Source organism: Saccostrea echinata, unplaced genomic scaffold (assembly GCF_033153115.1).
Source record: "Saccostrea echinata isolate AGI-Se365-2 ecotype Australia unplaced genomic scaffold, CSIRO_AGI_Sech_v1 ptg000052l, whole genome shotgun sequence".
NCBI lineage: Eukaryota > Metazoa > Mollusca > Bivalvia > Ostreida > Ostreidae > Saccostrea > Saccostrea echinata.
Window position 1 is genome coordinate 4,346,235 of NW_026889801.1, and position 288,358 is coordinate 4,634,592.

The 288,358-nt window shown below is 33.2% G+C and overlaps 5 protein-coding genes, 1 long non-coding RNA gene and 1 other non-coding gene across 20 annotated transcripts; 4 read left to right on the top strand and 3 right to left on the bottom strand.

Annotated features, from left to right (window-relative positions):
• Window positions 1-12,815: 12,815 nt before the first annotated feature.
• Window positions 12,816-14,498, bottom strand: LOC133204288 (uncharacterized). The gene has a single exon (XM_061340022.1). The coding sequence runs from the start codon at window positions 14,496-14,498 to the stop codon at window positions 12,816-12,818; it is 1,683 nt and encodes a 560-aa protein (XP_061196006.1).
• Window positions 14,499-23,397: 8,899 nt separating this feature from the next.
• Window positions 23,398-36,129, bottom strand: LOC133204167 (transcription factor E2F8-like). Of its 3 annotated transcripts, none has more exons than XM_061339918.1 (12): window positions 36,011-36,129; window positions 32,964-33,567; window positions 32,791-32,870; window positions 32,355-32,485; window positions 31,744-31,885; window positions 31,451-31,521; window positions 30,459-30,543; window positions 30,089-30,232; window positions 28,511-28,582; window positions 27,897-27,965; window positions 26,768-26,914; window positions 23,398-26,140 (listed from the first exon to the last, which is right to left on the bottom strand). In XM_061339918.1, the coding sequence occupies exons 2-12, from the start codon at window positions 33,563-33,565 to the stop codon at window positions 24,960-24,962; spliced, it is 2,724 nt and encodes a 907-aa protein (XP_061195902.1). In that variant the 5' UTR covers window positions 33,566-33,567; window positions 36,011-36,129; the 3' UTR covers window positions 23,398-24,959. The 3 variants fall into 3 exon arrangements, with proteins under 3 accessions (XP_061195902.1, XP_061195901.1, XP_061195903.1); XM_061339917.1 differs by lacking the exon at window positions 36,011-36,129 and adding an exon at window positions 35,187-35,536; XM_061339919.1 differs by lacking the exons at window positions 27,897-27,965; window positions 36,011-36,129 and adding an exon at window positions 35,187-35,533.
• A 3,321-nt stretch (window positions 36,130-39,450) lies between these two features.
• On the top strand, window positions 39,451-199,592 carry LOC133204112 (neuron navigator 3-like). Of its 12 annotated transcripts, none has more exons than XM_061339873.1 (27): window positions 39,451-39,563; window positions 114,436-114,553; window positions 117,490-117,542; window positions 132,386-132,458; window positions 133,141-133,339; window positions 135,836-136,014; window positions 147,600-150,036; window positions 163,130-164,817; window positions 165,698-165,750; window positions 166,000-166,023; window positions 167,001-167,075; window positions 185,603-185,686; window positions 186,940-186,978; window positions 188,864-189,086; window positions 190,253-190,389; window positions 190,708-190,886; window positions 191,143-191,290; window positions 191,618-191,771; window positions 192,482-192,579; window positions 193,274-193,363; window positions 193,584-193,752; window positions 193,938-194,109; window positions 194,292-194,507; window positions 194,770-195,038; window positions 195,242-195,360; window positions 195,613-195,831; window positions 197,040-199,592. In XM_061339873.1, exons 1-27 carry the CDS (start codon window positions 39,495-39,497, stop codon window positions 197,178-197,180), a joined length of 7,425 nt encoding a protein of 2,474 aa, XP_061195857.1. In that variant the 5' UTR covers window positions 39,451-39,494; the 3' UTR covers window positions 197,181-199,592. The 12 variants fall into 12 exon arrangements, with proteins under 12 accessions (XP_061195857.1, XP_061195850.1, XP_061195853.1 ...); XM_061339866.1 differs by lacking the exon at window positions 39,451-39,563 and adding an exon at window positions 57,407-58,294; XM_061339869.1 differs by lacking the exon at window positions 39,451-39,563 and adding an exon at window positions 57,407-58,294 and having other exon boundaries at window positions 198,022-199,592.
• Window positions 199,593-216,069: 16,477 nt separating this feature from the next.
• On the bottom strand, window positions 216,070-216,143 carry Trnai-aau (transfer RNA isoleucine (anticodon AAU)). Its single transcript has one exon. It is a non-coding gene; the product is annotated as a tRNA-Ile (tRNA).
• A 100-nt stretch (window positions 216,144-216,243) lies between these two features.
• LOC133204119 (ubiquinone biosynthesis protein COQ9, mitochondrial-like) lies at window positions 216,244-228,424 on the top strand. Its single transcript, XM_061339887.1, has 9 exons — window positions 216,244-216,316; window positions 221,241-221,421; window positions 221,824-221,975; window positions 223,837-223,984; window positions 224,204-224,288; window positions 224,413-224,517; window positions 224,936-225,091; window positions 225,523-225,576; window positions 228,203-228,424. The coding sequence occupies exons 1-9, from the start codon at window positions 216,259-216,261 to the stop codon at window positions 228,233-228,235; spliced, it is 972 nt and encodes a 323-aa protein (XP_061195871.1). The 5' UTR covers window positions 216,244-216,258; the 3' UTR covers window positions 228,236-228,424.
• On the top strand, window positions 218,630-220,788 carry LOC133204114 (glomulin-like). The gene has a single exon (XM_061339880.1). The coding sequence runs from the start codon at window positions 218,690-218,692 to the stop codon at window positions 220,541-220,543; it is 1,854 nt and encodes a 617-aa protein (XP_061195864.1). The 5' UTR covers window positions 218,630-218,689; the 3' UTR covers window positions 220,544-220,788.
• Window positions 228,425-264,817: 36,393 nt separating the features above from the next.
• LOC133203930 (uncharacterized) lies at window positions 264,818-265,627 on the top strand. The gene is made up of 2 exons (XR_009723503.1): window positions 264,818-264,865; window positions 265,024-265,627. It is a non-coding gene; the product is annotated as an uncharacterized LOC133203930 (long non-coding RNA).
• The last annotated feature ends 22,731 nt before the right edge of the window (window positions 265,628-288,358 follow it).

The window sequence follows — 288,358 nt, forward strand, 5'->3', positions numbered from 1 at the left end:
AATACTCGCCACAATAAATAAGTATAAATTCTATACTGAGTTTTGTGTCATTTTCTCTGTATAAATAAATGTAAATAATTCTCTACACAGATTTTTTTTTGTGTGTCTCCTATAGTCCGAAACATCATACTAATTGTAAGATGACTTTTACTCTTTAGTTTTTCTCCCTGACTGTCTAAAGAAGTATATAGGGTTGATCAATCTAATAGACGGCGAGGCAGATCATAGTGTGAAAGACACAAACACAAGACAGGCCCGTAGCAACATTAATTAAAGGGGGTAGCAGCTACACACACTCCACAAAAAATAACAAGCTAATAAAACAATAAATACCAATAGTCGTGTCGAGGGCGTTAAACAAACAAACAAACAAATAAATAAAAATTTCCTCTCTACAGTACAGGTTACAGTATAAGTACATTATGATTGTGAATGCTATACAAATAATTCATATCTCTAATACAGTGTTACGGATATTTTAGGCAACCATCTAATTTCTTTGCAATGATCATGGCCACGGTAAAGGTAGATGTAACATATAATTCAATCACAAGTACAACATCAGACAAAGTTTTCCCTTAAATTATCAAAAATTGATCACGCTAATGACGCCTCTTTAAGAATTGTTGTTTACTATATAAGATGGAATTGAGAGACTCTCCACATGGATATGCGGTGATAGAACCTAAGTGGCACAGAGGGTATTTATTAAGCAAAAAAGGAATAAAATCTTGTTTGTTACATTATATCAATTATATGGTTTTTCAGATTTCCAGATGAACAGGAAATTAAAATGTTTGTCTAACAACATATAACAACCTATAAGGATCTCGTCATCATTTGCAGTTGTTATGGTTCTAGATATAGCTTAGAATATTAAAAGAACAGAAATTGCAATATGTGTAAAGTATTATTTAGAAGTTGTCATATATTATTACGATTTATTTCTTTGGCTGAACTTGTTTGTTTGAAAAACACATCTAACAGTAAGTAGCTTTATTGGTTGTCGTAGTTTACAGATCTCGATCTCTCTCTCTTTCCAATTTTTAATCATATAGAGTATATATATAATTCATATTCATATAAGTAATAATTTATTTTTGAAAAAGGACAAAAATTAATTGCTTAAGATAAATGTCTTTTTGTAGAAATAGTGAAAATAGTAGAAAAATGTCTAATTATTAAATCAAGAATTGTAAGTATACATGCAGCTGACAATATCTCTAAGAAAACATAAAATTAAATCTTATCTCACGAAAGTATGGAATGTAACATATTTTTAATGAACTCACAAACATTAATTTTAGATATCAATTGTAACGTAGGATATATAGGTGGACGTTGTGATTCACCCTGTCGTTACCCAAGCTACGGAAAGTATTGTCAGTTAAAGTGCTATTGTGAAAAGGAATACTGTGATCACGTGAACGGGTGTCGAGGTATGCTAATTCAAATACATGCAGTCTATATAGTATAACAAAGAATTTATTAAATGAGAGAGAAGGAAGGGGTTCCATAGTCAGCATTCTTGATGATTATGTATTACACTTGATTTATTCTGATGGAATTTCATCTTCATTAAGAATGTGAAAGGTCGCTAAAAACATTGACAAGGGAACCCTTTCTTTCTCTTTCAATCGTACAAATGACCACCTTGACTTTACAGTTGTAACTATGTATGTTTGGTCATGTTTCAAGATCCATTACGTTCTATCCTGAACATGTGGGTCAGTGGGATGTCAAGGAAAGAAAATTAATGAAAATGATATTGCACTGTTTACTATTTTCCTCCCAAGAGAATGATTTAAAATGCATATATTATTAATCATGAGTATCCTACATGTATTTAAATTTCATTCTAATTTTTTCCTTGACATCCCACATTTTTAAGGATATAACAAAATGGATCTTGAAACATGATTCTACATTGTTGCAATTGTAATGTCAAGGTCAATGTGGTTATTTGAACGGAGAAAATAAATAATTTTTTCATACATACAGAGTGTCCACTGGGTTCGAAAGGAAAAGGATGTGAACATAATTGCACATATCCAAATTATGGTGTATATTGTCAGTCAAAATGTGGCTGCTTGGAAGAAAAGTGTGATTATATCATTGGTTGTGAAGGTAAAGAAAAGAAAATAGGTACAGTAAATGTAAGATTATATCAAAGGAAAAATTTTTTATATCGTCTTTTTTCCGTAAAATATTAAGTATAGTTTGCAATACAAGTCAATGTCAATAGAATCAGAAAAGATTTCTAAGCAAAATATTTAACATTTACAATTAAAAAAAATTATAATAATAAAATCTTCATTTCTTTATCTTTAATTTGTTGGATCTATATTTATATTAAGATTAAAAAGAATTAATGCTGATAAGAAAAATATCATTCTTATTAGCAGGTGGGACAAATATCTGTACCTCGACAGAAGGCAGAAAAAGTTCGAACGTCATGCTAATTAGCACTATTGTTCTTGGTTTTATTGCAATCATTCAGTTCACTTTTTATCTATATTTTTCAATTTTCTACAAATCTCGTTTTTTGTACATAATCAAGTTTTGATACAGATATGTCATTTATTTTCTATTCATGAGTACTGCAATTAGAACTCTGTTCATATATTTTCTTCTAAATATTGTATCAGATAAAAATAATCAGCACCAATAAAAAGTCATCCTTATTGCATGTAAAAATGATAATCTGCAAAATTGAAGAATGTGAAGGCATTCAAAACGTGTAAATGTGAAAAAAAAAACAACAGTTATATATTCAATTGATATCTAATAAGTAGCTTACTCAATTCGATGATATCATACAAGGAAATTTTAAGACTGTGAAAAAAAAAATTATTTTTAAAAATATTCAATTGATGTTTTCTGTAGTTGATTCCTGAAATCACGGAAGAAATGATTGTTGTTAAAATAGAGTGTATACACAGCTGTTTGTCGATAGGCATTCATTGATAGAAATGGAAATTGTAACCAAAGTACGTGCTGTCTATATACTACATTTCCCGGAAAGAAATGGCAGTGAGAAATGGTTCATTACAACGGGAGATTATGACAGCTTCTATATTTGTTGCAGAGACTGAAACAGACTTGGGTTTTTGCTACTACAGCATTTATGTTGATTTACTTCAATTCTAGCATGTTCTTGAAGTTATGGATTATGTTTTTGTTCGTTGAAAAATAGATCATATTATGGTATCTTATTTTTTCCTTCAAAACTTAATTAATGTCGAGTTGGTTAATTAACTGCTATAGGAAAAGGCATTGTTCCATCCACTTTTATAACTCTACCATGCTTATTATTCAAACTAAAGAATTGGATAAGAATCATAGTATCGCATTTATTTGCATTTAATATAGATTTTTGTATGATGATTTTTTTTCATTATTGAAATAATTTAATTAAAGAATACTTTCTTTGATCTTGGTTTTCACAATTTTATTGGATCTTTATGACTAAGTAACAATCAATGTAAACAACTATTAGTGTTGGCACTTAAAGACTAAGCAAATGATTGTAAATTATTAATTGAAAAATGAAATTTATTGAAATTTATCTACTTAATAAGTTCTGAAAAAGATCTTCATATTTAAGAGATCTTCATATATAAGAGATCTTCATATATTTCTCTAAACATTATTTTAAATATTATTTATCTCTATTTTAGAAATAATTTCATGATAAATAATAATGTTACAACCACGTGTTTTTTGCTTAAGTGTCTATGTTGATATCCGTTTGGAAGGATATTAGTGGTTTTACTTTGGAAAATCTTATTAATACTTTATTAAGAATAACTTGATTCCTTTTATTTGTAATATATATTATCATCTATTTTATGCATATAAAATCGATGACTTTATTTTACGGGAAAAAGGTATTAATTTTGGTCGGGATCGGCCTGCAGCCCTGGGTATTATATAAGTCGGGAAGCTCGAGATCAACATTCTTTTCAACAACTTGCTGGGCACAGAGTAGGTTAAATATTTCTATGACAAGTTTTTTTCATAATATTTGTAAGAATTATTTTGCATCAGTCTTAAATATCCCACCCATACCATTCCTATAATTTTAAATCAAAGTGAATGCATATATGGTTCTTGTTGCTGGCTTTTCCTTTGTATTTTGCAGAATATAGCATTGGAAGTCCTATTAATGAAATGTCGTGGCATACACTGAACAGGAGTGGCGTTTACGCACACCAAAGCAACTGAGGCCTACATAAACTTTGTTTTGTTGTGAAGTTGTCACCATTGAAGTGTGAAGGAGGTTGAAGTGTTGAACCTTTTTGTATGTAAAATATTTGCTTATATGTTTATCTACTTGTTTTGTGCTTAAATTGTGCATATAACTACTTACACTTAGATAAGTAACCTTAAATAAGTAACCACCCGCGGTTTACCCTGGTGGTCATTTTTGAACATATGTTGTGTGTGTTGATAAATTTTGTTGAATTTGTGTTGGTTTGCCCAAAAGTTGTGTGTATTGGCATCCCACAAAATACTATGCCACGGCCAATGTTTGCCAAATAAAAGTTAAAGCAAACATCTTGTTGTCATTTCCCTGTATAAATAAATTCATTTTGATATTTGAGGAACTTATGTTCGAGAGCACCATTAGGTGACTTTTTTCAGACATTTGATACTGAATAGATTCTTGAAATTCATATATATGGGATCTTCCATGCATGGTTTATGGTTGGATATGATTTTTGTAACCAACGAGTTGTGTATTTCTAAATACACACAACGAGTTGGATAAAAAAAAAAAAAAAACAAGCGACCCAAGGGCTTAACGGTCACCTGAGTAAAACAATTTAGAGGATCCATAAACTGATAAATGAAGCTTATGTTGCCCAAAAGCAAGAAAAACAGTATAATTAGGATCAACAAAATAATTGGTTTAGTTTCTATCTGTCCCCCATTTATCATTATTACCATGCATACTATTAACAAAATATTTATTCATTACCTCTCATATTGGTCTCTCTTGGTCTTTAAAGAACTTGATTAATTATCAAAGGTGAATGGCAAAAGGGAATAACTTTGCTCAGTAGAATACAAATTAATAGAGCCCTGGCCAGGACCAGAACATTTGTCTAAATGGTCTAGATGCTCAGTAAAATTACCCTTGCTTATTGAAACTTTTACTTTGTTTGCCTCCAGTATGCACAGGAGCAGAGAAGATTTTCAAAGAAATAATGCATTTTCAATACAGATTTAACACAGCTCTTACACTAGAACCCATGACCCAGGGTAATGAAATTTACAGATTTGGAAGAGGTATCCTCATTATCATAACTATGCAATTAAATGAAGATGTTCAAAGAATTTAATTCACACATTTTCACTGTATTATAAATAGAGCCAACCCCCTTGGAGAAACACGAAAACCCCTGGGACCACAAGTTTTATTTATTTTTTTTTTTTTAAAGTACCCTTGCCTTGCTCAACATAACTATACACATCTTTCTTTGCTTAATAACCAGGAGTAAAAAAAAATATTTTGAAAGTAATCATGCATTTTCATTATATAATCAATAACCCCTCCCCCTTCACTAGAACCCCTGACCCTGGGGCCATGAATTTCACAATTTTGGAATAGGCATTCTTGCTTACCATAACCATGCACTTCCTTTGTTTAAATAATACCAAGGGGAGAGAAGATTTACAAAGTAATAATGCACTTTCACTATATAATCCATATAGCCCCACCCTTCTACCAGAACCCCTGAATCTGGGGTCATGAATTTCACAATTTTGGTAGAGGGCTCAATGCTTATTACATTCATGCCAATAGTTTGACCTCTTGATGTTCATGAGTAAAGAAACAGATTTTTAAAGATTGCATTTAATTTTTATGGTTTAGCCCCACCCCTCAGGCCCCAGGGTGCAAGGGCAATGAACTTTACAATTTTTGTTTCCCTTCACCCATAGATGCTATATGCCAAAATTGGTTGAAATTGGTTCAGTGGTTCCTGAGAAGAAGCTGAAATTTTTCAAAAGTTTACGACCGACGGACGAGGAACGACAAACGACGAACGACGACAGACAAAAACGGATAGCAATAGGTCACCTGAGTGACTCAGGTGACCTAAATAACATATCTAACCACAAACCATCGGAGATTCTTTTTATCACATGTTTCACACATAGCTATTTCACGTACTATGTTTTATATATAGAGGATATTCAATGTTTTGTAGTTGATTATGGAATTTATTTCACGAGTGGGACAGGACTAATTTTTTTTTATATTTTCACGAGTGCGATAAATATCATTTTGATATACTTTCGCACTGTGACAGAATATTACTTTTACTCAATAAATAATTTACAGTATTTCACTGTTGAAAATGTAATAAAAGTAACTGGACTGGACTTGATCAAATTCATTAGTATCCTCTAAGGAAGCGGAATTTTACAGAAACGTTTTATTTTTTATTTTAAATTTTAAAGAACCCCGCTACAATGGTATTTCCAAGCATGCCAGAAATCATAAAGAGGAAGGTACGGTTTTAGCTTTATTGTGCCCTAAAAATTAAATGTTTTCAAAAAGTTTTGAAACTGGCGTAAATATTAGTTGAGAATATGACTGTGATAAATCAGGAGAGAATATGACATGAAGAGGTACCATTCTGGAAATATGACGTCATTAATTTGATGCATTTCTCTATTTTTTTTTTACAGAAAAAGCCTCAAAATGACCCATTTCAAGGGTTATTTTCCTGAAGAAAATAGTGTCCACAGCCGTCGCCCACTTTTATTTTCGAATATGTTGTTTAAAATTCTTTACAAAATCACATATCTCAAAATCTTTGTGGGCGATGCCTGTGGACAATATCATCTGAAATACAATTCCATTGAAAATTGGTGTCTTCTGCAACTTTTTAAGAAAATACGGGAAAATGCACAAGTTTATGACGTCACAATTAGCATTTAGAAGTTCATGTGAGAAAAACGGTGTGTATGATCTTTCTGCATGGAATTTCATTGATTCAAAAATCATGAGTTTTAATTTTTTACATCACTTTCATTTGTAAGAAAAACACAGGGCAAGATTTGTATTGAAACAGTACCTTGTTCTTTCCTTATAGAAACTCTGCGTTATGAAAGTGTGGCAAAAGAACATAGTTGGACTGAGGTCAGCACTGCAATTAACATTGAATAAATCTAAGCATATCAATTCATGATAGATTAGGTATGTTTATGTTTATTCTTACTTTTTCATAATTTTGTATCTTGGATTTTCGAACTGGGTATATTTGTGACAATTTTACCCAACATTGCTCTTACCCAAGCTACAGAGAGGACGATCAGGCTACAGTACTGTCTTCACAATTTTTTCTTTAAAAAAGAATAAAAGAGAGATATGCTGGCAATCAAGTAAACAGTTGATGGTTCATCCCCTTGATATCATTGCAAACTTCTTTCGTTACAAATAAAGGGTATTGGTTGATATTCAATCTGAGTGAACTTTGAGTCAAATTGGAGTTGATAAAAAGTAGAAAATTAAATGGCTTGTTTATATTTTAGTCACTAAAAGTGCAGATATTCTTTTGGAAAAAGGGGCCTCCTGCTTGTCGGCAAAATACAGGAGTATCCATGAAAATTGTTACATTGATCAGAATGGAGTCTTTTTGGCATTTTAACAAAACAGGAAACTAAAAAAAATATTTTGCTATTTAATACCACAGTTTCAATTAAAGCACAATTTAAAAGCAGAGCTTCTAATTTTAATATATTTTTTATTCTCTTTTTAATGTTTTTTTTTTAATTAAATCATCACGGTAACTGATTGGGTAGAGCGCTTGCTCCGTGATCAAAAGGTCGTGGGTTTAAGATCCCGCTGAGACAGACCAAAGTCGATTAAAAAAAATAGGTAGCAATTGTTCTTCGCCTAGGTCCTGGCTCTTTGAAGTGAAAATTGTGGGTGTTTCGAACGAGACATTAAAACCCGAGGCCCTTTGTCAGGGTAGGCATTGGCAAGATAAAGATCCCTCAATGCGCGATGTCCCTAAGTGACGAGTAAAGGTCTGAATTTGAAGCCTTTCAATGGTATAAAGTGACCTCTCTATATGAGTGAAAAATCTCGAATGGGACGTAAAACAAGGATCAATCTTTTTAAACGTTTATATTTTGTGACACAACAGATGACGATGTAGGTATAATAAACATGGGAGCTTTAATTTTGTAGTAATTGGTGGCATTATGAAATATCACTTTAATCTATTCTATATTTTCTATTTTCACTAATCATCGTAAAATTAATTTCAAATTAATTTAGAATGCATTTAAAATTAGAAAAAAAAGACCTAAAAACTTAATGTTTTTCTTTTGTTATCGTGATCACAGCTAATTCAGTGTGAGGCATCCGGCAAATTTAGCCATTTCCGAACACATGATGCGACGGACAGCTTTTCTTTATAATGCACTGAATGCTTCATGTAAATTTATCGTGTTAAGTCAAGGAACTTTTTTTTACTTTTGCATATACTTTGAGATGCGTACATTTACACAGTGACATGGTGAATCAATTGTTCCCTCTTTATGCGTAAGAATTTCATCTACTTCCAAAACGGAAGTACACCATTTCCCTTTAGTGTAAAGATTATTTGTTCATTTGTGTTTTGAGTTAATCTTACTCATACATTAGTTATTCGTTTATTAGGTAACTGACTGCTCTGTATATTCCGAGCATTATGTAGGCCACCAGTTTGACATCTAAATATAGCATTTTAAAAGGAATACTTGCTTCAATTTATCTCTCTCCTGTCGGCCAATTTAGATGTACCACCCATCTACCACCCATCTACATAATTTCATGATAGATAATAACATGATTTATTATCACTGTATTAAATGTCTAATAAACCCCACTTTGGTTGATATCAAAATGTTAATCTATACAATAATATGAAGCATCTAGCACATCTTGTAGAACACGAGTATGTAAATATTGTTAAATTATATAAAATATGAAATCATGATAGGAAATTCAGGTTAAAAAAATTCTACTATATATTCAAAATTTGTAAATGTCATTTACTTTTAAAGAAATGTGTCAAAAAAGCAAGATGAGACATGAAAGCTATTAAAGCGTACTGTATCAAAATTCCTCATCTTTGTCGCAAGGACATTGAGAAAAAACATGGTAAAATTGATTTTAACAAAAAAGAAGAGGAATTACATGCTTCCATCTGTCTGTTTTCTGTACTTGAATGAACAAAAGAAAATTGGTAATGCAAGTATAGCATTTGCAACATATAACAGGACAAGATCCTTACAACCGTTTGTTTCTTTAAAAGAATTACTGAATAAAGGTTTTTAAAAAAAATATGTCTTCAATGTCCTTTTCCCTTGACCTCTTCATTGCTCTGAATTAGGGCTGAATGCAAATAAATATAAAGTCAAGGCAAACTAGTAATAATTTTGTGCCCATTTGCACAAAAAGAAAACAAAATGAACAGTGTCTTTTTTTCGATTGATCTAATATTACCTTTGCCTCGATAGGTTAGAAAAGAATAGTAGAGTTTTTTTCTCTAAGGTGTCCACCAGGTTTCACAGTAAAAGGATGTCAACAAAACTACAAATATCCAAATTATAGTGTAAAGTATCAGTCAGAATGTGATAACTTGGAAGAAAAAGTGTTATTACGCTACTGGTTGTAAAGGTAAGGTAAGTGGGGTGTTGTAAAGGAAAGACTATCGAATGAATAAACATTGATGCATCATGCATTTATATTTGAGAGTTGTATAAATTTCCTCTTTTCGTGTGGTTTGCTTTAGAACTATTTTAATGTTAAATGAAAGTCTTACAAGAAGAATCTACATTGTAGTTCTGTGTGACTCTTTGTCCTCTACGAAAAGAATGAAAAGAAAAGAACTTTAGGCGACTCAGTTCTTTTTTTTTCTAGAAAGAATGATTAAACAATGGAAAGATTTTTTTTCAGCAGATAAAGCATATTGTACATCGACCGAAGATGAGAGAAGAATTCAAAGGTCATGCTTGATGAACTTGGTTTTGCACTGTTGAACTTTGTTTTTTAACAGTAATCCAATAAACTTTATGTATGTATTCAGTATTTCCTTACAAACTCCTTTCATTATACATCAAAAAGCTCTGATGCAAAAGATTTTCAATTTTCTTATGGTTCACGTGTATTCCAATTTGAAAATTTATTGTTTGTTTGTGAACTAACCTCATCACTTTTATCTCTGAGTTTTGATGTAACATTAACTCAATCAAATAATGTTAATATATCAATGTGAAAGTTATATAGCTATCATTTCTGTAGCTATACTTGGTACAGAGTTGCCTCTTGGTACAGGTGGGAAGCACTCCTAGTGTTAACACTGAACAAAATCCCAGCCCATTAATTATTGATAAGTAGAAGAAGAGAATATTCAAGCCAAACATGTGGTGTGCGTATGATGTTATTCTCAGAAAAAGGCCTTTATAACTGTGGCAACTGATTCTTTGAAAAGACAGCGTCTGGCGGATTCTATATTGATATGTATGCTGAAGTACTCTAATTATTTTAATCCTCTGCTGACTCAATGCTGGGATATTTATGCCAATATAATGGTACTGATACATGTAATAGCATTGATGTTTGTAATGCTTGTGGAAGTACGTTCATTCAAAATCAGGTTTAAATGTTAAACAATGAAATAGCTAATAAGACCATTGTTTTACATTAATGTATAATTAAATCTATTTTCTTGATACTAGTAATTATGGATGGCGTGTTATATGTTTACTAACATAATTTCTACTAGTATTTGATGATTGTACATGTATTACATAAATTTGTCAGCCAAATTCAAAACTAATAAACATTAATTTTGTCAATTGAGATTGAAGATTTTAAGAAAGAAACAAAAATTCAATTAAAAGAATCCCTACTTTTATATATCTTAATTCTTTCCTACATAAGTTCTGCGAAAGTTGAAAATATCCAAGCGTAATTTTATGATGTTTCTATCCTGGTTAGAGATTATTTGTCAACAAATAAATGACGGCCTCTTTTTAAAAAAAAAAAAAAAAAAATACTGATTTTAAACAAAGTTGCTGGAAACCCTTGAACATCAAATTATTTGTCAGTAACCTGCATTTAAACGTCTATAGTGAGTAAAACATCCAGATATGAATCAGTTGTGACAGATTTTGAAGTGTCTCTCATTTTGAGTCGAATTATGAATGATAAAGAGTATTGTCATTAAAAAAAATCACTAATTTCAATATATATTAGATTATTAGATTATATATATTGCAGACCAAATCAAGAATTTCCTCTTTTTTTCTTCTTCCTTCTCCTTCTTCACTAGATTTTTTTTTTAAATTAAATTCTGCGCTTTATATATATATAAATATATATATATATATATATATATATATATATATATATATATATATATATATATATATATATATATATATATATATATATATATATATATATATATATATATATATATATATCTATCTATATATATATATATATATATATATATCTATATATCTATATATATATATATATATATATATATATATATAATACTCTATATTATTACGCTAATTAGGTACTAGTACATGTGTATTTGTCTAGTATGCCATCTTTTCCAGTACAGTGGGATTAACAAATGTTTTGGTGTTCTGAAAAGACCCTATGACCTTCTTGCCCGAAAACCAATTTCCCGAAGTGACTGTGCACAGTGTTTGCCCATATATGATTTTGGTGTGTACCGATAGTGGTCCATGAGGTTGCAACACAAGCAGTCTCACAGTTAAAAAAACAAATGGTATACAGCAATTAATTGACTAGTCATCTAGTGCCTTGGTGTCCATACCCTGTCCACCAAACTGGTTGGCCCAATTTTAAGATAAATCTTGAAATTTGCGTGTGGTGCTTACTTAATGCCGTGGCTATCTATAGTCAATATTTTATGTTTGTTAATCTATTAGCTACATTTTTTCACGGTGTATATACTTTGAAAATTGCATCGTTAGAAATTATTATGAGGAAATGTACATTAACTGCAAGTTTAATGAACATAAAAACAGCTTTTCATGTGACGAAATGCTTAAATGAACTTAGTTTTAGTAATGTTTGTAGTAAACAACAAATTAATACAGCTACTTTAAAAGTCATTAAACAAATGATTTTGGATCACGCTAAACAATAAACTGAAAGTTCGCAGAAATGTTTGCTTTATAAATAGCTAACTTTCGACTGTTTATTTTACAGTTCCTACTGTATTTAATATGCTGTATTGCTCTATATGCTGTATTTTTATGGCTGTCATTTGGAAAACTGCTACAAAATGACAGCCTTTCGTGAATGAAACATCAACTTCAAACTAAAAGTCACTTGCAGACAAAGGAGTAAACACCTAGAAATCTTAAAGTGACAGATAAAGATTAAGCTCTGGGTTCTCTGCAGCAGGAGAGTTAATTAATCCCAGGGGACTCAATACAACTTCCATCCGTTTATTGGACTGTAGTTATTCTTCTTTGCTAATTCATTCTTAGATAAGAAATAGAATCTACCCTGGGGATAATTCCTTAACAAAGACAAAGAGCACCTAATATGATATAAAACCGTCAGATGGTTATTATTTAATTGAAAAATAAATTGACATGCCTTCGTTATAATGAGTTTCGAAATATGAACTTGAAAATCATTTGAACTTGTGCAGTACATCACTTAATTACAATCTTTAAATGTAGCCTATATATATATGTATGATAATGTTCTCTTTCATCTCGGTTATAGTTTTTCCATGTACTTAACACAGTGTTTACATGTATTTGATTTTTTTAACTATTCCGTTCGAACTCTGAGCCACAAAAAGACTGTCTTTATTGTCCACACATAATCCCCATGGACTCTGAAGAATGCAGTTTCCAAGAAATTGAAGAAACTGTCCATCTTGGTCCAGAATATGAATGCAGCTTTTGAGATTTTCTGATATCAGGATATGACCCTGGCTGTCTGTAGTAATGCCGTATGGACAAAAGGGTTCTTTAGAAGAGGATGGATAACCAGTGTATCTAAATCGTAGTTCATCTTCCTGATTCACGACCACTACTGCACTGGCTCCATTGTCTGCAACACAGATATCAAGGTTTCTGTTTTCACAAACGTACTTCAAGAAAACATCCGACGAATACAGAGGGACGCCTTTATTGTCAAACTGAATGGTATGTTTTTCCGTAGAGCCAGAGTAACGGATGACTTTTGATTGTCCATCATCACTGTTCATGGTTACCAGAAGGTCATTAGAGAAGGTACTGCAGACATAGTAAGGACTCCACTCTTGTAGTCGGATCACTTCTTCTATCTGTTTATTCTTCAAAATGTTTACAGTTCTTGCTTTAGGATCAGCATAAACTAAATCTCCGCTCTTCATGACCGCTATGTCATAAATGTAGTTTTTTGACTTAGTTTTGATTGACTCCATTAATTTGCCTTGAAGGTTGTAGAGCTCCATAATGTTTCTCTCAAATGTCCAAATTTCTTCTCCGTCGAAACATGAAATACTGGATAAGTTTGTAAAGTTGGTGAAAAGGGTGGTGATGAGCTGTGATTTGTCAAGCAATGGTCTGGCTGGAGGGGAGGAGTGAGATTCTGTTCTCTTAAGTGTGTACTCCAGATCATCTGTAGTAACTGATAATTCCGAAAGGGAACCAAAAAAATTACTTAGCTGTTCTGTGTTGAACTTCGGAGGAGATAAAATAGGAAGGATATATGTAGCATTGGGTTTTGGAAGTAAGTTTCTGAATTCAGCATTTCTGGATATGTATGAAAAGGCTAAAGTGACGTCATTGGATGAGAGTATTTTCTCCAGGTCAAGAATTTTCTGTTTTATCTCTAAAACATTTGACGCAATTTCATCATCTTCCTTTGAAAGGATCTTCAGGTTCTTCGCCCTAATCTCTTCAATTTCGGATTTTCTTTTGTTGACAATTATTTCAATTTCTCTATAATAATCTTCTCCTTGTTTCATGACCGCTGTTGTCAGTCCCTCATAATGCTTTTCCAAGTTAGCTTTTACGGCAGTTATATCTGATGCAACTTTTTGAAATTCAGGACGTATTATTTCTTGAAGCTCCTCTAAATCTCTTTTTACACTCTCTTTTTTGGAGCTGTGTTTTTGCAGGACATCTGATAAATTATGCCCTCTATGGTAACCCGAGGATAGACATGTAGAACAAACAGGAAAGTCACAACTTTCACAGTAAAGCTCACAATGTTTCTCGGAATGTTTTGGACACTTGGGATAGTTGGGAATGATGTGCTGTTGCTGCTGATTTCGTTGTGAATATGGCATGACATTGTGTCTTTTGGAAGGATCAGAAAGATGTTTTCCAACGCAGTTCAAACAAAGGCTTATATTGCAAGCTTCACAATGACTTTGTAACACGTCCTTATTACACAAGTTGCAGAGCAGTACATCTTGAGCACAATACCTGGGATCCATTACTGCATGTACTGGAGTGTTTGTTACACAATATGATGATTCTGTAACAATAAACCTTAAATGTTTCAAAAGTAACAAAAGTAAGAATTTCACATGCACGGTGTATACATAAGAAATAAAATAGGTGTAGATAACAAACAGTGATCGATAAAAACCTTTCAAACTGTTAAACAATATATTGTTTAGAAAGAGAGCATAAAACATGGACACTTGGAAATTCCAGAAGTGGGATCAGGTGCCTAGGAGGAGAAAGCATACCCCTGTTGACCGGTCACACCTGTCTTGAGTCCTAGGTATTTACCAAGTAGACGACATAATCCTTAGTCATATTTAGTATAAAAACAATGGCCTCAATTGGTATGAAACATGTCAGTTAAAATACGAATCGATGATGGGTTGTATTTACAAACAAAGTCATTACAACGATCATAGAATTTTCGAATGCTGACTTTAAACAAGGTTATTGAAATCCCTGTAACATTCACTTGCTTGTTAAGGAAAAAAAATGATAATCAGTAATTTCTTGCCTTGAATTTAAACTAACCTAACTCAATGCTAGACTTTTTTCCTAAACAAATATACCCCTATACATACATACATACTTCAAACCATTTGCAAAATAATTTACAATATCTTCGTTTAATCACAATTGGATGTTGGATGTGTCAAAAATTTTGAAAATTTTTTTATCCCTAATTGTAACTAGACTACTAATATTTTATTACAAAAATTAACTGTTTTTTTTATGCCAACTATTACCATTGCTCCAGTACTCCAAAATAAGCTTTTAAAATGCGAGCCTTTAATGAAAAATGGCGCAGGCACCCCTCCTCCACTCCACCCCAAGCCAAAATTTATTTAATTTCTTTTTTTTTTCCTTAAGCCCACCTCTTCAGCTGTAAGCTAGCTTTGCATTCTGATCACTGCAATTGTAAGCAATTTCATTTTGAAATAATTATAATATATAATTACAGTGATCAATCTCAAAAATCCTATAAAACATCCAAGTCTTGAACAGAGCAAAAAATACAGACTTCTGGAAATACCAAGGCCTGAGAATAGTGAGAGTCCCCCTGTCCACATCCGTCATCACATCCGTCATGCGCCCTTTCTTTTGTATATTGTTCAAGTAATCGGAGTAATTCGTAAATGAGACTGCAGGAAGCTTATCAACCCTTTCCTTATATATAATGTACATGGATATACATTTGTAGAACAAAAAAAAACACTTTTGTAAAAATATTATTTCTTTGATACTTTACCTCTTGATTCAGCATGGCTTCCCTCATTATTCAACGATCCTTTGTTTCTGCCATTTAGTTTGAGTCAGGTAATTTGCATATTAAGGACCATCAATGCACTGCACATTTAAGAGTCATAAATGCGTAACTTGTTTTTGTTGGCTTTTTTTTTTTTTTTAATTTAGTTAGAGTGGTCTGTCTTCATATCTGAACTATACAGTTATAATCAATTCAAACAATCATAAGGCCAATAAATTAAATAATAAAATCAATGCTTATTTTCTTTACCAAGAAAATCGTTTTCCTTGGGACTTTTCTTGCAAATCAGAGGCAGAGATCGCTGCGATATTGTTTTATTCCATGGATACCCTTCCATATCAAATAATATTTGCTCTATTGCTGTAAATAATGAATCCATATGCACGAAGCAGGAAGGAAATGAACATAAGAGGCCGGTGTACCAGTACCATAATCAGGTGTACTATAATCATCTAAGTGACCTTGACCCTGCTGTACTTAGATGTTTTTAAAAAATCATATAAAAAGAACCTTGGGGTATTTTGATGCGTATGCCTACATTAAGGCATATTAAAATCAACATTTTTTTTTCCACAAATTCCACTATTGTTAAATCTATGAAATGTGTGAAACCATATGCCAGCATCTGAACACAATGACCGTGGAACTGATTATGATTAACACACGCTACATCAACAGGGGAAAAATGAGATAAAATAAATGTTATTTCTATATCTGTTTAAATAGAATGGGTCATCATTTCAGTTTTTTGTGAAGGAATAGTGAAAGGAAGTGGAAAGATGTATTTTTAGACTCGCAAAACTTTGGCACCAATTAAGATACACTCTATATTAAAAATGTAGTTTACGTATATAGTTAAATAACTGAAAGGACAAGGTATGGTACTGGCCAAATCTGGCCCCTTATTTGATGTAAAAATCAGAACACAGTTAAAACTGTGATAATTTGTAGCTAAGAACTTAAAATGATGCTTGTTTTAAAACCAGCACTAACTTTGATTCAAATCCTACACAGAGGCCACAAGAGGGTACCAAATTAGGACATTTTCCCGAATTTCCTCAATTCTGGTGGAATTTCGTCAAATTTTAGATACTTTTCACTTCGGGAAACATAGAGCACAAGCTTGCCTATCAGAGATTTTTTATACATAAATTGCATCTGATATACTAGTGTATGAAATATATAAATTTGGTAGATAGGCAAGCTTGTGCTCCATGTTTTCTGAAACAAAATGAGCTGTAAAATCAATGAAAATTTGCATAAAAATAAAAAAATTCGGAAATTGACATATTATCACAGACTACCACTAAAAAACAAGTGACACCATTTCTTAATTATTTATTTATTAAGTTTGGCATCATATGGACACGGCTGGTTGAAGATTAATTATTTAAGATACATGTGTTCAGTGGGTGCCGACCCAATTGGTTTTTGGCACACCTCCAATCAAAGCAAACAATCAATCAATCAATATTAACTGTACACATGTCATTTTTTACACTATAAGACTGGCGTTTGCTTCCCAAATTTTGCGGTGCGCCAGCCTTATAAAACAATATTCAATCAATCAATCAATATTCAATTGAATCAATCAATATCAAATTCAATCAATCAATCAATAAATTTATCAATTCAATTAATGAATATCCAATGAATTAATGAATATTCAGTTGAATCAATCAAAAAGTTTCAGTCCAATGAATCAATCCATTTTCAATAATATCAATCAATATTCAATCAATCAATCAATATTCAATCAATCAATGTTCAATCAATCAATGGACATCTTGGTCAATATTTACAGCAACAATACTCCTACAAGTAAGAGCCTCGGCTAACGTCCATACGCTCCTTACAGCCCTTCGGCGCGAAGTCAAAAAACATTAGCATGTTGAAGTACACTAACGGTACAATTAGTGCAAACAATCAGTAAAACCTCGTCTTTGTACACCACAGTCTTTTGACAATGTCATTGTGCAATATTCTAAATTTTCTTAAAAATTCACAGCAAACCCTAAACGTGCAACATTTGGAAATGGTGTGAGAATGGAATGTACATATGCTTGCGCATATATTGCGCGCGCATCCTTCCACGTGGGGCGCTGTGATAAATGGATTTATAACGCATTCACTACATAAATCCGATTATGTAACCTTCTTGTGACCTCTGTGTATCCCATAACTTAGAACCAATACTCATTTTGTGGCAGGGGTGACAAGAGGTTTTTACTGACAAACTGTTGCAACATTCTAAAAGACACCCCAAACCAGGGGCCAAAAAGGGGTCTTAGCCTATCTTGTCCTTTCCGATGAACGGCGTCGGTACATGGCTCACCTAATCCCCTCAGACTCTTTTGAATCCATATTGTGGCCCCACCATAGCTCCAAGGTTCACCATTTTTGAAACCTCGCAACATGGTGATGTTTCAATATATCAATTATTTCTGGAGATTATTTTCATCGTATACGTTCATTATGTTCAATGTTATTCCCAGTTTTAGTCCCTCCTGGGTTTATGATTTTATGATTACTTTGAATTCACACAATTTCTGGAATCTTTACATATATTGAAAATATGACTTGGTGTCGTGATTCGGTGTAGCCCTGATAATCTTGAATTTTAAAAAAAATCTACATAATCCTTGAATTTTTATTTCAGCCCCAGCCATGTTCTTATAAAACATGAAACTGAAGGCCAGCTTTCTAGAAAAGATGATTAAAGATTTTTATCCATATATCTCTATGCAAAATATTGATTCCCTACTGTGGCCCCACGGTACCCTACATCCGGGGGCCAAGGTTTGAACAAATGTAAATTATTTGCACAGAGAAGCTTTCACATTAGGTTACTCTTTTCTGGCACAGTTGTTATTGAGATGAATTGGGATTTTTAATAGAAGCCAGCAAATTTTAAGTATACAACTCCTTGATAGAGGACACGGCTCTTCGTTTAAGCAAATCTGAATTTCATCTACTTCAGGACCGGTCATAAGGGTGGGACCGGTGAAAAGCATGGGACCCGGTGCAAAATTAATGAGAACAAGGACTTTTTTTCTTGTCTTCGAGTAATGGCGCTGCTACTTTTCTTTCAGATAATGAGCTATGGACATCATTTTTTTTTAAATGTAGAAAAATAAGTGAAGCAAATAAATTAAAAAAAAAAATGCCAGTATTCGAAACTACAAGAAAACGCTATCACACAAAATTCACAATGAACATGAACAGAAAATAATTAAAATTATTTATTTAATTATGGGAATTAAAATCAAAACAATTAAACATAAATGATTATGCTGTTGAACGAAAACTGCAATTATTGATGTTTACTTCTGTTTATGTGCGTCTAAATAAGAGTGGTAACCAAGATATTTTCTTTGATAATTGATTAACAGATTTAAACATAAGTGGAAACATTTGCATTTTTTAATATATACGTTGAACCCTATTCTACATATCTTAAATTTTATCTGTTAAATATTATCAGTATCTACTTTAAAACAAGATGTGTTTGTGAAACACTGATGTCCCCGCATGGCAACTTATAGCAAAGGTTAAAAATTCTCAAATGCAAGTCAAATATGTTGGTATGCCCAAAGTAAGGTCTTGTCTCGAGGATTATACCTGTGAAATATAAAACCCTAGCAGCAGCCATTGACTAGATATGGAAAAGGTTTAAGTTTTTCAAAAGTAAGTCAAACATCAAGGTCAAGGTCAAATTGTCAAAATTAATGGTGCCAAAGGAAAGGCCTTCTCACAGTGAATTTCAAGTGAGATATGAAAGCCGTAGCAGCAATCGTTCAAAAGTTATGTCCAAGGTTAATTTTTTTTTTCAAAAGTAGGTCAACCTCCAAGGTCAAGGTCAAAAGGTCAAAGTTGTTCGTATACAAAGGAAGGTCTTGTCACAAGGATTACATATGTGAAGTATGAAAGCCCTAGCACTAACCGTTCAAAAGTTATGGCCAAGGTTAAAGTTTTCTAAAAGTAGGTCAAACTTCAAGGTCAAAGTTGTTGGTATCCAAAGGAAGGTCTTATTACAAAGATTACATTTGTGAAGTATGAGAGTTCAAAAGTTATGGCCAAGGTTAAAGTTTTTCAAAAGTAGATCAAACCCCTAGGTCAAGGGTCAAAGGGTCAAAGTTGCTGGTATCCGAAGAAAGGACTTGTCACAAGAATTACAGATATGAAGTATGGAAGTCCTAGCACCAACTGTTCAAAAGTTATGGTCAAGGTTAAAGTTCGGTAAAATTTTGCAAAACTGGGTCATACTCCAAGGTCAGTGTCAAAAGGTCAATAATGGTGGTACCCAAAGAAAGGTCTTGTCACATGAAATACACATGTGAAATATGAAAGCCATAGCTCCAACAAATCAAAAGTTATGGGCAATGTTAAAGTTTTTGCGAACAAAAAGACAGACAGACATCTAGACAGACGGACGGACAGGGCAAAAATTATATACCCCCGAATCTTGTATACGGGGCATAATAAAAATACATTAACTGGTTATTATTAGATAATTTATTCTTGTTTTTTATGCTTAATGCCATGTCTATGCAATTTAAGACCATGATTGCTTTCACGATCCACTTAAGATACAAAGGACTGTCCTCTACAAACATTTAGAATTTTTCAATTTAAACTTGTATATGACACATTTAAACTTGTATATGACACAGGCAGATCCAGGATTTTTTTTCAGGGGGGGGGGTCCATCCCAGTCAAAAAAAAATTCTAGCCAAAAATTTCTTGACAAGCAAAAAAAAAAAAAAAAGAAAAAGAAAAAGAAAAAAAAATTCCCTTCACAAACGTATGGAATTCCATACACGACAGTCAACTGCTTACTGCGAACTGCTTATTGCCAACTGCTCACTGCTTACTGCCAACTGCTACTGCTTATGGATGATATTGCCTATATTTTAACATAACTTATTTGAAAAAGCGAAGAGGGTTATGTTTACAATTTTGGTAAAACTTAAATTGTGTTTATCACTATACAAATCAACGAAAACAGGATATTTATTCCCCCCCCCCCCGTGAAACAATAATTTCTTTTTACAGGTATCATGAATTGTTATTTCACAAATTCATACCAAATGTTTTTTTTTTCAGGGGCGGGGGATATGTTTACAGGCAAAAGCAATAAAAATATTTACATGTATTTATTTTCAATTTCAAATGAGATAACAAGTAAAAAAAAAAGTAATTTGTGAGTCTGACATGTTGAATTTTACATAAGTTAAACAGTGAGGGCCTTTTATCCATTTCCAATTAAATAAAAATATCATATTAAACAATATCAAATTAGTCTTAACAATTTAATCTATACCAAATTAATTTTGAAAATAAAAGACTGCATGGCCATCAAATGAAATATGCTATAAACTGACTAGTAGATCTTCTAATTCTCAAAGGATACAGATAAGAACTGCTTGATCAGAGATGCTCTAACAGAAATGATTGAGACAGCTAGCCTTCCTACATTGAACCCATTAATTAATTATAATCTTTAACTGGATGCATGTCCACTCATTACTCCCTAGGGATGAATGGATCTGCATTATCTGCTTTGTAGTCTGAATTGCAGTAAAAATGCATATTCATGTCATTCTGTTGATTTTTTAAAAATTTGTTATAAAGATTTATAAAAAGAAACACAAAAACTTTTGATTGGTTGGAGCTATGACTTTCATATTTCACTTGTGTATTCCTTGTGACAAGACCTTTCTTTGGGTATCATCGTATTTGACCTTTTGACCTTGACCTTGGAGTTTGACCCACTTTTGCAAAATTTTATGAGACTTTAACCTTGGCCATAACTTCTGAACAGCTGATGCTTGGGGTTTCAAACTTCACATGTGTATTCTTTGTGACAAGACCTTCCTCTGGATATCAACCACTTTTACCTTTTGACCTTGACCTTGGAGTTTGACCTACTTTTGAAAAACTTTAACTTTGACTTTGGCCATAACTTTTGAACAGTTGGTGCTTAGGGTTTCAAACTTCACATGTGTATTCCTTGTGACAAGACCTTCCTCTGGATATCAACCACTTTGACCCTTTGACCTAGGAGTTTGACCTACTTTTGAAAAACTATAACCTTGGCCATAACTTTTGAATGGTTGGAGCTAGGGCTTTCATACTTCACATATGTAATCCTTGCGACAAGACCTTCCTTTGGATACCAACCACCACTTTGCCTTTTGACCTTGACGTAGGAGTTTGACCTACTTTTGAAAAACTTTAACCTTGGCCATAACTTTTGAATGGTTGGTGCTAGGGCTTTCATACTTCACATATGTAATCCTTGTGACAAGACCTTCCTTTGGATACCAACCACTTTGACCTTGACCTTGACGTTTGACTTTTATTTAAAAAACTTTAACCTTCGCCATAACTTTTGAACAGTTGTATCTAGGTCTTTCAAATTTCACAGGTGTATTCCTCCAGACAAGACCTTTCTTTGGGTATCAACATTTTTTATCTTTTGGCCTGGATTTTGACTTGCATTTGAAGAAACTTTAACCTTCGCCATAAGCTGCCATACGGGGGCACTGGTTTTAAGCTGCAGTGCATATGGACGAATGGACATGCTGATTCCAGTACCCCCCCCCCCCCCCCTATAATTAGTTTTAATTATATTATACAGTCAAATTAGTATATTTTACAATATGAAATTAGTTTTAATTACTTTTCACCAAATGCATTTTAAAAGTTAGACTAGCCAACAAAATCTATTTAATCAAACACGACTGATTCCTTTGTCCAATTCCCAAGAGATATCTAGTTAACACCTGCTTGATCAGACATGCTCTACCAATTAGCTCCTCACACTAAAACTCATTTATTTCTCTCTAATTTGACATGCAATTTTCTGTTATCAAAATTCTCCTTGACCAGTGCTTGATAGTTACACCCATGGGAGAGGTGGAATTTCTCTTATAACATTACATTTGTTATAGATTGCTGTCAAGTATATAATAAAAAAATAAGTATTTTCTTGATTTAACGCTTTTTAATAAGGATACTGCAACACTCTTACATTTTTTGGGATTGTGTAATTCAATGATATAGAGACACAGTTATGTTTAAAAAATTTCACTTAAATTAAAGGTCACAGTGACCTTGAAATGGGTCGCAACATACCGTCTACCTAAGATGCATAAATTGGCCAAGTTTGATGATTCTAAGTCTAATAGTTTTCTAGTATGAGCAGGAGAGGATTTTTCCATATTTGGCCATAGCATTTTAATTAAAGGTCAGAGCGACCTACTTTTAATGTGCGACACACCTTCTACCCAAGATGATCAGCTGACAAAGTTTGATAATTCTAGGCCTAATAGTATCAAAGTTATGAACCGGACACAAAAAAGCTAACAGACGGACGGACGGACATAAACGCCATAACATAATATGTCCCGTCTTAACACGGGCGTATAAAAACTGAGATCCAAGGGTTCCATATTTTGAGATTAAAGTCATTATATCAAATCAAAGTGGTTGGGACTTCCAAGTGACTTCGACATATCCATGGTATTCAAGATTTCAATGTTCAAGATACTGAAGTTCAACTGTATTTCATTCCTTTTACTGATTGTGGTAAATATACAAAAAAAGTCATAATACATCATTAAATAGTTTATTATTCCTTTATATACAATTATCTATGTACAATTTGACTTCATGCAGCAATTTAATCAATTATATTGGAAAAAATTGTGCACTATGTAGGGTTAAAACATAGAATAATAAAAGAAACAACTTAACAATATTTGTTGTCCAACAAAAACAAAGGAGTATCATGAATAAAGTGAGCTGATTTGTTTGCTAATTAAAACATTATAATTAAGGAATGAAATGATGACTGTGCGTGGATTTAGATGAAGGGAAGATAACTCCTACACAGTGTTCCTTGATCTTCCTCTCAACTCATTGATTAATAAAATAAACATATTGAGCTAGCTCAAATATTGTATATTTAAAAAAAATATCAAAGACTGCCCATGCAAAAATAAAACTATTATGATTAGGAAAAAAATAAATAAAATAAACAAAACATATATGCATTACATGCATGTACTGGGTACTATGAATGCTGCCTAAAAAAATCTTCCAAAAAAAAAAAAAACTTAACAAATTGGAATCTACAGATTTAAATTATCAAAATTATTACAACCACAATGTACTGATAAACAAAGATGACAAACTAAACAATAAAGGTCTATCACAGTTTGCCACAAATTATTTCTTTGTCAAACTCAAATGCATTCAGAAAGTTCTACAAAATTCAGACAGCCTTCTTCCAAGTACACGTCAAACAACATGCGACGAATCATTAAGACCCAAAATCAGACAAGAGAAAAATTCATGTACCCCGACTTTATAGCAATCACCTTTTTACAAACATTTTTTTTCACAATTACATCCAACATTGGTATATATTTTCCCATTACCATTCTATATGACACACTGCAAGTCAAACATTTGTACATTTTGCATGGACCCAGATACATCTTAGAAATGAGTGAGAAAACATGAACTTCATTTCCGACTAACATTCAACTATTCTACACATTACACTTCAAACCCCTAACATTTTTACATATGCATTTCTCTTCCAACATTAGTATATATTTTCCAATTACATATTTTACAACACTTTTTAAGCCCAAACATTTGTACACTTCTACTTTTCACAGGTACAAGAAAACACATTTCATTTTTTTTTTACACCTAACATCTGCCCTGCTATATCATCCTTTACACTGCAAGCTAGCAAACAAATTTTTCCTTGTAGATTTTCAAGATATAGATTTTCCCACACATATAGTGTATCGCTAATTCCGCATTCAAATACTAAGCAAACATATATAGCTAGGCTTCATTTCAAAATCTGAGGGTTCACATAATAAATACCACAAAAAATATTTTATTTCATGCAAATACACCATTTTTGTGCAGAGAATAAATACTTTGGTCTAAATATTTACATCTTAGTGCACCACATAAAATTAGACATAAGCCATAAGTTAAAACATACTTTCTCCATCAAGTTAACTACAGTTAAAAGGACAGCACAGGTCACATTCCTCAGACAAAAAACAAGCAATCATTCCTCAATAAAATACATTTATACTTTTTAACTTAAATATGAATACTCTACATATCAATAAAACATGAGATCAGCTCAGCAGACGTCATTAGCACTGAGGTCAGGGAGGTCAAGCTTCCTTGCTGTTGCCAAACCCTCTTTGGCTGCAAAATTGCTGGCTGCAGCTGAAATGGTTGACAGTGGAATCAGGCCTCCAGGTGTGTTCCTGAAGAATTTAGCAGTAGGGGTAGGGCGTTCTGTGGGGGTGATCATCTGCTGGGGAATGATTGGGGAGGACTGAACAGCACTATTCTGAGAGACACTGGCCATGGAAACAGAAATTGGTGACAATTTCACTGGTGGTTGACCGATTAAATGATGCTGGTTCACAAAGGTTGGTTGCCCTGGAAATGTGAACACAGTTGGACTAGGGGAGGAGCTACTGTTGGGGGTAAGGGGAGGACTAAAAGTTACAGGCACCATGAAGTTTACTGCTTGTCCTGAACCATCAGTGGCACTCATCGGAACGCCTTGAATGATCTGCATGTGAGAAATTGAGGTGGCTGGCTGGCGCTGAATGAAAGGTAACTGCAATATGGTAGGTGGCTGGTTTGGCAACTGTACTGCAATTCTGTGAATTTGTCCCTGATTGTTTTTACTACTCCCTGACACCTCTGAATCACACGAATCAGTTGACTGAGAGGGTTCTACATCTGATGAGCTTTGGGATCCTTTTGCATCCATGAATTCCGAGGTTAAAGCTCTCTGAGGAGGTGTTTTCCCTTTGATATCATTTGAAGTTTTTTTTGACTTGGCCTCGTCCTCATCAGTGGGCGGTGAGGGATACTCCAGTCTAAACCGTTTCACCTCAGGTTCTCCATTCTGCAGAACATAGGCCCTCTTAACTGCTTGAAAGGCACCAGCCTCAGGCGTATTCTCACTTTTGACCGGACTCTGTATTTCCTTCACTTCACCTTCCTTTTTGATAGGTACTGGCACTTTCAACGATTTAAGTACAGCATTTATCTGATCTGGGGTCAATGGCAGAGAAGAACTCTGTTTGGCTTTGATAACTATCGTCTCCATAGCCTTTGTATCTTTGGAAACACCCCCTGAGGGCTTTGGCACGGTAGAAGTAGCTGCATCAGTTTTCAATACTGTTGTTTTTGTAGGATGAATGATCTGGAATTCTGTACCCTTTTGCTTAACAATGATTCGTTTACCAACACTCTTGCGAATGGTGCTTGGCTCCTCTTGACTTGAGGTCATTCGAGAATCTGCAAATGAAAAGTGGAATCAATGAAAAAAATAAATCACTTTCAAAGAATTTTTTTTGAAAATTTTACACACACTTGATAAAATTTTTTTAACCCCTAGTAATGAAGGATATTCAATTATACATTGCCTCCCATGCAAAATCTTGAGCACCACATGAATACTTTTTCATACTAAAAAAAAACAACTGTCCTCTACCCACTGTAGATTTAATCTTTTTTCTTTCTTTTTTTTTTTTTGGGGGGGGGGGGGGGGATTACACTTCATACGCAATCACAAATTTCCTGTGGAAATTTGTCCCAGCGTACTTACAGTACATTTAAGGCATAAAGAGGCAAAGAAATCTGTGTAATTTTCATTCCGCGGATTGAACAGAAATTGTGATTCTGCGAAATTATGACCTCGTGGAAAAAAGTATGTTTACAGTAACAATATGATGCAAATACTCTCCAGTTTCTAAAAGGTCTATGAAGTTGAAATTTTACCATTCTGGCTTTCATTAGGCCTAATTTTCTAACAATATTTGTGAACTGTTAAAGGTATATGTGCATGTATAAATGCAGATCTATTCCAGTGCTGGCAAAGTTAATTTCTAGTCCCTTATGAATGCAGTTAAGTGCAGATCTTACCATCAAAACTGTGTTTCTCTGTTGGGCTTGATGGCTGTGACATTGAAGCGTATAATTTGTCTCGTTCCTTCTCTGCTACTTGACAGATTTGCTCAAAAGAGGAATGTCTTGGCATTACATTCTTCCTGGGAGCCCCGTCCCCTAGCCCTGGAAAAGGATAACACAACAATAACTATTGGTGTTTTCGAATAATTTTTTTTTTAAAAGTGTCAAATATTTCTTAAAATATTCTTACAATTGTTTCCGTTTGTAAGGAAACTAAATTGAAATATTACGAGACTGGAATTTTTATGTAAAACCGACTGCATATAACATCATTTTATCTGGCAATATAAAGATATCCAGCTTCATAATCCTAATTTTGAAAAATTTAACACAATCATATCTATTGCAAATCAGAACAATTTATTAAGGAACAACCCATATATTGTAAATGTATATATTCTTTCTGATCCTTAGAGAAAACCATCAATAAATCAATCTTCATATGATTTAAACATTTACTGAGTGGAGTTCCTCACTTTACTTATTCCCATGAATGGACAATGATCCGGTAATGGATATAACAACAGAATACGTGCTTTTAAAAAATATTTTTTGTCAAAGGTTTCAAATATTCCTTTACAAATTCTGACAATTTCTTTTTAAGAAACTTAAATTGAAAGATCATAACAGACTTGAATTTTTAACAGCATTTCAATGTGATACTGACTGCTTGTATTAATTATCATTTTATCTGGCAAAATAAAGATATCCAGCTGTATTATTTGAAATATTCCAACATATGACCAATTGACCATACATGTATGCATCATAGATGAAAGCAGTTTATTTAGAAACCCATAGTACTGTAAATGTACATTCTTTTAGAAAATTAGAAAAATCCAGATCTCATATGAACTTGAAATGTATCAAGGAAGCTAACTTCACTAATTCCCATGAATGGACAAAATTTAAGAGTATGGATAAAGTCTGTAATGGACGGATGCTCAATGAATTTCATGTTACCCAGAAATTTGAGTAGTAGTGAAAAAAAATGAAGTACCACCAGAGAGGAAAAAAGTTCCTTTTAGTTTAGAAAAAACCATGCCAACTTCAATTTGTAATTTTATATATTTAGAAACACTACCTTTGCAATCATTAAAAGGTGAGTTTGGTCTAATAGGTCGGTAACCATGTGTTGATAGAATTTCAGACACTGCAAAAATTGAAAAATGCTTCATTCTACACAAACTGGTTCAACTAAGCAAAACTTTCGCCCTCAATATCTGTTCCCAAGTATTGACTGGAAGAGATGAATGCTAATCTGCTACAAGTCCACTTGCTGACGAGAGCAAATTAGGAAGGGCCTACCTATTTTTTTCAGTAAAAAACAGTGCACATCAAGTAGAAAATCCAATCCAATGCAAAACACAAAGAAACAGAAAAAACTGTATATCAAAATTTCAGGAAATGGCAAAGTATGAATACCTTGATTCCATACACATAAAGAAATGGCTGTTCCATATATACAGTCAAACCTCGTCATCTCAAACTTGATAGGACCAAGAAAAAACTTCGAGATGTATTCGAGATATCAGGGATAAAATAGTTAAAGAATGAGTGATGGGGACTTCCAAATCACTTCGACATATCCATGGTATTTGAGATATCAGTGTTCGAGATACCGAAGTTCAACTGTACTTTAAAAGAGATTTATTTTTCTCTAGCCAGTGTAACATGTAAAGAAAAATTGATACATACTTTGCTGGTTCTTGACACAGTCAAGCATGGAATGTCTAGAAGTCGGTCGATGATACCCATCATGGTAACACACTGTAAAAGACATGGACAGATGATAATGGAGATTCATTAAAGAAGTATATAAACAAGTCCCGAGGTTTTGATACGAGAGATGTGCATGACTATTCTGTATTTTGCAGTGTAACTTTTAAGCACTGGAAGTTTATAAAGCTTATATTAAATTATTGAAAATTGTTTTAAATATAAATTCATATTTCATTAAGATTAATCTCCAGAATTTTGCAGCTACAAGAAAATTGCAAGAAATCCAATTGTATAACATTCCAACCCCATGCCTTTGGTATTACTTGTAAAAAAAGAAATCTTAAAATTGCAATTACAGGAATTGGAAAGTTATCATTGAAGAATCAAATTCAAATTTTATTCTGGAAAAGGACTACATGTAGTAAGGGCATATTCCTAATCCAGCAATAGTCAGATTTTGTCTTGAATAAATAAATATATAACTAGCTATTTTGTTTCCATGATGTCACTAAGTAGGGGTTTCCCATTTATCTTAAAATAAACAAAACGCCAAAATTCTGATTCTGAATATCATCCTACACATCATATCTATAGACTGAGTCTGGGTTGACCTGCCTTTGGCATTTCCTAATAGACATATATGTTGTCTCAAAAATCAAGGATTTCTTTTTTCAGGATCTTATGCCCTGTTCACAGGAAAATGCATTAAATATTTAATTCACAGTAAATAAGTGCAAAGTAAAATAATGTGGATCAAAATAATGTGGATTGCATTCACATAACAGTAAATGTGAAGTGGATCAAAATAATGTGGATTGCATTCACATAACAGTAAATGTGAAGTAAAATAATGTGCATTAAAATTTTATTTCTACAGTAAGGGGCTATTATGACATCATTTGCATATCACATCACTTTACGCAGAGCAGATATACATTTAACATAATGTCATTGTGTTTGTATACATTTTTTGTGATAAACTTAATTTTCCTTTTTATCACTCAAAATCAGCATAAGTAACTTGACATATCTGACCATCGACATATGGCATATGGATTAATTTTGCTATTACACATGTGTCAAAATTTAATTTCAATTAATTCCGCTTTGTGTTCACAAAGAGTTAATGCAAAGTAATTGATGCACAGTAGTTAATTCTAGTTAAAATAATGTTTTATTAAATTGTCCATAAAAAAGAATGTGGTTCAAATTTAATTCGCAGTAACTTACGTTTAATTAGAATATAACTCTCTGTGTGAACCGTATAATAGAAATTAAAAATTTATATCATTTTCTTGATTTCTTATCTAGCCTCTCCAATAAGATCACAACTGATTCAAATAAATTAATAATATGAAGTCAAGCAATATTCAAATGGTTAAGTAAACAATCGTTTCTCCATAAAAGTTTGATTTTGGAGGCAGGTAATACCTTTTAGTCTATTTAGTCCTTTCCCATTTTGCAGTATTGAATACCTTGTATATATAACATAAATATGTACTTTAGCATAAAAATCATTCTATCTCATGTTTTTGGACTTTGAATATTACAAACCATTTAATTCATGAACTTGTTCCAGATCTGGCCCTATATACTGGTAGGTAGGTTTTCTATCCCTGATGTCGGTGATGCGAATTTTCCTGATAAGGTCTAAAGTTGCTAAAATATTAGCAATGTCATAAAGTCTCCTTATTTTTGCTGAAACAGGAAAAGAGATACTCATGAATACATCTTTATTTGAAAAATAATATTATTAAATTATTTTGAAAATGCCAACAACACTCTAAATCACAAACATGATTACAATGTCATAACATTTTAAGAAATAATTTATAAATTTGATAATCAAAACTTTTTGATCAAAATCCTTCAATATTTCTCTCGAGTAAAGATTTCCTCTAGTTATAACAATGAAGAACCTTACTTTTGAACTTGGCATTTTCTGTCCTGTCAATATTTGGATCTCCAATTAGGATTTTAGCTGCCAAATCCAAGTTGACCACTCTAGGCTTAAAATAAATAGAATTCCATGTGAAAATAATTTCAGCTAATTTGCAAAATATTTGACATGATTTAAACAATAAAATGCTTTCTTTGGTTGTTAGTATGGAAATTAATGTTCCAGCTGTTGCAGAAAAAATGCAATTTTTAATCTGCAACAACTTCAACATTAATTCCCATACTAACAAACAAAAAAAAATTTATTGTTTATATTTATATCTGTATAAAAAAAATCAATTAAACTAGGATTTAGTAGATGAAATACTGTATTATTGACATATATGTCATTGTACGTTTCATTGATGGAACAACAGCCACTGCTCAAGAAATCTGTAGAGGTGATATACTCAGCGGTGTTTATTGATAAATGCAGGCAATGGTTTGAAGAAATAAAGGGAATGTAAATATAAACAATGAGGTTAATGCTAAAAATAGCTTCATGGACATGTTTGCATGTTTATTCACATTTGTTCTTTGTACATCTTGAAAAAAAAAAAAAAAAAAAAAAAAAAAAAAAAGACTTCCCAGTTTTCTTTTGAATTTTATCTTACATTGGCCTATTTCTAGTAGTTTTACAGAATGGGATTTTTAAAAATCCCTTTCATGGGATTTTTAAAAATCTCTTTCATTCTTTTCTTCTTAAAAATCTATCTTTTGGAGGACCTGACCCTACATTTCAAGAAAAAGTTGAAATTTCTTCAACATCCATGATTAATATGAATGAAGTTTTGCTTTAGCCGGCCAAGTGAATAATATATATTCAAGTTTATAGATGACACAAAATGGAAGGAAACAATAAGCTATTATAGCAACAGGTTACTTTAGTGTCTGAGACCAAACATTACACTACATATTGGACCATACTTGAGTACATTGATGTTCTAATACATGTGAAAGTTTTATGATAAAACTTACCTTTGACACCAAGAAGAGCATAAGGAACTTCTGACTCATAATGCCTAATGACTTGTCTTTCCTCAGTAAAGCTGTAATTAATAATATTTGCAATCAGAATAAAAATTTCTGTAATGTTTAAAAATATAGGAATACTACAAGTCACAAAATTAGTCTTTCTCATAATTGATTTTACATGAATGTGCTCCAGTATTGGGAATGCATATTTAGCAAAGCTTGGATTATTTTCTTCATCATTTTTGTACATGTAATTGTTTTAAATATATAAAAAATTAAATATATTCTCCTCATACCTGCATTAGGATTGTCTGGATCCATTATAAATGGAGGGGGAGCTGTGTATACACTGCCATTCTGCTCTGCAAGTTCACGGTTCAGTTCATAATCTTTCACTTTTAGCACTAATTCTCCAAATCCTTCAGCATCTGCTAATGCCTACAATAGTGTGTGGAATTTATTCTACTGTTTAAGGATAACACAATAAATTTTCTTTTAAAATTTATTTTAAATTTTTTCTTGCTTAAATAGGTGCCTCTCTCCCTAAAGAAGAGATATCTGCTTAGATAAATAACTTTTACATTTGGCCAAGCCACATGTGAAGAGGTAACTTTACAATTCAGTAAAAATTTTGGTAAGTAAAATATCATGAAGTTTTGTTACTGTGAAGTTTATGGAAACATTTTCATCAGAATAATTGCACATTTTACATGATTAAAATTTCCTTATCAAATATCCTTTAAATGAAATATTGAATAAATAGCAAGGTAACACTTCTGCGTGGAAGAAAAAAAAATTGTTTGTGGTACATATCTTTAATATGCAGAAAAAATAAAATAGGATGAGGAATTATTTGTTTTTTTCTTCGATTCTGTACAACAGAAAACACATAAAATGAAAAGCTCACCTTTAGTTTAGCTAGAGTATTGACTAGGTTAGTTTTCCCATGCCACGCATACTTATTCTTGGCTATTCTGCTCACTATCTCCACACTTTCCAAAACATTGACAATGTCATATATCCTTCTCCTTTCTACAGCTACAAAATACAATAGAACACTTTAATAACCAGAAATTAATACATTTCATGCAACTCTGTCATAAAGTTTTTCACTCTATGGTGCATCTTGCATAAATAGCTTAGAAAAGAAATGGTATGCCAGAGGACAATTTAAGAAGTTTAAACAAACTAGAATCTAACCCTTATTCTACATTAATCAGTACACATGTAACCAATTGAAATATATAAAAAAAAATTCAAACTTTTGAAGTCCATTAGCATTTCTTGCATAACAATGTTTTCACAACTTTTTAAAAATAAATATATGCATATATTTGTGTTACCTAATTCCTTTGCTACTTCATCAAGTGAAATTTCTTGACTTTCTTCAGTTTGAGGATTCACTGGGTACTTCTGAAGAAACCTACAAAATTAACATTGTATTTCAACCTCACTTTCAACTTATTAAACTATTATAATAAATAAAATTACAAGGAAATAAGTTTTAACTTCCTACTTTTGACAGAGAAGGCCTAAGGACTTTTCCTTTCGAGATCCTGGCTTCCAGTCTCCATTTTCATCCTCAACTTGTGAAGCTGCCAGTTCTGCATCAAGATTCAGGGGCTTAAATTTTCCTCCCATTTCATCACAGTCTTTCCCTTCATTTTCTTCCAACTGTTTTTCTCTGTTCCTTAGTTCTGGACTTACAGCACTGAAAAGCATTTTAAGATTTGCTGTGGGGGTAAGAGGCGCTGAAGTTTCAGGGTTTTCCGTCGGAGTAGAGGGTCTTTCACCTATAGAGTCCACTGAAGATTCAGAGTCATTTTTCACCCTCTCTGACTTTGGAAGAGGTTCAGATTTGTCTGATTTTGAAGATGATTTTTTGTCTTTTAATGGAGAAGCCTCCTTTTTAGATCTTGTTCTGGCTTTCATGTTTTCTTTGTCAGCTGATGCCTTGATTCTTGGAGAGTTGTGTTTACTTGCAAAAACACAAGTATTTTGGCTGTTGACTGGAGAAAATGGTATCCTGTCTACTTTGGAATTAGATTCAGTAATGGATTCGTCAATAACTGGATTTGTGTTGAGAAGATACAGTGAGGATGAATTTATTTCTGTCATTTCTGAAGAACAAGAAATTAAATACATAAGATTAGGTCATATACATCTGAAGGGTTATGTAAATAAAAATCGATTTTCATAATTTAAAAAAAATGTCTTATGCATACATGCCAACTTTCCCGATTTTTTCGGGAGTCTACCGATTTTTAACCCTACCTACCGCTTGTCTACCGATCTATTTTTTTAATCCCATTTCTACCGATTTTTAGGAATTCCGGATTTTTTACCGATCCGCTTTGAATAATACCGCATTTCCGTGTGAAAAAAGATGGCAGTTCGAATGTTTATCAGTAGATATATGTTTATTGCCGCTGATAACAGGTAATCAACAAGGTGTCAACTGTGCAACCAGTCATTACTGTGGTTTTAATTGCTCCCGATTCTCATTAACAGTGTATATTAACCTAGACAAGCATGCCAGATGTGGAAATTTTAGAAATACACACGACAGGATACAAACTTATGACGAAATCACACTTTACAGCAAAATTTGACAATATACGTATAAGCTGTTAATAAAAGGTTTTCAAGTTTAGGAAATACAGCATTTCTCACTATAATTACGAACTACGTCATTGATCATGGAAAAGACACTGCCAAAATCCAACTTGAAAAGATGCGTCTGCAACATAGGTACTATGGTTTTCAAGTACAAACCGTTAGTTTTTTAAAGCAGAATTCCAGGAGTGGTTCACAAAAAGTTAGAAAGGAGAAGACGTATCATGCCTTTTACAGACTTTGTATGAAAACATTTAAAGTGACTTCTTCTTAGTATTCCCTTTGATTTAAAAAAATACAAATAAATTGTCTGTGACTTAGTAGCTTTATAAAATGTGTAATTTACCAACAGACAAAAACAGTAACTGCATGAACTCTTTTAGTAACTTGCATAATAGCTTATTTGTAATTAAGTTTAACATCCTTATCCATGCAATATCTGCATTGCTTATGGCAGGGGGGTAATGTTTATCTTTATATTAACATATTAAATAATTTTGATTAAAATTTTCTTTTTTAAATTTCAAATAATATTGTGTTTTTGTTGAAGTTGATAGAGAAGAAAACACTATGAAGTAGTGATAATATATGATACAAGGTATTAGACTGATATTTAAAAAAAAAAACAACAAATACTTATTTTCACGACAAAATGCCGCGAATTTAGAACTTTGAAAAATGTCGTTACGCGCAATCTCCCCCAAGGAAATTTTCAAAAGTTGGCATGTATGCTTATGATAATAAAATTTATCTGATTACTAACAAATATATGCTTAAATTTTCTTTACCATGATATAAGAATTATAAAAATCTTTTTCTTATATACTGTATACTACACTGTTGTTTATCAAATCTCATTTAACTTCTAAATTCTATTTATATTTTCCACATCTTCTTTTCAAATGTTTTACATGCCAATTATTGGTGACGTTAAACAGAGAGACCATCATAGTAATACTCTTTGGCAAGACAAAGAAAAATAAAACTGGCGTATGTTTCAAGTACGAGTGTAAACAAACAATATGCATATTACCGCGCCAATCGTCTCTGTGATTTACCGAGCTTTTTTTTTCATTAAAAATACAAAGATATCACAATCTTTTGGACATTGAAAAATAGTTACCTGTTTTATGGTTATTTCACTGATAAAAAATATAAAATATTCTTCGTATTATTCCCAAATATTCCTGTTGGCGTTCAAACGATAGACGAATACTAGCGCGTTCGAATTTGGCGCGTGATCGTATGCCATAGCGGCCCCTCATATGCACATCTGTTAATTCATCGGTGAGAAAGCAATTATTTAACCGTTAGGTATAAAAATGTTGATCAAATGATTAATAATTAAAGTTATTAAGTTTAACTGACCATTCCTTACGTAATTTACCCTGGGGACATTGGTAAGAATATTGATTTATGGATCGGGTAGTTTAGGTTCCGCCAAATATGTAGGTCACAACTGAGAATGGACACGTTCCTGTTCGCGGAAAAATTACGTTCTCTCTCATTCACATATTTTAATCATAAATTTTCACAATCACATCCTTTTAAACACAGTAAGAGGCATATTGATGGCTATAAACATTTGAAAAAGCATCTTCTGGCCTATTTTCAGACGATGGACGCTTCCTACTGAGTGACCCTCCCGTGAACGAGATAGGTCGTAACAAGTTTATCATTTTGACCTGGTACATCCAGGGGGACTGGTCTTAACCCTGTCATGTTATAAAATACGAAAAGTGAATACTATACTAACACTGATAAACATAAAAATGATTTGGCGAACTAACGGTATCGGTTTGATTGATTGAAGAAGTACACAACCCTACAAATGCACATTCAGTACGTGTAATCCACATGATTCTTAGATATTGCTACCGAAAGACGCTAGATAAACACCATAAAGAAGCTCTATTCTTAAAATGATAAAATAATGGTCTACATTACCATAATTAGTGGGTCGTTACAGAGGATATCTTGCTATATTTCACCCTCCATGACTCGTTCGCTACGTTATTTGGCGCGAGATGTTGAGGTTTTAGTTACCGCGTTACCGCCCACTTTCAAACAACCAATCAAATTAAATTTCTATTTAAGGCTCTAACTCTTCGACCAATCAGATTTAAAAGTGATGACAGATCAAGGGTCAGCAGGCTGGTCGAAAGGTCATTTGTTTCAAACATGTCTAGTCAGTGCGTCGGTGAAATCTATGTACTTATGGAATGACATGTTCAGACGAAACTTATGTTCAATATTTTGTTTTAATTTTAAGGAAATATTTGTTTCTTCTTTTTTTATAAGAAATATTCCATGAAAATACAACTCGTTAACATCAACAGAAAAAATATTGCGGGAAAATATATTGATCAATGTCAACCATGACCCAGATTCCTGTTTCGAGACTGTAAACACACATTTTAATGACGTAGTACTCTCAATAAAAAAATTTCCCGCAAAAAATCGGTACTTGCATGCAAAATGCATGCCGAGGTTGAGGGTAGCGGGAATGCATTGTTGAGCATCCTATCTGCAACGGTGGCTTAATTAGGTCAGGTGATTAAGAAAGAAGAATTTTAGATATTTATACAGCTTCCTTTTTAAGGCTATGAATAACAATATAATCATGGAATATTGTAATATATATATATATATTCTCTTATTGCATTATTTCTGAAACCAGAGACAGACATTGTATCTTGCCTGTTTAGCATTCTAGCAGATCTTTTGCTAGTAGTTAGCTTGGTTGGCAAAGCATATGGCTAAGGTTGGGGTGGGCTGGACATATGTTGGTTGGTAATTTGTCACATTTCTATCACTTCTTGTATGATGCCATACCCTGGAAGTTCAAGTGCAAGTAAATTTTCAGGGGATGGAGACAAATACAAAAGTCGAAAAAATGTGGTAGTTATGTGTAGGAAGGTTTCTTTGCTGGAAGTTGGATAAGTCAGTCTGGCATCCAGGGGTCTTGGGTTCAAACCCTTCTTCAGGTTGGGAACAATAGCCCAAATGGGATATAATAACCCGTCTGGGATAAAATATCCCAAATGGGATATAAATTTACAGTGCAAAAAAAAAGAAAATTTTGATTTTGGCAAATATCATAAATCCGCATCAAAATACTGTAAAAGGAATAATTAACTTTTGGCAAGCAAGTTTTTCTGCAATCCTACGAGTTGATAGATTGATGCCCAAGAAGTTTACGAACTTCCGAGGGATCAATCTCTTAAACAGTGGTTCATACAGAAAGACTTGTTAACCAAAAGTTATTCCTTTATAAGTACTTAGATGCGATTTGTGATATTTATAGCCAAGATAAAAAATTTTCATTTTTTGCATTGTAAATTTAATATCCCATTTGGGCGATTGTTCCCAACCTGTTCTTGTTACACCTTTAACTTGTTTTGGTATTGTTTGTGCATGATTAATTTGAAGTCGAGCTTGTTATATATCTAGAAAAGCATATTTCTAAAATTTATGCGAAAAAATTATAAATAATCTGATAAATTAATAACGAGTTCAGCTAGGGCATAGTACAATGAAAAGAAATCGAGACACTTTAAATCACAATATACATGTAGTTTGAACTGATTTGGAGGATGGAAAGTTGCAGTATAGTTTGAACTGATTGGGGGGGAAGGAGGGGGGTGAAAAGATGTGGAAGGGAAATGGGGTAAGCTCTGATAAAATGTGAGAATAATGGAAGAAAAATATGGTATTAAAAGCCTATATTATTATGCTGATTTTATGAGAGCTGCAGTGAAAAAGAAGGCCTAAAAATGCTATAGAGTTGGAGGTGTAAAGAGATTAGTTGCCAAAGAAGGAATGTTTGAATTGAGAAGGATATATGCCAGGATGGATGCAGGATTTTAGCGAAAGCTCCAGGTCAGGAAATGTATCAGCTTTATAGGAAGACAATGTGCTAGTTATGTTAAAATAGTTAGTTGATTTTGTGAAAGGGTTTCATTTTTATTTAGTTTGTATAAAGATGGTAATTTAACCAAGATTTTTATCCAAAAAAAATGTAAGGGCAAATTCCTGGCAAATTCCTGGAAAATGGAGATGAACTTTGACCAAGTTGGAGGTGCCCACATCTCGAAAATTGGTCACTTAAGAAAAGAGTCTCTCTACATCTAGAATATACAGTTTATTATCTTCCCATTCCCTCCATTTATCTTAATAAGATAAATGGAGGAAATGGGAAATGGGAATTTACTGCAAAGGAAGAAATTGTAAACATTGTTTTGATTTATGAATGTACAGTGTACAGTATTTATGTTTAGTCGCCCACGTGGTGCAGTGGTTAGAGCGTCTGCTCTAGAATCGCGGAGTAAGGAGTTGATTCGTATGTCGCAGGTTCAAATCCCACTGCGGGAGGTGGAGACCGGTCCTTCGGATGAGACCGTATAAACCGAGGTCCCATGTTGCAGTAGGTGCTGGCACGAAAAGATCCCTCACTGCTCAGTGGCCCTGAGTGCCGAGTATAGGTCAAAATTTGTAGCCCTCCACCAGCAAGTGGTGGCGTCTCCATATGAGTGAAAAATTCTCGAGAGGGACGTTAAACAACAATCAATCTGAATCATTAATTTATGTTTAAACTTTTATAATCAAAATGACATGTATTATAATAATGGATTTCCTTTTCTATTATAGTAGTACATAGTTAATATTTTTTCTCTTGATGTTTTGTATTTTGAATTTCAACATAACGTCAACAATGTCACTGATCTACAAAGAGATCAGCAAGATTTATTATCTGAAGTTTGTTTTCTCCAGGTGAAAATTATAAAAAGAATGCTGCTGACAAGTTCAGTGTTTTTTTTTGCTACATCATACGCAATTACCATTACTGAGTCTGAGGCAGACAGAGAGCTATTCCATGCAGGCAAAGTCATGTATGTAATTAAATTTTTTTTATTCTACGCAGGAACAATTGTCAGTATAAGTGCATTTTTTTTTTCTTTAATAATTATTGATTTACTGCATTATGGTTTATTATCAGTGTCAAGTAAACAAGGTGCTTTATTTATTTTTTTTTTTTCAGAAAGACCTGAGTAACTGCTTTTCCCCTTTCATTGTAGGTGGCATGGTTTAAAAAGCATTAATTGCTCTCGAGGAGGAATCAATGATGTATTATTGCTAGTAACACGTGAGTCACCAAATGAAACTCCAGTGTTTTGCTTACATGTGTTTTTATCAATACTTCTTGTGTACAATCAACATGCTGTCTTGAGCGAAATCATTGGATTTTCACACTTTGAAAAAAAAAATGCTGGAAAAAAAGGATTAAATTTATGTGATTTACATAACTTCTGGAATTTAGATAAAGAAACTGCAGAGTGTACGAGAAAAAAAATTTGAGTACCGCTGGTGTGCTTTTTTTCGCAGATAATGGACAACTGCCATGTGACCCGTGTGACCTGAAGATTGACCAATGGCTGCTACTGCTGGAGTTCAAGGGAGATCACCTGTGATGGCCAGCAGTGTTTGTCAAACAATCACAGTAAGTTCATTTGCTGTATGTAAAGTGTCAATTATGAGATGCTAAATACAACAAAATGAGAAAAAAAACAAAAAGTTGATCCCATAAAAATCGTTCAAGAAATAGCTAAATTATTTGAAGCATCAGGTCATTTTTTTTTATTTCAAGAGAATCATTGCATTTGCCCCATTGTTGATGCACTTATCAGTTTATGTGCAGTAGTGCATATAGAAACTGGGTATCATATTGAAGTTTGATATTTGAATTACATGCAAGGAAGGTTTGTTACGCTGTAAAAAAGAAATCAAGATTACTCATGGACGTGGTGCAATAAATTATTTATCACATGCACAGTAAAGCGTGTCATTCAGATTTTCTCAGTTTCCACAACACGTTGTATGGGAATTCATGATCTTTTCAGCTAAAACTTAAGTTTCGTATGAAAGTTCATGATAAAATTTGATAAAGTTGCATCATCTTAAGACATTTGAAGGGATTTGGAGGGTTTGTAATTCACTTGTGGGAAATTCTGCACGTGAGCATGCAACAGTGATTGTTTCTCATTCATGGTGATTTGAAATTTTGGTGATTCATATATCAACAAGAATTGGTTTCAGGAGTAATGAAAGATTAGTCCTAGGAATGTGTGGAACTAATTTAAAAGTTTGACAGTTTTACTGAGTTTTTATAAACAGCCCTACTGATATTTGTACATGTATTAGCATCTTCGTTATGCAAGGTCAAAGTATGTGTGTATATAGTATGTAGTACCGAAATAATTATACATTTGATGTCTGTATTTGCAATTGATGCTAAATAAACTACTATCTGAATAATCATTAACATGCCCCATATAAAAAAAAGAGAGAAAAATGAGTTAAATACTAGTATGTTAGAAGCAGTTCTAACCAATAAAAAGAATGAAAAAAAAAAACCCAAAGGAGTAAGTAAGAAACAAAAGAAAAATAAAACTTACAAGCCCAAACCAAACCTATTTGATATACTTTTAAATTTGTGTAGTATTAAGAGTAGTAGTTTGAAAGGTTTGGAGGAAAATGGTTTGTCACTGGGAGTCAGTAATTTCCCCTTAATTACTGACAAGAGGATAACAGAGGAATTGCAGAAATATTGATAAACTGTTTGAGCGAAGATTTTCGTACAGGAAAGTTAATGAAACCTCCCCTCATTGTCATGCATAGTCTGTCAGTACTTGATGTGATGAAATGGCAACTGTTTGAAAGTGAAATCGGAGATGGGGAGCTGATGTAGGCTCTGTCCATAGATTGGGAATGTCAACTAATTCTTGGTTTTCATTGATTACATTTTCCCTCATTGGCTGTTTTGCTAGGCACCTTAATTTCTTTGCATTTTAATTTTCCTCGATCTTGCTTGCGATTTTATCAATCTTTTCTTTCTTGTCAGAAGCACGTGTATCTGTAGAAAAAAGATAAAATCTTGGGAGTGAAATTGATTAAGGTGAAAAAGCCAAATGTCAGTTAGGGGAAGTTTAGTCAGTTTAAATTCTAATTTTCTTTCTTAGCTATCACTGATCAATCAAAAAGAAACGGAATTAACTTGTCAGTATTTTGTTTTGTTTCAACAAATTCCAATAGCTCAAATGAAAAAAAGAAAGCTATGCACAGAGAAGGTTTATTTAAGCAATCAGCCTTCTCAGAAAGTATTTAACTTGTATTTGAGACTGCATATACATATATATACTATTATGATAATGTTGTTTACATGTATTAGCTTGGAAAATAATTATAAACTATTGATGGCCCAATTATGATTTTTTTTTTTATTTGTTGGAAATGAAAAAGATTGTGTGAACTCATTAATTTGATGCGATTAGAAAATTAAACTATTCAAAGGATTAACTGGATTACAAGTAATTAACGCAAAGTACTTCCTTATTTTATGGAAAGAAACAAACACCTATTGTTGACAAAGGATTTGTTATTGAATTATTTCTGTGTTGGTCTCTGTTATCAATCAGAGCTTCAGGCAATATACAACATATTTTTGTATTGATCTTTTTTTTTCTGGGGAAAAAAAATTGTCATCTGCAATATGGATGTCCCCTTCAATGGCCATGTAGGAAAGAATTATAGGTTGGCCTGGGGGAATATCATGTAATTATAACTAAGTCTTCCTACTTGGTTGCAGAGTGTGATTATAGAACAAGATTTAGAATACATTAAAAGAAGGAAGTTTGTAAAATAAATTTGAAGTTTGCATTAAATATTTAAAGAGCATTTTAAAGAAATTTTATGTAGGGAAAAGCAGTAATTTGTTAACTATTAATTATTATGATATTGTTAGAAATATCTTTTTTAAATTCTGCATTGCATTCTTTTTATCACAAACAGTAAAAATGCAAATTATGGCCCCACCAGCATTTTATACAAACATAATAATAGAAGAGTGATTAAAAACTTTATCCCCCCCCCCCCCAAATGATGCAATACTAAATTTGTGGAGGGGTTGATAATCTTAAGGTTAAATATATAATTATATACAATACTATAAGTATGCAAACTAAGGGTTTATTTTAATGGCATATGCACATTTAGCCTTAGTACCCTAGAGCATTATTTTGCTTTGATAGCCATGTAAGGGAAAGATTAAATGGATGTATCACACAATATGTACACAATATTTAAATTTCCTCAGAGCAACTGAAACCTAGTGAAACATTATACTATTTAAGTTTATGTATTTGTAAAAACTACCGAGATAAGTAAAATTAACTTGTCACATATTGTACCTCATTTCCTATATTGCACAGCGGACAGGAGTAGACGAGCTTTATCAGGGAAGGGTGTTAATAGCTAATTATAAAGCAGATTAGAACTCCTGTCCTACTGTTCTAGCCTTCTGTAGCTCCCTATCTGTGAGAGCGTTAATCTGATTAAATTCTGCCACAGCCAGCAGATCAGCTTTCTAGCAGATTATCTGAAGTGAGGATCCAGCTGTCTTTAACTAGGAGTAATGTTCCAGTCATATTGCACTGTTTGTCCTAAATGTCCATCTTCTGAGGAGTGAGAATTAGATCAAGATGGCTGTAAATCTTCAAAATTTTGTGTTATGTCAGTCTTAAATGGGAAATATTTTTAAGAAGTTTTGTTTAGAAGTCTTCGAAAACATCTGATTTCCTCATTTGTGAATTTTCAAATTTTTTTTTTCTTCAATATTTTTTGAAAAATGGATATGGAGTAGAAACCACAAGAGACTTCACGGTTAATTTATTATTTTGTAGAAGGAAGTAGAATATGAAGGAAAAAATACTTGAACAGTTGCATTAACAATTTCATTGATATTGTAATTAGATGTAAACTCTCTGTGAATGGGGCCATTGATAAAGTTTGATGGTATTGTTTGATGAAATATTTTGTGATGTATTGTATACAGATTTTTTTTTTGTTTGTGTGGTAATTTTAAAATCAGATAATGATTGATTGGATTATTGGGAAAAAAAAGAGGAAGGGTTGATCTGTTTAGATTCTACTGGATTATAAAATATGATTTCAAAATATATACAGTGATATTGTAAATACAGAGGATGATTAAGATGTGTCATGCTATAATAGTATCTAATTACGTCACTGACAGGGGGACATGTCCCCTTCATCAATTTCCTTCACTGCATCCTGTTGTCATATATTAAAGGAACTACGCAATAAAAGCCTTTGAAATAAAATACAATCTTCAGGTTATGAGGTCTGAGTGGTACTCTTTCCACACAAGCACATGTAATAATATTGAAGATAAGTTTTAGGTATAGGAGATGTGAAGGGGAGGGGATAAGTAATTTAAATAATCTTAGAAAAAGGTGTTGGGATGGCACTCATGGTGGGAAAGGTTTGCAGTTCATTTATAAACCCAAAGATTTTTTTTTCCCCATCACATTGCATCATGCAGTGCCCAGAGGATTCTCTGAGTTAGAAAATGAGATGATGCATTAGTGATAAGTCATGAAAGGCACACCGAACTTTAATAAATTAAGTGATAAATATGAAAATGAGTTCGTTATGTACAAGTAAATTTCCACAAGCAAAAAATATATTTACAGACTTGTGAAAAAAATTGGATCTTCAGAATATTCAACAGTTAAAAAGATATGCATTGTTAATTAATGCTAAAAGACTGATTAAATCCTGCAGTCATTTGTAGAAATGTATTGCTTTTCTCAAACATTTTCATTGCAGCTTTAACATAAAATGTAGCAATTATCATTTAGATATTTCCATTTGATTGAAGAACAAAAAGAAACAAATGTGAAAATCAACTTGTTTAAAAGCATAGCATTGTGATAAAAACAAGAAAGATATTGATGTTGCAATAAAGGTCAAGAGCTTTCCTATTGATGTTTCTTTTTATGGTAATAGTTTTTTCCTGCTCTCTTTGGACATCACTTTTTCTGTCACTTTTAACTTATTTATGGGGTTTATCAATTGTTTCATACACCAATCAGCATGGTATGATATTTTTTGGAAGAGAGAGAGAGAGATTAAAACAATGTGAGTCATTGACTTGATGCCATGAGTTGATCTACTTAATTTCTTTAAAACAAAATTTACCTTATCTGTCAAAATTATTCAGATAGATATCAATTTTTGTCATATGTGTAACTGTTGCCCTGCAGGAAATTGGACTGAACCCCTGGGCATGTCACCCTAGGGGGCAGAGGTCAAATTATGTGGTCTACTTATTAAATAGGTACTAATTCCACTTAGAAGTGTCAGGGGTAGAAAGGTGTTAATTTTGTCCAGGTCCCCTCACAGTCTTTGTGGGTGTCCACAGGCTAGGGTAGAATTATACTGCATTATAAACAATATCCAGCTAGCATAAACACGTTAAAAGGTTGGAATATGTTTATAGAAAGATGATGTTTTGATAATGATTGTCAGTCAATGCCAATTAGAGAAAATTAAATGTGAAATGGAAGTAATTAGCCAGTGTGTTTGTTTTTATAAATTTTACAGACCTATTATAGAAGTTTCTTTTACAATTAATTTCTCAGATATTTAGTAAACATACTTATTTCTATGTTTAATTATAAGAAAACATGAACGCAGAATATTTACATTATTATTGAACAAGGAGAGAGGAGTGTTAAAATGTTTGCAAAGTTAGACAACTCTTGCTGATCTCTGTGTCTGAGAAGTTACAGTAGGTAACTTCTCTTGTATTTCTGGACAGAAAATATCTTGTGTTCCATAAATAGGGCTTTCAGGATTAAGATGATATTCTTTTTATTTGTTAAGTAGGCATATTTCAAAGGATTCAAAAGATAGAAATCACAAACCCAAATTTTGGATTGGGTTGATTTGATTTGATTTTGATTAAAACCCAAAGTTTTAACTTTGAATTTTCAAAGCTTTTTCAATGCAACCAAGTAAAGGTGAAATTTCATATGTGGCAGAGACATTTTATGCTTATAGCCTTTTGCAGAAATAAATTTGCTTTTGCTAGTTAAAAGTAAGCAAGTAATTAAGGTACATATCCAGTCTATATTGGAGAAATGATACCATTTCTAATATCATTCTAAAGACTTGGTTAATACATTGACTAGAAATATTGAAATCAACAACTGACATCATCAGTAAACAGAAAATATTTCGTAAGCTGCTACTGGGTATTGAGAGGTTGTGGCAAAGTTCATTTTCCGACTTTGCTTTACTTGCATTGGTCAATATATTTATAAGCTACGAAATATTCTCTTCTCATTCAGCCATGGCCAGAATGGGGAGGATCATACATTTTGGTCATGGTTAGCGATGATGATCCAGTTGATACTTCACTATATAAACACATAACTTTGTTTTAAACAGGTCCTATTGGCTGTTGACATGTTTTAAAGTACAGTTTTTCAAATTCACGATTTCTGTCAGGGGGTGGGGTTCAGACCAACATGGTGAATTTGTATATTGCATGTAGGTGGCTAATGCTAATATTACTTATTAGATTTTTTCACTTGCTCGACATAGAAATACAGATGGCAGTCACATGTCACGTTTAAACCAATGAGTGTGTGACATTTCAAGCCGAGTGAAAATAATATGTGGTGGGGAGTATGGGGAAATACTCTTGATACTTGGGTGACTTTCAGGGCCCATGAGACACTTGTTAAATGATAAATGAAGTAGAAATGCAGTGTAACTGTGAAGATCCCCATATTTGGACATCACTGCAGCAATGGAGATAAATTGCTTTCATCCCAAGAAATGATCTTTATTTATGGGTTTATCTCGAGGGTTTCACAGTAATACGACAAGCCTTCTGTGAAAGACATCATGACATGCAATGATCTAAATTATTAATACCATGTCACACAACAGCAAATTAGACAGTCCAAGAGAAAAAAAAAACCGTAAAGCAGATGGCAAACTGTCATCATGGAGCACTCCATAAACACTTTTGCAGAAACTGGACCAAAATCAATTGTCCAATTCCTTGATGTTTTTGGAGAAAGAAGTTTGCTGATTGTAGCAGAGTTCCAGTGCAGCAACAGCAAATATGGCTCTTGCCATCAAAGGGGGTAGTCAATTCTAGACGCTTAATCATCATTATTTTAGTGACTGTTTTGGTTTAATAAAAATGACGCTGACTCATGGAGTGACAAAAGCAATGAACTTTTAAGGAGGGATATAATTATTTTTTGTAGCTTAGGTTTTCAATGTCTTCTCTATGATAAAGAAAACTTTTTGTGCTGAATTCTTGATTTAGCTAAACAGAGTTATAATTATTTGCAGTTTCTGTTCATTTTCTTCGCAGAGGTTGCACATACTGAAATGAAATTTGGTATACAGATTTATCATAAGAATGTCTAGGTCAAATTTTGTTTTGGGTACAATCGAGCAATTTTTGACCGAGTTATGCCCCATGGACTTAGGAAAATTCCAATTATTTGCAGTTTCTGTTCATTTTCTTAGCAGCGGTTGCACATACTGGAATGAAATTTGGTATACAGAATTATCATAAGAATATCTAGGTCAAATTTCGTTTTTGGTTTGATCGAGCAATTTTTGACCGAGTTATGCCCCTTGGACTTAGGAGAATTCCAAATATTTGCAATTTCCGTTCATTTTCTTTGCAGAGGTTGCACATACTGAAATGAAATTTGGTATTATATAAATATTGCATGTACAGTGGCGCCTCGTTAATCCGGACGCCTCCGTCCCCAACGAAATCGTCCGGATAAATGAATCGTCCGGATAAGTGAATCATCTCTTAAAAGACCCTCTCAAAGCACGTGCATATGCACATAGTGGTATCAAGTGTGAAGGGAGAAAATACCTTATTTTACCTTGATTTATTGATTTTATTTTTTCAGTTTTTAAAGAAATAATATTTTTTTTTAAAAATTTAAATGTGATTTACACGATGAAAAATGAATAGCAATTTTATATTGCAACTTCCCTTTTTAACACAGGAAACTTAACTTGTCTCCTATTTGACGTGGGCTGACCAAATTTTGATCTGCTACTATTATATATCGGCAATTTTTTAATTATTCAAGCTCATAAATGACTAACCGCATCTACATTAATTGGAAAGTAAAAAACTGAACACAGAAAGCTAACGCAGACACGCATAATCAGTGTACGTATTGTAAACATTCAACGTAAACAACAGCCATATTCAGGATTATCAATATTATTCTACAAACTCTAACATGTCTAAGTTATATACTTTGAAAAAACTTGATCGGTATTTATAATTAACGCCAGTTACGTATTTCTTTTCTAAAGTTATGTTCGTTTATAGACTGTAGTGCAATAAATAGAAAGATATTTTCTTGAATTATATATCCTTATAAATTGTCTTATGAAAAGAAAAAAAGCATTTCAAATATATGTACGTTTTGAGAAATGGAAAATCGCATTTTGTTTAACTTATACGCAGCTCAAGACCACAACAAAATCTCTTGATTTATTTTTATTTTATTTACAACTCTCCAAAATTCTCATAAATTGTTATACCGTTAGCAATTATATTCTGAAAGTATTTATATTTAAAAAATGGACAATATAAGCTAAATTCTTCGAGCTCCATAATATAATAGACGCCTGTTTTATTTGGGGTAAACACACGCTAATTATAGACGCTATTGTTTGGAGGTCACAGGTAAACGTCTTCAATCTTACTTCACGGACAATGTTTTTACAACAATTATCACTACTGCAAGATAGGTGTGAAAAAGTCGTTCCTTGAAAAAGTATCGTCCGGATAAACGAGTCATTTTTCAATGAAATATTACGTTTTGTAGTAGAAATTGACCGCCCGGATCCAGAACGCGAATTTCCGGATTAATGAGACAAAATAAGGAGGAAAAAATCGGTTCCCAAAAAATATCGTCCGGAAGGTGAAGCGTCCGGATTATTGGCGTCCGGATTACCGCGGCGCCACTGTAGTTGAGTGTAACATTGAAAATTTTCACCACAAGAAAACCATTGTCAACCGAGGCACAGCCAAGGTTGACAATGGTTTTCGAGGGGTGAAAATTTTCAATGTTACACTCAACTACATGCAACATTTATCTAAGGAATAACTGTCTAATTTTTTGGTTTCATGATGTGATCAATCGATTGGCTTGCGTGATAATTTGCGTAAACGCCAAAGGCGTTTATGCATGAAATTATCATGCAAGCCAATCGATTGATCATCGACATGAAACCAAAAAATCTGACAGTTATTCCTTATATTTACATGCTCTTGATTCTGCAAATTCACGTGCTACAAGCCCCGCTTCTGTCTCTATTTGTCCCGCCCCGCACGTGATTTTTTTTCACCACGCCTATCGATGAACCAGTAAATTTATGTAGAAATAAAGTATTTTTACGATTTGAAATTTTATCTCGGAAAAAGACATTTGAAATGTAAATATTATATTATACTGAATGTTTTATACAAATCCCGTCATCAAGCAATGTTAACTGTTGCTACGCTGGAGGACTTGGCTTCATTATTCAGCGGGTAATAGTGTTTTTTAACAAATGTTTCTTGACAAATCAGATTCAACTAATTTACCTGAAAGTATAATATACAGAATTATCATAAGAATATCTAGGTCAAGTTCCATTTTGGGTACGATCGAGCAATTTTTGACAAGAGTTATGCCCCGTGGACTTAGGAAAATTCAATTTTTTTTGGGGGGGGGGGGCATAAGTGTTTCACAAACATCTCTTGTTTTCAATTTATGAACCCTGTCATGAAGTTAGGGCTTAATTGTGGATCAAATTTTACTTACAATCTTTAAAAAATTTTCTTCACCAAAACAGCAGGGATTGTCAACCGCATGTAGCATTGGTTAGAATTGAAGTTAACAGAGTTGATCTTTAGGGTTGTGATTTCAAATCTACTGCAGGATGCGAAGACCTGTTGTTTGAATGAGAAGTTATAAATCAAGGTCCCGTGTCACAGTAGGTGGTGGGACAAAAAAGATTTCTTGCTGAGTTCAGGTTGCAGCCCTCCATTCCCATTGGTGGCTTCCCAACATGAGGGATGAATTCTCAAAGAAACATAAAGCAGACAAACAAACAGAATAGCAAAGCCATGTTACTCATGTTGACATTAAAGCATCCCCAGGTTTTACAGATTCAGTTCCAAGTCATGATCTCATTGAAGCTAGGGAGGGGTCAAAAATCATCTGAGGCGAAATTTTTCATGAGAGTAGATACGGGAATATGGGGAAAATATCTTCTGGGCCAAGGTGCCTCAGGTGAGCATTTTGCCCCATGAACATCATGCTTTAACTCCCGATTTGAAATAGTGAAGTTTTGTTCATGTACATGGAAATAAAAAAAAAATGGTTTAAAAAAAAAACAAAGGAATAATGCATCTATATGCACAAAAACAATTTGTTTTGCCATTGGTGTTGATGGTATTTGATTGGCTTTTGAAGACTTTTATCTGTAGCAGACATCTTTTTATGTTATGTCTGCTTTTGAGAAAATGACAGTAATGAAAGTAAAATGTCTCTTTGAGATCTTTTATGGTCTCATCTGTACTACTGGTCAATTCTATTTTCAAAGGTCTTGTTCCAAACACAAAGTTTTTAGATGCAAAATTGATGGAAGAATTGCTTTCCAGTTGCACTCATATACCAGGAATGGAAATCAAAGTATCGACTGATATTGTTTCAAATTTTACAGTAACTATGATTTATTTGTTTACAAGCTGTTTTTGAAACAATCAAGATCAAGTCTGATTGCAATGTCCTGTTTGGTTTATCAGGGTACCAATCAAGTGCATTTGAACTTCAATCCATTTGATATTTGGAATTTCATGTAAAAATGCTATTGGGTTATATAAATACAGCTGTACTTTGGTACCTCGAACATGGATATCTCAAATACCATGGATATGTCTAAGTGATTTGAAAGTCCCAAGCACTATTTTTTTAAGTATTTTACCCTCAATATTTTGAACCCTTGGATATCTCAAAGTGTTTTCTCGGTCCCATCAAGTTCAAGATAACAAGGTTTGACTGTATATAGTCATCATTAGTTGTTTGTTTAACATCAACTAGGATTCCCCAAAAACCAGTTTTTTGAGGAAATTGATTCATTTTTTCCTTCCATATTGCCAAATCATGCACCCTGTAATCATTCTATCTTGAATATTCTATCTGTGAAAACAAACCATTCCAAAATGGTGAATAATTTATGGCTGGAATAAATTCCCTGGGAGAGATTTCTGTTTCCTTTTTATGTGCAATTAAGACAGTGTTCGCCTAGTTTTCTTGTAAGCTTTTCTCCTTGTTTGGAGTACAATTCTTCAGGGAGAAATAATATGCGGGGTGAGAAACCCCTATATGTTCATCAATCTCAGCCAGTCTGTCAGATAAGAACAGTATAAAATATAGGGCTTACTGACAAGATTTTTTTTGTCTATAAAAAGGAGGGGAAAAGTATAAGGAATGATGACTTGAGTATTAAGAAAGCATGAATCAGAAAGTGTCCCAAAAAAGTAGGGGAGTTCCAATTTTGATGATTTTGGGTTCCTTGGATCAAACCAAGACATTCTCTTTAAGTGGAAAGAGCCAACCTAGATCTGTAAATTACATTTAGTATTCCATTTTTAATCAGATCTCATAAATTATTCTTCACCAAGCCCCCAAAAGGTTTGGAGTGCTGTACTTCTGTAGTGGCATACATACTGTAGCAATTATAGAATACGGTTCCATATAAAGGGAAACTCATTTAGATCGAAGGCTAGATCAATCATAATCTGTTTTGTGTATTACTGTGTTTAAGAAGTTACCTCTTTTCTTGTGAGGATAATTCCTCAGTTGTTGCTTTTAAGGTTATTGATCTTGTATTTCATCCATGGTGTGCTCACGATTTCATTTGCATGTCATCTTCTAATCCCCGGCCTGTAGACTGTGTTCTGTAAGCCACACCATCAAGTCTGCTGATTATTTACAGAAAAAAATGTTGTTTAAACATTCAAACAACTGTTGAAATCACCAGGAAAGTCTTGACTGGAACAATGTTGGAGTCAAGTAATTGGTGAAGTCACCTCAGTTGCCAGTCAGTTTTATTGTAAGCGTAAGACATTACTGTATACAGGGAAATTTTTGCCCCTTGTTATTTTCACCCTTTCAAACTTGCAAGCAATTTTGCCCCATTTGAAAGTTTTGTTTAATAAATTACACTGTATTCTTTAAATTTGTCCCGTTTTAAATTTGCCCACCTATTAGTAGGGTGAAGGGGGTGAAAATGAAACGGGGGCAAAAATTTCCCTGTATACAGTATGTCCCAGCACTTATTTACTTTGTGCTGCACAAAAAAGTTCTCAAAACCTAGTACCACTATCAAACAGTTGAATGAAAGTATATGAAACTCTTTAGGGTGGAAAAATCATATTGGAGTTTCATAATTTACATTGATTTAAGTTTATTACATGACCGCTTGAGGCTTGGGTGGGGTCACAATATGGTTTCAAAAGTTAACATATGAATATAGAAGGATCTTCAAAAATCTTTTCTGAACAAGGCTGTAATTATTTTTGGTGACTTGGGTGATGTTTGCAACACATTTGTTTGTATCTTTGACCACTCATATTTCGAGTGCTTCAATTTACTGATAAATTACAAATACTGCTTGAAGTATGATTGTAATCCAGTGATGAAACTACCTTTTTATGTATCAATATGTCAAACGAGGCATATGATGTGAAATGCACTGAATTAATGACTGTTGATAAAAGTGGTCTTTTAAGTTTAAAATTTCTTTGAAAAACAGTTTGTAGATCTGATACAGAAATTTTTAAGTTTCAAAACAGCAGTGATTGAAGAGTTCAGTTTGTAACATTTTGTGCCACTTTCCTTTAGCATCTGTTGATCAGTCCTCAGAATCAACAGAAGTTTAGCACTATCAGATGTCATCAAGGTCAGAAGTGTAACCATTGTCTCCAATATCAGCTGTTAGCAAATTAGCAGAGCTATAATTCTGACGATTACTAGAAGTAAGGGTCAGTAGAGCTCCAGTTTTGTAAAGTTTTAACAGACCTGCAGATCAGTAGAACTACAACTTGCTCAAATACATGTAGCCATAGAATTTAATACAGCTACATGTCTGTAAAATAAATTGAAGTTCAGTGAAGCTACATGTCATAGACCATTGCCAGCCATATCTGTCAGTTTTATTTTCATCATCAGAATTAGTAAAGCTACAGTTCTGACTATATGTAGGTGATAGAACTAGGATTTTGTACTGATGTCTTCTCATACATGCCAACTTTTGGAAATTCCCATGGGGGATTTTGGGCGTGACGCCAATTTTCAAAGCTCTAAATTCGCGACATTTTGTCGTGAAAATAAATGCTTATCCCATTTTTTTTAAAATTTATAATATTGATATCACTTATTAGACAGCTTAACTGCTTAAGGATAAATAACACAAACAAAATATTTCCTTCCAAAAATTCAAGTATCATAATTTTCTTAAATAGTTGCCTTTCTCACTGAAGAAGTGATATCTGTTTAGGTAAACAACATTATGTTTCACCAAGACACATAAATTGGTGAAAAATTGGAAAATGTACAACTTTCAGTTCAATAAATTTTTTTCCAAAGTTTTTGAAATATACATGTAAAATGTGTGAGGTTTTGTTACTATAAAGTTTCTGGGAAACATTTGTAAGATTCTTTATTAATTAAACATTTTACACAATTAGAATTTAGACATTATATTGAAAGAAAGATTGAAAAATTGCAATGCATTTTGCATGTGTGAGGGTGGGGGGGGGGGGGGGGGAGAAATAAGATGATTTATTTGTGTTACATGTATGTACCTTTAAATATGTGCCATTTTATTTGCTATGATTTATTTAATTTTATCTGCACACAAAAAACGATTTGAGTAAATAAATTTACTCTTAAGATCATCAATTATTTATCACAAAGATATCCCCTATCCTACACAAATATTTCAAAATTGTTAGAGTCATGATGAACTTTTGTAGTCTTGGGAGTGCCATGTGGGCATCTCCTTGTCATTACATATACCAAAGAAATACAATGACAAGATTACATGTACCTTTGGGAGAGGGGAGGGAGAAGAAGTTCAGTGTATTTGACATGAGACTTTGTTGTTTTATCTTAATTATTTTCATCTTATTATTTTAATCGGTAAACTTTACAATATTTTCATTATAAGCAAATAAAATCAGCAGCTATGCTTTGTAGTTTTCTACGTACGTTTTTAAAAAATGATGGACATGTATTCCTTTTATCGTTTGTTTATCATGTCATCAGAGTTCCCGAAACTAGTCCAAAATCTGTCGGACAATTGTCCTGTAAATATTCAAATTTGTAAAATTTACCGGACATTAATATTTTAGATAAAATAAAAAAATATACATGAAAGTGATGAAAAACAGTTAAAAAATTTTCAAGCTAATTTATTCCCTTTTTCCCTTTCTCTTTCCTATTCAGATTGTCATAATTGCTGCTGTAGTCTATGATTAGGAATTAAGACGTACCTTAGGGCAAATGCCCTTTGTAAATCATCTGTAACATTCTTTTAAATTACTTCATTATTAAATTTTATTATGAATCAAAAATGAAAAATACGTCACATTTACAGTGTCAGGTCCTGGTTAATCACATAGAAGAGATTTACTGATTGATGGCGTTTTTCTCATAGTTACTTGTTCCTGTCGCTGGCGTCCACTTTGTAACTCTAATTCATTAAAATATTTTTCTATAACCCTTTGTGTGCGGGTACCCAATATATACTATAATGGGTTTGACGCTTACTTGCGGAGACCAGCGCTTTGTTGTATAAAATTATTATATTCAGTGGTTGACTGTTTAGAATGTATTATACAACCACAGTAGTGAAAAACAGATAATAATAATGTGAAAATATGCAAATTAATCTTGAAATGATGATTTAAAGTGAAGTTGTCATTTTATAACATTTCAAGTCAGCCCATTATTTTTAGAAACAGGAAAAACGCGCCTGTAATAAATGTTAACTAATACATAGAAAAAATCTAAAAGTTATTTAATATTAATAATTCCAATAGATTATTTTTTAGAGAAAATCATTGTTTCTATGATCTGTCCTCAAGATAATGTTGAGCAACATAGTTTTGTCCTGTTAAAGCACTGTCCTCAAAATTTGCAGAGTCTACAATTCATTGCTTAATATATAATCCTCAGATTCCTTTAGATCTGTAAAGCATACTTGGACTTCAACTTGCACTGACAAAATTGTACCAAAAATCAACCCTGTTTGTAAAGTATATTAGAAGCAGTTGTCATGCTGATCAGAGCTATTGAATCCTCCATTAAAAATAATTCTGAAGTTAAAAGAACTTGCTTCCTGATACAGACTTTTAGTTAAAATAAGCAAAGGAAGAACCTTATTATTATATAGATATTGGAATATTTTGATCACAATCATCAAAGTGTGTAGATCAAGTTACCTAAAGAATGCAAGAATTCTGGCCTGTGGGTACAGGTGATAGCGAAAAGTACAAATTCTGTCTGGTCTTCTAGGGTTAAAGGGAAGCATTAAAGACACTATTTTGATCAATACTGTAAATTATGGCAGGAGGTCTTATCATATGCCATTTGTGAATATTTCATAAAGTTTAATCTTGTGTTTTTTTATGGCCTGTATCAGTAATACAGTTATGATGCAACGCGCTTTTATCTGAATTTGTTATTAAGCTTTTCCAAGAATGCATTAAACTGGGTATTTAGTCAATATAGTATTCTTTTCCTTCATCGTATCCTGGGCTATATACAGTGGTATAATCAACCAATGATAAAATTGAAAAATTACCAAGCTTTTATCATTAAAGCTGACCTTTAACAAAAGATAATTTTTTTTGTCGCATAAAAAAAATCAATCGTAAAATTATTTGAATTAGTTAACTACACATTATGAGTTGAATCCAAACATCAAAGAAATGTAGAGGAAATTCCTGAAAGACCATGATCACAATGGAGTCTTGATGTTTTACATGCACTCAAAATGCAATTTATAATCTCAAACAAATCAATATTTGACCTGTCCATTTTGAAAAAGTAATGTTTGTTCTGATGGGTGATAAATGAGTATATGGATAAAAAAAATGTTTTGAGCTAAGTATTGATGTTGTGTCTTTACTACAGGCATTGACTTGATGTAAAGGAATCTATAGCTAAGACCCCTTACAAAATACACTGATGATCAATTAAGGTGATTGATTTGACCTTGATGAAATCTTCTCTCCTCTCCTGGGTATATCTATTTATGAGCCAAAACATGTACACCTTGTTTAATCAAAAAAGTTTAATTGGATATACAAAATATTAGATATTAATTTGCTCTTGTATTTGTTCACTATATATGCATGTCATAGACTGTGCACTTTAATAAAGATATTCAAATGAATTTTTGTGAAAAATTAAGAAGCCCTTTATACCGAAATTGTAATCCTTCATAAGAAAGGGAAAATAAAAAGTCGTTCTTGTTTGAATATGGGCTACTATATGTTTATGTATATAGAAATAATGATTAATCTTTATCAGCGTTTGTTAATTAAAGAGAGAGCTAATCTTTGTTATTTAGAGTTGGACCAGTGCAATTTGACTAAATGGTGTTATTGACAGAAGAACGATGCCTCTCGGGACAATGACGTAATGTCCTCCCTGCCATATTCCTGATCAATATTTTGCGTAATTATAATTGACAGAATATGATACTAATATTCATCTAAATAGTCATAAGTCTTGTACATCAGCCTCATTTGAATATTATGAACCAGTGATAGATTTTGGAGTGAGGTACTGTCTGATAAATCTTGGAAACTTTGATTTAGTCGGGGTCTTTTTATTTGATCGATCATAACGTGACCATTAATGTGATATGAGCTCAGGGTAAAATAGATTCTTTGAGTTCATGATTTTTGATATATTTGATTTCTTTTGGTTATGGAAAAAAATCATAATTATTTGCTAAATATGTACTTAAAGGAAGTTACACAGTTATTATTTATTTCATATCGAATGATTCTAAATCTAATAAATGACTTAATTTTTTGGTGAGATGTGTGGGTTCTCTAAAAAGAATTATGAACTTGATTCTGCTTCATCGGAAAGAAATGTATTTTCATTGATTGGGAATAAGAAAGCTTTATAATAAGAGTTTATTTAATAATTTGTATTACTCTTACATTATTATATTCAACAATGCTTGAAAGATTTTTGCCATTGCATTATTCATAAATAAGCATTGAATATTTCAGGAATGGTGCCATTAATAATAACAGTATGTGGAAAATAATGGCACTTAATTTTAGGAATAACTCTATTCATTAAGATGGAACTACAAAAGATTGACAGGTTGTTGAAAAAAACATGTAAAAAACCATTTGATTGTTTGCCATGCTTTCACTCTTTTGTAATGTTGGCTCTAGAACCTTTTTTTTCTTGCAAGAGGAGGAACACCAGAAAAGTCTGAACAAGAGAAACAGAGCTTCAAACAAGAGTGCTAACTAATTAAGCAGAGCAATCTTTGTTTATCATTAAGCATACCACATTTACTGTATCAATTTATTGGCATTTCATTGATTCAAGATCACAGTACAGCTCCTTTCAAATCTACAGGTTTTCTGCAGCTTTTGCGATTATTTATTGGTATGCTGTGGAGAGCGTACCTTATAATGCCGATTGATAATAATTCATGGATTTTTCTCTCTGTCGGGTTTCCTATTGTGATCGGCATTGCATCAGAGTCTGAAATGAAAAAGTTGGACAATATATAGACTGGAATTGCAGAGGGAAATGGTTATGGTGATGGAAAGTTCTAAGGCATGTCATAGAAAAATATGTGGGATGGTCAAGCCATTGATTTCCAATTAAAAAACAATTAGAATGCTATTTCATTTTTCGAACTGCCATCTCAGTGTCAAGGGATTAAAATAGTTGGATATAGATATGTTTTTTTTTCTCTCGACAAAACAATGGTATTGATCCAAAGTTGCTGAGGCTGTCTTTTTTTCTCCGCTGCAGTTTGAAGTTATATAGAAAGCATATTGGATGAAGCTGAGTGAGAACTCAAATAAGCGACTAATACATATGTATGTGGAGATATGCTTCTTTAAAGTGATCGAGGATGAGACAACTGTTAAGTATGATTAATTCGTGGACATGAAAACCTTTTAAAATCAAGGATGGAATGTAAAGTCACAAAATGTTTACTTCTAATGGAAATTAAGCTCATTAGTAAACAGCAAAACCATGTATATCACAAGGATTCAGCAGTTTTGGTTGAATTTAAAACAAAAGATCTAATGGAAGAGAAGTTATTCCAGTATTTAAGAAAAACATTTAAAGTTTAAGGAATATCCGAGACAAAATGTCCCAGAAAACTAAAATTCCTGTGTCAAGGAGTGAACCATCTAAAAGTGGGAAAAGTGGTCCAGTATCCACGTCAGCTGCTAGACGTAATACTCCTGGGAGAACAAGAATGTCAGAAAGGTTCACCACCACATCCTATCAATCTGGAACCACTAGAATGGCTTCCAAAGATGGTGATCCAAAAAGTGCACCCACAACTAAAACTTCCACAGGTTCCAAACAGACTGGAAGTCATTCCAAGGTGACCTCTTCAGGATCTAAACCTGTTGGTGGGAAGGTATCTGGAGGTAAGGTGTCTGGAGGCAAGGTGTCATCTGCATCCAGGATTGACAAATTGTCTCCAATTAGTGATAAATCTCCCACAGAAAGCAAGGCTGATTCTGACCAATCACCAGTGAACGATGATGAAAACTCACCAATGGAGACAGGTGAGAAAGATTTAGTGGTGGATCCAATGTCCACCTCTTTGGTTAAGAAACATGATTCTGGAATAGAATCAGATGGATCCAATATGGATAAAAGTGAAATTTTTATGGAGTCCGATTTTATTGATACCCCTGTTTCAAATTCCTCCCGTGTTAGTAAAATTTGCGAAAGTTTAATAAGTTTTTCAAGCATGGATAGTGGGAATTATGATGGCGTCACTGCCACAGTAGATGATAATTTGGGTTTTGAGGCCACTTTGTCATCTACGTCAGCTTCAGTGTCAACCTCTGCGGAAAGTAAGAGTGATGTGTCTGTGATAAGTGTAGTGGAAATTCCAGGTGGAGATTTGGAGGAACAGTTAAATGAAAAAGTTTCTGTCGATAAAATGCCAACACTTCTCACTGAAGACAAAGTGAGCAAAATTGCCAGTGTGGATGTTCAAATTCAAGGAAAGCTTAAGGTAAAGTATTTTTTCTAAAGATTTTCAGGGAGGGATCGAGATAAATGATTTTTATTGAAAAATTGGTCTTTTAAAACACATTCATGGAACTTATTCAAATGGCTTTGTATAAGCCTAATATAATAAATATTATATCTTTTCTCATATTTTAATGGATTTTTTCCTATCCATCGCATTTAGCAATGGGTTGGCAACAGTTATGATTTTTAGGCCTTCAAGATTCTAGTATTTTTTCTTTAATTCATCCAAAGTGTCGATATTTGTATTTTTTCTTGCACGAGAGGGATTTCATTTTCAGAAATTCTCAACTCGGTATTTAATAATAGTAGAATTAAAGACTAGAAAACCAATGAGGGACCATCCTGTCAAATATAATGATTAAAATATTGCTAATGATATTAAAAAGTATTGATTTTTGAAAATGGAGCCTATTTACAGAGAAAAGAAATGATACCGAAACCCAAACCCGTAACTTAAATGGGGCAATTAAATGATTGTGTCTATTTACTTTTCTCAAGATAGGCCATATTTCAAATATTGATGAAGAATGCAGAAAGCATTTCTGTCATATTTTAAATATCAGTGATACCATTTTGAATTCATTCTAATTATGTGCAATTTTAAAAATTGATGGAAAACGAATCTAGATAAGCTACAGGCATTATAAGGTCAGGTGGGTTAACATGCAGAATAATGACTGTTGGATGCATTAAGAGCTTTTGACTCTTAGCAATTAACTGTTAAAAAAAATAAATAATACATAGACTGAGGATATTTAGTGTTTTGCAATAGGATATAGAATTTATTTCACAAGTGTTACAAGATTTTTTTTTTTTTTTGATTTTCATAAGTTTAAAAAATGAGTGAAAATATTAGGGGGAAAAAACTTGTCTCATATGTGAAATAAAGAGTATTTATCTACTTGGATAATGGGAAGAAGTTATTTAACAGATATCATTGAATATGACTAACTGCTAACTGTTAGGATCAAGTAAAATCTGTGTTATATTTTTTTCTATCCTGAATATATATTTCTTATTTTACGTTAACCTATAACAAAATATGACCTCATTTTATGCCTGAATTTGTGGTAAGTTGTTAAATGTAAAGGTTAATAGATATTATTGAAGCACTGTGACACTGCTACTCCAATATCCTCTCATTCTACTTAAATGAAAAAAAGAAAAGACTATTTTCATATTGATTGGGATGCATACATTGTAAGTTCAAGGATAAAACATTGATTTCTAAATGTCATATGATGCTTTTTTTTGTCTGGGATATTGTAAAACTTTTCTGTGTAAGATCCCTCTAGCATGTCATGTTTTCTGAAGCAGGGATACTTTAGTAGTGGGATTTAAAGCTTCTGCCATTCTGTAATGTTCCATGATTATTTTTTGCAGCATGGTTTGTAATTGGAAGTCAATTATCATTAGCTCATTAGAGAGATAACCTCTTGAGAGCATTACAAGGCATTTGGCTTTAAATTTCATCAGTGAACAGCGAAATCAGCTTAAAAACGATTCCGCTGCAAGGTAGTGCTGGGTGTTACATGGTTCTGTGAATGAAATCGACTGCTTGTGGGAAGGAAATGCCATGTAGTCTCTGAAAAGGAGGGAGAAAAAATCCTGGAAAAAGTGCATGATATCAAGATAAGGTGGAGACAGATTATTCAGCATTGGGATAAGGTTATTGCTTTTTTGGAGACTTAATCACATGATAAATGGTGATTGAAAGCATTTAGTCCCATTTTAACAATCTGTGCAGATACTGGGTGATAAGTTGCTACTGCAAAGTAAACTGTCAAGATAATAACATGTGACTAACTAATTTATATATATCTGTTACAGTAATGGATAAAACAGTCATTCATTTTTACCTAACAATGATGTGTGTGAAACACAAATGCTCCTTGAGCACTGAATGTTGTAATTTGACCTTGAACCTATTCAAATGACCTTGGTTCAGGGTATCAACAAATCCTTTTATCATACCCTAATTTCATGCTAAGTATCAGCCTCTTATGTTTCTCACAGAGATAGGAACCAGAGAACAAGACATTGACATTTTCAATTCTTTGACCTTGACCCTGTCCAAATGACATTATGTCAGCATCACTCTCTGGTCATATCCTGCTATCTTTATACCAAGAATGAAGTTTCTGAATAACTTCATGGGTGAGGTGAAAAGTGAGGACAGATGAGGATAGAAAGATGTAGAGACAGAGCAAGAAAAAACCCCAATATTCTACAGATCTTCAATCTTCTGGATATAAAGATTTTAGACAATGTTGGTGTATAGCATTGCTAATAAAAGAAGTCAATTCAGAATGCAGTAATTGCACTTCAAAATTCAGAAAACCTTTGAAGATGCACTTTCAGTTGCAGAAATTCTATTTGCTGACAATACAAAAAAGTCCCACAAGAAAACACCTGTCTGACTTGTTGACAGAGTTTATAGCAGGGAGAGGTAGAACTCCATCAGGTTTATCAATTCTAACATTTACATTGGCATTATCCTGCTAACTGTTTGACAGATTATTTCATCAGACTATCTACACACCTAGAAGAAATAGGAGAAAGGATGTTCTGCTATATGAGACAATAATGGAGCCTGCTGGTTGACAGCTATCTTGTTTGGGCTTTTGCAAATTTCTAACATTACACAAAGACCAGGATTATAGAAAGCATATTGATAAGATATTAGTTTGCAGAATTCAATATTGCAAAATGTTGCAAAAATGTGTGTCAGAGAATTTTCTGCAATTTTGATTTTAGGCAGTTCAATTATTTTTCATATCATTTATCTCTCCCATGTTGGTTGTTTGAAACTCCTACTCTAGTGTAGTTGTCCTGGGGCCCAAATTGACATTCCAATAGCATGATAGCAAACTGTTTCTCCAGGTTGCTGCAAATCTGTTGTCATTGGATGAGCTTTTTGTGTTTTGTCATGCAAAGTGGTTCCTCTATGATTAAGAAAGGTATTTATTAGTTTGGTATTGTTTGCATAAGGGTACATAATCAATCACATTTTTTATGCATTTCAATACAGGAGAAAAAAGAAATATTTTCTTCTTTTGGCTAGCTTTAAGTGTGGTCTCAATGCAAAATAGCTTCAGAGAAAACCTAGATCTGATCCCCTGCTGGAGAATACAAATATATCCACAGATCAAAATCAAAGGGTACTTTAGAAATTTTCCTCTACATCTAAATAGGTTTATACAAATAGTGATAGATTTTTCTGTTTGTATTGGAATATGAACAATAGTTTCCATATGCAATCACTTCTGATGATATTTAGATTCTCAGCAAACAATGAGATGTAATAAAGAAAAAAAAGCCATATGTACAAAAGTCACTGACCCAGAAGCCAGTGTTTGACCATTGAATAAATATATGATGAGTGGAGGCAAAAGCCAGGGAATGCTGACTTTTGATCCCTCAATCTCTCTCAATTGATCTATTTTGTCATTTTCAATCAAATCTGTCCAACTACAAACTTCACAATGCAAAAATGCATCAATCACTGATTCTGGTGAGTATAAAAAGTCAGGGTTTGTTTCAAACAGAGCAAAACACAAGATTCATTCCCTGACAGGCAGGAAATTGGACTTTTGAGAATTTGTCCACATGCAATTGCTCTGACTTATTTCTTCTGATCTACTATAATTCGGGATTGGATTATTTATATTTTAAAATACTGAAACACAAATGCCATCATTAAAGGAAATGTTTATAATTAAGGAGTACCAGTAAATTTTTAAATGGTACATGTACCACAATACCATACAAATGTATGTGCCATATCATTCTGTATCCAGAGTTGTTCCTGGTAGCTGTGCTCCCACATACGCCTCTGTCACCTTTCATTGTACTATAGCTCTTGGACAATTTAAGTCTTACAATTTGAAAATGTGAAATTATTGTAAATTAATGTAATTATCAGTAAGACTATGTGATATTGAAATTATGGTTCTCATACCGACATGTATCCATTTTGAGGTAGCTGCATTGCAATTTTTATCATATCTTCAATAAAATAGAAAAGTTAGTAATGTGGAGACCAATTAGGGAAAAACTTTTGCCCTCATTTTCTCATAGTTTTGCTCTCAATTTTCATTTCCAGTAGCCATTTCGTATAAATATGGACATAGACAGCCATTCAAAATGGACACTTTGTTCATTATGCATATATAGTAAAACTTGTCTAATCCGGACACCACTGGTTCCAAAGAAATTGGCCGGTTTAGACAACATTCCGGATTAGACAACATTTCAAACAATTGAATTAACTAAAAGGGACTTGAAGCTGACATCATATTAGGCAAGATTTTGGAATACACAACATCTGGATTAGACAAGTTTCACTGTATTTGGTAATTTTGTGAGATTTTAAATATATCTACAGAATAATTCCAGTATAACTATGAAGGAAAAATTTTCATTGTTATTTTTATAGAAAATTCTGAAATTAAAAAAAGTGTCCCATTTCTAATTTATCAGCATAAAAAGTTAAAAAGAAAAAAAGGGGGGGGGGGGGGCGAGAACCCTAAAATCAGTTTTACTTAGCCTGAAGATTATATTTTAACATTTACTTTAAAACTATCTAAGAGCAATCATCCCTTAAAACAAATATTTTCAAAGTTATTAATAAACTATACTGTGGAAAAATTAAAAAAGCTTAGGGAAAAAAATCCTTACAATGAATGATACATTAAAAATAGATCCATTTTTCTGATAATTGATATTTAAGAAATAAGGTTTCATTTTTAAACATGTATCGGGATATAATTGTGGGTTGGTCTCGAGATCAAATGCCATAATTTGATATGGTAAATTTGATCTCGTACCAACCCGTATTTATATCCCGATAGATGTTTTGAAATGATACCTTATTATTACTTATATTTATATTTGTGACTTATTCATATTATTTATTAGCCTGATTATAACCTTTATCACGTGAAATGTTTTATTTTTTCAAACTCAACTGCTCAAGTTTGATCTATTGATTGCGCATCGACCCTTTATGATGTCACTGAGAAATTACGTCGAACGTTTATGACATGAGGAACCCGTGTTTATATGGATATAGATACACATTGCTTTTAATAGTGTTATATAAAGGAAAACATCTGCAAATGTAAATATATAAATTTAAAACTATTTTTAATACAATTTTTCATTTTTTAAAAATTTTTCCAAGGATCTTGTATAATTACAAGCCTTGACATAGGTGTATGTAATGGAGTGTAGTGGGAACAACAATTCTGGATAGAGAATGGAGATGTTTTACATGGGTCAGGGTTACAATATTGCTATAGTTATTGTTAAATACCATTAGGGCTATTTTGGAATTTTCCATCTTCATTTGTGTATTTGTTTACCAGCACAGATTGCTTGTTCAATTATATAGCCAATAAATTAAGTTGTTTTATTGAAGAACATCAGATTGCTTTCCATACCTGATGCACCGATACTGCACATTAAATGAATGGAAATGCCATTTTTTCCTAGGACAAGATGTCTAGCCTGTCTACATTAATGGAGCAGTTTTGCAATGTTAACTACTTCCTTTGTACAGAGTTTATCCATCCATAGAATCATTTGCTTTTGTTTATGGGAGCTTTTCAGTCTTTAATGAATGGGAGATGAGATGAATTATAAATGTTATTAGCAGGTCTGTGCTGCATAAGTTAAAGAATCTGGAGTCAGTGACAACCAGTTCCAATTATTTCAGATTCTTCATATACTACAAGTTTTAGAACGTCATCCTTATTGGAAGTTTTAGTTTAATTGCTGCGTAACTCATGGCTGTAGGAACTGGGGGAGCACGGGGGGGCTGTGCTACCCAATAATTTTGCTGATATGTAGAATACTATAGAAAATGATAGCTATCATATGCTTGTGCTCCTTCAAATCAAAATAATGTCTGATGGTGCTGTCTTGGGGATGTACATTTCTAAGGGTGGAGGAACATTTGAACCAACTGTTTTAAGACAGGAATTGTTTCAAATTTTTTATGCATATACAATATTTATCCGAGTACTATTACTGGGTAAATCATAATGCTGCTATTTGAAGAGGTGTAAAGTTTGTATCAATTGACATGAAATCCCAGTGATTTTTTTCTACCCATTGGGAAAGGGTCCAGTACCTGTTCAATTGGGAAAAATAGCATCGAAGTAGAAAAAAGGAGAATGTTCTGTCATTTAAACAAATGAAACATATATTTTCAGTTTATTCCAACCTCATTACCTATTACCCCGTGTTTTAAAGAATAAACAACAAGTATTTATTGTTTTTCATATCAATGTCCCTTGTTTTCACATTTTTATGCTTTCAATTTGTAAAAATGTATGACACTATGTCGTCTACACCACAGGTCCCGCCATATTACGATAAATCTCTACTTTTGATTTAAACGGAATTAGTCAACTTGTACAATGTTTCATTAAAAAAGAAGTACGATGTCATCATAGTCTGTTGCTTGGCAGTTGAATTGGGAATTTTAAGTCTCAAAATTGGGAAAAATTAACTTTTTTTGGCATTGGGAATGGTACCGTTTATCGGTACCAGTTATATAAGGAAAAAAAACGCTGAATTCTGAAGATACACTGAAAAATAAAATAAGAGAATGTGCTGATGATATTAAATGTTAAATAGTTAATATGTGGAGTAATTTCTTAGGTCTCCAGACACTAATAGACATTTTGATTATTAACAGTTTAACCAAAACAAACATGATTTCATCCATTGAAGGTGTATGTTTCATTATTAGCACTGTGATTCTTTTATTTTTTTTTTTTTTCTTTTTTCTTTTTTTTTTTCAAATTGTTCTCTTAACATATTACAGGTGTTTGGTTGGTTGCATGGATCAACAAAGCATTTGATTGGTTGTCATGATCTGTGAAGTAATAATGTACACAAACTTTAAAGAAATTCCATTTTGCAAATGGAGAAAAAGGTTCCATAATTTGTGCACTTTAACTTGAGGTATCGCACATTTTTTCACTAACTCTTATTTTTTATGTATTCATTTGTTGAGGCACTCAGTAAGCCTTTTGACAATTAAAAAAATTATGGAACTGGAGTCAAAGAAAAACTGGTAACTAACTCGCATGAGTTATCTTACTTATATTTCATTTTTAAACACACTGGAATGTAATTGTTAGCGTACAAATCTTACTCATCATAGCCCCAGGAAGTTGATGCTGCTGTTGCATTACAATTGATTTGTCATGTCTGGAACCTTGATATTTAGAACATGTTTAAAAGAAGGAAATCTCTCAGTGACCAACTTTACAGATATTTGGGTCTAATCATCTAATTGAGGGTGTATGGGTAATCATGTTATTTATCCTCTGTGTTGTCATGTTCTGAACTCGATCAGTATACATATTGAAATCCAGAGTAGCTCTGCAAATACAGTAAAACATGCTTATAGCAAACAGGTTTATTACAGTGAAGGGATTTTCATTCCCTATTATTTTAAAAGTATATTGTAAATTATGCTGGCACTTCATTAAAAGCTTGTTTTACTTTATCAAGATTTTTTTGCTGACTTTTTGTCATGTATACTGTTTAGACATGTACAGAAAATGCACCGTAAATTTTACTTGCCAGTGTATATTTTTAGAAAACAATGCACAGATTATCTTGTTTTTTAGCACTTGATTAATTTTTCATCTCTATTTATAATTTACTATTCAATAGAGGGCTATAATCATACTGCACACATACATTTCCGAAATGTATTCCTGCACTAGCATGGTCAATAGCTGATACCTTGTAGAACCCAACCCATTCTATAAGTACCATTGACACATGTATATTGAGCAGAATATGAAACAAACAAAAAATATTCAGGAAAAAATGATAGTATATCTGATTCAGACCAGAAAAATGAATATTAAATTCTTCAGATTTAAAGACATGACCTTAGCACACATTGATGAGATTTCAAAGTTTGTGCACCTTAAATGTCAGTAAGTAAAAATTATACATCATACAGTTTTCTCAGAAAGACTTTAAAACATTGGACTTAAGTCCTGTAAACATACTGCATTTGGCTGTGCATTCTTGTTAGCGGCTTTGGCAGAAAACAACTTCTTCTAATTTAAGTACAACACTAAATGACTTGCATATATTAAATTACACATAACTAAGAACAGTGGGATCCCCTATGCGCTAAATCACATCTATGCTAATTTGTTTAAAAATCAATTTCTGCCAAATATTGTACATGCTAAATATAGTACAGTAATTCTATTAGGCTGATCTTTTTTCCACCATCTAAGAAATTATTAATGATTCAATATTCATAGTTATTGTCAATTACATTTTTTTAGTCAATGATCTGTCTGCTTGTTAACATAGTTGCATAATATATACTGTTCTATTGTTTATATTAATTTTCTAAAGGTTTCATATATTTGGAATAGTATTTCAGGACTGTATAAACTAGATTTTGGAAAAAAATAAATTCAAATTCATTGGATTGTAATATGGTGAGTACCTCTGACTTTTTAATTCAAAAAGAAAAGAAACTGAGATAAAGGAGGAATGCATCATGTAGATGCAACAGCATTATAGACCAAAATAAGAGTTGTCTCCCGTTTATGAAGTAACATAATTTAAATTGTGTTATTGATCAGGCAGAATTCCATTAAACTTGTAACATCTAATCCTTTTCTCATTTATAACTGATAATAAAAAATCTAGAATTAGAGGAACATTTCACATTGAAACTTGAAATCAGCTGAATTTTATTTCTGTGTCTTGTACTTCCTGAAATCGTAAAACTCTAGACACATTTTGTGTGAAAATCAATAGCTAGACAATCAATAACTATCCTTGTAATGCTCCAGAATTCATAGAAAACTTGTTAGCATTGTTATGCAATCCTTAATTCCTCTGAATTTAGTAATTTTAAAAGGCAAAGTGACATTTTATGAGAATATTTTGCATCAACCAATATTTTTACTTTCTGCAAGCAATTTATTTAGCATTCAGTTATAATTGTCCAGCATGGAAATGAGATTCCTTTAAAGAAATTATATGTCCATTTCTGTGCTTTTGTCCGTCTGTCTGACTGTATGTTTGTCACAAAATACTCGCAAAGCAGTTTCCTTATAAGATATTTACAAAGGTTTTTCTTTTTTATGCAAAAAGCATGGATAGATGGAAGGTTAAGTTTTATTTAATTTTGTGATGTCATAACAGTTGTCTTAAGTTTACACTTTCCAAGATCCACCAAAAATGACATTTCTGGAGAAAAAAATACAAATCAAGATTTGTTGTCAACTTTCAGATATTATATGGTTTTTAAGTTTATTTTTTCCTTTTTTCACAATATACCCCTTAAAATACTGCAGAGAAAACTTTTATAATTTATATAATTCTTGTACAATACTCTATATATATAATACAACTTGTATGCCAAAAGCATATTGATTTCTAACACTTGTTGGATCCAAGTTGCTAAAACAACTAAGAATGGATTGCTTTATAACATCTCTTAGATAAAGCTATTAACCCTGATTCCAAAAAGCCAGAACTTTCCCTAATTGCATCTGTGACGTCTGAAGACAAATATAAAAGCACTAGTTTTATATTCAGTCACGAGCATGCCCATGAGTACAAGTAGGTCACAAAAAACAATTTCACCTTTATGCATATTTTATAAATTTGAGAAAGTATAGTTTGACTTTTGCCTTGAAATATTATGTTCTGAAGAAACAAAATAATTCTTATTCTACAGAGTCATGTATTAATGCAAAAAAAAAAAAAACCAAAACAATCTTTTTTGTAAAAGATATAATATATGTGGTCAATTAATATCCTAACCTCTTTATATTAATGGGCAGGTTTGCTTCATGATGTTCCATCAGTTTGACATTTGGGGTGATGTTGAGAGTTAGAGCTATAAAACTGTAAAAGCATCTTCATAAAGTTATTTTAAACACTCTTGTACAGAAGAATGGGACATTTCTTTAGGTCATGTAAATAATCATCAACTTTTTCATATTTTTGATTTCTCCAGAACCACTCGGAACTGGCTTTTCTTAAAAATTTCATTTGATACTGGGAAACAATTCATCCAGTGTAGGTTTATGCCCATAATTTGCTAAGGCAAATGATTAAGAAAGAGAGAGAAGAGGTAGGAGTCATTTAAAAATTCCATCAGAAATGACAAATTCATTGGAAGCTTCCTGATACAGTAAAACTTGTCTAACTTGCATGTTGTTTATTCCAAAATCTTGCCTATTATCAAACTTTATGTTCCTTTCAGTGAATTCAATTGTTTAAAATGTTGTCTAATCCAGAATGTTGTCTATTCCGGCCAATTTCTGTGGAACCAGTGGTGTCCAGATAAGACAAATTTTACTGTAGATAGTTTTTGATAGACACAATTTCAGCATGAGTTATTTCCCATTGCCAGCCATATTGGAGGTCAACATGCCCAGATTCCTTCATTATTCAACCAAGTTAAACTTGTCATACTGGGCAATGAAGCTTTATAGTGAACATTGTTTTTCTGACAAATATACATTTGCTTAAGCCTCCTTTAACTCCTGATTTTAATATTGTAAAGTATTTCTGCCATGCATATTTAAAATTGGTTGTTCAAAGAGGAAAATTCACCAGTTTGATCTCCAAGATGACAGCCAAGGGGAATAACTCGGGAGGAAAAAAAAACATTTAAAAAAAAAACATCTTCTTATTTAAGGTTCAGATTTATTCAAACCATGGCCCAGTTTGTTAATATTTTTGCATCAGGGATTTAATGGGGACAAGATCAAGGTGTACTCAAGTTGTCATTCAGGCCAGTTAGCTCCCTAAAAAACTGAGTGAGTGTAAACCTTAAATATTAATATACAATCCTGTTTTGCATCAACCAGTATTGGCCATGATGAAGGAGTATTTTTCTTTTAATTTTTGGTTTGTAAAGTGTAAACCTAAATATACAACCCTATTTGCATTGACAAATATGTGCAGAAATATGACTTTTGCCCATTATGAAGGAGTAAGTCATATTGATACATATAGGACATAAAAAAAAGAAAACTTAAGTAAAACTACCCAGCAGTTGAAAATTCCAGTTGGAAATGTTAAATTGTATAATGATGAGTGTTGGGAACCAGTTTTCTTATTCGGATTCAGAACTGCGAAGTTACACAATACTGCTAATTAGATTAATTTGGCCAAATGATTTCTGTTTAATGCATCTCTGTCATGAAATAACATTGCGTTAGTTATGACATATCCTGCGGTTAAATTGGTTAGAATTGAGTGAGAATGTGGCATCACTTAAGAACCTGCAGGCATATTTAGAAATAAAACAAATCAACAAATTAATTATTATTTTCTTGAGTTTCATTATTCTACTGTCACATTATATTAAATTTTTGCTGAAAATTACAAATTTATTTATGATATTGTCAGAAGTTCTCTTGCTTGAGGATTATTTGCAAATTTCATCACACAACTAATTATAGTGTGTTAAGGGAAAATATTATTGTAACGTGCATTTTATGGGAATATGTTTGTATTAGTAAACAAAGTTCTTGAAAAAAGTGTTGGTTTTGTAAGATTTTCATTAAAAATAATTTTATTTTTCAATATGAAAGGTCAATCTCCATCTTACCGTAAAGTCGCGTGTATTGGCCGCAATGGTGTAAAAGACGCACCCCCCAAAGTTGGGGTGAAAATCCTGAAAAAAACGCAGGTCCTATGTAAAATGCACATCCAAAAAAGCATAAATTGGATGTGACTTTTATTTTTCTAGTACAGTAACTTCAGATAAAAGTAGGAAAAGTTACGAATCTCAAACAAAAGTAGCAAGTCAGCTTTTTTACTCTACGTATTATAAGTGTGCATGTGTGAACATTTAAATTTAATCTTTTTAATAATTATCTAACCAGAGGTAATAAAAGAAATACCTGATTATTTTTTTTTAATTCATTCCAAGCGTGGTACGTAGTTACGCTTACCGGTATAATGCATAGCAAGCGCATGTCGGTATTTACATAAACAAAAATCATACCAAAGTGATATTAGTGTCAAAATTTTGGCTTTGGGTAATTAAACAGTTCTTGGTATCCATCGATAATTATTTCAGTTAGCTAGTGCAATGAACAATCAGTGCTGTGACCATGATGACGTGCTAAATGAACATTTTAATATTTATGTCTTATGAATATTTTCTTGAATGTGCTTTATTGTATTTTACAAATACATTTTTATATGTGCTTCTGACTGAAATATGTTTTAATAAAGTTCTTAAATAAAAAAACATGTTGCTTTCATTGCAGGTGTTGAGATTATAATTGTTAAATAAACAATGGTCATATCCTACGTGTACGTGACAACATAGACTGAAGTTATATATAGCAATGACGCGACAATAGAATCCCTAATGATTTGCACCTCTAATTGCATATCTGAAATTTAAAATATCTGAAAATTAAAATAGAATTAAGGATAATTTAGAATGTACATCACAAAGATTATAGTTGTTGACTCATTTATAGGTGTTAATTTATCTATGTCTTAATCGACATGCAGTTCTTGTATATGATATAAGCGTTCAAAATGGCAGAATACGCAATGGAAATAAAACAAAAACAAAGATCGTTTTTCATTATGATTTTATTTATGAAACGATTATCTTTTTTTTTCAACAGGTAGGGTAGATGTATATGACTACAACAGGTAGGGCTGACGTATATGACTGTGAAATTAGAGTAATAGTAATAAACTTTGACGTAATTGGTTACAAAGAGTAATCAATTCAAAAGGAACTGGGAAAATGGTCCTCGGCACTGAGAAAGTGACCTGGAGAAAAGGGGGTTGTATTTTGTTCCGATGTATTAAGTGCATCCCTAATTTTAAACAATTTTCTGAAGAAAAAAAGTGCGGCCAATACAAGCGACTTTACGGTATATGTCCAAATGTTCAATTTTAAGGGAGTCTTTTTTCTAACTTTTGTATGTATGTCAGGTTCAGTTTCTGAATTTAAATTAATTTTAAAATTATAGAACCTTTCAAATAATTTTGAAGAAGTAGTCAAAGTGTCCTACTGTTCAAGACTATATACGAGATATTGGGGCAATGCGCCTGACCCAGCAGAACTTTCAAATGGAGCAAAATAAATTTAATTGTTACACTTTTCAAAATTGTTTCCTATATAAAAGTATAACATTTCCAATAACCAAAAAAGTTGTTGGAATGATCAGTGAGATGTTGGACCACTATAATGGTGCTTATGACACAAATTATTCCTCAGTGTAAGCAGGATCATCCGACACAACATGATGTTCGACAGTTAGGAAGTTGGCCATCTTCACTCCTTGTGCAGGTAGACGAAATTTACATTTATTTAAAATTTATTCACATGGAAGTCAGCATAGCATGCATCATAATTAAGTAAAAGGTAAAACATTTATCAACTGGATTCTAGGGGAGAGTGCATTTTGCTGAACCCTTGAACCAATCAGTTGCCTTCAGCCCAAAAGCCATCTGGCAAAATGCATATTGCTCTTTATTTCAGTCAATAAATATTAATATTTAGATGAGTCTCAATTATTTGGATTATTTGGTATGTTGAAACCATAAATTTATCATTTTTCAATACCTTACAAGACCGAGATTTTGAGAGTTGGATATGTTTGTTTTGGTATAAAGTCAGGCGGAATGGTAAAAGACTTACTATGTGTACTTCAACAGGTCGTTGTGAACAGCCAGCCTTTAAAGATCCATTATGTGCTGCCATAAAAATACTTCTACTAGGATAAGAATATCTTGAAAACTTGCTGCAAAAAATATATCCTTTAATTTACTTTTTTTTTTAAACATTTGTATCTTAAATGTCAATAAGGGAATGCAATTAGAAATGAGTATCATGCCCGCATATATCCTAACTTAGATGTTAATAAGTTTAGAATTTTTCAAAAGAAAGAAAAATTGGAATATGAAATGGTATCCTGATTTCCTACAACCCCCCAAAACAAGAGTATGTTTTGGGGAGCAAACAGATTATTGAAGCAAAATGGAAACTGCAAGATAAAAAAATTTACAGTTGTGTAGGTGTTACAGATTGATAATATCCTGGAAAGTGAAAGGGACAAAATAGTGATGTAATGATGCATTATAGCCAGACAATGAAAAATTAGTTACAACACATTGAACACCAGTTGTTTGGGTCCTGGAATTGTTTTGATTTGTGGTAGATTTTTGGTTGTTTTCCAATCTAGACTTCAGCCTGATTGTTTTATGGACATTCTGGTATAATTTATATCCGATTGTTGTCAAAATATAGACATCTAGTCATTTTCATGGGCAGAACTGAAATCTATATTTGGTTGCATAAAGACCTGCAATACACAATTAATCGCAGTCTGCAGGATAAAGCTTGCATGCTTCCCTTCATTACAGATTGATATTTACTTCATGCACTGTGTACAAAATGATTGCTGTTTGATGTTTTACTCCTAGATGCTATAAATCTGTATGGGATTGTTTGCCTGTATGCAGTCAATACATTTCCCTGTCAGGAGAAAAATCTGGAGATATCCCATCACGAGGAAACATGATCAGAATTTTGCTTAATTAGTCCCTCTGTTTACTAATGCCACACTGCATATGTATTATTTGGAAAATTTAAACAGTTATGAACTCAGTTGACTCCAAAGTTTCAATTTTAATGCATTTTTAAAAAGTTCCCCCCCCCCCCCCACTTATTGAACAATGATATAATGACCTTATATATCATATTTGTGAGATTTATCAATTTTGCATGATTTTTTTTTATATCTGTCTATCATAGTTGCATACAATAATGTAGGCTTTAAATATTTTTCTAACCAATAGAAAATACAGTTTTTCCTGTTCTTAATTTCTTAACACCCACTTGGATGAGTTTATATAGTGACAATTTGACCTAAATTGCTTGTATTTGAGGTATTTGATTTATTGGTCCATTACACAGTTTGAAGTTTTCTCCATTGATCTAGGAAGTATTTTTTCCTGACCTAGGAAGTCCAAATGAAACAGAATAATTTAGTCTTATCTTTTACCCACTAATACACAACAATCAATATCTTTTGTTTAAATCTCTGGCTGTCAGAATTGTCTTAAGATTGGTCTGGCATGTCCAGAATAAGGCATAGGTGACAAGGCACTCGGATTCTTTGGAACAATTTTGTTAGATATATGTTGTATGACAATCTGGTCATTTGGCTATGCATATGAAAAGTGAGAGTAATGTTTGTTACTTAATGGCCTTGTAAGGATACTGTCAAATTGCTGCAAAGATCACAAAAAAGTTCGCATATGTTTGGTACAATGAAATTTTATAAATATTATAATATAACAGCATCAATATGTAAAATCAATATCACTGTACATGAGTTAAGATGCTGCCTTAATCCAAAAAAATGTTTCAAACATCAACAGGAAGTTGCATGTTGAGGGAGATTTTCTGGATTGAGGCATTTGCAGCCTTAGGATCTGAAGGAGTGAGCAGTCCAAAATTTAGATCAAATGAAAGTGCACAACAATATTAATTTGAATTTAATCTGTTTCTAGCAATGCTGAGTTAGGCTTTAACATTGTATTAACATTTTATGCCTGGTACAAGCCTGTTGCTGATTAAGGTAAAAAATATATAAAATTATATATCCCTGGAATTGTTAAAAAGTAAAAAACAAACAAAAAAACACTAAAAAGTCAGATTTAATGAAATTAAAACCAGCATGGTGCTGCAGAAAAGAATATGTACAAGGATGTTGATAGAGCAATATTTATAGAAAGTTAGTTTTTACTTGTCTTTGAAGCTTGCAGAAGAGAATTCAAGGTTAAAGCAAGAGAAATTGACGGTTTGTCATTCCCAATGGGATTGACTTGTTGGGGAGGAAATTTAAAACTGTAGCATTGTATAACAAAGCAAATTAAGCAAATGTGATATAACATATATTTCAAGTAATCCACCTATAAGTACACTGTTAACATTTAGCCTGTTTTTAGAATATAATATAAATAAACTCAAAAAAAAAAATTAAAAGCATTTCCTCCTCCTCCTGTGCATATTGAGTTTTTGATGAGTTTTTAAATTTTATTTTTTTATTGATTCTATTATTGGTAAATTTTTATAAACTTTTTAAAACTGCATTAGGGATGATATCAATGCATATTAAATTCTGGACACTGCAAGGCTTTTTTATTATATGATAATCTTTCTGTGAGTTCCATTTTGCAGATCTGTAGTTCTTGATCTGCACTGAATTTCAAAGTTTTACTTAAATAAGTAGCCTCTCAAACAGTCCATAAAACTTTCAGATGAATTTATTTGCATTAACGTCTTAGATGACCAGACATTCATTTTACACAACAGTTATGCTATAGCATGGAAGATCCTGACTAACTTGTGCAAGTTTAGACTTTGCAGACTCGGCAAAAATCATCTGAATGTCTCCTTTTTTTTTTTAGAGTATTGTTCTGTGATTTGATAGATACAGCTTAATTTGCTATTCCATCAATTTCATGATAGGAATGCTTTGACATAGGTTACTGATGTGATTCCTCCTAAAATAAAATAAAGACCATTATCCTTAAACTGTTTATGTTAAAGTAGTTTATCCTTGATTTAGAAGCACACTTTTTAGGGGAATTCACATAAAGTTATGCTATAAATTTTCTGTAAATACATTTAACTGCTTTACGAATGCATCCAATTTTGCTTTTAAAAGGTGGACATTTTACAGAGCTCAGTTTTAGATGTACAAAACAAGAAATTGATGTATGGACATAAAACCATTAATGTAGACACAAATAGCTCCCTAAATATTGCTGTCTTTATCTTATTGAAATTTGCAGGAGGATTAAAAGGAGCAAAGTCTCATAACTCACTATGATTCCCCAAGGAGAGAAGTGTGATCTATGATTATAGAAATGTTTCCTCCATGAAACCATCTACAGATATATTAGAAGCTGGGATTGCAGGGGAGTCATAAAAACCATATTGTTATTTGGTGTAATTCATTAGGCAAAAACTATGCAAGGGAGCTTTGGACCAAACATGATGGTCCAGTAACCTTTTGACCAAAGGAAGGCATCAGATAATTATTCCATGTTTATCAAATTTGGGTGTAGATATATCAACTTCTTTGACTCTAAAATGTGTTAAAACTTACTCAGCAGTGGTCTAGAATTAGAAGTTTTGAAGATTTTTATGAAGCTATAGATTAAATTCATATAATTTTGAACTAAATTAAATGAAATTCCAGCTATGTTCAAATTGTCTTTACCAGGTATTGAAGTAAGACAGTATTGTGTGAGAATGGTATCCCTTTTGAAAAGTTCAATTACACAGATATGATAGTACCATTAACTGCCAATCAACTAAAGGGAAAAAGAACATTATTGTAAACCTGCAAAGGAAAAAAAATCCATACTGAAGCCATCAAAGCCCTAAACAACAACCTCACAGATAACATATGTCCATCTCAGGTTCATCACCTTAAATCAAGGTCTATCAAAGTCCGAACAAAGACATTGTGAATGCATATCTAGCATGAGACTGGTGTTAAAGATGGCCAGGACTCTGCATGAAATGTGATTGGAAATAGAAATGAATGGAATAATGGACATCAGAAAGGTAGAATTAATAAAGTCAATTATGAGTAAAAACTCCTAATTGCCTTAATGGAGTTGATTTTTGATGTAGATGTACCTTGGACCTGTATTCTTCTAATGAGTTCCATAGTTTTTTATGCTCTTACTAAATACTTTAAAATGGTTTCAGATTGGGGGGGGGGGGGGGGGGGGGTGAGTAGCAGTTGTGGTCCCAGAGTATCATTTGGACAAATTGTTTTGGAATATTGAACATAATTCATTGTAATAACAAGAAGTTCAGTGTCCAAACATAAAAGATTCTGTCACAAAATTCTTTCTGATCAGTGGCAATTAAAAATTCTTGTAAAGGTTGATCAACTTGCTGATTGACTTCAACTTGGTGATTGACTAGAAATTGATGCAGATATCAATACTTTATGATATGGGGATCACAAGGGTTTCATTGGCTGAACTTCACAGATACCATTGAGAAAAAATTCAATTACAATGCTTCAAAATAGGCTAGTGACATATGAGTAACTTTAAGAGCAAGTGAGTATATGTACATTGCAGAAAATTGCACTATAAATTTATGATTTATATAAGTATGATTGTCATGCCTTATAAGTATACTATTGAAAATTATAATGGAGAGTATCTTTAAAAATATTTTTCAAGACGAGCATTGACATTATAGTTTACTAGATGAAATGCCTGATCATTATACTTTAAGAGTGTCATAAAATTAGAGAATGAGTAAACTGATTAAAAACTGTACATCAATGCTTGGGATATTGAAAAGCCATAAACTGAGCCTTTTTGTCATTATTGGTTCATCTGAATTCACATTATCTCCCACCATGCTCAGAAATTATGGAAGGAAGGAAGAAGGTAGATTTCCTATGGATGTCTGTTCCTTTTGTAGGAGGTAGTCATTCTTTGGTTGAAGCAGAGGCAAGCTGTGCACAGGATATTTTTCACCCACTGCTTCACCATAGAAGGCACTGCCAAAGAATGGTCTCTGGAAATTGAAGCATTTTTTTTTTTCGAAGGAGTGAATGAATTGATTTAAAGGTTGTAATTTTATCTTGTTGGAAATACAGGGGTGTTGAGAAATGTACATGGCATAACCTTCAGGAAACTAGGCAAATGATTATTTGTTCAGAACTTTAGAAAAAAAGGTAGTCCAAGAAAAATGAGTGTTTATCTGTGTAATTGCCAGATCTATTAAAGCTTGGTTAATCTTCAAAATAAGTTGTTCAACATGGCTTGCTGTTTGCTGAGAGATGCTGAAAGGGATTAATTCTTATGAGAGACAAAGTTGAAATATTGATTGACTCAGGAGTTGAGCTTTTTTACCTTTTCCAGTAAATTAAATTGCAACTCACAAAAGAGGATAATTTTCCTTGTAGTTCAATAGAAAGATTGTTTGGACTTTGTCATTGAAGGATTAAAATGACAATTGTGGAAATCTGATCAACGTGGACAAGAATGAAGATGATTTGTTTTTGATTGGAAAGAAGGAGCAACAACAAAAAAGTGATAATGTGCCATTGACATTCCCATCAATAATTAATTTGGAATAGAGTATTTAGGAAGACAGGAATCTTGGAGTCTTAACATTCATTTATGAGAAACCATTCCAAGAGAAAACGATGAAGACCCTTATACCATTGCAGAGAAATTACTGATTGATATAATTATTTGATATGTGGCATTCAAAAGGTCAACTGCTGCAAATAAAGGCAGTCAGCTTGAAGAACTTTTCTGCAATTTTCTCATTTGAGAAAGTTTACTTTGATGTGCTATAAGCCTGGAATGGACTTATGGCAAATTATAAAACTTGGAATGTTTGTCAAAACATTTTGTTTATTCCACAAAGAGCAATTGAAACTTTTTTTTAGTACATTGCGGTTGTAGTAAAGATATTAAACTAAATTGTGATATTTTTCTGGCAGTTCATGAAAGTTTAGGTGTTGGATATAATGACTTTAAAACTTTCCTGAAACAAGAGGAATGTACAGTAATTTTATAAATACTGGTGATTTTTTAATGCAGTATCTCGTTGATTGCATTGTGCTGTTGCAAATTTAAATACTTGTATTATGAACGAGTGTAAAAGCAGTATTGGAAAAAAAAATATATTGGTTTGAATTTTGAGTTATTAGTGAATACAATTAACTTTGGAGCCAGCCTGTCCTGCTTCTGATATGCGAACAAAGATAAAATTGGTGCCATATATTTTCATATGCAATATCAGGGTTGCACAGAAGCAGTGAATTTTCATAATTAAAAAAAAGGCTAGACATTTTGATGTTTTGATTTATTGACGTTTTTGGAGAATTAAATTTTGTCCCTACCCAATGGAAGAGGAACTCTACAAGTATGGATCACAGCTTAAGTTATTCCAGGGAATTCATAAAGCTTAATCTGAAGTTTGCCTGATGGTGACAATTACTTTTCTTTCCAATAGGAAATAATCAGTGAGGAAAGGGGAAACGATCCAAATCTTTGATGAAGGATGCTCACTTGTAGTGAATGTAAAAAATATTACAAGGTTTTACTCCAAATACATAAGTATCACGGGAAAAATCGGCTTTCTCACTGCAAGGGAAATTAGAACAATATAGAAAAAAAAGTTGTGAGAATATGAAATTATTAATGCCTCCAAATGTAATAAAGCAGGGCTGTTAATTACATTTGTTGTTAAGCCCAAAAAAGCATTATCTTCAGAGAGCTGAGAGCTAAAGGTTGCTCAGCGACAAAATACGATATGGGGAAAAAAAGACAAGTCAAAGGACTAACTGCTGCAATGGGAATATTTTACAATTTGGAATGTACATTGGAGGTTAATGTTTGAAGGAGATGAAGGAATGAAAAATTGTGGATTTACTTAATATCAATAGTGTTTTTGAACAAGTGGAATTTTTTTTTGAAAGGATTCAAGATGAGTGTTAAATTATGGAGAATGGAGAGCAACAATTCTCAGATTTTAAAGGTATGTCATCTTCTTGTAAGTGTATCTAAAACATTGGAATTAATTGAAGAAACAAAATTATGCTGCATTCAAAGTCAGGTTTTAGATTGGAGGATGTAAAATTTTCCTCACTTTTAGATCATGGTTGAAAAGTACATACAGTGAAAGTGTGAATCTGTTTCAAGTTAGGTGCAGAGTTGATCAAATTGAAATAGATTTAATTGAATAAAATGTACCTCTAATCACTTGTACTTCATTTAGATCTTTTTACAAATATTTTGTGATGTTTATGACACAGAAATAAACTGAAGTCCCAGTGTACCTTAGTAGAATACAATAAATTGGGCAACTCTAATTATAATTAAAAGGATACACGAAAATTAAGTGTAGTGAATAGCATAAATACTGTTGTTTCATAAAATAAGATAAAACAAAATACCTGAATAAGAATAGTGTAAACCAGCTATTATTCCCAACAACTTTTATTTGTGATTTGTCAGTTTGAAATTATCAGTGAGGACTAGTAATTTTTGCGACTGAGGATATATTCTATATAAATACCCAAGGAAATAAACAGATCTTGGGCAGAAATATTTGTGAGTAATGCAAGTTTGCGAAACTAGCGGATATTTCTCGCACACGAATAAAAGTAGGTTTATATAGTATTAAAGATAGAGTTCTGAAAACAGATACTACTCATCAATTGTTTGACTTGTAATTATGTTGCCTTTGGTAGTAAGTTCTATAATTTGTTATAAAATGTGTTTTTAATGAAAATCTTGTGAGAAATAGTCATTGAATTCTGCAACAGATACTTTTATTGTTTGTCTTGGGAAAGTAACACCTGTTGTTTTTGTGTACAAGATGATGAATGGTTTACTGTTACCTTTTTAGTCCACTCTTATTTAAACTTCTGTAACTTCATTAGGAATCAGGGGTGAGTTCACTCACTCAACGACATTGATATACTGATCAGAGGAAACATCACAAGGTGATAAAGATGATTATCATTTACAGCAGCATTTGAAACTCATTCATGATATTTATAATATGTTGATAAAATTGTGAAGGTGATGCAGATGCAAGTATATAATTTGCTCTTTGAACAAGGTTATAAAGATATGCTGAGCATTTTCCTTGTGCCATTCCATGAAGTGATGGCTTCACAAGTAAGGAAATGGACCTTTAAGCATGAGCAATGTACCCTACAAATCAAATGACCAATTAAGCTAATCAGACAGGCTATTGATCACTAAATCCAATGTTTTATGAAGCTTGAACCTGCTAGACAGATGATGACCATAAATACATATTGATTTGCCAGGGAAGACCTTTCAAGACGGTGTCTCCATGGCCTTAGATCAACTCAGTTCTCCCGAGATCAGCAAAGATTGACATAGAAGAATATCTTGTTTTGTGTTCATGTTTGACAAACTCAGCTAAATTGTTTGGTGATTACGTATAGAATAACAATTACAAAGTATGTAAATTGTTCAACAAGAGATTATAAATGGCTATAGAGGGGATTAGAAAGGACTGAGTTCCATTGATATTGCAATGATGTTTACGTTGTAAGACTTATATATACCATTATATGCAGTCATTGAACCTCTAATGATGTGTTTATCTTGCTAGCTGAGATCTATTTAGAGTGAGAATGATCTCTAAAATAAATTTGTATATATATGGGGGTGGTGAGGGAGGAACATCTTGAAAATTGTTATAGATCGATTAAATCACTTTCAGCTGTAAGTTCCAAAGTTTTAAAGTGTTAAATTTTGAAAATTAAGAGAATGTAAGCAAATCTGCCTTATTTCTTCTTACTTTAGTGGTTCTTTCCATGGTCTTGAAGGTTCCACCCACTTGTCTCATATAACTCTCAAATTCCAATGCAAAAACCGTAGTTAGAGTCAAACTCATTATTTGGTAGTTGATGGGACCAAGAAAAAATGTTGAGATAAATATCCAAGAATTCAAGATATGGAGGGTATAATACATAAAGTTTGTTTGTTGTTTAATGTCCCTCTCAAGAATTTTTCACTCATATGGAGACACCACTTCTTGCCGGTGGAGGGCTACAAATTTTGACCTATGATCGGCACTCAGGGCCATTGAGCAGTGAGGGATCTTTTTCGTGCCAGCACCTGCTGCGACACAGGACCTCCGTTTATACGGTCTCATCCGAAGGACCGGTCTCCACATCCCACAGTGGGATTTGAACTAATACATAAAGAAAAATCTTTTAAACTTCAGACTCAGACATATCCTTTTTATTCGAGATATGGATATTGGAGATACCGAAGTTCAACTGTATTAAATCTTATAGTCAAAATATGTCTTATATGAAATTGCATTTTTTGGCCATTCTTTGTTTTAAAACATTGATATCAGTTTCAGTAATACCACTTGTTGCTTTATTGATTTTTCTGAGAGTCGTATACTGGAATTTGATGTAAGTAAAAATGTTCCAGTTCTTCATTAGTGGTGAGGTTTACTATTAATGTGAACTCTGATTAAACCTGTAATTTGCACTGCAGGATTGAACATCCTTGAAGCAACCTTTTAATTATTGATGAGCAGTCATCCCCAAGGTGTAGCAGCTACATGTAGTACTGATAAAGTGTCGATTTATGGTTCTTAGAATTCCAGGCTCCAGTCACTATTAATGTAATGTACTGGAGAAGCAAAAAATGGCTAATGTTTTATGGAATGTTTTAATTATCTTAATACTGGGTTTTTATCTTTGGATCATTGATTTATAAGGCATTGATAGGATGGGATTTCTGTAAATATTCAGCTCAGTCTTAGTCGGGATTACGTTTAGAATTAATGTCTCCCATGCAGATTGCTGTTGTATGTTTGCAGCCTCTTATTTTTTGTATATATTCGTTAATGGTTTTTCAGTTTATGGAGAGAAAAGTGCTGTTGTTTTCATCGTATTGATTGATTGTTTTTGTAAATTTAAAACTGTGTCCGGTTTCTTGAAAACAGCTCACAAACACACACATTAAAACAAAACAAAAATAGCAAAAGTTGTTGCAAGTTGAAATTATTAATATACTTTCAAAAACATAAAAGAAAAAAAGTCCCAATTAATGATGATCATGAAGAAGAAATGACATTGGTTACTGCAAGCCTGCATTGTGAATGAATCTGTATTCTTTCTGACTGGAGTCTTGTAATCAGAAAGTTACAAGGAATACACAATGCCTGATTTATAGATTAGACATTGCAGTTACAACCATTCCACCTGTTATCTAAAGAGAAAAAAGTTTCTGGTTCATGTCCTCGATTATCAATACAGATAGTGGAGTAAAAGTCAACAAGTCAAACAAATGCATCTGAAGATTGAATTATCTCCCTTCTGATAGCATCTCGTTAATGGGTTTTATGTAAAACAAATCCTTATTTATGGGAAATTAATCACACCTGCAATTCTGCTGCAATCCCACAAGTGTGATTTTGATTTATTTCTTTGATTGCTTTAACCCCCAGTAGGATTTAATGCTTAAATTGATATATTATACGATTCTGATATGAAATATTTAATGTTATAAAGGTTATTACAATAGATTAATTTAATTTTTATTAATCAAATCTGATATGATGTCATTTTTGTTCTGCTATTTTTTGTTGTTGTTTGTTTACTCTGGTTAGTAAGTCTCCCCTAGGGGTAAGTCCCAGTCCTAATTTTGTTTCCAGGGTTGTAACAGCGCCCCCTATGAAAACAAGTTGCAATATCCAATGAAATCTTGTTTTGTTCTGCTTTACACCAATGAAAATAAGACTGGACAGCGATTTCAATTCTGACCAATGAGATTGCTGTATTTTCATATGATTAAGAAAGACTTGGTACCATTTTAGCGTCAATTTCAAAAAATTTTTTGTTGCACACAGACCTCGTCATTTTTTTCTAAGCCTTTTGTTGCCAAATTTTTATATATTTTATATCAATATCAACAAACCTTTCAAGTGGCATTATGTAAAATGAAAATCGGAAGTGCAAATGTTGTGACGTTATTTTAACGCCCTTTGAACTCTGTGACTTTATTGTGCCTTTTATAGACTGGGATTTACCTCATATCCACAAAGGCGGATTATCAACACCTCTGAATGTTCTTAGACATTCCTGAATGGTACATTATCTACAGCGACGAGGCTAAATGTTACGATTCCTACATAATTGAGTGTAACGACGTCAAAGATAATGTGTTATTTTATATTAGGCTGGACTTTTCGCTTTTTGCGAAGGATGTTTCTTTTGCAAAACTGTGTCACCTGTGTGCGCATGCACTCGTTCTGGACACAGATGCTATTAGACCTTTATTGTTTCCCCCTTTGACTTTTGTTCAGTGATTATAGAATTCAACATGCAGGGAAAAGAGGAAGAGGTCAAAATTTTGATGCAAGTGGAAAAAGGGCGACAGCCAAAAACTGTCTGAAAAAACTGCGGAGAGTCTTCTCCAATTAGGTTTCGACTCGATGGAGGCATTGAATCTCATTACTGTGGAAGATTTACAAGATACAGACGTTCCGCGAGGACAAAAGAAACTTTTGCATGCGGTCAAAACGACATTCCTGGAGGGAACCGCCACTACCAAAAACACAGATTCTGCCGACAACAGAAGCAGAAAACCCGTCGCCAAAGATGTAGGGCAGCCCTAGACATTGGTGACAATCGAGACCAATTTGTGAGCAATGTCCTGGGGCAACTACAGCCCCAAAGTCAATGCATTGGCCATTAAAATTATAGAAAATATTGTATAAGAAGACTACATGTACTAGTATCTAAGTTTCAGAACTGTGTCTGATCTTTTTGATTTTTGTCAATAAAATATGCTCAATTCTGATATACAAAATATCTTAAATAGAAAATTACTTGTATTTAAAAGGGGATTGAAGTTTCATTGTTGCTATGGCCTTGTTCATGTAGTACTTAGCATTGAAATACCCCATCAACATGAATTACCGTTAAGCTACATAAAATGAAATAAAACTTATTTTCCATAGAAATAAACATGGTTGATAAACGGAGGAATTTCATGTCACTGTCTTGTATAACTTTTTTAAAATCAAAAGTATCCAGAAAATCATTAATAAAATTTCTCTCATTAACAATCATAATGTGTCAAATCTTGCACTATCATCAATCAGGGTGTCAGGAGAAGGAAATTACACAGTCATGGTATCAGATCGGGAACAAAGTCAGCATCCACACAAAACAAATTGAGAAGCAATAACTCCTAGAATCCAGGATTTTAAGGTGAAGGATGTTGATGCTTGATTAAATCCATAATTGGAGAATGGCAATGAATTTTGTTTAAAGTTTCCTTTTTCGCTCTAAAAACTGGTGTAATGGAAGTAATAAAAGTATTGCTATTAATGGTAATGACCACTGATTAATAGTGATGAAGGAAATGAGGGGAACTCTTTAGAGTTGCTGCATTTGAATTAGCACGAACATGTATAAGCTGAAAATAGAATATACAACTAATTTTTTAACTGCAAATGCATTGTAATGAAAAAAAAAGTCAACAAACAGTAATCATGATCAAAATTAGCAAAAGTTTAGTAGTTAAACAATATAAATTAGGAACAGGGCAAACACAGACCTTTGAAAATGTTAGAGGTGGGATCAGGTGCCATTAAGGAGTAAGCATCCCCTGTCACATGTCATGATGGGTAAATGGAGTAATCTGTAGACAGTTCAGTATGAAAGTACATATATGTAATGGCCTAACAATTTGTAAGAAAAATTTCAGTCAAAATTCAGCCTAGTGACAGATTGCAAAAAAGGTCATATTGTATCAGCCATAGAATTTGCACAATATTGAATTCAAATAAGATTGTCGATATCCTTGTTTTGTCTACATATTTGTTAATGGCAATTGTTATATGGCAAGACATCTTATTTAATAATGCACTTGTTACTAGTAAGTTTGGATTATGGGAAAAAAGGACAAATACTGTGTTTCAGAAGAACCTGGAACATGGTAAAATAATGTTGAGACCTTCCATGTCATATTAAAAATATTGCAAGATTAATTTTCCATTAAGTTTTTGATATTCCTATTATTCAACATCCCTGACAAAAGCATGCACAATCCTCGGACAGATATTGCTCTATGATTTCTCTTATCGGAGTTATTTTGCATAGAAACCCACTAAACAGAATAATCTGCAAATACCAGTAATGTCCTCAATTTGTTACAAATTCATTGTCTCTGTCGGATGCTTCCATTGATTGGCTAATCTACATTAACTTAAGCATGTAACTGATTCTTTGATTGGTTCATTAAGCACATTCTGATCAAATAAAAGGGATGTATTGATTGGCTGTATCCGACACTACAGATAACTTATCTGCCTTGGAGCTCCCTGAGTGGGCTTCAGCGGTTGTTATGTAATGGTGTCCTTTTAAACAGCATGGGAGGAAAACATTATCTATTAAGGACATCTTCACTCTGCTGGAAGCTAACACAAATTAATAGGAAGCATTAACTGTAGTGTTTCAAAACACTATAGGGACTTTTAGTTTGGATATTAAAACAGACAATATTACATAAACAAGTGTTTACCAGCATTTCATATCCAAGCAATTTAGTCATAACATTGAGGGAGGCCTAAATATAAAAAGGACTAAATAAAATATAAAGATTTATTTAATAGTCATTTTTCAAATTAAGATCAATGAGGGTTTTCAAATAATCATATTTTATGAGGAGGGATCTTTTATAAATGGATAGTAAAGTATGCTGTGTACTCTAAGCCAAATCAGTTTCTATGTTGCAACATGAATGAAGATAGATTTTCAGCAAGAGGTTCAATATTGATGAGTGTTTATGGAAACCAGGTGAATTATCCATAACTTTTCAATAATGTTTTTCCTTCTCTTCTCAGATGTTATGTTCCCCCCACAATGAAATTCTCTATTCATGTTCAAATTTGTGGTTCTTGGGGGAGAAATTACCATTTATCTCTACTCAAACTATGAATATGAGGTTTTAATCTTAATCAGAGAGAAAGTGTATAGACATCAAAGGAACACAAAATTGAGTTATTAAGACAATCAAAATCAGCAAACATACAAAAGTTTCTTCAGGCAATGATGTATGGGAAAATTGATGATGAATGGATGACTCCTTGGTTGTTTTGATGTTTGATCTCTTCAGAATGATGCTCTTGGTTTCTCAGGAGCTGAGAAACTGGTATTTTCAACATGTATTCATGATCTGTCTTGTCATTGAAATTCGAGAATGAGTAAACACGTAAAGAAAATTGGGGTAAGTTTGATTCTTAGTTTTCTTATTCCTTACTGTTGTGATGAATAAAATTTGAGTCGTGTAAATTTTAAGGAGTTATTCCTCTTGAATTTACCTCAAATCCTAATTTGTTCCAATATGTTAAATGGCCAAATAAACTGAAATTTTTTCTCCATTAAAGGTGAAATCTTTGGTTTTGAAAATACACTGTAAAAGGAAATAATTAATTTTTTATCCCTAATGAAAAAATTGAATAAAAATGTTGAAATTTAGACCAAAAATGCATAGTCCGAAATATCACGTATATATGTTTGGTGCCCATGTTAATGGGAACTATGAAGTTTATAATCAATGATCTGAATCTGAGAGCAGTGGTCTAAATCTCTATATTCAATGTAATAGAAATATTAGACAAGTTTGTTAGAAATTGATGTTCTCATATGACCCCCCAATTACAAAGGAAGCTGTTTGATTGGTGTCTAGACAGACCTTGATAGATATAATTTGTGATGCTGAGTGCAATAAAGGCTGAATCTGATCTATACTATAACAATATACAATTGATCATAATCCAGAGGGGGTCTAGAAATGGATGTAGAGGAGTGGATTTAATGTTAGGGAATAAAATAATTGTGCATTAATCATTTTGTCTGCAATTTCATTTTCATGAAGAATTGCATATAATCAATAAAATTGTGTATTGAAGAGGGAAAAAAATATTTTTGAGAAAAAAAAAGATATTGCTTTTGAGACTTCGGTCATATCAGATGACAAGAATTTATTGTCAGAAGTCTGGTGTATTAAGTGAACCTGACACAGTTGTGTCATTTGGGTAAGCTTTCATTGGAAGGGTCTTCAGTTCAAATCCAAGTGGGGCAACCTGAGTTTCCATGTCTGCATGCAGACAAGAAAAGTTATCTGCATTGTTGAATCTAACTTTGGAAAGCTAGGCAGCCGTCAACCTGCTGGTGTCCCATCTATGAGGAGTGCAGCACTAGGCTGCCATTAACTTGGTGGTGCCCCATGTATGGGGAGCACAGCACTAGGCTTCAATCAAACTGCTGGTGTCTCATCTTTTGGGAGTGCAGCACTAGGCTGCCATAATCAAACTGCTGGTGTTCCATCTATGGGGAATGCAACACTAGGCTGCCTCCAACCTGCTGTTCTTCCATCTATGGAGAGTGCATTATTAAGCTGCCATCAACCTGCTTGTGTCCCATATATAGGGAGTGCAGCACTTAAGCATTAGATTACGAACAATTTATAAGAAGCAACTTTTAACTTCTGTGGTTTTTAAATATAAAAAAAAACTTGGTTTTAGAGAATTTGCTGTAATATTCATTTTTATCTATTTATTTACCTGATTTGAGCTACATATTGCATTTTCTACAACACACATATTTTCACTTGTGGCTTAATATATTGTGGGATTCTTTACTGCATAATTCAACAAAAGTTTTTGGTTAGCTTATTTTGATCTACATTATTGCATGGAAAAGAAAATGCTGGTATAAAATATGTATACCAGTGTACATTTTGCTTTATAAGACATATCCCTGTATTGATTTGTTGTAAAGGCAGATATACATAGTAAAGACAAGAAATTCAATGTTGCAAATGACTTGATCAGGATGATAAATAATGGAGCAATAAGATACTCCCAGATAGAAATGACTGTACTTTTGATGCTACACATCTAATTAATATTCATTAGGTAAAGCTAGGGGTAATATTGATGGTTCAGCTGGAAAAACCTGGAGGTCATCTGGGGGTCTCACTGAATACCCAGACGGATTCCTGGCATGTAGTCTTTTATCTGATTCTGTACATACTGTCTTATAGGATAAATCCATGTTTAATGATTTTATAATTACTTTCAATGTATATTGGAAGAATTTTTTTAATAGTACATCATGAATGATCTATGAGTCTGAAACTGGTGATTTGATTCAAAGTAGCTGAAGTGTTGCCAGTGAAACAAATGTGATTGAAATAATGGATGATCATGGCAATTTGATTAGTGTTTTAATCTTTTTAAATGTTTCACATTTTGATGAACTGTGATGTCATCGTTGGTTTCATCAGTCTGAGTATAGAGGAAGACGATGTTATTAATAAGTCTTGTGATGATATCACCCATTAAAGCTGACCAATTCCAGGGGAGGGAGTAGTCACAGAGTCTGACACAGATGCTGATAGGTTAAAGGTGAAAAAGGTATTCCCTAAAACCTCCCCACAATTAGCAGCTGCTGCATCAGGCCTGTCATCTTGATTGAGGGTCTAATTGAAGCTTCTGTCTAACATCTTGTGTGGTGAACACTTCTGCAGAAAAGACGGATTATTAGATCAAAGGGAAAAAGTGAAACATTTTTTTGCAGTTTTATCAACTGTTTTGACTTTTGTGCTGTGAAAGGATTAAGAAAATGGAGAGATTTATCAAATAGACTTCTTTTTATCACAAAGTATACTTGACTGCATTTTTCTGGTGCAGTGGATTTTGATATACATGCACATTTTTGGACTTTAATTAGAAACGGCGTTTTGAGTTTTTGTGTGTGTTTTGATTGTTGAGCAAATATTTAAGGTTTTGTGTAGTTATTAAAGGAACAATATTAGGGAAAAACTGTTCCATGTGGTGCATTTGCGACATGTGTTGGGATTATTTAAAAAGGTTGAAGAGGAATTTATTAGGTGGTGTATGGGAGTGAAAACTTGTATTTGAAATTGTGCAGTAAGCATAATATAGCTGTTTGCGAGGATCATAAATAATTCAATGAAAATGAAGCTGAACAGCCAAGCAGGAGAAGACTGACATTTTAATCGTTTCAAGATATGTTTGGGAATTGTTGGGGGTAGAAAGTGGTAACTTTAACAAGGATTTGGTGGTACTAGGGGATGGATAGGAAATATAGCCTTATCATGCGTAGTGAATGAATCTGGAGAGTTTTCCAAATGTTTTCGTCAGATGAATGGTAAATTGGCACCTCTAGTATAGACTTTTATACTTATCAGGACAACAGATGTCATTGACTCAAAGTCAATCTCACTCCAAACAAACAAAAAAATAAGCATACCTGGAACTTGAGAGAGGCTGAGAGAAAACATATCTGCTATTCGTTTGATCTGCTAATTAGATAGAGCATTTTCTCTCAGGCAGGTGAAGAAGTCTTTGATGATGCTACGTCTCTAAGTTTTTTGTCTTTCTTTCGATGCTTGAGTGAGAGTACTGTTTTCTTTATTCCTGCATCTGTACTCATCATCTTTGTGTTATAAGTGAAACAGATATTGGGGGTGATCATCCCATATGTTTGGATTAGTGGAGAGGATTATTGCTCAAGATGTTGTTTGAAGGAACCATAAAGGTAAGAGATTTTTTTTTCAATGCTGCACAAAAGAGAAATGAACTTTTTGTCTGCAAAGTCAGGCAAATGTTTGATATTGGTTCAGATTCAGAGGCTGGTGAAATTAGCTTTAATCAGTTTAGAGATGTCTCTAATTAGACACATCTGGAACTAAAGGACCAGGGATAATTAATTAAAAAAAAGTTTTTTTTAAAAAACTCATGAATATTTTGAAGTTGTTGCAAATAAAATACCTCCTTTTTTTGTCCATCATACTTAATGATTTTTCTTTAAATTTTCCCTGAACAAGTTTTGGATTTTGTAGTTGTTAATAAAAGGTATTGATTTAATTATTTATCCCTGACTATTCACAGAAAATAAATACTTATTTTGAGGTGGCTTTACTTTTCAAAAAGAAATATTACACTTGATACATTGTCCATGAAATTCCATTGTATGGCAACCTGCTGTGTCGACCACAGTCACTGAATCACTAATCTGTTCATTAAGACCACTAATTAGATCAGTAACCTTATGGAAAGCAATCATTGACACAGCAGGCTGCCAATATGGTTCAGTTGTATGGTCAGTTAGTGGATATGGTGATTACACTTGAAAGGTGTGTTAAATTCTGTGAAGTCTAAAAGTTAAATGGTATTATTGCATAACTGGTAATTTTGCAGTTGTTCATTTTTGGATGGGGTTGTGGTTCAATTGGAATTGCAAAAAAAATCACAAAATGATAAATCTACTGTATTTTTTGTTCATGATATGCATTTGATTGGAACATCAAAATCTATTAATATTTATTATACTTGAAAAAAAGATATTACACTTACTTTTGTATATGGTAGGAAGATGGTGCATCAAATTGAAATGAGGATTATGTATACAAAATTATAGGAACAGAAAAAAAATCATTAATGTTAAAATGAAGAATATTCAAATATTCTCCGAGACAATTTATGCTTTGTCATTGTTTTGGAATTTTGATGGAGATTACCAATATCCATTACTCCAGACAGTGGCAAACACATTTCTGGACTCGTATTGTCAAATTACCTCCACTTCTTGGCAACAGTTGAAGTGACAAATTTGCAACTCAAATGGAATTCCCCTCCACTTTGTGCCTCAGAGTCTCCCATTGTCTTAGTCATGCTCTGTAAAAGGTGGTTCGGGGTCAAGCCGAAGGCAAGAGGAAGCCCATAAGCAGCAGTTCCTCGACAATTAAGGCACAATTATTGGAGAGAAGATTAGGGGGATGACTAACTGTTTTTCTCACAGCACGGACAATATGGCCATGTCAACTGCAGAGTCAATATTTTAGAGGGGACCTCCAATGTGGGGAGTTCATCAAATTGGGATTTACGGCTGTGGTTTTATGTTGACCATAGTGGTCAGGGAAAATGGGCTCAATGTCTTATCAGGGTAAAGATTAGATTATGCACAGATGGAAAGATTGGGATGTCTTGGGATTTAATTCATGATGAATTTTTCATTGATAATAATGTATAATAAAGATTTCCATTGGAACATTGCTGGTGATTTCTTGTGAATTATCAGCTATATAAAAATAAAAAACAAAATAAAAACAAAAAACAAAACTCGATGAATCGAGATACTTGTATTGAGATACTAGTACAAATATATATATTAGGGATGTCAACGAGTACCCGGTTAACCGGGTACTCGATCGAACGTCCGAGTATCGAATACTAAAATTGGTACTCGGTTACTCGGATGTGTATTTTATTCTTATTACAAAGTACATATTTTTATCAAAAAATAATTTGAATATGCATACGGCTAATCAGCGTGTAGTCATCTACTCCTGTAAAACACCCGTTATCGCCTATGGCTTTGTATATACTACTACAGTAATAAGTGACCAATCACCTGGTACACACTTTTTCTCACCTATTGTTGTCCTTAATTTTTTGATGGCTTCAATGATTGTTTTTCAGTGAACATCGTTTAATATGGTCTATTATCTTCAAATCATTTATAAATTATTCAGTTAATATACGGCGGCGAAATCAGTTCCCGTGGTAAGTTTAGTGTATACGGGGGAAACAACCAACAAATGAAAAAAATATTAGACTAGCGATCCCACAACGTCCTTTCCTTCTCTTTCGCTACGAAACAGATTGTCCTCCTTTTGCGTTGATGAAATAGATCCTTAACAAGAACTGTAAGCCATTTGTAATTTTTGATATGTCTTTGTGTTTATTTGATAAATAAATTTAGTACCAAAAAATCATTTCCGTTAGACCTCCATGTTTATATACATATAATTTACATTTATATAACGTGATAAAAAACAGCTTTGGGGTTTAACATAGGTTAACGGGGCTCTAGAAAATTAACACACTTGTATTTACATTTTCAGCGAGTACCCGGGTACTCGATCGGAAAAACGTCTGAGTAACCGATTATCAAAAATTGACCGATTTGACATTCCTAATATATATATATATATTGGATCCACCAACGATACTCTTAGTTGTTTTTTGAATCCTCCACTCAGTCATATACTGTGATAATCTTAAGCTATAAAAGCAACAGCTGTTGTGCATTCCTTGCCCACATCATCTGCAGACAATGCGTACTGTTGATGCACAATCCGATTATGGTTCACACTAATCTGATGATTGTAATGATAATTGTAGTGTAATTTTATGTTGCACAAACATGTGCAGGTAGCATACCTATGCTGCCATAGATTCGGGAACTAATGAGATCTGTTTGCAGGTATAATTGGTTTTAATGAAAGTAATGTAGGAATGGTAATTGAAGCATGATTTTATATTGCTGTGGCTTACTGTTGGTAAATATACCTTCATTAGCAATAGTAATCGTATGAAAATAATATGCCCTGATCTAGCTGAGTATAAGTGTGTTCTGCTGGTAAAAGTAGAAAACATGATTAAAGCTTTTCGATTACTATATTTAACTTGAATTACATTTTTCTGATTTTTTTTCTTTCACTAATTTTAGTTGATTGTAAATTATCTTGAATTTCAAAACACATCCTCCTCTTCTAGAACAGGACAGCATAGCTTTAAGTGAAAGAGTTACATATTGGTAGTTTGAAGGTATTGCTTTTCCATTGTATTGTAATGTCTGAACCTGTTCTGTCAGTATCATACATAGCCATCACTTGTTTTCTACATACCTGTCTACTGTGCAGTTTTGGAATGGAGCAGCCATAAAGCTGCCATGCTGCTGGGGGCATGAAGCTCACTGGCAATTGTGTATTCTTATACTGTCTTTTGTAATGAATGAGTACATTCTATATTCTTTTTAGCAATATCTTTCTATTGATTGCCAGTAGGATATATTGGTCCATTACCATTTGTAAATTATTTTTTTTTCCTGATGGATTATTGTTCCCCTCCATGCTAAAAACAGGGATACATTTGTATTACCTTTGGTTTGTCTGTAAAACTTCAATTTCTGGATAACTTTAAAGTCCTTTAGCTTTTGCAGCAAAATTTTACATTGGAGTGAGGATTTGGAATGAAATGGTTTCAAGATTCACTTCAATACTGTCCAAACTAAAACATGACCCATATTTTTTGAAGTGAAATGGTCAAGGGTAAAGGTCACAAACTTGTATTGTTACAAATTGTTTTAGATGATATCTATGAGGTACATGTAGTAAACATTTTTTTAGTACAAAATTCTTTCAGTAGGTATGGTCCTGATGATCTTTTTTTTCATTTTTAAGCCCATACTTAATTCATGGAACCCTCAGATGTATTGAAGTTTTTGTCTTCCTGAGTTCAAAATGATACACTTTGTTTTTAACAAAACATGTTCTTCTAATGGACCAAGCAGAAGTCTCTGATGAGACTAGCTCTACTGGTTTGTACTTATAGTAAAGGAAGAGAAAAGTAGCACATGAACTTGAAACTTTGCAACAGCAATAAATAGCAATAAATAGAATAATGATCTCTTTTTGTGGCAAGATTATTTGCAATCAGACTAAAACTTTAGGAGGAGTAACCTTTTGAAAGAATTTTACAGTAATTTCTATTTTTAGTAACCATGGCAACATCATTCATCAAAATCAAAAACTGATATACAGAATTGTGTATCTTAGTGTAGTCTACTTGTGTTGCAAGTTATTGAAATCAAACCAAAACAGTAGAAGGAATAGTGTTCTGAAAGTATTTCAAAGAAATTTCTATTTTTAGTAATTATAATGGCAATACTGTTCATCAAAATCAAAAACTGATATACAGAAATATGTTATTGTTGTAGTCTACTTTTGTGCCATGTTACAATCGGACCAAAACTGTTGGAGGAGTAGCATTATTTCACAGAAAATTTCTATTTTTAGTAACCATGGCAACACCATTCATTAAAATCAAACACCAATATAAAGAATTATGTGTCTTGGTGTAGTCTACTTGTGTGCTAAGTTATATTAAAATCAGACTGAAACTGTAGGAGGAGTAGCATTTTGAAAAATTGTTTACAGACGGATGGACAGACAATCAGCTAGATAGACGGATGGATGATGGACACCTTACTAATCTATAAGCTTTTCTGATCACTGACCATTAGAGCTAAAAGTCACACATTATCAAGGTGCTTTATGGCAAATTGTATAATATTTCAGCAGAAACCCATCTCTGCAATATCTGTAATCTAGATTGTTCATCATTGATAGTATTTCACATCATAATGAATTTATTGGCCTTTTATCATATAGTGTCTGCTGCATACAAAATGGACCACACGCTGAGAGGCTGATCTTACATCAATTCACATCAATGATAATCTGATGTTCTGAGAACCTTTTTCCTGCTATTGTTATATAATCAGTTCTTGGAACTTAAAAAGATATTGCATTAACAAATTGCTTCAAAACTCCCCCATATACAGTTTTGGCGGTTTTATCATATAATTAGGGTAACATGTTTATCAAATCAACTTTATCAAATTTAATAAACTGTTGATAAGAAAAAGGGAGTGTTAACCGTTAGGTGAAAGTTCTCAATGATCTCACACATTTCCTCCATATAGTCTCAAGAAACATGAAAAATTAAGGTTCAGAAAGAAAACCAGATCTAAATGCAGTAGACTTGGTGATTTAGGAGTTGCATGGCTGCCTATTTGTCTAGACCCACGAAGTCCATTTATCAACCACAACAAATGGTTTATAAGTGACCAGGTACAACAGGCTCTTCTCTCCCCAATGAATTAACATCTATCTCCAGATGCTAGACTTCATCCTGTCATCTGATGAATGGAGCTGTTCTCTCTTATAAAGGTGTGTGTGGCCAGTTTTAGCTGCAGAAGTGTTGTTTTTATTCAAACTTCATCATCAGATGCAAGGTGGAGTTGATTTAGCCTCTTGTGTATACATAGTTTGTTTTCAGAGTTCTTTTTTCATCTTTATTCGACAGACTTTGGTTTGAGGTTTTGCTTCCTGAAGTTTAAATGTTTTGTGGAAAGGTTTGACGTACATTTCAATGAACGTTATTGAAAACTTTAGACTTTTCAAATATATTTGTCTGAATCAGGATACATTTAGAACATGAACTGTTTGATTTAAAACAACTAGCTGTCAATGAAACTTTTACAAAGAGAAAGGATTTTATTTTTATTTGTGAAGGAAAAACCGTCCATTGCTGTGGATATTGGAATTCTATACCTTGGCCATTAGATTGATTGCTTAATGTTTTTATGGTCGTCATAATATTTGTTGATTTTTCTGATTTCTGGCACACTAGACCAAGAAGGCCAGATATGTTATTGATTTGACCATTACTGGACCATGAGAAATAAGATTATACTGGACTCTGAGCCATTAATTCACCAAATGTTCCCAAATTATTGGATACTCTAATAACAAATCATTAGTCCATCAAACAAGTGACTCAAATGTTTCAGGAATATAAAGAAAAGTGTGTGCGATCATCAGAAAGTTAATAATTTTCCCCATTCATTCAAGCTTTTCATAGTCTTGAGTGAAAAGTTTCTCCATTTTACAGTTGATGGTAATCTTTATAAAGGATTACATCAATCAAAGAGAAAGGGACACAGTTTTATCAATGATTTGATTTTTATGTTTGTGGGGGTTTTCAAGCCTTAATGGAACGCATCTGTTGGATGATTTCATAACGACTCTTTGGAGGGGGTTATGCACTTGCTGTTTAATAGCAGACCTTTTAATTGCTAAACACTTCAGTCTTCACAATTTGAGGTTTGTCTTCTGAATGAGATAATATTTTTATCCTTCCAAAAAAACCACTTGCTCTGAAAATTTTTATAAGAGGCAGGTCATGTTGGTTTTCACCTCGGTGGAGTCGTACTGATTCTGCAATTGCACTTGTTTTTTGTGGGATCCTGCATATTAATACAAACCCATATTGCTGCATTGCTGCGGTATACCTTGTGTTTTTAGTGGATAAAAAAGACAATGATAGCAGACATTTGTGCAGGTGGATAGCGATCTCTTATGTTTCTGATGTAATACGTTGTGGAACATTCACAGGAGGGTGACCAAAATGAGATTCATGTTGGCAACTTGTGATACATATTAAGGTTTTTCAGACTTGAAAACTTTTCCTCCCAGACTTTGGAATTTGTAGAGGTGACCTTGTTACTGATTTTGACACTGTTTCTTTTTCTGGAATATCTTTTATTTTTAAATACTTTTTGGCCAAATCATGGTTTTGGATTACATAGTAACAGTCTGGGATGCTGCAGAACCCAAAACCTACAATTCCAAGGTAAGAATTAATCAGCAGTGGCACAAAGCTTTTATTATTTTACATGAGGGAGTTAGCAAGATCCCAGGCCCCCGAGGCCAGGGCTATTTCCCAAGACGAAAGCAAGGAAAATTGTCCTGGTTGAGGGGAACTGGTATCTTGCTAACTCCCTCAGTGATATACTTTTTAATTGTTTTATTATTCTGATACAAAAGTAAAATCTAAAGGATTACGCATAATCAGGAATTAGATTTCAACACAGGGATTAGCTCACGAGACTAACACACGGCGAAACCGGGATAAGTCCATTCACAGTGATTTTTAAGGAATTAATCACTTTTAATGATTTTAATTTTATGTAGAGGAAAAAATTGGTAGAGGTATAAAAAAAAAACTCTAGTTAAATCAGTCTTAGTAGGCAATTTTGTTTTGAATGATTACTTCTATCTTCCATTTCATGGTTCGAAAGTTAATAGTATATATACAAATGTTGAAAAAAGAAAAGTGTCAAAATTGATCAAAATTTATGTTTTCATAAGAAAGCATGACTAGTTCAGATCCATACATCACCTTTGATATCTTTCTAGAAGACCTATGCAGTATAACTCAGTCTTTGTTCCCACCTAAATTTTACACATGCATGTCACAGATTTCAAAATCTTTGGCAAGTTTGCTATCGAACCTTCTTAAAAGTCAAAGTAAAGTTCATTAGTAACTGATTGTTATTTCTTAACCATTGTCAATCAATAAATTGGTCTTAAGTATAGCTCTTTTTGATAAGGGGGTATGAGATGAAAATAGATGAAAATTTTGAGAAGGGGGTATAATTTTTAAAAATATTTTTCCGTTTTCCATTGTATATTGTGAAAAATGTGAGGGTTTACCAAATTCTATTGTGAAAAATGTGAGGTTTACCAAAAAGACTAGAGTTATTTCTTTTTGCTGTGGCATATTAGTCAAATCTTATGACATTTCTGGTAAATTTCTATTAAAATCACTCAAATATGATAACTTGAGAAAATTGAACCCTGAGGTAGGCTGCAAAACTACTATCATTTTCAATTCTTTTGACCCTAACCAAGAATCCTCAATTGTCTCTTTCTTCAAGAAATGACTATAAAAGGAGTTGGCATGTTCAAAATCTGTCTATTTGACCCAAAAAGTGCCGCTCTGCGAAATGGAAAAGGGGTGAGGGACATTTGTTATAAGACTTTGTGAATCATTGTGTTATCCTTAAAAGTAGTAGTTCTTGTACACTCAAAGACATTCTATCAGGGAGAGGCTTAAACTTTCCTGAAAGCTTATTGATATTTATGTGATTTTTAAAGTGTTAGGTGTAGATACTGACTTAAGATTGAAAGTGACATATTGGCTATTAATAGGAGCATGTTGCACTAACTAAAATGAGACATTCAGTTTTCAATCAACTTTGATCTCTTTGAATAAACTTGATGCTTCACTAACTTTAAACATTATTGATAACACAGCTAGTTGTAAATAAAATTTTAGACCATGTGCCCCCCCCCCCCCAATTTTATAAGTTTTACTAGCTCCCACATTGATAATTTGGGGTCCATGATTTTCTGTCTACTTTAATAGTATAAAAATATTCCCAGATTTATTCATATCCTTATCTCCAAAAAATTCACAATGCTGTATATATTCTCTCATTATTCCTGCGGATTTGGACACAACACTTCTATATGAAATTCCATGCTTTTCTTCACTTTGAGGCCTCACATAGTCATTACATTGACATGCTTCAGGGGATGGAAAACATTTTGTAGGAGGAAACAGTAAATTTAGGGGTGAAAAAAAATATACCTCTATGATACGATACATATTTTGTCTCAGTACGTTTTTTTTCGATATGATACATTTTGATTGAAGGAAACGAATTCGACGTTGTTTATGTTTCTGTCACTAAATCAACGTTCAAATTGACTAAAGATGTTAATTAGAATGATTTGACTGTTAAAGATTATTTTACAAACTACCAGTCCTAAAAAATTTACCTTTTAAAAAATTAAAATAGGGTATGCTGAGTAGCGTGGGTTTACTTATTGATTATTGATCCCGACCAAAAAAATGAACCAAACCGAAGAAATGGAGATTTTGTACTGTGTATCAAACCGAGAAAAAATACTGTACTGAATCGATATGGTGGTGAAGTGTTTCACCCCTAGTGAAATTAAATCAAAAATAAAGAAGAAAAGCATCTGAATCGGTGGAAGTAAATATTTGTAGAATCAGACACAGTCAGGTAACGGTAAAAGTTCTATTGGTTCCCCTTTGACAAAAATACGAGTGGGACAGTGGTTATTTGCAATCCTCTAACATAGGAAACAGTTTGATACATTTTAACAATGATTCTGAACTATTTTGTACTCGAGACTGGCAGGGTAGCTGAGTCAATAGAGCACTTGGTCCATCTTTAAAAGGTCATTGGTTTGTGCCGGGCTGCAACAAAAATGGGTAATGTGTTCATACGCTTAGCAAATTGAAAGTTATAGATCTTTTGGATGAGATCTTAAATATAGAGGCCCCTTATCATGGCAGGCAAAACTCTCACTGCTCGATGGCCCTGAATGCTGAGTGCTCAATGTCTAAATTTGAAGCCCTTAACTGGTATTTGGTGATGTCTGAATCTAATATATAAGGGATAAAAACAACAAACATTTTGAACCTGTGTAATGGAAAAAAAAAAATGAAAGTGGATCATGTACAACAATCCATTACAAAGAAAAGAAAATACCAGGAATATTATGACAGCAATTTTGGCATGGTGATACTCATGTGTTGTAATGCTACATACTACTGATGCAGAGGCATTTGATCCCCAATGGAGTGTTTCATAGTTTTATCAGCGAACATAGGAGTTTAGTGTATTGGGTTCAGTGTATTGGCAAACTTGAATTGATTTTGCTGCAATTGAATTATTTGACTCACTAGTCTGAGATCACACAATAGGATTAGCTACAAATGAGTAGTTTCATTGTCTGACACATCAGCCTCTCTGTAGAGATTTGTTTAATTTGAAACTCTTCTGTTTTCTTGTTTTGCCTGTTTTATTGCGTTGTTGTTTATCAACACATATTCAGAACTGGTTGTCTTACAGATAAAGGTCAGGTGAAACAAGATTTTAAAAAAGTTCATGTGTAAGAAAAAGATTTCAATCGTTTATCCTGTAAGAAAGATCTCAACCTTTTATAGATATACATTTTTTTTCTTAGTGAATCATTACTCAGTTTAATTTCTCTGACCTTGAAAATTTTCATATTTATCACTGCCATCCTTGTTCAACATTCAAAATCATTCAAAACTACAAATTTGTAAAACAAAATGAAAATATGACAGAAAAATTATGACAATTATGTTGGAGATTTGTTTAATTAATTGGTTCAGTTTGATTATGATATATAATTATTCTAGGATTCTTAGGACTATTAGACAGCTAAGACAGTAAATCTGATTGTGATATATTTTATCTATACTGAGTTAGTGAAACTAATGTTTCATATAGCATTTCATCCAAAAATGTTGAAAACCATAGACCAATCCCTTGCGTATTCGGGTAATTTGTCTCATTTTTTGTCTGCGTTTTCTGGTCATTTGTTTCTCCCTTACAAATGAACCAATTAGACCTGCAGGTTAGGCTGATCAGTGTCTATAGCTTTTAAAAGCAGCTAGGTCAAATTTTTGCTATTAACAAAGATACAGATAAAATTTATGATTAAATTCAAGTTGAATTATCACACTTCAAAGAAAACTTTTTTGATATAGAGTTAATTAATATGTCTTGGCATATTCATTTTTCCTCAGCGAGATGATACATGTACTATCAGTATGATACAAATTTTAGATGGGATCACGAGACCCTGTCTATTAGTTTACTGTCAGTGGAAATTTAAAATGGAAGCCATGCAATTAGCATGTTAGTTGAATCTATGTGAAAGAAAAGAGTGCAGAAATTGCTTTGGTCAAAAGACACATACACTAACTCAAACAAAAGAAAGTAATTTGAAGATTTTTCTACAAAAATTAAAGATGCTGGTTAAGCAGTTTTAGGATTTTAATCTTTTGAAAACCATTACATGTAAACAAACTACTCGGATGCATAGTATTATAGACTGCATTACATTAGTTTACTTCTGAAAATGCCAGATTAACTTGGACCTTGTTAAATTCGGTCATTGCTTGAATAATAACCTAATAATTTGTTTAGGCCTACTATGTTCATTTTTTTAAAATTTCGTTTTAAATTTAATTTTCTAATGTTTTTGATGTAAGTAACAAAACCCTATAAAAATTTACCACAATTATGAAGTTTATAAAGTTATGAACTTTATTAATTTGACCCAATCTTTCAGTAGTGTTTCAGTTCTCTGATTTCCAGGAAGATGATAGCCAAAATTGAAATCAAGATGGTTGATTTTACAAAGTCTGTAATTAAATGTGTTGACAATTTACTACAGAAGCAGGTATGAAAAGGAAATTAATAGTATCTAGGAGAAAATAGTTTCAACGCTTTGCATCAAGGAGGACAACTCTAGCATGATTAGCTGCATTTTTGTTTTATCGCATAAATCTGTTCGATTTCGGAAAGGTCACAGCATACAAGTGGTGCAGTGTTTAATAATTATGTCATACATGTTACAGATGACTCCTTTAAGTGGTTGATCAGGCATCACATTGCAGGGTTTCTAGTGTATAAAGCTTTATAGAGATCTTTGCTTTCCAGAATTTTTGTAGAGTTCTCTCTGTTTCAGATGATTTATCCTAAGTGAAGCTAAATGTAGCATTCGTAGTACCTGATAATGCAGGGAATTTAATGTCGTCTTTTGTGATGGGGCATGAAAAAAGCATAGTCTGAGTGATTGGTAGAAGTGCATGGTGTACTCTTAGGGGAAAATGGGGTGCTATTTGTGGAGCAATAAAAAATATCAAAGGAGTTTATGGTACAGGTTAAGAATTTTCCTTATCTACCCTTCAATAATCCCACACCACATATTTTATTTTTCACTGCATTTGTTAAAGAGTACTTGTTACGACTGTACAGTAGGCTTAATTATTGTACAAGTTAATGTTTGTAAATTTTGCTTTTCCTGTTCTGCATTTTGTTCTCTGCAATTTGTAGATGAAAATAATTTTAAAGATCTTATCCATAATCTAAATGGAGAACTTAGGAAGCTTAATAAATTAACTCAGATGAAATTAAGTTGGCCAATTGAAGTTTACGATATTGCCAGAATTTCTCAATGATTGCAACTTTATCAAATGTTTGGATCATTTCTTGAATCAATGTAAGCAAAGAGAGATTTTCTAATTTTTTTCCTTTTTCTTTCTTTTTTTTATAAGTTTAACAAGAAATATTTGAAGTTGTTCCTTTAAAATCGCATACCTGAAAACACCTAGTTGATGTTGGAACCTCATTAACCAAAAAAAAAAAAAACTTTGTTGTGTGGGCTCTGTGAAATGACACAGTTCTGTCTTTCTGACTTTTAATGAGCAGAGAACATTAACCATATGCTACCCCCTCCAACTTGTAAATTCAAAGTGCTAATTGTAGGAAGCATGTAGCTCAAGTTGCAAAACTGATTGGAAGTTGAAACTTGCCATGTTTCCATTTTGACATTGAAATAGAAAGAAAAATGGTATGGTTGCTTTCATAAGGAACAGAGTCAACAAGAAACAGGATTGGCAACATATTGTCTGATAGGTCACTGTGTTCTATTATAGAGGACTTGAATTAAAAGACATTCTAACAAAGTTTAATGCTATTAATGGCCTTTTTTTATTTTAAATGCTTTAACCAAAAAAGATAAAAGTTGTAGCTTTCTTAAGATTTTTGAAGTATTTGACGATTTGAAAATCGAAAACATGCAAACATTTAGAAAATTTCATTATTTTCTTCTCTCTCTCTCTCTCTTTTTTTTTTTTTTTTTTTTTTTTTTTTTTGCTATGTTTTGCACAAGACAGTGAAGTGATGTTGCTAAGGGTCACTCTGTCAATATAAACTGGAATAACGGAACTTCCCAGTGAAATGCACCAGCAAGTGTTCTGGTCTTTTCCTGTTTACCAACAGTGTAATCTCCAATATTCCAGCAGATTTGCTGTCCATCATTGTTTACACTGAAGTGTAGAGCTCTGTAAAAAACTAAAGAAAATGTCCATTAGATCTGCTATTTGCTGCTGAGAATAGCCATTATGATGTGGCAGACATCATCGGGCTTGGGAACAGTGTATTAAAAGCTCTATGAATGGATTACTGCTGTGATGCAGAAATCTACCCACTACAGGTGAAAATGAGGGAAGAATAAACCAGGCCTAGGTGTTGACAAGATGATTTTATCGAAAAGATTTCAATCCCTTGATATATGAATGAACAGGTTTGGTGTCATTTTGTTGGAAGTGACACAAACTTGTAGAGATAGGTCCTCAAGATTAATATTGAGTACTTTTAGCAGACAATTGATTGAGATTCTGGCTCCAGGGCCATAAAACTTAGATGAGCTCACTTTTGATCTCAGTCTCGCTTTTCCAATATATATTCCTTTTGTAAAAGTGAGATTGAGATCAAAAGTGAGCTAACTCATCTAAGCTTTTTGACCCCTAAAAGCTTGTTCTAAGAGTTGGCTGATACTGGGTTAAATACATCTGATTTTATGAAAAATAGGGTGAAAATTAGTCTTAGTGATGTAAAACTTGTTTCTCCTCTTAAAGCAAAAGTTAGAAGAGGTTGAAATTCAGTGATGAGCACTGTTAAAGAATTATTTTTTAAAAAAAGAAAAAGGAAAGAATCTTCTTGAAAACTTTTCATTATGTTGAGGAAAAAAATCGTGTTTTTCAACAGTAGGAGAATTCTTGCATCTGTATACAATTTTACAGAGCATTTTCTCCACAAATTGATCAGCAATTTCAAGTGCCAACTTGAAAATGTTGGCAGATGCACAGACTTCATTATTTGATTTCAGAGAACTTGGTTTTTATCTTCTTTAACCTTTTTTCATTGATGGAACAAGTTGCTATTTTCAGTGAGTGCAAGTTATAAAATGCTGGAGAAGATCAAACATGAAGCCTTCTCTTCTATGGTAAAGGGAGTGCTTTCAATGTTATGCTCATAATTTCACTCTCCAATACCTGAGAGTAGTGTTCTAAAAGTTATGCTAGCAATCTAAAACATCCCAACTATATCTGACATACCTTCATAATAAAACATGCCTTTTTTCATAACCAATATATCATTTTTAAAACGTATACTGTGAAATTTTACATATTTTTTACAACACAGATTTGGTTAGCCTATTGATAGCTGAGATTATAAGCAAAGTTATTAAGCTAGATATCTGGGTTGCTTAGTTATATAGCTGGATATCAGGGTTGCTTGTCATAAAAGTATGATATCCTAGCAGTCCACATTTATCAGTAGGAATGCAGTAGATAAGTGTGTTTTTGTTCAAGTGCAATGTTTGACCCAAATATGTATACATTTGAGGACTTATTTTTGTTGCTTTTTTGGTTCAACTGAGCTGAAAGCTTATGTGAGCATTTCTGGTCACCCATTGTCCAAGCATCTTATACCTGTCTGTGTTAACTTCACATTTTCAACTTCTACTAAAGAACCATTAGGCTAATTTTAACCATAGCATTCCAATATTTTTTGTTTCAATATATCCTAGATCAGTCAAAGCAGATGTCATAGAGAAAGACTGAGATTTAATTTACTGATCAATCTAGTCACAGCATTATAGTCCATAGGCCTGTGTTGTCTTTTCTTTTTATATATATATTAGAGTAGATTTCATAAAGACGACACACCCTGCTTATAACCACAAATGATTTGTAAAAAGATGAAAAGCTTTTCACTGTGAGTTGATAATTACTAATGGATTTCATACAGTTGATTTTGATGATTAAATCTAACATGAGGGAGTGAAAATTGATGGATTTAATATTGTTGTCTTGATATGAAATGGTAGGGTTATTCTTATCAGATAACAGATTATTGATAGCAATGATCCAGATGCACTGAACAAGCCCTGCTTTTCTGTACAACTACACAAGATTTTTTCAAGAATTTCCAGATGAAATAATTGTTTCCAGGTTGGAAAAAAAAGTTTTTAAAAAATTGTTTATGTAGCCTATTGTCTTTCATATTTTTTGTGCATTATAAGTTGCAGCAACTGTTGAGAAGATGTGAAACTGCTGCCAGTGGCATGTGCTAGTAAATAGACTGCAAATTATTAAGTTCAGAAATGTGAAATTTGCAAATTTAAGAGGCACTTAATTATTAGCAGTGTGTTGAATGCTTTCTGCAAAATTTTGTGTTAAGCTGCAAGATAAACTGTGCAAGTCTTGCAAGAAAAATTTAGTAAATGTTAAGATATTTAAAAAAGAAAATGTGAATATATTTCCAAAATTTCACTTATTTTAAAAGCAAAGTGGTAAAAATGGGGAAATAAGCTACTAAATTTTTGGTGACAAAATGGTTCATTTAATTGTCATACTTGAATGGAATGATAATTGGTTTGAAAAAGTGCTAAAAGTAAAAAATTGAAAGTCCAATAGAAGTTTTGACAGTTAAATTGTGTGTGGAACATTATTTGTATCTTAGGATAGGTTATCAGAAATTTTTATTTTATTGCCAGTAAATCTGGGTATGACCTAGTTTGCATTAACAGGATATATAACTAGAGTTTTATTGTCAAGCATTCCCTTCTGTTTTACTTATCATGTGCTAACTGAACAGGCCGCTTTCATCTTTGACAATTAAATAGACAGGAGACATAAAATGAAGAAATGATTACAGTATCTAATCAGGGAGATTTTTGTTCCAGGATTCAATAAAACCCTGAATGAAATGTTTTATCTTTATAACTGGTCCTTTGTTGCATACGGTATTGTGAGTTGTGAACAAATGAGAACTTATTTTATGCTGACTACGTAGTTAATGAGATGTACTAAATCTCTCATCTCTCAAGGAAGACACCTAGAACTCTTAATTAAAGTTTCTTTAAAACCAGACAAGTAGAACTTGGTTGCATCCTAGGTAATAATTTGGTTGCATCATGGGTAATCAGATATATTTAGCTATAAAAAAAAAAGTTCAAGTGTAAGGCCATCGTTTAAAAAAGTGTACTTGCTCTCTCCCAACTCAGAATAAAAAAAATAAAATTGGGTAGTTAGGGAAAAAATTTTTGCTTCAAAATTTTCAATATCGGTGCATATAATTTTCAAATTTATTGAAAATGAAGGTATTAAAAAATTGAAATAATTGTTGATGGGATGAGAAATTCTGGAATGAATAAAGATAATATTTGGAGGTTTAAAAAAAAAGTTTTGAAAAAAAAAGTTTTGAGTTGGAACGTTTTTAGTCATTCGGTTAAGAGAGGGCAAACAGACAATCATTTAAAGGTAGTCTTACTTTGAGATTTTTCTCTGTGAAGAAGAAGTGGAAAAGTATTAGTAAAGGGCTTGAATGATGATCATTATTTGAAGACAGCTGTTGAAAAAAAGGTCCCTCACAAGGGCACATGGCCGCATGCCAGGTAAGTTCCTACCAAAATGATTGAATCTGCAGTGAGACTTTTTTTCCTGTCTTGAAGATCTCTTTTAATGCAGAAACTCGTTGAAGCATCCATCATTGGAAGCTACAAGCTGCTGAACACTTTGAAATAAGATCCCTGAAAATACGATGTGAATCTTCTGCCATTGATAAAAAGGTTTTTTTTTTATTTTGCAGCAGTTGCATTACTTTCCATTCATAATAACCACGAAACATTTCTCTTAAGTTTACGTAATGCTAAAAAAAACACTGGGATAAAATTTGTAAGTTTGTGTATATATATTACCTGAGATATTTTTGGGGAAAATGATTTAGAATAATGTGGAAGAACAATGTTCAAGAGTGAGCATCTTAAGATTCGTAGGCAGCCAAGAGGCAGGAATCCATCATTGAGTATATTTCTCGTACTGTGAAGATGGGCTGTCTTGCATTTATTTAGATATTGTTATGTATAGCACTGTGAACCCAATGGATATACCTTGCGTATCTTTGCAGGTTTGATCATCGTTTTCAATACTGTACTCGGTGGCTTGTTATCGACAAACATGCTCGGAAATGCATGTGCTTTTGGAAGAATGAAAAAGATGTATGTAATATCTTTTCTGCGGGAAAATGAAAATGCAATATAATTACACAAATAATTACATCTGATCAAAGATTCTGTGGGTGGATTAATGATTTCTTTTGATTTATTGTGTGGAGTAGACTTCTTAATTGACAAACATGCCGACAAAATGCATGTGCTGTATGGATTAATGTGTGCTTTGTTATATATTATGATGATATCTTGAATGTATAAGATTGAAACACTCGATAGGATCTAAATGTAGTGAAAAGGCTTCAAAGATTACTGAGTTAAGAATAGAACCTGTTTTAACTTTTAAAAGATTTATTTTTGTCATTTGTGATGGAGAAAAAGTTTAACCATGAGTGACCACAAGGATAAGATTCCGGTAAGTTTGTTCAGAACTCATAAAGTATACAGTCTTTTTAATATGTTCATTAAGTGTAAATTACATTTGAAAGCAAAGGTGACTTTTGATCAGGGATATCACAATTAATTGATGAAGTTGCCTTAAAATAAGAATTAGTGTGTGCATGCATGGTCAAGAGTTTAAAATTGTAGTCACCCAAACAAGGGAAGATGACCTTCCTTAGCAGAAATTGGTCATCTCATATTCTAAGATTAATATTTATAATATAGGTATGTGGATTTTCTTCCTTTTTTTTTTTTTTTTTAAATTAAACCTTTTTTCCAAAAACACAGTGAAAGACATTAAGAGAGAGGAGAGGGAGAATTGAGAACAATAACTTCTAATCTTCCATTGCTAATTGGCAGTAGGCTACAATTTGTTCCATGTGTTTTGTTAGTACATTAGTGGTTGTATATTATGACTGCAGTGCATTTTCAAGTGGGCGTTAGGCAATTTTGTAGTACTACTGTACTTGTATCAAGGTCATTTAACACTGAATTGGCATCTGTTGTTTCAAATACATAAGAAAAGTTCATGTGGTGATGTAGCATGTATTTTTGGTAGATTGAATGACACAGAATTAAAAGTCTGTGGTTCTATGTGATTACTTTTGCCAGCTGCAGGAAGCTGCTTTACTTTAAAAATAAGTTGCTTTACACAGACGATTGGCATTAAAGAGTCTCATGAAAAACTTGAATGGTAAAAGGGAAAGTAGGTTTGTGTAACATATGTTGAAACCTGTGTTACATAATTGTTAGGTGTCTTTTTTTCCTTTAGAATTGCTGTGTTGAATAATTAAAAGTAAAGATAACATGTCAGTACAGTGTCATCTGATTATGTTGGCCTGACTAAGATAAAAACATAATAAAGCTAACATGTCAATACAGTGTCATCTGATTATGTTGGCCACTAAGATAGAGACACAATAAAGCTAGCATGTCGGTACAGTGTCATCTGATTATGTGGACCACTAAGAGACACAATAAAGCTAACACGTCAATACAGTGTCATCTGATTGTGTTGGCTACTAAGATAGACTGACACAAGATTTAAAGCTAGCATGTCAATACAGTGCTTTCTAAGTGTTGTTAACCAAGTATAAAACTAGCTTGTCAATAAAGTGCCTTCTGATCATGTTGGTGACCAATTTAAGACATACTATTTATAGCTAGTATGTCAATACAGTGTAATAAGACTATATATGTTGACCACTAAGATCTAGACACAATAATTAAAGCTTTGCATGTCAGTACAGTGTCATCTGACTATGTTGACCACTAAGATAGAAACACAATAAAGCTAGCATGTCAATACAGTGTCATCTGACTATGTTGACCACTAAGATAGAAACACAATAAAGCTAGCATGTCAATACAGTGTCATCTGACTATGTTGACCACTAAGATAGAAACACAATAAAGCTAGCATGTCAATACAGTGACATTATTACACATCATTCAAATTTATTGTTAAAAACATTTCTACCAAATTTGGATAAAATATGATGTATAAAGTAATCAAAGTTATAACGGAAGTCCGGGAACTTTCCAAACAGCCCTCAAATTTTGGCTTCAAAGATAGAGACACAGTATTAAAGCTAGCATGTCACTATAATATCATTTGACTATGAAGGCCACTAAGATAAAGATACAACAAACAGTGAAACTTGTTGAATCTGGATGTTGTATTTTCCAAAACCTTGCCTAATACAATATGAACTTTAAATCACTTTCAGTAAATTCAATAATTTAAAATGATGTCTAATCTGGAATGTCCCATCCAGCGAATTTCTATGGAATTTAGTGGTGTCCAGATTAGACAAGTTTTACTGTAATGCATAATCTTATAAGCTAGCATATAGCAATATAATGTTGAATTGATTTAAACATGCATCTAGGATTTTAATTTAGCATGTGAAATGAAATAGTTCACTGTTCAGGAGAAGTACATTTTGAGAGTAATTGGCTCTTGAAACAGAGAAACTTAAAAATTTTTAATTAACTTTCAGATCTCTTAACTTTCAGAGTTTTCTTTCTTTTTTAATCAATGAATTGTGGTATTATACTTGGCTAAACTTTGTTGTAAAATTGTAAAAAGACAAAAAAAAAAGAGAAAAGAAAGTTGCTGCACCCTCATTTCTGATGCTAAACAACCACATATGTAATGCATAAGAGAGCTAGCAGGGTAATAAAGTAATCTTAAGACTTCTGAAGAAGCAGCTCTTATAATACAAGCCTGCAATCACATGCAGCTATCTGACTGCACATTTTATGAACATAAATCCAGGTTTCTGTGAATCTCAATCAATCATTGCAGAGATTGTGGGCATTGATCATGTTTTGTTTGTGTGGATTTTATGAAGTTGTACAATAATAACTTGCCCTTCCCTTTACAAATGAAACCTTTGATGTCTGCAGGGCATATTGTTGGGGGTCAAGATGTGGCCATTATCATCAATATATTCTGTTATTTTAACCCTCTTAAATGCACTTGTGGTCTATAATCTGGTGATAAGTAAATGTGTTTGTCTGCTGCATTTTATCAGATACATGGACATGATTTTTATTGATATCCACAGAACCTATTATTTGTTATTTATGCATTTAAAAGGTAAATTTTGTGGTTAGTATATGCTGTAATGGTTTTTCCAGGTTGGTATATTTTGATATCACTTGTTCTTGAGAGAGATGAATGAAGCAAACTAATGATTAGTCGAGAATTCAGAGATTAAATCAAATTCAAGTAGTTTCCTTGGCAGATTGATTTATTATGTCTGTAAGATTTTTGAGATACCCATGATACTGAAGAGGACTTTTTGTTGTGGCAATTTTGAGTTGTCTCCCTTTCAACATGTATTTCAAGAACAGACTTGTAAAACTCCACACTTAATTCCTATTTTACTTGTCTGTAATAGCAGCAGTATCTGCATTAGACATTGAGTCAGACCTAAAAATAATTGCATGAAGTTTGTGATTTTAAAAAATTGAAATGAAAAATATCAGACTTTATTTTAATTATAGTGTTCAGAATTAAAACACTCAAAAAAAGAAATTAAGTGGCCAATTTATTGAAAACGATGCATGATACCAGTTGTATTAAGTGGAAATTCAACATTACCCACTTAACTTCTTAATATATTACTTCCTCTTGGTACCACTGTGTGTAGTAATAATACAACTAAATGTAACAAATGTGTAACTGAAAGCAGGTTTTGCAAGAAAAAGCTAAACAGCCTTTTTTCTGAGAAATCCCAGTATTTTTTCTTAATTACAGAAAATGGATTGTTCAATTAATTTCCTGGTCACGATTTGATACTGTTCACTAAAGGTTTCAATCAGCTTCAATTATAACTATTATTTTGGAAATTTTTGTCCATTTTGAACTAGAAAGCACTGACCAACCCCAAACTGTTTCAGATAAGATGAACTCTGTCTAGAATATGCCCATGTCATTAATCACAGAGGGAGAACTGCTACAGTGTTAATGGATTCTCTCATCTGGTTCAGGGGCAAACAAGGACAGTATGGCTCGTGCATTCAAAGGGCAATAACTCTTACATTGACTTCCTTAAGCTGTCACCATTGCATTGTGTTTGTTTCTTTGATTAATGAAATGTAGCAGAAAGGTTTTTACAGTTGAAATGTCAATTATTCATAGTTTGTCAGCTGGCTGCAATCTGGAAAAAGATATTGTAATTGTTGGTGTTAGATAATTTGGTTTTATATTAAAGTTCCTTGTTTTTTAAAGAAGGATCTCTCTTTTTAAATCTGGTTGATTCCAGCATTTTTATCAATGTCTCATTAATTTGTATTTCATTTTTGGCTGAGTAATATCCTTTCCTACATATTTCATAATGCATTAAGTATTTTATCATTAGGTACATACCTAAAATAGAAATGAAATGAGAAACACACATCTTTGTGTGCAATAAATACACACTTTGATCTGTAGCTCTCTCTTCGTCCATCTGGGCCCACTTTTTTCAGACCAGTGAGCTACAGAGCTGAAGCTACCTCTTACTCTGCTTAATTCATTTACCAAACAAAGTGTTTGCATGCATTTAAGCTTTATTGATTGTAATTTGTCCATTGTCTGTTGTTGTCTGTAAATTTCTCACAATTTCATCTTCTTCTCAAGAACCACTGGGCCAATATTTCAACCAAACATGGCACAGAGCATCCTTTGGTAAATGGTTTCAAGTTTGTTCAAATGAAGGGCTCCTGTCCTATTTCAAGAGGAGATATTTAAAGAATAAATTAAAATTAATGGCAAATTTCAAAATTCTTCTTCAATCTCAAGAACTATTGGTCTAGAAAAGATGAAACCAGTATGTGAAACCTTCATTAAATAAAGTAGATTCAATTTTGTTCAAATCCTGACCCCCGAGGATAGAGTATGTCCACAGTAAGACATCAAACTTTTACAAAGGAATATAGAGAAAATGAAAATCTTTAATAATGTTCTCCTTACCAATTCATGATTTAAGTCATTTAAATATGGAAGCATCCTCAAGTAGTGTAGATTCAATTTTGTTCAAATTATGACCCCCAGGGGTAGGGCTGGGCCACAATAGGAGATTAAAATTCAACATAGGAATATATTTTAACAAATCTCCTTCTCAAGAACAGCAAAGCCATGATAAGTCATATAAATATGGAAGCACCATCAGGTAGAGTAGATTGAAGTTAGTTCAAATCCCCCCCCCCCCCCTCCCGGGCAGGGAAGGGCCAAATTTTTACATGGGAATATATAGGGGGAAAAATCTTTACAAATCTGAAGAAGAACAGCAAAGCAATGATTAGCCATATTTATATGGAAGCATCCTCAGGTAGTGTAGATTCAAGTTTGTTCAAATCATGTCCCAAGGGGGTAGGGTGGGGCCACAATAGGAGGTCAAAGTTCTACATAGAAATTTATGTGAAAAATCTTTAAAATTCTTCTTATGAACAGCAAAGTCATTATTAGTCATATTGCTCTGCAAGCATCCTCCATAGTTTACATTCTTATTTGCTCAGATCAGGGCCCTTGGGAATAGGTTGAGGCTACAATAGCTAGGGGATTAGAGTTTTACAAAAGAATATATAGGAAGAAATCTTTTCAAGAATGACAAGACCACACTAAATCATAATAAAAAGCAGAACATACCTAAGTTATGTGGAATAATATTTTTCATTATAAGCCCTAGGATTAGGGTTGGGCCAAAATCAGAGATTCAAGTTTTACATAACGCATGTGTTCAGGGGGAAAATCTACTACAGAGGCAACAGGGCTATGTTGATTGTATTGATATTGAAACTTCCCAGTGTTGTGTGGATTCAGCTTTGACTAAATCATAGCTCTCTTAGGTCTAGATTTAGTCAACATTAGTCAAAATTTTTATGAAATTAAAGAGGGAAATTTAAAAAAAAAAAATCAGATAATGAAGAACAACAGGACCAAAGTGACTCAGGTGTGCATTTTGACCCATGGGCCTCCTTTTTCTATCAGTACTTAATACTTAAGCTTTTGAGATCAGAGAGTTCCTTGCAGTGAATTTTCCTAACCCCTCCTGACACATCTATGCACATGCACCCTTGAATATGTCTGGCTTTTCAGTATTACATAAATCGTTTTGTATTTGAGGTAAATTCATAGACCAAACCAATGTATGCGTAATGAACATTTTTTGTATACAGTGTATATACAAACACACATGAAAAAAAAGGGCTTGAATGGTAAATTGAATGTATCTAGACATATCTTAATTAACATACGTGTGAAAACTATTTGGAAGCAAAATGAACAGTTTAAGCAGTTTGTCATCTTGGTAGTGGACAAAATGAAATCAATTTACAAGACAGTAAATTACTCTCAGAGAAGTAAACGGATCAGATAGAATTGTCAGATACCCACCAATTAGATTACTGCTTTTCATATGAGAGAGGGGGGCCGGTGCCTCTGTTTTAATGTTTGATAGAATCTAATGGTTTGACTTGTGACATCTTTATACAGAGCCATATGTCACTGGTAAAAAGTGTCCCGAGCTATCGATTTTCAGATGCCCTGAAGGAGGATGTGAAATTTACTATGAAATTAGTTGTTTCATGTCAGATTGAGGCAGTCCACGAAAACTCTATTTCAGATTTGTTTGTTTTTTGTTTTTGTTTTAGTATCAGGTTTCTTAAAGCTTTTAATAAATCCATAAGGTCTCAATTAATTCCACTGATGGAAATTTTATGAAGAAATTATTTGGGGAAAAATTTATCAATAATATTGATATTGTTTGACTTTTTATTAATAAACACAAAAAAAAAAGTTACAATGTAATGGCTGGTTAATTATGATGTTTAGTCATCCTGAACCAACCACGATACCTGGCCTATGAAATGTACCATCAAACAATGTAGCCTTTGATCTGCTAATATCGCGTAATAATTGTACGGATTTTATGATGAGCAATCCATGGTTTTGACCAGGTTTTTCTAATTTTCTAGTGTTTTCTACAGATATTAATAATGTGAAGTAATTAAACCTTTCATACAGATGCCCTGCTACCGAAAATGCCACCTAGAGTGAGCATCATTCTGTTTCCTGGTGAACATCTGAAGTTTTTTACTCACCAGATAAAAAGCAAGAAAAATTGTTCTCTCATTAAGTGCTCTTAATGAATTACGAGTTGTGAGTCTTGAATCTTGTATGTACCTCTGAATCATTGATATCATTCAAAGAGCGAAATCCAAGATAAACTTTCAGTGCATAAATTATTGAAAAGTGAAAAAGATCTATCACTTTAATGTGGTGGGATATTGGAGATACTCGGCTGTGATAGAGACATTGTAGCCGCATTATAGAGACCAACGTTAAAATATTCTTGGAGAAATTGGCATGTAGAAGTCGGAATCATTTATGTCAGATGGGAAACATTGTGCATATGCATTAAGGGTCCTCCAGCATGGATGGCAATAGTTCTTATTGAAACATCAATGATCTGCATTCTATCTGAAGACTCCAGTGACATATAGCAGTTGTATCTTGTTCATCAGATTCAGAAATATTGACAAATTTTAAACAGAATTTACTGTTATTAGTTCATTCTAATGTGATTGGATGCTTGTCAATTTTGCCTGCATTTTCTGTTTGTGTCGAGGCTTCAGAAAAGATTACATTTTCCTGTATAAAATCTACACTGGCGTCTTCAGTTCTGAAATCTATACCGGCATTGTCTGTGGATCTTATTTTTGCATTTAAGCTGTAGAGAATGATGCCATCTTGTGGAAGTTAGAAATTTAATTAATTTACTAGAAGAGAAGACTCTAAGTGTCTCTTTAAAATTGAATTAGCAGTGCTGTAATAGTTTGGAATTATTGAAAAATGGGATCATCATCAAGTCATCCTGTTCAATCTGAACACAGCGAACAGTTTAATACTTTTTTTAATGAAAAATTCAAAATTAAGGTTTGTATATCATGAAATGTGTCAATGTGGATTATTTGTTGATAAACATGTATAGGGGTTTTGTTAAATGTGTGAATTAAAGATAATTTCTCTGACTTTACTAAAATTATAATGTCTTTAAAATGGAAATGGTGTGTTTTATGCACTTACATGAAACATGTCTTGCTTAGTTAGAGGACAAGCATGGACTTCTCCAAAAAACTTTGTTTCAGCAGCTTGAATTCATTATTGTTTTTGTCTTTTTTCAGATATACACAGACTGGGCTAACCATTACTTAGAGAAAGCCAAAAACAAACACACAATTAGTGACCTCCAGCAAGATGTGTCAGATGGGGTCCTGTTAGCTGAGGTCATTGAAGCTGTCAGTAAGTATTGAAAATCCATTATAAAATGTCTTACTGAAAGTCAGAATTCAGAAATTCTGCAGAATTCGGCAATGGCTTTTGAATTAAGCTACTTGCAATTATTTTAATTATCCAGTATTGCATGGCAAATGAGACTTGATTTATAGTACAGTTAAACCTCGTTATCTCGAACTCAATGGGACTAATAAAATCTGAGGGTTTGAGATATTAAGGTTCAAATACTGAAGAAATATGTGATTAAGACTTTCAAATCACTTCAACATATCCATGGTATTCAAGATATCTATGTTCGAGATACTGAAGTTCAACTGTATTTGTATTTCTGAGTTTGGCACAGAGAATGATCGATTATTGAGTTAACAAATTCAGCAATTATTGCTAAATTTGGCAACTGACACTGAAATCTGACTTTTGCAATATTGTCACAAAGTCCAGTTTGATATCTTTAAGCTGAAAAAAATATGTGAAAGATAGATATATGGTTTTTGAAAGACAGGATATCGTTGAGTAATATGTGAACCTAACATTTCATTTGATCACATGAAGTTAGCAGAAAACTTGTAATTCCTGAAGCTTTAAAGCTAAAACTTGTAGAGTTGCTAGTTCATTAACTGCCATCATGAGAAGGAACCCTACAGATTTTGTAATATATATCAAAGCTTGCTACTACATGTCCCACAACTAGTCATTCCTAATGGCCAGATTTGTACCTCTGTAGAATAATGTAGCAACTATTACACAAGACTCTTCCTTCATTTGATGATTGCTACATCACGCCTCAAGATGGGAACATCATGTGAAACTAAGTGATTATTTTCTATGAAAAAAATATCAGGCATTTCTGAAACTTTCTTACCTTTTAATTTTTTTTAATTTAAATGAGTGATGTAGAAGTAAATGATCTATATACCTATATATTTTTCTTATGATGTTAGTAAGATTATCTGTGTGTCTCAGAACATTTTACAGTTGAACTTCGTTATCTTGAACACTGATACAGTCGAACCTTGTTATCTCTAACTCAAAGGGACCGAGGATAAACTTCGAGATATCCGAGGATTCAAGATATTGAGGGTACAATACTTAAAGAATAGTGGTTGGAACTTACAAATCACTTTGTCATATCCATGGTATAATTGAGATATCAGTGTTCAAGATACCAAAGTTCAACTGTATCTCAAATACCATGGATATGTTGAAATGATTTTGAAGTCACAAACACTAATTCCTTATGTATTTTACCCTTGATATCTTGAAACCTTGGATATATCGGAAGTTTTTCCTTGGTCCCCATCAAACTCCAGAAGACTTTATAAGTATTAGATTGCAGCTGTAGTATTGTTGAACGCAAAGAAGAATAGTACATTTTCAGCCCAATAAACGCTAGGCAAGGTAGTACATTGATTTCTTTGTTCTGAAATTTGATATTTTTATCGTAGTTATGATATATATCTAGCTATAGTATTCCATGCAATATTGATCCTCTATAACAAATGAAGCTTTTAGTCTTATATCATAAAACTTGTCTGGCAAAGTGTGAAACTCGAACCCCAGAACTGTTCATATGGGTATTTACTGCAAGACTACAGAATGAAAGTTCCCTGAGACCTTGCTAGGTTCTCTGTCTTTAATTCTTTATGACTGGTACAACTATGTAAATCAATACTATTTTACCAAACAGACAGGTTGTTTTATAGTTAGTTAATGGTCAAAAAATACACATGCAGGTAATGTACATATATCCTGATGTGTATTTCTGATAAGTATTCGGCAGTACATGGTTATTAGTTAGATATCCGGGCTCAAGTTCAAATACCAGACATGGCCTCATGCCATGAGTCAGACAATCAGAACCTGTCCCGGAACCCAGGGGGTACATATGTAGTGTGATAAGATTTCCCGTAGACAAGAGATTGTTTTTTCTCCTATGTCGGAACTTCATTACAGATAGGGAAGTATAATGATGAGTGTATAATCAAGAAGAGATAATAAAAAGTTTCTAAGCATGCAGGGGAATTATTAGAGTTTGTAGATTAAAAGTTCCTCTTGGTCAAATTTGTTAGGTGATACATGGTTGGTAAATGAAGAGTGTTGTTTGGTTGCATGAATCTGTTGATTACTCTAAAATGCAGCCAGTCAAGATAATTTAAAGTGTACACTTAAGGACTGTACTTGTTTCAAGCCTTGAAATTTCTCTCATTATAGTCAACTTTCTTATGAAAAGCATTTTTAATTTACATATATTTATCTTTCACTATTAATAAGATGTAGAAATGTTCCTAAATAAAATTACTTAAAATTTAAAAAAAAAACAAAAACATTACAGATGATTTGATATAGTCATTGATCAACAGTAAATTGTAATAAGATTGTCTGTGTCTCCTGATCAAGGTTTCTACAAATATAGTATATCCTATTTATCTATCAAAACATGGCACTTGTAATAAATCCTCATTTAAAAGAATACATTAATTAAATATTGTGCATTTCTGTGCAGTTTAAGTTTATGTAAATTTTGGAAGACAAAGAAATGGACTAAAAATGCAGTAATAAAGACTTGCGCCATTCCGCCTTTGTCAAGCTTATGTTCGCTATTGGTGCAATTAATATTTCCATGGAGGATTGATTCAATTTAAATGGTGCTGATTATGCACTTGCTATGTTTCTCCCACAAAGGATTTAGAAATAGATATTGACAGTATGTTGACACATGTCACAGTTATGTTCTTATTACTTCCACCATAAGAATCAAATTTATGCATTAGCAAAGGAAATGGGATTTTTTCCTGCCAAATATAGAAAGCATGTGAATTTGAAACCTGAAATTATGGACAATTGGTGCATATTGATTGTAATTTTATGGAACAGATTTTTGTGTTGTATTACACATTCATAAATCTGATAGTTCTAATGCATTTTTACTTTATTCTTTTCAGCTAATGACAAAATCAAAGACATTAAGTCCAAACCAAGGAGTACTGCCCAAATGGTAAGTCAATATTTAGGGAAAATTGGACACATCCTAGGGATGCATGCAGAGTATTATTTAATTCTTTAGAATTAAACTTGAAAACAAGTGCATGTTAATGAATGACAGCATGCAGAAAGAAAGTTATTTCTTTCATAAAGGGTACATTAAATAGGTTATTGCTTATATTCACATGTGACACATTCCATTTAGGTGCCTAGGCTAGAATAGAGTACTATTTCTTTTAATTGTGACCTTCTTTTTACTTTTTTACTACTTTAAGGATGTCATAGGGACTTTAAATTGTGCTTCCTTTTGACCAAAACACATTATATCCAAATAAAGAACATAATACAAAGTCTAAGGAATTCATGAAAGTTTCCTTCTAAGGGAATTCTTTTTATCAGGGTTTCACTGTATATGACTGACAACAGCAATGCCAATTAAGTTAGAGAAAAGTTTGTTGAATTTTTTTTAATACAAACTGAATAGGCTTCTGTGTTTTCTATGTTCTTTGTACCAGATGCTGGTTTCTTGATTGATAGTTAGACTGTTTTTCTGCTACACCTGTGGGTTAAGGTTATCCCCATATCAGAAAATAATACATAAAAGTATATTTTTAATATATTTTTAATACAATCATTTTCGTATTGTTTAAAATTAATACAGAAAAAATATATTATTTTTGTATCACCAACAAATAGGTAGATTATTTTTGTATTAAAATCTGACTTTGATTTTTTACAGGGTATTATTTTTGTATTTTTTGGGACTTAGATTATTTTCAGTATATCATTTTTGTATTTTTGTGGACTTAGTTTTTATCAAGTGTATTTTTTCTGTATTAAAATTGAACTTAGTAATTTTACAGAAAATTACATACAGTTAATCTGTATTTTTTCTGTATTAAAATTGAACTTAGTAATTTTACAGAAAATTACATACAGTTAATCTGTATTATTTTTGTATTAAAATTGAACTTAGTAATTTTACAGAAAATTACATACAGTTAGTCTGTATTATTTTTGTATTAAATTTGGACTTAATAATTTTTCAAAAAATACTATACAGTCAGCATGTATTTTTTTTATATTTATTTTGGACTTAGTGTTTTCTTTTACTGAAATTTGTATTTCTTTGAACATAGGAAAATTTACAGAATGTCCTTGCAATAAGTCTGTTGGAATTAATATTTTTTCTCAGATTTTATTAATTAAGACCACTGCTATAAAGGTTGCTTTTATACTATTTACATTTAATTGCTATTTAGAACAGAAAACTTCAGTAGTTTAAATTTGTTAACTAAACAATTTCATTTTTAAAACATGTCTTTACTAGGTGTGAAATTGTCATTTGGAAAGAGATATAGATACGTCTAAGGGGACACCTGTGCTGTACATGATACTTGTAAACACGCGGTAAATTTTGAAGTTTCAGAGTTTCAGACTTTCTTTTTGTGTTGAAAATTTTACAGCGTGTTTACAACCGAGTGTTTACAACTATCGCCAACAGCACAGGTGGCCACCTGCAGGTTAACAATAGACGAGTACATGTTATACTACTCAAAGAAATAACATGATTTACCTGTGAAAACACATCCCAACCAAAACAAAAACAAACAACATGGAGAGTTCCACTATGCACTAATTACAGTACCTACGATGTTTTCTTGACTATACAACTCAATTTAGTATACATTATATTTAATTCAGTACGTATTACAATTACATGGAATAGAACTATTTAATTATCCGCTTTTAAAAAAAAATTAAATAAGAAATTATTACGAAAGAATATCATAAAATAATATAGAAAATGTTGTGAAACTGGTGTAAAGGATAGTTGTTAAACATTATTTCAATCTCTGGTACCGTATGTATGAGTTAAGTTGTCCGTCAAAAAGGCTATATATTATGGATCTCCCGCTCGTTTTGATCATTATATTTGAACTTTATGGTCTACTTCACAGGTCAACTTGAATATAAAAATGGCTGCTCGCAGCGGAAATGATGACCGGAAATAACGATGTTTCGTAATCGGTAAATTCCGTAAGGAATAAAAAATGATTCTGATGATTAAATTGAACATCGTTTTTTTCTAGCATAATTTTACGTTTGTTCAATTGATTCAAGATATTTAAAACCATGTAAATATGTTTTCTCTAACTGTTCCGATCTCAACATCGGTAATTTTCGTATATATGACACAATATGATTGGTCAGATTTTAAAACTCTTCCGTACTGTTCTCTGATTGGTCAACAATATTTCACCCACGCCATTTTGAAAATTCTTCCCGGGACGTGTTGAGAAAGCTGGGGGTGATTTTGAATAAACTCTCATTTGCTCGCGAGTAAAATGGATCGAAAAACAGAAGTTCAGCATAATCATGGTACACAGGATCATATATGTGAACCAAGGAAAGCAAATACATAAGGAGACTGACGTTTTTTAGGCATCATATCCGGACTTTTCTGGTGTAAACAACGACAGTTGCGGTAAGATTATGTATATTTTAGCACATTAAAGTTTCAGTTTTTTAAATAATAACTTAGTACAAAGATAGAGGAACAAACAATGCCTTTTTTACCCATTTTGTAGTATTGTAGAAAGATAAAATAGTACGGTTATTGGCCATGTGGGGAACAGGGGTTTTTGTGATAAATATTGATTGGGGAGGGAGGGGTGGAAGATGGGGGTAATTTTCAAGGCTTTGGCTTCCTAGTTCTAATTCATTCCAATTTTTCAAGTTTACCAGAGACGAATTATTTATTTTCCCTTCAAAAACGATTCTGTAACTTGTATAAACTCAAATTTTTTCGAGGGGGGGGGGGGGAGTAGGTTGGGTTCGGGGGGGGGGGCAGTTTATTTAAATAACATTGGGGCACACATTTTGTTTACTCTTTCAACATTTTCAAGGACAGATTGTTTATTACAAATATTTTTTTAAAAATATTTTATAAATCAGTCCCCCCCCCCCTTTTTTCTTCTCCAGGTTGTCAAATCAAATGGTTGTCCCCTAAGAAACCCCAGATTAAAGAAAAGTAATTTCAATGGTACAATTGTATGGAATTTGGTGAACTCCGCTGGATCTTTTGGAATTTCAATTTATAATTATTGTTAATTTTAGTCAGCAGAACATTGAAGAAAAGCTGATTAGACATGGAGGAAGAAGATCCCTCTCAAGAAAGTATTGCAGGTGTGTGAGCTAAACAAAATCTATATAGAATTATTTTGGATGTGAAAATGTGTGTTTTGTTGAGGTAATGGTTCATTAAATTTTATTATTATATCATTCTGTTCTATATTTCACAGTGATGAAGTCAGATGAGATGACAGGTTGTGTGATTTGAAGATGGACTTCTGCAACAAAGTAAACACTCCTCTACCTTTATCATACAAAAGAAACAGCAAAGCAGAGAGATTGAAACATTTGGTAAAAACAGGATTAGTTAAACTTGTGAAAAATATCAAGACTATTGAAGAGCAGATTATATGTAAAAAGAAAGATCAAGACTACAATTGGTAGCTGAATCAGTAGCCTGGCCACATTAATTACTTTTTAATTAGCTATTTGTACATTTAAGGTAATCTGACTGAGTTACTAAAATTGTTATTTAACAAATATTTCAAATAAATAAAAGATTTTTGAATAACAATCAATAGATGCTATTAAGAACCTCAATCTCCAGCCCCTTTTCTTCAAATAACAATTTTTGCCCATGATCATTTTTGTAGTTTTTAAAACTCTGTTTTGTATTATTTTAAGCATTTAAATGTATTTGTTGTCTATCATTCTTGTACTTTTTTGATATTTTTGAAATACAATCCTTCATGCTGATAAAAATACAAAAACAATACATATTAATACAAAATTAATACATTCTATATTTTTTTCATACTTTTTTGTGTACTGTATTATTTTCATATTTTATATCTTTTTTGTACTTTTAATTGTTCCAGATGAAAAAATACAAAAATAATATATGTGATACAAAATTAATATATTCTATATTTTTTTTGTATTTTAATTCTTAAAGTTGAAAAAATACAAAAATAATATATGCTAATACAAAATTAATACATTCTGTATTTTTTCTATACTTTTCTATGGACTGTATTATTTTTATACTTTGGAGAGGAAAATAGAGAAATAATACAAAAGTACAAAAACAATACGTTTTTACAGGTCATGTGTATCATTTCTGTATTATTTCGAAAAAATAAAGTATATTAAAAATATATTTTTCTGTGTTTGGCTTTTAAAAAGTCTATTATTTTTGACCTAATTTGGAACCAAGATTTAGAGGGTTCCAAATTTGGTCATTAAAAATATACTTTTTTTGTATTATTTTAGTATTTTTTTCTTGTATTATTTTTGTATTCATTTTCGATATGGGTCATGTCAGAAACTTTCCCTACATAACAGATGCTCTTTCAATTGACCGTTGGTTTGGAATAAAAGAATAAGTTTTGCCTATGAAACAAAGGATGCTTTTTCCGTGAATTTATAAGTAAATTTTGATGTATATTTTTCAAGTTCTCATTATGGTCTAAGTATTTGAAGATGAGTTCCGGTCATGCAATGGCATCATTTTTTCACAAACTGTTTTAAGCATTTTCTGTTGGTAAAGAATCCTTGCTTTTCAAAACCCAAGATTTAATTTGATTGACACAAGAAAGATTAAAATTTAAATGACCATGATACAGATACAAGCAGGACAATAAAACATCTGTTTGACTGTTAAAATAAACAAACTCTTGATTGATACACAGAAAAGAGTCATTGCTCATCAGTGAATCATTTCTGACAGAAACAAATTCATAAACAAATGGCAGACATTTCTAATGACTACTGACAGCTCTATAACATATACTTATGATATTCTGATTGGAGTCCATCAGTGCAGGAATAGTTTCCTCATCCAGTTCTTTGTTTGACCCAAGAGTTCATGGTTAGGATTGTTTCAAGCTGTCTTTTATTTTGAATTTCAACAAAGAAAGATAATGGGAAAATTGTTGGTTGGAGTGAAATAAAGGCATTATCTATACATATTGATGATCATACTGTATTAGTAATTAACGAAACAGTAGTCAATGTAAATGCTTTCTTTTTTTTTTGTAAGTAATATATGACTAATGACATGATCCTAACCAAAAGAGAATGCAAAGTGGAGACAGGATAAGTTGGAATCTTAGCATTGGAATCTCACCAAAAGAACTTGTTTTTTATTCATTTGTTTTTGTCCCATGTTGTGAGATGCATTAAGGAATTCTTAAAGTTGTATGTCTCCATTTACAGTCTGTTTAATTAAATTAGTTACAGATGTAGAGAAAATTTGGATTGGGGGAAAATGTTGAAGAGTCATTCATCTTCAAAGTTGTTTAATTTATAGAATGTTTACTAAAGCTTGCATTGAACCAAAAGGTAAAGGTACACTTAAAGTTCCTGCAGAGTAATTAATTGCTTAAAATCTTAATTATGTGGAAATCTTTTTCAGTTTTGTTTCATTTGGAAATTACACAGGTTTCTTTTTTTTCAGCTGTCATCAAACTTAGGTGCAATAAATTAGAAATGAATATTTTTTTTTTTTTTTTTGCCATTTTCTACATTATTGATTTTTCTACAATTACTCTATTAAAAGAAGATTTTATCTGTTTTTCAAAATCACATCAAACATCTGTTGTATCCAATAATATTTTCTGGCACGAGACACCATAATAATATAAAAATTCATATTGATTTTATCAAAATCGAAGTCTCCGTCCTTGGGGGTAAATGAAGATGGAACGCTCTAGAGATCTGCATAATGAAGTAAACAAAAGCACACTCTCAGGTTCAGGGCAAGGGGAGTTTGGATCAGTGGAATAGCCCAACAGCAGCTGTAACGTCCATGTTTTCACACATCACTGAGCTTTCTCTCCCATGTTTTAATGTCCTACTACCACTCTCACTTTCAGAGAATTTGGGGGCCTTTATGTGTTGTTTTGTAGAAATCTTCTATAAATGAGATCTTTTCATGTTCATAAAAGAAGTTGACTTTTATGGAGGATTTGTAAATAGTGACTGTCATGGTCTTTATTTACCAAGGTAAGCCCTTTTTGTGTCCAGAATGTAGGTTTTCTGATGATGGTATGTACAGTGTTGTGATTGATATAAGATAGATGATATTATTTGATGCTCAGTAATTTAAACTCTCACCTCTCTTGGAAGCATACTCCATCCCTAGAATGTGGCTGTGATGCTACTGCATATGCTGTGCCTGTGCAGGGTGACAAGGTGTTCAAGTCCATATGTTCATTGTTGTCTATAATGCCACTGTAAAGTGTCACCAAGAAATGCAGGATTTACAAGAGCTGTTCGAAAATTTAAGTGAGACACTGTGTTTATTCTTCTTTCTAATGAACAGCTATATGGTGAAAATTGGCATATATGTTTGATAAACATTAAGAATTAATAAAAGCAAGAAATATTATGCCCCAGGATCGAAAGATCCCGGGGTTTATTGTTTTTGTCCTGTCTGTCTGTTTGTCTGTTGTCAATAACCTTGCCCATAACTTTTGACTGGTTGGAGCTATGACTTTCATATTTCACATGTGTATTCCTTGTGACAAGACCTTTCTTTGGGTACCATCATATTTGACCTTTTGACGTTGACCTTGGAGTTTGACCCACTTTTGCAAAATTTTAAGAGACTTTAACCTTGGCAATAACTTCTGAACAGTTGGTGCTTGGGGATTCAAACTTCACATGTGTAATCTTTGTGACAAGGCCTTCCTTTGGATATCAACAACTTTGACCTTTTGACCTTGACCTTGGAGTTTGACCTACTTTTGAAAAACTTTAACCTTGGCCATAACTTTTGAACAGTTGGTGCTTGGGGTTTCAAACTTTACATGTGTTTTTCTTGTAACAAGACCTTCCTCTGGATATCAACCTCTTTGACCCTTTGACCTTGACCTAGGAGTTTGACCTACTTTTGAAAAACTTTAACCTTGGCCATAACTTTTGAATGGTTGGAGCTAGGGCTTTCATACTTCACATATGTAATCCTTGTGATATCACATTCCTTTGGATACCAACCACTTTGACCTTGACATAAGAGTTTGACCTACTTTTGAAAAACTTTAACCTTGGCCATAACTTTTGAATGGTTGATGCTAGGGCTTTCATACTTCACATATGTAATCCTTGTGACAAGACCTTTCTTTGGATACCAACCACTTTGACCCTTTGACCTTGACATAGGAGTTTGACCTACTTTTGAAAAACTTTGACCTTGACCATAACTTTTGAATGGATGGTGCCAGGGCTTTCATACTTCACATATGTAATCCTTGTGACAAGACCTTCCTTTGGATACCAACAACTTTGACCCTGCTTTTGACGTTTTACTTACTTTTAAAAAACTTTAACCTTCGCCATAACTTTTGAACAGTTGCAGGTAGGGCTTTCAAATTTCACAGGTTTATTCCTTGAGACAAGACCTTTCTTTTGGTACCAACATTTTTTATCTTTTGGTCTGGATTTTGACTTGCATTTGAGAAACTTTAACCTTCACCATAAGCTGCCATCCGGGGGCATCAGTGTTTCACAAACACATCTTGTTTTGACTTCATATTGTGCAAGTTTGATAGAATTTCGATCAGAAATAACAAAAAATAATAAAAAAGAATATAAAAAATAAATTGGCACAGTATAGGAATCTAATGACAAAATGAATTTTGACGTCAAAGCGGCGCAGCGAAAATTAATACATGTTGATGCAACCAATATGAGAAGCTTTTGTTTACACAATTTCATCTCAGAAATGACAAACTGAACAGAAACACAATGGGGACCAGTTTATTTGGTAAACCAAAGTTCATGGCCTTAATGTGTCACCTCTGCTCAGAGCAGACTGGACAGGAATATTGGTATTCTCACAACGCCTCTTCAATTGCTTTAGAAATTTCATAGGGATGTCTGTAGATTGTCTGCCAAACAACATTTAAAGAAGGCTTGGGAATCGCTGACTCCAACTGTCACCAATTAATTCTGGTACATTGTGTCTGAACTCTGTAGGGTAGGAAGTTTGGTTGTTTTCAAGACAATTTTGTCCAGTGTTTGTCACAATTTGTTACACAAGGGTTCAATAGTTGAAGTAAATTTAATTGGTTTCATCTAATTAGTTTTAGTTCCTTATAATCGATTTGTTTAGATTACCAGGAATAAATTCTCTTTTAAGCTAACTTAACTGAGTGAAGAGCTAGCATATTGAAGCTTGTAGTTGACCAAACATTATTTAGGAACTTGAAAGAAATGTATATGATGCAGAAGAAAGTGATTTAGGTAGACTTTCTTCTTTTGAATTGTGTTTATTCCCTCATTATTAACATGTGGCAGGTGTTGCAAATTAGAATCAGGAATCTAAAATAGAGTTTGCTTGGATATATGGTGTAAAACATTTTATTAAGGTCTTAGTCAAGATCTAGATTTTTTGCAAGTGCTTGTATGTTTGTACATAGACAGTCATAGTGACTTTGAAACAAGGTGTAAATATATGTGATGATAAAACCATTTTGTAGATCTTTGATTTCATTTTGAAAATAGCTGAAAAATAGAGTAATAAAGTTTGGTTGAGAGATACAACACCTCTGATTTTCATAGTTTAATTCATTCCATTTACTAATGATTGAAAAGTGGTTAGCCCTGCAACTTAGTTCACACAGTCACCTGGGATAAACAAAAAGTTGGAAATTATTTCAAGAGTTTAATATACTAATAGAGTGTAGGATTTTCCCAGTTGTGTCAAAATATAATTATAGTAATTGAACTTTAAGTTTAACTAATGCCAGATTTTAAAGAATGAATGTCTTCTTTAAAAAAAGTACTTGGCTGAGAAACTAATGCTGTAAGCTAGGTTATTGACTTTGGGGAAAAATAAATGTATTGTAGCAGTCTTTTATCAACTTGTTCCTAGATTTGTCATTCATTTCTTGAATCTGGGAGGTCCTTCACACATCCATCACTAATATTGACAGTTTTGTAACAGAAACTTAATAAATGATAAAATTCATCCCACTTCTGTCTCTTTTGGAACACCACTTGACTTGGGGATAGGAATTGCTTAAGAGATGCAGTGGGAGATTAACTGAGATTTATTCTGGGTTAACAGATCAGTGTGAGTGATATTTTATTAAAAAAAATGAGGTTTCAGCGAGTTTTTTGTTGACCTGAAATTAATAATCTATAGATTTGTGTTGATATGAAAAAGACGCTGATACATGTATATAAATACTCCTTTTCTTGAAATCATTAGCCAAGACATATATTTATTTACAGAATCAAGTGGACCTTAGACAATATTTGTAGAGATATAGATACAGGGCAGTTAAGATGCATCTGAAATATTTCTGGCTTTTGTTCAAAGACTGAATGCAATGGTTGTTTTTCCTTAGTAATGAAGATCCCATTACACATTGATCTGCGTGTTCATGGAAAAAAAAAATTAAAAGTTTAAAATTGATTTTTGATAGAAAGTTAGATTAAGCTTGTTAAATATTGATAATCTTAGCTATCTGCATATTGGTCATTATAGCCACCTACAAGCATTCTTCCTGGCCAGATTAAGTTTCCAGACAGTTAAAGTCATTAGTTCTTTTGTAAAAGTAAAGAGAGGCCAACCCTTCAATGACATGCACATTGTAGCTCTTCTAAATGGACAAAGAAGAAGAAAGAGGTTTCTTTTCTTATGTAAACAAAAAATGATGTTTATACACTATCAGTTCTCAGAATTATAGATTTCTCATTAATAATCAATATCATTTAGCTCAACCTAATCAATATTTGCAGTTGGTTAGAAATCTTTTGATACCATCCCCCAAGGATCAGTCTGATTTAAGTGTTATGTGAAGAACATGTAAACAAATGAGGTCACTGATTCTTATCTTATGGCCCATGAGATCCCCTGGGGGGTCATCTATGACCCTAGGTATCCTTATTGATACTTTTCACTAACATGCTGCATGATGCAGAAAGCTTTGATCTATCAGGCACAAACTCATGGACCTAATACTTCTGCAAAAAAAGATCATCAAATAGTAATTTAACACTTTACCTGTAGTCAATTAAATAACAGTTTAATCAGGAGAACATGGAGAACTGATATTTTTATTGACTGATGCTAACACATGCAGGGGTTTTCAGGGCTTACTAGTGTTTACAGGATTGTGTTGGAAGCCTTTTGACACCACCCCCTTCTTCTCCTGCATGTGGGCTACTGCTGCCTGCTGCTTCACTGTTACAGTGTGTCTGTGAGACATCTAAGCTAGAGGATTTATGTACTTTCACTGGACCACTATATTTTATAGTGTTTGGATATATAGGATCTTTATTTAGCAGGTAAAGTTTGTAGTGACTCATGTCAAAGTTTCTGGTCATACTACAAGTCAACTGCTTGAAATTTTCAATTTATGAGGAATTTTTACTTTTACAACTTGATCGAACACATTTTCATTGTATATTAATGATTCACTTGCAAATTTCCCTCTTATGTATTTATAAATGTTATATATATATGGTTTTTTTTGGTAAGATCTCATGGATTTATTTTATTCCAAGCCCTGACAGTGACTTGTGCAGCCCCTGTGCTCAATAGACATAAAATTTTCAGAATTTACTGGCATTGATACTTTTGTATTTTTAAATTATGAAAATGTGAAGCATTTTACTACAAATTTTTATTGTAAAAAGACTAGGATCCTTTCCTCTACTGTTATTTAAGGAAAATATTACTGCGTAATTTTTATGATATTAGTGATTCATGTTGTAACAATGGCAATTACAAGTAATACACAGCATGCTCCATCCATTGAACAGATCCTTCTAATTGGTATCGCTAACCAAAGGAATGACAAGTTCCACCTCCAACTCTTAATTGACAAACTTTGTAATTTTTTCAGAATGTGTCTCTCATGCTTGTTAGGTTTTGAAAGGCCAAATATTACCTGTAAATTGTGTTTAGAGGGGATGGGGGGAGAATGATGTAAGCTTGGTGATGCTTGTAGGAACAGCTGGAGCTTGAGAGGCTTGCTGGCAGTTGTAGCAGTGCAAAATGCTTTCACTTGACCACATTTGATTATTCTCCAGGGTTTTTCTTCCCCATTTAATGCACATTTGCAGCAGTTGGCTGTGTTTTTTGGCTCTTTGAAGTTTTGGCTTAATTGATTTGCAGTCTGTGGTTATAACCTCATTTTGATAAATGCATAAAATATACTGACTTTATCTATAGTGTGAATTCATTTAGAAAAAAGAAAACAATGGTTGAATTTGCCTAATTTTAGAAGTAATTTGCCAAGTTCTGAAGACATTATGATACGATAAAACAAGGATTAAAAGCAAAATGCTCATAATGAATTCACGCTTAACATTTCCATTCCCCATGGTTTTGAAGTGTAAATGTAAGCTATTTGGATATAATGAATAAAGTGTATAAGGAATCAAAATTGTTTCATCCCTGGCACTTAAAAATATTAGCATGTTTTACTGTATACCTCAGTAACTGACTTTGTGCTTATCTGTTTGCCATTTTCTCATGACAAGAAAATTCATCATCATATGACTAAATTGTGCTCATCTAAATTTTGTCATTTAAATCTTTCACTGAGATCTGTATGGTATATTCTTTGGATGAGCCAATTATAATGAAGGGGATGAGACTGATATTTCTGATGTAAAAGTACAGCATCATGATCATCCCATGCTATTAATCTTGAGGCTATTAATCTTGAATTTAAGAACACTTCATATTAGCTTTAAAAAAAAAAAAAGAAAAAAAAAGTCATCCCATGCTATTAATCTCGAATTTACGAACTTAATATTTGCTTAGAAAAAAAAAAGTTCGTTACATTGTTTATGATTTTGTTGCATGTAATTTGGTTAAGCGTTCATGATTTACTATAGATTGGGATTATGTAGCAGGCAAAGGTTTTAATCCTTTTTTATCCACCACCAGTATTTTATAGTCAAGGATGGCAGTACATCAGGTGTGGCCAATGCCTTATTGACAGGTGTTTGAATACATGTCACCTTGGGCATTGTCGTCAGATGGATCTGTTTCCTGAATGGGGTGATAGGGATTAAATGGATTAAATGCATTAAGGTTGAGCAAGTACAGGATGGTAGCATTGCGTTTCTAGTGTTTTTGTCTTGTTTCAAGGATTTTTAAAATGAGCTAATTTTATCATTTGGCACTGCCTTGAGAAGGAAAGGGGTTTTTTTTGTGTGTGTGCTAAATACTTGAAAAGAATCTTGAAGGTTTCACCATTTCCAATCTCTTTTGGAAGATAACTTCAGGAGCTTTTAATAAACTATAGGTTTTGCTGATCTTGATAAAAACAAAACAAATGTAGCTAGAGAGCTAATTACAGGAAGGGTGATGAATAAACAAGAGAGTACCAGGCATAAATTGTTATGAGAGTGCCCAAACAATCTGGTTGGACATAGATTTCAGCCTCATTACTTAACATCTGCATCTCATTGCTGTGTGATTTAGGGGTCCTTGACTGTTTGGTCTGGATGTCCACTCAGCTGCTAGTCAGATTTGACAGCCGGCCAGGCACGTCTTCTTCTCCACACAATTCAGCTGCACACAATGACCTGACAAGGACAGACTATTAAATCCTTGTAGTGTTTACTGCTGCCTTCTTTGGAGTGGGTGATGTATGGTCCATTAGGCAATGAAGGAACACATGAATATGCAGATGATGATTACTGGCCAGAGATTAATGGTCCTTGTAAAGAAATCCAGTGTGTGGTGGACGGTGTTCTTCAGCAAGAGAAGAGTGTGGCAGTGCTCAGACAGAATTAGCAGTTAAATTGTAAATTACTGAACAATCAAGGAAGTGTCACATGGTTCTGTATGATGAGAGGAGCTTGTTTAGGAGTATAGTGAAAAAGATAGGGAAAAAAAGTTTCTAAGATATGCAAGCACAGTTATGAACATCATTTAATTAGGAATTCATTATGTATTGCTGTGTTCTTTTAATAATGAACTTGCATGCACATGGTTAGGAAGCATGTCGTGTTGAAGGTACTTGAGTCACAGTAGAATCCTTGTTTTCAGCAACTAGATTTACTACGAGTTTTAGCAGCAGCATTGTCTGACATGAAGGGGGAGTCAGTGATTCACTTCATTATTAAATTTGTAGCTATCTCTTGCCAGACAAAAAGGACTTCATAATAGTTAGATTGTTTGTCTACAATCGGGAGAATATTTGCTCTCTGGAGTCTCACTAGAGAATGCTGCAATGTCGCTGTGACACGCCAAGCTCATTGAAGCCGTTATTATCCTTACCATTAGTAGTAAATTCTGGGTAATCAGTATTGAGTGGCAACACATCAAACACAGCAGACCATACATTCATTGAAATGCTTTGTGAAACTTAGTTATCATTTGTGATCTATTGTTTGCTACTTTTAGTCCCAATTGATAGGTTTTATATATATTTAATTTTTGTAAACAGTATAATGTTTTTACAGACATGATTTAAAATCCCAATTTTTAAAAATTACCAAAATGATGTCAACTTCAGGTATCTCCATCATTTATGTATATACAGTCAAACCCCGTTATCTTGAACTCGATGGGATGGAGAAAAAACTTGGAGATATCTGAGGGTTCGAGATGTCAAGGGTAAAATACTTGAGAAATCTGTTGTTAGGACTTCCAGATCACTTCGACATATCCATGGTACTCGAGATATCCGTGTTCGAGATACCAAAGTTCAACTGTATGTCAATTTTCAGGGTATCAAACTGAAAGCATCAATTCTACATTTCAAACCTTCAGATGCATTTCTCCTACAAAATTAGAATTAGATTTTGAATGTAGTTTGGGCTTGTTTTTTTTGAGGTTTTATTTCTGTGGACCAAATCTTATTATACTTTAAATGTTAATAAGACGATAGACTATCAGAAACTTGGGTGTCATGCAACGGACAACAATTAAAAAAAAAAGAATGCAAAAGTGTCCTTTAGAATTGCTTTATAAATAATGTATAATTGAAAAAGGCAATACCCGTTATCAATTACATAATTATTGGGAATAGAAATCATCAATTTTATGCATAAATCATTTCAATTGCTGTGTTCATCAGGATATGTATTGTTTTTTTCCACAATCACTCCACTCAGGTCCCATAATTCTTCTCATCATTAACGAACAAAAAACACTTGTAATCTGTGGATTTGTGAATAAATTGGATAATTGTTCAACAAAGCACCTGTTAAATAGGTGACTAAATTATTTGCTGATCTTCACAAAGATTGATTTTGTGTCATTTTTCTTCACTCTCCATAAAATGACTCAGAGTTCTGTATAGATAGTCAGGATTTGTATGATAGAGGAGCTATTCTGACCAATCATTAAAGATTATTGAATTATCTGGATCTATATTGTAACTGGAAGCTCCCAGTATTTCCTCTATTCTGTTTAATGGTTTTTCTCAGCTGAGTCATTGCTGGTGGTGAAAGTTGACTATAATCACTGGAAGAGACATTGGTCTCCTATTTATGTGCCAGAGTTATGAGACAAAAATGGTGTAATTTTAACAGAATTTTATGAGTAAGCAAATATTCTAGGGATTAAGGGGAAAAAATTTCACAAGTGTTCAAGTAGCTCATAAACTTTTGATCTTCATTTGTAAATTGGAAAAATTCTACTTGCATTCTTGTCTTTAATTAAAATCGATTTCAAGTATATCAAATTTCTGCTGTCAAAATTCTTATGTCTGTACATGAATACAGGGAAGACCCTCTTAAATATTTGTTATTATACAATGTTCTTTGATTTTCTTTTTAAATGACATTTTTTTTATTTTACAGGTTGATAACATAAACAAGTGTCTAGCATTCCTGGCTGGTCTGGGAGTCAACATTGAAGGACTTTGTGCTAAGGGTAAATTTCATGATCCACCCTTAAATGGATGAAAAATTTGGACCTAAGAAAATAATTACATGTTCAAATATCACAATAAAGATGGTTAAAAAAATGAATTTTCTGGATCTGTAAAGCCTAAAAATTTATATTAATGAATCTCTTGGCTACATTATTCAGCAAAAATTTTCTGGCCTGATTTTAGGTTTCAGTCATAACTTCTGAATATACCTTGATCCCAAAATTATTCTAGAGTAAAAATTCTCTTTTTTGTAATTGAAATGTGCTCTATGAGAGAAAAATTAATTGTTGTGAAAGTTGTGATTCTCACGTTCAGATTTTAAAATTTGTTGGCAACTGGTTTCCCTCTTCAAGTAATATGCACTTAACTTGCGTTTGAGAAAAGTGTTGCATTTTGTTGTTCAGTTTGTAAACATTTCAATGGTTTCCTGTTCGACATGAAAAGCTTAAACGAGATTTCCTCATTTTGCGCATGTAGTAGAGAATTTTTGCTTAAGATATCCTCAATGTTCCAGATTTCTTTCATAATACCAGTGCCACTTGGAAGTGTCCAACAAAAATTAATTAGCAAATAGATGGCTGTTTAGGTTTTATTTGAAGCAGATCTTTAAGTGGTTTCATGCACACTTCTGCATTTTAATTGCTGGATGGTGTGTATCTTATGGGATCCTCTTATTTGCAGACATTAAAGATGGGAATTTAAAATCCATACTTGGGCTGTTCTATAGCTTGTCACGCTACCAACAGCAGCAGAAGGCCAAACTACGCCAGGGACAGGAACAAGCCAAAGCCCAGCCAGGGGAGACTACTCCAGATAACCACCACCTCACTCAGCAAGGCAGGAACACACCTCAGCTCAATGGAGGGGAAATGCTATCTAGGTGGGTATTGTAGCCTTTACAGTCTTCCATGGGTCATAAATTTTTGAACAATTTCAGCTTCTCTGTAAAACTTTTCAGCCATGCAGTTATGATAATATTTGTCATCTACAAGAGCAATGAAGTTTTACATTGGTTATGACTTAGAAACCGGAAAAAATAGATTTCTATTGTTGACCAAGAGGAAAATAGGAAAACTTGCTTGGGCCATAAATGTACCAGAATATGAGGATCCAGGTCACTTATGTCTAATAGGGAGTGTAGTATATCTAAATAATCTTGATATTTAGATGATTATCAAGGAACAGGAGCATCTTGTTCATTTACATTTAATTTCTGTTCATGACAATGAGTACACGGCAGGTGTGACTGGTCAACAGGGGATGCTTACTCCTCCATGGCACCTGATCCCACCTCTAATGTTTTATAGAGGTCCATGTTCACTTTGCTCCTGATTTGTATTGTTTCAATGGAATTTTGAGCTTGATTTCTCTTTGTTATCTCCAAATTTCATGCATCTGTATAATGCTGCAGATGAGCATTTTTCACTCTTTTGTATGCAGATTAATTTTGCACACTGAGAGTAAATCATCTAATACATATTTATCCAAATTAAATATAGAATCATGTTTTCTTTGGGAAAGGCAGTTGGAAAGGCTGGCAGTGATGAATTTCATTGGTCACCTGTCTAAAGGTCATTTGGGCTGACCCTTTTTATAGCCTGAACAAAGCAGGGGAGGGGAACTAATCCCCCATCCCACTGTTATCCCCTAACTCTTGAATTAACATTTAATTGGTTCTCTGATTAATCCTTTAACCTATGTCCTGCTATAAAACATAGCACTAATGGTTATGTCAATCAAACTACCCTGCATCAAGAGAAAAAGAAATTCCCTGCCAATGCCTTACTGCTTGTTAATGACCAAAATTTAATTCATTTGCAGAACTTTTGGGTTTCTCTGGTGTTGTAGTTAGTGCCCTGATTTGAAGGCTTGTTCCTGACCCATTGTTCAGTGACTTCTCATGATCATTTTCTTTGTCTTCAAATTTCGGTGAAAAGGGTATAAAATTTGATGAAGCTCTTGCATAGGAATAATATAACTAATGGATGTATCACGGGGGAGATAGTAATGGGTTTGTTTGACCAGCTTTATAGAAATCACTGACCTTACTGTGAGCCATATCTGATTGCAAGATTCAAGGAAATGATATTTATGTGGCCAAAAACCTTAAAGTTGTTGTGTTTCTCAGTGTGAACTCTCACTTTGAAAACTGACATTGCTTTAAGTTCATTTTTCACAACTTTTTTTGGTCTTTGAAGAGATCAGTGAAGGTAAGGAGAGGCAATTGTTATACTATAAGGTACATGTACTTGCATGATTGATGCATTATCAAAATCATGAAAAACATCTCTTTCAGAAGTTTTCATAAAAGTTAGAAAACTTTGATTCTGATATTTTAATGTTTTCCTGCATGCATGCAGCTGTTAGTTGTCGCTGTAAAGTGTTCATTGTGTAAGACACCAGAAACAACTTGGGCAGGTGAAGTGAAAAGTTATGTTTCCAAAAGTGATACTTCTGTTTACAAAAAACGGAGAAGATAATGTATAATTTGCATTAGTTGTGTATATCCTATCAGTGTGTAAGATCTGATTGAGTTGGAGTGGTTTGCTTTTGAAAAGAATTATTTTTAGGCCCTTTGCTTACACAAATACTTAATTCAATTGCTTTCACACTTTCATGTGCTCTGTAGAAGAATATATTCTTCTGCGATGGAGACCAGGGCAAGTTCTGGATGATTTCCATCAACTTCCTGCTTCTGTCCTTGACCTTTCTTTTACTTCCTGGTTTAGTTTACTTCCTGTGTTGTGACGGAGACTGACCTTTGTTTTTGGTCCTAATTCAGATCTGGGTCTGTTGTTGTTGATACAGGATGGTAAATTTTGTTTGTCTAGCCACAGGTCCAAACTATTCAATACACTCTTCCTGATTTTTTGAAAAATATTCTTCCGGCAACAAAATAATTATTGATTAGATAAGTTTTATTCCTACTTCCAAAATAAATCAAGTGCCTTCTAAAATGGACACTTTAACCTTGTCATCATTTTAGGACAGATGTTCTTAGATGTGTAATGGTAAATGATGGTTTTAATTTCAAAACAGAAAAATGCTATTCTGTTTGTGATAGACTTGACATTAATTTAATCATACTATTAGGACAAAATACAGTCAAACTTCGTTATCTCGAACTCGCTGGGACCGAGAAAAAACAGAGAGATATCCAAGAATTCGAGATATTGCGGGTAAAATACTTCAAAATTATATGTTTTGGACCTCCAAATCACTTCGACATATTCATGGTATTTGAGATATCAGTGTTCAAAATAACGAAGTTCAACTGTATGTGTATATCATGTTGTAGTGGTTTTGCCTTTGGAGGGATTTATACCAAATTATGGAAGTGTACGATCTTAGAATTGAATTTATATATGTATTGTAGGTTACCATCTCCATTTAACAAGGGGAGTAAATGTCCGACAATAACCAACCCCTCCAGTAAAGAAAGCGGACCTCACAGTAATTCCAACCTCAACAACAGCCGCAGTAGTCGCTCAACTCCAACATCAAGTGATAGAAACAAAGCTCAACTCAACCAGCAAAACAACAATGTCACCTCAGGTAAATTCAAGTAGATTTCAAGTCAATTTCAAGTGGATAAAAATAGTGTAATGCTCTAAAAATAGTAGTTGGGCTTGTACCTCCGAAGTGAAGTTTATACTGAAAGTTGTGCAGATAAGTATGTGGCTAGGAGAAGGCTGTTGGTAAAATATCACAGCTCACCATCTGTATTAACTTCTCTGAACTACCTAGATATTAAGTTATAATAACATATGACGTCATGTCACTGTGAAATTGAGATGACATGATGGGGAATTTTGAAGAAAAAAGATTGTGATGTAGCGTGAAAAATACCCTCTTGTGTGTGGATAATTTGAAGTTCTTGAAATAGTTACAAGTAACATTCAGACTTGCCCCATGCCACATACATGCCCACACACACACTTTATATATACAACAGGATAAGTTTAATTCATTTATGTAACTAAAAGCTTACAATTATTTTTTTAATCACTTTTGTGCAACATTAGGGAAAATTATGTTGATCAACAGTCATGTGACGCCCAAAAATGTGCTATTATAGTACTTTATAAAATAATACCTTTATGAAACTGTCTTCACAAATTGGTTGTATATTTATACATAGTTTTCAAATTGAAATCAAAACCTAGCTTGAAATAGAATTGTATGTTTTAATGCATTTTAAGCCTTTTGGACAGCTGTGTATGAATTTTTAAGAAACATGCCAACAGGATATAAATAAAGTTATATTGTGGTGGTATTGTAACTTGTTATATATGGGTGTAAAATCGGGTCATTGCCAATGTTATTTCAAGCTGCAAACTAGAGCAAAAACAAAGAATTTATTAAATCCTAAATATTTATAAAATCATCTTGTGACTGATTTGAAAGTCTAGACAGAGTTCCTGTTCTTGACAAGATGTGACATAATACTTGGTACAGGATAATAAAAATGCATTTGATATAGGAACTGTTGTATAAAATCATTGTATTAAACCTGAATTACATAATCATGGTGCATATGTTCTAAGTTTTAAGTGGATTTGTAAAATGTACATGTATGTGAAATGAAATTGGTACTTGGATTACATTAAAGTTTAAAAAAAAAAAAAAAAAGAGAAAAAAATAGAACTGTCTCTTTTAAAAAAAAAAAATAGTCTCCGAATTCTCTAATCTATCTACTGGTACATTCTCTGAATGTACCAGTAGATAGGATTCAAAGGTGGTACAAATATCTGCCATATATTTTTAAAGTCTTTTGTAGGAAGTTTAAAGCAATAAATCAAAATGATTCTATCAGTTTGACTTTAAACCATTTTCACTGGGGAATTATCAAATAATACAGAGGTAATTCTACAACATTTATGTTTATTAAATTGATTTAAAATTCAACTGAATGTCATCTCAAGTCTTCAGAACATGAAACCATTATATCCAAGGTGAAAACATAATGCATCATTTAGTAAAGGAGGGTTGAATGAAGTGCACTCTCTCAGATTTGCAATATACAAAGTTGTTCATTTAATTTTTTTCACACACCATCTATAAATAATTTTTTAATGTCACATGAATCATTTAAAATTAGAAAATGGGATATAGAAGTTTCTATGAATTGTTGTAAAACAAAACCTCATTATTGCCCCAGGCACAGCATGTTCTGAACATGAAATTTGTTGTTTTCTGCATAAAAATGTTTAATCAAAAAGAGATTTTGTTCTGTGCATAAAAGGTATAGATTTCATGCAATCAGATGATGGCATTTTGATATTTTGTGAAGATTTGGAGTTAATTTAATGAATTCCTCATGATTTCCCTGTGTTAATTTGACCTTTGTTTACTAGGAAGAATTTGTCCCCTTGATAAAGGATTACTCAGAAATCAAACAGTGTAGTTTTATGATGTCATAAAGGCTTCTCTCTGCACAAAATTGTCCTTTGACATTTTACTTGTCTGGGAGAACATTAACAAATGGGGGAAAAGTAAATGATGTAATTGTGTTTTCATCGAAGTGTGAAGCAGGACCCATTTCAATTAAGCAATATTAATCATACGCACTTTCTAATATGGAAGTGTCTTCATTGAAAGTTTTATTTTGAGACCATGAGCTGAGATGTTTCCGTCAAAATAATCTCTTTAAAATCGCTTTGTTGATCAGTATTAGGTAAGGTGGAGCCTCAGTGGGTGTCAACACTTGTTATTATTAAACTCTCTTCCCCTGCTGATCAGGGACTTTGTCATACCCCTCCATCAAAAACATTTAAACTCCAGGAATAATTACATGCTTCCATCATTTCTTAATGCTTAAATGGACAAAAAGTCAATTTCCTTTGTATACCGTGGACTACATGTCAGTAGATTTTCCACCCTTGTAGACACAAAAAGTGATTTTGGCTTTAATGCCTTGAATGAATTTTGATTTTCTTGTTTGTGATTTGTATTGTATGTAGTATGTACCTGTGCCCAATGTGGAAGTGATGGGCTTGTTCGATTTGCTGCATAACAGGTGCTCTTTGAGGAGGGTATAGATTTTGGGTGCACTTGATTGATCCCAGTCTGAGACCCCGATATTGGATCACATGGTCTTTATCCATACAAAGGAATAGATGAATTTTATGATAAACTTTTATGAACAGAAGCACTGTCTAATTCAGATGGAAATCAATATTGTGTTTATTTTTGAAACAAAGAAACACCTTTTCACTGGATGCAGACCCACGTACTGGAATACAAATCTTTGTGGAGGACTTTGATTTATTGGAATGAAATTGGATCTTTTTATGTCAGATGAACTTTTGTTTTCCATAACCAGGGCAAGTATTTTATCAGTGAGAGAGAGAGAGAGAGAGAGAGAAGAGAGAGAATGACAGAGTGAGGGACAGTTTAGATAACTAGACAGATACAGGATAGATGGACCCTCTATTTGTTGCTATGAGAAAATTTATCACCGTCTCAATTGCCATCACAGGAGAAGAATGTTAATGCAACAGTCTTAAGATAACAGTTTTCATTATCATGCATACAACACTATAGTAAATAATTCCTAGATTTAATAAATGGGGTACAGGAATTCCAACAAGGTAACAATGGTAGACATAACTTAATCAGAAGTGGTCTCTTGTCCACATGCCTGGGAATTAATGTTGATTCACAATGTAGATAAAAATATCAAACTTTAATGGTTTAATGATGTGTAGCTCTGTGAATTTTGGAGTGCCTGGGCCCTTTGTTTGTCCTAGGCTATACTGGACTCTAATGGTCACTGGTCAACTAATAATCTTTAGTGTATTTATTGATGGTATTTGATATGTTCTGACTGTGCAGGGTATATATATGAGCGGACTTCCAAACTGTCTTTGTTTCGAGTACAAACATAATGAACTTTGCTTTGATCCAATTTTAAAAAATCTATCTTTCACATATGTAATGTGTTTGACTTCCAAAATGTATGGACTGGACTTTTAAATTACAAGTGGTATGAGTTGTAATAAATATTTGAAAATAAAGGAGGAAAAAAAGTCAAATTACCACACTGTGAAAGGAGAACTTTGTTGGTGAAGTTCAGGAGGTAAGTAGCTGGCAAGGATGAAGTATTGAATTTTATATACAGTAAAACAAGCTTACAACAAAGTGCCAGGGACAGACGATTTTGCTTCTATTAATTTTCACCATTAACATATTTTAAAGCCTTGGGAAATGAAAACCACTTTAAGCATCAATTCATTTTAAGCATGCTCGCTATAAATGTGTTTTACTGTATCCCCCTTACCTGCGAGGTACTTACATATAGGATCTATATTACTCATTTTCACTCGGTTCATTGTGCACTCTGAGAACTGTTTTAAAATAAGTGTCATGTGCATTATTATAGAAATTAGTAATGATGACTATCATTTTAATGTCATCAAATTATATTAAATAGTTTTAATGGATGCTTAAGCCCCACTCATAACATCTTTTGACCTTTGTGCATCAAGTGTCTTACCTAGAACTAAGTTGTTTAGCTGGAATAGGATAGATGGGGAAATTTTGTTTATTGATGTGATGTGAAAAAAAGGGGTCATCCTAGTTTAATTTTCTGACTTGCGTTTTGCAAATTGGGAATATAAATTTTGATAGAAAATAATTTACAATGGTGTTGTGCATTTATAAAGGGAATAATGCTGAAATATATAGGTAAGTTAGCATGACTGCTCCAAATTGTAAAATGTTTATACATATAAAGGTAGTCATGTTGTATCAATTTATTTTTTATTTTTCTGCGAGGTTAAAATGACCCAAACAAAACTTTGTACTTTTAATTCCCTGATTCAGTACTGTCCCTGTCCTGCTGAGTCTATGAATGGAAGACATTAAGGCAGATACACAGATGTTTTTACTGGCAAATTCCTGCTAATTCTTCTAAATACAGACAGCTTAGATCTTAACAGTATGGGGTGATTAGAAACTGAAGTTGAGCAAAATAGCAAATCAGAGAGCTTCAGAGTAGAAAGACCAGGCTAAATTATTGTTCTCTTTGAAAATGGTGGAGTCAAACATTGAAGCCTCTTTGACACTAAAAAGCATCAAGCATATTTTGTGTCAGGTCTGAAATGCACACCCAAAATAAAAACAGAAACAATTGTGCCAAAGTCCTAGGAAAGATTTGACACTCTTTTATTTCCCATAAATACTTAATACGAGGATAAAGGTAGATGCCACAGCATTGTAAAATGGGTGGAGATGTAAACTTTGAGCCGTTCCAAGTCCAGCAAATCTGGATCAAAGTTTCTGTAATTAATCCCTTTCACTATATATATATATAGCTGCAGGAAGGATCAGAAAAGATAACTATGTATATATATTTATAGTAAGTATCACAAGGTGTAGGTAAATGGTCATCTAGGTGGTTTAATCTTCACCATGTCCTCTCCTTTTGCTGTGTTATCTTGATCCACTTATCAGTTAATCCACCCCAGGTAATTGCTATGTGAATCTACAAAGTTTATTTAATTTTCCATTAGGTTACATGATCATTACATTAGGGCAAATAAACTGTTTGACTTTGTGGCTATTGTGATGGGGATCATTGGAGGGTTTATGATTGGGAATTGACAGGTGTAATGTTTGGTGAGTAGTTGTATATATTTATTGTACATGCTCATGAAAATGACTAATTAAAGAGAAAAAGGAAATAGGTTTGTTTGCATGGTTTTTGTACTATAAAAATTAATCATGTTCGACCTAGTCAGGGTATTGCTCAGATTGAAATTCAAATTTATATGAGGTCTTATTAAAAAAAAATGAAATTTGATTTGAGGAGAATAGAAGTTTTTAAAAGGTGAAGGGGATAGAAAACTATCAGGGAGGGGGCAACAACACAGTGCTTAGTCTGCATAATGTAATGAAGAATGAATTATCAAGTGCAAGGTTGAAAGTGTAAGGCCTTGGCCTTGAATTTTTCACTACTGGATGAAATTCAAAGGTACATTGCAGTTGGGTCATGTTAACTTAAGCAACACCTGGCAGTATTCATGTAAAAAGCCAAAGGTCAAAGCCAGCTGTGGGTTTTATTACACCTGATAATCATCTATGTAAGAAAGTTAACAGCTTTGGAAGCAAAAGATTTTAATCTTGTTTGGGTCTTTTAATTGCAGCTGCTTGTTTACCCACATAAGCAATAACAACTTTGCACCTGAACAGGTAACAGGGTCCATTGTTGACCTGTTATCAAACATCAAAGGATGAAAAAGACATTCCTTATCTGCTAGAAGCCAGAGTTAATTTGGTTTTTATCACGTTTTTACCTAGATACATGATATTCAATAATACCATGATCCACCCCTTTGTTGGAAATGACCATGAAAAATGTAAAAATGAATTCACTATCAGAATCATCAGTTCAAGTTAAGGCAGTGCAAGGCTAGAATTAATCTGCGATGTGCTTTGATGCATTCTTGAACTGTATGATCTGAAAACCATAGTAAACTTTCCTATGTAAAGGGGAAGGTGCAACATTTGAAAGATGGATCTTATGTTGGAAGTTTAAAAGATTTGTGGTCAACTTTTCCTAGCCACTGCACCTTTGATGATCAGAGAGTGTTATGGATGATGTTTGAATAGGGATCAGTTATGCCAAGTTTGAAGGTTTTTGGTGAAATTGAACTTTTGATTGATTTCAAGTGACTGTGTACACTTTAGGATATTGAATTGCAGGAAGGAATGGCATTTCAAATGTTTGCTCTTTCAGGTAACTTTTTTGTGCACTTTATAATGGTGTTATTGTAAGAGATTTCAAAATTATCCAAGATATTCAAATCCCTGTTAAAATTCCATTTACTGCACTTTTAGACATTTTTATCCAGTTTATATAGATAATGATGTTTAAAGGGGGGTAACTCTTCAATGGTTGTGGAACAAGAGAATTTTTATTTTGTTTACATATATACAAAATAAATATCGGGAAACAATGTGAGTCATGCTTGCACTAGTAAATTTCCTTGTAAAGATGCCACTGCCAGGTGGATGTTGACATAAACAATTTGCATCCTCAAAAGGAACAAATAAATGTCAGTAAGTATAGAGCTTTTCTGTTTGCAAAACTATTATACAGGTTTTAAAAGATCCCCCAAATCTGTGGATTGTCATCTTATCTGATATATTTTGGATTGATTTCTGCTTGATGTATGTACAAGGGATTGATAGCAAGTCTTTTGTTTCTTGTGTAGCAAAGCCAACATGTATTGATTGTAACGACAAAAGACAAAAATATTTTGTTGTACCCACAGTAAATGAATGGTAAGCAAATTTTTGTTTTTATCTTGTAAATCAGTTAATGAAAAATAAATCTGCGGCTTTTTTTCAGAACTTGATACTCAGGTTTTCGATTTTATTACAAAACAAGTTTTTCTTTTATAAGTTAGTCAAAGTTTCCTTATTGAAGTAATATTTTTACAGAACATAATTGGAATTTATATTACCAGGTGGTCATTTTAAGAGTGTTATATCATATATCCTTAATCATTACAAAATATTTTGTACATTGAATTCAAAGGATAATATTGAATTTGATTTGGGACCAAAGTGTTTGAAAAATTTAACTTTGTTGCATTTCTTCAAAAGATCTTGGCAATATGCATGCCTTTCAATAACTTGTTAAAGATAGAAGAATTTCCCTGGGTATCTGTAGCATTGGAATTCAAAAGCACTTTATTTGGAACAAAGGAATTTGGAAGTGAAAATTAATATTATTCTTGAAACTGTCAGAGGAAATTTTCGGTGTGATTGTCTAACTTGTCAGTGATAGGACAGTGACAGTGCTATTAATGTGAATGGGAGAGAAAGGCCCAAGTCATGCCCACTTAACTCAAAAGAAAACAGATCATCCATAAATGGCAAAATACTACAAAAATACAACTGTAAACATGGCTAGATGATTATATGTGTTTTCATTCAATTAATGTGTTAATAATTCACCAGCTAGGAAAGTATTTTGTGAAATTTTGAGGGAAAAAAAAATTAAAGATAGCTACGATGTCTTGGATAAATTCAGGATTGCAACATGTTTATTCTCCATATTTTGGTAAGTTGTCATGGTTATATTTTTTTTAAATGTATAATGGATTGGATCTAGACCCCAATGTTTATTCTCCATATTTTGGTAAGTTACCATGGTTATATTTTTTTTTTAAATGTATAATGGATTGGATCTAGACCCCAGTGAAGTTGTAGTATGGAATTAACATTGACTGAAGTTTTTTAGGCCCATTTTTAGTTTTCAAAAAAAAAAAAAAAATGCAAGGAGCAGAGACACAGTCTCAGGCTTCTAAGGTTACTTGGGTTTTGTCAACTGTCGCGGTGTGACAGGGAAATTGCTCTGTTGCCGCAGAAAAAAGTGGCAGCTTAAGTCGGCAATTGTGTTTGCCTACCTGTTTGAATCAGGTGTCAAGTTTTGATCATGTTTATCTATTTTGGATATATAAGTATTAATTCATGTAAAGGAGGTGGTAGGAATATAATGTATGTCAAAATGATTAATGAAACTCAGTTTTAAAATTGATGATTGAATTGAAATTTTTTTCTTCTATTTACACAGGTTATAAAAATGCAATTAAATGACCTACCTGTCATTTATTTACAGGTTCACACTGTCTGAATCTTTATTTAAACTAAAAGTGTAAGAAATTGAAATAAAAGAAAAATCACAGCACTTTAAAATGAAACTGACTGACATATGCTATAGCTAACCATATAATTATGTTATTGATAAAACTTCATTTTGGTAATTTTATATGAATTCTCTTGTAATTAGAGTTATAATACGGCACATTCAGTTTATATGCAGTCTCAATGTTATTGTCTGAGGTAATGCAGAGTTAGCCTCCTTCAAACTGTTTTACTCTAGCTGCGTTTACTGATTCAGAATTAATATTTTTTTATGTATAGTGAATGAATATGAAATAGACAACACTGTCAAAAGTTTGAGTCAGTCTAAAATGATATTCTTCCATGCAGTACTCCTTATCTGTTCCAACTGTAGAAGTGGTTTCCATTCAACTGAACTGCCTTTTTTCCTCATCTTAGGAAGGAAACTGAAAGTAAAGGAATAAAGTGTAAATTACATAACAGACCCAAGATTTCCTAAACATCAGATAATACAGACTTTGAACTTGGATGACACCAAAGAACTGGGAGATATATTTTTAAACCCATTATATCTATTGAAAGAAATATTTCCTCATTGCAATTGAAAACAATTACAACCGAAATTTGTAACTGGATATATTAGGAAACATTCTTGGAATACTAATCTTTTGACATGCATTATTTCTCTGAAATTGACACTGGTATATACAGTTTCTATATATAATCTCCATTCATGTCGGACCATTTCTCATCTTCACACTTCAGAAGACCTTGGTGTAAGGTGATGCCTGGGTCACACTTTCTCTATATATTGTGTTTCTTGATATACAATTAACCTGGATTGTTGGAAAACTTAATCTGCTTGTGTGGCTCAAATATGCTGATGCATCAAATGGACTTTTTTAAAAGACTTCAGTGAGTTTATTTATTTTTTTTTTTTTAGTTTGAATTTTGTGCCTCAATCATTTTAATTTAGTGCACAGTAATTTAGATATGAATTGGTAAGGAAGACTAAGGATTGAAAAAAAAAAAAAAAACTATATATTATCTCCTCTTTTTCTCTTAACTTGAAAAATTGTCAGTTACTGCTATACACAGTGGGAATGTATGTCTTTAGCTAATACCTGTGCCTATAAACTAGAGGATAATAAATTTTTTTACTATTTATTTTCAGTGTCACTTGTTCAACTATTAGTAATTTCTGTCAAAATGTGATATATTTTTGATAACTACTTGTTAGTTTTTGCAAATCATCTGTCATAATATCATACACTGGTATAGAAACTCCCTTCATGCCTAATTACAAGTTATTACATAGAGTTCTAGGTAATGTTACATCCTCTAGCTACCTGGCTAGCTCAGGTACCTCAGAATTGTGTATTGGTGAAAAATAAATCGTGATGTATCCAGATGGTCATCGAAATGTTAACGTCCTAGTAAAAGGGGCCTTGGCTTGTTAAGTGAAAACTTTTACCATAATGTTTGTGTGGTTCGTGTGTTTTGGCACTGGAAAAGAGTACTTGTACTTATCTGGTTTCAAGCATTTAATATGACATCTCTGTGTTGTACCAGATTCATTGATTTGTAAGTTATTTTCCTTATTCCAGATTTATTTTGTTGATAGGAAAAACCAAGGATATATTGTAAAAAGACATTTGGAAACAATTCAACTTTTGTGTGGAACAGGAAATTGAGTTTAATTTATACATTTTAATATAGAAATTGACCTTGATCGAAAGGCTTAATAAAAATAGAAACTTGCAATTCAGTTCAGCACTTCATATGGTTTGTTTACAGAATAAATAATTAAATCGGTAGATATTAGCCCGCCAAATAACCAGGGGCTCTACAGTGTATAATTATTAATGAGGTGCGAACTCCCATTTTTTATCACTACCTGTGTTTTGTAAAGTCTATCTCTTTGTTGTGGTTTACAAGGAGTCTCTGTCATGAGTCAAAGTTTCCGAGGCTTTGTTTTGATGTTGATTTTATCAAATCTCAAGCAGGAAAGAAGACAATCCGTAAATAATAAAAATCTGTGTCTCTAAAGAGCTTTGTGGGAAAAAAAAAGAAGAAAGGAGTAGATCCCACTGGTCTTTAAATTGACCAGAAATTATGAAGTCTAGACTTGTGGAGAGTTACAATATGGGAAGTGGTTAAATGATATTAAGGCCGCCCACTATGACCTCTGAGGGAATTTGGTCTCGATCATGCATTATTATTGTAAACATCAAATAAAAATTATTAACATCACCAACTCAACCTTTTGCACTGGCGTGTGTGGAACAAACTTAAGTAGAATATCAAGTATCCCAAGGTATTGTTAGGTTACTGTGAAATATACTTAAATGTGCCCATTGTTAAATGATGTGTCATATTCAGTCTCGTGGGACTCTGAGTTAACTTATTTTACATTTGAGCTCATAGTTTGCAAGGAGAGGTGCTAAGCATTAATTGAATTTTAAATGCTCAGCTCAAATTTTAATTTTTGCAATATCTTTAAAAAATTAGTGCTGTATAAGGAGTTTTAATCATTTTGAAGATGCCTTCACGTTTGCGGCAGCCAGGTATGCATGCAGATTTTTCAGCTTTTAAAGAATTGCTTTGTTTGTCGTTAATCTTTGTATATTACCTGTATCAAGTAGAAATCTGTTTAGTTTTGTGCCAAATTTCTTACATTATATTTTGTCCAGAAATTTATGGTGGGTCTTTATAAACTTCATGTGACGATATCTGTATGAAAATTTTGTTCCTGTTCAGGCTAATATACATGCTAAATACTATTTAAATAAAGGCTCCTGTAAATTGCAGAAAAGTTTGAGGTAGTCTGACCGTTAAGAGTACATTTTTTATCATTATTAATTGCTATTATAGCATAATATAGGTCAAATTTGTAACCTTCAATGCTTGGTATTCTAATTAAGGGCAACATGAAAATATTTATTAATCTACATAAGCCATAAATATCAAAGCATATATTCAAAACCACAGAAAGTCATGTGACAAATACAAACGAGGAAAAGGAATATTAGCAGACAGAAAGTGGCACTTAGTGAGGACCCAACACTTACACTTTCTGTCATAGATATACAGAGTGTATAACTAAAACATACTGACATACAGAATTTGGACGACTAATTGGGAATAAGACAATATTCTGGAACTTGGAGTATTTTTTTGTGAGACTAATTAAGGTTTCTGTCAGGCTAAAAAATGGATGATTTGGAAGTTCTGGAGAATTTAAATGATGAAGTGTTTTTGAGTTCTGACGAGGAATCTGAATCAGGTGCTATGTCTGCAGTGTGTGCATATATCAAGAGAGATAACTCTACTGATCATTATCTATTACACAATTGTGAAAGTTCCATGTTTCTTGGAAGAGTAGATACTTAATTGTGCCTTTTGAACAGGATGTTCAAATTCTGATATATTTATAGTGAAAATGCTTTATAAAATCCTTTTTATATGTAAATAAATTCAATAAATTTTTTGTTTGTTTTCAGGTTCATCATTTATAAGTGCCAAAAATAACGTCAATAACAACACAGTGCCCTCAGCTTCACAGCGGGCCACCTCTCCGGGCTCATCAGCTACCTCAGGAATCCCTATCCCCGGGGGTCGGAGTTTGGCACACCCTCGATCTGGTGACAAGTCAGGAGGGAGAGTGGTGAGTACCGGTAGCACCACCTCCACGAGTTCCTCAGCCTCCGGCAAAAGTACCTCACAGAAGGCTGCGGCCACCACAAATAAAAACTCTATGTTGGACAAATTCAAATTCTTTAACTCCAAAGACAAATCAAAGACTAAGAGTAGTTTACCCAAAAGTGCCTCTAAACAGAGCACAACTAGCACAGGAAGTACCTGTTCCAGTAGTGACCGGGACTCCCGGGCGAGCGACCGGCAGTCGTCAGCCAGTGCACGAAGCTCGAGTTCCACAGACCCAGGAACATGTGGTAGCAGTACACCTTCAAATGACTCTGGAAGTCCCAAACTCCCTCCTAAAACCAAATCCCTCGGGAAAGGGGGATTTAGTGGGAGGGAAAAGGGAGGGAGTATTCTTACTGCTGAAGATGTGTCTTCGAAACATAGGGGATCCCCTTCCCCTACGCCAACTTCACATTCATCAACTTTACCTGCAAGTAACAAAAAAAGTAGTGCTAAAAGTGACAAGCATGATAAATCTGGACAAAAAAGTTCTAAAATTGGAACCTTAATTCCAAAGTCTTCATCATCAGGAGGAAAATCCAAGTCACCATCATCAGCTCCATCTAGTGGTATTCCAACCCCCTCAAGTAGCATTCCAAAACCATCGTCCTCTGGTAACAAGTCTGTGAAGAGTAGCAAAGAGGATTTAAAGAGTAGTAAAGATGAGAAAAGTAAATCCAGAAACTCCAATTCATCAGGAAGTGCTCAAAAACTCAATGTGCCATTACCATCCACTCCTTCTAGCAATATTCCATCAGTTAGATCTATGCAAAACCACCCATCTCAAATTCCTGGATGTGCCACACTGCCATCATCATCATCTCATAATAATAGCCATTTACAACATGGCTTACATCAGAGCAAAGAACACCCTGACCAATCAAAATCAAGGGACCACCACTCTCACTCAAAGACGCTTGATCCCAGAATGCAACATCAGGAAAAGTCAAGGTATACAGAGGTTGAATACACAGATGGAAGGTTAGAGCGAGTGGGTGATGGCCATAGTTCAAAACCCAGTCAGCTGCCACTAAACAACAAGAGACTGCCAACCCCACTTAACTCCAACACACAACATTCAAACCACCATGAAACAGGTCTCAACAATAATTCACAGAACATAGCCAGAAACAGTGGTAGCAGTGCTGCTGCAGAGTCAAATCATATTATATCTGCATCCTCTCAAACAATTAATGTTGTCAAGCCTACCTGTTCTGTAGCCACCCCCTCAAATGTATTAACAAAGTCAGATGGAAACACACAGACAAATCTATCAGTGCTGAATAGGGCTCTTCCTCCACCCCTGCCAAAAACGGAGCCCCCTCCTCGGAGTGTCCCTAGGGATAATAGCAATCAAAGCATAGACAGTAATAGTGCATCAACTTCTGCTTCTGGACATAATAGTGACTCTACACCATCCTCATCCAGCAATAGTGGTAAAAGTGGACATAGCCATTCTTCTAGTGAAAGTGTTATTTATAAACCCTCCAGTGGTGAAGAGTTTTCTGGTTCAGAAAAAGGAAGTGCTACAAATTCACCACATTTGGGATTAAAAGTTTTGCATTCTCAGTTAAACAAGACTGCAAATAATGTGGCTATAGTGCAACCAAGACATGGTGAGAAAGTAGAAACTACGTTTGATACAGAAGTGAGGACTGAAAAAGTGATAAAAGATTCCAAGGAAACAACAGTTACGACAAAGGAAACAACTTTCTCGGAGAAAACAACAACATTCGTTGACGATGAAGGTGAGAAACTGGACATCAAGCCTATGGCCCCTATTACTCGTGCTATGTCATACGGATCCTCTGGATTGCTCCGCGGATATGGATCACCAGGAAACAAACTCCCAGTGTTAAACTATCACAATCCAGGCTATGCAACCCCAACCCCAGCTTACTTTGCGAGTACCAGCAGATTGGGTGTTAATCGTCCATTAATTGATCATGGGAAATTCTACTCCGGACCAATTCGGAAAGTACCCTCTAGTGGACAAAACAGTGGATTCGATACGGATTACAGTTCTGACTATGACACTTATGATTACATGTCTGGTTATATGTCCGATGGTGACATTCTGAAGAATCAAGCTAAAATGGAGGATATGACCAGTGGTTACCTCAGTGAGGGTGGGGCATCCCTGTATGCACGGCGTCTCCAGCAGCGATTCAGGGAGGGGATGCAGGCTGTGAAAGAATGCATGCAGAAAAGCAGTGGCCTGCTGGATGATGATAGGTGAGTTATTTAACATTGAAATAATCCTGAATATTCATTGAAAAAGCAAAAGTTAACCATTTGCATAATAACATTTTGAAATGATTTAATCATTATCGTTGTAGAAAGAATTTGTTGTAATATTTCAATACCATGAAAGTTTTAAAATGTGACATTTCTCAGTAAAAATAATTCACTCTAAGTATGAGAAATTTGGCTTTTCAGCAGTCTTGCAGTCCAAAAAGATTTCATACAACTGAGATTAACATTTGATCTAACTTTGGAAAAGATTTGCTTATAAGTGTCTGAGTTTAGACTTAATGCTCTCTCCCATACATCTTCATTCAGTTCCCAGATTCTTCATTACAGAGTTTATTTTTTTAATACTTTGGGGAAAAAGATTTAGTCCTGTTATGCTTGGGGATTTACCCCAAAAGATTTGGCATCTATGTCAAAAAAAAAATTCTGAGTTAAAAAAAAGAAACAAAGTTGCCTCATAAGTTTTGAAAGTTTATAAAAAATGTGTAACAATTGAAAGTGTTATGAAAAATATTCATTTGTTGCTTGCATATATAACAGGAAAACAAAAAACAAAAGTGAAAACCAAAAAAACCAAAAAAAAAACAAACAAAAAAAAACAAACAAAAAAACAAACAACAACAAAAAACATTACCTTATATACTCGCATGTAAGTCGGTCCGCCTATAAGTCGGTGGTATTTTTTAAGCTTATATTAGAGGGCTTGACCCTCTAAAATTCCAATCTTTTATAACACATGCATCCCTACCTTAACACTAATACCCATGTCCCAGGGTCATGAAAGCCTGTAAGTCGGACAGAGATTTGGACCAAAGTTTAACTCCCCCCCAAAAAAATGACTTATAGGCGAGTATATACGGTATATCCAATATTAGATCAGGAAATGCATGTATATTTAGCTTGATTTTTTTTTTAAATGAATCTCTATTTGAATTGTACATAATTCATATGGCTCACAGTTGGTGATCAGAGATAGTGATTTAGTTATGCAAGAGGGATAACTCTTACACTTGTAAAGTGCAAATGCAGTATCAAGAGCAGATAACTCTGAATACCTTCACCTCATCAAAGACAGAGAAAAGAATTTAATTAATTATTGTGTCATCATCAACTCTGATGTTGGTAACATGGCAACCAATAACAATGGGGATGATTCATTCAATAGGAATTAGTCATTGTCTCTAGCAGGGAGACTTTTGAAGCAGAATAAAAAGAACTGGCATCAATAAAACATGTGCAAGATCAAGAATTTTTCTGTGAAAATTAGCTGGCTAGATTATAAGCCAGATGCTCTTCGTGTTGTCTGAAAATTTAGAGTATTTTTGTATTTTTCTTCTTTTCTTTTTAACAAAATGGGATTTCACTCCCACATATGAAAAATAGATATTGAACCCTGTAAATGGTGGTACAGACAAAGTTGACTTCAGAGAAACTTATCTTCCATTAAAACTCTCTTATTTATATCTCCCAGAAAAAGGAACAGTTATGATTAACTAATTGCAATTTCTGCTAAAATTGTCACTTACATTTTATAATTTTTTTATAGAACAAAGACTTGATTTTGACAGGACAGACTAGATGTTTCAACACACATCTCAAAAACAGATGGCTCCTTTAGAGCCATCATAATCCATTTATGGCAATTAATACAGATCCCCCCTCCCCCCAATATATTGCTTGGAAATACTGTTTTATTTATTTTTTGGAGGGGGGCTTAAAACTTCAGAAGAAAAATGTTTCCATATTTACATAATTCTTAACATTATCTAGCCCTCTGAATGATTCCATTATCTCTCTTCCATCTTGTCTCTGGTGTCATCTGTCTACAACAAAGATCTTCAAGCTGAAACCAAATCCAAGCTGTCTCTTTCCCAAAAGTCAAGAAGTCTTAAGAGTGTTTTAACTCATTAAGAATAACATTTCATGTCCAGTACACAGATCCAGAATCTGCCATTAATAGAGTAAATGCACACCCCAAGTTCTTGGAATAGTACCAGATATCTTGAGTTAATTCCTTGAGAGTTGATTGAGTTCATTGGTTGTGTGGTGCCTTTTTTGTCTTAATTCGTTTGGAATAAGACTATTTGATCACACCATTTATTGTTTTTCTGCTGTTTTGATGAGAAATACAGAAATATTTGATCGTATTACCATGGATTAGCTCGGACTTTCTGAAGTGGACATTGCTGCTGCATAATTTCATGGTTTTTAGTGAAAAATTACCACCAATGTTTTTTTTTTTTTTTAACTCATTGCATATACAAAGTGTGATATATAGGGAAAAAAAGAACTATGGATCCAATCCGATCATTTTCTTCTGTACGTTAAAGTTAAGGATTTCGATCTGTGAAATGAGCTGCTAATTATCCTTGCTCTGCAGTCCCTCTCAAGATACAGCTAGTTTGGTAAGCAAGACAATGTTTACATAGTATTGAAAGTCACTGTTAAAAACTGTTGAGAGAATATTCTATTTTCTTCATCAAATGATCTATCATCAGACAGTAATTGGTCATATATGCAATGTACAGGTACCTTACAACAAAGTTTTCTATACCCACTGATAAGATATTTAAAATCATGACACTGGTTTTGAATATAGATAAAAGATGATGCAAATCCTCATCTTATTTAAAGAAAAAATAACAACAATTTAGTTCTAGCTGGTATTTTCTCAAAATTTGATTTAGAAGAGGTGTACAGCATCATTAGGCATTATAATAATAGTTGCACAAGGGTCCTTCAATTATTTGAAGTTTTAAATTACTCAAATTACTCATGGAATAAGTAAATGAAGTTCAAAACTACTTTTAGTAATTAAAGTGTGAGATTGTTTGTTGATAATTACAGAAAAGTTGCATTCCCATATAAAACATGTGAAAAATCAGATAAAGAATAAAAAAAAAAATTGCCATTAATTTCAGTAACTTAGTGCGCCCCGGCCATTTAATAATCAACTTCACTTTCTGTTGCATAAATAGTGCATGGTGCTTGCTAAATACCTGCAAGTCATTTCATGTATAGGCTTTGGAATTTAGAATTGGTACAATATTCTTTTATTGGAGGATAATTGGTTACTGTTTGCACACATTTTACCAAATGATATGACCTGGTTTGAAACTTAACCATGATTAGACTCTAATCAAAACTTTTCTCTGGTAATGCTTTTTAGCAGTCTGTATTTGTGAATTATATAAAAAAAATAAATGATCATTTAATGAAATTTACGATAAATAATTCATTGGAGATTTTGCCATCAAAGCAAACTGCTGGGGGATACAATGAATTTCATCTGGTAACGTTCTCTGGAATGTTGGTGAACAATTAAACGTGAAAGTTGTGCAGCCTGATTTGTTAAACACCCCCTAGTTTGTTCAGAAAGTGAGATTTGCTGAGGTTTATTGTTATAGGGAAATAATGAAGGAGGAAAAATTCTCTTTAATGTCTACCTTCTGCCTACAAGGAATTTGATGAGCAGATGTAAACATGTATCTGTAAAGACAAACAGAATATTCATTCTGCTGGGATCCCTGCGGCCAGACCAAGGAGATCTTGGTTTCTCAGACCAAATGATTTTTTTTTTTTTTGTGCGCAAGGATATCTCTAACATTAAAACTTTTATAGTATACCCCATTGGATTTTTGTTTGAATCATATGAGACAATAATATTCTCCATTTATTTCTTTAAATTTTGATCTCAAATAAGAAAACCTCCTTGATCTTTTGTTTGCCCTTGGCTGTGTTTGTATCCCTGTTCTTTTATCGTTATTTGGCTGAAGGCCATCTTTCTGGTCATCACTACAGTTTAATTGTGAGTAGATTCTTTGCCAGATTCCTTGGCATACCTTAAGGTTGATAGCTTCAGAATCATTAATGGAAGGTGTGTTTGGCAGTTTCTAGTTTAGCACCATGAATGTAAATATTGTCTCTTTGATCATGGCCATCTCTCTCTGAGTGTAGGTCAGAATCTAAAAATATGAATTCTTTGAAGAATGAAATTAAAAATAATAAAACATGATTAAGGCACAAAATGTGTAATTGGTATGAAACAAGAAAATGAAGAAAAATTAATAAGGAGAATGATAGGTTATGTATGAATAATGTAGAAAGGTGAAAATAATACAATGGTAGAGAAATGCACTTGACCTACAAAATCTACGTATGACCCGATGAAAATAAAATGATTTCTTGTTGGTAAATTGAGTTCTTTGTCAATAACGGAAGTGTTATCCTCAGTAAAGGTACGGTTTATATGAAGAAGTATGGTGCCAGTCTCAAATCTCAGCTGGGTCTTAGGACCTTTTTAGCACAGATAATTGATTGCTATGAAATAACATCATTGATCGCTAGAGAATTTACCAATAAATAAGTCTGCGATTGGGATTTGCGTCTTTTTCTTGACTGATGTAAAAATCGTCTTCTCGCTGAGTTGCTTATGTGTCCGAGACCTGACGGAAAGACAATTTCCCAGTATGACTCACGCCCATCAATCACCTCCGTTAAATTATAAAAAGGATGACAAATTATGCAACATGTTCTAGGAAGATCCTGAGTTAAAGGAGGGCAGTTATGTTTTGTCTGAAAAATCTGAATTAGCAGTCTTGAAAGTTTGTCATTTGTTATGAAAGGGTCATTTTGTTGGATGTTTTCTACCTCCAATAATTCAATATTTTAGACTTAATTTGATTATTAAAAAGATATGTCCTCTAATAAAGCTTTTTTAGTCCATATTTCACTATGCTGGATTCTGGAAGGGGTTTTTATCGTATTGCATTATATTAAAAGATTATGTGTAGTGTTATGATTATAACCAGGGAGATATTAAGATATGTCTTAAAGTTTTTGAGATACTCTCAATTTTTTCCTGATCTGAATTTCTCGATATTTTTTTCATAACTTTAATGAGGTGATTTGGCATTTTCTGATAAGAATCTTTTGAGCAGAAACTCATGTAAAAGACAGGAAATATAATTAGTTTTTCTTAAAAAGGTTATAGAAACTGCAATAGAAAATTGGTAGTTTATGAGGAAAAAACGGCAATTTCATCTTTATTTCAAGAACATTTAGCAGATTTCAATTGCCATGAAGTGGAGTTTTTCAGAAATCAATGTGCCAGTGCACCAAGTTGTGTTAAAATAAAAAACAAAACATGGATTATACGCTATAGCTCAGAGGGTTTAAGATATTTTTTTGAAATAATTGATGGATAATGCATTTTGCCTTTTGGTCAGAATGATTTCGATCAATGATTTTGGTGAAAAACCCTGAGACAGCCCACATCAGAATGGTAAATTATTGATACATTGGGATTTCAAAAAAAGAAGATGTTGTTGTTGCAAGTAGTGGAGAGAAAGAGAGAATAATCCAAGGAATAAACAAGCTTTTATTTGAAGTGAATTATTCCCATAATGATTGGAAAAACGCTACTTGCATAAGCAGCTTCGAATCGTATTGATTGCGGATAGAGCAACATCATTTTAGCCACTATGAAAGAATAAGCCTGTATAGTTGGACAGCTTGAGTTGTATTGTGTGTCACCTTTGGAATTTTTGGTAGAGGGGGGAGTTTATAGATGCATATTTTTTCCCTCTCTTGGGAGTGCTGGAGATTGAAAAACTTTCAGAAATTTTAGTCATTTCAATTATAAGTTTGAAAAAAAAAATTCAAGATTCTTGGAAGATTCTTTGAAGGAATCTGTTAATTACTGTAGATTTGGATTTTTGTAAGGACGACTCATGTCGTGCAAATTAATGTGGGGCTCTATATATATGATCAATATTGGAATGAACAATGATGCTGAGTAACTGTGGAGAATACAAGTAAAACACATTTAAAAATCAACACAAGTTTCATTGGAGCTTGGATTCTTACTGGATTTAAAACTGCGAGTGTAGTGGGATTAATTACTTAGAACTGAGGGTGCTCTAACAGTGAAATTCAAAACACCACTTGGTTTACATTCACAGAGTGTCAATGAAGGGTAAAAAAAATCAATGAGTGAAATGATACAGAGACTTTGAAATGATAATGGAGCATTCAGTTTATATGACTGATGATCACATGCTTGTAGCTTTTTTTTTGAGACTGAACATTATTTGTGATCTCAGAAAGGAAAGAGAAAGTCATCATTTGCACGTGTTTTGTGACATAGTTGGTATCAAAAATAGAGGATAAGTGGAATATTGTTTAACTCTTGAGAACGCTTGATGCATGGCAAGGTAATAGCTATTTCACCTGCACATGTAAAGAGCTTGGGGAACAAAAAAACACGCAAGAGTCTGGCCAATGTGTTTTGTGATATAATTGATTTTGAGAGGTTCACAGACAATATCGGCACAAGTCAAGTTCCTTTGTGTGTGAACAATCTGAAGCACCATGAGAACAAACGGAGCCTTCCTCAGAACCTCCTTTGATTCCCCACGGCGCACTCACGGACATCAGCAGACATCAAGCCCTGTTCCAAGTGGTGAGGGTGGTGCAGTAAACGGTCAGGGACAAGCCACCCAAGAGAAATCTCAGACAGTGTATAGAGCAACACAGGAGGGGCAAGTTGCATCCCAGGTCAGGACAAATGCCCAGCTGTTGACCCAAACCTGCCTAGAAAGGTCAGTGCAGGACCAAGTGGCCAAACCTAAAATTCCTAGCCAACAGCAAGCTCAGGGGCCAGGGCCAAAGAAAATACAGACAAAGGCCATCATTGAGCACCAGAGTATCAGAAATAGACCTCTCCCTGCTATTCCAACTGAAGAAAGTGATGAAAACAAGAATTTGACCCAGAAGACTGCTAGCCCTGCAAAGAGAACTGAGGCACCTTGTTTGGTCAAACCTCATCAGAACATTTTGACTAAGGCTGAGCTTCAGCAGCATATTCAGTCCCAGCTTAATGTTATATACTGGACAACTTCATCTTCTTCAGGGTAAGTGTGTGTCATCACAGAATCTCCTGTTCAATGCGTTATTAGGTGGAAGGGCCAGGTTTCAAAGTCCTCTTGAAAAATTCTTCAAGGTCGAAGTTTACATTGCACAAATTATGGCTGAATAGGACATATGTTGAAGTACTAATGGGTATGCATTTAATGATCATTTTGCTAAAAGTCGATGGATATGTTGCAGAAATTGACAATGGGTACATGTTGTTTATGTATTAGCACTGTAGCAACTCATTGGTTGGCATTTGCACAAGTAGTGATAATTGGTAGTGACCTTTTATCTGGACATGTAGCAGTGTTCTTAAACTACTGTGCAAAATGTTTGCATACATCTTCAGAGCTTAATTGATCTTCATCTTCCTAAGAAAGAAACAGGTAGGATCTTGAAATCTTTCTTCGATTAGTTAACTACAAGATGGTTGGCTCTATTTAATCAAGTGCTTGTTATAATGAGCATACAGTCATCAAACATTCATTAAATATTGAACAATTTTTCTCAGCTATGCATGGCAAACAAATTTGATGGGGGGAAAAAGTGCAAAAAAAAAATTGGCTCTTTTGAAGATAATTGAATATATCTCTTGATATCTCGTTAACTAACTTCACTCGTGTTTGTATTTTGAGATTCATGAATTATATGGTTGACTTGAGGTAATTTTGGGGGCATCATTATGTCACATGGTAAATCAATTTTCCAGTTAGAAAGATAATTTCAAGTCAGAAAGCGAAGTGGAAAATGTATGACTCATCCATTTCACCAATATACTTGGGTATTGGAATATTTTTCAGCTCTAGAGTTATTATATGGTGTCTACCCAGATTGCGTGAACTTGTCCTCTCATTATTATCTTAATGAAGGATTTAACTAAATCTGTCAATATTTCAAAAAAGATGGCCTGATCAAATCATATTTATTGATCTTTGTGGAAAGGGTCACAAATCTAGAGCAAAAAAATATGGATGTCTCTTAGCCTCTCCTGCTAAGATATCGATTCCAACTTTAAGCTGCTTGATATTTTTGTCTTGGTTGCATGTTCAGAAAAAGTTAATTTGCTCTCTTGCAATATCCTGTGATATATGGATGTCTGGGTGCCAAAATTATCCAGATTTAATTTCCGTGTATTTGGGTGCATGTCAGACATGCAGGGGTAGATTTTGTTTATGGCATAGTCGCACATCTGCAGAACAACAATAAATCTCATCTGCAAATTTGGTACTTTTTTCCTCAGTATTTCTGCATATTGAATGAAGAGCAATTAGATTTGGCTAATGATGTCAAAGGTAGGAAAGAGAAGGATACAGTTGATTCAGTTTTACCTTTATCAGGTTAGGTTCAGCTTCACAGCTGAAAAGGTTGAACAAGAGACCATCTGAGCTCTTCATTGGGCTTGAGGGGAGGGGGTCCTGTATATGGTGGGGGGTTTAGCTCACCTGAGCAGCGAAAGATCAAGTGAGGTTTCTGATCACATTTTGTCTGTCTGTCTGTCCATCTCTAAACTTTTCACATTTTGACTTCTGATGAAGAACCACCATGCCAGTTTCAACCAAACTTGCCATGAAGTATCTTTGGGTGAAAGGGATTCAAGTTTGTTCAAATGAAGGGCCACTTCCTTTTTTAAGGAGAGAAAATCAAGAATTGGTGAAAATTTAGTGACATCTTTTAAACTCTTCTTCTCAAGAACCACTGTGCCAGAAAAGATGAAACTTGAGTGAAAGCTTAACTACGTAGTGTACATTCAAGTTTGCTCAAATCATGACCCCAAATATAGGATGGGGCCACATTAAGTAATCAAAGTTTAACATAGGAGTATATATGAAAAAATCGTTCAAAATCTTCGCAAGAACAGGAAAGGCATATATGGAAGTATCCTTAGTATAGATTCAAGTTTGGTCAAATATTTATAATGACCACGAGGGGTAGGGTAGGGCCCCAATGGAGGATCAAAGTTTCACATGGGAATATCTAGCAAAAACTCTTTCAAAATCTTCTCAAGAACAGCAAAGGTATGATTATTCATATAAATATTGAAGTATCATTAGGTTGTGTTAGATTCAAGTTTGTTCAAATGATGACCCCTGGGGATATAATGGGACGACAATGAATGATCAAAATTTTACATTGGAAAATATAGGGAAGCAATCATGCTGGTGAAGAATTGCATGGCCTTATGAGTGATTAATGTGAGCATTGTGAGCCATGGGCCCTTTTTGGGGGGGGGGGGGGTAATTTTTCATAGAAAAAGACTAATGCACCGAGACAGAAAGTACCAAAATGCACTGCTGACTACACAGAACAATGGAATATGTTTCATTCATCAAATATAATCGCCTGCATCTCTGATGCTGATGTCAAATGCCAAATGCTTGAATGCAATATTTGACAGAACTTCAGAAGCAAACCATGACAGTTGTGTGACATAAGTCTGTCTAGCTGACCCCTATCATAGATATTACAAACAACAATTTACTTAATTGACAATAATGCATTTGACAGACACAAGGCTATTACATTGCAGCATCTGGAGACTAAGTTCTTCTGCTAGAATTGTCAGAGTGAGGCTTGTCTTCTGCTAGAGTTGTCATATTGAGGCTGCATGAAAGTTGTGTTTGGTTTTTGGTCAGACTGTGTTGCAGATGCATTTAAATTTGTCTGTAAGGGTGTCAGCATTGGCAGAATCTGGTGAAATTTGACTTTTTCAGATGCAGGAGCATTGTGTAATGCACATGCCTGATGTTTTTGAAATGCATTTCCTCTGAGAGCTGTTAAAAATTAATTCCATGCTTTTTTTTCTTTGTGTCTCAATTATTTAGCTGAAGTTTTCCTTGAAACAAGAATTAACACATTGTTCCGATGATGGAATCGCTCAGACATAAAATGCATTGTGTAAAGTGATTCTATGCAGAGAACAGATCTCTATTAAGTTGCAGGCTAAATTGCAAGTATGCGGTCAAGGCTTTGAATTGTAATCTGCCAAGCAAATGGCTTATATGCAAACACTTTCGAAGTACTCTGCTGAGGATGCTTTGAATTTTTCAGTGATTTTTCCTCCCCTCCCTCCATTATAAGTTTCTTTGTCCATTGATCAGTTGCAATGTCTGACCTGGATGTTGATCACAATCCTGAGGTGGGATATGGCATTATGAATTTTAGATTTTAATGACACTAGCTATCAAATTAATGTCCTAAACTCAAAGTTTAATCTCATTTTCAATTTGCATATATAAAAACAAAATTAAACTATGGACTGCTGAGTAGAAAGAAAAATTGTTTTCTATATTCATTCATCTTCAAAGAAGTTCCTATCAGCCAATGCTTATATAAGAAATGATCAAGTTCTTGCACAAATTCAATTGTAGATTACTTTTTCATTGAGATATGTAAAGCTCCTTAAGAATGTGTTGCTGTAGTTAATATTTTAGTCCCCCTCCCCCTTTTTTCTCATAATAGATCAAGGCATGCAATACCAACAGCTTCACCATAAGACACATCTACTGTATAGAATTTGACACTTAGCTCAGAATTTCCTGCAGAAAAGATGTCAATAAAGTCTCATATCCGATCCATATATGTATCAATAAGATTGACTGATGTTATCCTAATGAAGCTACTAATGAATGAGAAAACGAGAGAGAGCTTAAGCAAACTGCCTCTTAGCCTTTTAGTCACCAAAAAAACCATGAAATAAAAAATCGTGACATATATTTTGTTTCTGTGTGACATTTTAACATCCTGAAGGCTTAATTTCAAAGCAACATGACATTTACAAATAATGTAGGAGGCTTTTCACCGGATCTTTTTTATCTTGCTTATATGAAGTATCAACTTATATTTATACTATTTTAAGCTCTTGAAAATCTCTCTGTTGGATCTACAAGACAAATTATTATTGTGAACCTATTTCATCCCACTATGGCCTTAATCCCCGATCTCACCATAAAGATAAATTTTTAAAGGTATACTATGTACCCCCTTCCTCTCTCCCACCCCAACCCCCACCCCCGTACAAATATGATACTTTTGGTACAGAGGATGACTTGACTCTCTAGGATTTGTGTGAGATCTGTCTACTTCATTGTCTAACCTTAGACATGTATGACTCAGACATCACACTCTAAGTATTGATCCTATTCTGTGTTATAGAGTAATGTATTGCTCTAATTATAGAGGGACTGACAGTAGAGGTTTAATGAATCTGGTATATTTATAGCAATCACAGTAGAGATCCTTAAACATTTATTAAAACTAATACATCTTTTTGGTAGTGTTTGTTAAAAGATTTCCCATCAAAGAGCACTATATGACCTCAGCAGTAATGAGTATATTTATAGTGTGTTTTTAAAAAATCTTCAAATTTATTACTTTATTTATTGATCGTGTCCTGCCCTGTCAGGCCAGGCATCTTTTTGGTCTAAATATTTTGGGTTTATTTCAACTAGGTCACTAATACTGTATAAATATGTGTCAAGTGCAATCCTATTCAAATTGCAATCTTTCATTATGAAAAGTTTTTAAAAAGAATTTTGTTGTTGAAAGAAAAGAGCATCTAATTGAAGTGTTAAGTACACCTATTTAACACCTGAATCAGATGAAATCAGACGTGGAAATGGATTTCACACCTGATATGTCGCTTGCCCATAAATTAAGTTTTACAGACACATTTCAAATTCCCACAAAAATAAAATCAGGTTTTAATTCATGGTGAAAAGTAGAGTTTGATTACAGCAATTACAGATTTTTCATCCCTGCCAATATACTCTGACATCTTTTTTTTGAAAGAAACCAATCGGACATGAATTCTTTTGTCAGGGGGTTACGTGAGTTGGAAAATTATAGGTCACAGTATTTTGTAAGGCTAATATACACTGTGTAAATGTGATATTTTGGTTTTCTTGAGTGCAGATTTTCAGATTATAATATGTTATCTTATCACCCAGCTGTAGGCATGGCATTAGTGTTAAGCCTTTTGCTCCAATAATGACAAAATTTCAATGTGTCAACAATGTGATGTTTTATAGAATAATGTGGGAGTTTGTAGCTCTACCCCGGGGATTCAGATGTATGATTTCTGTGTGAATTATTGCCGGAGATTTTCTTTGTGAAATGGAATGTTAGATTTGATAGGTTTGGTAGCTTTTCTTGGACACAGGGTGAATTCCTGGCGACACTGGATAATCTGACATTAAAAGAAATGATCGCCATCAACAATTCAACCTCATCAGCTGGGTATGCTAGGTCATAATATTTCTTTTAAGTTCATTATCAATTTGGAATGAATCTTTTTACTAACTTTTAATCAGTACTGTTAGGGCTGCTGTATACTGAATTGGACTAACGGGTTAATGAAAATATTACCAACAATCAATATAATCTTTAAAAATTGTTGTGAGAATTTCATATTATTGATAGTGTGGGTTGCTTGTACTCCAATGATGGCACAAAATGATGGCTTAGCTGCCCTTATTAATTTTGACAAAACAGATTAGGTTATTTATACATCATTGTTCTTTCCTTAGCGAGAACAGGATATTAATTTTTAGAAGCGTGTCTTGTGTTATTAAAAGAATGTCTAAATTTATATACAAGATGCAAAATATGAATAGGAGATGGAAATTAGAGGTTATAAAAGTATTCCTTTGATGAAAACAATATTGCTACCAGCAAAAAAGAAGTTCATTAGACAAGCTCTATAGGTTAACCATGCCTTTGTGTTTCACTTGTGCAAAATGCAGATAAAGCATTTTTTTCTTTAAATTGAAAAAAAAATGTGATACAAATGAAAGTAATATAGAGTTATGATGACTATTAATAAATAACTTAATGGTAAATAGTATTGTACTTAAGGCCATCTTTAAGATAATGTTTGCTTGTCCTCTCCCAACTCTGGATAAATAAAGTGGGTAGGTAGGTAGGGGAAAATTTTTTAATTAAAAAATAACTTATGAGTATGAAGTTAAAATAGTTATTAATGGTAGGAGAAAATTTCAGAATGAATGAAAAAAACAATAGTTTCCTGAGGTTAAAAAAGAAGTTTTGAGTCTGGCCATTTTTAGTCAGTCAGTCAGGAAAGGGCAAACAAACAATATTTTTAAAGATGGCCTAAATCTAAATGTGCATTAATACTAATTCCTGGTCATATTTCTACTTTCAGTTTTGATGACAGCAGTTCCATTAGCAGTGGAGACATAAGTGATACAATTAACGAAATTAGCACTGATGACGGAAACTTAACCGGTGGATCAGGACAGAGTGATCAAAATAATCCTTACAACAGCATCAAACGCATTGCAAATGCCAGAGGAATTCCAAATGGCTACCCAGGACATGTGCAAGGCAAACGTGCCCCTAATCTGGGGACCAGTGCTTTCATGGGGGCAGAGTACAGCAGTGATGCCAGTCCTATGTCTGGTTGGAGGAAGTATTCTCTCCCTCAGACCAACCGCTTACTAAGTAGTGACCCTGCAGACTATGCTTACTTGTTTAATGGATATAGCCATGCTTCACCCATGCAGCAACAATGGGGATCACCTCCAGTGCAAGGGCAAATGAGAAAACTTTCTAACACTAGTCAGCCAGATATTAACCATTACAGAACTCATAGTGCTGATTACGTTGATCCAAATAAATCTGGTGCATACTCCTCTTCCAACAGTCTGTCCAATAAGAAGGACTCGGAAACAAACACTGATCAGTCGCATTTATTGGAAGCTAGTATGCGGCGTGTTCAGCAAGGTGGCATGGGGCCAGGTGGTCAGGGTGGCTTTGGATACCGCCGTCCTCTCAGCAACACAAGTACTGGGTCAGCTGGAAGCAACAAGAGCAATGGTTCAGGGAGTTCTTGCTCAAAGAGCTCAACAGTTGGTAGTCGTCTAGCCAAACATGGTGTGATGAATGACAGCAATGGAATCAAATCAGGGGAAAACACTCCATCTGGAATTCCAAGGCCAGGAAGTGCTACATCCATACGAACAACACCGCAGAGAACGGAGGAATTATTCACTAGTGCTACACTGGAGAGAAAGAGAAAGGGAATAAATGGTGCAAGGACAAATGGTAACAATATTTCTCCTCCTGAGGAACTTTATAAGTCAAATACTCTGGGTAGGAGTACTCAGAAAAAATATGGTAGCAAAACCAGTCTTAGTCGAACACCCTCACAGGGTGAAAATACTTCTGTGTGCAATAATACAATCATTTCCAATCCCCATGCTACTTATGGGAAAAATGAAAATGGGAGACCTAATATGTATTCTCAATCTCTTCCCAATATGCCACAAAATGGCGCACCAGGAAATTATGTGGCTATGGAATATGGAAGTCCACGCAATTCTGGTTCAGGACAGGGAATCTGGCTAAAGAATACAAATGGTAATGCTCCAATGCATATGTCTGAGACTGAGAGTATGGATTCCATATCTTCTCATGCTTCCAGTATCCAGGCTCAGATACAGCAAGCTCGAGCCTTGAGTGATGCCAGTGCTCGCATTCTTGCTCATGGTATGAACAATGTGAGCCTGTCTCGTTCAAACAGTCTCAAATCTACTCAGTCTGACTCGGTCTATGCTTCCACACACCAGGGGGAAAATCTCACACGTACCAACTCTTTCTCTCAACTTCCAAGTCCCCCTCCCCCTTCCTCTCCAACCCCTAGCAATAGTTCGCATTCCTCTCGCTTCACATATCCTATGACTGCTTTTGGTGGTGGATCTATGGGTGGTGGTGGATATGCCAATCCTGCCAGTTTGAACCAGAACATGGTGCGGTCTAATACTCAGTCAAGTTTGCCTCCCTATGGTAGCCTGGCTCACTCCAAGATGAATAGGGATGAAGATGGAAGCAGTGAGTCAATCCAAATTTTCTCTGACTTGAGATAAATTGATTCTTAGGCATGGCAACTCCTTCTTCATGTAAAGGATACTTCCACACTCCAATGAATATTTTTTTTTATTAATTTTGTAATAAGTGTAAATATTGTTTTGGTTTTTTATGTAAAGAAAAAAGAGGTGTCCTTTGCTTTGAGTTTTCTGTAGATTAATTTTTCATTCAAGTTTTGCATGTGTGTTTGGATGTCAGAGTTCCTTTTTGTTAATGGATTGCATGAGATTTTTTGACAAAAAAGTCACAAAATTTCTATTTCTCCCAACTATTAGGTTTCTATTAACTTGGACATTAATTTTTTTTTATTGGCTTCTACCCTGATGATATTAAAAATCAATTTCAATCACACTGCATGAAACTATTACATTTATGTGCATGTGTTTAAAAGTTTATTTTTCTTTCAGACATTTCTAGCTGTATAATCCTTGATAGCTTCTGATGGTTTCTTACAATCATCTGTCCTCTGTGTAACATACATACACTGTCTCCATCCTCATGACCCCTGACCTTCTCTGACTCCATCTGCTCCCATCATTCTTACATACTCCTTCCAACATCAGTTCATCAATTTTCTTGAATCTTGAGTTGATCTTGAATGAGCTATGCTGCATAATCCTTCCCAGTAGCAAAAATCATTACTTGTCACTGCAAACCCTAAGATGATGTGATGTACATCTAATAATTATCATCATTTTTTCGACTGACATCCATTTCTGTGCATGCAATTCTTCTGGAGTTGCCAATAATATAAGGGAAATCACTCCAAATTTAACTGATATATTTCAAGTTAAAATGAAAAAGAGTTACCTCTCTTTATCTTGTTCATTTTATTTTTTTTCAGTTCATGGCTCAAACTTGTCTTTGGCGTCTTGCACCTCCTCCATATATTCCACGGTAAGAAATTAAAGAGAAAAAATAAATGAACTAATTTATTGATCATGACAAAAATTCTTAATTTGATACCAGCCTTTTCTTTTCCAAATATAAGTATTTTTGTTATCCTTAAGACTAACAATGTTAGAAGTGCATGGTTTTAGGAACACACTGTAGAAATATTGGCATGCACATAGACACTTAAAGAAAACAGGTGGTAATAAAAATGTGATAATTGCATATCATTTTTATCCCTCTTTTTCTTTGCAGGCTGAAGAAAAACAGCAGCATGAGGTGAGTTATATGTGAATTAAATGGAGAAGTCATGTGTGGGATTTCTTCACCTTCTGTGTAGGAGCTGTTTTGATTGATTTGAAAAATATTAGGCTGCTGCTTTAAGTTATGCAGTGTGCTGAGGCCAAAACATTAGAGGGGTTTAATTTTTCAGAAAAGAAGTACTTTAAAAGTTGATTTTCCTGTTCTCGATTTGACCCAAATATAAATTTAGCAAAGAGTTCAGCAGTCATTCATATATAGATCTCTGCATTCTTGTTTTAAATTGGAAGGATGTGCAAGGTTAAAGGTCAAGGTATAACAATTTTTTGTGAGTTAATTACCTAAAGATCAAAATTGACACCTTTTGAGAATCCTTTTTTCATAGATAAGTAATTTGATATTGATAAGCAACTTGGCAAGTGGCAATCACAAAAAATGTCAGTTTATGATTAATTTTGTATCAAACTGGCCTTTGGGTTAGCATTATCGCATATCTATTTTTTTTCACTGCAAGTTTGCAGTGCATATTTTGATGCAAATGAATTTTAATGATACGGGTGAATCAGAAAATATCTTTTATGTAATAATCTGCGTGCAATGAAAGGTTGACTTTGGCCAAGAGCCAGTGCTGATCAGATGCAGTAGATTCTTTTATTCTGTCAAATATTTTGAAAATAGAAGAGAGAAATATGTGTATTGAAAATATTTCTCTTATCTGTCAGTGAAGACGTTATATGTTTTTTTGCAGTCTTGTGTTTCTGATTCCCTGTTAGCGAATTTAGCACTACAGCCTCTTGGCTTTGAAAAGTTTAAGACAGTTTTTCAAAAGACAAGAATCAGACAGAAAAACCACTGGAGATATCTCTAACTTTGTGTAAGATAAGAGGAAAATTAAATAGAAATTGTTGCAGACGAGAAAAATACTCCCCTGTTTCTACCAGTGGGGTTTTGTAATTTGTATCATAGGAAACCTTTTTTTCTATTTTTTGATTAAGATTCGTAAACTACGAAGAGAACTGGAGGCCGCCCAGGAAAAAGTGGTGACACTGACCACTCAACTCAGCACAAACGTAAGTAGATGATTATATGCACTTTTTTTTTTATGAATTCTGCATGTTTCTGTTCAATTTTTCTTGAATACTTTGCAGTGAAAAATAAATGTATGAATTGCAGACAGACCATACCATTCTTATAAAAGATCCTGCATGAGATTGTGTTGAAAAAATGTAGAAATTGAAAGATTTCAGGTTTGCCATTTATATGAAAGATTTCAAGTTTAAATAAAGGTGTCAAAAGAAAAATGAATGTGTGCAGTTTCAAAGGGATTAGATCATTTGGTATACAAAATGAATTTATCTTCACAGAGTTTATTGTAAGGAATGGGAATTTTATAAGAAATGAGTTGTCAGAGAGATGGGGCTTTGTGTTGGTTGTGCTTCGTCACCATGCAGTCACAGGTGGTTAATTTCCTTCAAGAGTTGTCTCTCTTTTTCTTCACTTTGTTGCTATGGAACTTTTTGTGTAAGAGTTGAAGCAGTGCATTGTCTGTGATCTCTAACCTCTGTAACCTCGCGGCTTTTATCTGTCCACAGAAAAAGAGGCCTTGCATTGTTAAAAAAAAATTTTAAACCTCTTTTAGTGCACACACTTGGAGCAGGAGGACACAATCTGCACCAGAAATCTCTCTCCTCCCTCTATGTTCACTGATAAGACCTCCAGTCAATATTTGATCATAGAAGCTGTTTTGGATGCAAAATAGATTCAGGCATCTTTATGCTGAATTTTGTAGCTGAGCTCTTATCGCACATCATTGATATTTTTTGAAGATGAATAGTATGTACGTGATCATTAAAGTTTATGCTAGGCCTTGATAATGAAGATTTGGGCATCCCATTTTCCCTAGCAATATAAAGATCCAGAATTTATATGCATATTATCTCTCTCTCTCTCTCTCTCTCTCTCTCTCTAATTTTTTATTTCCTGCGCATTTCAAGGTCAATTTCGTCTTATAATTGTGTGTGTTTTCCTCAAGCCAAAAAGTTTCTCAGAATTCATTTCAAGAAAGTAGATAATTCTTGTGTTTATTAGATGATAGTAACAATTTTGTTTAAAAATAACAGCTGCTGTTTTCCAGTAAATTAAAATTTAGGTTAGGAATCTTATCCAAAATATCTTGTAGAGAGAGAGAATTTAAATGCTGGAATTTTTTCCTTTGAACCAAAATGAATGCTATGTGTTGGACAAAAGATTTTCGAGATAATCATGAAGAAAACGGAAATTGATATCAATAGCTAAAGTATAGCCTCAGAACATAGTGAAAGTCCTGCTGATTTTAAGGCAAACTCGATGCATGTATTATGAACATCTATAGATTGTTTTTTGTGGGATTAACAAGTCTAGATGCCTCTCCACGATATCATCTAACCATGATGGAATTTCTTTTTAAACTGAAACACAGAGGCTCATCTCTTGCATTCTTGCCATCAGGTCTTCTTTCCTATGCAAATTAAACCTGCTAACAGTGTCTGCATTATATAAAAAGATCACCCCACTTGCCCTTATCATAAAAAACCAAAAGAAAAAAAAATAATACAGTAACTGATGGTGGTTAGATCTAGAGGTTTATCTCTAAAAAACATCATCATAATATATAGGCAAAGGAGTTTGATCCATTTTTGCTGAAAATTTTAAGGTGGATCCATTTTTGATAGAGATATATATTCAAAATATTATAGAAGTTAAACTATAAATAAGATATGGAGCTTCAACCCTTGATAGTAACTGGTTGGAAGGAATGGTTCGTAACCACTGATCACCACATGATCCACCAATATTACCTCCAATAACTGGAGATCTTTCAACCTATCAAACAAGTTGTTGGCAGGGGAAACAATTTTTTTCAAGCTTGAAACTTCATACTTGAAGTTTCAAGTTTTTTTTGGCAGCGGTCCTTGAAATGCTTTAATGATGTTTAGGTTTCACCGGCATTGACCATCACCCTGGGAGAGGTGAAATAGCTTTAGCGTTACAAGTTTTTCCGACTCTAGAAACTGACAATATTACATTCTCTCATGCTTCTAATGAGAATTTTTCTAACCTGTTGTGCTTGAAACACACTGTTGAAGTTCAATGCTCAGAGGAAATACTTCAGGAAGAAAATATTTACCTATTGACTTGGAATATAGGGAACAAGACTTTCTCTCATTTGCATAACTTTGACCTTTATATTTGCATATCTGGAGTTTTCTTCACCTCAAATAATATTTGGTGCATAAGTGGAAATATATTAATTACTTGTGTGAAAAATAGATATTGGAATAGTATCGATACACTTTGGTTTGAAAGTTGTCTTTGACTGATTTGAAGATGGATGCCAAAGTGGAGAGTCCTACTTCTCCAAATCGCTGCAAGTCTCTATATGACAACGGACCTGTGGAGTGGAAAAGTGACGTCTATTATCCATTTCACTCTGCATATAACAATAATAACAAGGCAAGTCACATACAATTTTTTTTTTGGTGCAGGAGATGGCTTTGAAGTGGTATTGGTGGATAATGGTATTTAGGTTTTTCTTGTTCTTCTAACATATTTTATGGCCAGATTTTTCAGTTTTAACAACTGCAGAATTGTATTTTTGATTGAAAGGGTATGATATTAGTGGTAAATTAAAATATTTTGGTAACGGTATCTGAAATATTTTACTAATTATGAAGCATTGACTGAACTTTTTGCTTCTTCGCTTTTTTCAATACTTGGCAAATATGATAATTGGTCAATAGCATATATTTTATTGATAAATCTTAATCTTTCATTCTTAATATAAAGTTTTGTACATTTTGCTTGTTTTTGTTTTTAGGTTGATTTGTGTATTTTTGATTCCTAATTGTCAATTTCTTCTTTACAATTTTTAAATAACGAACTTCAGCCTCTTTTTGGTTAGTATTTGTCAGACTTCATTCATTTTCAAACAAAATTTGACATTTCTTTCATAGCATTGAACATTTTTGCAGTAAACTATGTTGGAAAAAATAATTATTTTGATAAATGATCTTAAACATATTCACTTCTGGTGGTCCATTGGGGAGAGAAAAAAAATTACCTTAAATCAGAACCAAAAACAGAAAAATGTATTTGAAAGAAAAGAAATTGATATAAATCCAAACACCTGTCAGTTTTTAAGATAACATTTAACATATTTCTGAAAATTGAACCGTTTCCAAAGAAGAGAACAAGATATTTTGAAGCTGCGTAAATTTTTGCTTGAGTTTCCTGCCCTGTTAGATAATGATGAAGTATATCGCTCAAGCAGAACCCCAGTGTAATGATGATTCCAGCTTTATTTGCTTTTTCCATAGATTATTTTATCATTTATAACCAATATCCCCCCATCAGACTACAAAGTTAGAGCTCTAATCATTTGCCCTGATAGATTTCCTATCTGCTTGTTTGGACAACCATGTAATTATTTTCATCGAAATGAAAAATAAAGGATTCTTTAATTTTCTTCAACCAAATTCCGAATTTACAAACGGGGTCATCTTATGATCAGTTTTACCGTAACCTTTTACTTGATAACATGTAAATCCTACTATAAACTTGGGTTTGAATTATTTTCTTTAAAAATGTTAGAAGTCTTCCCGATACTTGAGTAACAGGCACATACATAGCTTTATATATAGAGCACATTCATTAAAGGATCTGACAATATTCTGACAATTAGTCTCCCGATTGGGGTAGATTTACATGCTGAATTGATTGGCTGGCATAGATCACTGGTCATTCTGATCAGAAGGTGTATTGATTCCTCTGCCCTAAAAGTCCTCGCACTGACCCAGGGAAAACTGTATGATTACTCAGAGAAAATATTGACATACCTAAATGATATTTGTACATTGTTATTTCCTGGGGGAAGCCTTGGCTAACATTTAGCAGTTTATGAACTCGGATGATTGGAAATTTGCAAATTAGGGAGTACATTTTCCTATTGGATGTTTCAGTTTTTAAATGGTAGAAGTTTGCTTGTTGAATCTATACTCAAAATTTTAGTTTTAGAGGAGGCACTTTAAGCTCTCCAAGATGGCAAATAAGCTAGCATATTTAGGGCTTTACTCTGATATTAATCAACTTTCCAACCAGAAAGAGAATTAAGTTTGTGAAATGCCTGTGCAGTTTTAACCACAAGAGGTTGCAACTTAATTACATAAATTCAAAGAATCTAGAGATTGGTGAAGAGAGAAGGCAGGCAATATATTACACTCTCCTTGTATTTCTTTGATGATGAAGATAGGAATAGCTTAAGTACTGCTATCAAGTTATAACAGTTCAAATTGAAGATGCAGCCCTGCATGACATGTCTAATGGCACAAGAAGTAGGGAAATATTAAATATTTGACAACTTCCATAAAGGTCTTCAATGGGGCTTTGAGGAGATGAATTAGCGAGCTCATCAAGTTTTCCAAACTCCCAGCAACTCAATTCTTGATAGTGCTTCAGTGCATCAAAGTTCTGAGGAGGACTCTACTTCACTGCATTCTAAGCTTGCTGCATCTTTATCCAGACATTGTTTCCTATGTGCCGGTGTAGGCACAAAATAAACAAGAGAACGCTTAAGCTAATTAGCCAGTAGCCCTTGTTATGTAATTAATAGATTATTTGTTTATTTTCCTCACATGTTCTGCCAACATCCTTACAGCTTTCCAGACAACATCAACATAACATGATATGTAGGTGTGATATCCTTAAATCACTAATTCCCACTTTTTTCTATCCTTCACACATTGCTAGTCGGGATCTTGCATACCTTGAATTATAAAGGGAGATAATTTTGTTTTTGGTTGGTTTTGTGTGGGACATTTATTGGAAAGTTATATGAATTTTTAAAAGTTTCAATCTGAAATCCATCAATGATAGTAGATGAAGATAGATTTATTTAGGTGTTGGCTCTCAAGATTTCAGGAACCCTACAGAGAAATTTCATCAAATTCCATCAAACTGGATATCCATAAGGTATAGTCTTGTTTTCCTATCTGCCATTTTATATTTGTTTTTGAAATTCAGATGAAGGACCACACCTGGCTTTAGTAAGGAGAAACAGAGACTTTAGGAACTGAATATATATTATGATAGTAATCTATTCTCTTCAGAATCTGTGACTTCTGACATGTGATGTTAACAGTTTTAAAAATTTTACCAGACAGCTTACACTAAGCCCTCTGCTCCACGCCCTTATTTAATTGATATCACTACATTCGAACATCATTTCACAGCTGCTCATCTCTCAATATTTATAACTATAGAGTTTGCACTTTTATTATTTTTTTTTTCTTCATCTGCAGTGATTTGAATTTTTTTTTATCGTGATACTTATCACTTCCATTGCACTTCCTGTATTTGGACTCGGGAATCTTTATGCCCCTTTATCTCTTGAATAGAGAGGAAAAAATGAATGCCGTGAGATAATTTGATGCTTTCATGTTTAATCCTTTCACTATCACTTACACTGACTGCATGTTGGTGGTGTAATCATTTCTCACAGTCAATTAAGAGCTTTCAAGATTTTCTAACCAAACACCACCTTTCTCTTGACCCATTGACTCAACACAAGCATCAATTCCACATTTATCTCCTAACAGTGTATAAATATCTATACCAACACATGTATCAGAAATTTACCATAGGGTCCCAGAGGTTTATCTATCAGGATGCTGAAATGTTACATAATATCAAAAGTGTCTTTTTCCATTCTGCGGTTAACCATTACGTGCAAAAGATCCAGATGGAAATAGCATGAATAAAGTTTAAATTATTAAAAAATGACAAGTAGTACTCAGTTTACTGCAAGTGTTTGGAGTTATCTGTGATGTGCCATCTTGGATATTTTTGACATTTCTGTAAATACTACGGATCCATGAAGCAAGTTAAAAATTAAATAAAAACTTGTTTTCTATGTAGCTTTATTGAAAAAGAAATGTTGCATGCATTTTGAATTTTTTACCTGTCTCAGTAATATGATGTAATTTGACTTGCAGTAGAATCAAAATTCAAATAAATGACTAATGATTTTAAAAATTGTAGCGATATCTGCCTCGGGGTGTTGGAGATATGAGCACACAGTCATGTTTATGAAACCATATAATGCAAATTGGTACTTCATTTCCATAACATTAGAATTATTATATTAAGCTTCCGACCAAGTCATTGAGTCTTCTTAACCTAGTTATTTGCCTGGAATGTATGAATTGAGTTGATTGCTTTGCTGCAAAACCATAGGTCATCTGCACATGATACAATCACCCTAAGTGTATAATGAAGAAAATGTTCCAGAGAGAAAACCTCACACTTTGATGTTCAAAACAAGTCACAGAACTAGAATTGGCTAGAGTTTATGATTCCAAAGTGTATGTGGCCATAATAATTTTCACATAATTAGCAAAACCTTTGGATATATGTGTAGTAATACACTGACTATTTTAATTGCCATGGATGATAGAATCTAATGTGATAGGTTCTTTGGGTTTTTCTCTTTGATGAGGGGTAAGTTTGGAATTCTTTTTCAGCAAATTCCAAGACTTCATTTTTCATCATCATGCAAGAGCGTTTGGTTTGTAGAACACAATTGTTTGTCTTTGGTGGTCAACATTCTCTACTTATTTTTAGAGTCCCTGAGGAATGTCTTTGACAGCATTAATATCTGCAAGAGTAGAAGTGTTTTCTGTGCATCATTTAAATTGCTTTGGAATCTGATATACAAATCTCGCACATGCACAAAAAGAAAGAGTATTAGTTCTGGTTCATTGCAGAAGACCTGTCTTGACTGTCCATCATTCTGAATTCTCCAGATTTCATAGTTCACACTTAAGAAGCTGCTGCCACAGATGGTTATTAGGGCTAATCAGGACAGCATTTTACTCATTAAGCCATTTGTATGTCTGTCTGGTAGCCTAATATAATGAATACAAATTTTCCTGGTGCTTCATTTGTACAACATTTAGTTTTCCAGACCTCAAGGTGAACTTCTGAAAGTAAAGGTCAAAAAAATACATAGATCACCTTAAAATATATATATATATTTTCTTAAGAAGGTCTTTGAAATGTCCATATATTTTTAAAGATAATTTTGTTCTAGCATTGCTGTGATCTTTGAAAAATTTCCATGAGTATTTATCAGTATTCTGTAATGGAGTTCTAGCTAACTCTTGCTGTTGTTTTAACCTAAATCAACATTCAAATAAAAAAAGATATTCATATTATCAAAACCTGTATTGCCTTTAGTTACCTTCTAAATAGTATTTAGAGCACTTGCTATAGCTAAAGTTTTTATCTTGTCATTATCAGATGCCTTTGCCTCGGAATGGGTGCAGATTTTTTTTAGTAGAAATACTGCAGAGGCTGATTTGTTAAACATAAGATATCGGTGTGTTTTTAAACCACATTAAGTAAAGGTCCAAGTACTTTGACCTGATCAAAACCTTCTGAACTGCACATGTTCATGCAGCCACAGTAATTTTTGCCTCTCTCTCTCTTTCTCTCTCTCCTGGCTGCTTTTGGATATTAAATCTATGAAATGCCAAGATGGATGGAACTAGAAAAAAGACAAAAAGAAAATATTTTTTACACATTTTCAATAGAAAAAAAAGAATGGAATTTTCATGCACAGAATTTCAAGACAGTTTTGCAATTTTAAAAACATACTTATATAAGTCACATGCAGTAACTGCTTTAATGTGATTACAAAACATTAAAATATGGATTCAGCATTGCTAAAAAGAAAGGGGGCTTGATGGCATCTGGGTGACTCAGATGTGTTTTGACATATCTTTTGGGTAAGATGGATGATATTGGTTCCACAGGGATGATTACTGATTTCAGAATCATATTTTTTGTCTGTAACAGAAAAATAGTTTATAATTGGCAGGCTTCGGTGGTGATTTGTAGTTGTCTCTGTGAAGAGGCATTTGATTGGTAGGACTCAGACATCATTGCATGCTGAAGAGGGAATCTCTTCATAGTTTTCAGCTTAGAAAAGTGAAACATTGTTCCTTCATAGGAAAATAGCTACCTCTGCTTGTTAGATAATATTTTCCAACAAATTCAAGGAGATATTTTGCAATGCTAACTTTTGAAAATTAATAATTCATAAAACATTAATGTACAGTGCAACCCAAATCTTCTGACCCCATGCAAATGAATGCAGTGATATATATATTTGAGGCAAAGTCTGCATTTCAAAAATTATGTATTTTTAACAAGGTTTTATATTTTTATTATATAAAGAGAAAACAAGTCTTAAAATTATGTCAAATCTAAGTTAAAAATACATACAGATGTAATATAAATCATGACTTTTGGAACAGTGCGTACATTTCCATTATATATATATTCTGTGATAATGAAGACTTGTGCAATCATAAATTGGAATCCTGATGAGTTAGGATATAATGTATAGCCTTTCTTTACAAAGCTCCTACAATATTCATAAAGTAAGAGGGTAATGGCAGATTTGAAACCAATAAAACAGATTTTCATAACAAGATAATGGACATTTTTCTCTGTTTAATCAGAGTGAATCATGATGCTATCATATATTTATTCTACACTTGAAAGAAAGTTGGAAGAATGTACTGTTAGCTTTGTAGAACAACTCCTAAAATAAGACCTGCTTCAAGGGGAATTGATGATGATGACGTACGATGATTTATTGGATACAAGCAAATCTTTTTCCTGCATGGGAAAAGATATTTTAAAATTTGTTGAAATTGTTGGAACAAAAGAAGATTTTCAACAATATATTTCAAATGCTATAATTTTACATTTAAAATAAAAAAACATGCAAGTTGTCCAAAACATGATCGAAAAAACTTGCTTATTTCAGATATTGTCAGCATTGTATTTTTTGGCATTGATTTACTTTCAGTATTCAAACTATTTCAGTGTCTTCCTCAGATATCCAATAAAATTTAAAAGTTGTTATTCATTTACTTGAATGTACTTATTGAACTTATTTTCTCAAATGGCTACAGAAATTCCTACATTTAAGAATGAATTAAGAATGAGTTTTAGCCATGCATTGTAGCTCATGGATCTGTAAGATGGATACTGATAGAGGTCAACCTTTTCAAGACTCCCATCCTGCTTTGCAATTCTGATTTAATTTCTGGACCAGCTGACAATTGACAATCATCTATACTGCTAGTTATTTATAATTCCAATAAGATTGTCAGTGAACTGGAGACTGTTCTCTACTGGGATTCCTTACAGAATCCTAGTCTCAGACTTGCATACTTGAAGTATCACACACAGATTTAACCTTGAACTTCTGAACTTCTAATTTTTGTTACATGTATATTGCTTTTCTCCAGTCTCTTATGTGTCTTCATGGTTTCTTTCATTAAGAGTAGAATTCCTGTGGTATTGGTATATTTTGAGTTTCTCTTTTTAAAAGTACAAAGTGCAGCATTCTTCAAATACAAAAAAGAATCGTAATTTGCCAACAAGAACATCAGCGGCCATTAAAAGTTGATTGGAGTATCTTGAAAACAGGCAATCCTCTCTTGAAAATTTCAACTCTGATGTGGAACAATTAATTTCTTGGAGATAATGGGGTTGACCTATGTTCTGCACAGTGAGATCTAAATCCCGGTGTTCCCTATCTGATTTGGCTGAAAGGTCAATGTCTAGATACCAGTTTACCAGGGCACCAGACTAGGAGCTTGTTGGGGGTTATCAGGCAGTGTTGTAAAGGATGTTGTATCAGGGGGAAGCATCTTGGTTCTCTGAAAAGTCGAGGCATCCTTTGTATCTCGTGTACTATAGTGACTAATCATTGTATGGGGGAACCTAATGCTAGATTGAGATTTAACATAAAAATTATTTCTATATGAAAACATTGTTCTCTTTCACAGATTATTCTAAGATACCAATTTTAAAGAGCACAAATTTATGAAAATGAAATTATTTGAAGCTTCTTTTTGAATGGAGTTTTTTTTTTTAAAAAAAAAATGCTAGAAAACTACTTGTGTGAAATTGTATATCAGTAATAAATTTGAAAGGCATATCATAGGGAGGAAAAATTATGACACATTTTATAGAGTATTGAGGATTTTAAATTGCTTGTGTAATGAAATGTAAAACTTTTCAATGCAGCTGCAGAAAATGGTTTTTGATTTTGCAGGGAGATGTATTTGAAGGTTGTTTTTATAGTGAAACCTGCTTAATCAAATGTACATTTGGGAATGTCTTTAAAAAAAAGAAATCTTTTTTTTTCAAAACACCACTTATTATTAATTCTCAAATTAGTAATTATAAATAGTAAATACTATAATATGTTTTCATTGCCTAAAATTATATAATTACAAAGAAAAAAAACTGTTGAGCTTCAGTATCTTCAACTTTGATATATTGAATACCATACCATGGTCTCGAATCCGTTTGGACATCTTGGAAGTTTTTTCTCATGCAGTATGTCCCATCAAGTATAAGATGATGAGGTTTTACTGTATTAAGTCAAGACCTGAATTTTGGACCGATATATTTTATGTGTTATAAAGAAAGGCAGGTTTCACTGTATGAATTTTGTTCTTTAGAATGTTTGCACAAACTTTGCTGTTTTACATGCATATATAAACTATCTACATTTTCTTTCCATCTTGCTGTGAAAAGGTTAAACGAGTAAGTATGTTCTTCACAAAAACACTTCTGCTTTGTAATGCATGGGGATTTTATCCATACAAATTGCAATGTGTGTAAAATAAAGAGATTTGTGAGACATTTTTGTTTGCATATATTTGTTGTGAAGTGAATTGTGTGGTTTTGAAGCTTTTTATGTCCAATTTTTTTCACATTAAATTAATTATTCAAGAGTGAAACATTAACAACATTAAAAAATGATGTTTGAACAAATTCAAGCTTTTTGTGGTAATTTGTTTTTCATTTTGAGTAGCCTGTGATTTTATGTAAAGAAATCAGGAACTTTACTGGAAGACCTAGGTTAAAAATTATCTAGAGATATTAAAAAAAACAGATTTGTTTTTGCACAAAATCAAATTTGGCAGTTTCTTGTATTCTATTTCAATCCGTATTTTCCAAATAAAGGCAATTAATGCCTTATGATATTTTTATAGCTATGAGTAATAGTGCCACATCAAGGAAAAACAGTAATGTTTTTTGGCATTCTAGTTATGAAATATTGATTATAGGCTTCATTTATTTCTGTTGTTATTATTTTCATATTGATAACAATGGTTTCTATAATCAGAATTGTATATCGAAAAGGGTAAATGGTTTAAAATCCTAAAAAATATATGAACTTTATATGTACTTCAATTATACAAATATGTATTATATTCCAGAACATTAAGTGTTCATTATGCTTGTATGTAGACCTAGGTATTTCATAAACTGGAAGAATAATGTAACTTGTACCCCCGGGCTTCTGTGATTTGTGACAAGCTATTATATGTTTCCACTTGCATGCATTCGGACAAAAATAACAACCACAAATTAAGCAACCTCAGCATGTTGAACATATCTAAGTTGTCTGCCCTTAGTACTCAGTTTTGCCAACAGGAAATGCAGGATATTTTGATCTTTCCAGTGATTGCAAGAAGAGGCAACAAATTTATCTCACATTTGGTAATGTGTTTTATGTTATGTGTTCAGAAGTCCCAAGGTGGTTGTATATGTTTATTGTCCAATATACAGTATCTGTAGATCATCTTGAAAAAGATCTATCTCCTTCACTGAGATGACAATAAACAAAATATTTATTAAGGGATGATTTTTTTTCTTTCCTCTATGGAAGAATATTTTACAGGGAAAATTTATTTAATTCAAAGTGGTCCATCCCCAGTCATCATATGTCTTTTGGTACAAAAATTTAGGGATATATGATAGAAATTATACATTGATTTTGTAAGGATTCTGCAGAAGGTATATACAAATGATTACAACATTTTGTTTTTCTACTTCATGATGAGATGAAGGGTAAATCAGAAATACTGCAAAATTAAACCCAGTTCCCAAGAAGTCAGATGGAATCTTAAACTTAAATGTGGCATGGAGATTTCTAAATTTGATTCTGGCTCTACAGGCAGCACAGTATCATCTTATTTCTCACCATGGCAAAGTCCAACTAAAAGGGATTAACTCAAATTAAAGTTTCAGAAACAACAGGGCATCTGGCAAGAAAACATAACTTCTGCCATGTTAAGTTTCTTGTAGAACTGGGAAAGGGTAGGGACCTTGACTTCCGATGACATCAGATCAAAACAAAGTGGCTTCATTGATTCTGAGGCGGGAAATAGGGAGGGGGATTATTTTTATGTAGAGTTGTTGGTCACTGATAAATTAATGAATACAAGGCCATTTTGTAGTTGAAGATGAGGTTTCTACATGAAATTGCCCTGTGCCTGAATATTGCTCCATGTTTACGTGTATGATAAGTCAGCAGTAGATCATTATTCCATGGAAACCTAAAAGTTTTAAGAATATTCCACTATCACAAATTCTTAGGTTTAGATAAATATTTGATGTGTGGTCTAATTTTTCATATCTGCCAAAAAGAAAAAAACAGATGATATGCAAATGGATGCTGATGAGAGTGCACTTCCATGAGTGACCATAGCTATAAGTTCAAATTATGGAAATGGATTCAAAGAAAGGACTCAAGAACAACTCAGATTTGAGAAGTAAAGAAGGAACTAATGGTTTTCTATTTCTTTATTCTCTGCCAGATGCAAGTGATTTTAACTGATTTTGACAAACATTAGGCTGTTCTCAGACAATACCACAGCTGCTGGTACCAGCAGCATTGTAGAAGAATTACGTCATTTTGGAGTCCACAAAGTTTTGACATAAATGACACTATTTTATTGCTCATCAAAACTTCTTTTTGACGTCTTGAAAGCAGAAGAGCACAGGGTTTGGAATCTTTGGAATTCTGAGAAATCTTAATGACTTTCCTTTTTTTCTAGTCCCAGAGATCTGATTATCCACAGTACAAATGTTCTGAAATGATCACCACATAAACTGAAATTTGAGTCTATTCTTTTTTCTTTTTTTTTCTGTCACGTACGTCAGCAAGGAGAAGAGTTTTTACCTCTTGGGACTTGCCTGCATCTAGAGATAGGGATGCCTTTTTTTTTTCAACAGAGTTGGTCAATTTTCTGGAGCATGAGAAAAGTTGATTAACTGAATTTTTATGACCATTGACTTCTTCACTGATAGATTCTACATTTCAGACACCTTATCTACAAAAATTTTGAAAGTGGAATGAAATTGGAGTATGTATAATCAAGAAGCTACATGACTGCTGGAACGAATAAGCAACCAGAAAAAAATATGAATTTAGTGCTAAAGAAATCATATTTATTTCTGTAACTGCTATTTGGCCTGCTTGTAAATGAGTCGAGTGTATTCTCCTATTGGATTTTTTCTAATTAATTCAATTATACCAGAAAAAAATTTGGTAGCTCATTAGAACTAAAAATAAAAGCATTGACTATTGGAAATGTGTAATTGCTGTATAAATATTCTGGCAAAAACTTCTTTGGAATCATACGAACTTTGACCTCAGTGTATTGATAGTGCTTTTAACCAAACATCCCAGCGGAAGAAAACAAATTGAGGGATTATACAACCTATTTACTCTGGGTACCATTAACACTGATGGGGCATTATCAAGAATATACCAACAGAAGTCTGTGAAATTGAAGCATTTGTTATGATATTTTTGATTTGCAGGAGAAACTCTTAAGATATTGGTTTATCAGTTGATTGGTATCTCTGGAAATTTTATCCCCTAGATCCCGGTTTTCTGTGATGTCATCATTCTGACGATTGAAGGATTGTCTTTCCAAATTCCACATACTCCTTATGTTTATACAGGACCATCACCGCGAAAAACTCACAAAACATCCAAGATTTTTAATAGATTAGAATTTTTTGTGCAACTTCTACATCTTTTGAAGATTATTCCTTTTTTTTTTAAACGAGTAACCTTTTTTTCCAGAGGAGCTCAAATGACATTAAAAAATGTGCCGATGATAAACTGATATCACTGATTCTGGAGAGGATATAGAAATATTAATCATAAATGATTTATTTATAGACTAAAGTGGGGTATTGATCTAATCAGTTTGGTTTTTTATATCACCCTTCATTGGAGCTTTAAGTAGTATTGGAAAATAACTGCAACAGTGACCATCAAACCCTATAATTGCAGCAAAAGGGTGGATATATTGATTCCGTGTTGACAGGGTGGTTTGTAATTATAGTTATATGAGCAAAGTGTAAAAAGTCAGCAAATATCAATTTGCTCATATGATATGAACCACTGACACGTTTGATGTATTTGGCGTTTACTTGAGAACTTGTAGCTCTTGAATGGAGGTAAATTTGCTCTTGCTGGGCTGAAAGAAATACTGGACTAGAATCTGCATTCATCATATTTTTTTTTTTTCTTAATTTCAACTCGTGTTTTCTTAGATGAGACAGAGTGAGACTTCATCATTATCTAATTTGTCCTTGTGAGGAGAGGAACTGAATTCAGCATCAGTGGCAAATTTGTATAGTATTTCTTTAATTACAAGTTTTAATTGATTTTTACGTTAAGTAGCCCAATCACAGTTTCTCCTTTGGATGTTGTGGGAGTCTTTAATCGGGGCTCTCATCAAATAACGGAGGATCATATTTTTTTTCCTCACAAGTGTTTGCATTGGAATCAAGATATTTATCAATATTTCTGATTAACTAAGACTGAGGAGGGAGGAAAAAACAGAAGGTTCTCTATTTCACACTTGTCCCAAGTTTTACAACAAGACTGATGAGGCCGTAATAAAAGACTGAAATATGAGGGAATTACATTAAATTTAACAATTATCTTGTGAGGAAAATCTATATAAATTGTGAAAGTTACTACAAGCACAGACAAAATGCAGGAAAAATCCGAGTATGAGTCTCTTTATGACAGTGCAGGAAATGAAGGATATATGGTTTGTATAGATTAAAAACTGTCCATTCATTTTTGTTTGTTTGTTCATAGCTTGTTTCTTTTTTTTCTATTTTTTCCCCCTTGATATTGTCTTTTTATTGGCAGCACCATTGTAGACTTAGCTTCTAAACCTTCAGTAAGAAATTTTGCCGAAAATACTGCAGGCAAGAAAAAACTTCAGAATGATTATTAATTGTTTAAAGTATATATAATCAAGAATGTTTAATAATTGGAAAAAAGATAAAGATAACTGTGTTACTATTTCTTAAGGATATTCAACAATTGCTTATAGTATACATAGGGATACCTGTCAGTTTTTTGGGCTATATTTGTTGCCGTCAGTCATTTCTGTTTGAATTTGTAACACTTGCTGTTGGAGGGCTTACTGCATTTGCAGGTGAATTAGAAGGAATTGATTTTTGGAGTGAATGAGAATTAATTGAGAGACAGATGATGCTGACGATTTGATTTTTAATTAATTACCAGTCTGTTCCTGAAGTCTTGGTAAGAGTAGGCTGAATCATCTCCTTAATAGATTACCCAAATAAATTACCAGTTTTGAGAGTTGAAAATGTTACGTATTACAGTACATTATTGGGTTAATTATTTCATTTCGTTATAATTCTGCAAGTTCTAATATAAAAAAAAAATCATTTCTCAAAGAAAACATGTTTATTGCATAATAAACGGGGGCTTGTTAGAATATTTTACTTTCATCTTGAAATCTATAAACGAAAATTGGTCTGTTCTAAAGATTATCAGAATTTATACACATGTATTTTTCTGAGTGACAAGGTTTTTATTGCAAAATGCGTTAAATGATTTTAACTGCACATCCTGTTGAATTCTTGATGTTGCAGCTGCACATCTTAATTAAGAGAAGTTACATACCAATGCTAATGCTTTTGGGAATATCACATCACAGGAAATCAATGATTATGAATAATTCCTGACACGAGACAAACTTGATACACATCCTTTTTGCATGATTTGTGTATTGCAAAGGTATTATGTGCGAGTATTTATATGCTGTATCTATATCCTGGGGAGCATTTTGGCACCCACCCCCATCCTCTGGTTCAGAGTGGGTATTTATGGAACCACCCAGAGGAGTTTTATGAAAAAAAAATCTCCCAAGTGAGAGCAGTCCACTATCAGGTTTCTTGGCTTCTGTTGCACTTCAGAAAATTTTATTATGGATAACTAGATACTAATTTACTTTTATGATGTGGGAATGCTTACAAATTATCCCATACCATTGAAAGTGTGAATAGATATATGCATAATATATTGGTTCCATGCAGATGGCAAACTCTTTCAGTTCAAGAAACCACCATGGATTTTGAGCATTGCTATTTCTTTTCTTGTCTTTCTAAATTCTGGGATCTCTCAGCTGAGTAAGAATTCAGATAAATTTTTGAGGGTCTGATAGTTGCAGGAATCTCCTGTTGATAAGAAATTGTGGAAGAAAAAATTCTCCTGCATTTTTGGCACCAGCAGGTCTCCCACTGTGCAATGGTTTGATGTGCTCACTGTAGTCTTGTGAGTTCCTATGACGATTCCAGCTAGCAGGGCTGTTGGAGTAATGTTTGATGTTTACTTCATTGTGCTTTAATATTCATAAATTTGTAAAAATGCATCACATCCTATAGACATTGTTGATAAACTGCACTGCAGGAGTAAATACTTTTTGGTAGCAGCTGAACATGCAAAGAGAATATAATTTTATGTAACTATGGTGATTAGTTTTAAGGAAGAGGGGTATCACAATGACAATGTAAGAATCAGGTCAAAAGTTGCTATTCCTTGTTAATCTGGTTTATTATATAGACTAGATCTTATTTTCTTCTAATACTGTTGTTTTTCTCTTTATTTAACATAAGAATTACAAGTTTTTTCATATGAATTATATATTGTCCCAGAGAAGCTTAAGAGAGAAAGTGAACAGCCCATATTGTCCTGTATAAACCATTAGATAAAAGTCATTATGGTTAGCATAATCAAGATAAACTGCCAACATTGATCAAAGGAAGTGAAAATTGAAGAGAAGTGTAAAATCTTGCCCCAAGGATATTATAGGGCAAAAAAATCAACATACAACAAGCGAAAAACAGCATCGTCATCAGATAAAAGAATTCGATTTTGATTATACTGATTATCTATTCATTTGCCAATTATTCACATTGTTTTTCAGGTCATATAGCATATTGATTTCATGAAATGAACAGTAAAATAGCTATGAATTATTCCCTTCTGTTGAAGAGTTATTGTATGGCTGAGAGTGTTTGAATAGAAATTCCAGGAGTCCTTGGATGTTTATCTGTTTAGTTGGGATATTGCATCTGAATCAAAACATTATGTGATTGGGCTCTCTGATTAATGTTAGGACTTTCTAACTTTAAGTCCATTTTAAGTTCATAGCTCTACTGACTAATTTTCTGTTTTTGTTGATTATTTGTTTCTCAGTGTTTTTGTATTTTTATTCCACTATAATGGCATTTTTAAAGAGTTAAAATCATCAAAATTGACACCAGCTTTACTATATGACATGCTTTGAAAATTGCATCTTTTATTCACACTTATTTATGAATTGTCTTTTTTTTTAGGATTAACTGTGATTAATAAATATGAACAAGGCTTTATTAGTTGAAGAGATGTTGATTTTTTTTTTTTTTTTTTTTTTGAAAAACTGAGGTAAATTTAAATTTGTTTAAAACAAGAATAGTGCAGATTTTGACATGAAAGGTGTGTACGACTTTATCCAACTTGTAAGACAGATTCTGTGAGGTAAACTTCCATGTAGCACTCCATACAACTTTAAACAACAGAACTTGTAAAATTACCCTCTACAAGAAAAGCATCTCCAAGTCTGTTTGAATTAGCTGTTAATTTTCAGGTTGACAAAGAGTTCATATGATGTAGATTCACCTGAGCTTGTTAATTTCATGACAGATGGGGCGTAAACTTTATATACTGCTTTTGTTTTTGTCTTCTCTGTAAAAATAGATGGTGTATTTTGAATTTCTTTGGCTCTGTTCAGATTTTAGGAATCTTACATCACTGATAATCTTCTCAACATTGTATCATTTAATGCCTGAAAAATCCTGTGTTTTAATAGAGTGTTGACATAGTGAAGGAAAATAGAATTTGAGCACACAATTGGAGTAGTTCATCATGTGAACAATTTGTTGCATACTAAAAGATTTTTTCTGTACTGTTTGGTAAAAGCATATTAAACTGATTGGATTTTAGTCTAAAAATGTGTTTAAAACAGGCAAGTTCCATTTAAACAATGAATAAAAGATTTAATAAATATTTTTATGAAATTATAATTGCCAATGATATCTGAAAATCTAATATTAGAGCCAAGATGGATTTCATGGAAACTGCAGCAAGGCTCTCTCTCACATCTGACATATACTTTATTGGAACTGGTTCTTCATTGTAATATTGAAAAAGATATCATGATAGATTGGTTCAATGACTACTATGTTCTTTTTTGTGGTGAATCTCTGAGGACTCTTTCAGAGAAGCTTCAATATTCTTATGGAATATATTGATATTTCTGAATATTGTTATTAATGTTCCATTTTTCCTTTTCTTTTTTAGGCCCATGTGGTGGCAGCATTTGAACAGAGCTTAACCAATATGACAGCTCGACTCCAGCATCTTACTTCCACTGCTGAACAAAAGGTAGGGGTCATTTCTTCACTTCAAAAGGTTATGCCAATTTTATCTTTGGAACTTAGTAGACTTGTTGTCTCATATTGCTGCCATTCTTAACACCCTTTTTTTAACTGACTTCCTCCTGCAAGAAGACATTCCCATCTTTTGTGAAATGATGAACTCTGATTTCCAGTATATTGTGATTTGATTCCTGATTTTTCATGTGTCCCCTAGTGCCTTGAATTTTTTTTTTTAATTAATGGCAAAAGCTTGCTGTGGATGTATGCATCTTGATCATGCAGTCTTAATTTTGTTTTACTCATTTTCCTTGAAAATTTCATTTCTTTAGAAATTTTGAAATTAAATTCCCTTTAGATCAAAATAATTCAAAGAATATTTCCATGAGTGGGAGATGGCTTTGATAATAAATACAGTTTGCCATGCTGTATGCTGAAGTAGTTTTCATCAGTAATTGAAGTTTTGAAGATGATAGAATTTTACTGCCAGTACTGAGTAATATCAGCATATTTCAAAGGGATTAAGATACAAAGGGAATTTTCTTTGATAGGAATTCAATAGACAAGTCAAGTTTCATCAGTAATTTTCAAATTCCAGATGTACAAGGGATTAGTTACTCTAAAACACAGTTGAACAAAGCTGTACTGTAATATTGTAGAACTCTGCACCATATGTATAATAGGCTAGCTTTAAAAATGATATAGATGTATTATGTAATGCTCATATGCGTATGGCACATCATGGCTTTTATCTGATAAAATGTCATGGTAGACTCTTAAAGAAAGATATTTCCAAGGAGCCAGTTGCCAACCTATAGGAGAATATTTTTTTATAATATTGGATATGAATCATAGCACTTTATCAGAGATGAGATAAGAGTCTGCAGGAAATATGGAGATGTTGCACGCTTCTCTTGTTATCATCATTCAAAGGATGAAAAGCTAGACCTGCCATATTTTGTTGAGTAAGAAAGGGGAGGGGGGAGGGAATAAACCAGACGGTAACATAGGAATAGGGGGACAACTTTATGGGGCTTTTTGTCTACTTTGTGAATGGCCATTACCCATCATTAAGTGGTTTTCCCTCCTTAAGTCAATTAACCGTTTTATTGCATGAACTTATTGCATTAAGTCATGAAATGGCTGGCTTCTTTGAGATGATAATGCAACAGTGATGTTTGTTTTCTTTCAATTTTTTCCCCCTTTTTTGCTGACTATCTGATTTGCTAACATCTTATGCTACATATATCGTGTTCAATATAGGCTAGCGATAAAGTTCGTCTTCGCTCCAAACAAGAAAAGGTATGTGACAGTGCATCCAATTTTCTTCTGTACTGTATTAATTCTATCCAATTTTTAGCATAATAACAGTTTGTAGATCAGTTTTTTTCTTTCTTTTGGTTGGTACATGTACTTTTTCATACTCCATATACCTTAACATAAAAGCGCAGCTGAGGAAATGCAGCACTTGTATAAGATGTATAACTATATCATACATTTTTATGTGATCCCAAAGGATGCTAACAATTAATATGAAACCATCAAATATATACAACACAAATTACCAAAGTCAGTGACTATAACTGTGACATTTTCATAAATAATTAAGATATTGCACACATTTCTGTTGAATTTTGGACTCGTAGGACTGTTTTGTTATGTAGGATTTGCATGATTTGTTTTCATTTGTTTTCTGCATGCAAACTTAAAATGGTGTTGTGTGAACGTATCTGCATTAGTAGTGATATTTGGCATACAGGAGTCATATTGTAGTATCATAGGCCAATTTAGTAAATTGAAAAACATTATCATATGATCTTTATTGAATAGGAACTGTGGCCTTGTAGAGATCAACTTATGAAGTGTAATAGATTCTACGAGTGCAAGCTGACATTGATAATAGATAATTATCATAGCTAGGTTTACAGTGACAATGGTGAATTTTATCTGTTGACTTAAAAAGAAAAAAAAATACTGCAATGTTTTGGAACATTATGGGTGGAACTTCAAATAAAGAGAAAAAATTCCAGTAATCCCTTGTTCTTGATTATGTTTTATTATAATTGTATCTTAAACAATGCATGCATGATACAGAAGTTATTGAAAATTATACTTTTAAAGGTGAAAAGCCTTAAAGGAGCAGGCTATAAGGAAATAGTCATTTATATTCAGTATGGTTAACAACACACACTGCCAGGCAGAATTAAGTTCAAACATGATTCCAGTATACCATTGCTTCACCCACACAGATTTAAAAGAAGAAATGTCGTGAAGGGTTTTTTTTTTTTTTAATTTTTTATTAGGGATTCTGCAGTTGAACTTGAGCAAAATTCTGAGCAAAGAAAGTCAAATGAATTACATTCAAGGTTACTGGTTGTTATTGCAACTCTCTGTTTCAGGGGAAAAGAATTCTAACAACAAAATATTACCTTAGTTATTTTCAAAAATCAGGAAGATAAAATGAGACATATTGCATAAGAAGGAAAAGTTTTTGAAACCTTTAGCAAACTTTTTTCTATATTATCATTTCGGTTGATAGATGCATGAAGAAATGCCATTTCGCAGATAAACAAAAGCGATATGCAGTGAAAATATTTAGCTTGGATCCAATAGATTCTCTGATTGCTATGGTTCCATTGCCCTTCTGTTTATTTTAGCATGTTGTTTGGGGGGGATTATATGTTATTCCTGAAGGTGTATTTTGTTGCAGTTTATTTGGGTTTCACTTGCTCTGCACTGAAATATAAAACATTTCATAATCAGTGCATCTGTTTTGGCTCATGGCAGATGGAAATCATTTTCTAAACTGAGCTAAATGCTCAATAGCAATAGACTCTAGAAGTGTCTTGTGCTCTTTCTGCAAAGAGGGAAACCTTTAAACTATTTTCAGTTCATCAGAGCTCTGCAGGACTCTATAGATTGTTGTATAAACATTATTCTATTTGTTGGATTCTGAGTGATCTTTGTGAGAAACTATTTTGTTCTGATTAAGGTAATTATATTAACTTTATAAATATGCTTTCTATATATATCTCTTCCTGTTCTAACATGTGGTCTGAGTGTCTATTTTTGCCACAGTCTTAATATTTGTATTTTCATGGAGAATCTATAGATTTAGCTTAGCCTTATCTCCGATCAGAATTGCAGAAATAAGTATTTCAGTTTCAACATAATTCCTTTTTTACAGGATTCAGAGCTGAATGAACTGAGAGCTACCATCGAGGCACTAAAACGACAGAGTGGTCTGAGTATACCTGACCCCACAATACTTAGCCCTGGGGCAGGGCGTCGTCACACCTCACCGGGTATGGTCAATACAAACGATTACGTCTCTCAAAGTCCGCTCCACCATCAACAATCTCCTCACCGTGGCAACCGACCCGGGTTCAATACCCTTCCGATGCCCACTGGTAAAAAACGATATACAAGATTAGCTTTAAAAATCACGTACATCACATTGAGTGTTTTGACTTATTTTATTATCACTGTTGTCACAATTTTAGTAAATTTTTGTATTTGATATACTGGTTAAGAAAAGATTCACTTTTCTTTTGCACATATGATTTATTCGATTGAGATAAATGGGAAAATTAGAAGGATGGGAAGTACATATACTAAATGTTTTTCATGGCATTTATTAATTCCTAATTTTATATTTATTTAATGATAATCCATTATTTAATTATTAGCCTTGAAAAAGCATTATGCATCACTGCAAGGAATCAAAGACTTTCATACTCTTCCCAAAATTATTGGTAAAACATCTCATAAGAATTATAGCTTAGGTTTTCTTTTGCCCCAATGTGACTGGGATTTATAATCAAATAATATAGAATCTAGTATGAATAATTAGGGTGCAGGGACATGACTTAGTTTGGTGTAGCTGGCCATCAAGTTCAGGGGTACTCGTTCATTTTTTTTTTAAACCTTTTTTTCACTTCTCCCTGGTTTAAAGCAGGGTGGTGGAGTGGGCACACTGTTATTTATATACTTTAATTCTTTTTGATCATTTTGCATGCTTTTCTATACTGTAGTTGCATGCCTTTACTTTCTACCCTTTTCATTAGATTTATTCCCTTTGGATATAATGTTTTTCACTTTTTCATTATTTTATTCCTCTTATAGATTCATATTTCTTTCATTGATCAATAGTTTATTAAGCAATACTTGTTCTTCTTGTTCAAAAATTGTAATACTTTTAAAGTAAATTAAGAAATTGATCGAGATTGAGAATTATTTTAAGTAATTAATTATTTTGCTTTATAATTGCTCCTTGCTCACTTGGAGTAGCCAAGAACTGCTAGTTTAATTTCTTACAGAGCTGATTTCTGTCTCTCTACAACCCAAGGATTTTACTACACTATGGCAGACATCTCTTTACAAACGCTCACCATATGCAAATAATCTTTCAAAAATAATTACCTCATTCTTAGCCCTGAATGATTTCTTGTTTTTTCTGCCTGTGTATCTGCCAACTTTCATAATACTGTTTCATTTCCAATGCATGATTTGAAAATTACACAAGTCTTTGCATTGAGAAGAGGAGTGATGACGTTGATTCTATTTCTGTCACCAGAGGGCAGGATCACACGACAGCTTTCCACGGACAGTGTTTCAAGTATCAACAGTCTTTCTAGTGCGTGCAGCACTGCAAGTCAACAATCGGCAGCCACGGACGGGGAGGCAGGGCGCCGCAAAAAGAAAAAGGGATGGGTGAGTGGCTTTTGTTGTAAATACCATTCATTTCACAAAAATGTCGGAGAGTCGTATGGAAACGAATTCAAAGATTTTTAAGAGGATTCAAGTGGGAGTTTTATCAAATGATATTTTAAAAGGCTAATGTCAGAGAAGAGTTGAATAGGACATGCATATTTAAGATTTTTTAAAACTTTTAACAGAACATGCCTTCAAAACAACTGAAAGATTTTTAGTATTGTAAATTATATAAATACATAAATTATTCATCCATATGCATTTTATAATGACTAGATTCTGCATGATTGAATATATATTTACGTAACGTTTCTTCAGCTTCGAAGTTCCTTCAGCAAAGCTTTCTCTAGAAAGAAGAACAAGAGTGGCTCCATGTCAGACTGCGAGGTGGAGGTAGGGCAGATGAGGTCAAATTTCTCAGCTCCTAACTCCCCACTTCTACAGATCCACATGCCAAACGGTCAGGGCCTTATCAAAGGCTCTCACTCTTCTAGTGCGTAAGTAGAATACCTTCTGTCAAATTGATTCTGAATAAGCATACAATTACCTTTAAATGATTGTCATTCTCATGTTGTTGTAAAACAAGAGTTGCCATGGGAATGATGTATTCAAAATGGGACAAGAATGTAAACTTTCAGGAGCTGATGAAGCAAATATTGATGAAGAAGTACAGTAGACAGATTATTTGTGATTTGAAAAATTTTTCTTGAATTACTTTCCTAGATAAAGAATGTTAATGTCTTTTCTATACAGTTTATATGAGGCGGAGGATGCCACTTCTGTTCTGGAGCTGAGGAAACAGCTCCGTGATAAAGACATGAAGTTAACAGACATCCGACTGGAGGCCCTGTCATCTGCACACCAGCTAGAACAACTCCGCGAGACCATGAATAAAATGAAGGTAAGCAATCGGAGAAACCTCTACATTATTCTTACGATAGATGATTGAAATAAGACAATTCTGAGTTAGGCTCCATGTCAAAAATTCAATTGGCATTTTGATTAAATGGAGACATTCCCTGTTATGTGTATTGTTTTTGCTTAAAAAAAAGATAAACACTTGTATTTCTGTTAAGCTTATTGAAATATTTTTTCCAAAAAGATGGGTCTGGTCAATAAAGGTAAATGAACCTGTCAGCAAATGAAAGGCAGACAACTCAGATGTACCCTTTTATATATAGATATAACTTGGAAGATCCATTTGGCTAGGGTTATTGTTATTTTTCAGAATGAAATGAGTGCCTTGAAAGCAGACAATGACAGATTACAAAGAATGATGCATGTTCGTCCATTAAATTCATCCCAGAATTCCATAGTTCATAATCGTACCAGTAGTGAATCTTTAGAGAGGTCCCTCAGTATTACAGAACAGCCTAGTCTAGGTAAATATTCAATTAAAAATATATAAAATAGTTAAGTTTTACCCAGTCATAAACGATGAAAGTGCTCAGAAAAGGAAGAAAAGGCTTCAAAGAGTCGTGGACTTCACCATGATGCCAGTCTGTACAGGGTAAATCTCAGCTGAGCCTTTAACATTATATACCTATGCCGTTATGTAGACAGGCCAACTTCTGATTGAATGTAGCATTCAATACATGCAACTTGTAAATAGCCTTCTCATTAATTTTCCTATCTTCGATGTTAGCACTTGACTGTATACCCTGCTACCTGAATGGACATGTGTGTTGGTTATCTTACATTGCCTTTGTTTGCATTTTATTGCATTGTTTGTTTGCATAACCATTGCACTGATCTGTGCAAGTGATTTCTTTTGTAACTTTTTCTCCTGACATGGCAGAAACACTTACTACAGTAGTTTTGTCGCTATGGAGTATTCACAATGGCAATGTAGTATATACATCTACGTTGGTGAAATCAGAAAATGTATTACAATGAACCATTAAGCAGCTTACATAGAGGCCCTAGAAAGAAAGTCTCGTGAAGAGAAATATGGCTTACCTTTTAAGAGTCATTTTAAGCTCTAAAGTGTTATGGCAGAATAAAGAGAAAGGATTATAACAGAACTTGTACATATTCAGTGAATCCAAAAGTTCGCTATTTTATATTTTCAAATTGTACTTCTTTCTTTTAGAAATGATATTATCAGAGACCCCTGATAGAGATGGGAAGAGAGTGACCATGACTGTCTACCTGGGGTCAAATCCTGACCCCCTAAGGGAGGGAGTAGAGGTAGTTATTTATAGAGCATAAATGAATGTGTTCGAATGAAAAGTTCAGTTCATAATGCCTGTATATTTGATTAAATCCATTTTTTATGTTTTTGTTTGATATCTGTAAAATATATGATTTTAAACCTTGTGTGCACTGATAGCAAGATCCCATCTTCTTGTCAAGATTAGACTCATGCTGTGTCATTATCATTTTAACATAATTCATACAATGCTTTAGTGTAATGTACTGAAACTGCACTTTGTCATGTGCCCTTCAGAATAAAAAAAAAAATGAAGTTTAGAATGATCAGATTTCAATACCTTTAAATATATTCTGCTGTCAATATAAAGCTATAGATCTGTTTGAAAACTAAAATTCAGATGTGCATTTTTAAAAAAAAGTGATAGAGCAAGATGTTAATATCAAATGCGAAGTACAATACTTGAAGATAAACCTATTTCCTGTATATAACATTATCTCTAAATAGACACCTGTTTGCAGATTTGCCAAGATAAGAAATAATTATAGCTACTCTGCAATCTCACAGAACTATTACCCAGTAATTTGTTAGTAATTTCAGGTTCTCCGCATATTTTTGTTGGCACAAGATGTTTTTTATATTAAATGGAGATTCATTTAGTTGTACATATGTTTTACAGAACTTGTGGAAATTCTTGCAATTTATTCAGAGTTTTTTTTCTGTTTGTTGCAGAAACCAGCTGAAGTTTTAATAGGTTCTCTCTCTGTCAGTGGAAAAACAAAATGGGACATCCTAGATAATATTGTTAGAAAAATATTAAAGGTGATTGAAGTATTTTTTATTTTGTCAATTGTAAGAGATCAAATTTTGAAAACTTCATCTTAAAATTCTATTAAATTTCTTTTCTAATGGTGAAGTATTACAAATGTAACAATCAATGAAGTATTTTTTTATCTTGTCAATTGTAAAAGATTGAATTTTGAAAACTTATGTAACAATCATATTTCTAGATGTCTAAATGTTTAATAATATTTTATTACAGGAATATGTACTACGAGTTGATCCTGTGACAAACCTAGGGCTCAGTGCGGAGAGTGTCTTTTCATATCACATTGCAGAGATTGTTCGAACAAAGGACGCTGAACTGCCAGAGTTACTTCCCATTGGGTACCTTGTTGGTGATACTATGCAAATTGGAATTTGTTTGAAGGGTACGAAAAGTTTTTCTGATCCAGAAAGAGACACTTAAACGTTGAAAAAAATGTTTTGTTCCTAATCAGTTTTATGTAATGTAAACTTTGCTGAAGCTCAAATCTATTTACAAATCTTCAAGCTTTAATTGGCAGAATTTCAGGTTATGAACTAGGAATAAATTCTGAATTTATTACTTTTACAGGAACCAGACAAAACAGTGTGGACTCTCTGGCATTTGAGACCTTGATCCCCAAATCCATAGTCCAGCGGTACGTCTCTCTGCTATTGGAGCATAGGAGGATCATACTTTGTGGACCAAGTGGAACCGGAAAAACTTACCTGGCTCAAAAACTGGCAGAGCACCTGGTTCTGAGGTAAATAAAATTTAATGATTTACATTTCAATTGTGTGTACATTGTTTGCAACTGTTTGCAAAATTCACTAAACAGGATCAAGAAAAATGATTTTTATTGTTTTCATTGGAATACAACTGTATATGTCTCTTCAGTTTTGAAAGGTGATATGTATACATCTAATTCCAATGTTTATCATTCAGATCTGGAAAGGAGCTTACTGCTGGCTCAGTGGCAACATTCAATGTGGACCACAAGTCAGCCAAGGAATTACGGCAGTACCTGGCCAACATCGCAGAGCAGTGTGAGAACACAGGGGTAGGGGAACTCCCTAGTGTCATTATTCTAGACAACCTTCATCATGTGGGGTCTCTTGGAGAAGTGTTCAATGGATTCCTCAGCGTCAAGTACCAGAAATGGTAGGTGTTTGTAGTAGAAAGGTGCATAAATGGAAGAAATATCAAACTTCAAGAATAATTTTTCACAGTTTTGTTTTTATTGTTGGAGACTTTTCTGAGATTAGAGTGGTGTTTCAAGATTTATCTAACATTAGCTACCCAATTTCTTGGTTTCAGTATAGTAAATTATCATTCCTCAAAAGAAATATTTTGACCACTTCTTTTTAATTGCAATATGTACTAACCTGATTGAAAAAAATTCAGTACTGAATTTATTTTGTAGTCCCTACATCATTGGAACTATGAATCAGGCCACCTGTTCCACAACAAATCTACAGCTCCATCACAATTTCCGCTGGGTCCTGTGTGCCAACCACATGGAGCCTGTCAAGGGGTTCCTGGGAAGGTATCTCAGACGAAAACTTGTGGAGGCAGAGGTCAGAACTGGTATCCGTAACAACGACCTTAACAAGATCATTGATTGGGTGCCTAAAGTCTGGCTCCACCTCAACAAGTTCCTGGAGACACATAGCTCTTCTGATGTCACCATTGGTAAGAGACTGTTCAGAAGTTGATTTTTTTTTTTTTTTTTTTATATATATAATCATTTTTTTTAAACGAAAACTTGAATTACGTTTTGATGAATGGAAAGTGAATTAAATGTTTGTTGGAAAAGTCATTTTGCAAGAGGATTGATCTGACATGTGAAGAATTGTTGAATGAGTAGCTCTTAAGTCTATGATACAATGTTACAGGTCCACGTTTGTTCCTGTCCTGTCCAATGGAGATTGCTGGGTCCAAGGTGTGGTTTACAGACTTGTGGAACTATTCCATTGTTCCCTATCTATTGGAGGCTGTCAGAGAGGGACTGCAGGTTTGTGTCAGAATAATCAACCAGCTATTGACCTCACAATTACCATACATATGTGATTAACATGTATATTCTTTAGTTATTGTATTGATTTTTACCAAATAACCACATACATTGTACAGAGCGTAAGAGACTCTGGGAATTGATATTGGTTGTATTAGCATCTGAATCAATGGTTTTAAGAAGAGATTCCCATTCTGTTATCCATGAATGTACAGTATAGCCATATTCTCATAATAGTTTACTTTGTAATAGGTGTATGGAAAAAGAGCACCTTGGGAGGACCCCACAGACTGGGTCCTAGAGTCGTATCCATGGGCGACGGCCAAGGATGAGGATCCCTCCCTGCTGAAGATCAGGCCTGAGGATGTGGGTTACGACAGCCAGGGAGTTATCTCCACCTCGTCTGGGGTCCCACTGAAATCAAAGTCTACTGACTCAACCAACCATGGTGAATCGACAACTGACCCCTTGGTTAGTCATGTGTAGAATCTAAACCTTCACTCTCTGTTGGATGTTGTGGCCCTTTTTGTTTTTAGCAGATAGATTACACCACTTCTTTTTTTTTTTATCTCCATTGTTTCGAACTCCTTTCATGGTTCACTTTAATGGCACTGTCGGTGTTTAACACAATGTTTCGGACAACTTGATGTTGTATATTCATGGTGAAGTACATAAGGTCAAGAGTGATGTAGATGTACGTCTTTCGGAAATTGATTTGGATTCCTATATTCAGCCAAAAAAAGGCTGATAATCAGATAAAAAGCATGGTATTCTGTACCTTTCTTGTTTACAGATTCAAGTTTTTTTGTTTGTAAGTAGTATAAGATTTAGTTTAACTTACCTATAGCTACAACATAGCACATAACCAAAGTCAAACAACTGGTAGAAACTGAGTTGCTTAAAGTAAGTTTATAAAATAAAAGAACACCTAAAATATTGTAATGTAAGTATTTGTACAGAAAACACCTAAAAGTAATGTTACAGTTACAAAAATGTTCAAGTTTATACTGTGGCTGGAAGTTTTCAGGGTGTTGTTTTATTTTGATACCATCATACCAGAAGTGATGAAAAGTGCAGACAAATACATTAAAACCTTCATTTAAAAAAAAACATTCAAGAAAAAAAACTATAGGCACTCAAATCTAAATCTTTTTTTGAAGTGTAGTCTCTATGCAGATTGTAGTTTTATTTCGAGCATAGAAAGATTAACAGAGAGACTTGAATCTTAAACAGGTAAAAAAAATTAGTTTGCTGTGTGTACCCATGTTTTGGTTGCATGCACAATTTTACCATTTATACATGTGCATTGTGCATCAAGTCTTGCATGCATTTTGTTTTGTTCAACAGACCATCATGCCTTTTCATTAGAGAAAAAAAAATTAACATGTTCCAAAATTTGTAAACCTATGGCTTTTCTATTATTTCATCATTGCAACTCTTAATCCCAACCTAAAAATACAGCTTTGGCACCTTAATAGCAACTTTATTGGAAATTGTTTTTATCTTATGAAAAAAATATGTATTAAGTAAAAATAGATAAAGAGGAGAGTATTTGTAATAAAACTTAACTCTAAATAAGTGAGATAGGAGGACAAATGGTCTGTTGTTGGAATGTTATTTTTGTTGAAATATAGAGTTATCTAACTTGCTAGTATGTTGTTTCTTTTGTAACATTTCAGTATAACATGATCAAACGTCTACAGGAAGCCGCTAATTATTCTAGTTCTCAGAGCGGACAGGACGACGATTCAGCCAGTGTGGGCAGTAGAAGCAGCAGTATACAGGACCTGTCTACGTCAAGCGTAGAGTCCACTATTTGAAAAATTGAAATTTTTCCTTGAATTCAAACATTTTAATGATTCTGAAGCTGAATGCTGTGATTGTTTAGAAGCTTGGATTTTCTAGAGTTAATTTTTAAGTAAATGATATCATGTTTAATTTATATGACCAAAAAGAACTGTTGATGTTCATATTTATAAACTGAAAATGATGTACATATATTTACTGAACATATTGCCAAATACTATATGCCTAAAATGGAAATTCTGTCTCTGAACAAAAGCAGATTTTTCTTCAAAATAAATGAAAGTATTATTAAGTCATACCACATAATACTTTAGATAAGAGAGGATAGGCAGCTACTCAGAAAAAAGGGTGCTTTTATTACATTTCATGAAATGTGGTGAATTTTTTTTTTTTAATTTTGATTTCCCGGTAAGGCCAATTGGAAGATGTGCAATTTTAATTTCTTTGAAGGTGTACATGTATTTCTAAATGTACCTGGACATGACGCAAACTAAAAACATTTGCAAAATATGTTACTAAATCAAATGCAAATGATAACCATCAAGATGAATTTGTTGGTTTTTTTAAACAGTATATGTACAATAGTACAGTAGATGTAGGAAAACGGCATGTTGCATGATTTTTATTTCTGTTGTGTTGTATGTGTGAAGTATGGTATTAATTTTGCGTCACATTTCCCAACTGCTGCACCATTGTATACAGTTTTTTTAGCAATCATTAATATTAAACATTCATTAAGAAAATCTGTGGCAATTAAATTCTCCTTGAATTTTTTTTCTACTGATTCATTTCTACAAAACAAAATACAATTGTAAGACAGAAAATTTTATGATTCCATGTTCTGTTTATTTTAAGGTCCGACCAGCCAAGAACGTTACTGCCGACACAGCTTAGCAAATATGTGAATTGTAAATACTGAACTTAAATAATTTATCAATGCAACATGTCTGTTTAGGAAGTGACACATTGACTCTGTACATATCTAAATTTGCAAATGGAAATTTAAGAAAGCTATGCCTTTCTTAAGGGTAATATCTCCTATGGTTTTCATCCATGAGGAGATCATTGGGCAGGGAGGTAACTCTTCATTTATAACTATTTTTAGAACTTTTTCTCTGAAAGACGTAAATTGTCAAATTTATTTAATATGTGGAGGGTAAATGCAAATGAATTTTTCAATGACATTGTATTTTGTTCAATTGGACAGCATGAATTGATTTTTTCATGTTAATTCTGTGGTCTATACACGTTTATTATTCTGTGCTTCAAAAACCCTTGCTTTATGCATTTTTTAAAATTGCTTAATCCCTTAATGTGCAGGTTTCAGGAAAAATCAAAGCTTTTTTGGTTAGGGTGTGTAACGCTTTGAAATATGCATTGCCTTTAGCTTACCATTTTCGACTTTTGGGAGGGGCATAGGTTTCCTAAATATTTTTTTTCATTGTTGTGTCATTAATACATGTATGTGTACATGAACTGTTCTGTAAAGAGGACATCAACTATCTGTTATTACTAGGCTTCTTTGTAAATTAACTTCTATAGTACAACAAAATTGTGTGAATTGGAACCATGTGAAGTACATACTGCATGTCATATACCTGTATGTGGCATAATTAAGAGTATAATGCAGACTGTAGTGGTCATGTTTGTTTTGAAAGACTTAATGTTGGTACAGCCAAGAACAGCAAGCATGGATCATGGCTTTCAGACCCTGGATAAAATTTTACATTAATGCAAATATTTCATATTCAGTAGATATCCATGAATATTCCACATACAAGAGCTGTAGGTTTCATTTTATACAGTACATTTTTTTTTTCATTCAGGCCATAGTGGCAATATCATTTTTGTATAGATATATAGATTGTAGTAACACTCTCTGAAACTTTTCATTGAGAGTGATCATAATTATTTCACATTCTTTCCTTATGCTAGTCATCACATGGGAGTATATCAAAGAGACTTTTTTATGTCCATGATGTTTATTAGAAATATCAGCATATTTATCTCAGTTTGCACACTATTTTCCAGGTGAACACATTTTTCAAATACACTATGAAAGGTGCTGAATTATATGTAATAAAATCTCAACTATGTACAGAAATGGAGGTCATTTTGTCAGCATTGTACTGATGTTACTATTTATAACTGTAAATATTAAAAAAACTTGTTTGAATGGTGTTTCTTGTTGTTCAGAGGTTTTGATTGTTGTGGTGTTGACAAGTTGTTTGTTGTTTCTACAAGAAGTCCCATTTACAACCATAACAACATAATATTAAAAGATGAATTTAAGTTGAACATTAACATTTTTTCTTGTCTTATTATAATCATGAATTGTAAACAGACATGTATGTTCCTTGATGTTTTGTAAAGAGGAAAATGACAGAGAATCATGTTTGATAATAAATATTTATTTCCAAACAATATGCACTGTTGTAGTTGTTTATGAGTCCAGGCATTAAGTTTTGCAATGCAAGGACTTTCTAGAGATTATTCTTCATGTCAAGGTCTATACATTAATAAATAATAATAAATTTGAAAATTCTGTTAGGTCACCTGAGTCACTTAGATGACCTATTGCAATCTGTTTTCGTCCGTCATCGTGCGTTAACTTTTGAACATTTTTAACTTCTTCTCCAAAGCCGCTAAACCAATTTCAACCAATTTTGGCATATAGCATCTATGGGTGAAGGGGAACAAAATTTTTGATTTTCATGGTCCCTGCCCCCCTGGGGCCCAAGGGGTTGGGCTAAAACCACCAAAATTGATGCAATCTTAAAAAAATCTTCTTCTTTACTCCTGGACACCAAGCAGTCAAACTTTTGACATGATTGTAATAGGCATTGGGCCCTCTACCAAAATTGTGCCTTTTCTTAAATTGTGAATTTCATGGCCCCTGGGTCAGGGGTTCTGGAGTTAGGACTGGGCTCTATTGATTATATAGTGAAAATGCATTAATTCTTTGAAAATCTTATTTAAAGTAACTAAGTGCATAGTTATGATGCATGAGGATGCCTTTTCAAAAATTGTGAATTTCATGACCCCTGGGTTGGGGGGGGGGGGGGGGCTCTATTGATAATATAGTGAAAAAGCATAATTTCTTTGAAAAAAAATATTGAAAATGCATTATTTCTGTTAAATAATTCTGTCTGTCCCTTAGTGTTGAGCAGATAAACAAAATGCATAGTTATGATGAACAATTGTGCCTCTTACAATTTTTTTTAAAACTTGTGGTCCCAGGTTTTGGTGTTTCGGGGGGGGGGGGGGGGGGGATTGATAATATAGTGAAAATGTGTTAATTCTTTGAAAATCTTCAACTAAGTGCATAGTTACGGTGATGATGAAGGTACCTCTACCAAATTTGTGAATTTCATGACCCTGGGACATGGGTTTTAGTGTTAGGATAGGGCTGTGTTGATTCTGTAGTGAAAATGCATTATTTCTTTGAAAATCTTCTCTGCTCCTTGGCAAATCGAAGGCAAACAGAATAAAAGTTTTAATAAGCAAGGATATTTTTACCAGATTTTTGAACATCAGCACCATTTGGTCAAGTATTCTGGTCCTGGCCAGCCCTCTATTAATTTGTATTCTATTGAGAGAAGTTATTCCCCTTTGCCATTCACTTTTGATAATTAATCACTGTAAATAATGTACATGTATTTGAAAGTCAATAGACTAAGAGAATTATGCAAGAAATGTTATTGTATAATACAAAAAGTACTTTCATAGTTTTAATTATCAGGTAGACTTGTAAATAATAAATAAATCAAAATGAGACAAAAATAACTTATTAAATGTTCTTCAAAGACCAAGAACCGTTCACGGTAGCTCAGTCGGTAGAGCGCTCGCTCCGTGATCGGGAGGTCGTGAGTTCGAATCTCGGCCGCGACAGACCTAAGTCGATAAAAAAAAATAGGTAGCAACTGTTCCTTCGTCATGCGCTCGGCACTTTGAAGTGAAAGTTGCGGGTCCTTCGGATGAGACCTTAAAAACCGAGGCCCCGTGTCACGGCAGGCGTTGGCACGATAAAGATCCCTCACTGCTCAATGGCCCTGAGTGCCGAGTAAAGGTCAAAATTTGAAGCCCTTCACCGGTATATGGTGACGTCTCTATATGAGTGAAAAATTCTCGAATGGGACGTAAAACAATATATAATCAATCAATCAAAGACCAAGAGAGGCCAATGTGAGAGGTCACAATATGGAGTTAAAAGTAGTACGGAAGAACTAATACTAGTTTGTTAGTTGTCTGCATTGCTATAGTGATAAATGGGGGATAGATTAGAATTTAATTTATGAGTTGTTACTGAATACTAGACCAATTATTTCATTGATCCTGATCATCCTATTTCTCTTGCTTTTGGGCAACAAATCTTCATCTACCAGTTTATACTTTATGGATCCTCTAAATTGTTGTTTTATACTCAGGTGACCGTTAAGGCCCTTGGGCCTCTTGTTATAAGCCCTCCCTACCATATGGTCATGAAGTCTTTTGGTGGAATTTTTGTCCCTCAGTTGACCTGAAGGTAAAACAGCATGTGCCTTTGCTTGCTTAAGTAAAAAAAAAACCACTTTCAATTCTTGCCTGTATTGCTTTCTGGTATCTTAGAATTGGAAGAGGTGAACATGTACACATTAGGATGAGGAAGAGCCTATAGAGAGTTTTTATAGCTAAGAATTAAAGCTGAAAGAATTGACACCTAGAAGTGTAAGTATCATAAGAAGTGAGTCCAGTATAATGCCCGGTATAATGAGATATATCTGTTGTTTTGTATACACCAGTATTTAATGTATAACAAGGTTAATGCGAGTATTCTTAAGGTTATTAAATACTAGTACTCAAAATAAATGAAATGTGAAACTATTTGCACAGGCTTTATTATTAACATATAAACACAAATGAAGCCATATGCTTGCATTCTCCCTAAAACTTATGCCTTCATAATGAAGTCCAATGTGCGAACATTAAAAAATTGACACCCCCACCCCCAACCACCCCTAAAAAATTGTTTGTGATGCATTTGATGTATATTGCTGTATGATTACATTCTATCATAATAGGAAATCTAGTGAATTCACAGAAAAAAGTCCCACTTTTTTAATTAATAATTTTCAGAGTCATCGTACCTGACTGAGGAGTGGATATCCTGAAAGCAGATCATTGGGTTCTAAGCTCATTTTCTGCTAAAATAAAATCATTTCCAAAGATATAAAAATAGTATTAAATCTCGTCAGTTTATGCATCTGAGAATCTTTGGGTATTTTGACCCAAAGGTGGGTCACATGACCTGATGAATTTAATTTATAGCTCTTCATTTTGAAATTGCTTTAAATGCATGTAAGTTTGGCATGAATATTATGATGTGCTTAGAACCATCAAGCTTAATCAATTGATGTACCTTGAAACTTCGAAGTGTGTCAACTAAAATGTAGGTCACAGTGACTTACTTTCTTAATTTCACAGCTATTCATCTTCCAAACAATTCAGCTAAATATTTTTGGATAATATGAGGTGTAGAATAATCAAACCTGGCGAATTTTTGAGCCCCAAGTGTGTATCAAGACACTGTGACCTACTCGCTTACACGAGTACTATGCCATGAGGGGTCACTAAACATCGCTAAACCTAAATTGTTTATGCATCTTGAAGCTATACAGGAATATGTCAAAAGTCACAGTGTACTTTTGAGGTCTGATTATTTTTGTCCCCCGCTTTCACTGAAAGTGGGGGATATTAATTTGGGTCTGTCTGTCCGTCCGTCCGTCCGTCCATCTGTATTTCTGTCTGTCTGTAAAACTTTCGTTTCCGCGCGATATCTCGAGAACCCTTTGAGCTTTCGCAATGAAATTTTGCATATCAACTCCCTAGGCCTAAAGAAGAACCCTATTGATTTTGAGGTCAAAGGTCAAGGTCATAAATTCTGTCTATTTAAACTTTTTCGTTTCCGCGCGATATATCGAGAATCCTTTGAGCTTTTGCAATGAAATTTTAAATAACAACTCCCTGTGGCCTAAGGAAGACCCCTATTGATTTTGAGGTCAAAAGGTCAAAGTTCAAGGTCGTAAATTCATACATACCGTGTGTGTTTAACACTTTTGTTTCCGGGCGATATCTCGAGAAGCTTTTGAGCTTTTGCAATGAAATTTTATACCATAACTCCCTAGGGCTTCTCTCGCCCCTCTCAAAGTGTCCCATCCCGTTTTTTGGTTCTATTATTTATTGTATTAAAAGTCGCTTGACTTAGCACAGGGGCATGTGGAGAGTTATTACGTATAATACAGGTTGTCGGCGGACTTTATCTTCTTATTACATCTATTAGAACTGTTTAGTAAAGGCTAAATTAGACACCATGTATTGTGTAAAATTTTGACAATATCGAACGTGAATATAATCATTATATGTGACCTAATGTTTGTATTTAATTTGCTGTATTATCAAATGGGGTATAACTCTCGCCTCGCATGTGAGAGTGCCGGGTTCAAATCCTGGACGATCCTTTTTTTTTTTTCTTTTTTTTTTTTTGGGGGGGGGATTTTTTTTTAATTGGATTTACTAAATTATTGTATTCAGCATGTGAAATGAAAAAGTTATGACGTCTGGCTTGTACAAACTCATAATAAAAATCATTATTACAGTGTGATAAATATTCTACATATAAAGAATCTTCTATACACAAATTCAAGAATAAGCAATCAAATCTTTATATCCATATTGGCATTTTTTATTTGCTTCAGTATACATATATACATTTAATAATTCTACAAATCCAGGGGGGGGGGGGGGGGCACCCACCCCTCGAACTGCGCATGCTCTTCTTTTTTTTTCCCTAAGCGGGGGACAAAAATTCTCTGAATTAGCTTGTTTAAAAGTTTTTCAGTGAAAGCGGGGGACAAAAAAATACTGTACCAAACCAAGTGAATTTTATGAGGAAAAGCAAAATGGAATCAGTGACATAATTTGAGTAATCGAACTTTGAAACAAAACTTGCATTATGCAAATTTCCGTATAAACATTCAATCACAAGGACAAATTGAAATTGTATATAAAAGCTGTCTTTGGAGGGTGGATGGTGAGGAATATTTCTAATACATTGACAAGTAGAATTGCACCATTCTGTACTCTGCTGCAATACAATGCGATACATTGTGATGCCTGCCAAATTGTCCAATCAATATTAACTTAGTCATTTTTTTTCTTAATTGAATTTAAGAACTGATTGAATACACACACTTTTTTTTAATTTTATGCTTTGAAAAAAATCGGTTTCAAAAACAGACTAGAGAGCATTTCTTTTATTCTCATATTCTTAAATATTTGTTTTCTTTGATATGAATCAAAATTAACGAAGTAATTAAGTCGAAGGACTTTCGTAAAGTTACGTGTTACTGGGGTTTTTATCGAATGACTAGTTTGAGTATGCGCAAAAGATCCAAAAGAAATGAACACTCCTTTTTGACTGATGAGTGGATTTTTTTGTTTGCAAGAGAATTTATTCTATTTACCATAATAAGAATTTAACTGCATTTTATTGCACTGCACTACAATGCAATGTCATTCAATAAAATGAAGTCCATTTTTGTTTTACATTATGGTATTGAAAATAAGGTGTAAATTAACATATTTTCTAATATATTTTTAATTTTTAAAAAGTTTTGAAAAACAGACTGGATGGAATATTTCCATTCACATTTTCTTATAAGATTGTTCTCTTTCATACGAATCTAAATTAACAATGCAGTAATAATGTCGAAGGATTTTTTGACAAATTTTTTTCATTGCTGTTTATTATTTTATGCAACGCCTAGTTTGGGTATAAGAGAGAAATCTCGTGTTTGACTGATGAGTGCAAATTTTGAGAGTGATGCAGATAAGCACCAGGAAGGATAAACAGAATATATTCTGATAACAGTACTTAGAGCTAAATTCTCAAGAACTGTTACTTTTGCTGAATTTTTTTTTATTGAAACAATGATATGAAATATGCGAAACATCCCGAGGAAAATTAGAGCGTCGAGTGAGGTTCTTTAATTACAAGCTAATTAATTTTGCTTTTAAATTAAAATATAACTGTCCTACAATATATGCATTGTAATGCTTGAAGTACTGTCAAATTAAAACATTCCTTGGTCAATTTTTATTATTAGGCAAAACAGTGGGAAAAAATATTAAACTTTCCTGTTTGACTGATGAGTGAATATTAAGAGACTCAAACAAATCGCCGATGACTTTGTAGAACAATCAAAGACGCTTTTCAATACTGCTTAGCAGTACTTGTTTAGTGAGATAAGCTCACACTAAGTCCTTTACACGCGACATTACCCGTAACCGTTATTTTCTCTGACTTTAACACATGGTCATTTAAGAATGTCTCTCTAACGTCTTATATATAGTATACAAGCCTGTTACTCGTTAGCATTACTTAAATATTTACATAATATCAAGCAGATATCAATGATCGTTTTGTCTACGTTGTTCAAAGGGACATAATTTGAGTTGTCGAACTTTGAAACAAAACTTACATTATGCAAATTTCCAAATAAACATTCAATCACAAGGACAAATTGTATATATAAGCTGTCTTTGGAGGGTGGATGGTGAGGAATATTTCTAATACATTGACAAGTAAAATAGTTGTGCTTGTTTAAATAAAAGTAGAATTGCACCATACTGCACTCTGCTGCAGTACAATGCGATACATTGTGATGCCTGCCAAATTGTCCAATCAAATTAACTTGGTCATTTTTTTTTTCTTAATTGAATTTAAAAACTGATTGAATACACACACTTTTTTAAATTTTATGCTTTGAACAAAATCGGTTTCAAAAACAGACTAGAGAGCATTTCTTTTATTCTCATATTCTTAAATATTTGTTTTCTTTGATATGAATCAAAATTAGCAATCAGTAATTAAGTCGAAGGACTTTCGTAAAGTTACGTGTTACTGGGGTTTTTATCGAATGACTAGTTTGAGTATGCGCAAAAGATCCAAAAGAAATGAACACTCCTTTTTGACTGATGAGTGGATTTTTTTGTTTGCAAGAGAATTTATTCTATTTACCATAATAAGAATTTAACTGCATTTTATTGCACTGCACTACAATGCAATGTCATTCAATAAAATGAAGTCCATTTTTGTTTTACATTATGGTATTGAAAATAAGGTGTAAATTAACATATTTTCTAATATATTTTTAATTTTTAAAAAGTTTTGAAAAACAGACTGGATGGATTATTTCCATTCACATTTTCGTATATGATTGTTCTCTTTCATACGAATCTGAATTAAAAATGCAGTAATAATGTCGAAGGATTTTTTAAATTGACAATTTTTTTTTTCATTGCTGTTTATTATTTTATGCAACGCCTAGTTTGGGTATATAAAAAATTGAAAAAGAGAGAAATCTCGTGTTTGACTGATGAGTGCAAATTTTGAGAGTGATGCAGATAAGCACCAGGAAGAATAAACAGAATATATTCTGATAACGGTACTTAGAGCTAAGTTCTCATCAAAGAACAGTTACTTTTGCTGATTATTTTTTTATTGAAACAATGATATGGAAATATGCGAAACATCCCGAGGAAAATTAGAGTGTCGAGTGAAGTTCTTTAATTACAGGCTAATCAATTTTGCTTTTAAATAAAAATATAACTGTCCGACAATATATGCATTGTAATGCTTGAAGTACTGTCATATTAAAACATACCTTGGTCAATTTTTATTATTAGGCAAAACAGTGAAAAAAAATATAAACTTTCCTGTTTGACTCACACTTTAACACATGGTCATTTGTGAATGTCTCTCTAACGTCTTATATATAGTATACAAGCCTGTTACTCGTTAGCATTACTTAAACATTTACATAATATCAAGCAGAAATCAGTAATTGTTTTGTCTACGTTGTTCAAAGGGACATAATTTGAGTTATCGAACTTTGAAACAAAACTTACATTATGCAAATTTCCAAATAAACATTCAATCACAAGGACAAATTGTATATAAAAGCTGTCTTTGGAGGGTGGATGGTGGGGTAATGCTTGAAGTATTGTCAAATTAAAACATACCTTGGTCAATTTTTATTAGTAGGCAGTGAAAAAAAATATAAACTTTCCTGTTTGACTGATGAGTGAATATTTTGAGACTCAAACAAAGCGCCGATGACTTTGTAGAACAATCAAAGACGCTTTTCAATACTGCTTAGCAGTACCTGTTTAGTGAGTTAAGGGTTTGGTTTTGTGTGCAGCCAAGTGAGACTCACTAAAAATAAAAACCTAAAGATCTCAAAAATTAAGCCTTGCTAACACTTGAAAACTGGTCCATGTCATCTTCATAATGAAAACAATCTCTGGGTATATGCAGCTTAATTGACACTTGCAGCAGTTTGCAGCTATGAAGTGCACAATACACCTGCAGGACTGCGCAGCCACAGGTTTTAGTAGTGCACCAAAAAATCCAAAAAAATATGAAATAGTTAAACCAATTAAGTGGCTACAACTATTTGTGAAGAACCTTTGATTTAAATGTAAACTCACTACAATAGGTACATTTCTTTAAATGCATACTTGTTAGTTAAACAAGAAAATGTTAGCCATGAAAGTAGTCCCAACCACATGGCAATGTGTTAAAAATAGAATTAAAGAGACTCACTGTTGATCTAAAATAGCACTTTATATGAAATCCCAGATGTATCTAAAATATTACTCTATGGTGTGTACAAAACACAGTGAAATTAATGTTAGAAAAATAATTTTCTCCTTAACAAAATATGCCAAATAAGATGTTAAAAAGCTGCAGGGATAATGAAAGTGGGCAATTTAAATAAGAGGCCTGGCCCACAACATTCACTTGAGTTACCTTGGTGTTCTTCAGATTTCTAAGACATTCTTATCCCCCTTAATTCTCATAAAAACAAATTTGAGCCAATATTGTGGCCCCACCTTGGGTCATAAGGCCATGTCTAATCCAAAACTGATTCCACAACATGAGGATATTTCATTATCAATATGGCTAACATGGCTTATATGTTTCCTAAAGTTTTTTTTTTTCACATGTATACATGCATTTACCAATTTATATATAAAATCTGATCTCAGATTTATTTGAAGAAAAAAAAAAAAATGAAAAAAATACAAATAGGGAATATTTTAATATTATTATAATAATAAGTCTGGCAAATGATTTTGACCAACTTGAATCTTCAATACTTGAGGATGCTTGCATACATTATGAGTAAATCATTACCTTGTTCTTCATTAAAGGATGATTTTTTCCTATCTATTCCCATGTCAAACTTTGATACCCCTATTTTAGGGTTTAATTTTTATGGATGACAGATGGACAGACACCAGAGACTCTTTGATCAGAAAAGTTCAATAGAGCCTCTGCTCAGATGAGCTAAAATGTAAATGTCTTTGATTATTGTAAAAAAAAAAAGTCACCAAGAAGAACAAAAGAAAAGGATGATAAATGACCTTTTTTATTCTCAATCACTTCCAGGATATTATATTTCTTTTAATATGTTAATCAGTATATGTTTGACTATTTTTTGTGAAACTTTCTTTAAAGATATAAGGTATAATTTTATAAATAAGCTTCAATTCTAACAATATAACTCTAATATAACTCTCTAAGATATTTGAGACCTGTTTTCTTAGCATGGGTTTCACAAGAGTGACTTTAAAACATTTTTTTGCATTTAATGCACTAAACAATATGAATAAATTAGATAAAACACTATTATAATATCCTGTATCAAGATCCCAAAATGTTCTTCATTGTAAACTCGTGGAAAGTTCAAATTAATATGTATTTTTGTTTGGTCATCATATTAACTTTTTTTTTAAATGATGCTTGGAAAGTTCATAGCATTTGTTCATACAACCATGAAATCAAAAATATTAACTTTCTTTAGTCATATCATATGAAACTAAATCACAGTCTTCACATTTTGCTGATATTTTCTCCAACACTGCTTTCCAAAAGATTAACTGTTGAGACAAACCAACATGGACCAAACCCTCTGTCATTTGAATGATCTCCTTGACTTTGAAATCTGTAAAATGTTAAATATAAATAATTTATAACATACCACTAAAAAAACAATACTGTTGATCACTCTCAAAGAGGGAACTTGAATTGAAAGTTAAATCTTTACATCATGACTAAGTAAAAAGTATGCAAAGATAGACATGTAAATTTCAGGGTCAAAGGCTACACATCCCTCAGCAATGATCGTCACATTGTAAATGTTGGTTAACACTGATTGTTGGACTGAATATATCTTATTTTAATTTACAATTAGTGTAGATCAGAGTAGTTTAATCCATATAGAGATAAATGAGTCTAATCTGTATGTATACAAAGAGGTCAAACATAAATAACATCAATTAAGGTAAACCCAAGTGATGGTCATGTCATTTTGCCTTGGGAAGTAGATGAGACAAGCATATAAGATCATAATGAAATAAAGCAAACAAGTACAAAATCTGAAGGTTAAATGACAAGGTAAGGATTTGATGGCAGAATTTTAAAAACCTGATATGATGACATGTGTGTTAGTAAGCTACAAGAAGATGATCAAAAACAGTTCCTTCCAAAAGAGATTGAAGTTTTCAATTATTTAAAAATAACCTCTGAAGTGACTTCCTTTTTTCAGTCACTGTTTACCTAACAGTTGTTTTTTTATCGTTAAAAGTCAACTGCAATATAAACAATTACTTTTATTGGGTTATAACGTGACATCACACATATTAGGTTTGATTATTCATGATAACAATACTTAATTCACTCAAGCAGCCTCGGGTAGGAGAGAACTGTAGGCGGACTCCAACCATGGCTTGAGACAATGTGATGGACACATATACAACATTCACTTAAACAAAATCTTTCTTTTCATCCAACCGCATATATATTTCTCATCATAAAAATTGTACATTCTTTCATTCTGTACACATAGAAAAACATCTCAATCCAATTATACAAAATGAAAATGACTAGTCAGCTCACTGTGATTATAACACCTACCTTATACCCTTATACACATGTCTATTAAATTTACAGAATCATTTCATTGGGATATAAAACTTACCTTACAGGGGAGGTTTTTTGGGAGGGTTTCAACACAGGTATCACATGATTATGAAATGCAGAAATTGACGGTCCAGAGAAAATATCTGTCAACAGTGTTCTTTTTTGTGAAACAAGGCATTCTGTAAACATGGTAAACATAGTTATAATAAATTTTAGGAAAAAAGTTCAAAAACAATTCTTTTAAATCTAGATATTAATATTAATCTTTGTTGAACATGTTGAAGGGTGTCAGTGTTTTAACTGAATGGTATTTATTTCCTGAAACTGTGTCCGATAAAACTTTTTTCTATGAGACATTATAAGAATAGAGTTTTGCTTCCATCTCTCGAAATTATGTGAATTTGAATTTGATTATTGTTTGTTATCTTCATATTTCATTGAAAGTCTCTTCCATTTTTTTCTTTAAGCATTTTAACCTCAATGTGTCAAACTATACCAGATTTCTTGATTTTTTTTATTGGTCCCATCAGGATAGAAATAACAAGGTTTGCCTGTACCATTAAAATGCAGGTCCTCAAAAAAAATATAATAATAATAACCTTTGAGATAAAGTGGTGGCTACATGTACATTCATTTTTTTTCTTCAATTTTATAGAAAAATCTTAGAGGTTAATATTTCTACAAGAATATTATGGAATTTATGGATCAATACCAAGGTTTACCCCCCACCCCACCCCCAGCACCTTATCTCTTCCTTACAAGTGCAACCAACAACCTAAGTCTGATTGAGCATATGAAAAACTTTCATAAAATGAACATTCAATTAAAAATAAACATGCATGCTTGGTAGCATTTGATTCAGCATGCTCAATGGTAACTTAAGATCAGGTAAGACCCCCTTATTATACTCCCTTTTTGATGAAACCAATGCAGCTGCAGAAATTCAAGTTTTCAATCTTAACCATTTCAACTAGAGAATATTAATTATTAATACTTTATGCAATTTTCATCTTTAAAAAAAAAGCTATTTTTCAATTTTGCTGCACTCTTCATCAAATTGATGAACATTCAAAAATTTACATATCAAGCAATAAGCAAATGAAGTTGACATCCTTGAAAATTTTTATCGTTTAATTTACTTTTCCCCATGAGAACTACATATACTGCACTAATCTGCAATCAGAAGGACCAAGTCCAAAATGATGGTTTGTATACAGTACAAAGTTATGTGAAAATTATTTATATAAATAATTAATAATACTTGCATCTCTTTTACAAAAAGTAAAACAAAAAAGCAATAAAATTTGAATATCAAAATTTTGATCTACAAATAACACATCTGATTTACCATATATGTGTACTACGTAGAGTCACTTCACTTAGCTGTCATTGGACATTTAACTTGGTGTGTCTGAGGCTCAATGAAGGATCTTACACAAAAATCGCTCATTAATGAAAACAAAATTTAGTTCTTTACTCTACTCATAATATTTGAAACCATGTTTTTGACTGAACTATATTTTTATACAATAACGAATACTTTTAGTATTTTGAAACATAGTAATATTTATTAGAGGAACCTTAAATATTGCCCGCTACCAAATTGTGGTCAGCAAGAAACACGTGGAAATTCTCAGATCCTTTGTATAACGTTTAACCTTTTTAAAGTTGATGTGCATCAGATCGCAGGCGTTGTCATACTCAAAATGTATTACTGATACTAGGAGTTATATCGTATTTCTGAGATAAGGCTCATAAATCACAATAAACACAACAAATCGACTTACCAGCTCCTACTTTCACTTTAGCCGAATATCGCATGACAGACCTCAGAAATAAACTACGCTGAGTGATTATAGTTCTTAATTTTCGTGCAATATTTTTCAATATTATATGACATTGTCCTACATTTGTAGGATTAATATGCTTATTTGATAAAAGGTAATTAATAGCCTTACCTGCAAAAGAAATAACAGACGTTAAATTCAGTCGGAACTGCTAAAACTGGGCGCGTATTAATTTATCTGTCCATTGTAAAATCGAAGACGGAGCATTCCCTGATATGACGTAAACATCGATGTTACTTTTATAATAAACAATATTAAACATTTAGATCGAAACATTCTAATAGCTGGAGATGTTTTACGAAATATCTCTCTAATTGCTTTGTGTAATCGGGGTACTAGAGACATCAGATTACAGAAATAGTCAGTTGGTTTCAATACCGGAATGGCAGCCCCCAGATTTCGCATGGCGGACATGCCTAGTTGAAGAAAAACAGACAGTTATGGAAAAAGTACGCACAGAATTGTTAGGAACGAAACAAATAGTTGTACCCATGACGTTCAACTATCTGCACATATACAACAAATGTCATGTTATTGTTTTGTTAGACCTGTAGCTGTGCAGTCCTGCAAGTGTAATATGCACATTATTGCTGCATGACACTGCAAGTGACAATCAAACTGCATACATATCAAGACAGCATTCCCATGGAAGGTGTCATAGGTCAGTTTTCAAGAGTAAGCAAGAAGTATTTATTAAGATATTGAGATTTTTATTTCGTACGAGTTTCACTTGGATGAACACAAAACCAAACCCTTAAGCTAACACTAAGTCCTTTACACGCGACATTACCCGTAAAGCTCCAATTTTCGCCGTAAATTAACATTTTTATAGGACATGTTTTTTTTTTCTCATAAAAAAAAAAAAAAAAAAAAAACAGATTAGAGCAATTTCCTGGTTACTGCCAATTTTATTTATAAAACCGGTTCTACCCTATAACCTTAGAATGGGTCAACCTACACCACGTGTCTTGAATTTAAATCACATTAACATTAGTAGGGGTGCAGCATGTGAAATGAAAAAGTTATGACGTCTGGCTTTTACAAGCTCATAAAATCATTATTACAGTGTGATAAATATTCTATACAAAAAGAATCTTCTATACACATATTAAAGAATAAGCAATCAAATCTTTACATCCATATTGGCATTTTTTTTTATTTCTTTCAATATGCATGTACACATTTAATAATTCTACAAATCAAGGAGGGGGGGGGGGTCCGAACCCCGCACCCCACCCCCACCCCCACCCGAACTGCGCATGCTCTTCTTTTTCCCCTAAGCGGGGGACACAAATTCTCTGAATTAGCTTGTTCATTGTTAAATTTGCTCAGCTTGATACTTAGAGGACTAGATCGCCATACCTTGTTCAATGAGGTATCTTATGTGTTACAGCCGTAATCGTAGAATACTAGTAAATGACCCAAAGGTAGGTTACAATGACCTATTTATTTATTAATCATTATCCCATGTAAATTATTGTTTTCATAATTTTCATACTAAGGGACTTCTCAGCATTACTCACTACTATATCTCTCTCCTCAGTCGCATCCCTCAGTATGTCTCTCCCCCTCTTTATCCCTTCTTACTCTCTATTTATCTTTCTCCCTCTCTCAGTCTTTTTTTTTCCTAGCTTGCCCTTTCTCCTCTTTCATTCTCCTTGCTCCTCTCTCTCCTTGCCCACACTCTTTCTCCCCTCTCCCATTTTCTATAAGCATTAACTATCTCATCCTCACAACGTCAGAGGTCCTGAGCCCACTCGTGGCCTTTGGACCCCTGACAAATTTCATTCGATATTCTACGGGCTTGCTTCTCTCATTGAGAAGCACCAATCAGATCGGGGCTTTCATAAGTTGATATAAAACGTAAACAGAAAGTAGGCAGTTGACACTTCAGTGCACATGTTATAGGTTTGTTTAATTGTCAGCGAAAGGTTTAGTGTGATTGGTCACAATCAAGATTTATAATTTCCCCAAAAGACGTCGCTGCAGTCAGCCCGTAGAATATCGAATGTAGGGGTCCAACGGCCACGAGTGGACTCCGGACCTCTGACGTTGTTTTTCTGGGGCTTGCCCCCCCCCCCCCCCCTTCCCCTTTGGAGAAAAACAAAAACAAAAAAAACAAACAAACAAAAAAAGTTGCTACGGGCTGGATTTAGTTATCCGCATTTCAAGAAACTTCTTGACAGAATAGGTTGTAACAAGATGCTATGCTGTTGTGTTCACAAGTGGTCAGTTTGGCTTTTACAGTCCTTTTTAAGGCACAATAAAGATTGAAAGTAGCTGATAATCACAATTTCTCAAATTTTACTGTCCATTACAATGGCAACCAGCACAAAAATTTTATTTATAAAAGTTTCAACTATGATCAGCAAAGCTTCGTCAAAATCGGTGACCATGCTAGTCAAACACGTAAAAGTTGTTACAGAGAGAAAATGTTCTGAAAATGTCATTGGACTATTTTTTTTAATTCATTTTTGAAACCAAGAAAATAGTTTCACGTTAATGAAGAATTTTTTTACTACAGTTTATTCAGTTTAAAAGTTTTATTTCCTTTTAATTTGGAATTGATATTATGACTTTTTTAAAATGTGATTTTGTTTCCTTCAGTCGAAATATGAAACATCATTTTTCAATTTTGAAACTTTTTTATCAATGTTTATTCAGACATTTTATAGATTAATTGAAACTGTTGCAACTGGCCTGGTTTACATTTTGGCAAAAAATTTTATGAAACTTTTGATGATGTGCTACACGACCCTCGTTAGATTGACAAAAAATTAATATCCGAATTTCTAATCTAATTTTTGCATGTGTAGCGGTCAGATGGGTTCGATCGCCGGTGGCCAGATATAGCTAAGTTGGTAGAGACTGGAGATTCAGGGGTTCAAATCCTGGTCTGGTCCGTCGCATCTTTCTCCTCTCCCGTTACATTTGGTGCCGTGCCATGCCCTGGAATTGACAGGTGGAAGACCTTCCAGGGAAGAGCCTGGGTTGGTGTCTTCGGGGAAGGGGCGGGGGGGGGGGGCTTTAAGGAAGGAGGAATATGGCGGTCAGACGGATTCGATCGCTGGTGGCCAGATAGTTCAGTTGGTAGAGCACCTGACTGGAGATTCAGTGGACCTGGGTTCGAATCCCGGCCTCAAGACCATAAACTGAAAAAAGTCTTAAGTCAAAATTTCAAATCCACATAACTTTTGAAATAATTTTGATAACAGAACAAAATTTTCATCATATGTTTATATTGGAATATTATACAAACCTGCAAAATTTTAAGTATGTATTTTGAATAAAACTCAGGTATTAAAAATCAAAATTTTGACTTAAGTCTGTTCTCAGTTTATGGTCTCGAGGCCCGGTCTAGACCGTCGCATTTTTCTCCTGTATATGATATATGTACATTCGAAGAATACCACTTTTACCGGAAATAAGAAGAAGATATAATATTAGAGAAATATATCTTTATTTCAGGCGGGGGCCCACTGTTTACATCCCATTCCCATTGACTTTAAGCCCCGCCCCACTTTCGAAAGCTTTTCTAAAAATACATGAGCGCAGAGACGTAGCTTTCTCTCCTTCTGCTGTGTTAGCTGCAGATATTTTTTTTCCGAAGAGCTACAATTCTGCAGCTAGGTCGATGTATTTTATCAAACTCAACCTATATGTGAAGGAAAAAAGTACCTCAACGCGCTCACAGGTACTTGGGTCTTGGTTTATAAATATGTATGTACCTTATTGATATGTAAAAAAAGTACTTTTTTTACATATCAATAAGGTACATGCATATTTATAAACCAAGACCCAAGTACCTGTTGGCCTAATGGGGGAGGGGGGGGGGGGGGGGTTCCTGTCCCCAAGCACCTGTGAACGCGCTCAATTAATGTGATTAAAACTTCCGAAAATCCAAAAGGTCTTCCCCATTATAAACTATTCTTCAGTTGTCGTTGTTTGAAAACTATCAAAATAATTGTGGATTTATTACAATTCTTCGTCAACATATAGACCCTTGTGAGAAGCAGAAAAAATAAACACTGGCCAGTGTGGGGGTCGAACCCACGACATTCGCGTTATTAGCACGACGCTCTAACCGACTGAGCTAACCGGCCGTTATATTATGTGAACTATCTTTTCATCAGTACAAATTGCCTTCTTGTCCGAGGAAATCCGATTGCATATTGATACATTAAGAGTATGAAAACGCCAAAGTATTCCGATATAACAATGGCGGCGCCCTGCATAAAAATTTGCAATGTAATTTTGCGATCGATTTCCAGAACAGGTATAAAATGTTTCAATTAGGATAAGAAAATGAAAATATCTGTATTTAGTCATGCCATTTTATTGTACCTCAATATACGCATTATACATTGCGGATATGCTGTTTTTATTTATTGTGTAATCAGCATATCTCGAATTTCCTCAATTATCCTCTAATGGTTCGTAAACCTTTTACAGTAACACTGTCGATCACATCAAAGGTATTTTCTTTGTTGGATGGCATTTGCTTTAAAAACAAGTTTTCTAGCGGTGAAATGGTTGAGTACACCAAAGTAATGCTCTTTATGTAAGTTTTTAAAACAACTGGCAACAATTGACTTGATTGAAAACTCCAGATCTGTAGTTAATGAAACAAGTTAGAAGTTACAAGTTAGGGCCAATTTCCTGTTATATGTGTTGTAAATAACTGGACATGTAAGGAAGAGGATTGTTTTGAACAGGTCAAAATTGCATTCTTTTAAAAATAAATAATGGTATCTTAAACATGTGTATACAGGCTAATGTGTAGTAATGGAAAACACTTCTGAAACCATTCATATAAATAATTTCCTTTGGAGAGGAATGACATTGCAGTGATTGTAAAAAGAGAGAGAGAGAGAGAAATTCATAGAAGCAAAATCAATACAGATTCAAAGAACATAATAATATGTTTAACGGTTTGACCATTGGGGTGAGCGCAGTTGTACCACCAAAAAATTTACACACTAGCTTACACTTGTAACCTTGATCCATCTCTTCAAACCTCAAACCACACGAGACACATTCTAGACTGTGACGTCACATGTCGTCTGAATTTACAGAGACAGCCAAGCGTCATGTTAAATGAGACTAAAGGCCTAGTGCAGTTTTTAACAAAATACATTGTAGAGTATAGATGCAATTATGCAATTATTTTTGTTTCTTTTAAGCTCTCTGAAAACTACTTGGTTTTATATTTTATATTATTTTTAAATACGCCATTATCACATCGAATCCTGGTAGTGAGGGAATTCTGAGAAGGTTTCACACGAAAAGAACAAGGTTCACTTAGGGCCTTTTTTGGCCCTGTGAATTTCTGAAAAAATGAAACTGCTTAGTTTTAGATGAAAATATATCAAATATCATTTAGACCCTTGGTGACTGCGTATCTATCAAAAATGACGTAATTTTCTGGCTAGTCAATGCATTATGACGTCATGTATTGCGTCATTTTCCCCATATCCTGAAAAACTCTTCAGAAAACGGCCAATATTTAAGTTATTTTTCAGTATTTCATATAGAGCGCAACCTCTGATCTAAAATATGCAATTATTAAATGATAAAAATGTTTCTGAGCATTAGAAAACATGTTTTATTTTTTGGATCAAGGTGTGCGCTCATATTATTTTTCTTTGCTGAAAGTACTCAAATTAACCTGTTTTCTTTAAAATTTGAGAACATTGCAATTTCATTAAGCCTGATTTCCAATACCTGGACTTTCAGGGGGAAAAATATCATAGGAAATGAAAGTACAAATAAGTCTCTACTTTATGTTAATGTTTGAAATAGAACATTAAGTGTTAGTTAATAAATTGGTATATCTACAGGGCCATTTTAAGCACAAAGTGAACCTACTAGCTCTTTGCATGACGTATAATATATGTCATTCCGAATTTCCTGTATTCTTACTTGATAGTCTATTGAACTCACTTTGTGAGCAGTGCTCGCTATAAAATTAATATTCCTTGTTATTGTATTAATGAAAATACAAATTACATTAAAAATAGACTTTCATTTTATATTTCCAATTAAATCTGCATACATGCACTGTGGAACTGATCAGGTTGAATGGTTTCAATTAGGATCTCACCATAATTAAATGTATTTATGAAATTGTGGTCCAGGGGTCAAGTCACATTCAGGCTATCTTTTGGTTACCTATATCTCTACTTGGGACTCCCAAGCCAACCCCTTGAACTGAAGGACTGAATAAGAGCTTTGGGTGTGTTTGGGGAAAAAGTAGTGGATTTGACCAGGTTGATCAACATCATTTCCTCAATGCAAAAAAGCATCCACTTCTCCCTTCCATTTACACTGTTGTATGTGAATATTGTGTAAAGAAAGAGGAAATAGTTTGCTGGTTTTAACTACAAATGACATGTATTTACTTTTAACTGAAGTGCTGATTTTTATACATGCCTTTTTTCTTAAAATGTTACTCCTAGGGGCAAACTCTTTGATTACAAGAAGATAGACTAATATTACGGTATTTTCTCCAATACACTCATTTAGAAAAGTGGAAAATCCTGTGGAATTAAATCCAGCAAACTATTTTCTCTTTTTCAGATAGCTTTTAAAGAAGTGTCCAAACTCCACATCATTTTTCCTATACATACATCATCCCACCATTATCATTATGGAACACCTGATGGACATGGAAATCATGGAGAAGGCTACTGATGCAGAGACTGCCCTCAAACAGATAAAGGAGTGTATCCAATACAAGGACAGTAAGGGCCTAAAGACAGTGATACTGGAACACAAACTCAAGGACCAGTCTGTATTCTGGGAAATCGCATCAGAATTGACTGCCAATTTGACAGAGGAAAACTTGGAAGCATCTGAGTATTTCTTTGAGACTTGTCAGAGGTGCTTGAACTACATTATTGAAAATGGCAACCCAAAAGAGCTGCTCCTAGCCATTCTGGAGCAGGCTGATTCTTTCAAAGATGACCAAAAATTTAAATGTATTATGGAGAGTGTGCAAAAGATTTTGTTGAAGTTGCCAAGTAAACGTCATCATTCATTGGATATCACCTTGGAAACTCTCTCAGCTCATATAGAGGCTCTCCCAGAGCCCAAGGACCATAATCTTGATAAAGAGGAAAGAAAGTTGCTGGAGATGGATTCATCTGTCATGAGAGCTACAGATGTAGTCCTGTGTTATCTAGAGTTCTTAAGTCCTTTTGTGGAAGAGGTTTCTATGAAGAATCCTCAAGTCAGCTTCTGTAAAACTAGTCCACAAGTCCAACTTCTGATGAAGCACTTAATGAAGCTATTGTCACATCCACTCTTTCATCTGGATATGACATTCAGACCCAAGGAACAAGAAGAGAAAGAAAAATCCTATAGCAGAATCTGTGCAGAAAGACTGATTGACCATTTATCTCAACTCTGTCCAAACTTTTTTGCTCTGATTGAACAGGAAATGGAAAAGAGGAGTTGGAGAACCAAACAGAAGACAAGTGAGGAGAACGATGAAGAAATGGAGGAGGACAGTAGTGACAAAGTGAGAGATTGGAAGGAGGATAAATTGATTCCTGAGAAAAGCTTTGCTTGTCTAGCATATTTAGTCATCGCTGAAGGACTTGGTGCTGATAACATGCCCTGTGTTTACAGCCACAAGTTCATGCTCCGGTTTCATCTGACTTTCATTAAGTTATTCTTGGAGGATCAGCACTCTCTAGTCAAACTGAAAGGAGTCCTTCTTCTAGAAAAACTTATTGCTGTCATCCCACCCTTCACCTTCAAACATTATGAATTAGACAATGATTATTACAAAGACATTTTGAATTCACTGATATCAACCATGACACATTGCCAAAATAAGGATATACGCATAGCCTGTGTTCCAATATATTCTACATTCTTTAGCATGTTTACACTTCGAGGACGATTTCGATTATATGAAATTGTGTTCAACACATGTAAGTTTTCTGGAGTTGTTGGGTACACCTTAAGTTTGTATAAAGAGCAAGTGGACACTTTGCTAAAACAAGGAGAAAAGTGTGAGAATCTCTTTTTTGGTGAAAACATGATCAAAATTTTCAAACTTGTTTCTGTAATCCCAGATGGAGCCACCACTGATTTATTGGAGAGTTCCGATAGAATTCTCTCTGTTCTGAACTTCATTCGGTACTTAGTTTTGAGAGATAATCCTGCTTCAAATGCTACAGGTTTTTGGGACCTGTATCCGAGACTGGATAAGGAATTTTTTGAGCCACTCAGACAAGCTATAATTCTATCCAAAGGCCACTACAACTTGGATTTAGAGGATGTCAAGAAAGGAAATCCTTTACCCTCGGAGGAAACTGAGTTCAAGGTCAATGTTGGTGGAGAGACTTTAGGGGCTGTTTCAAAAGAGCAAAGGATTCAAGTTATCGAGTCTGCTCTAAACACTTTTGATATGATGGACAGTATACTTAGCCGTATTATTGAATTGGCAGATGGTCAGAAAAGGATGTTGAAAGAAAATCAAGCTGATAGTTAAATTGACTTTCTTTTTGTGAAACAAAATTAAATTATGCAATGGAGATCGTGTCCTGATCACATGATACAAAAAGCAAATTTAAAGTTAAGAAGAATTTTAAGAAATTTTAAAAGTAATAAAGGTGTATTAATACTGTCTGACTGAAAGTGCTCATTATCTGCTTTATATAAACTTGTATTGTTAGAAAAACTGTGGTATGTGTGCTTTAAGAGCTGAATATTTTCAATAAAACAGTTTTAAAACTTCTCAATATTGTGTATCTGTAATAATTAAATTGTGTTTATATATTCCAACTCCAAAAATACAAATATGTTAACGTTATAATGAATATTTAAAAAAAAAATCACTTTTTTTTTGGTTAATTTATTTGTGATTCATTGAATGCAAAGGTGGATCCAGTTGAAGAAGGGAGTGGGGGGGGGGGGTCTGAATTTTTAATTTTTTAGATGTAAAGTGATTAAAAATAACTAGGAACCACTCGTAGGTTCTTAATTAATAGAAGTCTTATATGATCATATGAAGGACAGTTGCTTGTCCATAAGATGAGAAGGTGTAGATGTGTCATTCTCAATAAATGTTAAAACAAAAGTGTTTTAGGTGTCAGGGGTTATTTCCATGACACCAATAATACTGAATGAATGTTTATAATGATTCAATAAAATAATAACTTTACAGAGGTTATACAAATCGTTTACAGCTCTGACTAGATATAACAGACATGCTGTTAGACAGATGTGTACCACCAATGGAAACAAAAATCCACCACACAGCAACTTTATAAATCAAGATTCTGCCCAGGGCGGAAGTGGGAGGTCTGAATTTAATGCCCAGGGCAGTAATCAGGGCAGTACCCAGCAAGCAGGTTTCTCAGAGGAGGAGTAAGTACAAGTTGTAGGCTCCATCCTACACTGTGTGTTATCTGTCTCCTTAGCATGTTGAAACATGATTTATAGTGATCTGTTACAAGTTAATCTAGTTTGGCAAGTGGAAACTATGACTGTCTACTGGAATTTCAATATTTCTCCTTATTAAGGAGGAGAATATATATTGAGAGGAAACTTTGTTATAAACAAATTACTGTAATGTTTCCCTGTTTATAGCAAAAAAAATAGATAGGAAATAAAATGTATCTTGTACAGATCACACAGTACGTATAAAATGTTTTTAGCTTTATACAACTTCAACAGAAAATGAATGAATTATTACATATAGAAGGCAATAAATTAATGAGCTAATATATGTTTAACAAACATAAAGTTAGTTTCTTATTTTTTTTTTAGATTACGGACTTCTGATGAATATTCTGGTGAGCAAGAAGATGAGGAACTGCCAGAAGAAACAGAGGAAGAGTTCCAAACCAAACAAGCTATACTGAAAGCCTCCCTACCATTTGTACATGACCATGGGTGGACACGAAATGCCTTAGCAGCTGGTTAGTTTCAGTGAATCTGTAACATTGGTCATTTCGAACAATCTCATCATGAGTGATAATTCCCCACCATATATTTTTTAGCTCACCGCAACGAAGTTGGGGGAGCTTATGTAATACCCTCGGCGTCGGCGTCCCAGGTTAAGGTTTTTGGAGCAGTTTTCTTTTCAAGTACTTCTATGGCCTATATTAGTCAGAGATGCATGGAGGATGCTTCTAGTGTGTTTTATTGTACCAGTCAAGGTTTCAGATGCTGCAATTTCAGCTAAAGAATGACCAGGTTAATGTTTTTGGAGCAGGTTAAAGTTTTTGGAGCAGGTCTCATTTCCAAGTAACTATAAGCCCTATATTGACCAAACTTGCATGAATGATACATCTAAGGATGCACACTACTGAACTTGCTTCGGATGCTGGATCTGACCTACATTTTCCGGATGAGTGACTAGGTTAAAGTTTTTGGAGTAGATCTCATTTCCAAGTAACTATAAGCCCTATATTTACCAAACTTGCATGGATGATACATCTAAGGATGCACACTACTGGACTTGCTTCTGATGCTGAATCTGACCTATATTTTATGGATGAGTGACCAGGTTAAAGTTTTTGGAGCAGATGTCATTTCCAAGTTTCTATAAACCCTATATTGACCAAACTTGCATGGATGATACATCTTAGGATGTACACTACTGGACTTGCTTCGGATGCTGGATCTGACCTATATTTTCCGGATGAGTAACAAGGTTAAAGTTTTGGAGCAGATGTCATTTCCAAGTAACTATAAGCCCTATATTGACTAAACTTGCATGGATGATACATCTAAGGATGCACACTACTGGACTTGCTTCGGATGTTGGATCTGACCTAAATTTTTGGCATGAGTGACCAGGTTAAAGTTTTTGGAGCAGATGTCATTTCCAAATAACTGTAAGTCCTATATTGACTAAACTTGCATGGATGATACATCTAAGGATTCACACTACTGGACTTGCTTCGGATGCTGGATCTGACCTACATTTTCCAGATGAGTAACCAGGTTAAAGTTTTTGGAGCAGATCTCATTTCCAAGTAACTATAAGGCTTATCTGAACCAAACTTGCATGGATGATGCATCAAGGGACAAACAATCTCAAAACTTGCTCCGGATGCTGGATTTGACTTACATTTTCTTGATGAGTGACTAGTTTTAAGTTTTCAGATAAGTCTATTCCCAAGTAACTGTGAGCCCTATCAGACCAAAATTGCATAAATGTTGCATCTAGGGATGCACACTCCTAGATTATTAGTTTAGTGTGGGACTTTGCCTTACTTAAAGACAACATTCGTTGAGGTAGCTCTGTAATCTCTGATTACCTATGTTTTAAAAGACAAATTATGGGCCAAGTTAAGTCTTATTCTTTGCCATGAATAATGATTAATTCATTAATTTATTCATGTTTTCAGGATCATGGTAAGTTGATCAAGCACCAAAAGTGCAATATTTCATGAAAAATTCATTTTACTTCTTGAAATCTACGGACGTGAAGGAGGCAGTTTAAGTTTGTTTGTTTATTTTGAAGGTGGGGGTAGCAAAACCTTTTATTCCTTGACAAACAAAAAGAAAAAAAATCATCAGCATTTTTACTGAGGGGACATATGTAGATTAAGGGTTTATTAGTGAGAATATTTTTCTGAATTCTTGAAAACATTTTTTACTTTTGGTTGGTCAAATAATTAGCCTAGGAAAATTTTTACTGTGCAATTTGAATGATTGTACATTGCATACATTTTGTGCCTAAGAAAAATATGAGGATTTTCAAGTCCATTCTTGATTTATTTCTATTAATGTAAAACAAAGTTTTAATCCATTAAATTTGATATATTTTAGGAGCAGAATCTATTGGTATGCCATCAATAGCCCATGGAATGTTTCCTCGGGGTGGAGTGGAATTAGTGTTTTATTTTTATGAAGAATGTAATAAAGAATTGTCATCCATATTGAAACAGAAAGTAGAAGGGATGAAAGAGAAGGGAGAGTAAGCATCTAAATCTGATCAAAAGAACTACCATATTTCTCCCAATAAGCTTCCACAGTGCTCAGAAAATAGCCTGTAGGAGCATGGACGCTTATTGGGATGAATATGGTATTACTGTGTAATTTTTATTGACAAGAATCATTAAAGGCACATAGAAAATTGCTTATGCGGAAGCTGAGATAATTGTCTTTAGGATGAATATTTTGTTTCTTATTTCAGAAAGCTAAAAACTGGACCTTTCATACAAGATGCCGTAGAAACAAGATTAAAAATGATAACACCGTATATTGACAAATGGCCTCAGGTAAGTAATACATGCTGATCACCACACAGTTGTAAAATACATATATTCTTTGTAACTGAAATAAGATGCAGTCAATTTTTACATAATCTAAAGTGTCTTAAAAGTAAATATTTTGATGTTGTAGGCCATGGCTATACAGACACTGCCCCAGAATGCGTTTCAGGCATGGACTAATTTAGGACGCTTAATGGATGATATATGGTACTATGCTGGAGATAAGTCTAATGATGTAAGTGCATGTACTGACAATGAAGTTGTGTTTCTGCAGGAAATTGAACTCGGGACCTCGGGCTGTTTGTTCAAGTGCCTTTTGCAATCATTAGTTTAAACTTAAATACGTGTATAAATGTCAGGCAACACCTTGTATGAAGGTTGTCCTAAAATTGAAAGTTGGAAACAGAAATGAATTGAAATAACAATACAAATGTGTAAAAGAGCACTTCAGTAATGTTCATTATACACATATTTACTTGTACATACATGTATAAATACATTTACATAAATACATAAGTTAGAACTATAGTCTTGAAATACATTTGTTATGTCTGACATGAAATTTGCAGCAACTTGAAATGGGTTTGATTTATCGACAAAGGATTGGAAAAAGATGCTAATAATCTGAAATTGTTTAATTAATTTGTGGACAGTTTAATTGGTACACTAAGAGAGGGTCGTTAGCGGCTGTTTACAAGAGTACAGAGATCTACATGATCCAGGATAAATCGGAGGATTATGCTGACACCTGGCTGTTCCTGGAGAATAGGCTGGAAGATGTGGTCAAGGCTGGACATCTGACCAGAAATGTAAGATCAAAATAAGATTATGTAAAGGATTATCACTGTTGTAGAAAACACTTATTCTACAGACACCATAAGTGAACTTGTTTAAAGTCAATTAATGTTTGATAATATTTAATAATGTACAATTAAATATGTTTTTGTATAATTTGATGTAAAAAATCCTTTGTAGAAGTTTACTTTGAAAACTATACTTTTGAAATAGCTGGGGGCCTTTTTATTTCATGAATATTTTTAGAGTGTTCTATGAAAATCACACTATATATAAAGTATATAAATGATTAAAATGAAAGATGTTAACCCCCCCTCCCCCCCCCTCCCCTCCAAAAAAAAAATTCTCAGCATCATGCCTTTTCTTGTGACATTCCAGCTTGACTATCTGACTGCATTTTCTTTTTCAATTGTATTTTTGCATCAAATGTGGGTTTTTTTTTCAGCTTCAGCAGACTGGCACGGTGCTATCAGAGGGTGCTATGGGGATGTGTATAATGGTAGGTAAAAGTATGACTTTGTTTAGGTCTTGTATATAATTTTATTTTAACTTGGTAGACCCCCCCCCCCCCCCCCCCCCAAAAAAAAGAGAGAAAATCTTATGTTTATAAGTTATGATAAGTTTAAGATAATTCTATGTCAGTTTTATAAAAATTTTTTTGTGTGTGTGTGAAGAAAAGAAATGCACAGTTGTGAAAGTATTTTCACATACAATATTCATAATTATTTTTGTGAAAAGGAATTTTTTTTTTTTTTTTTTATTAAATGATATATTTATTTTCAATAACATACAACAAAATATTGAGGCAAAACTTCCGCAGAAGCCCTCTGTATATACCTCACCTGGGGTGCCAGGAGCTCCCTGGATCGGTATTTTTATTATAATATCTAATTTACAAAATAATATACATTAAATGAGAAAAAAAAAATTACATGTACGTATACATATCATTGCTGACATTTCATTTCTATACATATGCTTATATATCATTGTATAATATTTTTTATAAATAAAATAAGTATCATAGATGAAATATCTTAATTTATATACTTCTCAAAATACATACACAAAGAAAATCGTATTTGGTCAGCTAACTTTTTTAAAAGGTGGTAATTTAATTGAACACTTTTTGCATCCTTTGCTACTAAATAATACTGATATAATGATGATTTTAAAAAAGATAACATTGCATGTGCATTTACATTTTCATTTTGTAATCTACATTTCATTTTATACTTGTATATTTTGTAACCTACAATTGATATGACATTATTAAAAATTTTTGTTGTTTCGTTAAACTCATTAAAAAATCCTACAACAATATTTTTCCAGGATATATTTAATTTCAATATTTTTGATATTTTTTCCCATAATCTTTTTGAATCCGAACATTCTAAAATTAAATGTTCAATATATTCTACTTGTCCACAACTTGTACAATTTTTCCCCACCTCTTTATTCCATTTACTTACATTAGGATTACAGTTCAGCTGATTATGTAAAAGTTTAAAATTGAATTCTGCTATCTGTTTATCAAATACATTTAATATCTTAGCTGTATAAATATTTTTCCATTGACCATTTGTTATATTGAATTCTTTTGACCACTTCGTTTCCATTATTGGCTTTTGCTTCTTTTTAGAAAGTAGAATTTTATAATAAAATCCTGATTTTTCAAATTCTGGGTTTCTACTTTTTCCTTGAAAATAAAAATAGGGTTTTTGTATATTAGTGTTTTTTACATTACAGTAATCTATATTTAGCTTTTTAATTGCTTTTTTCATTATTAGATATTCACATAAGTAATTACTTTTTGATTCAATGATCTCTTTTACATCCGCAATATCTTTCATACCTTCTGTTGTAAACAGATCTTTTACGTATAGAACACCACTTCTTGCCCAGTTTTTTAGATATAGTGGTTTATTGTCGTGTTTAATGAAACTGTTTAACCATAAGTTTTCTGTAATTTTATTACGCGGTGATAACGATTTACATTCGTTAAAACTACAGAAAATATTCTTGTAAAATTTCGAGAATTTGTTTAAAACGTTGAAATCATTCGGATTTATAATATTACTACGTAATAGGTATTCAAAGTTTATTCCATAACTTTTTAATGCGTTATCTAAAAAAATTCTAAGCGTAGAGTTTTCATTGTATAGCCTTTTGATCCATCCGGATTTTACGCTTTTAAGTTTGCATTCGATATCTATTAAACCAAGACCACCCTCATTTATTGGCCTTATAAGTGCATTGCGTTTAATTCTCTCTCTCTTATTCCATAAAAAATTGTAAATAATTTTATTTATACTTTTAATGTATTCGACATCTGGATTTTCGAGAACTGTAAACACATATAATAATTTAGACACTATGAGTGAATTAATAACGGTACATTTTCCGAAAAAAGTTAAGCTTCTTGTTCTCCATGAATCTAATATTTTTTCGAATTCTTTAAGCTTATGCAACCAATTTTTTTCATTATTAGATATTTTGTCGTGTCCTAAGAAAATTCCGAGTGATTTAATAGGTTTATTTGTCATTTTAATTCCTTCTATATCTTCTCGTGTGTTTTTAAGGGGTCCCAAGAGAATACCCTCTGTTTTTTTCTAAATTTAACTTAGTACCAGACATTTTCCCAAAAGATTGTATAACTTTAATAGACGCTTTTAAGGATTCAGTATTTTTCATTGGCAAAGTGCAATCATCTGCATGTTGTAAACATTTTATTTCGTCTGAGTGTCCAATTTTGAAACCTTGTATACTTTCAGAGGCATTTATTTTTAATACCATGATTTCAATAACAAAAAGAAAGAGCAATGCTGAGACGGGACATCCTTGCCTAATGCCTCTTGACATTGTACATTTTTTAGTTAACCAGTTATTATTTTTAACATGAAAATAAGGTTTTGTGTATAAAATTTTTATCCATCTTAGGAAATTTTGAAAAGGAATTACTTTATGTAAATTTTGGCTTAAGATGAAATCTGTTAAGAATTTTTTAGTGAAGGATTCAATTGATTTTCTCCTTTGTATACTTTGTACACATATAATTTCTAGTTTGTAGCAATTTTTTGTTTTGGACACATATCATTGAAGTCTACTTCATTTTTCCTTTACAGACTCGGAACATACTGGGCATGAACAACAGATGACAGACTAATTAAACATTGTAGAAACCTTAAAGTGTTTATTGGTTTATGTTTTAAACATAGACTTTTACCATATCCATTCACTTTCTGCTTGCTGCCATTTAAAATGTGTTACTTGGTATAGTGTACATAGGTCTGTATATTGATTTCGTTATGATTAATGTTTGCGTAATAAAATGTTGTAAACATGTATTTCAATGTCCTAGTTTTGTTTCTGCATAAAGTCACTTTGCCAGATAATAATCTTAATCAGAATTGATCAGCAATGCATTCTTAATGGCTCGTGTGCAGTGAAATACTTAAGAAAAACATGATCCAACAGAGATCCTGTAAATACTGGAACTGCTTATTGGTACGTTAGAAAAATTGATGTATTACATTCATATAGAAAAATTTTCATTACCATACATATATAACGAAATATATGTATGAATAATATACAACTGAAATTGCTCCATTGTGTGAGCGTGGAATTTTTATGCACAAATCTATCTGCAAAGATTATACGTTGATTTGTCCACAGAACTCGTACTTGCTTTTTCAAATGTCTTAAATTTGTTCCAGTTAAATGTAATGAGTGTTTTTAGCAAAGAAATAAACTTGTGTCTGGTTCTTGGTAATACCACTTTTTAAAAAATTAAGTACTGGCTCGTAGCAACATTTTCAAGGGGAAGGGGGGGGGGGGGGGCAGCCTTCAAAAGAATCTGAGAATTAAGCCCCCCCCCCCCCCCACCAATAAAAATGAAAAAAAACAACCCTAAATTGCTAGTCTTCATGGGAACAATTAAAAATGTATATTAATATATATATATATATATATATATATATATATATATATATATATATATATATATATATATATATATATATATATATATATATATATATATAAAATATACATCAAATCACCCCTTAGATGAATTTCTGGATTCCGTTAGCAATCAAAAATCTTATTGATCTATTCCATTGTCACCCTGAGGTGTAAGCCATGTAAATTAAATCACAGTGTCTTCACTTCTGACATCAAAGGTTGACACCTTTATTGAAGTCAATCACAGGATTAACATGAATGAAATTTTTACCTGAGGATAATTTAATCTGTTAATTATGCTAAGACAAATAGGAGTTACATGTACATTATATCTTTTGGACTCTGTCCGTGTACCTTGTTCCAGGCAAAAAAGTATTTCAAAATTACTCTATGTTTATGGATGAACTTCGGAATTGCAATTTCTACTTAATATCTTATCATTGCTCTTCTTTGATTTTAAAGTTAAAAGGACCGGACCCTAAAATTCTTAGAGAATCATTCCCTAGTAGTTGAAACTGTTTCAAATCTGTAACTTTTACGCATGAATGGAGTGTTCAACTTGACAAAATTATCTCTACCAAATAGACAATTCTTTTCTTTCTGGTGCGAGATCCCCTCAAGATGTCATGATTATTTCCAATATTTATAGCATATAATCAGCATACATGTACATGTAGATAAACTATTTGTAAAGACTTAAGTGGACGAAGCGAATGATAAACTGATGGATAAATTGCAATTTTATTAAGGAAAGTCGTTGTTTAGTTGGAACTTTTACAAAACCAGAAAAAAAATTGTGTATCAGTGTATTATGAACTGAACAAAACATGCATTTAAAAAATCGTTTATTTCTGCATGATAAAACAATTTTAATTTATAATTTTCGCACTTTTAAAAACATTTATACTGGCAATTAAATAGTAAATTTTTTTTAATTTTGAGAAATTAGAGAACTTAAAAGATCGTCATAGTTTATTTTAAATTCTCCGAATTCTTAAACTTTAATGTAACAGAAATATGCTAAAATGGATATCGATACTGATAACCGAGACCTGCGGATCACCGTAATATTTTGAATTCGGAATTACTATCACTTCACATAATCGTCTAAAGTCCATTTTAAGACGCCCATTTTTTCACCCATTATTTTAGAATACTTGGACAAAAAGGGCCTATAATCTCACTTTTTTGACATCAGCTGCATAGCTTTATGTTTTGTTTGTTCTTTAGGAGTGCAATTTCGAATTCTCTTTAATTCAATTTTTGATTTTTATATTTCCAAGGTAAATGCATGTAAGAGTATTTTAATTAGTTTTTTCCGACTCAATTTCTTTCATTATCTACTTCATCTGCACTATTATTACTTTTCAAGTTATAAAATTTTTCTTAAGAGATATCAAGTTGGTATTTTTTCTCTTCGTATTTAATTTAAACATGAAATTCAATACTCTATCCATTATCTATAATCTTTGGTCACTTAGTTCATCTTTACGAAAATTTTCACGATCCTCATAAAATTGAGTTTAACAACAAGAGCTGTTTTCACACAGATAGGAAAATCGGAATGTTGTGCTAAAACCATCTCGTGTGAAAACAATTGTTACAAGAATTTAGCATCGAATACAAATCTTTGTTAAAAATTTAGAATGAAATATTAAATATGCCTTTAGGCCCAACAGGTGGCACGCTGGCACTTACGGAAACCTATTATTTAATTAGCGAGATACTGACCAATTACTTTGATTCTATTACTTTGATATCGTTTTTCCCGAGGTAGTAAACAATTTTATTGTATTACTTCAAGGCATACAAAGAAATATTTAAGCACTATGAATGGACGTTAAATCTCATTAATTATTTACACTGATCAGATTTACAGCAACAAACCTTTTCAGAATTAGTTTTAGTTTCATCAAAATGTGGGGTTCAACAAGGTGCGCCTTTCTTGGCTTGATTTTTACGTCAACAATATGCGCATTACCAACACAAGATACCACGATTATGCAAAATGATACTACCACTGCAGCACAAGATTTGGATACCATTCTATCAAAAGAAACTCTTGCAGAGAAACTGGAACGATTATCTCGCTGTTCCGTGACACCAGTTTCACCGACTTTAAGTTCAGACATCAGAGGAAAACTGGACAGTGGAGCAAGATTAATTCACATGTATTTGACGATTGTCAACCATACCGAACCATTCCCCGGGGAACTGAAGTCGGATGTTTATAAACCCCTCCGCTGGACCCGTAGCACAGGGAAGATGGGCCGCGGTCTGATGATGCTGAAGAATACATACAATATTCTGTCTTTTAACACGCTGAACTACGAGGTAGAATACATGTATAACTTTACTTTGACCCAGAATCCACCTGAGTGTTTGTCATCAATGGACATTTACGATGTCCAGGAATATTTCCGCCGATTTCTGTTGAATGACGCTAGAGGCATCATTCCGAACAAGACGGAAAAGTTTCTCGGAGACTCTACGCAGGAAATTTGTAACTTTCACATTAATACTGAAAACGAATTCGACTTTGGTTACTTTCATTATGAATGTTGCCACATGACAGAGAAGATGGAATTAGTTTGTGACAGACTTCTCCCTAATGTCTGGATTATATCCATTATAGTTTGTGTATTTGTTATTAACATTTTAGTCATTCTATTTAGTCCTTACTTTGTACCATCTTCATTTTACCAAGCTCACGAGGGTCCGATGATTTATGAACATCAACTTAAAAGTCCGAAATCTATATATGTGAAAAAGACAACAAATAGAAAAATAGATTCAGAAAATAAAATGCATATTGAAGACATTTCCTCTCAGCACATGCCCCAGTTTCAAGAAGTGTTAAAATCAAATATAATGGACATGGAAACAGTTTATTCGCTGACCATTTCTAAACTTCGGTTTTATGTTCCACCAGGAAAGCTTCTGTCTGCATCCAGCGCACCTATTGGAATATTCAGTACATTGTATAACAGAATATTCTTGTGCAAAGTGGAAAAGGACGAAAAAATTCATTCTTGCTGCAATTCGACAATGAAGCCATCTAAGAGATACAAGTGGCAGTTTTGTCTCCGTCGTGTGATGCATGCGATCCTGCTCCTTTTGGCGATCGTCCCGTGGATAATTCGCGTGTCTCTTTATTATATGTACGAAGACGAAGAATTGTCTGACATGAGGAAAGCAGCGGATGTAAGAGAAATAGAGGCTTACTACGTACAAGCCAGTTTTGCTGTTCGGTACCTGACACCTATTCACGTTGTTTTCATTATTTGTTACTTGATCATTGTTGTGGATTCACTCGTCCTAGGTCTAGTTTTCAATGCATATCTCCTAAAATTTAAACGGATTCTTACCCGGTGTTTCCATGATATGGACGCCTATGTCCGTCACACCACTTTTGAATGGATGCTTATGGTAATGATATGGCCCCTAGAAAAAATTGGCCTGTATGCGCTGCCTTTCATCGTTTTTTACTGGGCGTTAATGATCGTTGTCTTGTCTCCTATGCTTCTGTACTATTTTGTGCCAACCATTAACATTTGGTGCAGACTGTTTCTCCACTGGTGTGCGTATCTCTGTCCTTCGTTTTCATTCTTCGAGAAGCTGTTGATAAAGAGTTTACAAGACACCGATCAGCTTCCAAGCAGACTACCCTGGAGGAAACGGTTATTTGAATTTTTCATCGTCAACATGTGTCTGCTTACTATGTCCTCCTACCTCTTTCTCGCTGCTGAGTGCATCACGTTCTTTGTGGAAATTCTTGTTTACACTTTGGTGGGAATAATATTGAATGCATCAGTTACTCTGAAGTATGTCTCTTTGGCACTAATGCTAACCCTATACGCACGAGACAGCTTTGGAAATGTGACTGCGGTTTATACATCATACAATGAATCTTTAATCAATGCATTACGAAAGATTGAAGAGAAACAAGTAGATGACTTAGGAATTTGTGATAAAAATGTAGCTCTAATGGCGAGAGATGTAGGAGATGTGACTGAAATCCCACCTGAGCTGATTGTAGAAGAAAGCAATTTGAAATGGGAACTCCACAAAGTGTTTATATTCATTGACAAAAAGATGAACGCTTTCCGAATTTCCAAAAACTTTTTCCAGAACACAATTCATATGGATGTGGACGGATGTCCCGGGTACCTGTTTCCAAACTTCATGAAGGCCCTCCGTCAGCTTCTTTTGATTGTTCTTTTTCTGATGTTCGTTTTCCTGGTGGTCAGTGCCTTTGGTGACCAGTACGAAGTGTCCGGAGTCAGTCAGATGTTGGCCACGCTGGTTGGTGGATTCCTGCCATGGATATTTAATAACATCCTCTTCCGGAAAAGTGTTCACTCTGATTTCATCAACACAGGTTCAGCGACATTTTCCACTTTTAAACGCTTTCTTCACGAGGAAGTGAGTAATTTTGAGCAGTGTTGGAAGGTTGCAGACTTTGATGTCAAACCTGAGGATCTGGTCAAATCTGAGAAGACAGACACAGACTGTGACGTCATCGTAGTGTACAATCCGTCGATGCAATCTGATAGTGTTCAGCCAACTGAAACAGACCCTATGAACATATCTACTTGAATTTGACCAAAAAATAGTACTCTTCAGTATGATTTTTGTTTTAAATTTATAGTTCACTTTTGTAAAATATTTGAAATCCACTTGTAGATAAATTGAACAAGGATCTTCTTCTTTTTTCTTCCTAGTAATGAAAGTTTTGAAACTGAAAAAGGAAATTTGATTTAAGGCATTTCCACCCTCCTGTGATGTCATAGGTTTTTGCAAAAACTGATATTAATTTACATGCATACCCCACAGAAATATATCTTTTGGAAGAATGCTTTTCAATTGGTGTAATAACAAATATTGTTTAGTAAAAGAATTAAAATTTTGAATATTTTCTTTATTTAGTCAATTATTCAATCTTTAAAAAATGTTGCTGAGGGCAATAACTCCTTCTCATGTATCTATATTCAGGCAATTTTCTTAATGTACCTCTATTGTAAAATAGTTTCCCAGGTATTCATTATTCAAATATATCTATAAAGTAGCAATTAGTTTGAAACTTTCAGCATCACAATTATGAATTTGAACCAGTTTTTACATATTTTTTTTAATGATACTGCTTGCTAAAAATGTACGATTTTTTAATGCTGACATATGTTTCTGTTTATTTATGTCTTACATCTTAACAAATATGGCAACCTATATATTTTTGTGTTTATTTATTAATTTAAACTATAATCAGTGAAAATAAATGCAGTTTTCTACTTTGAACCCATGAACTTGTGAGACTGAGGATGGAAATACCTTAAAATAGTCGCCAATGATATCCAAATTTTAATATTAAATCCATAGAGTGTGTTGCAAAATGTACGACACAAATTTTAATAAACTAAGTTTATCACAATGTACATTTTGCGTTGTAACACCGCAAGTTAGTGTATCCATATTAAACCGTTAATTTATATGATAAAATAACTTTTTTTGATGTGTGGGTATGTATGAATAGTTTTTTCTTCACTTGTTTTTAACCTCTTTTTTTTTATCCGCACACAATGAATTGTATTTAAAAAAGGTATTTAAAGCAACTTTCTCTCTCTCTCTCTCTCTCTCTCTCTCTCTCTCTCTCTCTCTATGTTTAGCCTCTTTGGATAGCAAAATGTCATTACTTATCCATTTCATCTTTTTAATTAAGAAGTTTTTGTGCATTATTTAAAAAAGATAATTTTTCTGAAAGTTCAAAATTCTCGTTTTAGAGTTTATAAGTTCCTTGAATAAGGGGAGGAGTGCATTTCCCATGCAATTAATACCCCATTACATCACATTAGCAGTTGTTTGCTTTAATGCTTTGAAAGTGTAACGCGCCTTACTCAATTGATAAAAAGTTATTCTCAAAGAACATCATTTAGGGGCCTAGGGCCTTCATAATTTCAATAATCTTTACAATTACGTATACCTCTCGCTTGAATGAAAAATATTTGCTTTTAATCATCGTCTCTGACTCAGCAATACCTGTTATTTGTTAACTTCATTCATACAAGGTATACCAAAACATTTAAAGCTGAACTGAGTTTCATTTATTGAAAAAGATTCTATTTTCTTTTTACATTCAAAGAACCAAAACAGAAGTTGTATAAATACTGAAATTTAAGGGCTAAAAAGAAGCCGTCACTTATGACACGTAGTCAAAATAACTGTATTCAAAAATGATTTTAAAAAATATTTTATACATTTTCAATATTAACCTAAAAACTCCTCGATGACACTTCCATAATTTGAATCAAATTTCGTTGTTCCTATGAGGTAGTTTAAGGGGAATGCACACTGGACCAAAAACAATAAATTGCACATGCATAAATTAAAGCGCATTTATAAACTCACTTCATCGTAAAATAATTAAAGTTACAGTGGGTTTCCCTAGTTAAACATTCAAGTATGAAACAGATGAATCTGACTGTATATGTGTAATTCTCACTGCTGTGGAATAATTTGTTATATAGAGAATAATGAAGTATAGTTTATAAATCGGTATATCCATGTGATATCCACGATATATGATTTATATACATGTATATTAGATATCTAGAAATGATCTCATTTGTTTTTTTTTTTAAATATGATTTTGAAATATGAAATATGAAATCACATTTTAAGTCAATATTTCAAAAAAATTATTATGCCTTATAAATCTTTTTTATCCATTGTCTACTTTTTCGAAGAACAAAATTTGAAAATAGACTGCGGGGGAAAAATGAAAATTTTTGGCTTCCAAGTGAAAATGGTGAAATGGTTTAAATTGTGCATAAAATTGATCAATTATCTTAGAATTTGTGAAAATACATGTATTATAACTGGAGTACTTTCACTTTAATTTAAAAAAAACGATGAAATATGATTGGGTTTAAGAAAACCAACATCAAACCTTTCTAAGCCCCCGCATGTTATTAACATATGAATGTTCTAAAATGATCTTGCGCCCATATCTTAATTACTAGGATGTACCAGGATATATTTAAAACTTGATTCTCTATCATTAAAGCTGACAATGTGCACTGAGAAAAAAATTTAATATTTTTGTGTTTTCGATCCTCGCTGAAATTATTGACCTCGTCTTAGATTGGCAGTTTTACGATGCAATCAACAGAAATAATGTTATTGATCAGAGGATAAAAGATGCTATCATATTATTTGCTATCTGGGGAACTATTCTTTTTGTTTTGACATTCTTCATTCGCCTGCGAGATTCATGTAACCAAAGCAATGGAGACAATTTCCAAAAGACGATTTTTTCATTTATTTCAACAGCTTCAGAGGATTGTCCACAGACTGTCTTGGCTAGTGTTGTGGCAGTACAGTCTTCGGAAATGAGAACTGGGGTTCAAATTTGCAAAGCTTTATACGTAATTGTTGAACCTGCAATACGAATTTATTTTCTGTGTGGAGAATTGAAGAAAATCAGACAAAGCAGTACTTTTTTCGAGCTCGGGGAAAGTGAAAATGAGTGCATAAAAAGACACGATCTGATTTTTACTACAGGGATCTTTTTTTGTTCGGTTTTCTTGCTTCTAAAATTGGTTCTTTAGTTTTGCTTCTTGTTGTTTTCTGTTTTTTAAATCAGTAATTAGGTAGTATTTTATATTTTTTATCAAAACATTCTCAGATACAATGTAAACATCGACAAAGTACAATTATATATAATTATTTGTATTCATTGACATTTCTTCTTTCATCTCTTATTAGATTTGTGTAAAAGTATTTAATCTTTGCCTCATAAAAACTGCGGATAAGAAATTGCAAACGGCACATATGTAAAACTACCTTGAAAATCTTTGAAATCAATTGTGTTTTTTCCCCTTCACATTCACAGTCTATGGACTGAACTTTGTAATAAAGTTGACATTGATTGCGATTCAACAACTTTTATTTTATCAAGGTATATATGCATTTTTTTTCTTCAAAAATACTTCTACCAAAGTTGTTCTAATTCTTTTGTCTGATCCGTTTCACTCCTTTAAAACGACTGGGGCGGAACATAAACATTTTGCTAATTAACAAAGATGAATTATTGTAATGAATATAGGGTGAACAAAGAGGAAAGTGATATATACATGTACATATTATATTATAAAATGATTTCCAATAATCATCAAGTAGCTTTTTCAGTATGAATTTCAAACACCTTGTATGAAAATACATAAAGAATCATAAAAATCAACAAATTACCCACACGAATAACTGGGAAAGCACATTAATTAAAAATTCATAATTATAGGAGCTGTCGTATTGAATAAGATTTTTAGGTGTTCGAAAGGAATGTATTAGATTAACAATGTGTAAAATATATGCGTTTCGAGGTAGTCCCAATGGATAGAAATGGTGATAAATATAATTAATTGGCTCATTTTCTTACCTACCGGTACTCATCTATTACAATATCATAGTTCTGACAGGTTATTGAATACAATTTAATTGAAATTCTGCTCTGAATAGTAAGAGTAGTAAGATCACTCCAAAGAAGGCAGGGAAATTTGTACTAAAGATGATATCAGAGGGAGCTCAATGCCGCTCTGTAAACCATTAATCGGACTTTCTCCTTACAAGTCGTCATCAGCAAATTGTATGCTATCAATTTTATTTCATGTATTATTTTTTTTCGGGGTAAATTCAGCTAAAGTTTGATGTTCATAGACATTAAAACCCCAGTCACGCGAAAGTTGACTGACTTTTTTCATACAAATTGTTAAGCCATTTTTTTCACACAAAATTGTGTACAGATTTTCCGTGTACCCGATCATGACAAGGAGAACTTGGCAGGTATGACCTGTCGAAAGGGCATGCTAACTCCTCCATGAGGCCTGATCCCACCTCTGATGTTATGCTCAGAATTTATACTGTTCCAATGGGCTTTTGAACTTGATTATTGTTCGTTATCTTCATATTTCACTTAAAGGGGGTCGGAGGTTGGTCTAGAGGCCAAAGCACCCGGAAGCTTCTGGGTTGTGTAGCACATAAATTTTAATAATTCATCAGTGTATCTTTTGCATTTAAATGTAAATCTTAAACTTCCACTTGCATGTCATGTATTCTCAACACTCCCTCTTTATGAAACCATTATCAAAGAGGGAAGTGGGATAGATGTTGAAACCCTCGATCGTCACCCCCACAGATCCGCCACTGCATTCTGCGCAAAAACTTCTTGAAAGTTTTGCGATACGAAAAGAGACAAGTGGAAAACTGTGCTGTACCATAATGGAAATCATCATCAGTATTGTTCTTTCATTTTCTTCTTGTTTCCTAATGATCCGTTTACTTCACCCACTTGTTGACAAAATTACCTTTTAAAATATTTTTTTTGTAATTATTTTTGAAATTTAAGAGGATGAAGGAATGAAAAAGACTGTTGATGTATAAAAATATAATAATGATAAATGTACAGTAATTTTGGTGACAAGGATGTCTGACTAGTGTTTTTGTAGACAAAAGTATAGAGATTACGGAAATATAGAAAAAAAAACCGCACCGGTATCACATACCATATACATGTTTTATTTTGTGACATGTTAAAGTACTTGTGCCAGTAGTCATAGTATTACCCGAAGCGTTACCTGTTTGGTTCGGTAACATGTTTGATGTATGTACAGACATATTCAACATTGCATGAGTACTTGCTGAGGAAGTAACTCGTATTTTGTCTTATTTCGAGCTAATGTACTAGAAGAAATTATATTTGAAATTTTAGTACAAAGACTGATTTTTTATGTCCTTGTTGATTGTATTATACATATGTGCATATGTGTCTTAATCTTACGTGCTAACTGATCCTTTTAAGAACATTGTTAAAAGTGATGTACATGCAGTGGCTCGGTTGAGGTCGTTTCAAAGATCATCCTGAACATGATCTTCTCAACTGGTGGATGCTTTGCCAATGTTAGAAGATGTTAAGACAAAAATTTCAGATACTCTCTGTATTTTATGACAATCCCCTTTACTATTTATTCGTAAAAAATTGTTGCTTTCAAAATCTTTCTAAAAGAGAAATATCTCTTTAGCTTATAGAGATATTTCTTTAGCTTTGAGAGATATCTCTTTAACTAAAAGAAATAATCTCTTTGACTAAGAGAGATATTTATAATCAAGCCCGGAGGAAAAAAAATTCAGGGAGGGGGGCACAGTCAAACATTTTCAGTTGGGAGGACACCATCACCTTCCCAAAATTCCTTGACAAGTTAAAAAAAAATTAGGGGGGGGGGGCACGCCTCCTCGTGCTCCCGGTGCCTACGGCCATGCTTGTATCATCAACTTATTTGTAAATAACCTGCCTCTTTTTAGAAATTAATCGTACCTAGAATATGCTCTTGCTGAAAAACATATATTCCATACGTAGATGATAATGTACGATGGACAAAAACCAAAAAAAAAAAAAAAAAAAAAAAAAAAAAAAAAAAAATGTAACAACTAGGGTTCAAAATGGAATTTCTTTCAAGTTAACTTATATAAAAAACAACAACATAATACCAGTCCGTTGAGTCAATAGACAAATATCACAGAACATTCAATAATAAAAATATCTTACAAAATTGATATTTGGTCGGAACACGAAACCTGGTGTTCATCACAGGTCATACATCTCTTAATATATAAACTCTTTGCTTTAGACATGCTGCATGAGGATTCATACTTAAAAATGCAAATAACTTTCAAATTTATTAGGGGGGAAGGGAAAATAGAATTCTGATGGATTTTAGGTAAATGCTAAAAATAAATCGGAAAACTTAATTTCTAAAAATAGATTATCAGAATTATAAAAACAGAAACAATATGGGACGATGTTTAATGCATATGTAGAAGGTAAGAAGTTCATACTATACAAGTTTTTTTCATTAAATTTAAATCAGATAGATTAATACACTTTTGTTAACGCAATATTATCATCTCTCTCTCTCTCTCTCTCTCTCTCTCTCTCTCTCTGTACATACATAATATATATATAGTTACAAATTACAAAAATGAAACTTCTAATTATTTTTTAAAAATGAAATAAATCCATTCATTTGCGATGCAGTAAGAAAATATTTTAATATGACATATCACATAACTTTCGTTTTACTTTCAGAGAAGCAACATCCCTCGAGAAACCAATTTCTATAAATAGTTCATTAAGATATTTTAAAAACCCAGTAATCTCCAGGAAAAGCTAAAGTTATCAGAGTGTCTGTGTGTACAAGCCGTCGAATCAGGTAAGAAACTTATCATTAATGCCACTTTCAAAAAAAAAAAAAGTTTTATAAAATAAATATGTAAGGAATTGTAATTATAAAGACTCTAAGTTAAAAGTATCTCGAAATCCACGAAAAGGTTTTAATTAGGTCTTTCCACCTTTCTGTGGAAAGACCTATTGATTTTCTTCTGTTTATTATTAGGTCTTTCCACCTTTCTGTGGAAAGACCTATTGAAATTGTTCTGTTTATTATTAGGGCTTTCCACCTTTCTGTGGAAAGTCCTATTGATTTTCTTCTGTTTATTATTATTCTTATTATTATTATTTTTCTTCCGCTGATTTTTTGTTTCGCAACTTATCGAAGAGACGCATCTTTCATATTAGTCGACTACTTAAATGATTTTCAGATTTGACCCAACCACTTCGAACGATGACATTTAATGAAGTTATTGCCCCTTTCGCAAGAAAAGCTTGTTATCGCTACTCCTCTGAAACCACAAACCGTAGAGATACAGAACCTTCACCAATGCTTTTTACTAATTGAGAGGGCTTTTCAATCTATCATTGCGAAAGGATTCATCGAAGCCTTATACAAGTTATTGCCCCTGAAGTTTTTTTGCTGTTTACGTAACTTGAAAAAAAATTTTAACGCTTAGACGTAGAGACATGGGACCAACTGAAATGGATTCTTGCATTTTTGTTCTTGATGTTAAGGTCAAGGTCAAAGGTCAAGGTCATCCAAAATATGAGAAATATAGAATATATGAAGGGGGGGGGTGTTAAACCAATATAAATGTATGAAATAAACTATTCCACGCTTTCATTATCTTGTTTTCTTCTTAAAATGCATGTAGAACATTTTATTTATCATAGCTGCATTTAATATAACCCACAGGGAAACTTGTTTCATTCAGGAATCGTCTTACTGAACCTGCAACAATCTTAGGATCCGCAGTCAGGCCGCTTTGAGTCCAATCCATGTTTTCCCATATGACGACCTACATAGTACATACCATTAGCCTCGAGTCCGATTTATTTCATTGGCAACTTTTCTAAGTAGTTTAACTAAATCAGAACATTTAACACCTCAAATTAAACCTTCGAATGCATAATGCACAGAAATAGAAATACGATATGCACAGTAAAACACATGTCACGCATTGTACTTCCATGGTAACTATGTAAACAAATGCCATAAACACGGAAGCAAAAAAGAAGAGAGAGAGAAAAAAGAGAGAGGAAGAGAAAGGAAGAGAGAAGGGGAAAGAGAGAAAAATTGGCCCCTAAATCGCAAAAAAAAACATCTTTTTTTGGAGCTGCGCGAAGACCTTTTGAACTCTACAGAGAAACGAACCCGACAATAAATCTATAGCAAAAGACGAATTTTTGAGTTTATTTATTTTCTTGTACTTCTTTCTTTTGTTCTTTTGAAAGCCAAATGATATGGAAACATGTTTCTCAAAACTATTCAATTCCGATAACTACGTTGTACAACAATTTTTTTTAAATTCCTGAATAGGTAGTTTACTGCATACATCTTCATCGAAATTCGTGGCGTAGTGGTTAGCGCGTCTGCCTTTCAAGCTAAGGGTTCTGAGTTCGATCCCTGCTGGAAGAACTTTTTTTTTTTTTTTTTTTTTTTTTTTTTTTTTTTTTTTTACAGCCCAAATTACATGGAAACACTTAAAAAGGTGGAAAGACCTCTAATTGTTCTGTGAACAATTAGTCTACTAGTTATTAGGTCTTTCCACCTTTCTGTGGAAAGACCTATTGATATTCTTCTGTTTATTATTATTATTATTAGGTCTTTCCACCTTTCTGTGGAAAGACCTATTGATATTCTTCTGTTTATTATTATTATTATTATTATTATTATTATTATTTTTCCACCCCCTGATGTGATTCTATGTTTCAAGATCTATCGAAAAGATTTGTAGTCTATAAGAATGTACTCTTTAAAAGATTTTTACAGTTGACCCTGAGTATATGAACTTTGACCCCTCCAAGAGTTATTACCCCTTTGGCAATAAAAGCTTGTTATCGCTACTCCTTCGAAACCGTAAACCGTAGAGGTACGAAACCTTCACCAATGTCTTCGGCTAATTGAGGGGACTTTTCAATCTTTTCATTGCGAAAGTATTCGTGGACCCCTTTTATGAGTTATTGCCCCTGAAACTTTTTGAAGTTTACAAATAATAATTTTTTTTCAAAACGATAAGTTGTAGAGACATGAAACCAACTGTATTAGATTCTTTGACCTCAGACCTTGAAATTTATGTCAAGGTCAAAGGTCAAGGTCATTCAAAATATGAGAAATTAAGCTCTTTTTATATCTCTTTTGTCTTTCAACATATCCTAAATATCTTTGCATCATTAATATGTCCTCTTAAAACTATTTAAAAGAATTCATTCTTGTCCCCTAAGATTTAACACTTCAAAAGTTATTGCCCCTTTTACTGAAAACCTTGTTATCGCTACTACTCCGGAACCGTAAACCGTAGAGACATGAAACCTTCACTAATGTCTTCAGGGTCTTTAGACACAACTTCAGTCTATACAGTGCGAAAGTATCTGATGACTCCTTATGAGTTATCGCCCTTTAACATCTTTGCGCTTACTATTAAACCTTATAACTTTAAAACTAAAAGTCGTAAAAGCATGGGGTCAAGTGCAATGTGACCCTTGACCTTTGACCTTGAATATTTATTCAATGTCAAAGGTCAAGGTCATTTCAAAATTTTTAAAATTTTCATTTTTTCCATCTCTCAAGCCATTTTTGTATTCTCTTTGTATGAAAATTTTCTTTAGAGAGTAAAATATGAAAAATATATGAAATTTAAAGAAGGTGGAAAGACCTCTAATTGTTCGAGAACAATTAGTCTCCTAGTTATTATTATTATTATTATTATTTTTCCACCCCCTGATGTGATTCTATGTTTCAAGATATATCGAAAAGATTTATAGTCTATAAGAATGTACTCTTTAAAAGATTTTTACAGTTGACCCTGCGTATATGAACTTTGACCCCTCTAAGAGTTATTACCCCTTTTGCAATAAAAGCTTGTTATCGCTACTCCTTCGAAACCGTAAACCGTAGAGGTACGAAACCTTCACCAATGTCTTCGACTATTTGAGGAGACTCTTCAATCTTTTCATTGCGAAAGTACTCGTGGAGCCCTTTTATGAGTTACTGCCCCTGAAAGTTTTTGAAGTTTACAAATAATAATTTTTTTTCAAAACGATAAGTCGTAGAGACATGAAACTAACTGGATAAGATTCTTTGACCTCAGACCTTGAAATTTATGTCAAGGTCAAAGGTCAAGGTCATTCAAAAAATGAGAAATTAAGCTCTTTTTATATCTCTTTTGTCTTTCAATGTATACTAAGTATCTTTGTACCATTAATATGTCCTCTTAAAACTATTTCAAATATTTCATGCTTGTCCCCTAAGATTTACCCCTTTAAGAGTTATTGCCCCTTTTACTGAAAACCTTGTTATCACTACTCCTCCGAAACCGTAAACCGTAGAGACACAAAACCTTCACCAATGTCTTCAGGGTCTTTAGACACAACTTCAATCTATTCAGTGCAAAAGTATCCGATGACCCCTTATATGAGTTATCGCCCTTTAACGTCTTTGCGCTTACTATTAAACCTCATAACTTTATAAGTAAAAGACATAGAATCATGGGGTCAAGTGCAATGTGACCCTTGACCTTTGACCTTGAATATTTGTTCAAGGTCAAAGGTCAAGGTCATTTCAAAATTTTAAAATTTTCATCTTTTCTATCTTTCAAGCCATTTATGGATTCTTTTTCTATAAAAATTAACTTCAGAGAGTAAAATATGAAAAATATATGAAATTTAAAGAAGGTGGAAAGACCTCTAATTGTTCGAGAACAATTAGTCTCCTAGTTATTATTATTATTTTTCCGCCGAATGGTTTTTTGTTTCAAAAGTTATCAAAAAGATTTATGGTCCATAAGAATGTACTTCATAAAAGATTTTTGCAGTTGACCCTGCGTATATGAACTTTGACCTCTTAAGGAGTTACAACCCCTTTCGCAATAAAAGCTTGTTATCGCTACTCCTTCAAAACCGTAAACCGTAGAGCTACAGAACCTTCACCAATGTCTTCAATTAATTGAGGGGACTCTTCAATCTTTTCATTGCGAAAGTATTCGTTGACCCCTTTTATGAGTTATTGCCCCTGAAAGTTTTTGATGTTTACGAATAATTAAAAATTTTCAAAACGATCAGTCGTAGAGACATGAGACCAACTGCATAAGATTCATTGACCTTTGACCTTAAAATATATGCAAAGGTCAAAGGTCAAGGTCATTCAAAATGTGAGAAATTAAGCTCTTTTTATATCTCTTTTGTCTTTCAACATATACTAAATACCTTTGCATCATTAATATGTCCTCTTAAAACTATTTCAAAGATTTCATACTTGTCCCCTAAAATTTACCCCTTTAAAAGTTATTGCCCCTTTTACTGAAGACCTTGTTATCGCTACTCCTCCGAAACCGTAAACCGTAGAGGCACAAAACCTTCACTAATGTCTTCAGGGTCTTTAGACACAACTTCAATCTATTCAGTGCAAAACTATCCGATGACCCTTTATATGAGTTATCGCCCTTTAACGTCTTTGCGCTTACTATTAAACCTTATAACTTTAAAACGAAAGGTTGTAGAAGCTTGGGGTCAAGTGCAATGTGACCCTTGGCCTTTGACCTTGAATATTCGTTCAAGGTCAAAGGTCAAGGTCATTTCAATTTTTTTTAAATTTTTCATTTTTTCTATCTTTCAAGCCATTTATGGATTCTTTTTTGTATAAAAATGAAATTTAGAGAGTAAAATATACAAAATATTTGAAATTTAAAGAAGGTGGAAAGACCTCTAATTGTTCAAGAACAATTAGTCTACTAGTTATTCTTATTATTCTTATTAGGTCTTTCCACCTTTCTGTGGAAAGACCTATTGATTTTCTTCTGTTTATTATTAGGTCTTTCCACCTTTCTGTGGAAAGACCTATTGATTTTCTTCTGTTTATTATTATTCTTCTTCTTCTTCTTATTCTTCTTATTATTATTTTTCTTCCGCTGATTTTTTGTTTCGACATTTATCGAAAAGACTTTTTGTTCATCGTAAAGGTCATAAAAAGTTATGAACAAATTTGACCCAACGCGTATAACCTATGACCCCTTTCGCAGTTATTGCCCCTTTCACTAGAAACCTTGTTATCGCTACTCCTCCGAAACCGTAAACCGTAGAGTTACGAAACCTTCACCAATGTCTTCGACTAATTGAGAAGACTCTTCAATCTATTCATTACGAAAGGACTTGTTGAGCCCTTTTATGAGTTATTGCCCCTGAAAGTTTTTGAAGTTTACAAATAATGAAAAAATTTTAAAACGATAAGTCGTAGAGACATGAAACCAACTGCATTAAATTCTTTAACCCTAGACCTTGAAGATTATGTCAAGGTCAAAGGTCAAGGTCACTCCAAATATGAGAAATAAAGCTCTTTTTAGAGCTTTTTTGTCTTTCAACATATACAGTATATCTTTGCATCTTTTATATGTACTTTTAAAACTATTTCAAAGATTTCAATCTTGTCCCCTAAGCTTAAACCTTTTAAAAGTTATTTCCCCTTGTGCAAAAAACCTTGTTATCGCTACTCCTCCGAAACCGTAAACCGCAGAGACATGAAACCTTCATTAATGTATTCAGGGTCTTTAGGCACAACTTTAATCTATTCAGTGCGAAAGTATCCGGTGACCCCTTATATGAGTTATCACCCTTTAATGTCTTTGCGCTTACTAGTAAACCTTATAACTTTAAAACTTAAAGTCGTAGAAGCATGGGGTCAATTGCAATGTGACCCTTGACCTTTGACCTTGAATATTTGTTCAAGGTCAAAGGTCAAGGTCATTTCAAAAATTTTTAAAATTTTCATTTTTTCCATCTCTCAAGCCATTTCTGGTTTCTTTTGTATAAAAATAAGCAGTAGAGAGTTAAATGTGAAGAATATATGAAATTTAAAGAAGGTGGAAAGACCTCTAATTGTTCGAGAACAATTAGTCTACTAGTTAGGTCTTTCCACCTTTCTGTGGAAAGACCTATTGATTTTCTTCTGTTTATTATTATTATTATTATTCTTCTTCTTATTATTATTTTTCTTCCGCTGATTTTTTGTTTCGACATTTATCGAAAAGATTTTTTGTTCATCGTAAAGGTCATAAAAAGTTATGAACAAATTTGACCCAACGCATATAACCTATGACCTCTTTCGCAGTTATTGCCCCTTTCGCTAGAAACCTTGTTATCGCTACTCCTCTGAAACCGTAAACCATAGAGGTACGAAACCTTCACCAATGTCTTCGACTAATTGAGGAGACTCTTCAATCTATTCATTACGAAAGGATTCGTTGAGCCCTTTTATGAGTTATTGCCCCTGAAAGTTTTTGAAGTTTACAAATAATGAAAAATTTTTTAAACGATAAGTTGTAGAGACATGAAACTAACTGCATTAGATTCCTTAACCCTAGACCTTGAAGTTTATGTCAAGGTCAAAGGTCAAGGTCATTCCAAATAAGAGAAATAAAGCTCTTTTTATAGCTCTTTTGTCTTTCAACATATACAGTATATCTTTGCATCTTTAATATGTACTTTTAAAACTATTTCAAAGATTTCAATCTTGTCCCCTTAGCTTAACCCTTTTAAAAGTTATTTCCCCTTGTGAGAAAAACCTTGTTATCACTACTCCTCCGAAACCGTAAACCGCAGAGACATGAAACCTTCACTAATGTATTCAGGGTCTTTAGACACAACTTCAATCTATTCAGTGCAAAAGAATCCGATGACCCCTTATATGAGTTATTGCCCTTTAACGTCTTTGCACTTACTATTTAACCTTATAACTTTAAAACTAAAAGTCGTAGAAGCATGGGGTCAAGTGCTATGTGACCCTTGACCTTCGACCTTCAATATTTGTTTAAGGTCAAAGGTCAAGGTCATTTCGAAATTTTTTAAATTTTTATTTTATCCATTTTTTAAGCCATTTCTGGTTTCTCTTGTATAAAAATAACAGTAGAGAGTTAAATATGAAGAATGTATGAAATTTAAAGAAGGTGGAAAGACCTCTAATTGTTCGAGAACAATTAGTCTACTAGTTATTATTATTCTTCTTCCGCTGATTTTTTGTTTCGATGTTTATCGAAAAAATTATTCGTTGACTGTAAAGGTCATAAAAAGTTAGGAACAAATTTGACCCAACGCGTATAACCTATGACCCCTTTCGCAGTTATTGCCCCTTTCGATAGAAACCTTGTTATCGCTACTCCTGCGAAAGCGTAAACCGTAGAGGTACGGAACCTTCACCAATGTCTTTGACTAATTGAGGGGACTCTTCAATCTTTTCATTGCGAAAGTATTCGTCAACCCCTTTTATGAGTTATTGCCCCTGAAAGTTTTTGATGTTTACAAATAATTAAAAATTTTCAAAACGATAAGTTGTAGAGACATGAGACCAACTGTATAAGATTTATTGACCTTTGACCTTAAAATATATGCAAAGGTCAAAGGTCAAGGTCATTCTAAATATAAGAAATTAAGCTCTTTTTATAGCTCTTTTGTCTTTCAACATATACTATATATCTCTGCATCATTTATATGTCCTCTTAAAACTATTTCAAAGATTTCATACTTGTCCCCTAAGATTTACCCCTTTAAAAGTTATTGCCCCTTTTACTGAATAACCTTGTTATCACTACTCCTCCAAAACCGTAAACCGTAGAGACACAAAACCTTCACTAATGTCTTCAGGGTCTTTAGACACAACTTCAATCTATTCAGTGCGAAAGTATCCGATGACCCCTTATATGAGTTATCGCCCTTTAACATCTTTGCGCTTACTATTAAACATTATAACTTTAAAACTAAAAGACATAGAATCATGGGGTCAAGTGCAATGTGACCCTTGACCTTTGACCTTGAATATTTTTTCAAGGTCAAAGGTCAAGGTCATCATTTTTTTTTAAATCTTTCAAGCCATTTATGGATTCTTTTTGTATAAAAAATAATTTTAGAGAGTAAAATATGAAAAAGATATGAAATTTAAAGAAGGTGGAAAGACCTCTAATTGTTCAGGAACAATTAGTCTACTAGTTATTATTATTTTTCTTCCGCTGATTTTTTGTTTCGACATTTATCGAAAAGATTTTTTGTTCATCGTAAAGGTCATAAAAAGTTATGAACAAATTTGACCCAACGCATATAACCTATGACCCCTTTTGCAGTTATTGCCCCTTTCACTAGAAAACTTGTTATCGCTACTCCTCCGAAAGCGTAAACCGTAGAGATACAAAACCTTCATCAATGTCTTCGACTAACTTAGTACTTGCTTCATTGTATCATTGCGAAAGTATTCGTCAACCCCTTTTATGAGTTATTGCCCCTGAAAGTTTTTGAAGTTTACAAATAATGAAAAATTTTCAAAATGATAAGCCGTAGAGACATGAAACCAACTGCATTAGATTCTTTAACCCTAGACCTTGAAGTTTATGTCAAGGTCAAAGGTCAAGGTCATTCCAAATATGAGAAATTAAGCTCTTTTTATATCTCTTTTGTCTTTCAACATATACTATCTGTCTTTGCATCATTCATATGTACTTTCAAAACTATTTCAAAGATTTCAATCTTGTCCCCTAAGCTAAACTCTTTTAAAAGTTATTCCCCCTTGTGCGAAAAACCTTGTTATCGCTACTCCTCTGAAACTGTATATCGCAGAAACACGAAACCTTCACTAATGTATTCAGGGTCTTTAGACACAACTTCAATCTATTCAGTGCGAAAGTATCCGATGACCCCTTATATGAGTTATCGCCCTTTAACGTCTTTGCGTTTACTAAAAAACCTTATAACTTTAAAAGTAAAAGTCATAGAAGCATGGGGTTAAGTGCAATGTGACCCTTGACCTTTGACCTTGAATATTTGTTCAAGGTCAAAGGTCAAGGTCATTTCAAAATTTTTGAAAATTTCATTTCTTCCATCTCTCAAGCCATTTCTGGTTTCTTTTGTATAAAAATAAGCAGTAGAGAGTTAAATGTGAAGAATATATGAAATTTAAAGAAGGTGGAAAGACCTCTAATTGTTCGAGAACAATTAGTCTACTAGTTTCAATGAATGATTGCTTTTTATGCTCAGTATATGCCAGTATTTAGAATTAAACATGTTTAAAATAAAATTAAGGAACTGTAGACCCTGTAAATCAAGAATGGTCAAATCATCTACTAATATAATGAACAATTTTATAGCAATTTACTTAATATTTTATAAATTTCAGAAAATTTTCTATGATGGGGTGCTGTAAAGTTTTAAAGATCATCTTCTTATTAGCGTTGGAAATAGCGGATCTCGTTTTAGACTGGGACTTTTACTATGAAGTAAGCAAAACAGAGGATATCAGTCAAGAATTAAAACACAGCATTCTGGGTTTCGCCATCTTTGGATCAGTTTTATTTCTGATCATATTCGTCAACAAGATGGTGATATACTGCAGCAATGAGGACGAAGATGATGACGCATGCGCTTTGGGTCTCTCATTTGTATCAACAATGTTTGAGGATCTTCCACAAATCGTATTAGCTATTTTGGTTGCCTTGACGACTAAAGAACTGATAGCTCCTATTCAGATCGCAAAAGCTGGCTACGCAATCGCAGAACCGGTGATTCAGATAATGTTTACTTCATATCAGATTCATAAACTTAGGAAAGATTATTATGACAATAGTGGAAAACAGTGTTGTAAAGTAATGGAAATTATCATCAGTGTTGTTCTTGCAATTTCTTCATGTTTTTTATTGATTCATTTATTACACCCATTTGTTGAGAAATTTACTCTTTAAAAATGCATTAATATATTTGCTAAAAGTATGTAAAATTTAAGAGCAAGTAGTGATGTTGATGTGTGAACGAGTATTATAGATACATTACATTCGCAGAATAAAAATAAAGCCTTGCTCCTGGTTTTATGATAATTGTAAAAAGATTACATGATTCTAGGTAATAATTTAAAAAGCTATTTCAGAGACTTTGTGTCTCACATTTAAGGGAAAAAAAATAGAGGATGGAAGTTCTGATAAAATTGTGCAGATGAAGAAAGTTTACTTCGTCGTTTCAGCTTTTGGCCTTAAATCAATAAGGGTTCTACTTAAGTTAAAGAAATTCCTGACCTTAAGTTTCATTGCAAAAGTTTACAAGGAACTAAAGTTTTCAACTGAAATCTATGTATGCCATAAATAATTCCCTGTCCTTGGTCTTTGGCCTCTCAACCTAACTTTTAACTCAGCAGGCGTCTATCTGATGTCATATTGACTAAAGATATGAATATTCATTGTAAAACCTCATTATTACCAGGAAACCATTTTGTGCAAAATATGAATTTTTGACCTTGATCTTTTGACCTAAAATTCAAAAGTTCTTAAGTTTTATATAAAATTTCATCTGAAAATCATTTTTCGCCATATGAATTTCTGACCTTGACCTTTTGACCTCAAAATCAGTAGGTCTACGGTAGATCATACGGAGTTGTGATATAAAATTTATTTGCAAAGCTAAAAGGTTTTTTAAGATATCGTCCGGAAACGAAAGTATTTTACACAGACAAAATGTATGAATTTCCTACCTTGAATTTGATCGTTTGACCTCAAAATCATTAGGGGTCTTATCATTAGAGGCCATATGAAGCAGTGATATTAAATGCCATGGAGGAAAAAATTATCTGGAAACTGTTTTTTGCCATGTATGAAATTCTGACCTTTTGACCTCAAAATCAGTAGGGTTTTTGTTAAGCCATAAGGAGCTGTTTTGAAAAAAAATGCTCCAAGGCTTTTAGAGATATCTAGAAACGAAAATGTTACACAGAGACAAAATAACAAAACAGACAGACCCAAATTAATATCCCCCACTTTTAGTGAAAGCAGGGGGTGGGGCAAAAATAGTCACCTCTATTAACTTCCTGCATCCTGGGCCGAGTGAACAATTTTTCCTGTTCGTGTAATAAAGTCAACTAAAAATCCTGATATTTAAAGGTTTAAATTTGCTAAATCAAAGGACTTATGCCTTTTGATTCATATATCATATTCTGATAAACATCAAATGAATCATTGATATGTATTTTTGCTTTTCCGTACATTTGATTGGCTGATGTCTGTCCCTTGGCGTCCTTCAACGTCTCCTAGATTACTTACAGTTGTTAAAACAGTGATGTCTGTGTTTATTTAAGAATGCAGTGATATTCCTTTGAAAATCCAGCCCAAAGCATAAATATAATAGTTTTTTTTATATTAAAAAAAAGAAAACAAGAGGCCCATGGAGGAAGGCCACACCCTAACAAAATTTTACTGTACTTCACTATAGTTTACTATAGCTAAATTTAGTAAATACTTTGATACTTTGATTTAGTATGAAACTCTACTCTAGATTTTTCTGGAGAATTTGAGGCTTAAAATTTCCTAAATTTAAAACCAATGAGGCAATTTTTTAAAAAATAATATGTGCGTATGCAAGAAATATTTCCAAAAAAATATAAAAATATGCAAGTGTGAATTGGAGAACATAAAACTAGAGGTACTGTGAGCACTGAGCTCACTAAATGACACCCCCGCCCCCAATATGATTATAATGGCAAAGTCCATGTTTTGCTATGGGAGACCTGTAATAAGTGTCAGATCAAAAGAGTAAAATAAGAGGTGCATAATGGCACTATGTAATGAAGAATCTGTGAAAGTATCATTAAATTTTATTTAGTGGTATAGGAGGAGTTGCGGATAAGAGATGGGTACCCTTCAATATAACAGAAAGAATGACAATGTCCATGTTTTGCTATGGGAAACCCAATCAAGAAGTAAAATAGAAGGTGCACAATGGCATTATGTAACTAAGATTCTGTGAAAGTCTAATTAATTTTAATTAAAAACAGTGGTATAAGAGAAGTTGTGGATAAGAGATGCGTACCCAAAAGCGTAACAGACGGACGGACGTACAGACAGACGGACGGACACCACCATCACTATACACCCCTTGCTTTTCAAGCGGGGGTATAATAAGGCAATCTCAAATCTACAGTAAAGACCCTTTGATTTACCTTAGGAAAACCTTTGATTTACTATCGTGAAAACCTTGATACTATAGTAAACTATAATTAACTTTAGAATTTTTTGTTAGGGCAATTATGAAATGCTTTTCCCGACAGATGAAAGAGAAGATAAATTGAAAAAAAATAGGATGCGTTAAAAAAGAGCTATATTTCTTCAACAACATATAGTTTAATCATTTTTGTTTTGAGGAAGTCTACATATAACAGAAATCTTTACAGTACTATTTTGTTCTCTAAATGTATTTTTATCTGTTGCCATTAAATGAACAAAATACTATATCTATTGGAAAATCATAAAAATAGTATTTTTCTTCAAGAAAAAGTCGAACATAACGAAGAGTGATCGATTAAAAAAAAACATTACAAACAATACAAATCTGTGGACAGAGTCCTCGGAAATTCTTTTAGTTGGATCAGGTGCCTACATGTAGGAGGAGGTAGCCAACCCTGACGATCGACCTGTCACCTTCGCCACAAGCCTAATGTATTGATCAGATAAACGGAATACTCAAATTTAGTATAATTGATTGGTTGATAAATTGATCGAATGTTGTTTACGTCATGTTCCAATGTTTTTTCATTCATATAGAGACATCACCATGTACATGTACTGGTGAAGGGCTTCAAATTTAGACCTTACCCTGCACTCAGAGCCATCGAGCAGTTAGGAATCTTTATCGTACCAACGCCCACCATGACATGGGACCTCGGTTTTCAAGGTTTCGTCCAAATGAATCACGCTTTTCACTTCGGAGGAATAATCACTACATGTACCTATATTAACGTCTTAGATTTGTTGTGACATACGAGAATCGAACCTAGGCCTCCAAATCAGTAAGCGAATGCCCACCACTAGGCTACCGTAACCGGTCAAATTTAGTATGAAAAAAGCCTAAAATTAGTAAGAAATATATTATACGATTAAATGATTAATTGTGTTTGCTAACAAGGTCAATAAAAAGACCATAGAATTTACGATATGCTGACTTTAAACGGATTTTTTAAAATCCCTGTAACACCCATTGTTATTAGTCTGCCTTAGTTTACCAATTGATCGTACTCAGAACATGCGCTTGAGTATCGAATAAGTTGGGAAATAAAAACACCATAAGCAGATGATAGCAGAATATTACTACATAAATAAGAAAAGATGACGATGGAGAGAATAACAAATTAAATCTCTCACAGAACAAAACAGAAATAAAAAGAATCTCTTTGTGTGACCACAGGCCCGTAGGAAGCAATTTCAGTTTGAGGGGGCACAGTCATACATTTTTCAGTTGGGGGCACTATCAGCTACCAAAAATTCCTTGACAAGCAAAAATAAAGGTCGATCATCAGACGTTTTTATTGAGGGGGCACAAGCTAGAAGTAGCTAAAATTTCTATAGTCATCTATATATCGGCAAAATTATTGGGATCGACTGACGTCAAACCTTTCTTCAGAAATATCTGCAGTTTTCGGTTTTAACACAAACTAGAATACACAAACATACATAAAAGAGATGGAGTGGAGTGGAGTCTTGTGGAGTCATGGAGTGGAGTCTGTATTATAACAGTTCAGAAAGTTTGAGAACAAAACAATTTCTTTTGCATACAATCTCTCCCCTGAAGTGTCATTTTGGATTTGTGTATCAAGAATGAAACAAGGAACAAAGGAAATCTGTGCGGCCAAATAAAAATATTGACCTTTAAATGTCAAACAGAAATGCTTTTTTAAAACAAAGACTAGATAATACATTAACAACATCTAAACTAAGCTCAGATATATGACCTTGCTCGCCTATCAAAAACAGACAAACCTAGTAAGAGGTGTTGACAGCTTTATAATATCAACAGATAAAGAGTAGACAACTTTGTTGATATTTGAAGGTCACTATTTTTTTTCTGTTTCTCATTCCTCTTGATTTGTTTATATTAACGTACACACATACGGTACCTTTTTCTGATTAAATTGGGGGAAATGCTACAGAATCTAGGTGTATAGCTACATGTATTTGTCAATTGGGTCTATCAAAGTTAAATGTCAAGGATTAATTACTAGTATGAGACATAAAAAGGAAAATGTTTATCGAAATAAACTCAACAGCTCAAGTAGTTATTTTCTATTTTTTGAAGTACAGATTGTGCATTTTAAATGATGATGAATTATTCACTCTTAAAATTTTTACCTTTGTTTCTTGGGGAGAGGGCAGTGTTAATTCCTACCTATAATTAGTTTCATTAATATTTGAACAAGAAAATCTTTTTATTTTATATATGTGACTCAGAACAGAAATTATATATATGATAAGTAATGCTAAAATATATTTAAAACATTTTATTACATCCTTACTGTTGAGATATTGCTTTCTTTGTACTTTGCTGATAAATGTTTCACATGCAGTCTATCAACTATTACAAGCATCACTGATGCAGCTGTTTGTTAGAAACAAAAATGAAGACTTTCTGACAGAGTTAATTTAATTGAAGTATGAGAACTTTAAAAGAATGTCGACCCCCATAACGATGTGCTGAAATGTACTTGGTTACTCATTGATATTGTTTTATAAAGACGACTCAAGCAAGATGCTGTCAACTTGATTCAGTTATTAAAATAAGTTACATGGTTTGCTACAACGGACAAAAATGCAAAATTTTCAATTTTTTTTAATATCATTGCATTAAATTTATTTTATTTTGTTTTTGATGTTGCTGAGGCTGCCAATATTTACCTTAGTGGGTACAATATATATGGTACCTATAAGTTTTATTTTCAAAAAATCCTTGCAACATTTACCGGGGGTATGTTTTACAAAAGAGCTTATTACCCAGACCAAACACTTTAGATGATAATATAATCTTGCAAATCAATGATTCTGTTAAAAATTGCTTGCATAAAAATATCTATCTAAATTAATTTTTAAAAGAATTAAAATCATTTTCAAATCAATGTTAAAAAGAAAGTCAATCTCAAACTTCACTATAGTTTACTATAGCTAAATTTAGTAAATACTTTGATACTTTGATTTAGTATGAAACTCTACTCTAGATTTTTCTGGAGAATTTGAGGCTTAAAATTTCCTAAATTTAAAACCAATGAGGCAATTTTTTAAAAAATAATATGTGCGTATGCAAGAAATATTTCCAAAAAAATATAAAAATATGCAAGTGTGAATTGGAGAACATAAAACTAGAGGTACTGTGAGCACTGAGCTCACTAAATGACACCCCCGCCCCCAATATGATTATAATGGCAAAGTCCATGTTTTGCTATGGGAAACCTGTAATAAGTGTCAGATCAAAAGAGTAAAATAAGAGGTGCATAATGGCACTATGTAATGAAGAATCTGTGAAAGTATCATTAAATTTTATTTAGTGGTATAGGAGGAGTTGCGGATAAGAGATGGGTACCCTTCAATATAACAGAAAGAATGACAATGTCCATGTTTTGCTATGGGAAACCCAATCAAGAAGTAAAATAGAAGGTGCACAATGGCATTATGTAACTAAGATTCTGTGAAAGTCTAATTAATTTTAATTAAAAACAGTGGTATAAGAGAAGTTGTGGATAAGAGATGCGTACCCAAAAGCGTAACAGACGGACGGACGTACAGACAGACGGACGGACACCACCATCACTATACACCCCTTGCTTTTCAAGCGGGGGTATAATAAGGCAATCTCAAATCTACAGTAAAGACCCTTTGATTTACCTTAGGAAAACCTTTGATTTACTATCGTGAAAACCTTGATACTATAGTAAACTATAATTAACTTTAGAATTTTTTGTTAGGGCAATTATGAAATGCTTTTCCCGACAGATGAAAGAGAAGATAAATTGAAAAAAAATAGGATGCGTTAAAAAAGAGCTATATTTCTTCAACAACATATAGTTTAATCATTTTTGTTTTGAGGAAGTCTACATATAACAGAAATCTTTACAGTACTATTTTGTTCTCTAAATGTATTTTTATCTGTTGCCATTAAATGAACAAAATACTATATCTATTGGAAAATCATAAAAATAGTATTTTTCTTCAAGAAAAAGTCGAACATAACGAAGAGTGATCGATTAAAAAAAAACATTACAAACAATACAAATCTGTGGACAGAGTCCTCGGAAATTCTTTTAGTTGGATCAGGTGCCTACATGTAGGAGGAGGTAGCCAACCCTGACGATCGACCTGTCACCTTCGCCACAAGCCTAATGTATTGATCAGATAAACGGAATACTCAAATTTAGTATAATTGATTGGTTGATAAATTGATCGAATGTTGTTTACGTCATGTTCCAATGTTTTTTCATTCATATAGAGACATCACCATGTACATGTACTGGTGAAGGGCTTCAAATTTAGACCTTACCCTGCACTCAGAGCCATCGAGCAGTTAGGAATCTTTATCGTACCAACGCCCACCATGACATGGGACCTCGGTTTTCAAGGTTTCGTCCAAATGAATCACGCTTTTCACTTCGGAGGAATAATCACTACATGTACCTATATTAACGTCTTAGATTTGTTGTGACATACGAGAATCGAACCTAGGCCTCCAAATCAGTAAGCGAATGCCCACCACTAGGCTACCGTAACCGGTCAAATTTAGTATGAAAAAAGCCTAAAATTAGTAAGAAATATATTATACGATTAAATGATTAATTGTGTTTGCTAACAAGGTCAATAAAAAGACCATAGAATTTACGATATGCTGACTTTAAACGGATTTTTTAAAATCCCTGTAACACCCATTGTTATTAGTCTGCCTTAGTTTACCAATTGATCGTACTCAGAACATGCGCTTGAGTATCGAATAAGTTGGGAAATAAAAACACCATAAGCAGATGATAGCAGAATATTACTACATAAATAAGAAAAGATGACGATGGAGAGAATAACAAATTAAATCTCTCACAGAACAAAACAGAAATAAAAAGAATCTCTTTGTGTGACCACAGGCCCGTAGGAAGCAATTTCAGTTTGAGGGGGCACAGTCATACATTTTTCAGTTGGGGGCACTATCAGCTACCAAAAATTCCTTGACAAGCAAAAATAAAGGTCGATCATCAGACGTTTTTATTGAGGGGGCACAAGCTAGAAGTAGCTAAAATTTCTATAGTCATCTATATATCGGCAAAATTATTGGGATCGACTGACGTCAAACCTTTCTTCAGAAATATCTGCAGTTTTCGGTTTTAACACAAACTAGAATACACAAACATACATAAAAGAGATGGAGTGGAGTGGAGTCTTGTGGAGTCATGGAGTGGAGTCTGTATTATAACAGTTCAGAAAGTTTGAGAACAAAACAATTTCTTTTGCATACAATCTCTCCCCTGAAGTGTCATTTTGGATTTGTGTATCAAGAATGAAACAAGGAACAAAGGAAATCTGTGCGGCCAAATAAAAATATTGACCTTTAAATGTCAAACAGAAATGCTTTTTTAAAACAAAGACTAGATAATACATTAACAACATCTAAACTAAGCTCAGATATATGACCTTGCTCGCCTATCAAAAACAGACAAACCTAGTAAGAGGTGTTGACAGCTTTATAATATCAACAGATAAAGAGTAGACAACTTTGTTGATATTTGAAGGTCACTATTTTTTTTCTGTTTCTCATTCCTCTTGATTTGTTTATATTAACGTACACACATACGGTACCTTTTTCTGATTAAATTGGGGGAAATGCTACAGAATCTAGGTGTATAGCTACATGTATTTGTCAATTGGGTCTATCAAAGTTAAATGTCAAGGATTAATTACTAGTATGAGACATAAAAAGGAAAATGTTTATCGAAATAAACTCAACAGCTCAAGTAGTTATTTTCTATTTTTTGAAGTACAGATTGTGCATTTTAAATGATGATGAATTATTCACTCTTAAAATTTTTACCTTTGTTTCTTGGGGAGAGGACAGTGTTAATTCCTACCTATAATTAGTTTCATTAATATTTGAACAAGAAAATCTTTTTATTTTATATATGTGACTCAGAACAGAAATTATATATATGATAAGTAATGCTAAAATATATTTAAAACATTTTATTACATCCTTACTGTTGAGATATTGCTTTCTTTGTACTTTGCTGATAAATGTTTCACATGCAGTCTATCAACTATTACAAGCATCACTGATGCAGCTGTTTGTTAGAAACAAAAATGAAGACTTTCTGACAGAGTTAATTTAATTGAAGTATGAGAACTTTAAAAGAATGTCGACCCCCATAACGATGTGCTGAAATGTACTTGGTTACTCATTGATATTGTTTTATAAAGACGACTCAAGCAAGATGCTGTCAACTTGATTCAGTTATTAAAATAAGTTACATGGTTTGCTACAACGGACAAAAATGCAAAATTTTCAATTTTTTTTAATATCATTGCATTAAATTTATTTTATTTTGTTTTTGATGTTGCTGAGGCTGCCAATATTTACCTTAGTGGGTACAATATATATGGTACCTATAAGTTTTATTTTCAAAAAATCCTTGCAACATTTACCGGGGGTATGTTTTACAAAAGAGCTTATTACCCAGACCAAACACTTTAGATGATAATATAATCTTGCAAATCAATGATTCTGTTAAAAATTGCTTGCATAAAAATATCTATCTAAATTAATTTTTAAAAGAATTAAAATCATTTTCAAATCAATGTTAAAAAGAAAGTCAATCTCAAAACTTGGTCATAAGTTCTTTTGTGAAACAGACCCAAGATGTCTTATAAGCATTATTTGCCCTATTTCGAAGAATGTCTAAGAAGTTTTCCTACAAAAATGCCCATGGTTTAAATATCCAGAGATTTCATTGTTCATTGAAGAATCAGGTTTCAATTACCAGATGGTAAAGATGTGCTGCAAAATAAGTTACTTATATATCTTATCAGTTATTATCCCCTTGCAGCGGATTTGGAGGGGATATAGTAACTCGCTTGTGTGTGTTAGTGTGTAAGTTTGTCCTTGTGTAATTTGCTTCGGTATAGATGTCGAATGCTGTCTTGATTTATAGATATGCTCTTTGCGTGGCACCGTGTAATTCATGGACTGGAGGCATGGAATGGAGTTATGGAGTGGAGTTTGGAGTCAAATTTTGGAGTCTAAGATTTTTTTTAAAACATGAATGGAAAAAGATGTTCAAGAAATTGCATTAGTATGAAAGTATTCTTTTTTGTACATTTTTTGCTGTTTCTTGCCTTGTAACTAAACAGATTAACAATTCATAGGTACTATGACTTAATTAAAATTTGTAAGTTTCTGAAACTTAAGTAAGTATTTGTAACTTTAAAAATTACATCAGTATTGAATAAACAGATATGATTCTTTAATTTGCATCTTGCTTAGTCTTAAAAAAACATTTAAGATATTTTTATGAAAGCTTATGCACTTATACATAATTTGGTGAAAATTTATCATCTATATCCATTTTTTTCAGATTTCAATTTAAAAGAAACTAAAGAAGTTTCTTTAAGAAAGAAGATATTCGCTTCAAACTTCATTCACTAATACAAATTTCATGTTGCATTACTAATATACACTAGACGGGGCATTCATGTCCTATGGAAATACTTCTAGTTTTATATTACTGAAATATAAACTAAAATGTTCATCTATACTTTTTCAAGGAACACATGCATCACTTCTAATAGCAACACGGGAATATAATAAAACTAAAGAGTTGTCACCTGAAGAATTTTGTATCTTTATTCTATACATCAGTAAGACAAATTAAATCTCATATTTATACCAAGATTGTTCAATGTAAAGCTCACATTCAGTAACTCTATTTTGGGGGGTATTGCGAGAAAGAATATATTTGCTTAAACAATCAGAAAATTTCAGGCCAAAGGAGCTGAAAAATACCTTAATATGGATTACGGAGTATCAAACGGGCATGAATGACACCATCTAAAAAAGTAGAAAGAAACATCATTTGTCTGTTTTTGAGCAGATTTTAAGGTGATTCAACAAGATATTCGTAATCTAATTTTAGTAACAGGAGTTATGTTAAACGTTGCAATAGCTGGTGCTTTATAGCAACATGGGAATATAATAAGACTACAGAGTTGTCACCTGAAGAATTTTGTTCTAAATAGCAACAAGAGCACCGCTAAGCGGAGCATCCCCTCGCGCCAGGAACTTCACCGGTAATGGCAATTCTCCATACAAGAGAAAAATTCTCAAGAGGGACGTTACACAAGATACAATCATCTAGGCCTAGTAATCAAGGGTTATATACCCAGTATTACTATATATATAAAGTTTAAAATAAGGTAAAGATCGAAATTAAAATGTATTGCAACACTAATTAGATTTTATCAAAATTCAAGGTGGATATCAGGGGGGAGGTTGGGTCATAGCAAGCATACGTGATTGGTCAGTTCCCCTTATTCCTAGCAGAAACATATCACGTATGCTCTAAATTTCATTAATTTACCTACCTGAGTAAACCTCAGAGTAGCATGCAATATGCATCAAGTCTGAAAATATTTTTTTGTAGTGAAAAATGACAATATACCGGTGTTGAGATGTCAATGAAACTTGTGAAAGTTTATATAAATTTATAGCTTTCAAGAATTATGTGCACCTCAAATTAAATTCCACAGCTACAGGCCTCTATTGTAAACACACACGTGTGGTGATTTGGTACTGAAACCGCGACGTTCATCAAATTATTTCAGTTACTCGGTGACAGCGATGACACTTCTAATTCATACAAACTTTCTCAAGATACGCACAATAATATGACAATACGCGAATACAAAATAGAACTTACCGAAGCGGCTCTATCGAAACGACCCGAATTTTAACCTGTTAAATTTACCGGAAGTGAGTATTGTCAACTCATACATAAAATTGCAGGGTTTGAAGGTAGTTAAAACGCGATATTTTCAGAACTATTTCACTGATTAACTTGAAAATGAATAGGGTTCGTCCTTTTACAATGCCACATAAGTATGTGAAGACTGAGAAATGATAGTGCAAATGTTCTCTTTAAATCTTGCCCACAAGCTGTAACGGACACACTAACACACTAACACACACATATACGCACAGTAGCGATGCTATATCCCCTCCGCAACAAGTTGCGCGAGGGGATAAAAGTCAAATTTAAAAAAAAAATCAGACTCCAAAATTTGACTCCAAACTCCACTCCAGCCTCCACTCCATAACTCCACTCCATGCCTCCAGTCCATGAATTACACGGTGCCTCTTTGCGTGGGGATGCTCCGCTTTGCGGTGCCTTTGTTAAATGCTTTTTTCACTACATCCCATGTTTGTTGTTAAAAGTATAACCCAGTGGACATTCCTGAATAATGATGAAATTTTTATTAGGTTACAAGTACGTACATGTATGTGACCCGGTAATGTCGAACTTGAAAAAATTATTGTGTATTAAATGTGTGATTATATTTTTTACTGTACAGTAATTCTTATATAGATTCCAAATTGTAAACTATGCCCAGCTGTAAATTAAGATTCTTTTTTCTGACAAATGCAAAAACCAGTTATATTTAGTTCAGTTAATTTTTAAGCAAATTTGTTTTTACAAGCAACAACTGGGTAAGCATTTCTAATGCAGTAATTAAATCTGTCAAGACTTCTGTTGGGATTGGAGAGGATGTGGGTCACCTAGTCTCTGTTACCCAAAATAAAAAGCTTTTCCCATTGATGAGTTGACATTTGAAGGTCATGATTTTTTTTCATTACTCAGTCATTCATTCACTTCATTGTCAATATGGTTCATACAACATGAACAGGTTTCTGACTAATTGTATCATTTAATCTGAAATCAGGAAGTTTCCAAGCATCTGATCAGTGATCACAGACATCAGCTATAGCTGGGGCATACAGAAATAAGAGAGGAAAGGAGGGGGATTGTGTTCAATGACAAGAATAATTTTTTTTCAATCTCAACTGCCATGACTATACATCTAAGCTTCTGTAGTGTTTCCTGCAATTTACCAATACCACCCCTGCCCCCATCCCAAAAAGGGAGATATGTAAATAGTTACACAAAATGAGAAATAACATCATCTAAAGTGTTTGGTCTTAGTCGTAAGTCATAAGTTTTGTAAAACATGCCCCTGGTAAATGTTGTAAGAATTTTTTGAAAATAAAACTTAAGTTAAACAAGGGCACCGCAAAGTGGAGCATCCCATCTCAAAGAGTATATCTTTAAATCAAGACAACATTCGACATCAATGCCGATACAAATTACGTCACTTCTGTTTAACACACCACTCAATAACTAACACACTCACAAACGCACACACGAAAGCGTGTTACTATTTCCCCCCAACTCCTTTGTGAGGGGATAATACTAGTTATAAGGTATATAATGTACCAACTAAGGAAAATATTGGCAGCCTCAGCAACAACAAAAACAAAATTTAAAAAAAAATTAATGTAATGATATAAAGGAAAAAAAAAAAAGAGGAACCAAATATATTTCAGCACATCGTAATGGGGATCGACATTCTTTTAAAGTTCCCATACTCCAATTAAATTAATTCTGTCAGAAAGTCTTCACCATTGTTTATATCAAACTATCAAACAGCTGCATCAGTGATACATAAACTAGTTGATAGACTGTATGAAACATTGATCAGCAAAGTACAAAGAAAGCAATAACTCAACAGAAAGGATGTAATACCGGTAATATGTATAAAAATGTTTTAGTATTACTTATCATATATATAATTTCTGTTTTGAATCACATCTATAAAATAAGCTTTTCTTTGTTCAAATATTGGTGAAATTTATAACACAGCCCCCTCCCCAAGAAACAAACTTTACGTAAAAACTTTAAGAGTAAATATTGCATCAATATTTAAAACGCACAATCTCTACTTACAAAAAATTAAAAAAAAAAACAAAAAAAAAAAAAAAAACCGAACTATTGAGTATATTTCGATAAATATTTTCCTTTTTATGTCTTATAATTAATCCTGGACATTTAACTATGATAGACTTCTAATTGACAAATACATGTAGGCTATACACCTAGATTCTGTAACATTTTTCCTTATTTAACCAGAAAAAGGGAGATACATGTGTGTTAAATAAATATAAAACAACTGAATTAGGAGAAAAAATAGTAACCTTCAAATATCAACAAAGAGCGTAGGTTGCACTTCTATAGTAAAAACTAAAAATATGTGCCTTTGTAATTCAATTGTCATCAGTTCCGCAGTGCAGTTGTTACTCTTTGTCTGTTTGATATTATAAAGCTGTCAACACCTCTTAATAGATTTGTCTGTTTTGGATAGGCGAGCAAGGTCATATATCTGAGCTTAGTTTAGATGTTGTTAATGTATTACCTAGTCTTTGTTTTAAAAAAACATTTTTAGGTGATTCTCTGTTTGACATTTAAAGGTCAATAGCTTTTTGGCCGCACAGATTTCTTTTGTTTCTTGTTTCATTCTTGTTACACAAATCCTAAATGAACTGCAGGGGAGAGAAATTGTTTTGTTCTAAAACTTTCTGTACTGTTATAATACAGACTCCACTCCATGACTCCACAAGACTCCACTCCACTCCACTCAGCTTTTTACCCCAAGCCTATCTTATTGAAGCTAATTTAAAATTCGGTAAACATAATTATCTTATACTTGACTCAGTGGCGGATTTAAGGGGGGGGCGCACCCGCCCCTCCCCCTCCCCCCCCCAAAAAAAAACTGTCAAAGTTAGCGTAAATCATAGTTTCGTCAAGAAAATGAAAAAATGTCTACTCGGTAGACCTCATTTTTACCCTACAAAATCTCTAGAATCCAGGAGCTTCCGGGGGCTTCGCCCCCTGGGCCCCCACCAGAGCTTTGCCCTGGACCCAGACCCCCTGCCTACTTCTGCGCCCCCCCCCCCAACTTCAATTCCTGATCCGCGCCTGCTTGTGATATATGAATGAAGTTAACTTGTATCTTTTGCTGAAAACTAAATAAAATGTTGTTACGGCAGACAATCATATATTCAATGGAATGTATGATGTATTTGATTGTTAATATTAATAACTGTAAACCGAATTGTAGTTTAATATTAATTTCCTGTACCTTGCAAAGGTGTGTGTGTGTGTGTGTGTGTGTGTTCATTTGTCTATAGTAAGCATAAGTACATGCATTATTCTTTGAATAAGAAATTATAATTGTACCGATCAAATCTTAAACTCAATGAACCTTTGCTTTATTCAGGCTATTATCACTTTAGAAACCTAATTTTAAGTAATGATCGAATACAGCATTTACTTTCGGTTCGTTTTCGAAGAAGTGTCAGAATCTGGAAATTTATATATCAAAGAGACTCTTTCCAGTTTGATATAAAAATAGATCGCAGTTCTATTTACAGAAAAAAAAACCCATTCTGAAATTCCGAGCCTATTTTAAGTTCTCTGACTTGGATTTTCGAAAAAGCACGGTAGACGTTTACAGTCGTCAATTTAAATAAGGTAAGACCATACTTTTAGAATTTATTTTTCATAAAATGTCTTGTCCCCTAACCCAATAAATGTACCTTGATGTGAAATAAACACATTGGGTTACAATTTAATTGATTTAAGAAAATCTTAAGTTAACGGTATGTTCAAGGTGTTTTTTTTAACTGTAGAGTCACACACTCGAGAAGATGTGTAGTGAGAAGAAACTTGGAATATTTGTGCTCTCAATGGTATCCGAAATTATCGACCTCTTTTTGGATTGGGATTTTTTTTACGAAGTCAGCAAATCATCTTTTATTGAAAAGAACGTAAAAAGCGCTATTCAAGGTTTTGCTATTTTGGGAACAGTTTTATTTGTTTTTACATTCATAAGCCAGTCGTGTGATGCGTGCAGCGATGATGAAGAAGAAAATGACTGTACACCGACGCTTTCATTAATTTCCACTACACTTGAAGATTTTCCTCAAATAATTTTAGCAGTTATTGTTGCTGTGAACACTTCTGAACTGATTTCGTGGGTTCAAATTTTAAAGGCACTGTATGGAATTGTTGAGCCTGCAATACGAATATCTAAAATTTCATCAGAATTGGAAAAAAGCAGACAGAACTTCAGAGAGCCACCATGTGTATGTGCGAAATTCAGTGATCGGCTTTTTAGCGGAATAATTCTGGTGTGCTCATTTGGACTTCTCCTTGAACTTGTTTTTGACTTTTTTCATTAAAAAGTATTTTATAAATGCAATGAAGATTTTGATAGCTCAGTAACTCATATAATTGTTTATTTCTCTCCATAATCCCGTCATCACTAAAACACAGTATCTCACCCAACTTCAATGAATAAAAAGACTGTTAATCAGTTTGTCGTGTATATCTACATTTGCCACGTTTAATGATTTGTTTGGAAATTCATAGATGCATGGACCTTTTAAAACTCATTTTTTTTCAATTATTTTCGGGATTTAGTTTTTGGTAAACAACCAAAAATGTGTTTTAAATTTTCAATAAAAATGAAGAAAATCAAGTATAAATTTGGAACCTTTTTTCCATAACAAACAAATGAAATGTATCAAGATTTCCTATACACTTGTAGAAAACAGTTATTTATATGTTCTTGACCTCGCATTTTAAGTAATATTAAATTGAATATGGGTATCCAAATGTTTTGAAAAACTGCATTCATGTATACAATAAATAGCTTATATAAGTCTTTCCATGCTGAAACTGTATTTCAAAAGAAATGACAGTCACTTAAACATCCATTAAATAAAAGTTTGATTAAATATTCCACCTTAATATTTTTTTTAAAAAAAAGATTCACAGTTGACATAGCTAATTTAGTGAATGTAGAATGGAATAAAAAAGCAAAACATTTCACAATGAGGGTTCGAAATATCAAACTTTTTACAATTCAACATAAAAACAGCACTATAACAGTCCAGTCAAAGCAGAACGCAAATAAAGAACAGTCAGTAAAACTATCGTACAAAAAGGGTCACAACCTGGAAGAAATATGTACAGCGTATAAATAAGTGGAAGACTAAGGGCAGAGATCACTTTGAATTGTTTTAGGCAGAACGAAGATTCATTTTTTCTTACCACAGGAAAGCCAACTACATCATTATACAATTAATTACCCCTTATGAGGTCAACATGGTGAAATAAGGACCCGAGACCTGGCCCACGAGGTGACCTGACCTGACCGAGGCCGCGTAGCGGCCGAGGTCAGATCAGGTCAGCGAGTGGGCCAGGTCGAGGGTCCTTATTTCACTATGTTGAACTCATAAGGGGTAATCGATTGTTTTATTATACTGATATAAGACGATTTTTTTATAGGCTTAATTACTAAAATCATTAATTGTGTATTAGACCTACATGTACGAACTGTTATTATTAATCCCCTACCGCGGTGAAACCGGAGGGGACTATAGGTTTCCTCTGACTCTGTCCGTCCGTCTGTCTGTCCGTCTGTCTGTCTGTCCCACTTGGTTTTCCGCACTTTTTTCCAAAACGCTTGCAGATATTGAACTGATTTTTCGTATGTGAGTGTATCTTGATGAGTTACAGATCAAGTTTGCATTTAGTTCCGTTTCATTGATTTTTGACGGAATTAGGGTCTTTTCAATTTTTAGGGGTTTTCTGCAATTTTCTTCTAAACGCTTTCAGATATTGAGCTGATTTTTGGTATCTGACTTTACCTTGATTAGTTATAGGTCAAGTTTGCATTTCGTCCTGCTTCATTGATTTTTGACGGAATTATGGCATTTTCAATTCTTAACGGGAACCAGATTACACTTGCCGGTAGGGGACTAGTATTGCTAATGCAATACTCTCAGAATGCTTGTTATCAGTGTTTCATCGGGATCGGGATTCGCTAGTGAAGTTGTTTACTTTTCGCCTGCAAGTCTTGTAAGTTTTTGCATCGCAGATTTATTAAAACACTCTGTGATTGTCAGTAACATGCATTTTTATAAATTCACAAATACCATTTCCGAGTATAATGACAATCTGGTGTAGACTTTTACTGTACAAAAGAGCCAAGTCTGCATTCGTTGAATTTGACATTTTAACGAAAGTTTCAATGAAAACGCATCAAAAGGACAATCGAATCTATATTATAAAAAGACTAAACATATTTTTATAACGGCATTTTTTGTAATGAACAGTCATTACTGTATGCATAAATTTTAAAAATTGAATGGAATTTAGATTAACAGGTCATTTTTAGCGGTCATTAATTATAATGACCGGGTCATTATACCCCACGTGCAATGATTCCTAGGTCATTATTGCTGTAAACGGTACTTTTTGGAGTCATTATTGAGTTTAAAAGCCTTCTAACAAGCCAATCAAATTTGAGTATTCTTAATAGAGGTATAATAAATATATATAATAAAATCCAATCATAAGAATGAAAAAAAACGAACTCATTAATCATGTAAGTGCTCAAAATAAATCAGAAAACTTGATTTTCTTAAAATAGATTATAAGAATTAAAAAAAAAATTGACAATCGAACTAGTCTGGAAAAACATGCAGCCGTTAAATATTGAAGGTAAGTAATTTGTTGTATACATTTTTCGTTTTTAAGATTTAACATCACACAGAAAAACTTTGAGCAGAAAACAATGTTTAGTTTCTTATCTATTTTCAGAAAATATCAATTGTTTTGTTGTATCTCAATTATTTATTGCTCCCCGTTATTAGCAGACTTATTTTTGTATTCATATCAAGCAGAATTTGTTCAGAATCTTTTACATGAAAAGAAGAAAACACTTGCTGTGGCTTTCAACTCGACTTTTAGATATATCGACGACTTATTGTCAATTAACAATGGTTATTTCCATTCTTATGTCGATGTATCCCGGTGAGCTTGAGATAAAAGATACCACAGATTGTGACATATCTGTTTCACATTTGAATATTTTGTTAGAAAAAACGTTAATGATAATCTAACAACCAAGCTTTATGATAAACGTGATGACTTTAACTTGCCAATTGTCAACTTCTCTTACCTATGCATCCTTATCACCTGCATACGGGGTTTATATCTCTCAGTTGATTCGATACGCCAGAGCATACTCTACGTATGAACAATTTCTAAAACGAAGTAAGTTATTGACAAACAAGTTGATGAAACAAGAATATCAGTACAATACAATGACCTTGTCAGCAAATACAATCTTTCATTAAGTCAAATGCTGACTGACTTTTTTCATACTAATTGTTAGACCATTATTTACACACTGAATTGTCGATGGATTTTTCCGTTATTTCCCGATCATGACAAGGAGCACACGGCGGGTATGACCGGTCGGCAGGGGATGCTCACTCCTCCATAGCACCTGATCCACCCTCTGATGTCCTAGAGGTCCGTGTTTGCTCTGCTCCTATTTTGTAATGTTTAACGGACTTTTGAGCTCGAATGCAGTTCGTTATGTCTACATATATCATTACATAACGCCAACTGTTAAATATCTGTGATGCTGAAAATGCGTCAAAAGGCGCACTTGGCCTTTAAGGGATTAAACTATATGGAAGAGCAAATATTTACATAAGCGAAAATACATGAATAGGATATATTAATATTTATTATGCTCCATGCTTTATTTTTGCAACCGCAGTTTATTTGATACACAGAACTCTCTCTCTCTCTCTACTGGTTAAAAGTTAATAATTTCTTTTTATTTTTAAATTCATGCATTCATTGTCGATGCAGTAGAAACATATTCTATTATATCATAAAACACAAACTTACATACAAACTTTCGATTTAATTTCAGAGAAGCAACAAGATTTGGAGAAACCATTTTCTATAAATATATAGGACATGTTTAAACGGCAATTTTCAGAGAATATAAAAAAGGAAAGAAAATGTAATCAGACGTTATTAATAAGGAGGGACAAACATAAACAAGAATGCTTCGATGGTATAGTATATGCTGGTTATGTTATTAAAGAGAAGGGGACCCCCTCCCGATTCCTTCAGGCCTACCAAGATTTAGAATTATACATGTAACTATCCAATTTAGATACTGTATGTCAATAATGGTCAATCATCTCTTTTTAACAATGATAAAGTCATACATCAAATTTGATATATGTTTCAGGTATTAATTTGTATTGTTTGTTTGTTTTTTAACGTCCCTCTCGAGAACTTTTCATTCATATGGAGACGCCACCACTTGCCGGTGGAGGGATGCAAATTTAGACCTATACTCGGCACTTAAGGCCTTTGAGCAGTGAGGGATCTCTTTCGTGCAAGCACCTACTGCGACACGGGACCTCGGTTTATACGGTGTCAATTGAAGCATCGTTCTCCAAGTCCCGCAGTGGGATTCGAACCAGTGACGTAAAAATCAACTACTTACTCCGAGACTCTAGAGCATACACTCTAACCACTGCCCCACGCGGGCGACGTGTCAAGTTGTAATAAAGGGCAAACTTTCATCAAATTTGGTGACATGCGTGCAAAAAAATTAAGTGGTTACAGAGAATGGCTATAAACAAGAGCAAATTATATACTGTAGCAATGATGACGAAGATGATGACGCATGTGCTTTAGGTCTCTCCTTAGTATACACAATATTTGAGGATCTTCCACAAATCTTATTAGCTTTTTAAATGTGCCTTTACAACCAAGAAACTAATATCTTCTATTCAAATTGCAAAAGCTGGGTATTCAATCGCAGAATCGATGACTCAGATATTTATATCATGTTCATAAACTACGGATATATATAACGAAGAGTTGAAAAATTATGAAAATTATTATCAGTTTTATTCTTGTACCTTCTTGTTTCCTGTTTATTCATTTAGTACATCCATTTATTGAGAAAGCTACCCTTTAGACAATGCATTTTATTATCTTAGTGAATATTTTCTATTTAAAATTCAAGAGAAGGTAGCGATTTTGATGTGTAAAAGAGTATTATAAATACTTGTACACTCACAGAATAAAAAGAATGTCTTATTCCTGGTTTCATGATAATCGTAAATAGAATACAATACTCTAGGTAAAAGTAAAACAAGCTAATTCAGGAAATTTGTGACCACCGCTTTAAGAAGAAAGAAAAGACTGGAAGTCCTGATAAAAATATTCAGATGGAGAAACAAAATGTCCTCCTTGGCCTTTCAGTTTTTGGCCTTAAATTCAATAGGAGTCCTCTTTCAGCTAAAGAAATTCATTACCACCTTAAATTTCATTGCAAAAGAAAACTAAAGAAATCTTGTTCTTTTGATCTCAAATTCAATAGGAGTCCTCTTTAAGCCATTTTGGTGATATGGCCAATATTGGTACTTCATGGCTTTAGCTCCTTTTGACCTTGGTCTTTGACCTATTGGCCTCAAATTTAAATCAACAGGAGTCTTTGTTTTTTTTAAATTCATTTTGAATGATTTAATATTCATTGCAAAACCTCAAAGAGAACTAGAATTTCTTTATGCAAGATTTGAATTTTTGACCTTGATCTTTTGATCTAAAATTCAGAACCGTCCTCTTTAAGGCATTTGGATTAGTATATAAATAGTCATTGAAAAAGCTCAAAGAGAATGTATAATCTGGAAACCAATTTTTACAATATATGAATTTCTGACCTTGACCTTTGAACTCAAAATCAATAGGGCATTTTTAGGCCATAGCGAATTGTGATATTGTGTTATAGATCTTCTTTGCAAATGCTCAAAAGGTTTTAAGATATCGTCCGGAAACGAAGGTGTTACACACATAAATTTCTGACATTGATCTTTGATCTTTTGACCTCTAATTTAAGAGGGGTCTATTTTGGCAAAAGGAAGGTGTAATATTAAATTTCATTTTAAAAAAATCCTATAGTTATCATTTGGAAATTGTTTGAGGCCATGTATGAATTTCTGACCTTGACCTTTGACCTTAAAACTAAAGCTCAAAGGCTTTTTTAGATATTATCTGGAAACGAAAATGTTACACACTGACAGAATGCCAGATCAGACAGGCAGGCGGACTGACGGACCCACATTGTAAATATCTCCCACTTTCAGCGAAAGCAGTGGACTATGGTCAACAGAGAGAGAGAGAGAGAGAGAGAGAGAGAGAGAGAGAGAGAGAGAGTTTTGCGGAAATATGTACCTGTGTTGTTTTATTTGCGCTAGCAACTGAAACATTATAGAAACATGTTTCAATAATATAAGAGGACCGAATTGGAGATCAGTCTGTTTGATTTAAACGGGGAAATAATTAAAATCTGATAAACATGAAATTAATCTTTAATTTGCATTTTGTGTATTTTTACTTTTCCTAACAATTGATTGGCTGACACCCGTCCCCACTGCGTCTGCCAACGTCTCTTATTTTGTCTGTATATATCTAAGAATCCAGAATTCAAAAAAAGTGGAAGGTGAATGTTTTAAATAGTACAGCTGTAACTTTAACTTTGATTTCAAAGGAAATAAAAGAGAATTACTTTTAGAAACGACGAAAGTGTTCCTTAATGATACAAATGTAATTTTCCCATGATATGTTTCTTCCATGATTTACTCAGGCCAACATACCTACCTACATACCTAGTCCTTGTTGCTCCCAGAGGCACATAAGACGAGGACTAGGAATTTTCATTCTTCTCTGTTCTTAGCTGTCCTCTCCACCTCTCCCCAGGTAAGATTCATGTCCTTCAGTACTTTTTCAACTGTTCGCCTCCATGTTGTTTTTGATCGTCCTTTCCTCCTTTTCCCTTCTGGGGTCCATCTTAGTGCCATTCTTGTGATATCGTTTGTTGGCTTTCTTAAGAAATGGCCAATCCATATCCATCTGTATTTTCTTAGTAATGTCCTCATATCGGTTGTTTTCGTTGTTTCGTATAGATTTTTGTTGGTAATTTTTGCTGGCCAAAATATCCTCAAGATCTTCCTGAGGCACCCACTATGGAAACTTTGATAGTTTGTTTATATCACTTTCTGTCATCCACAAGCATTCAGCACCATACATTAAGACAGATAGTACACAGCTATTATACAGCTTGATCTTAGTGTGCCTGCTGATGCTGTTTGACTTCCATATATTCTTAAACTTGACAACATATGAACCACTAAAGTCATAAATTTGAGGTTAAAATCTTTACCTATCAATAAAACAGGACTTCATTTAAGTTTTTCTTCAAGAAATGAAACTTTATTTCAGAGTTCGAATGAATTGCATGAACTTTATCAAAATATTGGGCCCAATGCACTCTGTTTAGTGATATCCAGTCCAGTGCATAAATATAGTTTCTTTTATTCAGTGATAAAAAAGAAACAAAATTAAATAGAAAAGAAAATAAACAAGAGGTCCATGCAGATATGCCACACATATCAAACGAGTTTCCTGACAGATGAAAGGGAAGATGAAAAAAAGCAATTTGTATAGGATGCTTTTAAAAGTGCTTATACGTCTTCAACAATATGCAATATAATCAGAGTGGTTAGATGCAGTCTACGTACATCACAAATCTTTTCACTACTATTGTCGTCCCAATGAGTATTTTTATCAGCTGCATTTAAATGATCAATACACTAGATCCAAACAGTGATCGATAACAAAAAAACCTACAAACAATACGAATCTGTGAAGAGTGTATAAAACACAGATCCCCGGAAATTCCAGAGGTGGGATCAGGTGCCTAAGAAGCGTAACCATCCCTTGTCGAGCAGTGACCACCGCCGTGAGCGCTATGTATTGATCAGTTACACGGAGTATTCCGTAGTCAAATTAAGTATAAAAACAAAGGCCTAACAATTGATATGAAATATGTCAGTCAAAATACTACTCATTGACAGAATGTGTTTGCTTACACGGTCATTATAACAACCATAGAAGTAACGAAATGCTGACTTTAAACGAGGTTGTTGAAACTCCTGCAACATTAATTTATGTCTCAGTAGTCTGGCTCGGTATAAAGATTGATCGTACTCAGAGCAAGCTCTTAAGTATTGAATAAGTTGAGGGGGAGGGGGGGGGGCATAAACACCATATGCAGATGATAGCAGAATATTATTATATGAATAAGGGAAGTTGACGATTGGAAAACAAAAATATCTCTTACAGAACAATACAATAGTAAAATGAATATATGTGACCTCAAATTACAACATCGCCGTGATCTAATCGCTTAAGAATGTAAATAACGTTGGGATGCTCGTTTATGAGTTTTACAAAATCTATTTGCGTTACTTGTAATTTTTTTTTATGTGTATCTTTGTAATAAAAAAAAAATCGTAAGTGAGCAAAAGTAAGTAAATACCCAATACTTCCCCAAATTTTTAAATCTAAATTCTAATCTGCACTACATGCTTTGTCTTTTTGGGTAAATACTATTTAGACCTTTTCTACTTATTTAAATAACAATGCTTATTTATAGTTGATTTGAGAGAACATTTCACATTGAGGTTGTACAATAATCTTTCATTTTGCATTCAAATTTAAAAAAAAGATGCATGCATTTATATATATGATTACCACTTGTTATGCAAAATACATGAAAACTCTTGATAAAACCACCATATCATATTAAAGCTTATTTAAAATTTTATTAGCGTGTTCTTTCTACTGGAGATATATATGAATAAAGTTTCATACTTTGTTGAAAACGAGAAAAACGTAATGCAGATAATCATACATGCAATGGAATGTCTGAAGAATGCGATTGCAAATTTTTAAAATTATCAACCGATTTGTATTTTAATTTTTTCCTCTATCATTGCAAAAGATGCATGTGTTCATATTTCTATTCTGCATACGTAAAATTCCTTTAATAAGAAATCATGCTGATCCAAACTTTATAATTTACAAATCTTAATGTCAGTAAATCTTTGCTTTATTCAGGCTTTTATCATTTAAAAACCCAAATTAAAAAGTATTGATCTAATCAAAGACCTGAAGCAAAGGGTTTGCTTTAGGTCTATGATCTAATATAGCATTTACTTTCGATTCGTTTTCAGAGAAGTGTCAGAATCTAGAAACGTATATATGTTCAACATTCAACAAAGTATTGAGTGAATTTTAGAAAACACCGTTAAAGGAGTTTCTATTCGCTAACGAAGGTAAGATTCAATCCTTTCCTATTGAAAACATTATTAAACAGTGAAGATAGATACATTTTAGAATTTATAGTTTCTATTTCACCAAAGGGATTTTGCTCTTAAACATTTTTTTCTATCAAAGGTTTCATATTTTACTTGAAAGTCAAATGCAAACAGCTTATCAATATGCCATTCCTAATATTTCATGTACAGTACTATTTATTTGTACGTATCTTAACTGGGGATGCCATCGAATATTCGAACATTCGAATATTCATTCGATGAGTTAATATTCGAATGTGAATTTAAGATTCGAATATTCGGTGTTTTCTGATGTCACAAAAAAGATAATAAATTTTAATCAGAACAGTGCTGGAATTATCCTCGTTTTATTTACTATCGATCCCCTGATTGCTTTCGCTACTTTCTCATCTTAAAGATCTTTTAAATAATCTCATTTTGAGTAAGGTATTAAAGAAATAAACAAGAACTATTCATGTATAATACAAAAAGTACTTTCAATAGTTTAATATGACGAATTAAAACATTTCTTGAATGTTTTAGAGACTTGAAGGGTGTACTTATGAAAATAAATTTTATTAATCATTTAAATACATCTTCGATAGAATCAGCCTGCAATATTATAAGGGGCTTAATTTTAGAATAATGCATCAATTACTTGATTATCTCGGGTTGAATAAAATTCCTGAATTTTAAAATCATTGTGTCAAAGATTATATTATACCTCTTATGAAGCAGATAATTAATTACGTGTGTTTAAATCTGAGGAGTAAACGACAATCTTTCCCCTAGTTAGAAGACTGGTTCGTCAGTTTATTTATTTTTTGTTAAAATTATACTTCGGTTGTATACACTTAAATCAATTATTTATTTTAAACATTGACAAATATCAAATGTACAATTCCTTATTGTATATCTACAAAAGCCTACATCCAATTTTACTTCCAAATACCGACGCAAAACCTGTCATGAGAGTATTTCATTTATTTGATCGAATATTCGAATGTATTCGAATGTATTCGAATACTTTCATTGAATATTCGAATATGAATTATCGACAAAATTGACATCCCTAATCTTAACTTTGATTGATATTAAAAATGATATTTTTATAATAGTGTAATTATTTGAATGTACCATGTCGAAATGGTAGTCAGAGTTTGACACAAGGTACACGAATCAGGGCGAGTGCACTACGTGTCAAACCCTGACTACTATTTCGGCATAGTGCATCCAAATAATAACACTATTATATTCTTTATGCTGAATTTTGTTTGTTTACGACAATTTAATTAAATTCTCAATCCCAAACCTGTTTGCAGACATTAAATCTGTATGAAAATTTTCTTGAACTTCTTTAATAAAGTATAACAAATTTATATAAAAAAGCGTATTGATGACTCCGAAGTGCCAGTTCATGGTACGTTGCAATTAAGGTTATAAATTCGGTTCTTTGTTAGAGAATTTTTCTTCGAGATCCTTGACAATGATATCAGTCTTTTGGAAATGATGTTCATTTATTTCTTGTTTAGTGTCAAATGTATGAAAACTAAGTTTATATACTTGAAAATACACTCCGTATTGATCAGTGTTTGCGGCGTAGTCACATTGATTAGCCTGCTACAAAAACTCAAAGGTCCGCTGTTCTTTTATTGAAAAAAAATAATCGACACCTTTTTTCTTTTGGTCACGCCGTGATCATACCATGTCATGTGCCTTAATCTCTAAAGCGTTTGTAAGACTTTCTTAAACGCGGTGCCAGGCAAATTGTCAGTGCACAATCTATACTAAACCGGACGTAAAAATATCTTTTCTCGATATACGTCACATATCACGAGGTGTGGAGGACCCTTAAATAAGAATAGATAAGACAGCTGTGCACATAGGATGCTTACGCTATATAAATCCTCAGAACAATGTGCGAAAATAGTTGTGTACTGATTATATAGCAAGCATAATAATCAATTATAGTCTAAATAGCATTTTGGGAAAAAGATATGACTTGGGACAAGAAACATAAAGCATATTGATTTAGAGTATGCTAATTTAGAACAAATTTAAATTTCAACTAAAACATGCCATGTAATTTTTTTAGATCCATCATTACGAAAAGCAATTTTAGCTTCAAACTTGTTTATTGTGCAAAAATTCCCGAGAATCATGGATATAGTCACATGATTTTTCAATTGCCAGCTAGAGTTCTTATATGTGCAATAATGATCAGTAAATTAAGTTTGCAACCACCAAAATCCACCAAATCTTATGAAAAGAAGTATACCTTAGTTCTTAAAAAGATTTATGCATATATCTTTTTAAGTCATCTGAGTCTCTCAGGTTACCTATATTGCTATCTAGCTGTTTCCGTCCGTCGTCCTTCGCTGTGTATCGTCTGTTTACATTTGATCATTTCAGCTTCTTCTCTGGAACCACTTAACCAATTCCAACCAATTTTGGTTTACAGCATAAATGAGCGAAGGGGAACAAAATTTGTTAATTGAATTATCCCTCCTCCACATCTGAGGTTAGGAGGGGTGGGGCTAAAGCCATCAAAATTGGTGCTATTTTTAAAAGTCTTCTCCTTTACTCCTGGACATCAAGCAGTTGAACTGTTGTCTTGATTGTAATAGGCATTGAGCCCTCTACCAAAATTGAGAAATTCATAACCCCAGTGCGAGGGGTTCTGAAGTTTGGGTCGGGCTCTTAGATCATATAGTAAAAGTGCATTATTTTTTTGAAAAAAATCCTCTCCTTTCCTCCTGTATATTTAGCTGATTCATTACATGCATAGTTATGATGAGCAAGGGTGTCTCTTCCAAAATTGTGAAATTTGTGGTCCCAGGGTCGGGATTTTCTAAACAAAAAAAAAAAACAAAAACAAAAAAAAAAAAAAAAACAAAAAAAAAAAAACAAAACCCACTATTTAACTATAGCTAACTATAGTTAACTTTAGTGATAACTTTGACACTATAGTAAAAAAACTATGAAAACTTTGATTTACTATAGTGATAACTTTGCAAACTTTGATTTACTATAGTGACAACTATGACACTATAGTGATGACTTTGAAACTTTGATTTACTATAGTGATCACTATGACACTATAGTGACCACTTTGAAAACTTTGATTTACTATAGTGATAACTTTGAAACTTTGGTTTACTTTAGTTAACAATAGTTATCTACAGTAAACTATAGTATACTATAGTGGTTCTTGTTAGGGTTATTCTGGTGGTGGGGGAGGGGATGTATTTGATTATATAGTTAAATGCATTAATCTTTGAAAATTATTTGCTGTTCCTGGGTATTTAGCGAACAAATGTTGTGCATAAATTATAATGAACAATGGTGTTTCTTCCAAAATTGTGAATTTCATGGCCCCTGGGTCAGGGGCTCTAGCATTAGGGCAGGCCCTATTGATAATATAGTGAAAATGCAAAAATTCTTGAAAACATCTTTTCATCTCCCACTGTATATTTGGCAGAGTTATGGTGAGCAAGGGTGGCTCTTCCAGAAATGTTAATTTCGTAGCCCCTGGGTCAGGGATTCTATAGTTAGGGCTGGGCTTTATTAATTATATAATGAAAATACATAAATTCTTTGACCATCATCGTCTCTGCCCCTGTTTATTTAGCAAATAAACTAAGTGCATTATTATGATAAACAAGGGCGTTTATTTTATAATTATGAATGTCATGGCCCCTGAGTCAGAGTTCTAGTAGTGGAGGGGGGGGGGCTCTATTGATTATAAAGTCAAAATACATTATTTGTTTTAGAATGTTCTTCTCTGCTCCTGAGAATTAAGTAAACTAACTAAATACATAGTTATGATGAGCAAGGGTACCTCTTTCAAAACTGTGAATTTCATGGCCTCAGGGTCAGGGGTTCTGGTATTAGGGTGGGGTTCTTTTGATTATACAGGGGAAATCCATAAATTCTTTGAAAATCTTCTCTGCTCCTGGATATAAAGCAGATAAACTGAGTGCATGGTTATAATGGGCAAGGGTGCCTCTTCCAAAATCGTGAATTTTATGGCCCCTGGTCAGGGCTCTATTGATTATATAGTAAAAATATATTACTTCTTTGAAAATTTTCTTCTTTGCTCCTGAGCATTCAGCAACCAAACGTAGGGCATTGTCATGATGAGCAAGTATGTCTCTTCGAAAAGTGTGAATTTCTTGGACCCTAGCTGTGTCTGGGATTATGAAGTTAGGATTGGTCTCTATTGATGATATAGTGAAAATGCATTATTTTAATTTGAATTTTTAAAAAAAAAATTCTCGTCTGCTCCTGGGTATTAAGCAGATAAACTAAGTGCATAGTATGATGAGAGAAGTATTCCCTTTGTTATTCACCTATGATAATAGATCACTGTGCATAATGTAATTGAAAGTCCAAATTAATTAGATATTAGATAATATATAAAACAAAAAGTACTTTTAAAGTTCTAATGGCCAGCTAGACTTGTTAATTATACTAAATTTAAATGAGACAAAGATACCTTATCTGTTCTTCATAGACCAAGAGAGTACGATGTGAGAGGGAATGAGATGGTTTTACTAGTAGTGCTCAAGTTCTATTGATCTGTTTAGATTACAAGATAATAGTTATAAATGGGGGTAGACACAGGCAAGTAAATGGATCGTTTAGGATTTAATAAGGAGTTCTAGACTAAGTATTTTGTTCATCCCTAATCATTATATTTCTTCCTGATTATGGGCAACATAGTTCTTCTTTTAGAACTTTGTTTATTTTATACTTCTATGGATCCTTTACAGTGGTGAATTTTTACTTAGGTGACCGTTAAGGACCTTTGGCCTCTTGTTTATATTTTACAGATCAGCAAACATGACAAGAGAAAGTTGCATCTGCCTACTATTCACAATAACTTTGGAAATTATTGACCTTGGTCTGGATTGGGAATTTTATAATGAAGTCAATAAATCAGACGTAATAACCAAAACTATAAAACACGGGATTCTTGGTTTTGCCCTTCTTGGATCATTTTTCTTTGTATGTATGTTGATTAACAAGAATAAATGCGCATGTTCCAATAATCATGAAAACAACGAAGAGATCGACAAATATGACGTCACAATTTCGTTGTTGTCGACACTTTGCGAGGACTTCCCACAAATTATTCTAGCATTGGTTGTTGCGTTTAATACTAAGACGATATTGTCAGCTGTTCAAATATTAAAGGCCATTTATGGAATAATTGAACCAACTATTCAGATTATATTAATCAGTCGTCAGTACTCACGTATGAGAAAAAACAGACGGTTTGACGACAGCCCGTTACGTTGCTGCAAAGGATTGGAAATTGCTATAAGTGTTCTTCTAATCATTTGTTCCATTATCCTGTTTGTGGATTTACTAAATCATCAGTAAGATTTTTCTTATTTAATATTCTCTAAACAAAGCTTAAGAAGATAAACTATAAATATTTCCTGTGAAGAGTAAAAATGTTTTACTTATTCTTGTAAAAAAATATGGCCTTCAACGTTTCACCTTGTCTGTGGCAGAATTTTTAGCCACCTTTTCTGTTTTATCATCTTGTACTAGGAGGCCCCTTCGGTGTATTATGTTTTTTTGTAATTATGTAATATGTACTCAATTTGGTCACTTTAATCTTAAATGTATATTACATAAAATGTTAGTTTGTTTGGCATCCCAGAATTTTTTTAAAATAACATTTGAATTTGAATAGTCATTTTTAATATATGACATTTTTGGAATCACAAAAAAACTGTTCTGTTGTTACACGTTTGTTATCTTTCTATTTTATGATGATTAAAGTTGATTAATACAACGAAAGTCAATTATTTATTTTATTTATATACAGTATTTCAATTTTTCTATATAAACGTATATTTTTCTTCAGTTATTTTTTTTAAGTAGAGAGTATTGCTTAACTTGCTTAAGATTATTAGAGTTATCTTTCTTTACCCTTATATTTAGTGTTAACAAGCTAAATCTGTTAAATACAGTAATGGTTGTTGTTATATCAAACAAGTCAAAGTTTTAAATAACTTCCGTAAATGCATTATATTTAGCGTGTACGATATGTGGCGGAAATTGATTTTTGAATAAGTTAGCGTACACTGTAGATTTGATTTAGCGAATCTCTTTATGTTCTTATTTATGGATAAATATGCTAGACATTTAGCGTTGTACTAAAATTAGCTGAAGTTTCTTTCGACCAAAGGCGCTAAAAAGAATACACAGCTAAATGTAATACGTTTACAGTAACCACTGAATATGTTAAATACAGTAATAGTTATTGTTAGGTCTAACAAGTCAAAGTTATAAATAACCACTGCTTGTGTCCCTAATTAATAAAGTATTTTTGGAGTTTAACAAGCTAACCTGAAGAAGGTAATCTGTTAAATACAATAAAGCTTGGTGTTTTACAAGTCAAAGTTATAACTAACTACGACTTGTTATCATAGATGTTAAATACCTGGAAATAGATACGTTAACTTTAAGGGAAGTTTTTCAGTCTGTTTTATGATATGATTTCAATTATTTATTTTAATCAAACTCATTTATCTTTATTAGTTTGGTATGAATGTGGTATGAATGTCGTCGTTTAAATAAATTGCTTGTTGATGATAAATTCAATAAATCTAATTATTTAATGTTTATAATCTTATTTCTTCTTTATTTCTTCTTTGAGAAAAGAACATTTAGGAAAGGAGTTGAGTGAATTATTGATACCATGAAAACAATTTCTAGCAGAACCACTAGCATTACAAAAACAATACAAATCGGGAGCAGGGTAAACACGGGTCTCTAGAAACATCAGAGGTGGGATTGGGTGCCATAGAGTAGTAATCATCCTCTGTCCACCGGTCCTACCCACCGTGATCGATATATTGCAGGGACAGACCCTTTAATGAACCTGCATACAAAGATACGGTAGTATTATTCGTCAAGGGAATATACGGAAAGCATTTTAATAAAATCATAAAATAGACATCGCATCGAATTTAATGGCCTATTTATATCCCTAAGTAATATTTTATTTGATTACAAAATACATTTTTCATTGTATGAAATATAAATTGATCCGCCTCTCACTGCATACAAACTGCATCAAATTTTACGATATGACCTTACATTGACAAGAGCATTGCGATCATTGAATTGTTTATATTTTGCTGTGCGGGATTTAAGGAAGCGATTGCAAGGCGTCACGTGATCGACTCATGTGATGTTTAAAAAAAAGAAAATTTACGGTAACCATTTCCGGAATAACAGGTGAATAAGGAGCGTGATTATGATTACGCCCATGACAAAAGGTCTTCGTGGCAATATTTTTAAAACAGAGAAAGAATAATATTAATATGTGATGTTGCAGAGTGTTGGTGAGCGTCGACGCAGATTTTTTTTTTATCCCTGTGTTTTTTTTTTTTTTTCGTTTTGACACGTCTACCTTTTGTCGTAGTTCTGAACACTGAAATCTATTTCATGAATAAATTTAATTCATATCTGGATCTTTATGTCCTCTAGTTTTATTTAAAATATTAGAATTTTATTTGAGATCGGTTTCTTTCCTACAGAATCTACATCTATGAATCGATATTCATTTCCTAGAAGCTTCAGACGGCGTGATTTTCTCAGTGATTATAATGAATATAGGCCTATATGGATGGACAGATAAACAAATGCGATTTTCATATACGTGTAAAGACCAGTTTGAGGTCGCATGATGGACATGAACGTATTTTTAAAAATATCGCAGAGGAAATTGTTTTCCTCTGTAAGATCTTCTCTAGCATTTTCAACTCTTACATCGACCATGTAAACATTGAATCGTCGGCACATTATTGCGTAAACATTTGTTGTGGTAAAATATTTTATGCATCGTATTTGGTAAAAAAAATTGAAACTTAACACACTTCTGACAGAAAAGAAAAGTTTCTGTTTGCAAGTTTTCACAAATCTAGCAAAAAATATGCGTGTAAGAATGACAGACGAAACTAAGAGAGATTAATTCTGACAATCGAGGTACTACGGAGGTACCAGAGAGAGAAAATTATTTTGAGCATATTGATAGTTTTCATATGACATATTTTCTCTTCGAGTTATTTCCCTTGGTCGCCATTTTGGTGGTCAACCTGGTAATTTTTCCTCTTTGTCTTACCAAATTTAAGAGGGTGTAGCAGAAATATTTGGAGGAAAATCTTTATGGAATAAAAATTATGAAAAAAAGGAGGCTTTACCAAATGTATATTTTTTTAGAAAAACAATGCTGCCTACCCCACAATGGCCAGTATATAAAGTTAAAGTTGGTTGAATAATGAAGGAATATGAGCATGTTGACCTCCAATATGGCGGCCAAAGGGAAATAACTCTTGATAATTTGGGCCTACTGAAAACTATCTATTACATTTATAAAAAAAAAAAACAAAACAAAACATTTCAACTCATCGTGCTCACGGGAATATATTTTTAAAATTCACGAGGACATAAACAAAGACGCTTCACATCAGCATATTTCATGAACCGCGTGAGCATGAAGTGCAAATTTATAAATGTTATTCAACGACTATTTTCAGAGACATTGAAACAAAACAGTTTGCACTATAGTTTTGACGTCAATTGTGGCATTATGACGTCACAATGGAGATATGTAGGCTTACCTAGTTCATGAGAAAATGAATTGTTTTCTAACTTGCAATGAATCTGAAGGAAAAATATTTGCAAATGTAAATATTAAATAGCAAATCATAAAATTTGTCAAATAAGATAATAGTTAGGATTTTTATATACGGTATATATTGCAGGTACAAGTTGTCTGAAATACCTATTCATTCAATGTGTTCAAGTGACTCCCCCCCCCCCCCCCCTTTTCCGATTCCAAGTCACAGTGCAAAGAACACGATGAGTGTTCAGAGCATGAACAATTTGGCCCTTAGACCACTGTGCACTGGTTTAGAATGTATATACATGTACTTCTGTTGATATAATAACGGAATGAATATTTTGGAGATGGGGAAATAAAAAAAATATGCATATTGTTGTTTTTTGTGTACATGACACTTATATCATTCTGCTATCATTCTGCTCTACGTATAAAATGAGCAACCACTACAAGATTTTCTGGAAAAAAATATTTATTAATCTATACGTGTTTTCTATAGTTTTTAGCGGATTATGCATATTAAAGGTTCAGCAACAAACCATCAGATTAAAATTTATGAAATCTTTTAATATTTTAGGAAGGGGGGGGGGGGTATTGAAATGCATGTAGCTTAAAAAAGAATGCGTGTGATGACCCCACTTCATATTTTAACCATAAGTCACTTATAATAATTGTTACAAAATATATTAATTTTAGGAAAATTCATTGGACAATTTTTTTGTCAAGACGTTGAAAACTGCTCTTGGGGTGAAAATATTACTGCAAATTTACAACGACTACTCCCCAAAGCAACTGTGGCATTAGTACATCTATCAATAGTTTCCGATACAGTTTTTATTTTCGATGAATATAAAGCATATTATTTAATATCTGGTGAAAATTATTTAATTTGTTTCAATTTTGATACCTGTATGGCATAATTAAAAATTTACTACATAAATATCAAAATATTGAAAAACGTTGGTTACCATGGCAACCATATCTTCCTTATAACCCTGATGACCATTATTGAAATTTTCATATTATGATACCATTAACGTAAGGCAATTTATATGTAAAAATGAGAAAAATTCATAGAGCGGATTTTTTTCATGTACCCTTGCAATCTCTTCCTTAACGAACGACGAAAATGCATGGAATAGTAAGAATTGATATAGTTTAAAGCTATCCTACAGTTTAAATTGCAATTCGTTTCATTTTGTGGTAATTTGGAGAACTGATGTTTTTGTGTGATGTCATAGTAAACATTAGGCCCTGCCTCCTTTTTGTAGCCTTAAATGTGCTGCGATTTTCGAAAGGCTATATGAATTAAGGCTGCGCAATAATATCGATACTCTGTATATTGCGATTCGTTAACAAAAAAATATCTTTCACATATGTGAATGTGCTTTTACCACAAAAACCGTCAAACGGTTACGTTTGTTGCATATTTCTTATCTAAGCAAGATGAATAGAGAACAAAGGCGAATAAGGATTTGCAAATGTCTATAATTTCAAACGTATAAAAAAAAAAATTCAATTTGTGAAGTAAGTATTTAAAGCAAAATCTCATTATCAGAAGGCATGGGTATTCTGATAAACAAAACTTTTCAAAAGAAAATTCTCTAGGCAAATAATATTCTATCTTAAAAACAAGATATGATTGTGAAACACTGATGTCCCCGTATGGTAACTTATAGCGAAGGTTAAACTTTCTCAAATGCAAATCAAATATGTTGGTACCTAAAGTAAGGTCTTGTCTCGAGAAATAAATCTGTGAAATATGAAAGCCCTAGCATCAATCATTGAAAGGATACGGAAAAGGTTGAAGTTTTTCAAAAGCAAGTCAAACGTCAAGGTCAAGGTCAAATGGTCAAAACTAATCGTGCCCAAGGAAAGGCCTTCTCACAAGAAATAAACATGCGAAATATGAAAGCCCTAGCACCAACTGTTCAAAAGTTATAACCAAACCACGGTCAAGGTCAAATGGTCAAAGTTGGTTTGTATCCAAAGTAAAGTATTGTCACAAGAATTACATATGTGAAGTATAGAAGCCCTAGCACCAACTGTTTAAAAAGTTATGGCTAAGGTCAAAGTTAGGTAAATTTTTGCAAAACTGGTCAAACTTCAAGGACAAGGTCAAAAGGTCAAATATGGCGGTACCCAAAGAAAAGTCTTGTCACATGAAATACACATGTAAAATATGAAAGCCATAACTCCAACCAATCAAAAGTTATGGCCAAGGTTAAAGTTTTCGCGGACAAACAGACAGACAGACGGACAGGGCAAAACTATATGCCCTCGAATCTTCGATTACGGGGGCATAAAAATTGTACTTCCTTGGGATTTGAAATCTTGAGTATCAACTTTTTCTTAAAAAAACTGACACATTAACCACTAAATCACAAAACACTTAAATTATTGTTGTATTAAATTTTTGTTCGTTTACGGCCTTTTAACTACTGGACTTCAAATATTTCTGGCAAAGATAAGAAATTTGTGTCATAAAAGTGTATTTTTATGGTAAGTTCGATTTTGCTCCATGTTCTTGTTAATCGAAAACTGAATAATTTAAAAGAGATGTCAATGAATATGCAATTTGATAATAATTCTAAAATCAAGTCAAAAAAGTGAAAGGATTTTTTTTCTTCGGCTGGTCTAATGTTGTAAAATCTAAAACATTACTCTGATGTGGATGCTTTTTTTCAATAACAAGAATTATTACTTGCTTATATAATTAAGCATATATGTAAATATAATTCGGAATATCCATGTGTTTGTTCTTTGATATTTCTTTTGATGTGTCATATGAATTAATTTTATAATTGGATTTTTTGTTTGCATAAAATTACATACTTAAGATTTTTTGCAAACTTTTTTTGAAAAGTCATCGGTTCAAAATGCTACCTTTGTAATTCAAAAAAAATTACACATGTAAGCCTTACTTTGTAAAATGTAAATCATACGTTCATATTTTTGCAGCCGTTCTCTCATAATTTTTTAATTGTAACCATTCTACACAACTTGTCAAGTATGAAATGTAAAATCAAGTCAATGCTCACGTAATCAGCAAACTTGCGACTTGTCAACTTTTGAAATGTAAATTTTACTTTCAAAATTTGTAAGTTGTGCAAGGTTGCATTTTAGCTAAGCCCATTTAAGCCAAAGAGGGCGCTATATTTGTTTGTCAAATCAAAGCAGAAAAAATTCTAGTGAATTAAGTTTGGTAATATACGTGTATATTTTGCCTTCAAAACTTTAAATTAAAGCAATTGTCAAACAAGAAGTCTGTGGGCAAATGCTCACAAGTAATACCCCCGCTCTGATGTGAATATACCCTCTCATGTTGAAATCGAATTCATACAGCAATGAATCCCACCATATGGGATGCCTAAAATGACCGTGCTAAAATTCCAAGCACCTGGGATGAGTAGTTACAGAGAAAACTGTGACGGAAATTTAGTAAAGACAGACGCATGGATAAACTTGAAGTTAATATCATATTCAAACAAAAAAGAATCCTACCATATGGTATGCCGAAACAAAGGGTGTGCTAAAATTTAAAGCATCTGTGATGAGTAGTTTCTGTGAAAACTGTGAGGAAAATTTGGTGAGGAAAATTGGGTACGGACAGACGCACTGTTAAACAGGAAGTTGACTTCAGAATCAAACAAAAATGAATCCCCTCATACATGTGTATGGTATGCCTATAAACAGAGAATGTGCTGATTTTTCAAGCATCTGCGATGAGTTGTTGCTGTGAAAACTGTGAGGAAAATTGTATACGGACAGACGCACTGATAAACAGGAAGTTGACTTCAAAATCATATAAAAATAAATCCCCTCATATGGTATGCCTAAACAGAATGTGTGCTAAAATTTCAAGCATCTGCGATGAGTAGTTCAGTAAAACTGGGGGGAAAATTTTTTACGGACAGACGCACTGATAAACAGGAAGTTGACATCAGATTCAACCAAAAATGAGTCTCACCATATGATATGCCTTAACAAAGAGTGTGCTAAAATTTCAAGCATCTTGGATGAGTAGTTGCTGTGAAAACTGTGAGGAAAATTTGGTACGGACAGACGCACTGATAAACAGGAAGTTAACTTCAGAGTCAAACAAAAATAAATTCCCTCATATGGTATGCCTATAAACAGATAGTGTGCTAAAATTTCAAGCATCTGCGATGAGTAGTTGTTTTGAAAACTGTGAAGAAAATTTGGTACGGACAGACGCACTGATAAACAGGAAGTTGACTTCAGAATCATACAAAAATAAATCCCCTCATATGGTATGCCTAAACAGAAAGTGTGCTAAAATTTCAAGCATCTGCGATGAGTAGTTCTGTGAAACTGTGAGGAAAATTTTATACGGACAGACGCACTGATAAACAGGAAGTTAACTTCAGAATCAAACAAAAATGAATCTCACCATATGGTATGCCTATACAGAGAGTATGCTAAAATTTAAAGCATCTGTGATGAGAAGTTGCTGAGAAAACTACGACGAAAATTTGTTACGGACAGACACACGGACCAACAGACAGACACACAAGGGTAAAACAGTATACCCCCCTCTTCTTCGGAACGGGGATTTAATAAGACACACCTATTTCAGCTATTTCGTATTTACAGAGAGATGCAGAGGGAATAAAACAGTCCCCCCCCCCCAGTTTTATGAAGTAGCGTACGTAAAGACCACAAAGGCAGTATCGGGAAGGGGATATTACTTTTTTCCCAACAGAACATTTAACTGTTAATTTTGTATGAAAATGTTCATTGAAAGGCAAAATCCTTTCATGAATATGGATCGAAAAATTTCCTGTGAAAAGATTGGAACGAATTTTACCCAGAAATATATAGCACAGGTACGTGCATTTTTATAAACTAAATACTTATATTTAGAAATGCGGTGGCTTGATTTAAATTTTAATGTACAATTAAAAAAAAAAAATATTGGAGTATTTCAATGAATTGTCGACTAAAGCTCCCCATTATTAGACTGGGCTTTCCAAGTAAAAATGACATGCCTAAAATTTACGCTTAATTTAAAATGTAGACAAGACCCATGGGAAAAAGTACGAGAAAATGATAATTTTTGCCCTGTTTGGGATGTAAATGGATTTTATATATATTTTACATAGAATAAATATTAATGTTAACAGTAGTATGAAAGAAGATTTTGTTATGATCCAGAATTCTTCACTTCATTATTTGTTGAACTATGGGTATTTCTCTTGTCTAATTCACTTTTTTAATGGTTAAATTTATGTATATATACAATCAAGTAGTAAGCTTTAAGGCTAAAGTCATGCCATAGTTTGTCAA

What these genes read in the sequence shown, in the direction of transcription:
- LOC133204288 (XM_061340022.1), bottom strand. Translation starts at nt 14,498, where the DNA reads ATGGATCCCAGGTATTGTGCTCAAGATGTACTGCTCTGCAACTTGTGT.
- LOC133204167 (XM_061339918.1), bottom strand. Translation starts at nt 33,565, where the DNA reads ATGACAGAAATAAATTCATCCTCACTGTATCTTCTCAACACAAATCCA. An exon ending in TCCAGACAATCCTAATGCAG is followed by an intron (nt 31,522 to 31,743) that starts GTATGAGGAGAA and finishes TATTAATTACAG; the next exon opens with CTTTACTGAGGAAAGACAAG. An exon ending in AGAGAAACACAGTTTTGATG is followed by an intron (nt 26,141 to 26,767) that starts GTAAGATCTGCA and finishes TTTCATTTGCAG; the next exon opens with ATTCTCGAATGACCTCAAGT.
- LOC133204112 (XM_061339866.1), top strand. Translation starts at nt 57,407, where the DNA reads ATGTCCCAGAAAACTAAAATTCCTGTGTCAAGGAGTGAACCATCTAAA. An exon ending in TGAAGGACTTTGTGCTAAGG is followed by an intron (nt 132,459 to 133,140) that starts GTAAATTTCATG and finishes TCTTATTTGCAG; the next exon opens with ACATTAAAGATGGGAATTTA. An exon ending in CCCTAAGGGAGGGAGTAGAG is followed by an intron (nt 192,580 to 193,273) that starts GTAGTTATTTAT and finishes TGTTTGTTGCAG; the next exon opens with AAACCAGCTGAAGTTTTAAT.
- LOC133204119 (XM_061339887.1), top strand. Translation starts at nt 216,259, where the DNA reads ATGGCGGCGCCCTGCATAAAAATTTGCAATGTAATTTTGCGATCGATT. An exon ending in ACGAAATGCCTTAGCAGCTG is followed by an intron (nt 221,976 to 223,836) that starts GTTAGTTTCAGT and finishes GATATATTTTAG; the next exon opens with GAGCAGAATCTATTGGTATG. An exon ending in CTGGACATCTGACCAGAAAT is followed by an intron (nt 225,092 to 225,522) that starts GTAAGATCAAAA and finishes TTTTTTTTTCAG; the next exon opens with CTTCAGCAGACTGGCACGGT.
- LOC133204114 (XM_061339880.1), top strand. Translation starts at nt 218,690, where the DNA reads ATGGAACACCTGATGGACATGGAAATCATGGAGAAGGCTACTGATGCA.